The sequence below is a fragment of the Gallinula chloropus genome (genome assembly GCF_964237585.1).
Source record: "Gallinula chloropus genome assembly, chromosome: Z".
Lineage (NCBI taxonomy): Eukaryota > Metazoa > Chordata > Aves > Gruiformes > Rallidae > Gallinula > Gallinula chloropus.
This window is the reverse complement of record NC_140089.1, coordinates 70,140,072-70,428,429: the sequence shown is the minus strand read 5'-3', so window position 1 is coordinate 70,428,429 and position 288,358 is coordinate 70,140,072. Positions and strand designations below refer to the sequence as shown.

Genomic DNA, 288,358 nt, shown 5'->3' with positions numbered 1-288,358 from the left:
ACCAATCACAGGTGATGTTAGGGCTCATCTGCAATGCCTTTCAGTGCAAAAGCTCTATCAGGAACTCTGAGAGCCACTTTCTCCTTCCAGCTTTTATGGATCACCTCAGACCTGCATAGTGCTGCTGTTCTTCAGCTGATGCGGGGTTCTGTGGGGATGGGAATCACTTTTCAGCAGTTTAAGAATGACATCTTTCACCTGAGCAGGCTTGCCCTGTGCTTTCCCACTGTCCAGACCTGGCAGTAGCACACCCAACACTAGTAAAACCTATGTTTAAGACTGAGTCTCTAAACTTGTGGTGACACTTGGAGCACTAGGTATGGTCCAACCAGCCTGGGCAGTCTAGTGATAAAGCAAAAATGAGTTCCTTTGAAACAGAGGGAGCCTGGATGCCAATGGCCAGTTAGATTTCTGTTGGGAATCAAGAAGAGCTAGAAGGGATTGTGAGGGATGGATAAAGAACAGAAATAAAGGAGTGTTGACAGTCAAGGAAAAGCAACCCCAAAAAAATGTGTAGAGGAAATAAGAGCAGAAGGGAAAGAGAAGGGAAAGAGGCCTTGCCTTGCCTGTACCTGCCTTGTGCTCCGGCCTGCAGGCAGTAGGTAGCTGTCTGTATGTGCAGTTACCAGAAAGAAGAGTAAGTAACCTAATGAATTAGCAAAAAGGATCATTTATTTTTACGGTCTGTCAGCAATTTCCCTAAAACCAGGATCACCTGGAGAGTTTGTAATTATTGTGTGGGCAGATTCTTGAGCTTCGAGTCACAGGCCTGTACACCTTCAGAACCGGGGAGCTCCTCTCCTATCTTTGTTATGCTCACAGTGAAGTGTAATTTTCTGAGGCTCTAGATTTGTGTTCTTTGCACAGAACAATACTTTGTACTGTTGCATGGTCTGCCTATGCTTATGCAAACACGTTAGCTTTTAAGCACAGCATGACGGGTTTATTTTGGCTTCCTTACTCTTTTTACCCAGCATATGAGGAAAATAGACATGCATCTCCATTGCATTCACAGCACACCGATCTGGGCAATTTTCTGAAGACACTCTTGCTTCTTCTGGCAGGGTTGATCTTATACTGCCAATGAGAACTGTTTGAGGTAGACATTGACCAAAACACCCTAAAAGTAGAAAACGCTTTGCTTTTCCAGTATTGTCCCAATTTCATCATTAACAGTGTCAGAGGTCAGTCAAATCTAATACAATTCCTGTGATGAGATCTCAGGCAGAACTATTTGCGTGGGTGTTTCCTGAGGAACAGTGTGTGCACAGTCTCTGACTCCCTCCTCACTCCTACTGATGTGGCACCACCAAATCCTGTTGAACTTCAGTGTTTGAGAACTACTAGACAATGAGAGCCTGCTGGTCTGCATTTTATGGCTCTCCGTAGTTTCTTCCAGCCCACTCCTGACTCCAGGGCTGTAAAATTGATGATCATAAAATATAATGCTTGATAGATCAAGTGAGATGATTTATTTTTTTTTAATTCTCACAGAGTGTAGAGTTTTGAAAGAAAGCAATTGATTCCATTCCATTGTGTGAACGTTTTTCATATGGAAAAAAGAGAATTAGTCACTTGATAGCTGACATTTGAATAGTGGTATGTTGCAGATAGTCATTTTTCCCCTCGGTACGGTGTGGAGAGTTTTATTTTTTTTAAAGTAAGCCACAGCTTTCTGTCATGTTATCCAATGAAAATAATTAGAAGTAGGAAAGGGACTCCCTGTGGGTCTTAGTGATCCAAGTCTCTGACTACACAAGTACCTGCTGCTTTGACCATCAGAATCCCTCTATTGTAAAAATGTACTTAACGTTTGGGCTTGCTCACAGAGGTAGTTTTAATCCTCCACCTGACAGTCAAATGGGGATTTTGGCAGTATGGGCAGCCTCAGAGATGTATTTTGCAACCACTGAGAATTCTCTCTGAATGCAGTATGACTTCAGAAATAGACCCGTTGTGAGCATTACTTTCCCTGATATATAATCTTTTTTATAAGATATTCCCCCCATCTGTGCAGCTGTCCTCAAGAGGCAAGTAATAACAAAGGGAGAAATTTACTTGTTCTGCTAGTAATTATTATTATTCTCCTCTGATGCTATCGCAGTGCAGGGCATGGATGGCTGAGGTCTCCATCCTCCAGCAGAAAGGATTTCCTTTGTGCTTCCAGTCCTTTTCCCCAAAAGTGTTGATCATCCAGTATCTTCTCCCAGTTCAAAGACAAACTGCTGCGTGGCCAGTTGTTTTCAAAACCCAGGCAGCCTGTTCACCTGCTGAGAAAACAGAGCTCATAGTTGTACACATCTTAACCAATGGGCTTAACATCTTGCCTTAGTCTTGAAACGTAATACTCCCCAGTTGTTGGTTTGGAAGATCAGACTAAGCAATTATGTAATTTTGACTGCTTAGCACCGCCGTCATTATGTTAATTTGCAGTGGAAAGACTTGCAGTAAAAGGGCAGCTTTTGTCAAAGAAGCCACAAAGTTACAAGTTATTTCTATTTGTGAAATCAGAGGGTAACTGTGGAGTCTTGCATACCCTGCGCTAGTGAAGACAAACACGTCAGCACTGATGTCACAGAATTCAAGGCAAGGAAATCTTCTGAAGTGTGAAGGGAGGTGCTCTGGAGAACACTGAGACTTATGGATTGATTATTTAATTAATCACTGGAATAGGAACACTACAGTGATTTGCTTTTCCATGGAGCACTTTTGAAAACTTATATCAAACTAACAAGACCCCAAGTCCAGCTGAGATATAAATTGTCTCAGTTCTCCTTCAGTGAGCACAACCGTGCTGATTTACACCATCTGAGCATCTGAGTTGGTGTTGTTGCATGTAACCATGGTGAGAAAGGTATTCCGGTGAGCTGGCAGAGTAGGGTGCTGAAGGCTGGGGCTTGATTCATTTTTTTTGCTAGTAATGCTGTATTAGATCATATTATAGAGCCTTCCCACTGGAAAAAAAAAAAAAAAGAGCGCTTCTCACCTTTTTGTCTGATTCATGTTACAAGCAGCAGCAATACTAATATGAGAAAGAGGTATAGAATTATGAACACAATTTTCATGAGTTATTTACAAGGTTGTAGAGAAGTAGACATTAAAAAATTGGTACATTTGTTTGTCTGCAAATATTATGATACACTCCAGGAAATATTGCCTACTGTTCTTGTCAAAAGATAAAAACCTATTTACCATCCATTTTCCAGTGTGAGCATGACTCACTGCTAATTTTCCTGTTGCCTCATTCCCTTTTCTCATCTTGGCTTCTCCAGATGTAAATTGGAAAATATACGCAGTCCTTGTCTAATTCTCAGGGTTGCTTTGGTACCTAGTTGAAGTTCACTAGATGTTTTAAGTCATTCTTAGGAAGCATGGAAGGCAGTCACATTGTTCTTGCAACAATGCAGAATAATGCTTGGCTTAAAATTATCTGATATCTTTCTTTGTTATCATTTTTCTGAAGACACTGAGAACAATCAAAGAATCAGATCTAAATTATTTGTTTCTTAGTCATGTGCTTGTAGAATGGTGTGAATTATTTGATTTTTCGATAGGGGGCTAAATGAAAATAAATGGGGAGAGTGCAATATTTCAGGTCTAACTTGGAAAAAAAAATTGGTTAAAAATGTGATGAAATGAAATGTTTTGTTAGATCTAGAAACCAAACCTTTATTTCATTTTCAGCAGTGTTGGGAAGCAAGCGCAGTAAAACACAGTTTGGTTTCTTACAGGCACATGGATGTGGAAGCATTTCTGCTAAATGGCAACCAGATGATGTTGCCCACTTCATCTTGATTTATTCTTTCTTGGAGGCAGCAGGGAGAAGAGGCATCTTTAAAACTTCTTTGAACTTAATTTTAAGCATCTTTCAGCTTTGATTTTTAATCTAACAAATCACTTAAAAGAATACTTTGAAGAACTCATAAGTCAAAAATAACAAATCTGTTGCCGAAACCACTTCTCCTTTCCAACCAGCTCTGTCAAAGAATTCCATTCCTCTCTTTCTCCTCTTATCCAGCCATGTCCTCCAGCAGGTCCAGAGGCTGGGGTCTGAAAGCACACAGAGAGGAGATAAAAGCGTTTTGGGTATGGAGAGGACAGCAATGTTTTCTCCTGTTCCTTATGTGCTTTCTAAGCATCCTGCCTGCGTAAGAGGGGAAAGACACCTTATCAGCCATCCAGTTTTAATGTCTTTAAAACTGATATCCTTTTCCTAATCCGGTATTTGGAAAACTGGAATGCCAGTTGGCAGCCCTGCAGTGTCATTTCAAAAGAAATTTGGAAATAGCTTATTTAGCTTTTTTACATACACGCCTTGAATTTTCCAAAAATAAATAAATCCTCTCCCTTTTTGCACTCTGAAACTGTTTACAGAATCATCCTGAACTGTATAAATAACTCCATACAGCCCCAGCACTGTGGGTTTTTTAACAAACTGAATGTCTGCTGCCTGCTCCAATGCTTTGTCAGAACGTGAATGTCATCTGCAACCTGCCAGCCACTGACTTAAATCTTGATAAACGGTGTTTTTTGTTCCATGTGAACTGGGGTTTTGTTCTTGTTTATACCCAACGGTATAGAACAGCTCCTATTGTCCATTGTTCCCTTATGTACTTTCAGAAAACCTGTTTGTTTCTGGCAGCCTTGTCTTTGAGGAATGTGATGCAGTGCACAGATAAATGCACAAGCATCTGTTAAGATGATTGGCATTATCCTGACAACAGTGTGGAAACCACCCGTTTGGATGGCAGGCAGGCACAGCCAAACAAAATTAACAGTAGTGTCCATTTGCGACGGGTATGATAAAGCATATGCTTTAATTCCAGGAGACTCTGCAAAGCTTGATGCTTATTTCCTATGCTTCCTACTCTGCAGTTGTGCACACACTGATTCGTTCAGAAGGAGCTGACATAGGTGCTAAACTCCACAATAATTTTGAGATTAACTGTATGGATAAAGGGGGAGGGAAGGAAATAAAATAAAAGAGTTCTTCAAACATTAGTTTGTTTTTGAGAGCTTCAGGGAATGCTTGCAATCCTATAAGCTGGTGCTTGACAAACTTCACGGGCTGATGCTTTCAATCCTGAGTGATGGAGGAAAGTGTCCCGAGTCATTGGTGCTATTTCAGGCAACACTAAGAAAATTCTTGATGTTTTCTCACTCAAGCTTTGACCTGACCTGACCCTGCTTAGCTTTAAAATCGGATGAGACGGTCTGGAATTATTTTTCTGTAGCTAAGGACTGAATGCAAACTTAAATGCTTTAGGCCTCTATTATCAATGTTAGTTCTCTGCTCAAAGAAACATTGTTCTGTTTGGCTTTTACATAGCTGATTTTGCCTAGGCACCCCTAAAAATATTTTTTAGGGAAAAAATGCTGCATACTGACATCCTATGGGTTTTTTTTTAATTTCTCACTAAGAACTAAGGTGCTTCACCGGTGTCTGTTGAAATTCACCACTGTGTTTCTGCAATGATTTTTTTTAATCATTATTCCTGATTTGCTGGCTAAGTTCAACAATGTAACCTTCCTGCAAGAGACTGGCTGTTGTTATTCCCTCCATTCTCCCTTCTCCCTGTGTTTTGTTCTCAGTTTTGTAGTACAAAATGCGAGAAATCCTTGTAGATGCTTCCACCAAAGTGTCAAATTCGCTGAGCATCAGCAAGTGGAATACCTGTGGAGTCTTCTGCAAGACCCTGGTCCCCGGTGCTTTCATGAAATGATCGAAGAGAGATGATTGGCATGCAAACCATGGAAAGGCTCTCTCCCATCAGTGATGTTTCTCCATGGGCTGCACAGAGATATCAGGTTGATATTTTGATAGATTGCAATCTGTTTTCAGCAGCTGACCCAGACATAACATCATCATTTCCTGATTATATTGATATGTGTTTCTATTATTTGCTTATTTTGCGCCTTGAGAAACAATTCCTTTTTGTTGTTAAACTGTAAACAGCATTGCAAGGCCTCATATTAAATCATAATTATTTACCATGCTGTTCACGCACCTTTGTCCCTGGGGAATGTGGTGACGTGAATTTACAGGAAGATCGGGGTATTTCTCACCAACAGTTTCCTGTTATTGATATGCTTTTGTTTAGTTGTGATCTTTTTTTTACCCTTTCAGGTTCTCAGGGGAAAAATAAACAGGCACATGACATTAATCACAGTCCTCGGATATCGTATCGGGGACCTCACAAATACATTTAATGTGGAATTGTGAACTAGGCTTGGATCTTTCAAAAACACCAATGACAGGTTATTGTTTATTAGTACTTAATCTCCTATTCCGTTTCATGATTCCAATAATTCTTAAAATTTTTTTTGTCAATGTGTTCCTTTTTAGAAGCCAGAAGGGTTCAAAAGTTTATGAAGACAACCTTGAACAGTTTGCATCTGTGCATGTAGATTTGCATAATTGGGCTAAGTTTCCATTTGAGACAATACAGGGAACACAGAGGTAATTAAAAAATTCAGAGACCTTTCAGAAAATATTAGCAAACAAGGCCAAAATGTTTTCTTTGAGATGGTTTGCCAGCTTCTTTTCTTTACAGGCCAATGGAGCCCATATTCTTTCTACAAAAGATAATGTATGACAGGCTAGTTATCTAACATATCTAACACATAGATCTTAAATCTTTTCACTGGCTTTGGCTATCCCACTTTTATTTCTTTCTCTCTGGACATGCCATGCACTCCTAGCAAGTGACCTTTGCATGATATCTTGATTTTGCAATAGGAAACTAAAGCAAAGCAACCAAGAAAATTAATGTCAAACCAGATTCTGGGAGGCTTAGATTTTTTTCTTCCAAGTCATTGTAGAAATATTGTGGTAAAAGGCAAAACAGCAGCATATCCCAGAGAACCCACACCAGGAAGACCATTGGGGGATAGATTAAAGCAAACACTTAAAATAAGCTCACAAGTTAAGCATTAGCTATTCAGGTTCACAATGAAATTCCCAGGGTTTAATATTTTTGTTTCAGGTATTGCTAAGTAGCATCTGTCTGACAAACTGTGTTGTAAGATTTAGAGCAAACTCTGAGTCAGAACAAGACATCCACATCCTATTAGCGGCTGCAGATTTATTGTATTTGTATACTGTGTTCTGTTTTGAGTGTGAGACACAATTGTGTTCCTTCAAGGCTGCTGCTGGCATTAAGAACTACTAATAACCAGCAAACAAAATTGCAATTTTTCTGTGATATGCATGTGTGATGTCACATGAAGAAGAAACTATGCTATATGACATCATATGGAGGGGCTTATTTACCTTCCTTTCTCCTTTTGTCGTATTTAACTTCTGGATAACCTGTAGATTTTATTGGAATTCTTAAAATAGCCAGCTGTTCTCTTTCTAACAGGCTATGTAACCCAAAAGACACTGTAAAAATTTCACTATGTCCATGCACAGCCCTCCTCTCATTGGATTCCTGCGGATTTGTCTTCCTTGGTAAGCTCAGCCAAGTGAGATCTGGCTGCTTTTCAGATGAGGAAATTCTAAGAAATATCAGGTTATCAGGTTGTTCTCTATGTGACATTTCATCTTCTGGACCTCCAGGCCTTGAAAGCACATTTTTGGTTCTATTACTCATTCAGATCTGTTCCTCTCAGCAGCATGAGTTTAAGATTTCACAAACCTGAGCAAAATAGCTTTATCTTTCTGGAAGTCCCACTACAGGGAGGGGTGGGGTGGGGTGGAGAGGAGAGGTGGAGTGGGGAGGGGAAGTCAAAAAACCATAAATGTTTGATTTAGCAGAGCATAACAACACTTCCTATTTGATTGCGTTCCCTAAGCACATTCACCCCTCAAAACACAAAATATGCATTCTCCCAAATCAAGTTCTTTCCCTTCCAGGTGAAGCTCAAGACCAACAGAGCACACACACTCCCAGCACACTTGCCTCCCACTCTCTGATACCACCCTTGAAGACCGTGGGTGCTCTTCCCTCCCCCAACACATAGACCTCTAGATTAAGGTCTCCCACCAGTTTTTTTCCAACTCACTGCCTTTTTGCCAGTGCTTGTGGTCTCAGCTTTGAGTTCTTCACCCATGCCCTCTTGCCCTGGCTGTGCATGAGCAACTGTCTGGTCTAAACAAAACGGTGAGTTAATATTTTATTCATACAACTGATATATCCTTTCACCTACCACCAGACCCGACTGACCGGGTGAAGATGGACTCAGTTAACATGTTTTAGAAATTAATGAAATGTCTAATTCCCTGGTCATATCCGCAGATACTCACCCCCTGAAATGTGCAGTTTTAATACAGTTCTTCCTTCCTCAGCAAGGATTTAAGATAGGGATCTAGATCTTCTATTTAAATACTAGACAGGACGGAAGTCAGAATTATATTTCATCCAAGATGTTTCAGCCTCTTCATTCCTCCTGGTTTGGTATTTGGGATCAGTCCTTAGCAGAGAAGTAGAGAAAGGATCAGTTATTTGTCAGAATCCTTAAGCGTTTTGTTGTTGTTGTTCCTCTGTAGTACTTGCACTCTGCTGACCATCTCAGGAACCAAGATGGTGAGACCAGCTTGTGCCCTGTTATAGCCCTCTGAAACCCTGGTTAGTGATTTTTTGCATCTCTATGGAGAATTTTTATTATTATTCTTTTGTGCCACAGTATAAAGTTATTTCTACTGTTGTCAACTGCCTTTGGAATGCAGAAATGTCAGTTATGATCATTACAGAATTGTGGCACCAAATCAGGATGCCTTTTCCTCAGCATGGATGCTCATGGACAATTTTGTTGGTTTTATATTTCACTAACTGGTTGTTTTCATATTTATCACACTTAGGGAGGACAAAAGTTTAAGATAACAGACCAATGATAGGTGGTCAGAGGTCAGTGTTGGATAAAAATGGTTATTCACAAACCATGTCCCGTTTTCAGAAATACCCAGCTTCTGGAGAACGAAACTTTCTGAAAAGTTCACAAGTCTCTCCTGGTGCCACAGTTCAGTATCTTGTTGAAAAAGATTCATTCCTCCCAAGATGTGCTCTTGGGAGATATTTTACATATTCCTCTTCTGTAGTGACAACCCTAGAACGTTCTTATTACTTCCTTCCTACTGATCAAATAACACTAAAAAGGCTGTGATTTTCTTGCCACTGCATTTAAGCTTTACATGGTATTTAACTGGTCAGGCAGTTGGACTAGATGATTGATCTAATTCCCCTCCAAATTAAATAACCTCCTCTGCTCTGCACTATTCTACTTTAACTTCCGTTCACCAACTGGAGAGTAAAGTCCTCCCTTGATGACTTCAAGTTCTGTGTTATCTCCATGATATTTGTCCACTGTTTACAATCCCTATATAGCTATAAAGCTGTTTTAATACAGGGGCTAGAACACTGTGGTGTTTATCTCAGTTGAAAGCAAGTGTTCACCTGTCCTAACTCAGACAACTGCAAGAGGGACACCCATTGCCGATCCGTTCTTCTGAATTCCCCTCTGTAATCTATAGAGAAAAATAAGTTCTGTGGGTGAACTCTCTAAAGGACACCAAGAGCAAGTCAGATGAGCCTGTGGAGTTGTTGTGACTCACCTGGATTTGAGAGCATAGAGGTTTAGCAGGAAAGGAATTGTGGAAGTGGTCATTGGAGGGGACACAGAGAGGGCTTGCATCCAACCTGCCTCTCCAAGCAAGATGTACCACCACTGGTGGTCAGCCGTAGCTGTGTGTAGCCCCATGTAGCCCTGGCACTAACACAATAACTGGCCACATAGTTAGTCTCTCTTAGTCTAGCCTCTAGATCTCTGCAGTGTGTCCCTGTCCAGTGTTTAAGGCCCACTCAAAAACATAGAACTACACGTACATTCCCTTTCTTGCCTTGGCAGTTTTTTGTCCTTCCTGGGCTTTTCAGCACTGTTCACCACTCAAGCCCCATTTAGCGGTGAACTCAAGCACACAGAGGTACCCAAAATGCAGTAGGCAGTAGGAATGGAGCACTCTCCAAAGAGCTCTGGAATAGAGCTCTGGAATAGAGCTCTGGAATGGAGCACACTCCACAGATTTTCACTGGGTTGTGTCCTGAGGGCTGATCTGCAGTTACTGCAGGTGTATTCTGCCTTTGAGATGCAGAGTGCAAAGAGTAGGTCAGCCTTAGCTGGACCTTTGAATTGTCTGAGATTCATAGATAAGACCCCAGTTTTGCAATTAAAAAGTGTATTGTCTACCTGAGAGGGCAATTGCCCAGGCAGGATTTTAGCTATGCAAATGCCCATGGGTGAAATGGGCAACCCTGTTATCTGCTGTGTTGTTTGCAAACCAAGAGCTATACCTGAAAGCCAGGTGTAAATCCTAGGGTTACCATCTTGCTGGGCAAAGCTCTCAAAGCTATGGGCTCCAAAAGCCTGGTCTAATTGAGACACTGCTCAAACCCAACACAGAAAGAGAGAAAGTGAATATAAAATCATTTCGTGGTGTTTCAGAATTCCTGTGACTGAATCACAGGTCCCAGAAGACATCTCTGGGAAGTCCATCCATCCAGTTTGGATGTTCAAATGCAGCAGTTCCAAACAGCTTTTGGTTTAGCTGAGAAGGGGTAACAGAAATACAGTCCATTCCAGGTACTGAAGACATTTCAGCTGAGGTGATGTCCTCTGCTGACTTATTTAGCTGGCGGGAGCTGAGTCATGGTGATGAGGAGACTGACACAGAAATGGGAGTGTTCCTGCAGGCACCCTTTCCTTTTTTACTCCAGCAGTGTTTATGGTGTCACACACCTGTGAGATGCAGAGCACTCTCATCCCATGCAAGGAAATTTGAGTACTTTTACATTTGCACATTTGAGCTTGTAATATTAGTTATATGCTTAAATTTAATCACACCAGTCAGAAAGCTGATCCCACTGGAGAACTGAGCTCCCAGCCATTGAGGTCTACCACAGAGAGTACATTTTTAAAACATAAAACCCCACTATCTTTCTCTTGCAAAATATTTATTCTTGCTTTTCCTAAGCTTTGTTTTTCTCCAACATTTTTCAGATATTGGTGCCAATGTCATTTTACAATGATTTTGGCTCAGAGTACAATACATTAAACTCTTCCCTCCACACAAAACAAACAAATGAAAAGAGAAACAGAAAATCCTTTATCTCTTGTCTTCCTTTTATTATTTTTTCCCCCAAAAGTAAATAGTTACCCATTGTTATCCTAACCACAAATCACTCATGAATGTTACCAACCACATTCTGGGAAAAAATGAAGAAAAATACAGATGCTCCTAACTAGTTCTTAATTTAAAGAAATTTGTTATTGTAGCAATATGCACAGGTTTTATTTATAGAAATTCACTTTAAAGAACAAAATGCCTATTTGCACTTAAAGTGAATTTTGGTATGATGCGAAGATATGTGTTTTTCATTCTTTTTTCTCTGGATTTCACAAAGAATTCAGCAAGCTGCAATTTGAAAAAATGTTCAGTGGAATCCAAACCTGCAGTGTTCCCAGAGCACTTTGCTACTGCTTTTCAGAAAAAATAATCCAGTAATTCTTAAAAATGTCCAGGTTGCATCCTTTGTTGATTCTTTATTTGATCCCACCTGCTTTCTTTGATTGTACTTCCAACTCCCCAGTTTCCACCCAGTAAAATTCTAATTTAAATAAGATATTTAAATCAGCATGTGCTTAGCAACACATTTTTGGTCAAGGTGGGGGAACACAAGTACAATCCCAGGAAAGTTTACACAGGTAGAGAAATTACTTCAATCTTAGTGACAAGAACGGAGAAGACCCCTTGGCGCTTTCCTTTGGAAATGGGGTTCTTTGGCATTACAATTTGAACGAATTACCACCCCGCAGTGGGCTGGTGCATCAATGCTAACTCTTTAGCTGCAAGCCCAAAGAAAATTGCCAACAAAAGCCTTAAGGAGTATGCATTTATCCTGGAAAAAGAGTCTCCTGTCAGCGGAGCTTATCCCATCACACTCTGAACTAGTTTGAGCAATGCCAACAATGTGCTCTCTTGCCCGGGCGAAGAGATGTTGCCGGCGCTGCTAAAACGGAAAGCCTTTGACACGGAGACAGCACGTCAGCGCTGCTGGTGCTGCACCGCTGCAGTGATGGTGGGTGAGGCCAGGGGATGTTCATGGCCACCCAGTCTCACAGGGCCTGTTTTGCCTAGAAATGGTTTCAGAATGGCACCAAGAGGAACAGACTTCAGGAGAACCTACTCGTCAGCTCCATCCCAGGCTGTTTCTGTGGGTCCTCCACCCCTTAACCTCCCCCACAAGACTATTACAGATTACATCCATGTCACCCCACAGAGGTGGCATCTCCAGCCCAGGAGGGGTGACGATCACAGGTTCACACTGCCAGGTCTGGAGAGTAACCCCTGCACAGCCCTCATAGCTTTGCTCAGAGCATGATCAGGGGAACTGTGATTGGGATACAGAGGGGCACCTAGTCAGGGTTTGGGAAGCAGGTGGTACTCAGTGAGCTGCATGCCTGGGAGGAGGAGGGCGGAGCCATAGAGAGGACCAAAGCAGAGGCAGAGCAGGCATACCTTGGGGAATGGAAGGAAAAAGGGAAATCAAGTTGGAGGGAAGTAATGTAATAGGCAGAATCTGGCCAGGGCACAACCTGGTAGGCAAGGATGAGACACTTCTCCTCAGTGAGTATTGCTGGGTGTAGCTTTTTGGTTTTCTCCTTCCTTATGATTTATATGCTTGCTTGTTTTTATTTCTTCCCAGAAGTTTGAGTGTGGGTATGAAGTGAATGGTAAGGGCACTTCTCCCAAACACAGAAATACTCTACGGGACTCGGGATTTATACTTCCAACTTGCCAGACACAAAGATAGTTCTTTTCCCACAGTGATGCCTCACTTTAACAAATGAAGTATTAAAATAAAATCTCAAGCATAAGGAGATTTGTTTTTCAGTTGGTAATGACTGAGTTTAATTGAGGTTTCTGGCTTTTTTTTTTAAATGTACTTTATTAGTAATAGACTATTTCTCAAATAGAACTTTTCACTGAATCATTTATTTCAAACAAGAGGGCTGCATCCTGTGGCTGATGAAAACATTTGAAAGTGCTAAGTGTACAGATCAGAAAGAAAAATATTTACCTTTCATGAAGGCGTGATGGCAAGGGAAAGATTCTGGAGACATTTTCAGCTGCTGCTTGGAAACTTGGCGCCATGGCCAAGAGACTAATTTTCAGAGCCTTTATGCCGCCTTGTACAAATCCCACTTGCCCCTTTGTAAGCATTTATGGGGGAAGCACTGTAGAAACAGACCCATTCATCCTCAAGGATAAAAATCCTAAGGCACGGGCTTAGTTTTTAAATGATTTTCAACATCTCAAGGATTAATCTGAGTCTGTTTCCAGCTGTCCCCCACCTGGTGGGTAAACCCGGCTATGTTACATCAGTACTTCGGGTCCCACTCTCTTCCTCTTTAAACAGGAAAGGCAAATGTGCTTTAAAGATAAAGATGCGATCATCATAATGCAATCATAAGAGGTGTTATGGCTATTATTTTTGATTACAAGTGTAGGATACAGTCATTACACTCTAGTGTTAAAAGCTGCATGGCGTCAAATGCTGGCTCTATGTTTCTTCCCTTTTCTTCTGGGTTTTTTCTTTTGGGTTTTTTTTTCTATTGCATGTTCCAGATCATGGAAGGAAACTTAGCCTTACCAGGAAAAAATGGACAGAAATAGAAAGAAGTAAACATTTTAAATTTAATTGAAGAAAGTAATTTAAACTTGTGTTGTAGTAGAGGGGAATAGATAAGTTTTAGAACAAGATGTCATTCTGTCTTGCATAACTGAAGGAGAATCAGACATGGTTTGTCTGCCGAAATACCTTCACTGCACCCTGGAAAATATCTGTGATGACAAAATATATAAAAGAACTTTTTATAACAAAAATTAGAAAAAACGCAGACGGGAAGAAACAAATTAACATAGTAGAGAGGCTGAATTTACTTTAGCCCAGCAAGAGGCAAGAAAAGAACACTAAATAGGAGTTCAAAGAGCTGTTCAAACGCAGACTGCAGTGGTGCGTAACATGTTGTCCATATGCGAGGATGTATTGCTAGTCTGATTCTGCTCGCATGTTCCTCCCACTACAGAGACACACAGGGGCTACCAAGGATATCCAGCCACAGCTATGAGTTAGAGGTTGATACATCACTATGCATGTTTATTTTAGCCAGCATTTCGAGTATTCTTTTCTGCGCCTGTGGATGCTGCTGGGTCTATGGACATCTGCTTTTCTCGGAGTGGCCAGGGCTTGCACGGCCCCGCACGGGACTCAGACTTCTTTGTACTTCACCCCGTGTAGGCTCACAGGAAGACACTGTCTTTGTCCTAAAACATTTTAATGTCTACCTAGAAACAATGGCATGAAACAAAAGGAGGGAAGCAGAGAGGGAAAGGGACAATGAGCTCTCACAGTTACGTGAGTCAACTCCATGTACAATAGAATTGACCTGAATCATCTGAAGTCTCCTTGGGTAAATAGCTTTGGTGTCCTGGCATGTGTCCGGGCAGCTGGTGCTTTTACACAGCTTTGATGGTCTGTCTATTCAGTTTTTGTTCTGATGTGGAGGATGTTGTTTGCATTGTAGGAGAAGTGGGCCTGGTTTTGAGGAGGGAAACGGGACTTCCAGGTTTCCATGCTGCTGCAGTGAGTTTGGGAAATAAAATGAAAGCTAGGATATACGATGGTTTTTTACAGCATATCTGAGGAATACAACAGGAACTGATACTGATCTTATTATCTGTCCTTCTGGATTTTTCTGTTTCTAGTAGTCCCAGCAGGTTCAGAGATATATATCATCACAGTTTGTGGAGAGGATCCTCCCATGATTTGAAATCAATAAAATTTAATTGCAGATGACAATCAGTCAGCATAATTCATGGGCACCTTCCGTCTTACATACAGACATATTTGTATGAAAAAATATTGCTTACCAAAACACCTGTGCAAACAAAGATATTTCCACATGAGTCTTCCTGGAGAAATAGTTGTGAAGATGCACAAGCCTGCTAGAGGCAAACATCTGTCCAGAGCCGGAGGAAACTATTGTGCAAGCTTGCTGAGCTGTGATAAATCAAACTGCAGCAGTAGCCATCTCATGCTAAGAGCTTCTTCATTAAACTTAGAAGGCTTAGAAGGGAAAGTTCATACCCTGGGCTGTAATAAAGTTCCCTCCCCACTCCTATACCAAATCATAGCAACCAGACATCAAATTAATAGACATCCTTCTTATTAAGCCATTGGATGCCTCAAGGTTTGCCTTGCAAATGTTGTAAAAGCTTTTTGTGAAAGAAGATGATCCATTACATTGGTCATATCTGTCTACATATGATACATAGAGATTTATCCTTACACGTATCGTGCTTGTATATCTTTAACAGAAAGATAAGGCTGAAGGGAATGAAGGCCACTTGTGATGGAGATAGGATGTTTTATCTTATTTATCACATTTTGAGACCATATACTGGCCCTGTCCTGCAGCTCCCCATGGTTTTGCTCACCCCTCATCTGCCCACCGGGTACAGGTGGCTGGACCCATTGCTTCAGCCCATGGTACCAGCAGCATCCTGTCTGGGACACCTGGCCTTCTCTTTCCCCCATCTGCCCCCACAAGCTGTTGTGCTTTTCTGTCTGGGAGCGCAGCAGTGGGGGACACGCTAGCAGCTGCAAGACACTCCTGAAATGCTGGAAGAAGTGCCACAATGTGGGGAAAGTGTCTTGCAACGCACAGGGCTCCCTGTTGCTGCTTTCAGAAGAAAAACACTCCTACCTGCTCCGCGCACATTCAGCTGGGTTCCTGTAGGAACCACATCTGAGCTTTTTAGAGCACAAGAGCTACAGGTAGCTCATGTGCTGTTTCTCCACACACAAGCGCTGCCAGTTGAACTCTAAATGTTTCTGTCTCCTTCCTTATTAAGAGTGCTATTTATAGCCCCTCTGGCTGCATTCCACCTGTAGGTCAGATTGTTTACATGGAGTGAGGATATATTGTGTTTTTCTAAAGAGAGAGCACATTTTTTGATTCATAAAAAAAGGCTCCCTGCACAACATAACGGGCAGATCTCTCTTCTTGCTGACAACAGAGGCCTGGCTGCAAATCCAAGGAGTTCCAGAGAACGGAGGTGGTCGAAAATCTGGGAAAGTACAATAAGGGTATTCACACGCGTGCAGGAAAGTAAAGAACATCCAAGTAATAAACACAAATAAATAGAAATAAATTCAGGGGCATTTATCTCCATTCGATGTTTAACCCAGGCTTATGTTTGTGTTTCTTGCAGAAACAGTAAATGGCATATTAAGTCCTGTGCAGTTTCATACTCCTCAGGCAGTGCTACTGCTGCCATTATTTATTTTCCAGTCAGAGAAATTTTTCTGTTTCCTTTATTGGAAGCAGGATTGGGTGGGTCAAATGTTTTGGGTACCTACAAACCCAATTAGAAAAGGAGAACAGCAGATGCTGTACGAAGTAAACGTCGGTTTATGTGGATATATTATGTATTACATCTATTTTCCCTACCAAATTCTCTATGTAATATAAAGGTACTTTGTGTCCTGGTGGAACAAGAGGGACATTCAGTATGATGTGATGTGGTTCTCTCCTTTCTCTGTTGTTTTCTTCAGCATCTCCTCATCTTAATGTTACATGGGGGAAAAACGTCACAAAGAAAAGAACTACTCTCTCCATTCCAAGAACTACTCTCTCCACTTAAAGACACAAATAATCCAGTAGTTTGGAGGTTAGAAGCAGATAGAACAGGCAAAAATGCTTACATGTGGGACCAGGCAGTTGACATCGATCAGCCAAGAGAGCTATTTTTGGCACTTTTATTTTGATCCTAGGAAATTAAATATCTTGACAAAGAATTCTTATCCAGTGTGTGGTAAGAAAGGCCAGTGTGTGGCCAGCAAGCTGATTATAGGCTCAGTTAATTGGAGAATTACTGTATTTAGCCTCTCCTCTCAATTCCAGCCACTGCCACATCACTCAGCGGCAGTAGTACAGCCTGCCTCTGAAATGCAGCCTTTCAACAGCCTTTAAGCCTGTTTTTTTCTTTCCAATATTGAGACTACTGCAAAGTTAAAAGCCTAAGGAAAACAATTAAATTTATTTTAAAATGAAATAACTGGAAGGGGCTTTTAAGTACCCACCACCCTGCAAAGGCAACTAGAGAGCTGCATGGAGGTTATTGCATGGCTGAGTTCTGCAAGACATATGGCAAGGGCAAAAAGAGCAGATGCAAACCCCACAGTTGAATTTGCTGATGTGCTGTGGGCAGCTGGGAGACTCACATGACTCACATCAAAGAATCAACACCGTGAGATGACAGAAAATTAGTTTCAAGTAGGTTTCAATCCTATCTTGGACTAAAAGGTGTGACAAGCTGCAGGTGGGACACTAGTACTTGAAGTGTCTAGACTGGGGTCTGCCCAACCTTTTCATTCACAACTGAGTCTTTCAGGGCTATTCAGCAACACTGCACAAGCATCTCTGGTACCTGCACAGGTAGGTGGTTCCCAGGACAAACCTCTGACCTGATGGCTGTGATGGACCCGGTTACTGGAAAGAACAGACAGATCCTGGGGAGGTCCTGAAAAGCTCGGGTGGCTGTTGGAAGCTAAAGGTAATTATGAGGAGGATTTTCAGCCAGAAGAATCTTCAGTCTGACCCAATATGATCATTCATATTCCCTCCTTATGTTATGCTCTTCACTGAGGTGAGCAGCAGCACTGGAAGACGGCTTTACTTTATTATGTGTTAGAGTTGAGAATGGCTACCATGTATTTCCTATGTGAAATCATCCTTTTTTTCCGGGACACCAAAAATCACCAGGTTTCTGGTGTCCCAGCCTTTGCCCCTTTGAGTCGTCAGAGTCGATCAGAGACTGATCAGTCCTTCTACTTTTTGTCCATCTTGGCGATAGGCAGGAAACAGCCTCACACTAGGTCATCTACTTACCCGAGACAGAGCCGACCAAGCTACAGGATTATAAGCCGCAATGTCCCAGGAAGGAGCAGGACCCAGGTATAGCCTATACGGCCTTGGTAATTGCTTAATTTTGTGCCCAGGGCATTTGTGCATAGCTTTCACCCACAGTTGTTCCATCGATGGTGAGCCAGGTGTGGTGGTGGGAAGGTGGTGCTGTTGGCAGTGCTGGGTGCGCCTGTGCTCACACTGGCCAGAGGGAGCCAGGCGTTGTTGCTTGTCGTGGTAGCAGCCACACTTCAGCAACTCTAGGAGGCTTTTTGAAGTAGGGAGATGGCAGAATTGGGGGAGGGAAACAGATGCTTTCAGTGTTCACCCTCCTTTGCTGTGTGTTCTGGTTTTGTGCTTACTCTTTGGCAGTATCCAGATTCTGGCCCTGAGCTTTCAGCTTCAGTGCAGAACCAGCTCTCAAGAAATCAAAGCATCAGTTTCAAAATCTTAAAGGGTTTGGGTTGGGTTTTTAACAACACCTTTTGGGCTGGGCTTGTGGTTTCTGAGTCTCTCAGAGCATACTTGCAGTGAAGTATGTTCCCCTGCACTGAGCTTTACTGTGGGGGAAATACTAATTCTGTGCAGACAGGTCCTGCTAGCAAAGTGCTCTGTAATGAGAGGTTTGCCATATAGTTTTAGGGGGCGATAGCATTTCCTGCTCTGTACATCAGCTATATGGCTGTACAAGATTACAGGTACTTCAATACATAAACAAGGTGGGGGGAGAAAACTCCACTGCAATGCAGTGTTTCGCCAAAACTCATATTGTTCCTTGTGTTATTAATGTCAGCCTAGAACTTTAATGTGGGACTGGATACTGGCAGTTTCCCAGGTGCAAAGACCAGGACAGACTGAAGAGCAGACAAGGGCTCTCATGTGTGGCTCTTCTCCTATGTTTATAAAGCCTGAGCATGTTCAAAGCTGCAAACTAGCAATGTAAATTTCCTAAACGCCTTTAGAAAACCAAGAACTCAACTACTGCCAAGAGAAACATGAGTTCCTGAAACTGGAGAGCATTGCTTAGGTTTCCTTTGAAGAAAAAAAAAGAAAAAAAAAAAGAGCCAAATGCCTGAAATATGTAAGATGGAGCTATACAGGAGTTAAAGGGAAGCTGCATAGGAAGCAAAGCAAAGCCCAAAATAAAAAGCAGGAATGGAAAACTAAAAATAACAAACAGGAAAGTGTGACACAGCTGCGAGGGCTCTGGTGCATTCTCCCCCAGCATTGTACCTTTTTTTTTCAGGAACATACTAATATTGTGTTTGGATTTCAATGGCATTCCAATCCATTATTTGTTCTTCAAAAATAGATGTTTCTCTTGTGAGGAAGAAAGATATTTTCAAGTAATGTTCCTATGATTTCAGTTGCCTCAGTTTATCAGATAACACTTCTGTCGGCCCTGTGTTTGTGGCTCAGGAAAACTGCATCAATAATATAATTTCAAGAAAAATTTGTCTGTGCTTCATTAGAACAGTGAAGAGCAGCTCATGTATAATCAACTGTTTCCTTTAATTTCAGTTGAGTATTTATGTGATAGCTTTCACAAGCAGGAAGGGAGCTGTCACATGAACCTGAGTTGCATCTACTCTGGAAGCACAGTGGATGGGAGGAGATCAGGGATGATCAGGAGCATAGCGTCTAATAAAGTTAAGGAAATCTCTGTCTTCTTCTTCATCCAAACACAGGTTTGTTTGTTTACACAGAGCGTTTTGCCTGAGCTAAAAATCCTAAGGGAAGGCAGCAGAGGTTGGGGAATACAGGGCTGCCAGGTGTGCAGCCAGGGACCAGCCAGCGCCTCTGGGCGTGGGTGCAACCACCACAGCCATGACAGAGGCACCCAGCACTGTCAGGGGCTGCTGCGTAAGGAGATGGGAAGGAATGCTTCAGCATTCAGAGGCCTTGCTGAATTAACACCTATTTCATAGCTGTACTCGCCCATTCTGCAAAAATGAAGCCAGGCATCTGCGTTGTGCGTGGTCTGTGGCCACCCAGAAAGTAGATGGACAATTGGCTGCGCTTGAATGCTGCCAGTGCCTATTTTGGGAGAGCGAGAAGGCCAGAGCATGCCAGTTTGTCAGCCCAAGTTTCCTCAGACAGTCACAAACCCCGGTGGAAACCACATTAAGACCTGCCAAACTGGAGGTTGTGGTGCCTTGTCAAGTTATCAGACCAAGCTGTAAAATTGCTATTTTCAGCAGACACAACAAAAACAGGAAATATTTACCAACTTTGCAGGTGTCAGGAAATACTTTCAAAGCACTGTTGTGACCTGACAGTCCATTTAGATAGATAGCAAGCATGTACAGAGGTGATAATAAATATATTTTCATTTAAAATATACACTTTGGTGAGTTTGCTCTAATATGAATGTCCTGGTGGATCAGAGTGGCAAATTCATGTTGCTAATTGCACTGCAGAGATCAGGCAGTGATACACCTCACAATTCTGTGTGGATGTATTTACGCGATGAAATTGAATATTCAAGCACATTAAAGGAGTTTTGCACAGATAATGCTGCTTTTCATTAAATGCTGGTCTGTACTAGAAGCAGGTTTGTTACACAGCATTTGAATCATGGATGGAATACATCTGAATGTCTGTCAGGCTTTTCTATTCCATGTATTCCAGACATCACTGTAAAACATATGATGGTATATTGTTTGAACAGTGCAGTGGTGCTTGCAGCAGACTGTAATTGGAACTGTAATATTGCCTTGCAATATACTTCTTATCAGTGTTGTTGCACATCAAACATAAAACAAGAGGCAGTACATATAATGTAAAATACATATAAGAGGCAGTACTGTTTAGTAGTTGAGGAAATAAAGTCTACCTACTAGGAATTAGGTCTATTTGCCAAATAAATTCATACCAGAAAGAATGTATGACCCTGCTAAAAATAAATGTACAAACTGTGTGACAGGCACACATTGTAGGATGAACCATTTCATGGCTTTTGCCCCAGGAGAGAAGAGCATCTGTAGCTAACTGCAGGCTGGTGTGGGAAGGAAGGGTCGGGTGTAAAGAGGATGTCTAGAACACGTAGTTGGGAGAAGAAAGGAAAAAAGCCTAAAAGAAAATCCACCTTTGAAAATTTGGGGAAATGAGCTGGAGTGGGCAGTGGGGAGCCCAGAGAGCTGTGAAAAGAAAGGTAGAAAGATGAAAGGGTAGAAAATAAAGAAGAGGTTGGTGAAGAGTCCTTGGTCCCATGAACATCACTTCAAGTCCCTGGTGAGACAATTCTGGAGGGCAAAGGAGTCCAGAAAAGCTGGACACTCTTGAAGAAGGAAATCTTAAAGGCGTAGGAGCAGGGCATTCCCCTGTGCCTGACAAAAGATGGGCTGGCAGGAAAGTCCACTGACCAGCCGGGTTGAACAGAGAGCTTTGGCTGGAACTCCGGAAAAAAAGGAGAGTTTATGGTCTTTGGAAGAAGGGGCAGGCAACTCAGGAGATGTCATTAGGCTATGCAGGCAAAAAGTGAGAAGACCCAAAGCCCAGCTAGAAATTAATCTGGCTACAGCTGTAAAAGACAATAAACAAATGTTTCTACAACTGTATTAACAACAAAAGGTAGGCTAAAGGAGAATCTCCATCATCTATTGGATGCAGGGCAAAACACAGTGACAAAGGATGGGGAAAAGGCTGAGGTACTTAATGCCTTCCTTGCCACAGTCTTTAGCAGTTGCTCTCTGGGTATCCAGCCCACTGAGCTGGAAGATAGGGACAGGTAGCAGAATGAAGATCCAAGAGAAAACAGTGACCTGCTACACCACTTAGACTCACACATCTATGGGGTTGGATGGGATCCACCCAAGAGGACTGAGGGAGCTGGCAGAAGTGCTCACCAAACCACTTTCCAGCATTTATCAGCAGTCCAGATAACCAGGGAGGTTCCAGTCAAGTGGAGGTTACTAAATGTAATATCCTACAAGAAGGGCTGGAAGGGGAATCTGAGGAACTACAGGTCTGTCAGTCTGACCTCATGCTAGGGAACATTATGTATAAGAGCATCACGAGTGCCATTGCACAGCACCTACATGACAACCAGGAGATCAGGCCAAGGTTTATGAAAGGCAGGTCCTGCTTGACTAATCTGATATTATGACAGGGTGGTATGATATTATTCCCTCACTTGGTGGGTGAGGGAAAGGCTGTGGATGTTGTTTAGCTGGACTTTATTACAGACTTTCACATCATCTCCCATTCTGCTTGAGGAGATCTTCTTGAGGTCAGGAAGGCTCTACAGTGGTGTCTGGACAGGTTGGATTGATGGGCCAAGGCCAACTGAATGAGGTTCAACAAGGCTCAGTGCCAGGCCCTGTGCTTGGGTCACAACAACCCCAGGCAGCTCTACAGGCTTGGGGAGGAGTGGCTGGAAAGCTGCCTGGTGGAAAAGGACCTGGGGGTGTTGGCCAAGAGCCAGCTGAGTACAAACCAGCAGAGTGCTCAGGTGTCCAAGAAGGCCAACAGCATCCTGTCCTGTTTTGGGAACAGCATAACCAGCAGGACCAGGGAAGTGATCATATACCTGTACTCAGCCCTGGTGAGGCCTCATCTCAAATACTGTGTTCAGTTTTGGGGCCCTCACTGGAGTGCCCAGAGAAGGGCAACGAAGCTGGTGAAGGGTCTGGAGCACAAGTCTGATGAGGAGAGGCTGAGGGAACTGGGATTATTTAGCCTGGAGAAAAGGAGGCTGAGGGGAGAACTTACTGCTCTCTGCAGCTACCTGAAAGGAAGTTGTAGTGACGTGGGTATAAGTTTCTTTTCCCAAATAACAGTGATAGGCCAGTGGAAATGACCTCAAGTTGCACCAGGGGAGGATTAGATAGATATTAGGAAAAATTTCTTCATGCAAAGGGTTGTCAATCATTAGACCAGGCTGCCCAGGGAAGTGGTTGAGTCACCATCCCTGCAGGTATTTAAAAGATGTAGATGTGGTGCTGAGGGACACAGTTGAGGGGTGGAATTGGCAGTGTTAGATTAATGATTGGACTTAATGATCTTTAGAGTCTTTTCCAACCTAAATGATTCTGTGATTCTATGATAATCTGTGTTACTTCTACTAGTACACTCGTATTGCCACTAGCAGCAACAGGTAGACATTTCAATGGAAAATGGATAAAATTTACCTATACTATGCCTTCATCCTGGAACCTCTTCTGTGTGGAGCAATCTGTCACTGGAGCAGCTGAGGAAATGCAAAATCTCTTTACAGGTTTGATGGAAAACAGAAGAAAACATCCCCAGAAGCTTTGCAGGCATCCCTCTCTTCTGTTTTCCTGACTTGCCAGGTGCGGATCCACAGGTTACTCCTATATGGCAAATCAAACAGTGCCAAGGAGTTGCAGTTGCTGCCCCAGGACTAAATGGTCCCTGGCATAGTGGTGGCCAGGGCAGCAAGGGTCTCCCAAACCCTTCCTGCATGGTTGCTGGCCAGGGCGAGGCTGTCCCCATAGGCAACCTTGGTTTTGGAGGCAAAGATGATTGAATGGACATGATTCTGGACATGGGCCACCATGCAGCTTCAGCAATGGAGAACAGCCTCCAGCATATTCACTGAAATAGAAGCAGTCATTGTAAAGCCATTTCCATGGATTTGGGAGCAAAGCTGTGCCTAGTTTGCATGCAGCATGGCTATGCCATCAACTGTGTCTTACTCTATCATTAATAGATAAACACAGTAGACAGTAATGCTTTCACTTGTTTTTTTATTGAACAATAATAATCATATACTTTTTAAAACCAACCAGCTTATTAGATTTACATTCAAGAACTCTTAATGTCATTTACGACACTGTTGCAAAATAGTAATAGTGTATGCAAATATTTTCTACATTCTTTAAATAATTCTCTTCAGTCTGCTGAAGGACTGTGGGTTTGATCCTTCTCTCACTGAAATTAAGAAAAAAATTGCTTTTGATATCAGTAGATGATATGCTTGCTTCTAAATAACCCAAGATAATATTGCTGTCTGTCAGACCTAAAGACTCAATGCAGGTTAAATTGGGGTATATGCTAGTTTGAAATTACATTTATGTGTCTCTGATGATTGTGGGAAGAGAACATGCACTGCGGTACTGATGCATGGATGGCTACTGCCATCATCATCCTCTTCTTCTTCCAGAGCAGCACAATTCAGCACTGCTTCTCCAGGTGAAAGCAGCCTGCTTCCACCAATGTTGACTCTCTGGATCAGGATTTGGGATCTTCAAAGGCTTTGAAGTCTTTGCTCTTGATAGTTTTACACATACATTTTCAGACTCTGCACCAAACTATAGCTGCAGTACTGCATGCTCCTTCTTTCACCAAAGACACTGTCAAAGCTCATGTGTATTTCAAAGGAAATACTCGATTCAAACCACATTTCCAATGAGCATGCACTGCCTTAGGAGGCAGTTCCTAAACTCACGCAATCAGGGCTCCCTCTGACAACTACATTAGTTGCCACTGTCTCAGGATCTGGTTGTTTACAGACATATTAGCAAACGCATCTCAGTGTGGAGTGTCATGCTACAAATATATCATCCACTCTGGACTGAATGAGGGACTGGCAATTCCTGCAACACCCTAACATATATAAATTATTCTGACAGCTGAAATGGGACCGCTTGCTCATGCAAGCAAGAAACAAAGGACTGGCTACCAAAGTACTCTAGGCTGTGGCTGCGCTACCACTCCCTGAGGGTCCAAGTCTTCCCTAACCTGGATCAGATGAACTCCCTGGGAGTCGCAGCTGGGTCACATCCAGTGATGAAGATGCAAAGTATGAAGGTCTGTTTTCTGCCCTCTGGCACTGACCCACGTATCCCCAAGAAATGCAAACATCATCTTAATGGCACCAAAGTAGCTGCTTTGTAGAAACATATATATTCAAATAATGCCTAGCAGCTTCATTCATTTCAGGCCCCCCTCTACAAATCCGTACAATTTACCATGCTGCTGTTTCTATGTACAAAATTCATCTTTAGAAATCCACCTCGGTACAATCTGCAGTGTCTTGGCTAAGTTACTCCAAATAAACTGAAATTGTGGGTGTTTTCTCACTGAAGAAAGGTGTATTTAGCTCCAAGGATTTGTCACCAAACTTTCATACACCAGGTATTTACTAACTAATATTGGTTTATTTAATTCACACTGTGTGCTCCCGTGTTACTATTATTATTATTGTGATTCAGAGGTGCTGCTTTCTATCCTGGGATTGTTGATGTGTGTTTCTTTCACCTTGGCTCCACACCAATAGTTTTATCCACCCAAACTGTCTACTGAAATCAGTCAGAGCTTTCCAGGCCTCAGGCTGCAAGAGTTGGCCTCTGGCATTATTTAATTGAAGAGGGCTGTATCACATCGGGTTTTTAATATTACTATACATTCAGGTATCCACAACACATTTCTCTGTTCAAATACTTATCAAAACAAATATAAAAAAATCATATACACTGTACAGTCTAGTTTAAGTAAACATTTTTCTCATGAAAAACAGAATCACAATTGGTCTTCAGAGGTTACATTTTTATATGCTATAGATCTACTTTGTTCTTAAAGTGTGTTTGCTGCATATTCAGTAATCTGTGAGAAATGCATTCACTTGAAAGTCTTACGAGTGCAAGCAAATATCAGCGAGGATTCAGCCATTTCATTACCGGAGAGCGAATAGCTTTCTCCTTCACAAATTCCTCTTTCACAGAATTGCCATCCCCTGATGCCATGTCATTCTCTGAAAGCACACAAAAATAAAGGTGGATTTCATGAAAATGAGAGAATTAAAATATTGCCCCGCAGCAGTGTCCCTGGATTTGGGAATGCATCAGAAAATCCTAGCTGACAAACCTTGCAGGAATCTCCCCAAATGCCTCCAATTACCTACTTGCAACACTTCTCATGAATTATGGCATAAGCCAGATGTGTTTTCTAATAGTTCAAGCATCAAGCGTAAGAGGTGATTCGAGTTCAGTGTCCAGTTCTCCCTGTAACACTCCAGTGTCACATGGGACCAAGTAGCACATCCTCAATAGCTGCAGCACTAAATTAAACATGCCTGAAGCTATTATATGAGTGAGGCCAGCTGACGTGAAATAGCCTGGTGCATGCCATTAAACTCTCTTACTCCCCAAAAAAGGTAGAAGAGAACCAGTTTGTCTACAGGAATGTTCCCTCACTGATGCCCCAGCTGAGGCTGAGGTTGTTTGGCAAGATAGCCACTCTCCTGCTGTTTGACCATGGAGGTGATCAAATTGGAATAGACAGGAACACCCTGTGGCACCATTAAATTTGCTAGGGTATATGTAGCTGTGATGTCTTTATAAATTTTATGGGCCAGAAACTCACCTTTTAAAATTCACAGCTGTTTTAATTTGCTGAGGATCTGTCCTAGATGCTATAGCTATCTCCAAAGGCCACCATTAAATGCAACCCCATGTGACCATCCCATGGAGTACCACCCACCTACGTCCATTGATGGACCTCTGAGGACAGAGCTCAGTGTGAAGCCTTTGCGAGGGTAAAAAAACATCGTTTGTTTCCATGGGGTCAGGGTCTCATCCTGGCTGGGATCAGACAGGCTGTAAACATTGAGGCAGCAGAAGGTTTGGGGCCAAAGGCAAGAGAGGGAGAGGAAAGGGCGTGAGGAGGAACTGAAGAAAACGGGCTACCTGGAAAGATTTGGAATATAGGGTGGATTTAAAAAAAAACAAGACAGGAATATTTTTTTCATGCTCTTTCAGCAACTTTGGTAATAAAACTTGGAACGGCAAAAGAACAAAAGGATCATGGCTGACCCATCTTGCAAAGTTTTCTTCAAAATCATTTTAAATGTGCTGTGAACATAAGCTGAAGAAGTTTGCTTCTGTCTAACTTTCTCTAAATGGGGGCGGAGGGAAGATAAATCATGAATTAAGGCAGCAAAGTCTAGATAGCATAGTATAACTGGATAAGTCAAAGTAAGGCATACAAATTGCAGTTGGAAGAAACACAAAATTCAAAGGCTTTTGGGTGAAATCCTAGGAAAGCTCCCAGTAAGTCTAGGATTAAATCTCTGATATTTATTTAAAATCTTTACATTTGTATTGACTTAGATTGGTGTTTAAATTTAAAGTAAACATTATTCAGTTAAATATACCTCAGTATCATCAGAAGGAGAATAAAAGAGGATGAAACTTAAATCCCAGCTTTAAAACCTTCAATGATCTCTCCTTCCTGCCTCAAAACCTTTTTTTTTTTTTTTTTAAATTCTGTGACAGGCTTCAGACATAACGCTAAATGTAGGAATTTATTCCAGAGATACTGTGATAAATGTCTACAATAAAATACTCATAAAACAGTTCACTGAAAATGTATAAAGCTCTGTCTTTGTGGAAAAAAATGTTATTTTTATTATGTGTGAGCTAACAGCAGTAAATGCAATCTAGTGAAAACAGAAAGCAGCTACATGCACTGCACCTGAAGTAATGGAAACCCCAGCATAGCCTCCCTTTGCACAGGTGAGGTTTTACTGCTTGTGCACACAACAGCTGCAAAGTATTTTGCCCATGTACTTTCTGACAATGCTTTTACCATTTATCACAGCTTGCCTAATTCCTGGCTGTATGCTGAGGGAGCTGCCTGTACGAAAAATAAGCATACCTTGTGTTGTTAGCTATCTGCACATCTGCACTAAACTATACACTGCTCACACACAGGGTACACAGTGCGGTAGCAGGTCATGGACAATGTGATTTCTGCTAAAATCAGCTGCCCCCTGAAGTCTTACCTGCGTGTGAAACTGTTTTTCGTCGATTTGGAGGCTTTGAAGCTGACAGTTGGAAAAATGGGAACTTCAAACACTTCCCGGTTACTCTGTCACAGATGCCAGAGGGACAGCTGCAGGTTCTCCTGCACTCCATTCCATAGGTACCATAGGGACACTCTGAAAAAAAGCAATATAACAAAGCAGCCCTCAGTGATGCAAGTCAGCTTCCAACACTCTTACATCTGCTTATACCCCTGGAAGTAGAAAACCTTTGAGTGGAGGTCAGACAAAACCTCACTACAGGATTTCAGCGTGCCGGCTGCTTCTTACGTGTACTTTCCAGTTTTAACAAACCTTGACCCACGTTATATACATAATTTCTTTTCCTATAACTCATTACAATGTGCTACTGGTAACCCTTCTCTGAAACACTCATAGTATTAAAATAGAAATTAAAGGCAATGTGAGTACGTAAGTATCCAAATATGTCATAGAGGATATAGTTAAAGGATTAGCATTAGATTTAGAAAAGAAGATGACTTCAGAAAGTTCCTGAATTCACAACTTGGACATGATATTATCTGACTTACACATATGCCATGATTTGGAGCTGCAGTTCATTGCTGGCTCTGGACTGCTTGTGTGGCCACTGTGCGTAGGCTCGGTGGAGGCGGCCACCTCGACTCTGAGGAGCTATCCAGCAAATGAACCCTCTGCCTGGAGAAACTCCAGGCTCCTGGGAAAGACCCCATGGCAGACAGCAAAGAGCTCACCTACATCTCCAGCCTAAAGAGCGGGCATGCTCTAGGCACTAAGGTAGCTGCCTGGTTATCCTCCATCTGGTTCTATACTGCCCCAACTGAAATCTCCCATCCCTGAGCATGCTCACAGAGGAGCAGCAAAGGGCGGCTGTCAGGGTGGGACCAGACTTTTTTTTAAAAAAATGAGTCAATAGCAGAGGATTTGCCCCATCCTATAGCTGACATGTATCACATTCTGGATCACAAAATTTCCACATTTTAAACCTGGGGTCACACCCCTTGCCTTCCCCTGCCTTGCTGTTCAACAGGGTATGCTTCCAGGACCATAACTGAAAAGATGAAGGCAAGGAAAATCCAGCTCCAACAGCCCCTTTCCAAACCTCCAAACAAGAGATTATCCCAAGAGAAGTTTGGGATGTCCCAGGAGAAAGGTTTTTATACTCAGGCTGGCCTTGCCAACACAGGGTGTGCAAGCATCTTAAATACCAAGTCCTGGAGGGTTTCCAACTCAACTCCTAGGGGCAGATGAATAACCATTCAGGGCTGGACCAATGACCCATCCAGCCCTGGCTCCCACAAAACACTTAAGAATGAAGATGACCATGATAAGTACAAGTGATACCTCCCTGTCATCATACTCTCCCCCATTTTCAGCTCTGGGAGCTGCTGAGCCACAGATAGTTTCTCTGCATACAACACCTCACAACAGGGGTATCCTTCTAAGTTCATCCAGCCCCTCCTGAATCAGTGGAAATACTTATTTTCACCATACAGCCTAGGCTACCTGAAAATCAGGCTAATGCCCCAAATAAAACCAAAATTTTACAACAGTCTCCTTATCCAATGGCTATTCTTTCATACATGAAAAGCACTGGAAAATCAACAGTTCCCTGCTAGGGACAGCACTGTGAATCCCTCCAGCCTTAAGAACCTTAGTCAGCTCCACCATATGCCCCTTCCCAAGCTCCTTGATTTGCTGTTTGCCAACATAACAAAAAACTAAACCCTACCAAAGCAAAACAGTTTCTGAGTGTGCAGTCCTGCCTGAGGGAGAACCTGAGAGCAGACAGCACATGGAGCATCAATCTGCCTGCTGCAGGTGCTCAGCTGCCCAGCCCAGGGATGCACAGCTGTGCACAACAGCACAGAAACAAGTCTGAGCCCAAAGCACTTGGCTCCATGTGGAATAATGCTGGAATTTATGCTGCTCTTCTGATTTGATGAAACTGAGATCTGAATCTATTTTGCTGTCAGAAAGTTTTGTTCAGCACAAGTCTGCTCCTAAATAAATTACAAATAGCTCCTGGTGATTTAAGAGAAGTAAGAGCAGATTCTTTACTATGACAGTTATACCTCAGGTTAAAAGGCTATTTAGTAACAAAAGTGCACAGTATCTGTATTCCTTAGTCTGTTTTGGATAGTAATGACATTGCTATTAATAATAATATGATGCACTTTTATAAATCTAAAAATACTCAAAAAAACTTATCTGAAGCACATACTGTCTGTGTTTTACCCATTTTAGAAGTAAGAAATAAAAAAACAGAGTCATTTTTCCACAACTTCAAAATAAATCCATCTCAGGGAACCAAAGAGAATTTAGCCGTCCTGACTCTGTGAATTATTACAAACATCTAAGTTATTAAAATAAGTGAGTAGTCTGGTATGATAGCTATAAATGGATATATAAAATAACAATACTTGACCCCATACATTGCCTGATAAAATCCACGTTTGTACAGAGAGAGATTAACTATCTCAGAGCTGAGATAAAAAAAGAAAAAGGTTTCAAAATTATGCCTATAATATTTAGTTCAAATAAATATATAGGGAATATAAGGTTTAAATACCAATTTACAACTCTAAGTCAAGATATGGCTTTATTGAAATTAATGAGAGCTTTTCCCTTGGCTTACTGAAAAAAAAAAACATTTTACTTCACATTTTCTACAGAGCTTCCAAGATTCAGCTACATTCAGATCACATGTCCCTCAATGTTTCTTTTTTCCCATTTGAAGTGTGCTATTGAATAGAAATTCATATGAGGACAGTGAAAAGTATATAATCGTTCAAAAGAAACCTTAAAAGAACTACAGGTGGTATCTTTCACTGCAGTAATTTTAATAAACTGAAGATCAGTCAACTATCTCAGTAAAATACTTTTCTGATGGGTGGACAAAAGATACAATCTTCATGTGTAAATTCTAGTCTTTAGAAATAAAAAAGTAGTATTTTGGGTTTCACCCTCAAACATGCAGATGAATTTGCAGTTTTAACTGCCAAGACATCTCCACTTTTAAGGAAGTTATTCAAAGGCATATCTGTATCTGCTTACTGAAGGGATTTGCTAATACAGGAAAAGTCACTGCACTCATACTTTGCAAAAACCTTTATCCTACTTTTAGTAATTTAATACCTCATTTCCTTTTAAAGATTCTCCTTTTTGCATGGAGTGAGGATTTCTCTGAAATGAAAAATGTCATTATATTCTATGACTAAAGAAATCATCAGGCAGCATACCTGGAATAAGCTGAGCAGTGGCTGGCTGCTCATCTCACAGTCAGCTCCTGTTCTGTTATTCCCATCTTCCAGGCAGGAGGCTCTCTGCCTCCCCTGATCACATCCCTCCGGTAGCTAAGCACCTCGAAGGTGAAACTGAATTAAACACATCTCCAGGTGCTCGGGCATCTGTTACCTCCATCTCCCAGACCCCAGAGAGAGTGCATGGTCCCTGGACAGGCAGAAGGGCACCTCACCACAAGGAGAGCACAGCAAGGGCAGGGACCCCCTGGCAAAGTTGGACTTGCAGGATTAACGTCTTCGCAGTTTCTACAAAGCACCCACCAAATCAACAGAAGGATCAGGACTAGTGCCTGTGTCTCAAAAGCACCATTCAAAAATCTCATCTCCAAGCATGCCCCACCTGTATTTCCTCACACAAGTCCCCACACCTAAACAATATTCTCACATTTATAACCCTGTCCTGCCTACATGTAACACTTTTTAATACCAGCAGGTATTTTTCACCATCATCTCGACTACGGGCTAAGCTGGAAAAATCCCATTTTAGACCATTCAAGCAGGAGGCAAGCTCTAAATGTAGGTTGCTGTCAAATTGCCATAGTGGGTGCATGCACAGTGAATATTGTTACCTTTGCAGATACCAAATTCATCACCAAAGTCATCCTCCTCAGTGTAAAACTGGCACTTCAGCCCAGGACCACACTTGACACCATCCATACCCGAGACCGTACGATAGCAAGTCTCCCCCAGAGCAGCTGCACACACTCTGCAACAGCCACAGTCATCCAGCACCGTTCGCTTACAGCGCAAGGTACTTTTGCATGCGTTACTGTCACAGGGCTCGGGACAATCTACTGCGTATTTCGCACTCCAAGCAGTTCCAGCGTGCACGGGCATCAGGAGGAGTGTGAGGAACAGGAAGCCCTTCATGTCTTGCAGGGATAAATGCTCCGTCCCAGAGAGCAAGCTTTAATGCTCAGCCAGCTGGTGCCTTGTGCCGAGGGAAGCAGCGGTATAGAATCCAAAGTGGTAGCTGCACACATCAGCCTACAAGTTTATGAGCTTTATACAGTGTGTTGCCCACATGCTGCACCGTCGTCAGCTTCCTCAATCCGGCAGCGCTGCTCCTGCCAGCCTCCCTTGTTTCAGTTTATGAAATCCAGGATGAAGGTTGGATTAGCACTCTGCTGCCATCCAGGAATTGAAAAGCCTTAGCTGATGTAATCTGTTATGTTTAGTTGGTTGTTTTGCATGAGGACTAAAAACTCTCTCACATCCGTCTCAAATGCTCAAGGACGTCTGCCAGAAGGAAAAAAAAAAAAAAGGAAAAAGAAAAAAACACAAACCCCACACACAACCAAGAAAAACCCACAAAACCAACCAAAAATCCCTCAAGTAGGTTGCATACCTTTCTGCAGGACAGGGATCACTCTGACACAGGGCACGCTGCTGACAGGATAGCTCTGTCTCACTAACACAGCTCATGTGGCTAGAAGCAAATCACACTGAATCATCTCACTGCTGAAAGAATAATCTTTAAAAGAATAAATCTTCGCCTTCCCCTTCAAGGGGACGTGGACAGTTACTTTAAGGAACAAAGTGAGATCATGCCATTTAACAGCTGAGCTCAGACACTTCAGTAGTGTTTTTCCTGACAGCATTTAGGTGGAGATGAATTAAATATTTCACTCAAAGTTTATTGCTAGAACTAAACCAAGGTCAGACAGAAATGAGCATTTTGTGCTCCACAGGAAGTTCAGGAGAATGATCAATAAGCTGCCCCAACCTCACACCAAAGGGGGAAATCCCCATCCATCACCAGTACTATGTGCAAAGCCTTAACATGGCTCCAGGGGGGCTGATTCGCCTTCCCTTTACACCACTTCTGCCCTGATCCAACTCTATGGGATGCCTTGATGTTGCTCTTCAATTAAATCAGTGTAAATAAACAGCAAACAAGTCTCAGTTTCCCCAGTGCCCCTTTTTAGACTTTATTCATGCTGCCAGCGCCTTGACAAGAAACAGCAAACAACTGAAGAATTCAGTGAAACAGATGAGCCAACAGAGAGACGGGAATTTCTGAAGGAAGATCTACAAGAAGGAAAAAAGGAATCAGGCTCGTCATGAATAAATCTCTGAATACCAGAGTTCGCTGCCACTGAAGTTAGTGGGAACCAAATCGGTCTAAAATTCTATGTGACCAGCTTCGCATTTGGGAATCCTGTGTCCCAGGTGGGCTGAGGACACTGCCAGTAGGCTGCCAAATAAAATGAAGGGCTATGCTGGAAATACAGGAGAGCAGGTAAGTCTTTTCTTCCTGAATGCAAATGGGAATTGACCCAAAACAAAATGCTTAACTCTTCTCTCTTGTGAAGGATATAAAGACCCAACATACTCTATGTTGCTTTGGAGTAGGTGGTTCATATAGTTCCGGTATATGTGCGTATAAGATCCTGGATAGGATAGGATAGGATAGGATAGGATAGGATAGGATAGGATAGGATAGGATAGGATGGGATACGATATGATACAATATGATACAATATGATACGATACGATATGATACAATAGGAAGAGGAAGAGGAAGAAGAGGAAGAAAGAGAAAAAGAGGATAGAGACAGACACAGAAAAAGAGAAGCACGGAGGACGACATGAGATGAGATTAAATGAGATTAAATGAGAGGACTTAATATGATTAACACGTCAAAGAGAAACTACACTCAAGCAAGTATTTGCCAGCATCCGTCTTCTACAGAATATAATTACTTGTACTACAGTTCTTCTAATCACTGTTGCCAGCTGGCAGATATTTACATGCACTATATCATGCCTGTTTTCACATGTAATCTGGACCAATCAGTGAATCTGAAGTGTAAAAATGAAAGCATTATGTTGAAGTTGGAGGTGGACTCAATGACCCTTACGGGTTTCTTCCAGCTCATATATTCCATGATTCTATGAAGTCTCACATAAACCAACAAAGTGCTATTGGTAGTCTTGACATGACAGCAATTAGCAGTAGTAGACAACTTCATCTTCAAAACCCAATGTAGTTATCCTCTGGGAAGTGAAAGAAACACTTCAAACATGGAAGTGAAGATTGCAAGTAAAAGCCAAGAAGAACAAAAGTGTGAGGTTATAATAAGCAGATAGAGTAGAAATGGATGTGTTATCCCTGTCTCCCTCACAACTACAACATTGCAAAAGCCTGTTTAAAACAAATGAACAAAACCAACAACAACAATAAAACACAAAGAAAATAAATCTAACCAACCAAACATCTCCCCCATAGTTCACAGGTCAGCAGAGTAACGCATATCACTGCCTGTTTCTGCTGGCATTAGCATCAAACAAAACTGACATGGTTTTACACTAACTGGTAACCTGGGGGCTGAGGAACCTATGAAAATTCCACTGGGCAGTCCCTGAGTGGGAGAGAGAAGCTGAATTTGACCGGAGAACCAGAAGCACGGCTAAGGGCAGTAGCTGTTTCAGTCCCCCAGCCAAATCTGCTCACAGGGGTAGAACAGCCCAGAGAAGCAGGGTGCATACTTAGTGCACCAGACTTCACAGATCTGCAGCAGTGAAGAGCAGAAAGTCTCTCCCTTAAGTCCCTCCCTTAAGTCTCCCCTAAGTTAAGTCACATCTGCCCTTAAATTCATACCTGCTTGCTCACTCAGAGGAGGTAACAGAGGAGCGTGCAGACCCATCCACACATGCACTTAGGCATCTATGTCTGGCAGTAAACAGCTGCTGGTAAAATCCTGTTCTGTAAATACACTTAGAAAATGCTCCTTGTATAAAACACCAAACAAGATCTGAAAGGGCTGCATTTCACATTTGGGTTTCTCACAGGGAAAATGTCCTAGGGAGATGATAAATAAAAAAATTGCACACAGATGTGGTGAGGAAAAGAAATCGTAAAAGAAATCAGCACACTCCCCTAGCAACTAGCCAATATTATTTGGAATAAGATGGAAACTATATTCTGTGCTTGGAGATAGAAGCCAAAGTAAATTATTACAATGGATCAAAAAATACATGTAATGGAAGAAAACAAGATGAACAGATCGAGGTCTGGCATATACATGAGTATTGTGGAGGAAATAATGATACTATGACCTTCCACACTGTTCAATGATTAAGTAGTGAAATAAAACCAATGGTTTTAATGTTTCTTTGTTGTTTTTACCTGTTGAATCGATTAAGCTTTCCTTTCCAATGAACTAAGCTCTCCCTTGAAAACTAGTGCAATGGGAATTAATGAAGCTTCCCCAGCTATCAATAGCAGAAAATTCACCACTATTTAACTTATGGTATAAATATACTTTAAATATGGAAGATTTTCTGGATCAGATCAGATCAGTGCTAATTAGTTTTTTCCAAATTTACAGAATAAATTGTCTTGGTGCCAGTTTACATCATAGTTACATCACTATATATAATGTTTGGCATCCCTTCAGGAAGCAGAACAGGTTTCAACCCTTAGGTTCAACACTTTACAGGGAACTGAGCAATCACTGGTTTATAACCAGTGAGCTGTGAACTGTTTTTCCAGCTGAATACTTTAGAGCAAATTTTTTCTAGTTCTTTTGCCAATGATCCTTTTCTCAAGCAAAAGCAGCTTGTTTGAGGGTGTTGAGGTTGTATTTATGCCCTCTGAAAAGTGTGACCCCACCTGTTAAAGATCCCTATGAAATTAGATGCCTCATGATACATAATTAGTAAAGTGCTGATAAACAGGAGCAGTCCATTCATTAGGCCAGTATTTTGAGGCTTTGTTGCTGGTTTTACTCTTTAGATTACCATTCACTTCAATTGTTCTGAATTTAAGCATTCTGTCCACTTTTGTTATCCAGTCTTGAACATGTAAAGTCAGGATAAGGAGGAAGCATTAATATATCTTTAAACATAGGAAAGCATTTAATGCATGACCCTTGTTGCTCACTTCCAAAAGGCAGTCCCTAAACTAAAAATATGTTACCGTACATTCCTGAACGATCCGACCTTTTCCCAGGCTTCCTCTGCAAAAAGCTGTAAGCACAATGCTACACGAGAAGCAAAGATTCAAAGGGAAACACCGAAAGGAAGCTGAGCTGCAAAGTCCAAAATGAAAAGCCAGAAATAGGAAGTAAAAGATAAGAATCAGGAAAGTGAGATAGCGGCAAGGACTCCCCTTTGTATGATTTCTTTTCTTGTATCTTTTCAATGAATTGCTAATTGCTCTTTGTTTCAGCTGTAACATGGCAACTCAACTTCACTCTGGTAAAAATAGATGCTTTGGGACATTTCCTACTTGCTGAAGAGGTGTTTACATCCTTTCTCCAGGCAGACCAGGTGCTATGCAGAGAACAGGGTAGGCTGGCAACCTATGCACAGACTTTCGGACCCTACTACAGAAATCACTGGATACAGCAGGGCCATCTGCAGAGAGCCTCAGGAATCAGAGCCTTAGCATGTTTGGACCGTGTTAAGAATATACTTGTCCATAGCCCCACATACAAGTATGTGGCCTGGGAGCTGGAGGACAAACTTCTGCTCTGATTATCGTCCCTCAGACAAGTGGAGCTGAGCACCTTGGAGGTCTGTGCTGCCAAGTCCAGGTGGCATACAGTTTACACTCGTGCCCTGGCTCTGAAGGAAGCCCTATGTCAACCCTGCACAGCGTGGCTATTCCCAGTGATTTTACCACCATGATGACCTACATATCAGAAATCACTGGTTTTCCCTCAATTAATTCATTAATCTAGCCAAATAATTCTGCTGTGCTTGGAGAACATGTTTAAGAAACAAAAAAAGATCAATGTGGAAAAACTCTACAACATGACAACAGGGGTCAGTCATCTCCAAGGCAGGCAAGTTCAGGTCTGTCACATGCAATAAATTGGTAGCTGATACGAGGGAAAATTATGAAAAAATAAGTTGGGGTTCTGTTATGTTGTTTCATTTGTGAGACCTCTTGATTCTAGGAATCTAAATCACCCTCATAAAGCCGTGTGTCTGCCCAGGAAAAAAAAAAAAAGAAAAAAAGAAAAAGCCTTTCCTCATGGAAAAATGTGTCCACTGTTTTTCACAGTTACTGATTTTGTGTAATTTTTGAGGGAAAAAAAATCCCCAAACACCTCTTTCAGGAATGATCTTCAAATGCTCGATTTCTTTTATCAATAAAAGAAAACAAGGTGTGAAGGATGGTTCTGCACATGTTCTACTTAGGTGCCGGGAGTATATATCCTGCCCATACAGTACAGAGCCTTAGTGCTAAGATAATGTGAAAGATTCTTTGTCTCTTGCTATTAACTGATGCAGGAATACACACTCATTTCTGTATTGCCAGGAAGCCTATATGGTCTCAGTAGTTGTCTGCAGAACTAGAATAAACATATTAGACTAGAGCAAGAATTATCATTAGTTTTGTTGTGACATTAACAATAACAAAACAGTCAATAAAATCACAAATACTGTTAATTTTATCTTTTCTCTGCTTGATGCAAATGGTAACTGTACTCTGACTCTATCAGTCTGTGATAGTCTGTGATAACCAAATCAAACTCCAGTTTGAGAAATGTTTGTTCTTGGAACCTGTCCAGAACTTCAAAGTACACTCCTTGGTTTTCAAACCCTAGTATTGCTTTTAGAATCTAGTATTTTAGGATTGGTGGGGAGTACCCTTTAGTTGGAACTCAAGCTGATTTTGATCTCCGCTCTTTAAGGAAACATCTTATATTCCACTTACTGGGATGGAACCTTATCTTAAGTATTAATGTGATTTCTACTTTCCCATACTAAAACATTTTTTTTGCAAGTCTTGTTGTAATTGAGCAGTGCTATTGTCTTGCAACGCCTCTGCTAGAGCTTTAGCAATGCTTCATATATAGTTTGGACTTGACTAAGTAGCTATTTCCTGTGATGAATGAGAAAAACTATTCAAGGCTAGCTCGGTGGTTTGCTAACAAGAAAATCTGTGGTCATATGTGTGAAATGTTGTTTCGGTTCAGGTTAGGTATCCTCATGGCTAATGTTTCCATATATTCTTTGCAATATCACCAGGGTAATAATGTTTCCATTGGCAGAGAAAAAAACAATTTTAACTAATTCATTTAGAAAGGGAAAATTATCAAATTGGTATCAATCACTATTTTTCTTAAGAAGAGATCTCTCTTCCACTTCCTAAGTGCCCATCTTTGAAGCATAAACTCTTTCCAGCATAATTAGATGATCCCAGAAAGGTTGTAAGAGGACTCAGCATCTCTTAGGTAATAAAATTTCATGGAAGATCATGCCAAAGTCTGAAAGGAGTAAAGACACTGATGGGAACTATTAAAGAATTTTCCACAGTTCTGCACACAGTTTTGCTCCTGAGGATGAGGAATCCTGGATTCTCTCTGCCACACAATCTCTCCAGCCCACCCTTAGTCCTCATTATGCTGCTTTTCTTCACTGCAGCTTTTTCTTTGCAAGTCTATTTATGCCATGGGCAAAATACACCCTAAAAATAAGAGTGGAACAAGACTGTATCACTTCAGCCCTTTATTGCTTTCACTGTTCACTCTATCCATCTTGCTGATCCAGACTGAAGCCTTTTTTGAGAGTTCAGGCTAACTGGTGCATAGTCTTCTTCAAGGAGACTTTTGACAGTCTTCAGGCATTTCCATGCTATATGCAACCTACTTAGTGGCCAGGTTGGGACAAGGATTGAATTAATATCTCGGCTTCCAGAAAAGCAACACCAGTCAAAGTCTCCCAGAACAAGTCACTTGGAGGGATCAAGAACAGGTCCATTTGTTTCCCCAAGGCATCAACAAGATTTCATGCATGCAGATGCTTCCTACATCCTTTGTCCTTTGTCTTATCAATTATACAGCTGCATTGGAAGGAAAGGATGCCACCCAGAGGGACCTTGAGAGATGGACCCGTGCAAACTTCATGAAGTTCAATGTGGCCAAGTGCATGTTCCTGCACATGGGTTGGACAATCCAAAGCACAACTACAGACTGGATGGGGAATGAACTGAGAGCAGCCCTGAGGAGAAGGACTGGGGCTGGGGGATATTTGTTGGACAAGAAGCTGAATGTGAGCCAACAAGGTGTACCAGAAGCCCTGAAAGCCAACTGTACCCTGGGCTACATTGAAAGAAGCATGACCAGTAAACCCAGAGAGGTGATTCTGCCCCTCTATTCTGCTCTGGTGAGACATTACCTGGAGTACTGTGTCTGAGGTCCCCAGTACTAGAATGACATGGAGCTGTTGGTGCAACTCCAGAGGAGGGCCGTAAAGAAAGGTATGTAGTGCTAGGACAAGAGGTAATAGCCTTAAACTAAAAGGGGGTAGATTTACATTAGCTATTAGGAAGAAATTCTTCCCTGTGAGGGTGGTGAGGCCCTGGCACAGGCTGCCCAGAGAAGCTGCAGCTGCCCCCTCCCTGGCAGTGTTCAAGGCCAGATTGGATGGGGCTTTGGGCAACCTGGGCTAGTGGAGGGTGTCCCTACTTATAACAGGCAGGGTGGAGATAGATTGGCTTTGAAGTCCCTTCCAACCCAAACCAGTCTGTGATTCTATTTTTTTTTTTTTTTCTGGGGTAAAGATGTTGTGGGTGACCACTGACCCCAATGACATAAATACTTTGACACTCATTTGACTGAGGCCAAGATTTCACACAATACTTTCAATGTGTTATGGTCTTCCCTGTTCTAAAGAGACCAAAGCCAGTTCAAAGCTTTTTGTGTGTATTTTTTAATTCAAAGTAAGGAAATGAATGGTCACAAACAAGGTTTGCAAGCAAGTTCTAGTTAGGAATCAATGGGCGTAACTGACTGTCATGTTTGCGTCCGTTAAGCAACAGAACTGCCAGAAAGCTTAGAATTATAAACCATTGATTTAAAAAGTCTAATCTCTTACAAATCTATTTTAGCTTGTATCTCATTATTGTCAACTTTCTTAATTTGTTGCTAAAAGAGATCTTATAACTAAGCAGTGCTACAGGTGCCAAACACAATGTTTTGTTCTTACTCACAAATTCCATCATTTATATGCATGCATATCTGTTCAGCATACTTGAGAGAATGAAATAAAGTTAATTGTATTTCTTTTTTATTTTACTCATCGATCAACTTAATTATTTGATTAACTTGATGTTTTCAGTCATTTAATCAAATACCCAGAAGCTTAATGCTTTAAGAAAAATGTCTGAAAAAAAATGAGTAAATTATTCAAAGCTGCAGCTATTTTCCTAGATTATGAATCTGACAGACGTAACGTGATTTCTCTGTACTGGTATGTCCTTCTCTTTGGCTTTATTTTCTCAAGTGTCATAGACTTACCATGGGTTATTTTATGTTTCCTGTTCCTGATAGAATAAACGAGCAAATAGAATTTCTGTAAAAGTTCACAATCAGATGTACTTTCTTAGATTATTTAACTAAAATCAGGTAATTACTGCTCAGCCCCCACTCCTATGTTTTTTGGTGTTTTGTTTTTTTTTTTTTTTTTTTTTTTAATAAAGCATTGGTAGTAAACAGCTAAGTGTTTTTTCTATAGTCCACAGAGAGAAAAAGGATTTTTTGGGGGGGGGGGGGGGGGGCGTGGTGGGGGTGTGTCTGTCTATTACCTAAGGTAAGTGCCTGAAGCAGGGCTTATGAACCACTGCCTGTGCCCATTGAAACCCATCCGGAGTCACCAGCTGTATCTGGCTAGGCAGATGAATACTCCCTGGGATAGCTAAACTGAAAACCAAGCATCATGAGAAGGTAAGAACCCAACCCAACACAGATGGTAGAATAACAAACCCTTCTGGGATATGAATATTTAAATTGGTAACCATTACTGTGACACTGACTTCTGTAACTGGGTGCAGGACAAACAAGGGAAGGGAAAGAGGCCTGGAAGAGAAACTCTTCAAATATCCCATGAGAACTCAGTCTGTATTTTGCATTTTCTTATCACCACCTGTGCTCTTACCTCAGGCAGATAACCCCAATATTTCTGCATAATGAGGCCAAAACCAGCCAATAAATAACACTCTTGTTCATAAGTGCCACAGTTTTGTATGGCTGGGTTCTGGTGAAGGGACTCTGCAGGGGTGGCTTCTGCAAGAAGCAGCCAGAAGCTCTCTGCAGGCCCCAGAGAGTAAACACGAGCCAATTTAAGGATGGAGTCATTGCTGACCAAAGCCAGAGCCCATCAGTGATGGTCACAGCACCTCTGGGAATCACATTTAGGAGAAAGAAACATGCAAGCAGCTGCTTTTTGCCACCAGAGAAGGGAGTGAGAAGATGTAAGGAGCTGTGCAAACACCAAGGCCAAGAAAGAAGCTGGGGAAGGGGGGGCAGGGAGAGCAGGGGATGAGGTACTCCAAGTGCCAGAGATTCCCCTGCAGCTGATGGAGAAGACCATGGTGAAGCAGGCTGTCCCCCTGCAGCCCATGGAGGATGACAGCCTGTGGAGAGACAGAGCCACGCCAGAGCAGGTTTGCTGGGGAACATGTGACTCTGAGGGGCGCCAGACTGGAGGAGTCGGGGCCTGAAGGTCAGCACCCTATGGAAGGGAGCCACGCTGAGGCAATTGGTGAGGAGATGACACCCCAACATAAAGGACTTATGTTGGAGAAGTTTGTGGAGGACTGTCTCCTGTCAGTGGAAGCCCATGCTGTGACGAATGCCCCTCACCCCCCAGCTAAGGAGAACATCCCGTGAGGAACTGACTGAAACCCCCATTTCCCCAGTCCCTGCCCCTCCCTGTGCCAAAATGGGGGGTTAGAAGGAAGTGAAATCATGACTAAAGTAAAGCCTGCTAAGAAGGGAGGGGTGGGGAGAGGTGCTTTAAGATCTGGTCACACTTCTCATTACTCCACTCTGGTGTCACTGGGTGTGCAGTGCAGGGTAATGAATTAGAGAGTTTTCTTTCCTTTGTTCCCTGTTGAGTCTGTTCTGCCCATGACACGGATAGCAGAGTGATCTTTCCCTGTCCTTTTCTTGACTCCTAAGCCTCTCAGTATATCTTTTCTCCCATTTTCAGCTGAAAAGGGGAATTACAGAGAGGCTTTGGTGGGAATTTGGCCTCCAGTCAGGGCTGAACCACCACAGTAAGACAGAATACCCAATCTGACTTTGCTTGAATTATTATTCAGGGCTTTTATGTCTAGTCTCTTTCAAATCTCACTGTGATGCTGCCTGGCTGATTGCTGCTGCAGCAGAGTGTCATTTCACAGCTCCGCAAGCTTATTCAAAGGGCAGCAAATTAAAACACCCATTTCCTCTCTTGAAGGAGCTTAAACACCACTCCCCTCCAGCTACAGAGCTGATAACTTCTGAAGATGGTGTACCTTAAATCATGAGCACCACAAGCACCTGTATCACACTTTTCAGCACACTCATGTTCTCCTGTGCTCATGTTTTAGTGTAGCAGTATCCCGCTACACTAAACAAGTTCTCTACAATTACAAGAGAACTTGTCATTAGAACCTATCCCTCTGAAATCTTTCAGGATGAAAATTATCTACATGGCAATATGAACAAGTTGATCTTTAGTCTCCGTGTGTGCAAGATCTCTGTTGCTTCCACATTATTCTTTTCATTATGATGTGAATTGTACTTGGTAGGAATTTGTTGACAAGATCTGGCTGAACCACCTTGGAAGATGGGCCCTCTCACAATCTTCAGTGAAAGGAAGCAGTGCAAGTTTCTCTGCAGTGCTCCATCAGCACCTGAAGCCTCAGTTCAGAGATTTGTGTGTTCACTGTGAGCATTTGTTACTTGATCTCTGGTAAAAGCAGTGCTAGGACAGGACTGTAGCTTTTGGCACAGAATATGCATGCCCCAGAGCTTAGACAGTGAAAGCCACATCACTGTCAGTGCAGTCTGTTGCCATTTGAAAACATCAGGGGTTTTGCAAACACATTAGTCCAGAGCTCCCCCTTCTTTTTATGCAGCTGCTTTTATCTAGTACCAAGATATGTCATATGGCTTTGGCTATGACAGCTTGAGATAGGGATGTTCCAAGAAACCCAGATACTACATCCTGATAGGTAACATCCTCTACATGGTTTCAAGATAACCTAAACTAACAGCCATTCATGGAAATGGAAATGGTTAATTAACTACTCATGACTAGTACAGCAGTGATTAAGAGCAATTAAAGTTGCTTCTTGTCCCCCTTCCCCCACTCCCCATCTGCACCCCGCTTCCCCAACCCCCACACACACCTGTTTTAATAATTGCCTACGTGTCTGTAGACAGGTTTGATATTTTATCAAAGCAATGGTTTTATTAGAGTATATTAATGGGGAAAAGTCTCTTGCCTTTACAAACGTACACAAGAATGAACACCATAAATTCCACTGGGTTTCAATGTTACACATTGAATTTAATATCTCCTTTTGTAGGTAGCTATGATCTGTAAATTTCATATCTATTTTGTATTAAAATAAGGGCTTTTTTGCTTATCCTTCTGTGGCTTCCTCTTTGTCATGACAAGGATGTGGGTCTTGGTACAGCTTTTTGTGAAATTACTTTTTGTGAAATGATATTTTGTGAAATTAGTGGCTAAATTTCAATGCACATTTCACAGCTGACTTCAACAGATTTGAAGCAACCTGCAACACCTTGAATTGAACCGCAGTTAAATTTAACCTATTTGCAATCTGCTAGGTATTGGTTATTGAGTATTATTTGTCAGTCCAAAAAGAGCTTAATCAGATGACTGTGGAGTTATAAAAATATTAGAATGAAGGTGTCTAAAACATCTGCCAGATCATTAATGAGGTGAGAACAAATTTTGGAACCTAATAAATCATAATTGAAAGATGTTACAGACTTATTAAAATGACTTGCTGTAATTTGTCTGACTATACTGAACTGACTTACTCAGACTTCAAGAGTCTACTGAGTTTATCTTTATTTCTCTTTGGCAAGTATGCAAAAAGTTATCTTGAAAATCTGATAGCATAATTTGTTTTACTTATACCTTCTAAATGTTTCTTCCTGATGCCAGATTGAGTTGCCCAAAAGGAAGGTTACTTTTACAGCCTGCTAGATGGTGGGCAGTTCAGTAGTCAGAAGATAAAACAAAAGACTTTGACTAGGAGCTGTGGAAGCAATCCATGCTCCTAATCTATCATCGCACTTTCAGGAAACAACAGTTGTTGACAATAGATAATACCACTCTCTGTACTAAGAACTAGACATTAATTGAAAAAAGAAGATACCAGCATTGAACATACAATGCATTAGATGTACAGCCAAAACAAGTAGAAAGTATCACCCACTACTGCCCAGCACAAGGGAAGAGCTGTCACATTGCTGTTCCGTTCACTTCTGAGAACCAGCTCAGCTGTGGTTTCAGCAGTGATTGAATCTAGCGATCACCTTCTACAGCCAACACCCTTCCTTTCCTGGACTTTTGCCTACCCAGTTACCCTTCCACTGTGTGTTTTCACAGGTGCTGACAAAATGCAGATTTGTGGGGCATTTTGCAGCCCTGCTGCAACACTCTGACCATGCACACTGGCCCTGACTGCCCGTCACCCAGAGGGGCAGGTGATGAGGCAAGCATTCTCTCAAGACAGCTGGATTTCAATGCCAGGGAAGACTTCCTTCCTCTTGCATGTGGAGCCAATAAAGACTGCTTGCCTTCAGGTCAACAGGAAATGAGTCCAGGTTACTGCTCAGCTTACTGGTCCCTGCACCCCCCTGGGAACAGGCCAACGCAAGGCTGGGACCTATGAGTAGGCCCAGCTCAGAAGGGCCCATGGTGGGGCATTGCTGTGGCATTGCTGTGGCAGAGGCTGGTGGCCCCAGGGGTTGACATGAGCCCAGGGCCATGGGCAGCCATGGGGGAGTGCCTTGGGGAAAAGCAGGCGCTGTTGGCCCCAGTGGTGCACTGGGAGCCTGGCAATAATGCCCTTCCACCTACTACACTGCCTATAAAAGAAGAACAAAGATGCTGCAAATAGAGTACAGGTGTTATCACATACACACACACACACACACAAATAAATATCCAAACTGGAATTAACCTGATGGGTTATGGTTTCCAGACTCTAACCCTCACTATTTTCACATTAGTGACTGAGATACAAGCGCTGGTCACATGAACAAAGTGAAATCTTTGTCTTTGAGATGTTAAATACCAATTAGTTGTTGTTGGGCTGCAGGATGTGAAAAGTCTCCTGTGGGATGAGCAGAAGAATATCCGTGCTGTCATTTACCTTAAAAAGGTAAAAGGGTGTGATTCCAACAACCTCTGAAACTCCCAGCTGAAATGTGTTTCCACTTTTCTGTCAATTCTACTTTTCTTCCCCCTCAGTTTCCCCCCAGTTTCTGTTTGTGTTGCAGGCCTGAGCCATTTCTCACTGGCATTTCTTCAGGTCTTCCCATACCCTTCAGTGAGAACTGCATTGAGTCCCCATACACAACATCAGCAGGTTTTACGGCATTACAGCCAACTACCAACCCAGCTTTGTGGTGTCCATGTGCTCTATTATCTGCATGGTCTTCATGAGACAAGGCTTGCTCTGCTCCGCGCAGTGATGTGGCTGATGACCATCAAAGGCAGTACATTGATGTGCTGAAGTTATTTATTCATGCCTCTGCAATGTCCCAAATTTTACAGTATTGGTACATATTAATGCCATAAGCAAAGCAAGAAACCCTGCAGATCATCACTTCTAAACAGCTGGCAAAAAAACCCAAAACAAAACAACTTCAAGAATATTTGGAAGATAACAGAAATACATCAAGGTAACCACAGGCTTCTTGAGAAACACAGCAGGTCCTTCTCTTAGTAGAAGTTTGCTGAAATCCATAGCAAAATTCCTGTTTGTTTTGACAGATGTTAGATAGGCATTGTGTTTGGGAAATAGAATTACTCCCATTACAATCAGTATTTATACTTTTTTCAACAGACCATTCATCAAAAGGGTGACATCATGAACCAAGCTGTAAGAAGAGATGATTTTTTTTTATTTGATCACCACCACAAAAAAAAAGGAAGGCTAGGAATAATCTAGAGAAAAATATTTTTTTTTCTCTCTCTTACAATGAAAAATTAATTGGAAAAATATTTGTCTACTTAATAATTTAAGTCTTTGAAAACTTATTTAGTTAAATTATGTTTCTAATTAGTTATAAAATATTTAAAGAAATAATGGAAGATTGAAGTACTTCGTTTTGCATAACATCACAGGAAAATATTTGAACACTTAAACATTTGTTCTTTTTTTGTGTCATTCAGCAGACATCTCATTTGCTATCAGTCTGAAATTGAATTTTGCTGTCAGTACACACTCAACCTCCTTGCCTCATCCCAGCCACAATGAATAAGGTGAGCGGGACTTTCCCATTACACTCAGAAGTGGGTGAATTCCAATACGAAGTGTGATATCTAATAGGCAATTTCCTACTAAAGGTGAGTAAAAATATTATCTGTACAAAGGAGAATATTTTGAACTGTTCTCATGGAGTTGTGGTGGTGTTAGTAAAGCTGTAAAGCTGGGAGCTACTCTTTAAAGATGGCACACTAGAGCAGCAGCATCTAGCTCTAAGGTATAGCACAATATTTGTTAACACTGTCTTGCCTGTCCCGTGGATCTCTGTGAAGGGAAATTTTTTCTTTTATCCAGTCAATATATTCTTCAGTCAGTCGTGTATAAACTCCGGGTTTCATGTCTTCGCTTTCACATTCTTCTCCAAAAGAAACAATACCACTGTATCGTTTACCACAGATTAACGGCCCACCTGAATCTCCCTAGAAGACAAACCAGAAGAAATTATCAATGTGTGTTCATTGCTTTCCAGGGGAGCATGCAGTGCTACCTGCAGTGCACAAGCAAGTTTGGAAAAATTGCTTCTAATCTGCTCCAACTTATGAAATGGATCAGTTGGCTTGCATTGCTTCATGGGAGTTGGGTGCAGTATAAGGACCGGTTGCTTTTAAAGCCTGAGACACTGATGTAACTGTTGTAGACCAGCAAAGTAGTATCATAATTCTATTTCAAAAGGTATTTATTTATTTATTGTTGGTATAAACTGATTCTCACTTCTTTAGCAACTAGTTTTTCTGGCCTTGGCACAGAAGACATGAAAAGCAAGAATCAAACAGCATGTTTGAATGTACAGTTAATTCTGTACTGTTCAGATGTTAACATCTGGAAAGGATCAGATGATTCAGACCCTGAAAAGTTCTTTCTCTCTGATAACTACAGATGGTGCCTAAGGAGAGCATCTTAGCTAAAGAAATGCATCTGAAGTCAACTGAGACTATTTTAGACTTAAATTCCCATACTCTCCATCTTGGTGTGCACACTGACCTAAACTAGTCAAAGTTCTAACACTTCTTTTTCACAGCAATAAAGGCTCTTACAAATGTGGTTAAAATCACCATGAATCTGATCAGCCTCATTAATTCCCTAGTACTGCTTTGATCCCAATGAAAAGCAAACTATTGTTGAAAAAGCACATCCCCTCCTCTCTGCAACTTTGCATCTTACCTCGCAAGCATCACTCTTAGCAGATTTTTTTTCCCCTACAGCACATAACATGTTGTTGGTGATTTTTGTGTCGTTTTCATATTCAGTCTCACATTTTTTTCTATCAAAAATCTTAAGACTTGTTTCCCGAAGACACATAGATGGCCTTTCTGAAAGCGTGTCTCCCCAGCCAGCCACCTTACATGCAGTGTCAGGTCTGAGATCTTCACCAGAGTCAGGCAGTCGCAAACATTTCACATATTTATTCAGCTTTGCAATACCATTCAGCTGGGAAAGAAGAGAGAAAAAATAAGAAGAAAGGAAGGAAAGTACAATCTAGTTTCCAGTGACCAATTTTACCAAGACTTTCCTCATAAATCACTTTTCAATATTTAGAAACTGATCCTGAAGTTATTTGCCTCTTTGCAAATCCAAATTAATTTCCCTGATGTCTGTAAAACAATTCCCTATCTATGGCAGCAGTAGTCATTCAAGCCTATCTTCCCACTGATCACAGTAAGAAATGAGAAACCTGCACAGAAGTTAGGCTGATGGATCTATATTCTGCTTGAGAAACTAACTTGCTACTGAATTTCTGTGTTGAAATCAGACTCTGCTGCTTGACTGACAGACAGAAGGGTCTCAAAGCATTGTGCAATGTACCCAGTAACAAAGATGAAAACAAAAGCTATAACCAATTAGACATGACAGCAGCAACAAAATTGTGGGAAAATGAGGTCTTGAACTCTTCAGTCTGCCAAGGTTTTCCTTTGAGAGATTCAGAAGGACATAAATGATCCAAAGGGTCTGTGTTTTGTTTGCCTTTACCTGACAGATTCATCCTTCAGCAGCAGCCAATTTAAGGCTGAAAACATAGTCAAACATGAACATACACCCTCAGTGTGCTTGGTAAGGGCTCACAGCTACTGAGTAGCCATTTTCTGTTTTATACATGATCACCACAGGATTCACTTTGCACGTGGCTGTATGTGTTGCTGAATGGTTGTCAGTTAAACAATTCTGGCTTTATAGCTTTTAAAAAAGACACTCCAACAAATCACAAGTTTATCCCAAAAAATCCTTAGTTTACATTCACTACTGCTGGTGTGAATTTCCAAAGATGCGAAGCTTATCCCAAGTCACTTAGTACTGCATTACACCAGAACTGCAGAGACAGGAGATGAGCCCTGGTGTTAATACTATCCCTGCTCCTGTGTCAAATTCAGACAAATGATTTTGTGTTATGCATGTCATTCTGGACCAGAGTTGTAACTTCTAGCTCTAGAAATACAACTTCCTAGTAATCAGTTTTGGCATTGTGTTCACAAATAACCTGGTGCTCCAGATAAGTTGCTGGTGGCCACAGGAGAAGTCAGTGGAATTAACCTGTCTAACCCTGAGGTCAAACAAATGAAGAATGCTAACATGTGGGGGAGGGACCTTCACACATCTGGCCAGTGATAAGTTGATGGGGCACAGATGTTTATAAATGCTTCAGCTAGTTCTAGAAAGGGATGTTGTGTGTTTTCTTCCTATGTCTTTGTCATACCAAATTTATTATGCCATCTAAATATTAAAAATCAGGTTCAAGTCATCACTTCCTTTTCCATATAATTCAACTATTTCCTAAGGGCAGTAATATTCATAATATATTGTACCTAGCCAATTCTTTTAAATATACGTATTACCTGTCACATAAAACTATTTCTTCAATATCACAGGTGTAACATTAAAGCTGAATAAAGTGCTGCAGTGAGTGGGTTAAAGAGAGTTTTAGAGCACAGATTGGGCTTGGAATGTCATCCCTGCTCACAGTGCCAGTGATCCTGCAACCTTATCTATATTAGTACAACCAAAAGCAGACTGGTCTGTGATAGTCAAGCTAATAAAACAAGTACTCTTTGACAACAAAGAACAGCAAAAACAATCATCAGCAGAAATCCTTTTATAATATACAACAGCAATTAACACAATACCTTGACGAGCATTATATCATTTTCCTTGGAAGATTGGTCAAACTCAGGATGAGGAAAGAATTCCATAACCTTGAATATCTGCTGGCTTTTTTCAGCTATGGATGCTCGATGGGCTCCAAGAACAACTCTAAATTCAAAACTTTTTGCTCTGTAACCAAGAAAGAACATAGAGAGAAGGTCACTACTGGAACAAAGCAAAATCTCTTAAGATAATCAAAAGACAAGTAACATACTACTCACATTTCATTTTACATTATTATAACATAGATATTGCTCATTTCAATGTTTTGGCATGAGCTTGTATTTTCCTCTGAAGTAACATTTCTTTACTGTAAATCTAGTTTGGTGAAATAATGGTTTGATAGTTGACATTCAGGGATTTCCACAGTATGGAATTAATTTTATGAACTAACTTACTGGCTTTTTGAAGAGAGTCCTTGGCACAAGTACTGCTGGTACTGATGCCTTTCATTTATCTTTTAATGCTCTCCTTTCAATTTAGAACTTAGTCCTGCAAAGGAGTGAAACATGCCTGACAAATAAATAGCATGTAGGTTGTCTTGCTGACATCAGTGGGATATCAGTACACACACCAATACTCATTCTGAGCATTATGTATACAGGTAAGTACTCTGCTAAAGTGGATATCTTAATATTAATAATTTTAATCCTTATTTTCACTAAATACAATATTCACACCAAGGAAGAAGGGTGAGTGTTGCCTGACTCAAGACACCCTTATGGTGAATATTAAAAAGGGAGTCTGCCAAAACCCAGAGGGTTGTATGTCCAGTTCCTGCAAATAAACAGTAAGAATTAAGCAAATCATAAATCTCCCTCTCCACCAAGCTCTCTGTGCATCATCAGAAATTTATTTATTAGAGCTTGTCTTACTTCATTTTGCACTGTTAAATCAATGCAGATGAATAAGATTACATTGCCAGAACACATACTGCTGCTTTCCCATGCTTCATCTTCAGAACACAATTTTACTACATACATGACAACTTATTCAAGCCAGAACAAAGACTTTATCAATCAATTACAAAACAAACAAAAAAAAGTTTCTTTTCTTCATTGCAGCTACATGTGTCACTGAAAGATACAATTAATTTATTTGTATCTGAATGCTTCCTTTGAAAATAGCTGCAAAGGCAGTGCTGGATCCTAAAAAATTACCTTTTTATCTACAAAAATGCTTTTCCCCATAATTCAGCTCTCAGGGTGTTTTGAGGCTTAGTCCCAGACACACAGGTAAGATTTGTTCAAAGCACTTTGGAATTTTCCTGATCTTAGCTGAGAGTTAATTTTCTCTATAGTAGCTGATAAAATGCTGTGTTTGGGGTTTAATCTGAGAACTTGCTGGGGCTAAACCACAAGAAGAATATATCCCTTTCTGTAAGACATTGCTGTTTCAGATGCATAAATAACTAATTGGATCATTTATCAGCAGTCAGTATCCTGTAACATTGGCATGATCTGACTAATGAAGGTATCCGTACACAATGCAGATAAGCAGTTCATGAAACAACTTAAAACAGAATGACAAGTTCTTAGATCAGTTTAGTGAGAGAACTGAAGCTTTTAACAATTCTTTAAAAAATCAATATACACATTCCTTCACTTACAGGCTTTCACACCATGTCCCACCACCATGAAGATTTAAAATTGCCCCTGTATAAGATACTTACTCACAATGTGCTGCTGTCAAAACCCATTGCTTTTCCACAAGAGCTCCTCCACACACAGTAAAATTCTTTACCTGGATAGCAGCCATGTAAGGCCAAGAATGAGGACGCACAACACGTCCTCCGATGATGTCTGTGCAGCCATCTGAAATAAAAGAGAAGTGCAATTAGGGAACATGCTATCCAGAGGAAGTGGGGATCTGGATGTTTTTATCCCCACATGAGCACTTACACCTCAGGGGCAGGATAACAGCAATTAGAGAGGGCAGGAGAGCTAACAGGTGGCTTGTCATAGTTGCTGCTGCTTACCAACGAGAGGATTGTAAATTACAGTACTATCTTCTCTATTTAAATATCCCCTACCGGATATGGTGGTTGAAAGGTTTTATGACTGGCTTCCTCTCTTGAAGTTTCCCTTTTTAATATTGTATTACTTACCTGCAGCTTGGTTTCTTTCTTCAGGTTTCTTTAAAGCCTGCCTGTTTCTTGAATCCCAAACATGGGTCAATATTAATTGGTCCAAGTTTTACAGGAACTTCTGCAGCCCTTCACGACAGATACTACATTATAAAACAGGTGATTAAGAGAACTGCTGAGCCTTACATGGGAAGAGTGTATAATAAAACCTAAGTGTCTCAGTGAATTCAAAGCTCTTTTGATGTTAAAGAAAAGAAAAGTATGAGAGGAATGAAACTGGCCATCTTCAGGCTGATGAACAAATGAGAGAAAAGAAGGGCCACATGGAAAGGCTTTACAGAACACCAGTGAAATGTTAAACTCAGGGTACATAGTGTACAAAAGTCATTATGAAACTATGGACCAAGATAGATCAGCACCCAACAAACTCTCAGCCCAGGTAACATATTCAGTTGAAAAAATGAAAAAGATTCATACATGAATTTTATGAGAACCACTGAAAATTGGCAAGCACCTGTTGTCCAATAACCTTAGGAAAGCCTGACACAAACAGCATGCTACACACATGTAGAGCAGAGGAAGTTGTATTTTCTTAGCAATAATTTTTGAGGGTGCAGGATTCAGATGCGGAAAACCCTAAAGCAGTCAAGTGTCAGATGCAAACTAAATATCTGATCTGTGGTCATAAGAAAAAGCTAAAAAGACACACCAATAGGAGAGACATTTCTGTATTGCAAACCTTTGTGTCTGCACCCATGCTTTGCACACCTTGCTGGTAAACCACTGTAAAAATAGTGTGCCCTTTTGTGAAGAACTTAAAAAAACCCTGCTATCATCTTAAGTATGTTTAGAAAGAATTGGAAATATATCTTGCTCAATATAGCTATCTCTCATGTTTATTCAAGAATTAGAGAACAGCAGCTCTCCAGGTAATTTAATGACATTATAGCATTGATTTTATGGCACAGAATCTTAATAGTTATAACCGAGTTTGAAAACATGTAAATGATGCAACATAACATAACACATTTCATATTTAAGAAGACTTTCCAAAGTGTTTTAGAAGAAAATGTGTGACACTTAGAATTCATCAGCTTGTAAAACATCTAGTTCTAGTTATGCCAAAATCACTCCAGCTAATCCTGGGATTATTCACCCACTGGAGGTTATCCCAGCAAATAATGTTCTGAAGACATATTTATGGTCAAGTCCTTTATGTGTTTGCCTGCCTGCTAAGTGGCTAGCTTAGAAAGCAGCTTAAGAGACAAAATGAACAACAGACCCATGTTCTGACCAGACAGGAGAAGGCATAATATCTAATACTGGATTCCTTCTGATAAGTAAGCTCAACTTCACAGAAGTAATGCTGACTCGCTGCAAGGTTTAGAGGATTCTGAGTCAACTATATCAATCTCTATTTCCGTGCTGCCACATTTTACTGTGGTATCACAAAGTGGTTGAGCAAATAGCTGAGGCAGCGAAGGCAACAGTTGAATACCATGAGATTCTGGTATCAGACATGAAAGTAAAATAGGCAGGTATCCCCAGTGTATGTCCTGCCCCTTCCCCAGTGAGTCCCCCAACCAGAGGGATGTGTCCAGGCAAACACATTCGAGTGGGGTTGAGGATGGAGCAGCCCAGGGAGGAAATGGAGAAGCCACACCAGCTCTGCACTGCTACGGTCTCAGCAGCTGCCACTGTCCTCCCTTCCCCAGCCCCGGGCACCATCCCTACAGCTGAGACAAGACGCCACCAGAAATCTGGCACCCAGAAGCTCTGGAAGGTTTGGAGCTGCAGTTTACCCAGGTCTCCTGTATGGGTTTCCTAAAATCACACCTGATGTTTACCTTTAGCACTACAGAAAGCAGCATGCAGGATAAAGGAGCGTAGTCACTGAAGGAGAAATATAATAAAAACAATTCAATATCGACACAAGGGACAAAAGTGCTTGACAGAGTACAGACCTGAAGTGATATGCTGACCAATGGGCTTAATGCCCATGGGAAATTTCCTTAAAGGCTAGAAACAGAAGCTGGGTAGACTTGTAGTTCTCTATACAGTCAGTGTTTTCTGCTGTGACAGTGGCTATGCCTCATGGGCACTACAGGGGAAAGATGGAGCATTTTGCTTGCATACGACTCTCTTCTTGAAGATGAATTGCTTCTGAAGCAGAGGAGATAATAAAAGGATTTGGCAATGCAGGCAAATAAAGAAGTAAGTCTTGCTTTGATGTTTCCCTCTACATGCAAAAGACCAGTAATACCTAAACTTGACCATGAATTAACTTAATGCCATAAACAAATGAGAACAGCCAACTTATTGCACACCCTAAAATTTCATGCTAATTTTTCGGTGTTATCTACACAAGTCTGTCACAGATTTATGTGGCTGGGTAGTGGCAGAGAAGTGGGGCTGCAGAGATGGCGTCTGCAATAAGCAGCTATAAGCTCTCTGCAAGCCTCAGAGAGTAAACATCGGCCGATTCCAGGCCAGAATCATTGCTGACCAAGGCTGAGCCAGTCGGCGATGGCCACAGCACCTCTGGGGATCACATTTAGGAGAAAAAATACCCCATAAGCAGCTGCTTTTTGCCACCAGAGAAGGGAGTGAGATGATGTAAGGAGCTGTGCAGACACTAAGGTCAGGGAGATTCCCCTGCAGCCTGTGGAGAAACCTATGGTGGAGCAGGTGTCCCCCTGCAGCCCATGGAAAAGGCCAAGAACCCACCTGCAGCCCATGGAGACGCCCCACGCTGGATGGAGCAGGTGGAGACATACAGGAGATGCTGTGACCCACATTGGAGCAAGCCCCTGCCAGCACTTGCAGCCCATGGAGACAGAGACACAGAGATGAGCAAGGCAGAGATTTGCATTGGAACAGGTTTGCTGGATGGGGCTGGTGACCCTGGGAGGACTGGGACTGAGAGACGTGATTTATGACTGCCCACCACAGCAGTGACCCAGTTGGAAGGGACCCCAAGGATCTTAGAGTTCCAACCCTACTGCCACAGGCAGGGCCAACAACCTCCAGGCCTGAATCTACACAAGGTTGCCCAGGGCCCCATCCCACCTGGCCTTAAACACCTCCAGGGATGGGGCATCCACCACCTCTCTGGGCAGCCTGTTCCAGCACTTCACCACTCTCTGTAAAAACTTCCCCCTAATATCTAATCTAAACCTTCCTTCCTTTAGTTTTAATCCATTCCCCCTTGTCCTGCCATTGTCTATCATTTTAAAAAGTTGATTCCCCTCATGTTTGTATGTTCCCTTCAGGTACTGGAAGGCTGCAATGAGGTCCCCCCGCAGCCTTCACTTCTCCAGGCTGAACAAGCCCAGCTCCCCCAGCCTCTCTTCATATGGGAGGTGCCCCAGCCCTCTAATCATCTTCTTGGCCTATCTGAACCCGCTCCAACAGTTCCACATCTTTCTGGTACTGGGGGCCCCAGATCTGGACACAGTACTCCAGATGGGGCCTCATGAGGGCAGAGTAGAGAGGGACAATCACCTCCCTGTCCCTGCTGGCCACCCCTCTTCTGATGGAGCCCAGGATATCATTGGCCTTGCGAGCTGCAAGAGCACACTGCTGGCTCATGTTAAGTTTCTCATCCACCACAATCCCCAAGTCCTTCTCAGCAGGGCTACTCTCAAGGAGCTCTTCTCCCAGTCTGTATCTGTGTCTGGGATTCTTCTGTCCCAAGTGCAACACCTTACACTTGGCAGTGTTGAACCTCATTAGGTTCCCCCGGGCCCACCTTTCCAGCCTGTCAAGATCCCTCTAGATGGCTTCCTTGCCTTCTGGGGTGTCGACCACACCACTCAGCTTGGTGTCATCCACAGACTTGCTGGGGGTGCAATTCCACCATCAATGTCATTGATAAAGACGCTAAAGAGCACCGGTCCCAAGACAGACCCCTGGGGGACCCCACTTGTCACCGGCCTCCACCTGGACATAGACCCATTGACCACCACCCTTTGGCTATGGTCTGTTAACCAGTTTCTTATCCACTGGATGGTCCACCCATCAAATCCACATCTCTCCAATTCAGAGATAAGGATGTGGTGGGGGCCTGTGTCAAAGGCCTTGCACAAGTCCAGGTAGATGACATCAGTTGCCTTCCCTTTATCCACCAATGCTGTCACTCCATCATAGAAGGTCACCAGATTGGTAAGGCATGACCTTCCCTTGCTGAAGCCATGCTGGCTGTCCTGGATCACATGCTCTTCCCTTATGTGCTCCAACATGTCATCCAGGAGGATCTGTTCCATGATCTTCCCAGGCACAGAGGTGAGGCTCACTGGCCTGTAATTCCCTGGGTCTTCCTTGCTCCCTTTCTTATAAATGGGAGTTACGTGACCTTTTTTCCAGTCCCCAGGGACCTCTCCTGACAGCCACGACTTTTCAAATATGATGGAGAGCAGCTCGGGAGCCACATCAGCAGCTCCTTCAGGACACTGGGATGCAAGTCGTCCGGCCCCATAGACTTGTAGACATTCAGTCTCATGAGGCGGTCTTAGACTTGCTCTGCCCTTACGGGGTGGGGGTGGGGGGGTGGGTGGGATTTACTCCCCCAGTTCCCACCTAGAGATCCAGGGATGCAAGGTTCTGGGACTTGAGAATTATGAGAATCCTGGCTGCCAGAGAAGACCGAGGTAAAGAACTCATTCAGTACCTCAGCCTTCTCCATATCAGTTGCAGCCAATTCTCCATTCTCCTTTACCAAAGGGATTATGCTGTCTTTGGCCTGTCTCTTCTGGCCAATATACCTGTAAAATCCCTTGTTGTTGTTTTTAACATCCCTCGCCAAGTTCAGTTCCATCTGCTCCTTGGCTTTCCTGATCCTGTCTCTGCAAGTCCGAACAGCATCCCTGTATTCTTTCCAGGCGACACACCCTTGTTTCCAGATTTTGTATTTGCCCTTCTTTCCCTCAGTTTGGCCAGCAGGTCCTTGCCTAGCCATGCTGGTCTCTTGCCCTTCCTGCCCACTTTCTTATTCAGAGGGACAGAGAGCTCCTGAGCTCTCAGAAAGGCATCCTTAAAGAGGAGCCAACTTTCCTCAGCATTTCTGTCTCTAAGGACCACCTCCCAGGAGATCTTGGCCAACAAGTCCTTAAACAGCCTAAAGTTTGCTCCCCTAAAGTTCAGTGTCCTGATCCCACTCTTTGCCAGGCCCACATTCCTTGAAATCACAAACTCAACCAGGGTATGGTCGCTGCAGCCCAGGCTGTCTCCAATCTTAACACTTCCAGTGATCTCCCCCACGTTGGTGAACACCAGGTCCAGCAATGCATCACCTCTGGTCAGCCTGTCCAAAACCTGAACCAGAAAGTTGTCACCTATAGACTCCAGGAGTCTCCTGGACCTATCGCAGCTCGCCATGTGGTATTCCCAGCAGATATCCGGGTGGTTAAAGTCCCCCATCAGGATGAGTGCCTGTGACCGCAATGCCTCCTGCAGCTGAAGGAGGAAAGCCTCATCAGTAGTCTCTCTTTGATCAGGTGGGCTGTAATAGACCCCTATCACCAGCTGTCCTTTGTTAGTCCCATCCCTAATTCTGACCCACAGGCTCTCAACCTGCTCCTGACCACTTCTCAGAGAGAGCTCCTCACAGTCTATCAGGAAGCCTGCTAAGAAGGGGGGGGGGTGGGGGAGGTGCTTTAAGATCTGGTTGCACTTCTCATTACCCCACTCTGGTGTCACTGGGTGTGCAGTGCAGTGTAATGAATTAGAGAGTTTTCTTTCCTTTTCTCCCTGTCGAGTCTGTTCTGCCCGTGACGCTGATTGCAGAATGATCTCTCCCTGTCCTTATCTCGACTCCTGAGCTTCTCAAATATATATTTTCTCCCCTGTCCAGCTGAAAAGGGGAGTGACAGAGTGACTTTTGTGGATATGTGGCCACCAGTCAGGGCCAAACCACCACAAAGTCATAAGCTGAAATGAACACTGATAAAACCATTTGGGTACAAAACTGGACGCTGACTGTGTGCACATCTATCTGGTCTTTAATATCCATGCCATCAATCTTAGAACTAGGTGGCAGAGCTGTTGTGCAGAACGCAATCAGTTACCAAACAATATTTTAGACTGCATGTTGCTCAATCTAATTATCAATGATTTTTAAAAGGTGTGGCTATGCTAACACCCACAGAAAAATACCTTTAGAACTAAGTAATGTTTGGAAGTTACTAGAAGTGCATTTAGATATTGAAAAAAATTAAATAGGCTATGGATTTGTTTTTAGATTACAAGCATAGCTAAATCTCAGTTGCTTAGAAAACATTTAGGAACATTTTTTAATGTTTCATTCTTTTTCTTCCAAATGTTTTTTCTTGAAAATAGATCCAGTAGTTACAGGATGCTCCATATTCAAACCTCTTTTCACTAGACATCACACTTCATATAGGAACATCCAAGGATGAACCACTGTCATACTATGAGTTTAAGCACATCTTGGTGTACAGGATTTTTGCTCACAAGTGCTCACCCCAATCACATATATGCCCATAGTCTAGAGAGAAAACAGATTCAATGTGGTAAGATGAAAATTAAAATGTCATAAAACCAGCATTTGGTAACTATTTATAAGTGATAAACAAAAGAAACCGACCTATGATACCTGGAGAAAAAGAACACCAGTGCTACAAACTGTTGTTAGTTAGTGGGGGTGTGCAGATAGTGAGGAGAAAAATGAAAGAAAATTAAAGCTTGGGGTGGTTTTGCAGTGCTTAGAGCTGTCACCATGATAGTGTCTCTGACAAGTTACATCAGTGACAAAGAGTTCTGCGATCTCTGATAAACAGCTCCATGCCTGCCTTCATCAGAGAAATCACCAATAATTGCCCTGTGTCCCAGAAGAGAGGGCAATGGCAAAATTGAGCCAGGTGGCTGTCTTCTACAGGTAAAATTCACATCAGGCTGAGCTAACTGAGCTCAAAGATGGGACACAGTCAGAACACAGAAGCTTCCTGCAGGCTAACTGTGGTGGGGCTCAAGCCTTCATAGAACCTTCCAGGCTGTGTGGTGATGACACTTCACTGAACATACCTAGTTAATTTATGGAATATTTGACATTCCAAGCTGTTTAATATTGACAGAAGTTATTTCTATTGTTTGGTTATATATCTGGAAGGGGTGGGGATGGGGGTGGAATGTGCCTTTACAAAGCTCTAATATGATTTATTTTGTTTCCAGGACTCAATTCAGCTGCCTAATACTAAGCACTTAGTGAAATTCAAGACACCCTGTGTTTCCCAGACATGGACACAGGGCTGACAATTGTGCATTGCATCTACAGAAGACCTGTGGGCTTCTGTATCAGGTGGCAAACCTAATTCACCACCAGACATTTTAAATGGCATTATAACCTTAAGTCTAGGCCACTAAACCACACTCAGTGCTATAGGGATACTCATACAGTACACAGCTAATAATGTAGGATCAGCTGCTGAGAGCGTCAGACTCCCTGGTCCTGAGGAGCTCCTGAACAGCACAGATGGGGAATGGGGATGTGATTCATTTCTGACCTGGAGGCCACCTGGCAAGTCTAGAATGAAACTGTGCATCTTCATGAGGACAACTGAATCAAGCCTAAGTTAATGTGAGCCAAGTCCTACTGTGTAACTGGACACATAGTGGCTTGCAAGGTTTCACACTGCTACTCATATACTAGCCCTCTGCAAATGAGAAAGAGAACACAAAGAGGGGTGGATCCTGTTTTCATACCACAAAAGCCAATGCAACGTCACACTAACACCTCTGCTGTACAGTTCATGGTTGGGGAGATTGGTTTTTAGTTTGTTACAGTTATAAATGTCAACTATCCCGAAGAAGAAAACCAATACCCACATCCTTTTCATTTAGGTACATATATATACGCATATAAAACAGTGAAGAAGAGGGAACAGCAGACAAAAATCATGGGGGCTTTCCTCGCTTTGTCCACCTCTGCTGCTGTCATTTTCCTGGTAGCTCATGGAGGTAAGTGCCCAATTCAACTTTTCTGAAGGTAAATGCTGACATACAGAGGGAAGCCAATATGTATTATTGTAAAGGAAGTTGTCACAATTGCTATTTGAATTCTTATTATTAGCTCTTTTCCACTGTCTGTGTGTGTTTCATCTTTTGAACAAAATAGTTTCTGAAAGCTCTACAGTGGACAGGCTATTTGGAGGACTTCTGAGGACTAAACATATTAATTATCTGATCTTTCTCTCCAGAGGCATATGCATATATTAATATCTTGATTTCATGTTTTTCTGAAAAAGTTTCATGTAACATAACTTACATATATAGCCCAGTTTCCAAGTGTCTGCATAAGTCAGATATTGTAAAACATTTATCATGTGGCAGATCTGAGGTTGTTAGTCACAATGAAAGCATTATTACTCACAATTAAATTAACAACAGTGAACTTTAAGAAAAATCTGTGCAAAAGCGACAATACTTCCATGTTTTTCTTGTCAAAGTTCACCCTACTCATCCAGGTTTGGTCCCACTGAAACATACAGAAGTAGTACTGCTGAGCAATTTTAAGAGTCAACCCTGGAGACCAGCATGGTGACATACATACATACTTGTGTGTCTATACTTTGTAACTACATTAACTGTTTTTTCTAAGAGACATTGAGTGTCTTAAGGTATTTGTTAGCCCAGCTCAGTGTAATTGTGGCTTATTTTTATTTTTAGGTTTGTGTGTGGATATTATTGGAGGGAAAGAAGTAAAACCACACTCAAAGCCATTTATGGCCCTACTCCAAGAAACAAACAGACCTCATTGTGGTGGAGCTTTGATCAAGGACAACTGGGTGTTAACAGCTGCCCACTGTGAAATGTAAGTTCTTACTCTGATTCAGAAATTGTCCTTAGTGAGTATCTGGTCTCTGTTCAAGAAGGAAAGTTAATGAGCTATGTCTCACATGGACCCAAGAAAATGGTCCTGAAATGGCGTTAGAGCAAGACAACAGTACAATTCAGTCCAGTCATCATGTTCTCTGAACCAACAGTGCCATGAGCTATTCTCATAGAGAAGATATTCTCCTTTTCAGCACAAACTGCAGAGTGCACAGCTTGGTAAGAGTACTACCAAATGCAAAACTGATGCATTCGCTCCTTGTTCAGTTCCCAAAGGCAAACAGGGATAGGTTCAGAGCCAAGTACCTGGGAAACTGAAAATAGGATAGCAGGAACTTTGATTCATCAAGTTGTTTGGGGTTTTTTTTAGCTACTTGTAAACAGGGTAATCTTTTGTATTTTTCTAAATTAATGTTACTTTTCAGGCATGAAGACAGAGACTCTACAGCACCACATTTAACAGCAAAAAACTATGGAGTTAACAGCAAGCAAATACCACTAAACACTTTGTCTCTCTTCTCAGGAAAAGAGGCAAAGTTATTCTTGGAGCTCATTCACTGAAAGCAAAAGAAAAAGAAAAACAGGTTTTTCGGATTAAAAGACAAATTCCCTACCCATGTTACTCTCAGAGTACTAAGGAAAATGACATTATGCTGGTGCAGGTACAGACTTATACATCACTTATCAAATACATATCTCCTGTGATCTACCAGTTTCTTCCTTCTTGTGAGGGAGATGAGCCAAGGGAGTTTCTGATTCCTTTTTTTTCTGGGATGATATGCACTGGTCTGCAGGCTGGGAAATTGGGGACACACTGGAAAATAAGGCAATCAAATATTCCTGTAATTCATGCCACTGCCAGAAGTAGAAAAATTCTGTAGCTTGACCGAGATATTTCAGTTTCTGCCTTTTCAGTGAAATAATAAAGATTTTTCACAGAAAGATGTGAATTTCACACATAGAAATAACTTGATTAAACCTCATAATGTTCTGTCTGAAATAAAAAGCCAGTTCTAACTGAAAATGTCTGACTTCTCTGATTCTCAATTTTAACAGCTTCAGTCATTACTGTTATTTTGTCCTCTCAATAGTCTAAGAGCCAGAGAAGTAAAATAGAGTATTTTTAGAGGTAGAATTTCAGCAGAGGCTAAACGGGTTTTCATGACACAAATCATTTTCCTCATTCTTACACAGATTACATAACTACTGACACAAATAGCTGATGAATCTCAAAAAGGGGTTGCATTAATCCCTCAGCACAGTAATGCAAAAGATCCAATGGTTACCATGCAGGAGCCTTTGCTACACCCTGTCCTATAGTAACTATTCTCCATATCTTCCACAGCTTCGGAAAAGAGCAAAACTCACCAAGGCTGTGAAACCCATTGACCTGCCTAACTCAGGTGATGATCCCAAACCAGGAACAATTTGCACAGTAGCAGGATGGGGAAAAACTCAAAGCCGTCTGAAAAAGACTTCTGATACCCTGAGGGAGGTTAATATCACTGTCATCAGAAGGCAAATCTGCAATGACGATGAACATTACAGAGGTAAACCTGTTATAACAAACAGCATGATATGCGCAGGGGATGAGAACGGCGGAAAGGACTCATGCTTTGTAAGTATACTGACTGTCTATATCCACCAAGATTATACTAAAAATAAAATACAAAGAACTAGCTTTTTACACATTTATAATTTGTTTCTCTTCATTCAAATGAAGAATTTTATCAAAATGAGCGACCTCACCAAGGCTTGTTCTTCTAGCTCTTAAAATCAAAACTACTAATGGATAAATTCACCTTCACGGACTTTGTGGTTTTATCCAGGCATGGCAGATAGCGATTCTATTCTTCAATTATTTTAATAGAAACATCTCCACAAAATAGTTTATAAGCCCACTCTCAGGCAGCCGATCTTACAGATCTCTGATGTCAGACAGCTTTGAAACAGGTTTTGCTGACAAAAATAATTTTGACTGCGCCCCAAGTCAAATGCACAACTCTGTAAGAACTGCCATGTTTTAAAAGATCTAAATATTGAATTAACAAAATTTAAAAAAAGGTGCCAATGTTGAGAGACTTTCTGCGTCCCAAGATGAAAGTGTCCAGCTTTTTCTTCCCATATTCAAAATGACTAACTATTCCTTAGCACTGAGCAAGGGCCATTCCCCATTCCTCACACTTGAAAGATATGGTTGAAGTCATTTTTTACTTTATTGCTAATGAAAATCTTAAATTCTAATAAGGAAGAAAAATAAATCCACAATAGCATTGCCTACTTTTTTATTTCCTCCATTTTACTGGTGCAGACTTTATTTACAAGAATTTTTTTTAGCTTTTGTAAATTAGAATAACAGGATTTTTCCCCTTTTTTCCAGGGGGATTCTGGTGGACCTTTAATATGCAACAATGTGATGAGAGGCATCACTTCTTTTGGGAAGACCAATAAGTGTGGTACTGTTGATGGGCCTGGCATCTATACTCTACTCACAAACGAATACCTTCAGTGGATAAGGAAAACCACAGGGGGAGCTGAATAGATTTGGGTTTGGACCAAGTGATTCCCTGCTTTGTGCTTGTGTAACAATACCTCGTTTTGAAATATGCTTTTAAAATAGTGCTATTGTACTGGTAAAGCAGGCATTCCCATACTGAGTTTTAGCAGCTTGATCTCGATCTCCTTATAGGTGAAAATACTTCTTTCCAGGGCAGATGTGATCTTAACAGGGACAGAACACAGCACTCCCCTACAACAGCATTTGTAGTTTGTCACTGTGCAACAACAGCATTTGTAGCTTATATGTCAGTGATGGAGTCACTCAAGTCTTTGAGACTCAGGCTTCCAACGTTCCTGTGTTGCACATTCAGACCAAGTATTTCTGATCACACATTGAATCCAGCTGTTTGCGTCCTCACTGCATGCTGAACTATGAACTGCACTCTTCTGCATCTGAACTTCTGCAAGTAAAACTGAAACTTAGTGAGATGCTAGGTACAACACCAGACACCTGAAAAACTTTGTAGTTTCTCTGCAGCAGAGCTAGATTTCACAGGTAAACTTCAGAAAATTAAATTTCAGCCACTGCGTTTGATTGTGGGACATAATAAGCATGCATTTCCTAGCTGTCTTGCATTTGACACCTCTAGATTTCACCCCTTTATGTACTTTGCATTTAATAAAAAATGGCAATAAAAATCTTCTGTTTGCAGCTGTCAGTTTATGTGGAAAGCTCCATCTGTTGCAGTACAGATAGTATCTGTACATAATGTTTTGGATGTGCAGTATGGTCGCAGAATGCACCAAGACCAGCAGCAGTACATTAAAAAAATCAGTTGAAAACCCATCCTCCAGAGAAACCACATACTGTGTCTCAGCTGGAGTATCAGTATGATAAAGCACTGTTTGTAACATAAAATAGTCTTAATTTGATGATGCCACTACTGCTGTTTCAGATACACAGTGAAATTTTTATGTGCTTCAACAACTACTTGTCAACAGCAAACAGACCTATTGTGAAAAATGTTTACACCCTTCCCTGTATTAACAGCCTTTGGCACTTTAAAAGGCATGAACCCCTCAAAAAGGGCTTTAGCTTTAATTTTGTCTTGCTTTGGGGGTGTTGTACTTGGAAGTAGGCATTAGCTAAGAGAAAGCAGAAGAAATCCCAAGGACAGAGAAATCTTGTATTGATTTTAATGAAAAATTATTGCTTGGTTCATCACCAGCAATTAAATGGCACTTATAAACACAGCATGGGAAAACACAAAAACTTTTAACGCAAATACCTTCACCTGCTCTTGTGGAGAAGAAACAATAGTTTTGTCATAAAAGAATAATGAAGGGAGAAGAAGGCAGGAGGAGGACTAAACTACAGGGATCTGTACTGAAAGATGCTGACCACGTTCTTTCAGTTTCTGTCCATTACAGATGTTACACAGTCAGAACCTTTCACGTTCCTCCTTATATTCCTAAGTGTTTGTCCTGACTCCTGGGCTGAATGCACAAACAAGCACGCTAACACAGAGGCACACACAAACACATAAGCAAAGCATGAGCAGAGAGAATTTCCAGCCAGGCAAGAGTGTATCAGTGAAACTGAAAGGAAAATTTGCCCCACTGGTTGGTACTGACACCTGAAGTGCTGACTCATTCTGTCCTTCAAACATGCAGGAAATAAGTATGACTAATCCTGACTTTCCTATTTGTGCCAACTACCAAACCCTTGCTTAGGAAAGAACTCATTCAAAAAACCATCAGAAAACAAAAATATCTTTATCAATGTAGTGAAAAATCTGTAGTTGATCTTCAAGACAACTGATCCCCCAGGGCCTTTTCACTTCTCCTGTCTTCCTTTTTTCCTCTTCACTGATTTTTTAGAATCACAGAACCGTAGAATGTGTAAGGTTGGAAGGGACCTTTCAAGGTCATCTAGTCCAACACCCCTGCAGTAAGCAGGGACATCCATCCTCACTGGATCAAGTCCCTCAGAGCCCCATCAAGCCTGACCTTGAATGTTTCCAGGGATGGGGTCTCCACCACTTCTCTGGGCAACCTGTTCCAGTGTCTCACCAGTCTCAAATCAAAGAATTTTTTCCTGATACCCAACCTAAATCTCCCCTTTTCTAGTTTAAAACCATTACCCTTCATCCTACTGCTACATGCCCTCGTGGACAGTTCTTCCCCAGCTTTCTTACAGGCTTTCTTACTGGCAGGCGGCTATAAGGTTCCCACAGAGCCTTCTCTTCTCCAGGCTGAACAAGCCCGACTCTCTCAGCCTGGCTTCACAGGAGAGGTGTTCCAACCCTTTGGTAATTTTTGTGGCCTCCTCTGGACATGCTCGAACAGGTCCACGTCCTTCTTGTGTTGAGGTCCCCAGAGCTGGACACAGTACTCCAGGTGAGGTCTCACCAGAGCAGAGCAGAGCAGAGCAGAGCAGAGCAGAGCAGAGGGACAGAATCACCTCTCTCCATCTGCTGGCCACACTGATTTTGATGCAGCCCAGGATGTGGTTGGCCATCTGGGCTGCAGATGCACGTTGGTGGCTCATGTCCAGCTTCTCATCCATGAGTACTCCCCAGCCCCTTTCCTCAGGGCTGCTTTCCAGCACACCAGCTCCTAACTTGTATGGGGTTGCCCTGACACACATGCCGGACCCTGCACCGGGCTTTGTTGAGCCTCATTTGGTTCACCTGGGCCCATTTCTCCAGCCTGTCCAGGTCCCTCTGGGTGGCATCCCATCCCTCTGGCACATTAACTTCACCACTCAGCTTGGTGTCATCAGCAAACTTGCTGAGGGTGCACTCAATCCCACTGTCAATATCATAAATAAAGATATTAAACAGCACCAGTCCCAGCACAGACCCCTGAGAAACACCATTTGTCACTGTCTTCCATCTGGACTTGGAGTCATTGACCACCACCCTCTGGATGCAAACATCCAGCCAATTCCTTATCCACTGAACAGTGCACCCATCAAACCCATATCTCTCCAACTTAGAGAGAAGGATGTTGTGGGGGACCGTGTCAAAGGCCTTGCAGTAATCCAGAGAGATGACACTAATAGCTCTTCCCTTGTCCACTGATGCAGCCACTCCATTGCAGAAAGCCACTAGATTGGCCAGGCAGGACTTGTCCCTACTAAAGCCATGCTGCCTTTTTCACTGTCCCTCATCCTGCTACAGTATTTTTTTCATGTTACTGCTTCCCCTTTGGTGTGCTTCTTCCTCTTCTTGGAAGTCACAGGCAGCATCCTTGTCAGTGGAAAACCACACTAAAAGACTATAACTCAGAGTTTCTCCATTTTTCAGACAGTGGTTCTGACCCAAGTGGGGTCAGAAGGAAGGAGAGTTTCTCACCAAGGAGAAGTTCACACTGCATGAAGAAATGTGCAAGAAAAAAACTGCAGCCTTCCTCCTCCAGCTTGAAATTTAGGATCTACCCAGAAATACATTACAAACTCACTTCTTTAACGTGTTATTCAGTGAATTGTGCAAAATGAGTCAGTGAAACTGGAGTTACAAAGTAAATAAACATTCAAGCCTCTGTTACTACTGCCAGTAGTGGAAATGTGCAGAAAAATAAAATAGAAAAAAGGAGGTGAAACTGAATTTTCATCTAGGCTAGGACTTTCTCTGATCAAGAGGCATGCACCCATTCCTAATACAGCTCCACCACTATGGGATGGAGCCCATTCCAGTCTGTGTATAAGCCAGGAAAAACAATACTCAATGTCATTCTGACATCTAGAATGTAACAATTTCTTACTGCAGGTAAATAAGACAACTGGTGGAAATAAACAGGTATAAACTGCATTACACAAACCAATGCAACATTTATGCAGGTAGCATGAAGTGAAACCATACAGTGGGTGAAGACCAGGGGACTGTTTGCCAGGGACTATTTAGTGCATTTATGGGTGGAAACAGATACCACAGCTGATTTTCTTTAATCTGTTTCACTGCATTACAGACAGACAATCACTTTGTCACAGAATCATAGAATCACAGAATATCTTGACTTGGAAGGGACCCATCATTGAGTCCAACTCCTGGCTCCACACAGGGCCAGACAAGTCAGAGTGTGGGACTGAGTGCATCGTCCAGATGCTTCTTGAGCTCAGTCAAGCTGAGTGCTGTGACCCCTTCCCTGGGGATCCTGTGTCAGTGCCCAACCACCCTCTCAGTAAAGAACCTCTTCCTAATATCCAACCTAAACTTCCCCTGTCTCAGCTTCATGCCATTCCCTCAGGTTCTATCTTTGGTCACCAAAGAGAGGAGATCGGCGCCTGCCCCTGTGCTCTCCCTTGTCGGGGAGCCATAGACTGGGATGAGGTCTCCCCTCAGCCTCCTCTTCTCCAGCCTGCACAAACCAGGGGACTTCAGCCTCTCCTTGTAAGACTTCCCCTGCAGACCCTTCCCCATCCTCGTTGCACCCCTCTGGACACTCTCCAATAGCTTTGTGCCCCTCTTGTATGGCGGCGCCCGAAACTGCACACCAGTATACCTGGGAAGAAAAAAGCCCTATATGGACAATGAAGTTTTTCTCTTGTAAAAACTACTTTTGCCCTGGAGTTTTGGCTTCCCTATGTTAAACAGTGCTCAACCTTGTACAGGACTGAGGGGATGACCGCTTGAGTTTAGACATTACTAAATTTTCTGTGCTGCCTTTGGAGTCAGCCTTTTGTGCACACAGACCTGAGGTGGAGAACAAGGTGACCTCTTAGAAACATGTTCTGATTTCTGTCTGTCTGGACCTGAACAAGACACCAGGCAATGAGCTAAAAATATGGCATATTCTACAGGGAAGAAACTGGGATTTCACTTTTTTCCCAAGACTTCTTATGCTAAGCCTCTGCACTGGCAGAATGAGGCAACTATGCAGGAACAGTGATCTAATTTCAGCAACCACACGGCCTGTAGCCACAAGTATTCAGCAACATGGCCTGCAGAAGAGTTGTGAAGCAGAATCAAGCTGCCTACTCAAGTCCTCAAATTCCTGCCGTGGAAACATAGTTTTTGTCATTGACAGTAAAGGAGCTTATGTAGAAAAGAAGCACATCCACAAGAGGCACTCCAGTATATATTTAATTTCACTCTGGATCAGTCACAGTATAGAATTTAAACACACACTTAAATGCTGTCTCAGACAGGAGCACAGAACAGAGCTATAGGTCACACATACAAGACTCAGAGTTATGGGCTGTTCATTAGTTCTACTGCAATCAGTGACTTCTCCCACTTTTAAATACTAAGTTAAAATACTTCTGAGCAATACAACTTGACTACTTGATAGCAAACAAGCATAATTAACTAAGAAATGACCACTTCTCAGTGTGAAATAAATATATTTTCCAGCTTTGATAACTGAGCATCCAACAAAATATGCTTAGGTTCAATATTGACCAGCTCCTTCCCCACCACAGCCACCCAACCTGCGCTGCACCTCTCTTCCTGTACTTGGCAAACAAACAGCATTTATGTACCATCAGAGGAAAGAGGGAATTTCTGGAAGAATGCAAAACATGCATGAGTAAAGGGACTAATTTCACTGCTTTTTTTCCTATTCAAAAGACAAAAGATGTTTTTAACATTAAAAAAAAAACCACCTCTAAATGATTTCAAATACTATTTTGAATCAGATGTAAATAAGATTTAAATCAGCTTTTAAATGTTTGATAAAATCTGCTGTAACAGTCATGTACATATGAGAAGACAGGCACAATATAAGTTATTTTCCATTCTTAGACATAAGCTTCTTGATAGTCATTTCTCAATTGGTAATCAATAGTCCCACTTTCTAACCCACTTTGAAGACCACACGGGTTGACGTCAGAAATGAGCAGTTCAGTGGCAGATTTATTGTAAGTTAACATCTTACTGGGTAAAAAGACAAGTGGTCTCAACCTTTCAGACCTAAAGTTAGCAACCATGTGATGTAATAACAGCAGATGAGGTTTTTAAAATTATGAGAACTAAAGACACAACAGTTTCACATCCATTTCCCAGGACACCTGTGCCCCTGCTACCTTTGCCTATCTCTTTTCATGCATTTGATCACCAATTCATTTTCCATCAGCTGACACTGCTCTACTCCCCTAAACTCCCATTCTTCAGCAGCTACAGAAAATATTCCAAATAAATTTCTGGCAAGAAAAAGAAAAATCCAAATAACTTGAGTTTCTGAGCTCACAGGCAAGAGTGAATCCATATCCCCTGATTCTTTTCATTCCTAACAATCAAAGGAAAGCCCCAAAGGCATCTGTGGATGGAATGTTTTGAATAGCCCTACTGAGCTGCATCTGAATAGCATCCTGACATCCCTTCTTAGCCACAGGCAGTGTACAAATCTTACACAGGTAAACTTATGTGAAACTCGCAAGCTGGTCCTTCTGAGCACTAAATACAATTAGTAAGAGGGCAGCAGCTACCAGGTGTGCTGCCACCCAGAATTAAACTGGTACCCTTAAGGAATGAATAAACCAACTGTTGTGTATGATCTAAACAGCATGCTGCTTTGACTATGTCACTCATATTAAGCTGTTGATTATGCTTAATAATAGAATCATTATGCAATTATTTGTATTTTCAATTATTGTCAAACATAGTAGGTAAAGTTTAAGGAAAGGAAACAATTCAAAATCCAACAGGCAGCTTTCTAAGTAAGCTAGTCGTCATTAACACTACAAAAACAATACAGAATTCCTAAGAAAATCAATGATATTAAAGTTATATATTTAACCTAGATCTCTAAAAATATTTAGACAGATTCTGTACTGTGATCTATGTGATATATAAAGCAATACAGTCCTCTGGACTGGTCTTTGCTGATCCTAGCCTTTGAATGATTCAAGGCAGTTTACAGAAATTGGCATGTGGCTCCCAATGGGGACACTGAGATGATGTAAAATTACTTACAAGACTCATAGCTAAAAGCAGGACTTATGACTATGCTGACACTTGACACAAGGTGGATTCCATCCATGCTTGCTAGTTTAATGAAAACAAATATAGTGTTACTCTTCAGAGTTAGAATTTTTTTCCTCTAGGGTAAGTAAGAAGCAACTAATATTTCATATGATAGACTGACAGGGAAAATTGCTGTCTCTTTTTTTTTCTCTTTTTTTTTTTTCAAAATTGTACTGGTATTTGCATGTTTCCATTGGAAGGAGCACAAATATTTTGAATTACTGAATGGGCTAAGTACATTTAATCACTTGCTTTCAAGGAAAAGAAGTCATGAGTTCAGATAGCCATCAGTAAAAGCGTTGATGCTGTGCTTGCTCTCCCCAGACTCATGGCATTTCCACAGACAAGCTATCCCATCAGCTGCAACAGAGAAGAGCCTGTTCTGATCTGGGCTCAGGGCTATATGCAGGACTCTGCCTTTGTGACCTGTAAAATAAAATATGTACAAAAAATGCAAAGATACATCACATTTCTACACTGATTATGGCAATCACTTTCACCACTATCACCCACATCAAGTACTGTTCCACTTTTACTATAGCAGCTCAAAATGCTGCATACAGTGTGGGGAGTTAGCATTACCTATCAAATATTTTCACATTTACAAAGAGCTGAAGGTGATGTTTTCTTATTAGGGAGCGGGTTTTAACTCACATGACTGCACCACACTGAGAAGACATTTCTCTGAAAGAAGAACATTGAACCTGAAGTCTTGATTCTCCACTGTATTTACAGCATCGATCCCATCTGTGTTTGGTAATGTGTTTCTCTGCTGAAGTTTTCCCATCTGGCTGCACATGCCTTGCAGGCAGTTTGCAGCTTATCCAACCATCATGAGACAGTGTCTCCAGCTGCTCAGTTATTAATGTTAAGATCTTTTTAACAGTCATCCCACTGAATAATTTATTGGAATTGTATTGCCTGTAGTTGTAGTAAATTTTGTGAGCCAGATATTGAAAGCCAGGACCTACCCCAGTCTAGCAGCACAAAGAAAGTACAGAACTCATTAATCTGGTTATACAAATATCTCCCTCAGTAGAAGCAACAGGATTTGAATTGAAGGCAGGAAAGAGTCTGGCATTAACCTGAGATTGTTGAGACCTGTATTTACTTCTGTTCTTCTGTATCATCTAGCACAATGTCATTGTGAAGCAAACCCATGAATGTTTTAGGCACACAGGGCCATGAGAAATTAGAAGCCTTTTTTTTGCTCTAAGTTACTGGGCATTAGGTTCTCTGATTGGACGAGTTACTGACAGTAGCTGAGCTAGTTACCCAAGGGGAAAAAATAAACTTTGAGACAGTCTATCTCATCTACAACAGACCAGATGAACCACATCCTAAAAGGAAGTGTGAATATATACCTGAAGTCTTGGGTGACCAATTTCAGTGAATGCAGGTGACATATGTCCTCCCATCATCTTCACCTGAGTTTTCTATAAACACAATGGGGTAACAATTCTCTAGTTCAAAGTAATATTGTGAGGATAAACACGTGAGGAACTGTGAAGTCCTGTGAAACCGTGGTACTTCTCACAACGGTACCTGATGAAGATCAATAGGTTTGTTGCAGATGGACAGTCTGGCCAAACTTTGTGAAGCTACGACAGTGTTTCTCTGGTGCCACTGTGTCAAAAAGCAAGTATCTGCTGTCCTGGCAACAAGTAATGTGTCCCCCACCTAAACCTGGTGACTAGAATTTTGACAACACTGATAAATTATTTCTAGCAGAGATTTAATTTTCAGGTTTTGCTCCTGAAGTATACATGATCTTTGAAGTATACATGAAGTATACATGATCTTTGTCAATCCTTAAAACCATGAGTTTACAACTCAGCAAATTCTCCACACTGGCTCTATTCAGTGTTTGTAAAAACTCCGAATAGCTGGAGATGTAGTCTTTGTAGGCATCCAAAACTACCCACATCACTGACTGAAACCTGTTCAAAACTGGAGGCATCCAAAACTTCACATAATTCTGACTGAAACCTGTTCAATAGGTTCAGTCAAGAAGACATGAGGGTGTATAGGGAGAAATCAGAAAAGTTTAAATTACCCATTTCCATGTTTTCTGAATGGAGAGGACTGGGGGTTATTTCACTGTTTCAAGATCATATTCAGACACTTTTCAAATCAATTACATTTTGTTTGCTTGTGTTTTCTTTGATCTACAACAACTTCCATAAGGGGAGGGCATTTATATCCAAAATTAACCTTTCTTCCTAGTATATTACTTTAATAGTTATATCAGAAGTATCTCAAAAATGGACTCAGTACTATAAAAAGGTTACCATCTTCCAGTTGTTAATCTGTTCTGCATATGCCCAGTAATAGGCAAATTGAACTCCTAAAATATACCACAGTAGCTGACATTGGTAGCTGAGGTCTTCAGCATTTTGCAGGAGGATTAAGCAATGAGATTTAGTTACAATTTATCTGTTAATTCCTTTGGTTGTAACACTTACATGGCTACGGCTGCCTGAGGCTGATTTAGCACCATCTCACAGTCATCCATCAGGTTTTTTTCTGACCAAATTTTGACAAACTGACAATTACTTCCAACTTCAACTGCTTAGAGGAAGGTAGTAACTCTCAATAAACAGAAATATATATGTGAATTATCAGGTCTTTGTGGCCAAGAAAATCAGTTTCTCTTGCAGACAAGTAAACTGAATATGAAACAGACTCACAAGTAACCCCTCAGCTTCACCAAATTACCAATGCATTTTCTTGACGGTAAGTGTTTTTGACCATACACTATCCTCAAAGGTTAAGAGTAAATCTAGATTTCATTTCAAATAGTATACTCAAGACTTACAAAGATTTGAGAAACCTCAAGCTACAGTAGTTAAGGCTAATGATCATGCCACTTTCCAGGTAATTTCTCAGAACAACACAGGACATGATCTGAAGAGCTATACATGAATAGGGGTAAGGAAGGAAAAGCAGCACAGACAAGCAGAATTACGAAAGGATAATGGGTAATCACTCTGCTGTCTCTGCTGCCCTCTCTCTTTGCTTCAGTTCTCCTGTGCTTTTCTCTTACAGGCTAGTGTTGGATCCAAGCCCCTGGTTCCAACCAAGTCACTAGTTCCAAGGACAGCATCCCAGTATAGCTGGGATTTAATAGATCAGAATTTAATAAATGCCTTCAATAGGGTACAAAGTGGTACCAATAGCACCTGTAAATACCAGCTGTTTGGGTAAAAAATCCAAAGCTTCTTTGGCCATGTGAGTGTGGAAGAACAACCATACTTGTGAAAACACAGCCAGTGTGCAAATAATTTTTCTTTTAACTTCAGGTGCTTCTATTGCACCACTTCAGATAACACTAAAACAAGTAAAACTTAACAGACAGGAATGACAGCAAGCACCAGGAACAAGAAGGCTTAATAGCAAGGAAGAAATTTTATGTGAGATTTTTTTTATGTAGAGCCCTACAGCTCCATGGACCAAAACAGAGCTGCAAGGGAACTCCACTTCCTCTAGCTGTCAGCACAGTACAAAGGAAACACACTGCACCAGATTGCTTCACAGCCAGAATAATTCATTAAAACCCAGACAGCTCTAAATAACATATGGAAATGTATTTCAGATGTCATTAGGAAGCTGGTTCAGTATCCTTCCACAATGAGCTGCAAAATTGAAAAGGCACATCTAGTTTACATTATCTAGAAAGCCATCAGGCTATTGGAAGTAACCTGACATTAGCACATTAGTAAGTCTTAGGGAGAAGTGGAAATCCACATCCTGCACCTGGGATGACCTTAGAAATTGTAGAAGAGAATCCCGTCATTAAAACCAAGGAATTTTACAGAAGCAATCTGTACTATTATCTTAACGTCAGTCTTTACAATCCCATGTATCAGGCTTATGTGCACGAATGCATGTGTGTAAGCCAAGGGAGGATGTATAACTTTTAACTGTTCTTTTAACTCTATTTTATGTAAATGCATAAGGTATGCACTTGTAAAACCACACTGATTAGACAGACAATTGAAACAGTTTAAACTATTAACTGAAATACTTGCCATAGAGTTCTGATGAATTGATGAGCATGGGATACTTCCATATTTTCATCTGATTTCCAGGAAGGCCTTGTCCAGTTATCAGTTCACTGGTTTTGGGCAACCAGAGCAAGGAACAAATCTACTGCAATTTAAAACTGCTTTAGTTTTCAGAAAGGGTCAACATGCACCATTTGGTAGATTTGAAGTGTTATCTACAATGTTTAAACAAGCTACTGAGTAAAGGTCCCAGCAGAACATTCACTTATTTAGAAGGATCATTCCACTCCTCACAATCACAGAATCATAGAATGGTTAGGGCTGGAAGGGACCTCAAAGATCACCAAATTCCAACCCCGCTGCCATCGGCAGGGACACCTCTCACAAGACCAGGCTGCTCGAGGCCTTGCAGTACAGTTGCCTTATTGTCCTAACTAGATGTGGCAATAGCATATCAGTGTAAAACCAAAGCCCTTCACACACATCCTCAGCTAAGCTGTAATAGCTCCAGGAAAGTCAACAGCTGTGCTGATTTATTCCAACTGAGAATCTGTTCCTCTGTCTCCTAATTCAAACTCCACAGATGGATGTTTGCCCTCTGACTCTTACACCTCACCCAGCACATTGGGAATTTTCCATCTCCCTCAACATTCTCTCCACATCAAGAGTTTTGGCCAAAACTATTATTGACAATACAGAAAAGATGAGAAGCGTCTGGCTGCGAGACCACCTCCTCTTCAATCACTTCTGTGTGGAAACAGAAGTGGTGAATGAGGAACAACAAACTGCTTCTGAGTCCAATCACACACTGCAGCGCCGAATGTAGCACAACTGCACATCCAGAGCAAATCCTGCTGTTCCTCTGACCGCAGAACCACCCTCCAAGTCCGTGTGAGTTTGCCAAATGAGCACAGCTACCCAAGAAGAGCATAGCCTAAGTATGCAGACATTCCATCATTTCACCTGAGAATCTGTAGCTGCACTTTGGATTATTTTCTCACGCTTTATGTCCCAGACACGCAAAATCCCATCTTTCATTCCACCCCCTGTAGCAAGGATGTTGGACTGCCAAGGACACCAGTTCACAGCCTGAAAAAAAAAAAAAAGCAAACAGATGCCAGAACAGACTAGGAGGTTAGCTGAAAAAAAGCCAGACTAGATTTTGCTTAAAAACTTAGTTGGAAAAATGAACTGCAACAAGCACCCAGAGCGTATCCGTGGCTTTTTTCACCCTACACAATGCGCTTCCTCCATAGACACACAGCAGTATAGAATCCCAAAACTCCAAAGGCTGCTTCCTTTGCCACTGCTTCGCTGTAGCCTACACTGTCCCACACCTCAGATTCACACCTCAGTACCAGAAGAACCCAGCAGGACACAGCCTTACTGGCTAAGCCAGAACACCACAGGAGCCTAAGAAACAAGACTTACAGGGCTCACAAGAGGCATGGTTTCTTCTGAGATATTTCCAGGACATGCCTAAGGCCTAGACCCTACCCAAAAACAACCTGTTAAAAACCGAATTCCGCCTATTTCAATAACCTCCTCTGAGCCTGTAAAACCAGCACTTCAGGCCAGCCTCACATTTTTCTGGGAGGATAAACAGCTGCAGTCCCCTGACTCTGACATCCTCTCTCCCACACAGAGTGGGACTTCATCATAAAGATGAATAATCTAAGTTGTCTCATTTCCACTTTCCTACTTTGAATTCTTAGTTACCAGCAATGACATGAAAATATAGGCAGGAAGGCAAAAGAAACCTGGTATTTAAAATAACTTCCAGAGAGAATTTTCCAAAATTAAAAAAATTTAAAGGTCTTGTTTGTTAACTTGTAGGTATTGCACCACCAGCACATTACATGCAAAACAGAGCAGAATCTGAAGATCTTACTTCTATGTGACATATTTAAAAAGGCCTACAAATCCAGCAAAATTTACAGATCAAAGCACTGGCAAACTTGTCTGTGATATATAAGGAGAACTGGTCTTAAAATTAATTCCATCACAGTAAGGGGAAAAGAAACTAACAGAAATCAGTGAGATAAGTTGAAAAATTCCCTAACTGTCCACATCAACCATAATTTCATGAGATCAAAAATAGAAAAGCAGATATTCTTTCTCCATATACCTTAACTGCTGAGGAATGAGGTAGGGTTTTCAGTGGCTGTGACTGCAAATTGACACCAGGATCAGTAGGCCAGATATTCAATATACCATCACTAGACCCACTTGCCAGCAACTGGTTGGTTAATGACCATTTCAGGCTGCAAATGCTCTTTTTGTTTTGGCAAAGAGTTCCAACATGGTGCTGAGCAACCCGAACATCATGGTGATGAATAAATCCTAGTCGTGATCCACTGGAGATGAAAAAACACAGCACAGGTTTTATGTTAAAGTCATCACACTGATGTTTCTTCAGTGGTTTCAGAAGCAAACCACATAAGAGTCAAATGAGTCTGCAGAACGAGTATATCGGCAGAAGGAAATACCAACCAACTATCAAAAGCACACCCTGACTGTAGGTGTCTGACAACACAACGAAGCCAAGCAGCTCATCAGTCCAAACCAGACCTGTTCTCTCTCACGGTTTTCATTTCCCTGAAAATGCACTGCATTGTATGCCACTGATCTGCACCCTGTTCAACTGTCAAGCCATGTCACGTTAACTCTTCCTGTTCTTCATGAAAACGGTTTTGCAAGATGATTTTGGGCATCGCCAGCTATGACTCCATGCCCAAAAAAGAGCCAGTGTAAAACTGCATTCCCCTGGAAAACAGCTTTCTAGTTATTAACAGTGTGTTCTTTGGTTCTGTCCCTTCTCATGTCCCCTTTATTCCTCCCACTTCAAGGCTTGAAGAAAAACTGCACAGCTTTACACTGTTGCAGTAATTAGCTGCTAAGAGATGATGTCTGGTTCTATAGGGAGTATCATCAGCCTACCAAAGGAAGGAAGACATACCCTGCCTGGATATGGGGTTTACACATCAATAGTATAGCTGAACTGAAAATACTGAAAAAGCCTTGCAGCACATTTTCTCTTCCTGTCTTTCTAAGGATTATGACACATGTTAAAGCATGACAAAACAGAAGAGCTTTCTGATGGAAATTCACACTTCCAACAATTCTGATGACACTAACAAATCTGCAAGTTCAATACCACCTTTCTAGGCATCTGAGAAAAAGATACCCAACATTACAGGAATAGATAAATTACAGCAATAATTGACTGGACACTTTCCTATACTGGCTCTTTAAGACTTTCAGATGCAAGTTGAGTGATTTGGAAGCTCTAAAAACGCACACACAGAACTGAGTGATTGCAAAAAAACCCATTTGGTTGTGCTTGTATTATGGACTTGCCAATCTTTTGAAGATCACAAAAGAACTAAATATTCCAACCGAGCAGTGATCCGGTGAACATTAAGCACACCTTTACAGAAAATACCTGTGAAGATACCTGACAATATGTGATTATATGCAGACATTATTTGCATCCTGAAGACTTATATAGATTTTTCCCACTAAATAATAAGCAGAAAATCTAAAAAAGAGAAACAGAACTGTATTGCCAGTGTTGGCCATATTAAGTTTTTCAGTAATTCTAATGGTATGAGTGGGAAGGAACTGGGCTCCTGAGAATCCTGGCTGAAAGGACATTTTTCCACTTGATATAAAAAAAACCCAAACGAAACCAGAATTGCTTAATTTTTACACAAAATATAGCATCTACTTTGCTAAAAGCAAACAGAAGAACAAATTATGATGGGTTAATCCACGGTACTGAAATTTACTTAGAGGTTCATGACAGTGTGGTGTTGGACTATTTTTAACTACATAAATTAACATGTAATCCCGAAGTATCAATTGTCCACAGTGAATTCTACTGTAAGAATGCTGCTCTTGTCTTAGTAACAATGAATATTAACTCCATGTGTTTTTTTTTTCTACTTATACAGACATTTTAAATGTTAAAATGGTTAGTTGCAAACCTAGCAAGAGAAATAAATAGCTCAACCTAATCTGTCAAGCATAACTATGGGTCATATGTTCATGCTGAGTTTTGTCATCAATTTCTACTCATAGATATCCATACTTGAAGCTTCTGTTGTTTCCAGTCCTCTGGTCAAGGTGAAATGCAAACTGAAACTAATGCTTACTATAGTAAGGTTATGCCACTTGGCATTGGCAGGATGCATCCTTTTAACTTAACCAACCCAGCCTACCTACTCCAGCAACAGCATTTCATCAACTGGTTGTTCAGGTGGTATCCTCGTACACTCCACCAGCAGACCTAAAACAATCATAAGCCAGAGCATCCTGTGGAATCAAAATAGAACTAGCTACTAGTTTCATTTTTAATTTAACAACAAAGTCAGGCCACCCTTGCTATTTTTTCTGCATTTAAGTAAAACAGACTATCAAGCTATTTTAAAACCATGAAAGTTTCTATCATGAGAAGACTTCCCTCAGCCCCTTCAAGTCTGAGTACAAGATGTGAAACAGAAAGTGGGAGGAAAAGACACAAAAGAGTATACTTGATCTTTGTCATCCAAATCCCCATAATGAAATGATTCCTAAACATAAAATATTAATCAGTTAGTGTAAAATTCATTCCTGGCAAAGCAAACTTCAACCACTTCAATCCACTGAGCTGTGGATAACATTGAAACACACAACTAGAGAGATGTGCAACTTTTAACAGCTGTGTTTCACGTGCATCTGAAAAAACAGGTCTTGGTATCACTGGAAGGGCAGTGTAAAATACATGCCCTCTCCCTGCCTCCAAGCAAGCTGATTTTTTGTATTCTAGACCCACTAGAGACACCATCATTTAAAACTCAGCCTTCGCACAAAGCCAGAGCCACAGCCTTCACAACCTAGTGAAACTTTAAGTGGTGAAAGCTTTCTGGGAGGAGAGTAAGAGACACTGAAGTGGCAAGCTAAATACCCTTTAGATGCTTTCCTGCCATAAAGTAAATCTACATGCAATTTCTGAGATGGCCAGTAAGTAGAGAGACAGGACAAATCACCTTTCAGCAAAGCCAATGAAAAAAGGCTAAAACAAATGAGACATTTGCTGAAATAAAAGCAGCAGTATATTCTGGGGATACAATGTACAACTCACCTGCTAAGAATATAATGGTTCCAGCTCAGAGCTCCAACTACAGATAGGTGACTGGACATATTTCTCAACCTCTTTTTGGCTTCAATGTCCCATAGCTGACAATCCAAAACAAACAAGAAATACCAATTCAATAACAACAAAAAAAAGTGGCCTTTGGTAGATTCAGACTGCTGACTCGGGACTGCAGCAAGTAGGTCCCCATATTATCTAGCATCACAAACAAGGTCCCATAAAAATGTCAGCAGCCTGAGAGGGATGTGTGTCTTCAGACTGAAGTCAAGTTCTCATGTATGAATCGATAAGGAGAGTTTTGGATTGAGTTCTCAAGGCATCTATCACTGGAGTGATCTTAGCAAGGAAGATACAAGAAGAAAACCAGTCTATGCTTAGTAAAGTAAGTTAATAAAAGACTTCCTCATTCTGGTGAAAACACAAAGCTGATTTTCTCTGGACAACTGAATCAGTAATTCAGTCATCAATTTTTTAGTGGTTTCAGAGGTTCCATTACATATAGATATCACTGGATGTCACTAAGCTGGTCAGTAAGGTTCAGCATGATACAAGGAAGTGCTAAATATATTGTCTCCAGCAGAGTTCTTCTGTAGTTTAGCCAATCTTTTTGTTTCCTTAAAAAAAAAAAAATCGGTATCAAATTGTCTTGTGGCAACTTTAACTAGAAATGAATAAAGACTGAACAAGTAAATAATCTAGTACTTGCACTTCTCCATCACTGGTGCCAATTGCAAGGCAAGTTCCTTCTTTTATCCAAGCCAGAGATGAAATGTATTTGGAACTGGAATTCAAATCAATGCTTTCAATGGCTTGAAGAGTTCCTCCATTCCAGATGTGTGCAACACGCCCCACAGCAATAGCAATGAGATCTTCAAGGCTCCAGTCCAGGATGTTTAGATCTAGAGGATTAAAAATTACTGCAAAAACAGGTGCAGGTCATAGGATGGGGTGAAATGAAGTATGGTTTGGGGGAGAGAGGGTTGGGTTTTTTTCAGTAACTATGAAAATCTTCAAGAGAATGCTTCTATGAAACCAGTACTAGCAAGTATTACTCCTAATGAAGGAAAGTATCTCTAACAACCAAAGGTCTTCATAAGGCTAATCTCCACAAACTGGCATGATTACACAGCAGGAACTGATGTACAAATCTGTATCACCCTGCATTTTGGATCACTACAAAACTCACTTCGTAATTTCTGCCACCAGAAATCATGTTTCTCCACCAACAGCTACAGTTCCCAAAACACCCTTGTTCCAAGGTGATTTTTGTTACTGAGAAAAACATAGGAGAGCCTATGTGCTACACTCTGTCCAATATCCTCAAGATAATAACATTTATGCTACAAATGATAGGAAAAAAAGGTGCAGAAAGTAATTAGGGAAGTTCTGCTCCAGAGCTTGCTCAGCAAGCGTATGATGGAAATATTGTTTCTGCTGCCCCTGATGCTAGGAGCACTGCACGTGCAGATCTTACCAAAGCAAGTCAATACAGTGATTAGATTTATATTCCCTGCTAAGTGAGGGAGGCCAGAGTAAGTTGGTACACAACATTTAATACTAAGCCAGCACATTCTCCTCTGTCAAGGGAAAACCTCAATTGTCCATTTGGGGCAGGTTAAAAGTCACCTTGTGTGACCCCAGAAGCACGGAAGATTGTTAGTATAGGTGTCGTGGTTTTACCCCAGCTGAGAGCTGAGATCCATGCAGCTGCCTGCTCTTTAAAGGAAAAGAGGAGGGGAGAAGAGGGGGTGGGGGGGAGGGGTGATATACTAGATCTATAGCTGAAGGAAACCTCACAAGAGTTAAGTAGCATTGACTCTAGTGTTTGGTCAGTCATGACTCCATGCTGGAACAGGCAGTTTTCAAAGATGCATCCTCATAAGGAAAATTACACCATGTATGTGTCCTGCAGAGCTTCCATTTTATGTGAAGGAGACATTCTTTCACCATCTTTACTGAATCACACATAAGAATTACCAATCTCTGCAAAAACCACCACAATGAAGAAACTGACTTACAGTAATCGTTGCGCAAGCCAGTCACATGGAGCCTCGCTGCTGGCTCCAATGGTAGGGAAGGCTTCACGGTGGTAACAGCTCTAAACTCATTCTGGGTCCCCTCTTGGCATCCTGTATTTGAAAATTCATCACAAACAATCATACATTATCACTATAATTGTCTCTCCATGGTCCAGAGGAGACCAGAAGGGTATCATTTTTCCTGGGTAGGCTCAAATGACTAGACATGCTGAATTGGGTAAAAGCCACGTTTTACCACCTCTTTCAAACCTCCATCAATTTAGCCAGACAGAACGGAAAGTATGGGCCACTGCATTTTGTTTAAATTGTACCACAGCCCAATAGAATGTCATTTTTGCCCTGGTTTTCTGTCAAAAGTTGTTAGTAGCAGAATGTTTCATACGTGCTCTCCCACCCCAAAACCCCCTCATACAGCAACTACCTGTTTTGCTTTCTGGTGTTTGTTTCCCACCAAAAGGTCCCCCCCATTAACACCTAACCACAGGAAAAGGTTTTTAAACCATATGCACTTTGATCACAGCACAGTAAGCTTGTGACAACACCTAAGCAAGAAACAAAAGCAAATACACATATGAGCAAGCACAAGAGTCATCCTTTGTGGTCATTGTCTACATCATGTTGCAAAGACTCGTAAATATCACAGAGAAGAAGCCAAATCATTAGCACTATGAATCACTAAATGCTAGATGTGTAAGAAATTATCCTTCTGCAGAGCAGAAAGCGAGGTATTCATATTTCTGTGCTTTTCTCTGTGATTTGACTTGCTTTATGAATTATTCTTTAGTGTGGAGTATTTAGGATGAATATTGAAAGTTTCAGGGGCAGAAGACATTACTTATCTCTGCAACTAACCTCTGTTTAAAAAAAAAAAATCAACCCTCATGAAGTTTTTGTACTCTGTAAATTAAATAAAATCCTGTGACAAATTATGGAGAACTCATTTCACTTAGTTTTTCTGTATTTTGTTCTCAATTTCTTCCCTAATGCAAAACTCATTCTGCAAGACAACAAACATTTCCTCTCTCAGCTGTGGTACTCCCTCTCTCTCCCAATAAAAACTGAAGATGAGCAAGTAGGCCACAGTGATTTTCTTCAGTATATAACATTTTGTGGAGTTAACAATCTATCAGGCTTGCAGGAAGGACATTCTCAGACCTGCCCAGTGGGATATGCAACATTGCATCTTAATCCTAAAAAAGTCTAGTATCATGGAAATGAGATTTCTCTGTACAGAAAAATCTGTATTTCTAATATCTAGATTTTTGGGGGTTTTTTGCATACTTTGGCAAACCTTTCTGAATCCAGCCAAGTTAACAAAATTCAGGAAATATAAGGCACTTAATTGTAACAATTTGACAAATGGTAACACTTCTGAAACACTCTGAAAATGTATAGTCATTAACATTGGTGGCTGGTATTAAGCAGAGAGATACAAAGGATGAAATCATCTCTGTAACTCCTTTCAGATTTCTCTTCTCTCATGAGTAGTTCATCTATCTCAGCTCCATACTGATCATGCTTTCAGCTCTATTCACGTGTTTCTTAGACACAGGAATGTGCATAACAGGCTTTTTAGTTAGTGGAAACTGAGCTTCATTTACACCCTTTTGTCTTATTTTGGCGGGGTACTAGCAGATGCCACTGACTTTTTATAGGATTTCAGCTCTCAGATGCTGGTATCACTTCTCTAAGTAAGACTTGGGAAGTGGTAAGTAGTCAGTACTGTCTTATCAGACCACTTGATCAACAAGGAGGGTGGGTGGCATAAACCTGTTATTCCTGATACCTGTACTCATGTTAAGAGAAAAACCACTGTGACTAATCCTTATACCATGTCTCTTGACTGCTCTGAAATGAGTCTTATTTGCATGGAGAAGGGCAACAAAGATGTGTGTAGATACATAAAATATATACGTATATATTTATCACATAGCTCCCAACTACTTCTACAGGAGCTGAACTCCAGATTCATAAAGAAGCTGTTCTTCACTGTTTTCACATGAGCATGAATCAGGCCATGATTGACAAAAAGCTGTCATACACAGAAATAGCCACATCACTAAACCAAATCATCTGTCCAAGACAGAACACAAGAAAATACTGGCCTGAAATTTGAATGAACTGACACATACTCGAATAACTCTGGGAATATCTGTATTATTTCACAGGTTAGCTACTCACATCCCACCTGTTTTCCAATCCCCTGATCCATTCACAATCCATTATGCTCATTCATTCCTAGGATATCTTTTGGAGCAAACTAACCAACTCCCCCATATATGAAAGCAGAGACAGTGCCAGAGATAATGTGCTCCAGCTACCTTTCCTTCCCTACAGGTAGGAGCAGTAAGACCCCACCATCCCTGCATGTCTTGCGTGCTTGCTGCAGTTTTACATGCCCAGGTTCTGGTAGAGAAGAGGGACTGCAGAGATGGCTGCTGCAAGAAGCAGCTAGAAGCTCTCTGCAGGCCACAGAGAGTAAACATCGGCCAATTCAAGCCCAGAATTGCTGCTGACCAAGCCTGAGCCAGTCGGTGATGGTCACAGCACCTCTGGGAATTGCACTTAGGAGAAAAAAAAATGCAAGCAGCTGCTTTTTGCCACCAGAGAAGGGAGTGAGATGTAAGGAGCTGTGCAGACACTAAGGGCAGGGAAGAAAAGGAGGAGGTGCCCCAGGTGCTGGAAAGAAAGATGCCCCAGCAGCTCGTGGTGAAACCCATGGTGGAGCGGGTGTCCCCCCGCACCCCATGGAAAAGGCCGAGACCCCACCTGCAGCCCATGGAGACGCCCCACGTTGGATGGAGCAGGTGGAGACATACAGGAGATGCTGTGACCCACATTGGAGCAAGCCCCTGCCAGCACTTGCAGCCCATGGAGAGAGACAGAGACACAGAGACAAGCAAAGGAGAGATTTGCATTGGAACAGGTTTGCGGGGGTGAGGCTGGTGACCCCAGGAGGACTGGGACTGAGAGACACTGTGATTTATGACTGCCCACCAGAGCAGTGACCCACACCGGGGCAGCTGGTGAAGAGCTGAAGCCCCGTGAGAAAGGAGTCACGCTGGAGAAGATCGTGAAGGGCTGTCTCCCCTGGGTGGGACCCCACGGTGCAGCAGGGGAAGGTTGTGAGGAATGAATGCCCCACCCCGGCCAAGAAGGAAACCAACTTGTGAGGAACTGACCGAAGCCCCCCTTTGCCCAGTCCCTGCCCCTCTTTGTGCCACATTGGAGGGGGAGGAAGGGAGTGAAATCATGACTAAAATGAAGCCTGCTAAGAAGAGAGGGGTGGGGAAAGCTGCCTTAAGATTTGGTCGCACTTCTCATTACCCCACTCTGGTGTCACTGGGTGTGCAGCGCAGTGTAATGAATTAGTTTTCTTTCTTTATTTCACGTTGAGTCTGTCCTGCCCGTGATGCTGATTGTGGAATGATCTCTCCCTGTCTTTATCTCAACTCCTAAGCCTCTCAATATATATTTTCTCCCCAGTCCAGCTGAAAAGGGGAGTGATGGAGTGGCTTTGGTAGGTGTGTGGCCTCCAGCCAGGCCTAATCCACCACAGTGCTACAGTCCACATGATACAGATTCTGATATCCTATGCCCATTCAGCAGCACAACCCCACACTATATCTGTAGGATTCTGAAACATAAAAGCTGAAAGGAAACAATTTTTCAGGGCCATCAATCCATCAGATGTGGCCCAAAAGGGACCCAGGTAAATAGTAGAGATTAACCACACAGAAGTGGAATGCTATCTCTTCACAAGCAGAGGGAACCCTACAAGTAGCCCCAAGCAGCGCAGATGTCAGCCGCTTTGTATGAATCTGAAAGACTTGCTGGAACAGGTAGACGTACTTGCTCTACCTTACTGTGGAGCATACATGAGAATATCTGCTGTAATGGAACATACCTTTCCAGATGCAACTGGTATTTTCACAGACCTTCATGTCACCACTTTCTGAAATGCTGTATCCAACCTCCCAGGCCATTGGAAGCTGAGAAGAACATTTCTGCCAATACATTGAAGTGAAAGCATGATTGAATGAAGATCTGTTGGTAAACATGTTTAAGCATCATGGGTAACACAACTCCCATTAAAGGGCTTGATACTTATTACATAAAAGCTTCAAAACAGCTTGTCTTTCAGTTGGGAGATCAGTTACAAATACAGTATACCAGTGTCCAAATCACATTCTTCAATTTAAGCCACCATGTTGCCTTCTATAAAACACCAATTCACTACCAATGATCACACAGACTTCAGTAGGCAGTTTGAACAAGGCCATCTTACCAGCAGAAGAGGTCCCAGGTTCTGTACTACCACAGGTCACCTGCCAAACCTTAGTGCCCTCTTGTCCTCTTCTGAACTGGTATTTGGGCTAATTTTACCAGCACACAGTGACACGTTTTCTGTGTGCAGACAGTAAGTGTGATGCCTCAAGCTTGCTCTATGAGGGAAGATCAGTTTTGTAGTGCAGAGCCACTGATTCCAGCATGAGACCTACTAGATGTCAGAGATCCTCTCTCAGACCAGAGTTCCAGAGCCTGGACTGCGTAATTCCATTACTTACAGTATTACAATATAAAACTGAGAACATCTACAAGATGTCTCAGAGGAGTAAGATTTTTTTAATCACATTACCATTTCACTAGGTGTCAAACCCAATGATACAGCAAAGATTAGAAAAGGGAAATCTGATTTTTTATTGGAACCTTTTTCTTTAAAAATTGCCTAGGCCTTTAACCAAGATTCAGGCAAAGGCTCAGGTCAGCTTACACAGGATATGAATCTCTTCATCAATCCCTAGTAATACGTATTTCATCACAATGTTCTCTGACATGGATGCTCTAATGCCAGTTGTCTGCTTGGTCTGTAATTCTTTGTTTACACTCAGGTAGAAAGGCAGCTGATGTTTTTAGCACCCACTCAAGCTTAGTATGTTCTTCATCCAATGCCGGTTCCAGTCACATTTAGTGTTACTCTTCTCCAAAACTCTGTTGCAATCAAGATAGGATACAAAAATGTAGCTGGGAAAAAAGTATTCCTCATTGTTATATCCCAAATATTCTATAGCAGACTTTCAGCTGTGAGAGGCATTTTCTGTGCAATTTACATAGACAACTTGGCAGAGAGCTAATCAGATTGCTGGGATCTGTGTCCCTCTAAAGTAAGTGCTGACATTTCTGTGGAAAACTGACTGTGTGTACAAGGAAGTAATCTTTTGGCTCACAAACAGACCACACACATTCAATGGAATGTGAGAAAATTTTATTTTCAATGCATCCCATCCCTTTGTGCTACCAGGCAGCACAAATTAAACAATCATTAATTACTATAGATAGACAAGATTAATAGATGTTTCCACATGGTTTTAGGAAGAACTTGGATTTTGGTCATCCCACAATGTTATCTCAAAGAACCCCACATCACACTTTCAGGAAATGGTTATGGTCCTTTGATGTAAAACTCTGAGTATCTGAGTTCTAACTCAACTCCTGCTTATAAATTACAGTGTGATTTTACACATAATTCATATTGGGACCAGTACTGTTTAGTATCTTCATCAACCACAGACAGTGGGATCAAGACCCCTCTTAGCAAGTTTGCAGATGACACCAAGCTGAGTAGTGCAGCTGACACACCTGAGGGATGGGATGCCATCCAGAGGGTCCTGGACAAGCTGGAGAAGTGGGCTCATGTGAACCTCAGGAGGTTCAACAAGGCCAAGTGCAGTGTCCTGCACCTGGATTGAGGCAATCCCAAACACAACTACAGACTGGGTAGAGAACAGATTTAGCACAGCCATGAGGAGAAGGACTTGGGGGTGCTGGTTGATGAAAAGTTCAGCATGAGCCAGCAATATGCACTTGCAGCACATAAAGCCAACCATGACATGGGCTGCACTGAAAAAAGCATGACCAGCAGATTAAAGGAGCCCCTCTTCTGTACCCAAATGAGACCCATCTGAAGTACTGTGTCCAGCTCTGGGGTCCTCAGTACAGCAAAGACACAGACCTCTTAGAGTGGCTCCAGAGGAGGGCCACAAGGAGCACCTCTCCTGTGATAACAGGCTGAGATCGTTGGGCTTGTTCAGCCTGGAAAAAAGGCGGCTCCAGGGCGACCTTATTGATGCCTTTCAGTACTTAAAGGAGCATATAAGAAAGACAGGGACAGAGTTTTTAGTAGGGACCATAGCAACAGGGCGTGGGGTAGCAGTTTTAAACTTTTTAGAAGAGTGTAGATTCAAGCTAGATATAAGTAAGAAATTTTTCATTATGATGATGGGGAAAGACTAGAACAGGTTTGCCTGAAGAGGTAGTAGATGGGACTCTGATCAAAGTGATCTAGTTAAAGACGTCTCTGGTCATTGGGGAGGGGTTGGACAAGATGGCCTTTAAAGGTCCCTTCCAACCCAAACCATTCTGTGACTCTATGACTAAGAGTGAAGACAATGACATGTACTCATCTTTCAAAAGACATTACATTTTGAGGACAGAAGAATGTTTTACACACATTACTTCATGTCAAGTCCTTATATCACAAAAATGTTTTATTAAATTTCTCTGTGGGGTAGATCCAACTAAGATTACCAAAGCCACTGATTTTAACAATTCTAAAATTCACAGACTCTTCCACCAGACCATGGAGGGGGGGCCTGGAGGAAGAAAGCACTGTTGAAAGGAGGATTTTCCAGACTACTTTACTTATTTAGAAAGGAAAGTGCCTGAAGACCAGGTTTCCCAGAACAATGTAAAAGCATGGTCTTTTTTCAACATCAAATGACCTTCAAGAGTACAATTGCTACAAGATATCAATCAACAAGCCTGTTAGCCAACTTTCCTAACACTACCTCCTTTTCTTAGAAGTTGAGCTTGATACCCTCACCCTTAAAACTAATTAAGGATTATAAGCCACAATAAGCAAGGGCGTTGGAACTGGAGCAATCAAGGAAATAAAAGTACAAGACAAAGCATGGTCACTGACTAAAAGTTTACAACTTAAGATATGAACAGTCACAAATAGATAACTCTAAAATAGAGAGGTGGTTTTGAGTGTAAGGTTATGGTAGTAACTTTTACTAATATAGACAAGTTTCACCATACTTTAAATGAGAAGTTAATTTTCAAGAAGTTAGTGAACTGAAACAGGTGGGTGTCTAGAGCATAGGTTTATTTAAGATGACCAAAAAGCAATGGATAATGCCCAAAAAGAAAAATACACTGTGTCACTGTCCACTAAGAAAAACAAAGGGAAAAAGTGTTCAGCAATAGAAAATAACATCTAAATGGGAAGTGACTGAAGTCTTGTTTCACATGATAGACCAATTCCATGTGTTCTTTCATACTTGGCCAAGAATCTGACCTTCTACTGTCACGACAAAAAAAGTTTCTTCTCAGCTACCTTTTGGTTAATGTTTCACAGCATCTCCTTCTGTCTACGTGACAAAATGAACAGCTACACCCTGCATAACAGAAGAAATTATATTCTTCACACATAATGGTTATTAAAGCAAGTGGAAAACTGAGTCATTCATATTCTTCGTGTGTATTTTTTACAATGTATGTTTTCCCTGAGAGGTAACAAACATGTCTTGAGGGCTTCATTAGCTTGTTTTCGATTTTAGTTTGCAGGACAATAATTTGGAAGAAGGGGAGAGAAGCTGAAACAACTATATGATGAAGCAATTGCTTCTGACATGTCTCTAGCAGATGTTCCCTAAATGGACCTCCTCTCATTACTGTTCTCCATGCCAGTAAGGTAGTACGCATATAACAGATTCCAGACCAAAGATAAGGTAAAAAAAGGGAAGTAAATACCTCTCCTGTGCATGTGAATGAATATTGCATTACTCACCTGTTTCTTTTCCACTTTAGCTATCCTGTTATTCCACCCTCCCAAGCCTTCTACCGCATGACTGTTAGGTAGAGTCACGACAGCTTTCATGATTGAGAGCTTCTTAGGCACCTGATGTGTCACTGGAAAAACAATTTTACAGGAAACAATGTCTTTAAAAATATATACATGCTGATATTTTTCAAGTCCTTTTCAGAATAGCACTGATTTCACAGTAGCAGAACTCTGGAAGCATGTCTGACATATTAAGTGGGATGATGGAAATACCAAAATTTGAATCAGACACCCTGCTTTCCTTTTGTCAGTGAAGACAAGACATTTCTAGAGCACTATTCATCTTACCCTAAAATTGATGTCTATAAAAGGTCAGGTTGATCATTCTCTTTATGAAGAATGCCTGTTTACTACTGCAGCTTATATCCTGTCTTAGATTGACTGGTTACACAGGATCCTACCTCATACTAAATCAATATCCAATTTCCCAGAACCAGACAGGCTTTCACTACTGCTAGCAGAGACAGCATGCAGGAATTTCTGTTGTAGAAACTGAAATAGGGAAGACTTTGCCTTTGTTTAGAACCTGCATTTCCTGTGGAGCTAGGCATGTCTTATTTATCAGCTCTGGTATTCTGCTTAGCAGAAGACAGAACTACACTTTCTAACCAACACCCATGGCATCATAGAAAGACTAAACAGCATCTTTTATTTGCTAAGGATTTCAATCAAGAAATAAACCTTGTTTAGTTCCCTAGATCTTCCAGGAAGCTCCTCTTGTACATGAAACCCTTCCCCACTTCATCCTGGCACTGGTGGAAATAGGAATCAGTTCAAAAGCTCATTTAACCTCTGCTCTTCCTCTGCAGAGAAACAGCCTCCCCTAGAGCCAGTTCCTCTCCAGAACAAGTAGAGAGAGTAGTGAAGGTTTGATCTGTGCAGTGAATGGCCCTCAGGTGAGTTGAGTGTCACAGCCCCTTGGCTGCTTTCCCGTGTAAACACCTGAAGTGTGGAGGAGAGACAGTGACATAGGGCAAGCTTCTCATTCAGTGAGCGTACATCATACCACATCCAGGTATGCAGACTGGTTCAAGTTCTGCAGTTAAAGCTAAATCTGCTGTGGCTGTGTGGAAAGGTAAAGGAGAAGCAGAAGGAGGGGGACACAGACCTATGTGAATTCTCCTGCACTCCTGTCAGTTATTGTTAACTATTCTGGACACAAAGGTGCAGAAATAAACCCCATGCATTGCTGCGGCGCAGTGCAACAGGCATTGCTTGGCTGAGAATGACTCTGTTTTCCCTCTTTCCTTTCATGCCCCTTGATGTCAGCTGTCTTGTATGACTGCTGTCCTAGGTGGTCTGTGTACTGGTAACAGGCACCCTGGGCCCAGCCTTCCTCTCACAACAGCAGTGCACTCCTGCTGTGAGGACGCTGGCTCTGAGCTTGCTCAGCATGAGAAGGCCTGCACAGGCTGCAGCTGCTGCTGCACACTGCCACGCCCAGAGCCCCTGACAACTGGAACACGGGGGAACACCAACCCACACCTTACACTAATTTCCGGCTCCAGGTTATTTCAGAAGCCCCTGCATGAGGCCACACTCTACAGGGAACTGGTCCCTTGCATCCAGTCTGACCTGGAATTTTCCCGGGTGTACTGATGAGCCGGGCCGTCCCGGAGGCACAAGGATCGCTTAGGCAGTGGGCCCTGTGCCGACCTTCCGCACCGCCTCTGGCGTGCAGCTGCTGCCATCTTGTGACAACAGGACTGCTCGCAACCGGAGCCCTGGCCGCCAGCTTCTTCTTAATGGAGCTCTTAAAACTGGAGTACGTGGTCCTTTCGGAGTCTAGAGCCTGCACAAATCGAGACAGAACGATATAAAAGTGACTCTGTCCCTTCTCACCATTTCAAGTTTTCTGCAACGCTGAGGTGGGCAGAGTGTGGAAAAGGAAAAAGGATGGTGGGCTCAGGATGGCTCCCACATAGAAACAAACAAATGTATCTGTACGCTCACAGACAAAAACCGAATTTATGCCATTCAGGCACTGGCCTTTGAAAGACCCAATGTGCCTTCAAGGTGTTTAGCATAGGGTCTTTCGTCTGTTATTTCCTGAGACATAGGCTGGCTGGAATCAGTCTGGTTTTCTGAACCTCACGCAAGGAAGAACTTTACTCCCTTCCGATTTCTGAATCCTCTCACCGCTGCTGTGGCTTGCTCATGTTGTTATTTTGATGTTATTTTACACTTCCTAATACATTACAGTATAGTAAATAAAGATTAAATGACAGATTTTTATTTCTTACTTTCAAATTCACTCTCATAGCAGTTTGTACCAAAAAAAATCAAACATAATAATGTATCAAAATTTGAAATATAAGAGCCCTGCAATACTGAACACAAGATTGTGGTTTTCAGACAGTTTGAAAGCAATGTTTCAGGGAAAAAAGTGAAAGTAACAATAGTAAGGAAGCACAGCAAGTATAACCAGCTTCTGGATCATTATTATGTACTCCTGTAAGTATTTACAATATACCAAATCTTGTAATTTTTTTTTTAATTTCTGAAAGATGTATTACAAGCATTTGAGACATTAATTTAGACATCAGGTTCTTCCATGATTTTATGAAACCTGATCATTTCAGCACAGAAGTCAGCTCCTTTTCTGTCCCCACTACTAAAATGCCATGCTCACAGGCCTCACTGCCAAGCAGAGACCAAGCCTCTGATCACAGCAAACACCCGTACAAACAGTAGTATTTCACAGCATTTCCCAAGCATTTCTCAGTTAGAACTGTGTGAAACACTCTCTCTACATAGGCTTGTTGAACAAAATTAACATGGACTTCAGCTGTTTGGAGAACTTTATACAAATGATTGAACATAGCACTGTGTCATCATACAAATCAAGGATAGTTGATAGTTCAATCATGATGTCAAAGTCACTGAAAAGCAACAGACCCCAGATTCCAACTTCAGAAAGTCCCATTCTAAATTCATCCTTCAAAGTGTAGCCTCTAAGAGCCACAAAAAAACCAAAAGTGATAAGAAAAATGAGCAAGACAGAAATCAGTGGTTGTTATGACTGGGAGAAGGTCAGCAGAGACTGACAAGAAACACAGGCTGAAAGAGAAGTAATAGCTTAGAAAAGCCCTAGAACAGAAATGTAAGGAGGACAAAATAAAATCTTAAAGCTGAGAGGAGAGGGAATAGCAAATATACTGAAAGAGGGAAGAACTGAGCGATGGAAGACATGAAAAAAGACAAGAGAAAATTTGGGGATTTCTGTAACTGAGTTGTAACCACTATGTTCATGCACCTTTATAAACCAAGAGCAACAAATATTTTTAAAATACAAAGTGATAAAGGCAGATAAGACTACAGACTCGTGTGGGTCTGAAGGTCAAAGTGTCTTTCACAATTTCCTCAGCAAAACACCACTGGAGCTGCCTACTTTAGACAGGCCTGAAGCTGTAAACAGGGTGATTTCAGCCATACTCCTGGCCTTCTACCTGAACAGTTGGACCCCAAACCGGTTCTCCAAGTCTGTCTGGTAGCACAGATGCCTGCTGCTGATCATGTCTGTTCAGGAACACCCAAGTGGTCCAGAGGATGTGCTAGAATAGCAGCACAGACTCACAAGGGTCCCCAGCAGCTCTCAAGACAGCGTGCAAACACTAGAGTATCACACACAGGTGAGTGAAGCAGTAATCAGCATCTCTAGGTGATAGGCGCAAACTTTTCATTCCCCTGCACCCCAAGAGATTTCTGTACTTTAGTAAGAGCTCTGAAGCCCAGCAGACACAGTGCAAAATTAATTGGCCGCTTCTGCACAGGGACAAACTGAGCAGCTTGTTTTTTTCCAGTCCAAGCTGTGAGTTTCATATTTCAGCTCCTCCTTCACATTCCAGGCCTGCCCAGGCTCTTCTCCAAAGGCTTCAAAAATGGAGCCTCTCGCAACTACTTTTCCTTTGAAATACTCAGTGCCCAGAGCCCGGGTCTTTTTTGTCTTTCTGTCGATGGTTTTGTGTACTGCCATTCTGTGCCTGCTGCAACTCAGATTTTTCAAGCCTAAAATCAAAGATTTTTATTCTTTCGAAGTGAAGGATTCACGAGGAAGGATCGTTTCCCTGGAGAAGTACAGAGGGAAAGTAAGTTATAACTTCATGGTATCTTTGTCTTGAATCTACTGAAAAATAGGTGTCTGTTTGCAGATAAACAAAAAGTTTGGTTATGGGAATTTTTGGCAAAGATTTGTGCTAACTTCCTGTTCTTCAAACAGTAAACAGAAATTTGTTTTATCTAGGCCTACCTTGAGAATTGTATCAATTTCTACTAAATAAGGCAAACTGTGTTTTCATTTTCTTTACTGTAACTCAGCATAGCCTAACAATACAAGTTGTGCATTTTAATCTTAGTTAAGAATGGTAGTATGTTGTGTTGAATTGTGGTAGATGATCCAGTAAATAGGATTTTGGTGCCTGTCCTAAATAAGTGATTTTTTACATGCTTATATTTAAACAAAGCTGTAGGTTTGTGTTTATCCATTTATTGAGTTTTTAAAACAGGTTGTCTGAAAGTAAATATCTGAGCTGCTATCATCCTTATCTGTTTAATGAAATGATGATCAGATTAAATTTGGCCTTCAGGCAGGAAATGCTTGAGGTAGCAGGATGTGCCATTTTAAGACTTCACTGTAATCTCTACACCATTTCAAGTTTGGGTTTTTTTGTCTTTCTTACTATTACAACTTTATTTCTCTGAAGGCAACTTTGGTTGTAAACGTGGCCAGTTACTGCCAACACACAGACAAAAATTACATCGCTCTGCAGGAACTACAGAGAGAGTATGGTCCCTCCCACTTCACTGTGCTGGCTTTTCCCTGCAACCAGTTTGGAGAATCAGAGCCTAGTTCAAGCCAGGAAATAGAATCTTTTGCCAGAGGAAACTATGGAGTAACCTTCCCTGTTTTCCACAAAATCAAGATCCTAGGATCAGAAGCAGAACCCGCCTTTAAATTTGTAATAGGTAACTCTTTCATTTTATATATCAAGCTGCCTGTAACCATGGTTTTCTCCCTAAATTGCAGTCCAAGTTTGTCAGGAAACACCAGTGTCTCCATAGCCAGTGGAGAGAAACAGGCACTCGGCATACAATTCATACTGTTTCAATGTGGCTATCAAAAATATGATCAGGAAAGTTGTCCCCTGAAAGCATCCATTCCTCCCACTGATTACAGAGTATTGTGACCAGCCCAGCTAGAAACATCAATTTTGTGGATGTATAAGTTTGAATGCAAGGACCCCAACCTACAAAAATTATGTGGCTTTTGTTGAACAACTTTACTTATGGAAAAAAAATGTCACTGGGGGGGGGAGGGAGGGGGAGGATAGGGGAAGGGTTGTCTTAAAGTTCCTGGAAGATTTTCTGGAAACACATGCAGACAAGAAAATTCCTGCTAAAGCAAAGCCATATGCCCACCTTTATGTAAACTGTATTCTAAAGCAGGATTATATATACTGTTGCTATATATAATCACTGATTTGCATTAATTTGTGTTGTGAACTTTGGGGCCCAGCCTGCAAAACCCACTTGCACAAATGCCCTTGTTACAGTAAGCATTTACTGACTTAAAGCATCATGCTCTCACAAGCAAAATGAAACTCTCTTCAGTTGACCAAAAAACCCACAGTCCTAAAGCCAGAACATAAAAAACCTCTCTGAATTTTCTTGAGCTTTGGCCCATACTAAACACTCCTATATGAAAGATAATTAGAATATAACCCTTCTCTATCACATAATTTTAACTAGAAAATAAAGCAGGAGAAGCCCAAACCTGCATTCTGTCTCCCTGCCCTAAGACATGTTCACATTTACCCAAACCAGTACTCCATGTGCTTCTCCAGACTGTTACACAATAGTGCAGATTCCAAAACTTCTATTCCATTTCTCAAGCTCCTGTCAGAAACCTATTTCCACATCTGAATGAAATCTTCCTTACAGCACTTAAGCCTTGCCATATCCTCTGTGGTACCTTTTGCGTACTTCAAAAAAGTTATTATCATGTAGGTGTCATTTAAGTGGAGGTCACTGTCACTGTAACTGTATTTCTTCCTACCTCCACTTAGGCATGTCACCAAATACCTCAGGTAAAGCCTCCTTGCTCTGAGTTGTCTGATGTCCTGCGGAATTACTGAATGCACTCTGGAGGTGCCTCTGAGTTCATTACAGAGGAGACTAGAGCATGTAGGTACCAGCTGGGTGGGATGAACCCAGACTCAACTTCCAGTGCAATCAGTGTCAGACATTAATACTGATAGAACAGCCATATACACTCAGTCAGATCTCATCTGACATGCTGTTCACCCACAAGATGGAGAAAGCTCTTCTGATACTTAAATATTTTGACGTAATGTTTCTTTTCCCGTATTCCTCCAATTCATATGAAATTACCATGCATCTGCAATCAAAAGAAGCTCCTGTTTTCATCATGTAGCTGTCTTCACAATAATAAGGTTGAACATCATGCTACACGCCCTTGTGACTGTGACTGCTAGCTACAATTTGTCCAGCAGTGTCACATAGTGCAGTGCAAAAAGAATCCACTGGCAGCATAAATGCCCTGCCAGTGCCTTCACACAGGTGATTCTTACTGCTTTCATAGCAGTAAGGGATTTTATTGGACCAGCGCAAGGTTTCTGGCACCACCTTTCCTCAAATAATGTCCAGCTTCCCATGTATGTTTGTATGAGCTATTCATAAGCATTAAAACACTGATAGATTATTCAGTTATGTTACTTCAAGACTGATCCTAGATGCAAAACCTCATCAAAGACAGATTAGCTGGGCCAGGGCCTCCATGACTTAACATACCCATTTGCTTGCCCTCACAGTCATGACATTATAAATTTAGTCCAATGGCAAAATTAACCCTATAAATGGGATCATCATAGGGTTCAGGACTGCTTCCCATGTCAAAATCTCCTGCAGTTTTCTTCTAGGTGTTCTCTCAAAGTATTTCCCTCTAAACAAGTAAGACTCTGCAAGTTTACTGACCAGAGTCAATAAATTCTTTCTGCCTGTAGGAGCCATACAGTTTCCTGGCAGCCCCTTAATTTCAGAAATTATCTCGTCGGGTATTCAGGATACTGGCATGGTTTTGCCTCATAGGATGAGAGGAGCTGAATGAAGGAGTCATCAGCATGACTTCCTGCTCCCATTTCATCTCCCCTAAGTGTATAGAAAACTGGCAGTTCCCCAAAGTAGAATGCAGCCCTCATATCCTCCTCCTTAGGAAGCAGAGCACAGCAAAAGTAAGACCTCTTTAAGAGCTTCACAGGAAGCATCAGTCACTTCCCACTTTTCAGATCATTAACACCAACCAGCAAATCTGTGCCCCAACTACTAGCAAAGAACAAAGTGGGATTACTTCCACATAAATATTTGAAGAATCACTGCAGGTAATGAAACAATGACAAGCATAACTCACTAAAATGATCTGATGCCATTCTTACAGATTCTTCAAAGAAGGAACCTCGATGGAATTTTTGGAAATACCTCATCAGCCCTGAGGGTAAAGTTGTGAAATTCTGGAGGCCTGAAGAGCCCATAGAAACTATCAAGCCAGAAGTAGCATCATTGATCAGGCAGATTATCATGAAAAAAAGGGAAGACCTCTGAAAAAGCCACTGGCACCATGAATCCATTCAAACAGCATGGGTACACAGCCTTGTCACATTCCTGGGAAATGCTGCTAGAAGCTAAACCATCAGGTGATTTTACTTCTCTTTGCTACAGTATGTCTGTTAATGTTGGACTGGTTCTTGCAACAGCCTTGACAACCACTGAGGTTGCTGAGAATGGCAAAGTACTCAGTACCTTGCAAGGATGCACCTTCAATTTGCATTAAGTTTGTGAATGTTTCTTTAAATTATTGACAATAGCTAATTGTCACCAGCAGGGGGATAGCCAAAAAGGGGATTTGTTGGTAAATTACTCAGTATCTGCAAAAGTTCTGTTTCCCATCTACCAGCAAGAAACAGACTTCTATATTCCATTAATACATAACTGCCTTGACTGAAAGACAGAGGGTCTTTAGAGACAAATGCAACTGAAGATAGCAGCTTTGCAATATCTTCTCAAGGAAGATTACTGAATTGTGAAGCTGTCAACTTAGTTGTAAAAGAACTGTACATACAAAATAAAATTCTGAAAAGAAAAAATGGCAAAGATGTTTCATTGCCAGCTTTGTATTTTGATTAATTTTACATTTCACCTTTACAGCAACACATTTAACCGGTTTAGCCTTCTCCATACATTTGCATTGCAGTACAGTGCCTCCTCAGCTGTGAGCTCACCTCCTGCCCCATTCCCAGTCTTCTGACCTGGATGAAGGCAGGACCTGGGTGAATACATATAGTTGCTTACAGCAGGATTCAAGGGGCAACAAAATTTAACGGACTGATGCAGTGATAGACATCTTTCTGAGACAACCCAAGATAATGCTCCCCAGACATCTACCTCACATTTCTGGAATAAAACAATAGTCTTCAAGTAGATGTAGAAGAAGCCCTACTCTTCTCACCTTGCAGTCTCCCCAGTCCTGCATGTAAACCATTTCCAGTTCTGTTACGTTGTTCAATTTCTTGATATCAAACTGCATCATGTTTTGATTTATCTGTCTGATGGAGACAGCAAATTGTAATTAGCAAAAGAGTGGACAGAATTATTTATCTCCCTGCTTTCTGGTATAGTTTTACTTCAAAATTCCTAGACAAAGAAGGTTTGGCCTGAGAAAACAGATCACTGAATTTCTTATTTCACCACTTGGTCACATCTTCTGTAGAAATTTGAGTATAGGTACCCATGCAGTCCTGAATCCTCACAGAGTTTATCAGTGTTTACTGTTAATTAACATTTCTCCAAAAACTCAGCATGTTTATATTATTTACTGTCCATGAGACATACCATCACTTCCAATGCAATATTTAGGGCAGATCACTGATAAACTTACCACTTCTACCTTAAAACCAAGTTACCGGTTAGCTGTCAAGGGTAAAAATAAAGGATCTTTAACTGCCAAATCTGCACAGATTTGGAAGGGCAAATAAATAAAGTTATACATAGTTATATAAACACACATCTGTCTATAGTCGAAAGCCAACAAAGTATTACGAATACATGTTTGTATAACTATCAACATACAGTTTACATAAGATACAGCATATAGAAAACTAAACTACAAATGCTATAAACAGATTAAAAGTTATTGGATAATTTAATAATCCCACCAATTTAAGATAAAACTGGCCTCTTAAGAGGGTTAACAGAGTTGACTCCATGAGTTAAAAGTTTCTTCAACTCCATTTACGCACAACTTGTTGCATCCTTCATCCTAACATTTCCCTTATTCCTATCTCATGATTCCCTTGCTCCTTAGGTCTGACATAACCTCATTATACCCAACAGATACCATTTAACAGTCAGGTCCTCTTTCCAAGGAATTGCCTGGCTGTGCAAATCCTCTACATCCATTTCAGTCACGGATTGGACATGTCCCTGTTAATTCAGGTATCACCAGAACATACGTCTTTGCTAAGCCCACACATCAATGCTCCACTAAACAGTTAGTGGCATAACAGAAGCATTCACATAAGGTCCAAACCTGAAACTCTTAATATTTCATAATTTAATCAATTCTTTAGAAGCCAGATGAATTAGCCATCTAAGTGTGTGACACTTATTTTTATACCCTACCTTTGCTCACCTTGCATAACCTAGCATAGCTCTTTCGGTCAGGGGAACTAGGCAGGCACTGGGCACCACACCAGCTAAGGACCAATGAAGCATTTCTAACAGCATTCATATTCTTGTCTCAAGAGTGATGTGCTGATATGGCAGTGTAGCCAGTTGCTGGTGTATGAAGAACAGCTAACTAACAATACACTGCCTAATCACCACACACAACACCACTAGGATCACCCTAATCCTGCAGACCTTCACAAACATTGATGCTATTTCTCTTCCTTGTAGACCTTGGCAGAGCACACAGAGTAGAACCCAGATAAAGTCAGTAACAACAAAAGTTTCTTCTGCATTCTGTAAGTGCATGATGTGCAGGATTGGATAGAGGTACTCTGCAGCCAGGGCAGTGTGTTGGATAGGAGCTTCCAAGTATAACATGAATTAAAATGATCAATGTGTTTCCCAGCCTTTATTTGTCCAAAGTATAATAGTATGTCTTATTAAAATTGTGTCTCCTGGTTGGTGAGACTACGTGCTGTTGTTTTAGTATACTGCTGTTCACAAATTAAATTATTCTGAAAAGGGAAGAAGAAAAACTCTGAAGGTGACTTTTTTAATAGAATGGAAAGGTAATTGTTTTTTCAGTTACAGCAGTCAAGCAAGTACTGAAAGTGATTTTAAACTTCCCAGTATCTAATTAATCAATTAAAAAAAACAACTTTTCCCCCTCAAAAAAAAGACCACAACTTGCATTTGCTAGATATTTTTAAAACTCAAGAGATGTTTTAAACTGTGCTTCTTTTGCTGCAGGAAAATTTCTAGAGCTTAAAATTTTTAGAAATGTTTTAATTATTTGCCTGTTTCAAGTATTTATAATATTCCTGATACCTTGGTAACTAAAATCAGATGAAAACCAGAGTCTACATCAAATACTGCTATAATAACAGTCAAAAAAGCAATTAATTGTGTGGATCCAAAAGATTCCTTATACAAAACTATTAGCTCTCCACTTCGATGACCAAGGTATGTGGAAAAGGATAGCAGCTGCATGTTAGCTGATGTCAGAATTTCAACCAGCTAACATACACTGCCATCCCATCAACATAGATGCTCCACCTGCGTTCCTGGAAATGAGAACCTGAGTGCTTTCTGGAGGAACCACCTGGACACAGAGATGAGATGGCCCTGCAGCAGGTGACAGTGCAGTAGTGACTGCTACGTTCAGATACAGCAGCCAGCTAGCAGTACACTGCCTACCAGACACAGGGTCCATGCAGAGCGAGATGTCTCATGAAATACCATGCCTAGAAACATCTGCTATTTTCTACCTAAATTCAGCATTGCTCACCTGTTTTGTGGTTCATGTTTCTTTTATGTATATATAGAAGTTCAAGCAGAAATAAATGGCATAGGTAAGTTTCTGATTCAGCAAGACCTGAATAAAAGTGACAGTATGAAACACATGTGGAGTATGACTACAATCAGATCCCAGACCATCCAAAATGAACCACATAGTGCTGCAAAATGTTTCTTGCCATGGTTGCATTACACCAGTATAGCATGTTATCTCCACAGGTTAATTAGTATCATACATATTTAACTTCAGTCCTTTTCTCTGTCATTTGTTTATGGATGCTGCTGGAACCCATCCTTTAGTCTAGATGAGCCCTGAGTCTTACACAGTATGGTCAAATATAGGTTACCTTGAAATTTGAATTATCATTGCTTACTCTGCAATGCAACTTAACTTTGCCACACTGTATGTTCATCTACAGCCATGTAATAGAGGATGCATAAATATCCCAAAATTAAAGCTTACAGATTTTGACTGAATGGAGCTAAAATTTTACCTAACATCCATTTTGACAGAATGCCCTTTGAAGTCATCCTAGAAAGCAATCAAGAATTAGACCTAGTGAATGTCGGTGAATACCAAATTTTAAGCCTTCCTTTTGCTTCTTAAAAACTGGTCTTAAATCACTCAAAATAAGCATCAATACAAAACAAAACACTAAAACATTTACTTGCCCAAGTGCTGCTGTTAGCAGCCACGCAAAAACATTGACTGATTGACTGCTGCTTATTTCATTAACTGCTGTTTATTCCATAGCAAGAGGAAGCCACCTCTGAGTTTTCCACGATGCTTTTGAATGAAACAATATGGAGTGAAGCTAGCAGCTGTTGACACATCATACAACAGCCAGCTAACACACACTGCCAGACTGTTAACATTCTCTTGAGTTTTGGCCAGTAGCTCCCCTTCACCCCCAACCAAATTTTCTTCCCCTTGAGCCCACCACCACTCATTTTAATAACACGGCTTTTCCCACAGGGTCACTTGCATAAAATATTCATGTTAGAGGGAGATTCTCACATGCTGATAGCTACATTTCTGTACTGTTGTCGTATGTAAGAGCACACTGTTCATCTCCTGCTTCAGTACTGTCAGTGTGGTCAATTCCTTTTATGCCTTTGCCTCCTACTCCACCAGTTTGTGTATGTCAGTTTCACAAGGTTGTGTGATCTATTTAAACTCCTTAAGGCATAAGATGCCTGTATTTTTCCTGTTGCTTACTGTCAAGCATACTGTTGGTGATTAATAGGTTACCCAGTTTTTTTCCTATTGTATGAGCAAGTTCTTCAATGTCCCTTTTATCTTCACCACCCTCTAAATGCAGACAAGTCAGCTTGCAGTGCCAACTGCAATGCAAACATACAACCTGTTCAATCTGGTCAAATCACTTTTGCTTTTAAACAGCAAGCAGTCCCTCTAGCACCAAAGGAAAGAGGCCAGTGAGTGTTTATGATTCCTCCCCAGAACAGATAACACTTTACCATAACTTGCACTTTTCTGACACTTCAGATACTACACTTAAGAAAGTGAATCAACAGGAAAGGAAAAAAAATAATGCAACTTGTTCTTTCAAAATACCTTCTTTTTAACAGTTTCTGCCTCTCACTCACGAGATGTAGAAAGGGAAACTCCTTAGTGCAGTGCATACAGAGTGTATGTCTGTGCCTGGCTTACCTCAGCCGCCTTCTGTAGACTTTGCTCTTGGCCTTTCCTCACGTCATTTCCAAGTGTTCTCATCACCTTCTCCTTGAAACAAACACAGAGACACAAGATTTAACAAATGTGTGGCTCACTGTTTCTTCACCCTACATCACCCTCTGCCCAGCCTTGCTGCTTGCAAAGCTTCGTAGGGAGCCACTGCCGTCAGGACAAGTCAGAGCCACCGGACCGATGGGACAGGTTGCGACCCTCCCCAAAGCAGCGACAGCCCCCATTCTCCCCAAAGCAGCGACAGCCCCCATCCCCTTAGGGCACCGTTACCCATAGCAAATCCTCATCTCTCCTGCTTATCCTCCGGGCGTGTTTTTCTGATTTCCACTCCATGTCCGCCGGGGCTGACCAAACGTGCCACCGCCTCAGGTGGGATGGCCTGACCTCCAGGTGAGTCCCTGCGGGCGAGGAGGCCCACAGGGCCGAAACGGATGGGCCGGCCGGGTGTGCGGACGGCAGCCTGCACGGACAGTAACCTACGGGGACAGCAACTTATAATAGCCCAGCCAGCCCTTGGGCCGCCGGTTCCTCCTGCGGAGGATGCGGTGCAGGCGCCTCCACCGCGCATCCCGCACCGCTGCCCGGCGGCCGCTGGCTCCCTTTAAGCAGCCTGCAGGCGCGGCCGGCGAGGCGGGAACCTGCGGGCGGCGACGCGGCCCGGCCCGGCCCGGCCCGCCGGCGGGACGCAGCGCGCCCGGGTTGCGCGGCGGCGCCAAGGAGTGGCGGCGGGCGGCGGCTGGCGGCAAAGGACCGAGACGCGGCGGGCCCCGCAGCGGCCGCGGGGAGGGGGGAATGGGAAGGGCAGTCCAGGACTGCGGCGGACGGTGCCAAGCTGCCCTGGCTGGTCGCCGGGAACGGGCAGTCCAGGAGGCACTCGCCCCTGGCCGTAGCTGTCCCACTCCGGCGGGTCACCTCCACCGGGCCACGTCCTCTAAGGCTGCCACCGCCTCCAGCCCTGCCAGGGAAATGGAGCAAAGGCAGCTTCAGCACGCTCCACACAGGAAAACCCTCAGATCGGTTTGTTTCTCGCTGCAGGTTTTGCCTACTGTGGGAAGTCGGGCACAAGCACGCAGCAGCAGCCTCGGAGCAAGGCCCAGGGAACAAGGTCTTGCCGAGGCACTCGGGCTTGTGCAAAGCTGAGAGCTGTAGCAGAGCCCTAATGTGTGACACCACATCTCTGCAGTGGCCCGTCCCCAGCTAACTTCCCCATGTAAAATATGTCCATCTGATTCGTGCTAATATGGAATAATGCTAGCTTCACCGGGTGGTGAAGCTAGCCAAAACATTCACCCCATGGGGGAAGAGGGCATGCGTAGAAAGAAGATATGCCTATCCCTGGAAGACATCTAAGCCAGGGACTGGAACTGTACAGTGTTCGTCTTGGTGGACCGGAGACTGCGGGCTGTGCACCCCAGCGCTGTTTGCTTGCCTTTATTCATTTAATAAATTGTAAATTTTTATTCTAATCCTGTTTGGGACCGAGTCATTTATCACACCCACAAAAAAAAAAAAAAAAGTGAGCAAAACCTAACACCATTGTGGGCAACCAGATTCACACAAATAACCTGCAACTGGTTGCTTTAATGCAACAGGCAAAGGGAGTAGTTGGAAAAGTACTATTTGAACATAAAACAATTCTGCAAAATCTTCCACACAAAGTCCCATTTCATGCTCAGTTCTATTTCTGTAGCTGCACACATCACATCTGGAAAAGGACATCATGTAAGCAAGGTGATGGATAATATTTTTATTAATGCCTGTTAATATGTGAAGTATCAGGTGATAGAGCTGTTTTGCCAAATCAAAGGAAAGCCATTTCAGAAGTGCCATTTTATCATCTTGCCTTTGTACTCGTAAGGACACAGCTAAGCAAACCAAGGATACCAAGTGGCCGAGTCACTCGATACCATTTTAATGCATTCTGTAAAACAAACAACATGCAAGACACTGCCAGAGTAGCATCACAAAGGACTGTTTGCAACACTTCAGTTGTTCGTTTAACTGAATGTGAGCTCTTCCTACAAGACTAACATTCAGCAAGCACGGCCACTAGCCTTACCCCACCCAGCAGCAGCTGCTGGTATACAGTGCAAAGCCAGCTCTCTAATAATGAATCAGCAGCACTGAAATGTATTGAATGGTTACCTATTGAACAAGTATTTTGGCCTCTAAGGAAGCTTTTGCTCACACTGAAAAGTTGAGCAAACCTGCAACCATGCACTTTGACAGTGGGAGAGGAAAGAGATCACAGTCTCAGAGCTGTATGGTTGTAAACTGGAATAAAAGTCTTTCGAAGTCAACACAGTGGTGGTTGAGTAAATAAGAATTAATTAATGCAGAGCAAGGCATTGAAGAATAAATGTGTCCCACTGCAGTTGGTGTTAGACACTGATTCCTGCTCATAAACCTTCAATTCTTGCATGCACCACAAACTAGGAAAAAAGTTTTGGAGTTTTGTAAAAGTTCCTTCCAGACACTGATTAACAAGTAGATCCTGAAATTAAGCCAGTAGTAAACAAAATCCAGAAATAAGCAGAAGTGCCATGGGGAAGTCTGAGTTCCTTTGTGTTTGTAAAGAAGGACGAACAGGAACAGGAGTGTTTGGCAGGTATAACGTCAAGGGTATCCTTAAAATTCACTTTTTCACTTGAAGCACCTGGCATTTTGAAAATTATGTGGTAGGTAAAAGCTCTGTTGTCCCTTAGAAACTGTTACTGAATTTTAAGCAAATGTTTTGGTTTGGAAAAGCTGTCCTCAGCTAAGCATATATCACTTCTGAAATGCTTCCAAGCATCTCACTAAAACGTCTTCAAAGTGAAATTAAAAGGTCATCTTAGTTGTCTTCATTTCCTTCTCACTGTGGGCTTATTTTAGACTCCTCATTATGGAATCTACGCAGCCAATTGTTCAATCATTTCACTTCCGTACTGGAAACGTGGGTTGGTTTTTTGTAGTGCACTAAAAACATTCCCAAACCGGACTGTAGAAACCATGTAGTTTGTCCCTGCTGGCAATAGATGGTGCTGATATGTTGTTGCTTGCTACATTCTTGAAAGCTGCTATTCTGGTACTCCATCCCTATGTAACTTACTTTTTCCGATCCACTATCCTTAAGGTCTTCTCATGCTTATTTGTCGCAAACATCAGAGTTTGGAATTTATCAAGATAAAATATGAGTTCATAGTTTGAAGGTGAGACTTGGACATCAACAGCAAGCCTCACAAGATCAGAATATTTAGCACTGACTGAAATAACAATTTTCAGGAAAAATTGGATTCATAGAATCATTAAGGTTGGATAAGATGTCCAAGATCATCTAGTAACCATTTCCTTATCACCTATATTACTAAACCATGTCCTTAGTGGACCTAGGGAAGAGACTGCTAGAGGCAGCTCACAAGGGTGAAGATGATGAAGTGCAAAAGCTGATGGCAAGGGGAGCTCCCTTCACCACTGACTGGTTCGGGACATCACCACTCCACCTGACTGCCCAGTACGGCCACTATTCCACAGCAGAAGTGCTGCTTTGGGCCGGCGTCAGCAGAGATGCCTGGACAAAAGTGGACCAGATGCCACTGCACAGGGCTGCAGCTGATGGACACACTCATATCGTGGAACTGCTAATTAGGAATGGGGCTGATGCGAAAATGACAGCTCTGCACTGGGCAACGGAGCACAACCACCGAGACATCATGGAGCTGCTCATCAGATACGGAGCTGATGTCCACGCCTTCAGCAAGTTCGTTAAGTCGCCTTTCAATATTGCTTTGGACAAGAACAATCTAGACACTCTGGTAATGCTGCAGGAAGAGATGCAGAACCAGGCTCACCCAGAAGGAATGGACCCCATCACCAGCACTATGACTCTCACCTCACCCTTCATCCTTACGCCAGGGGAAATTCTCACTATCACTAATCTCATCTCGTCAGCAAACACCAAAGCAACCTCAGGTAACATGGAGGATATACAGGAAGCCAACTCTGTCGATTCTGCCCTACAAGAGGTGGTCAGCAGCGGAGGGCAGCACGTCATCACCATTGTAACGGACAGCAGTGCCCTGGGCAGCCTGCACACCAACATCCCCATGGGCGGCCTCAGCCAGCCCTAAATCCTGACCATGCAGGACGGGCAGCAAGTTTTGACTGTACCTGCTGGTCAGGTGGAAGAAATGATGATGATGATGATAAGGAGAAGCCACTGGCTAAGAAGCCAAAACTAGAACAAGATGCAGATGACTTGAAGGACAACAAGGACAGCGTTGCAAGGGAAGTGCTACAGCAGCAGCTGCAGGAGGTGAACAGGAAAGCTCGGAAGTATCGCAGCAAGTTCATGAAGAAGGAGCAGGAGGCAGAGAAGTACTGCCTGAAGCTGGCGGCCATGGCCAGCCAGCCGCCCTACGGCCAGGAGATCACCAGGGCAGACCCACTCCTGGTCACCTCAGAAGACATGAAGGAATGCATGCTGGCCGTGCTGGAGATGGATCTGCCCGCAGATATCGCTGTGGAGACTGTCATCTCCTAGTCCTTAGCCACTGCTGAAGGAAAATAACTTGCTTTTAATTGTTTCGTTGTTGTTGTTAAATAAGGTGCTGCTGCCAAGTGGTATAGGGTGAGCAGAGGGCTGTTGTTAGAGCTGCTCTGTCACCAGGGGCAGAAGCCTCTCCAGCTGCTCACACCCTAGCTCTGCTTCCAGCACAGTGATGGACGGTGCTTTTAGAGCTCAGCCTTGGGACTGGAAGCTTTTTTATACAACTCTGTAGCCAGTGAGTGACCTGCCGGCTTACGTGGTGACATCAACACTGGCATTGCTGGAGTGGAACACAAATACCTCACTGCCAAAGCAGATGGTATGAGCGCTGAGCTGCCTGGAACCACAGCACTGAGAACAGACTGTCCTCAGTAACCGGATGCATTCACTCCTTCCTGCGAAGTTGAGGGACTGGATCTGCACTTTCAGGACAAGGAGACTCTTGGGGTGTTGCCTTAAAAGTCTTCTAAAGGGTAGAGGGGATTTCTCCTTTCAGTCAGAAAGGAAATTGTGTTTGTTACTTCAAAATCCAACGAATCTTTTCTGGTGGAGGCAACTTCAACACAGGGGCAAAGCCACGACTGGACGCCTGCCAGCCGGAGCATTGCAGGACATCAGGGAATACCAGGCTTGGCCCTCTCTATATCAGGAACAGCTTTGGGGAGCTCTCCTCAGGCACCAGAAGTCCCCAAAGGGAGCCGTGTCAGCTCCTTACAGAACTCCACACGCGGCGGCTGCAAGACAGCCTGGGAGTTGAGCTGTCCTTGGAGATACACGTGTCACTCTTTTTTTACTGAACAGTTTTTATTTTTAAAGGTGCTCAAACATTTTCTTTGGAACAGCTTGCTCTGGATACCATCTTGAAGCAATCAGAAGAGAAGAAGGTCATGAGGAGTAGTCAGCATGGATTCACCAAGGGAAGATCGTGCTTGACCAGTGTCATAGCCTTCTGTGATCTCATCACTGGCTGGGTGGATGGAGGGAGAGCAGTGGATGTCATCTACCTTGACTTCAGCAAGGCTTTCAATACTGTCTCCCATAACATCCTGATAGCAAAGCTGAGAGAGCATGGGATAGATGAGTGGACAGTGAGGTGGGCTGAGAATTAGCTGTCGGACCGGGCCCAGAGGGTGGTGATCAGTGGAGCAGAATCTGAATGGAGGCCTGTGACTAGCGGTGTATTGCTGACAATAGATGACACTAGCTTGCACCAAATTCTAACAAGTAGAAAATCACAAGAACTGGTCATAGAAAATTGTTTAAAAAGCAGTAGATCATAGGTTTTCTCCATTTTGGTGAAAGGGAGAGGCAAGAATAACTGCTCAATATATAAAGTTTCTAGGAAACTCTTGCTTAAACGTATTTAGAGAAACTTTCCCAAGTAAGGGGCACAGGACCTTAACATCAAGGGCATGCTGGACTGACTAGTTTTCCAGAAGGGATGTAATTGCTGTATCACAGTAGCCAGTTGGATAAACTAAGAAAGATGTAACAAATGATGTGAATAAAAATATGACCCTTTTGGAAGTGTGAGGGAACTGAATAAAATTTACCACTTTTCAGTTGATGTTTAAAATAGGTCAGAAAAAAATGCTGAACAAATGTCCATGACATTTTGTTTTCTTCTTGCTGTTCCAAAGTGATGAGAAAGTTTCTGACAACTGGGGCCTCTAACTTCTGGCCAGAGAGAAAATTATGTCCCAGCTTTAAGTGACATCTTGAGGTATGGAAACATCTACATTTCTTCACTGTTTCCTCTAGTTTTTCAGGCAGTATCTCAGAAGGATACCAAACTTCTTTCCTGCTCAGTTGTGTCAGTACTTCAATCCTCCTGAATGGGTTAGAGGAACAGTTCTCACAGTAGTAGAGGGCAAACCATGGGGCCACTCTAAGTGGTCAACAACAGTAGCACATAGTAGTTCTCATTTATAAAAGGGTCCTTTGACCCTTAAGTGATTCTAACTGCAATGGAAAGCAGATAAAGGATGGAGAAGGAAGGAATCAGGAAACTGAAGAGACTCAGTTTACATGGCTGTTCTCAGCTCCCTAGCTCATATTGCACAGATAGGCATCCAGATGGGTCTTGAATATCTCTAGAGATGGAGACTCCACCACCTCCCTGGGCAGCCTGTCCCAGGGCTCTGTCACCCTCACTGTGAAAAAGTTCTTCTGCATGTTGGTGCAGAACTTCCTGTGCTCCAACTTGCAGCCATTGCCCCTTGTCCTGTCTCCACAGACCACTGAAAAGGGGCTGGCCATTTCCCCCTGCATCCCATACTTAAGATATTTATAAACATTCATAAGGTCCCCCCTAAGTCTTCTTTTCTCTAGGCTGAACAGTCCCAGCTCACTCAGACTTTCCTCATAGGGGAGATGCTCCAGGCCCTTAGTCATCTTTGTAGCCCTTCTCTGGACTCTCTCCAGATCCCTGTCTTTTTTATACCAGGGAGCCCAGAACTGGACACAATACTCCAGGTGGGGCCTGACCAGGGCAGAGTAGAGCGGGAGGATCACCTCCTTCGACCTGCTGGCCACACCTCAGGATCCCATTGGCTCTCTTAGCCACCAGGGCACACTGCTGGCTCACGGCCAACCCGTCATCTATCAGGATCCCCAGGTCCTTCTCCACAGAGCTCTTCTCCGGCAGGTCACCCCCCAGCCTGTACCGATAACAGACGGTTATTCCTCCTCAGGTGCAAGACTCTACACTTGCTTTTGTTGAATCTCATCTGGTTTCTCCCTGCCCAGCTCTGCAGCCTGTCCAGGTCTCTCTGGATGCAGCGCAGTGTTCCTGCGTGTCAGCCACTCCTCCCAGCTTTGTATCATTGGTGTACTTGCTGAGGGTGGATGCTATTCCCTCATCGAGGTCGTCAATGAAGATATTAAACAGGACTGGACCCAACACCGAGCCCTGGGAACACCACTAGTCACAGGTCTCTAGTCAGACTCAGCTCCACTGATCACAACCCTCTGAGCCCGGTCCGACAGCCAGTTCTCAACCCACCTCACTGTCCACTCATCTATCCCATGCTCTCTCAGCTTTGCTATCAGGATGTCATGGGAGACAGTATCGAAAGCCTTGCTGAAGTCAAGGTAGATGACATCCACTGCTCTCCCTCCATCCATCCAGCCTGTCATGAGATCATAGAAGGCTATGACATTGGTCGAGCATGATCTTCCCCTTGGTGAATCCATGCTGACTACTCCTCATGACCTTCTTCTCTTCCGATTGCTTCAAGATCACCTTTCCAGGGACAGACGTGAAGCTGACTGGCCTATAGTTGCTGGGATCCTCCTTCTTGCCCTTTTTAAAGCCTGGAGTGACATTGGCTATCCTCCAGTCCTCAGGCACTTCTCCTGTTCTCCAAGACCTGTCGAAGATGATAGAGAGCAGCTCCACAATCACTTCCGCCAGCTCCCTCAGCACACATGGATGCATTCCATCCAGGCCCATGGATTTATGTGTGTTAATCCCTTTGAGACATTCCTGGACCACCCCCACCTCAACCAGAGGGAAGCTCTTCATTTCCCAAACTCTCTTACTTTCTTCCAGTGTCTGTGGGTCCTGAGGGGCTTTTGAAGTGAAGACCAAGGCAAAGAAGGCATTCAGTATCTCCACCTTCTCAACATCCCCTGTTACCAAGACACCCGCCTCGTTCAGCAAGGGACCCACATTATCCCCGGTCATCCTCTTAATATTCACATATCTAAAAAACCCCTTTTTATTATCCTTTATGTCCCTTGCCAGTTTCAATTCCAAGCGGTCTTTAGCCTTCCTAGTCGCATCCCTACAGGCCCTGACAACATCCCTATATTCTTCCCAGGTGCTCAGACCCTTTTTCTACAATTCATAGACCTTCTGCTTCCCTTTGAGTTTATTCATTAGCTCCCTGCTCATCCACACAGGTCTTCTGCCTCTCTTTCCTGATTTCTTGCTCAAAGGGATGCACTGGTCCTGGGCTTGGAAGAAGTGCTGTTTAAATGCTAGCCAGCTCTCACAGGCTCCCTTTCCTTCCAACAGCGTAGCCCATGGGATAGCTCCTATTAGGTTGCAGAGGAGATCAAAGTTTGCTCTTCTAAAATTCAGAGTAACTATCCTACTTTTTCTTGCTTTTTCCACTCAGGATCTTGAACTCTGCCATTTCATGGTCACTTTGTCCCAAGCTGCCCCCGACCTTTACTTCTCCAATGAGTCCCTCCTTGTTGATAAAAACAAGGTCCAGCACCTGCCCTCCCCTTGTAGGTTCCTGCACCATCTGTAGCAGGAAATGCTCTTCTACACACTGCAGAAATTGTCTAGACTGCATTTTGCTTGCCCAGAAAATATCTGGGTAATTGAAGCCCCCCATAAGGACCAGCGCCTGGGATCTCGAGGCTACTTCTAGCTGCTCGTAAAATGCACTATCAACTCGCTCCTCCTGATCAGGGGACCTGTAGTACACACCCACAACAGTGTCACTCACATTTGCCTGCCCCTTGATTCTTACCCACAAGCAGTCAACTGATGGATCATCCTTCCCCAGATGGAGTTTAATACATTCTAGCTGCTCTCTCACATAAAGAGAAACTCCTCCACCCAGCCACCCTAGCCTCTCTTTCCTAAAAAGCACATAGCCACCCATGACAGCATGCCAGTCATCTAGGCTGTCCCACCATGTCTCTGTGATTGCAATGAGATCATGGCCCTGCGACTGCACAAAGATTTCTCACTCTTCCTGTTTATTACCCATGCTACACGCATTCGTATATAGGCACTTTAGGGGGGCATCAATGCAGCAAGCAACTGTCATTTAGACTTCAGTATGAAATACTGTTGATAAGGCAACTGGAATATTCTGGAAGTGAACCCACAGCTTCATTTTAACTGTACAAAGCACAGGTTATTAAGATGACAAGGAAGGAAAAGATTTCCTCCTTCTTTGCTGGTCTTTACCTTAAGCCAGGCACTTAACATCTCAGTCTAGTTATCTGCTCATCAGACATCTCCCATTTCATCTGTCTTTGCCAGTACAGTAATAATGGTTGTGAACATCTGGGGAGTGAGCTCTGGAAATGACTGTCCACCATGCCTCCTTAGATGAACCTCAACACCTCAGATGTTAGGGAAAATTGCATCTCATACACAAATGAGCAAGAGAAAAAAAAAATGGTGAACCTGTTCCTTATGTTGCTGCATTCTGTTGCTGCAAGTATGCTGCGTTATCAGGGTAGACTGACACTTGAAAGATGAAGTACCATCTTTATATTTTTTCTGGGTTTTTTTCCATTTGTACCACACCTTTCCCAGTACTTACTTTTATTTCCAATGTTAAAATTAGCAATAACGACAAGCCCAGTTGGCAAGTGTGTGTAAGTAGACTAAGGATCTGTAGTTCAAGGAGGAAACAGCGGTCAGTTTCTGGCATGTAAAAGATTTTTATTGGTTTAAAAACATGAGACAAGAACCAAGAATACACAAAGGGGTAAATGCATTTTAATAAATTATATGACTTTTCATGTAGCATACTGTTGACTCCCAGGATCGTTAGTTTTAATATGACCTCTAGCTTTGATAAAACAATACAATTCACCATCAATTTCTTCAGCAGCACACTACAGCAACTGCCTGTTTTTGCTGTTCAGCAGGTAGATCAAGAACTGTTCAGTGGGTAGATCAAGAGCTGTACTAATGTGTCACGATCCCGGCCTTTTCTGCTGTTTCTGCCTTCACTCTGTGCTCCCTTTTTCTCTGCATGTTAAGAATCTGTTTTGGCACATCACTGCTACATAGACTACCTCAGTTAAGGCAGAAGATTTGGGGGCTGCACACAAGGTACAACTACATTTTGTTTACCTTGGCTAAACTCCAACCCAACTACAGAACCTCTGGGTACATTGCCAGCTGCCAACTGTGTGCCCCAATAATAATTCATCCTGGAATCTCGAGAGTCTGGATTAACAAACTGCCAAAATGCCACTCAGATACAGTTCTTTCCAAAGCCTCTCTATGAACTTCTATTGTTAGCACAGTACCTATTACTACATTATCAGTACCAAGCTGCTGCAATTTACTGTAAAATTCAGTTATACAAAAAGTAATTATGGCTTCAAATAACTATAAATTGTAACGATATCCATGGCTTTGTGCACCTGTCTTACGTGATTCCTCTCAGGTGGTCTCAGAGACAGGGCAAGGTTTCTAACATGAATTTCTGGATAAGGGCAATTAAATATACACCTTAAAAAGCAACTGCTGTCTCTTTTTGCAAACAAGTTTCAATCAAGTAATTGCTGCCAGGTTCAGGTCCATCAGCTGTGAGTTCCTGAAATTCCGTTGCATCTCTATCCCATGGAAACAAGTCTCTGGGTTTACTTCAGAAAGCTAGTGCTCAGGGAACCGGGCTGCACCTATGAGCTAAGCTTTCAGTTAAAGCGTAGTTTTGGTTTGCTCATTTTTTTTTCGGTTGGGCAGTACTCTCTTTGAAAACGGGTTGGTAGTTCCAATCTGATAGTATCACTCACTATTGAGATACAGACTTCAGCAAGTCAGTAGTTTAGTTATGCAGTTTATGGATTACAGGTTAATTCATATCCTAAGGCTGTGTTCGTACAGCTAAGCACTTAAAGATATGCAGTTTGTATCTAACTCCATTGTGGATGTTCAACTCCTAACCATTTTTAAGCTTCTAAACCATTTTCTTGATACTCAGGGTGTGGGCACAGATAGTGGTCAAATTATCTGTCTGTCTTGGGACCGGTGCTCTTTAACATCTTTATCAATGGCATCAATGGTGGAATTCAGTGCACCCTCAGCAAGTCTGCAGATGGCACCAAGCTGAGTGTTGTGGTCGACACCCCAGAAGGAAAGGAAGCCATCCAGAGGGATCTGGACAGGCTGGAAAGGTGGGCCCAGGTGAACCTAATGAGGTTCAACACTGCCAAGTGTAAGGTGTTGCACTTGGGACAGAAGAATCCCAGACACAGATACAGACTGGGAGAAGAGCTCCTTGAGAGTTGCCCTGCTGAGAAAGACCTTGGGGTTCTGGTGAATGAGAAACTTAACATGAGCCAGCAGTGTGCTCTTGCAGCTTTGTGAATTCAGGTTATGTCTGGTGCCAGAATTGCAGAAAACCAAGCATCTGCAAAGGAGGAGACATTGGCAAAGGAGCTATGATTCAAAGTAGAATTGTTTGGGTAATCTTCAGGGGAAAGGAATCAGATGTACAGAGGCTAGGATATGTCAGAGCACCTGTGAAACAAATAAATATAAATTATGACAATCCTCCTAATTCTGGACATTTACAAAAATAAACAAATGTTTTCAATCAGCTTTTTTTCTGGTTACGTATTCAGATGCTGAACCTTTTTCTTCCTAAATCAAGGCTGTGTAAGAGTTCACACAAAAGTAACAGCCTAGTATTTATAAGTTTTTCTATGGGTTGATAGTTCTTCTTGTAGGTATTGATTTTGGGCTTAACCCAAAATGCCAAAATAAGAAGTTAAAAGCTTTAAATCTGAGGATGGTTAATCCATTGCTGACAGGTAATTCTACTTAGGGCAAATAATCAGTGTAAAACAAATAGCAGATACGGGTCTTGATTCCACCTGCTCCGAGTTCTATTCCAACTTAAAAAGGCTTTTTCTGTGTTATGTGAAGAATCGGATATTTTGTTCCATTTAATAATGTCAGAAGGCAGCACTGAACTTCAGGGACTGAAACCAACACCAAATTGTACATTGCTTATCAGTTTAGCACAATACAATCCATATGGGAAACACTAGAAAGCTTTACAGTTCACAGCTGTTTCACCAAACTCCTCTGTTGGGTTGGGATTTTTGGTATTTTGTTGTTGGTCGGTTTGGGTTTTTGTGTCACAGCAGTTGACCTTACCATCATGCCAAATCATGTTGCACCTCTGTCGCTCAGCTTCCTGACTGTAAGCAGGGTATAAGGTCCTCCCTTTGGTATCACACCTAACTTTCTGGAATCGAGTCTCCAGCCTGTCTTTTTTCTATGTCCTCATCAGGGTAAAATGGCCTCTGAGTGCTGTTGCAGCACAGCTTAAAAAGAACAGCAATCCCATGAAGTTAGGAGACAAAACTATCTCCAGCAGGTCTCCATCAGTAGTCCCTCAGCACCATCATAAGTGGGAGCTCACCTAATTTCTGGGACAACTCATCTGTCACCACAAATCCCCAAGCAGTAATTATTAATCATGCACATAGCAAACTGCTGAAGAAAGGGCTGCGTTTTAAGGTACCGAGCCAGCTGCACACATCACTACAGAAAGGCTTAAAGGAGAGGTCATTTCTACTGTTCAAGGATCTAGAAGATGGACTATGGTATTTTGGCCCTGACTGGAGGCCCTTTTCAGCTGGATAGGGAAGAAACTATATATTGAGAAGCTTAGGAATTGAGATAAGGATCATTCCGCAATCAGTGTCACAGGCAGAACAGACTCAACAGGGAACAAAGGAAAGAAAACTCTCTAATTCATTACACAGCACTGCACACCCAGTGACACCAGAGTTGGGTAATGAGAAGTGTGACCAGATCTTAAAGCACCTCCCCCCACTCCTCCCTTCTTAGCAGGCTTCACTTGAGTGATCATTTCGGTCCCTCCTTCCCCCCTATTCTGGCATGAGGAGGGGCAGGGACTGGGGGAATGGGGGTTTCACAGAGTCACAGAATCACAGGATTGTAGAGGTTGGAAGGGACCCTGAGAGATCATTGAGTCCAACCCCCCTGCCAAAGCAGGTTCCCTAGGACAGGTCTCATAGGTAGGCGTCCAGACAGGTCTTGAATATCTCCAAAGGAGGAGACTCCACTACCCCCCTGGGCAGCCTGTCCCAGGGCTCGCTCTGTCATCCTCACTGTGAAAAAGTTCTTCTGCATGTTGGTGCAGAACTTCCTGTGCTCCAACTTGAAAGCCATTGCCCCTTGTCCTGTCTCCACAGACGACTGAAAAGAGGCTGGCTCTTCCCTCCCTGTGTCCCACACTCGAGGTATTTATAAACATTAATAAGATCTCCTTTTAGCCTTCTTTTCTCAAGGCTGAACAGATCACCTGTTTCATAGCTGTTACCCATTCTTTGGGTTTGTTTGTTTGTTGGCTCAAAGGACCCATGTCCTAAAATTAAATTTAGCGAAACTGCACCTGCTTTTCCTCACTGCCTTTTCCTCACCACATTACAACACTCACGCGCAGGACCTACAGACTGGCAGGTGACATTACTTTTCACCTGACTAAAGTCATTCCCAAAGGACGAACCATCGCTCATTTCTCTTCCCACTTATATTTCCACAGTATTCTGTTTTATTCTGATGCCTTGGATGCCAAGTGTGTGCTGAAACCCTGAGTGACCAATGTTTTTCCTCTTTTAGGAGTTTGTTTTCCTCAAGGATTGAAATATTTTAGCTGAACTCACTTCATGACTTCACGGTTTAGGCCAGCCCAATAAAAATCAGATGACACAGGAATTCCTTATGACACAGGAATTTTAAAGTTTAAAATCCATTTAAAACAAGTTTCACAGCAGTTAAAGATGAAGACTTGAAAATTAAGCATCAGAGATCAAACACTGTTATACACACAAATCAAAGTCCTGAAAATTAAACTTCAGCTACACTCACTGTATTTGTTCCATTTAGGCTCAAACATATATAAAATAACTTCATAACTTTACTTGCAAACTGCTTCTGTATTTGAGGAAAAAAAGCTGTTTGTTGAACATATTTTAAAACAAGGGCCACCTTCTAACAAAACACTTTGTAAACTGTATTTCCCTAGTAAACTGGAACTGTAAGAAGGTATTTATTTTATGAAGCAATAAGTCATTAGCACATTACAGAAGAAATCTTTAACAAATGGAAATAAAAAGGACAAAAAAAAACCTTAGGCCTTGTATTACAAATAACTGTGAGCTGAAGTATGCAATTGCATCTTTCAAATACATTAAAATTTACCTGCTACACCATTCAATTCGGCCTTCCCCTTCACAAGTCTTTGCCCAGTGATTATCTGCAAGGGTTTTCATTGCCACAGCATATTCACAGAGAGTTTCCTCATCCTCGCAGTGCTCATGCCAGATCTTATAAAAGTCTCCCACTTTCCGGTACTTCTTTCGGTCAATTCCTCACCAGATCTTCTCCTTCTTAGCTGTGGAGTGGATGGCATTCCTCACACCCTTCCCCTGCTGCAGTGTGGGTCCCACCCACGGGAGACAGTCCTCCATGAACTTCTTCAACATGAATCCTTTCCCACAGGCCTTCAGCTCTTCACCAGCTGCCCCGGTGTGGGTCACTGCTATGGGGTGCAGTCATAGACTCATAGAATGTCTCTCAGGCCCTCAGGCCCAGACTGCTCCAGCCAGGCCACCCATGGAGTTATAAGTTCCCTGCCTCAGCAAACCTGCTCTGGTGTGGGGCCTCTCCACAGGCTTCTCCACAGGCTGCAGATGGGGTTTCTGCTTCCCATCATCTTCCATGGGCTGTGGGGTTCACCTGCTCCACCATGGTCTTCCCCATGGGCTGTTGCAGAATCTTTCTCTCTAATGCCTGCAGCGCCTCCGCCTCCCCCACCTTCTTCACCGACCTTGGTGTCTGCAAAGTTTATCTTCTCACTCCCTTCCCTGGTGGCAAAATGTGGCTGCTTGCACTTGGGGTTTCTTTTCTTCTTAAATATGTGATTCCCAGAGGCACTGTGACCGTTGCTGATGGGTTAGGCCTTGGTCAACAACAAGTCCAGGCTGGTGTTTCCTCTCTCAGGCCTGCAGAGATCTTCTGCCTGCTGCCTGCAGAAGCCACCCCTGCAGTCCTTCCTTCTCCACCAGAACCCAGACATGCAAAACCACCACACAGACTTAAAATTGTTAATATAATATAGTTACATTAAACACCTGGAAATGTGGTCAGCCAGAGTTGAGATTTCCCTGCAGTTCCCCTGACACGAGGAGGCTCTCTGCTGGGTCCCCAGAAGTCACACCAGAAGGCTGTGCTTCCATTCAGGGCGATCTGGACGGCCTGGTGAGTGGAGCCAAACATGTTCAACAAGGGCAAGTGCAGGGTCCTGCGCCTAGGGAGAAATAACCCTAGGCACCAGAACAGGTAAGGGGTTGTCCTGCTGGAAAGCAGCTCTGCAGAGCAGGACCTGGGAATGCTGGCAGACAACAAGCTCTCCATGAGCCAGCAATGTGACCCTGAGGCCAAGGAGGCCCACTGGGATCCGTTAAGAAGAGTGAGGCGAGCAGGTTGAAGGAGGTTGTCCTGCCCTTCTACTCTGCCCTAGTGAGGCCACATCTGAGTGCTGTGTCCAGTTCTGGGCTCCCCAGTTCAAGTAGCTCCAGGGAGCTATGGCATAGAGTCCAGAGGAGGGCTACAAAGATGATGAAGGGACTGGAACATATCTTGTATGAGGAGAAGCTGAAACAGCTGGGTTTGTTTGGTCTGGAAAAGAGTGAAAGGGGATCTTATCAACACTTCAGAGCATCTAAAGGCCAGACTCTTCTCAGTGGTGGCAAATGACAGGACAGTGGGCAATACGCACAAACTGGAACACAGTTCCATCTGAACACAAGGAAAAACTTCCTTCCACTGAGGGTGACAGAGCACTGGGAGAGGCTGAGCAGACATGTTGTGGAGCCTCCTTCGCTGGAGGCATTCGAGAGCTGCCTGGACACAGTCCTGTGCAACCTGCTGTAGGTGATCCTGCTCTGGCTGTGGGTTGGACTAGATGTTCTCCAGTGGTCCCTTTGCAACCCCCACCCCTCTGTGATTCTGTGATTGTGTGACTCAGTGTGCTGTCAGTGCCCACCACACTGAAAGAATGAGCAGTCCACCCAGAGGGATTCAGGAAGAATCTTGGTACACAGACTAAAGCTCTTTGAAACTGCGTTTAAAACTCTGGATATCTATACACACTTCCTTATGCTGTAAATTTATTCCCTGCTGACTTCAGTGCAGCCAGGCAGATTTTGTCTGTCCTGGCCACTGCAGAACCAGAGCTTTCACACAGCATTTTGGCCAAGGTTGCGATGGTCTTCTGAAATATGAAATGCTCTGGAGCTGTCCCAAGGCTGAGCTCTCAACACCTCAGACAGGGCTTCAGCACTTCCCTTGCTAGGAAGTGTCAGTTCTGCAGACACCAAGGACCACAGATATGCAGGATCAGAGATACTGAAGGACCACCTTTTGCAGGCTCATGACCCATGTTGGTCTGGCAACAGGAACCTTCTCCTTCCCAGTACCGATGCTGTTTGCCAAAAGGCAGAGTTGTGGCTCCTCTAAGGAACCTGACTTTGAGATGATGATGGTGTGATGTCACCTCAACCATCACACAAGCCTGTTACAGTTGGATTGCTGTTAATGTGCATGGACCTACACAGGAACCCCACAAAAATCTGAGTATTGAAAAAACAGAAAAACTGCTGAATTCACAGAAAATTTCTGTCCTGGGTGGCGCATAGTGCTTTCATTCACTTATATGCCACAGAAGAAGAAACTTCAGGTACCATTTCAAATGTGAAGTGGTTCAGCATTCAAACTGGTGGGTGTGAGCGAAACATGGACATTCAGAACAACTCACTATTTTTCACGTTTCTGTTTATTTGAGGTAACACCACTGAATGTTAACATCAGCATGTTTCATTCTGAAATTTTCTGCTTGAGCACATCAAGCAAAGTAAGCGTTATGTGGATGCTCAGCTCCCTTGTCATCTTTGCTCTAAGGAAAGCAAATACACGCACCGTGTTTACATATAGTTGGCTAATCGTCACACCGAGTACCAATGCATGCCTGCACCCGCACACGTGAACGACACAAGGGCAGTTCGTAAACATCATGGATGTGAAGTTCCGTGACGGCCAAGGTGTGTACGGCTTGGGTTTGACCGCTCCCTCACAGCCCGGCGGCAGTCGCCATCCTCTAAGCTGCGTTCTTCCGCTCAGCCGCGCAAGAACACCAGATAAAACCGGGCGTGTCTTCACGTCGTCTCTACATGCATTACAGTCGTTAGCCAACTACTGAGGCACCAAGTACTGAGGTACCAAGCCTGGCGCCCGCCGCCGAGCTAGTGCCTGAGACTTGGCTGCCCTCACGGCGGTGCCGTCGCCTCGGCCGCGCTCGCCCCTTCTCATCTCCAGCCTCCAGCAGCCGGGAAAAAGCGCAAACAGCCGTTTTCCGAAGAGAAGAAGGGGAGCGTGCCATCGGACAGGGGTGCCCTGAAAGCCTCACGCTGCGGCAGGCCCCGCTCCGCTGTGCCCGGGGTCGCGGGGATCCGTGGGGTCTCAGCGGGGCACCCAGCGGAAGCGGTACCCGCCGGCAGCCGTGCGGAGGGTGAAGGCGTTGCCCTGCGGGAAGGCCAGGGTCCGGATGCCGCCCTCCTCCCCTAGGGCCGCCCGCAAACTGCCACCCCCCTCCAACTCCCCGTCGCCCGGCCGCGGCGCGGCGGGGTCGGTGCGCAGGCCGTGGAAGGTGCCGTGCAGGCGCGGTGCCGGCCGCGGGCGTTTGGCCGTGGGGCTCCCCCCCGGGCTGTCCTCCCGGCTGCCCCCCAGGCTCCGCAGGGCAGCGCGGCACTTCTCCGACACCTCCCGCAGCATGGTGTCCACGCCCGCCGCCTCCTCCCACGGCTCCGACCGCCCGTGCCCACCCCAGATCCCGGACGGGGCGGCGGCGGCGGGAGGAGGTGGAAGGTGAAGAGGAGGAACGGCCGCCGCGTCGGCGCACTGCGGGAGCATCAGGGTCTGCTGAGGAAAAGAAAGGGGGCTTCCGCGTGCTGCGCCACACATCGCATCCCCGCACCTCCCTGCTCCGCATAGTCCGCACTCCCTGCCCCGAACTGCCCCATCCTGCACCACCCTACCCTGAACTGCACCGCGCTGTCCCTCACTGCCGTACTCTGTCCCGCACTGCTTTACCCTGCATCCTACCAACCCATCCCGCCCTGCCCCTCGCCGCACCCCCCACCACACCGTCCCCCTGGGATCAGCTGAGCTGTGGGGCAGCTGGGCCTGGTGGGGTGGCAGCACTCACGTCGAGGACGGCGGCTAGCTGTCTGGCCTGGCTTGCCAGCTCCTTCAGCTGCACGTTGCTGTCCTGCAGCATTGCCAGCTCTTCCTGTTTCTGCGTGAGGTTCTCCTGCAGCTGCAAAGGACAAGCAGGGACAGTCCCACAACCTGCACACCAGGATGCTGTAGACCAAGGCCACACAGCTGCCTCAGCAGGATGAGAGGGAGAGAAACTCAGCACAGGTTGCTGGGGAGGCCTTGGGTGTCCCTACCTGGCTGTTCGCCTCCAGAACATCTCCCAGAGCTTTCTGCTGCTGGTCTAAGTCCCTCCAGCACGGCTCAGGGGACAGCAGGGGCTGCGAGGGCACCTGTGCCAGCACGCTGCTCTCCAGCTGCAGGGTGCAGGGGCCAAAGGCCACCTCCTCGCCAAGTGACAAATCAAAGTCAGTGCAGTCCAGTGGTGGTGACATTGAAGTGGGTGCATCTGGAGGGAATAGCCATGGGCATTAAGACAGAGGAGGTGTTCACATCTCCTCTTGTCCCTGACCCCAGCACACCCGTCTGGTTCTGAGCATCCCTCTGGTATTTCCTGACATGCTTGTACTCTACTGCAGCAGTTCTGCACTCTAAACCTGTTTGGATTCAATTCCTGTTTCCCATGTGGGAAAGCTCAGTGCCAGCACAGGTCCCTCTAAGGGGTGTGCAGGGATGTGCTGCTTTACAGACTGTTCCAGGGTGGGACGAGCTTGCAGTGCAGGCATCCAAAAACCCCAACAGAAAGCCAAAATAAAGGAGACCAAGCACAGCATGACTTGTGATGTGCACACACAGGCATGTTTGCCTCAGGTAAGGCAAAATATCTACTTGCCAGATATAAAATCATCGACGGCATCCCTGAATTCCTGGAAATCAAACTCCGGTCCATCCTGGAAGCAGGGACCCTGGGAGGGGAGAAGGAAAGGTGCTGGTAAGCAAGATCCAAGGCTCAGACCTGCCCATGCTGCTCTGGCACTGGGTGCTGCCTGCTCTCAGCACCTTCCCACAGCTCCAGCACCCCTGGACACCTCACTAGTAGCCTGCTTAACACGTGGGACAAGATGATGTCCTTCATTTTGCCCATTTTACAGGTGGGAAGCTCGAGGCTGGGGCGACTGCCAGCACCCACAGGCTTGAGGGGGCCACCCCCGTGGGTGCCCTCTGCTGAGGATATCTGAGCTGCTCCATACAGGGGGTTACCTGCTGCAGGGTCACAGGGCTGGCTGGGATGGTGGGAAGGATGGGGGCACAGGCTGCCAAGTCCTGCCAGTCGATGGTGGTGTGTGCTGGGGACAGCAAGATACAGTGGTGAGAAGCCTGAGCAGTGATGGGTATAGCCGGGGCAGGGGAGAGTGGCGAGGGGTGCAGCATGGCTAAAAAAGCATCCTGGAGAGGTATGGCCAGCGGATATAAGGCTGGGGAGCATGGCGAGAGGCACAGGTGCAGGAGCGGGGTGGGGAGCGGAGGGGGGCGCGGGGGGGAGGGGGGCGGAACACACAGTGGGGAACATGGGGAGGGGAACGCGCCTAGGGGGGATGTCACGGCCGGAGGAAGAAGGGCTGGGGAGCACGGTGGGGAACACCAGGAGGGTGCAGTGGGAGGCACGAGGAGGGGGACACGGCGGAGGGGTCGGGACTTTCCGCCGCGGACACACTTACCGAGGGCGGGTGCGGCGGGGGCCGGCGGGGCGACGCTGCGACGCGGGCGAGGCGGGGGCGCTCGGGGGCTCAGTGCGGCCGGTGGGGTCCCTGCCGCTGCCCCGCTGGGACGAGCCTGCTTCTTGGCGAGGCGGGCGGGCGGAACAAGGACCCTGTTGGGGCAGATACTGCCGAAGGCCCGGCGGCGGCCGCCCTGCTCCATGCTGCCGCCGCGGCACCGGCCCCTGCTCCGGCCGGCGCCCTCACCCTCACGCCTCTCGGCGCCGCCCCGCGGGCAGGGGCGCGGGGGGCCGGGGCCATGCCGGGCACTGCCCCCCCGCCTTCTCTCCGCCGGGGCGCGGAGAACTGCCGCCGCCTTCCCGGGCCGCGCCAGCAGCTCCCGCGCCCGCGGAGCCCTTCCCCGCGCCCGCGGAGCCGGGGCGGGCCGAGTAGGCTGTGTCGGAAAGCATCCCAAGCGCAGGTCCCTCCGCCCCAGCCGCCGCCCCTCGACAGCACCCCAGTCTCCTGGCCGCGTCCGTCCCCCGCCTCCTTCTTTCCCCGCTGCTCCCCTCCCCACCCACCCCCCCACTCTCCCCAACCCCCCTTCCTCCCTCCTTTTCTCCCACTCTTTCCTCCCCCAGCTCCCCCTCCGCTCCCCCTTCTCCTTTCCCAGTTGTTTGCCGGAGAGCCAGCTTGCTCCCCGGGGTGGTTTTCTATACGGGCCGTCAGTATTGAAAGCGTAAGGGGAGGGCAGCCAAAAAGATACCAGCCGTCAGCATCTGGGCTTCTGTATGCTCCGCAGCGGGAGAGGGGCCCCCACCGCTGCTGCGCCGAGCGCCTCTGGAATCTCCGGTGGGGCTTGGCGGAGGATAAACCGGCCTCTGGTGACGGGTCCGTAAGAGTCCTGTGCCATAGCAGTTTGGACAAGTTTTGCTCGTTCTGCCTCAACACCCGAGGCCAGGCAGCTCTCGCAGCGCAACCCAGCCTGGTTCACCCCTTCCCCGCTGCCCCGAAAGGCGAGCATCCTCGAGAGCAACTTCAGATGTACTCTTTTAACGTCACATCTGGGCATAGATACAACGGTAGTAAAATGAAGAAAATAAGGCATTTTACTACTTAACGACCGTTTTCTTCCCTTGCGTGTTTCCCATGCTACAGTGCCAACCTGGTTAGGAGTGTGCTCCTGGGTTACAGACCTGCTGGAAAAGGAGTAACCAGCTGGTTTATTGCGGGACGTTTTGTTTTGTTACACTTCGTTCAGTGCATCAGTTTGTTTCTCCCCTTCTCCCGCCCCCCAGCTCCCCCCCCCCCCCAGCCACAACCAAAACAAGGGTATATCTGTTTGAAATGTGGAATAACGCCATCGTACTGGGGGTGAGGGGGTTAGGGGGTGTCCTAGAGCTTTGGGGTGAGCTCGCTCAGTGCCAACGCATTTTCTCTCCCAGCTTTGTACACACACCACCAGCAAATAAACGAGTGCAGGTGACAAACAGAGTTTATTAAATGTACAATTGCCCTTTCCACCATCATCTTTATTTCTTTGTCATTCCAAATAAATAATACGGTACTTGAAATTGTGGCTGTTATTTAAAAGGAGAACACCAACAGTGAAGAGACACCGCAGCTGAGAAAGTAACCACCTATGTGAAACGGGATCTAACATTTCAAATCGCAGTGACGCTCCTACTCGGCTGACAGGCCCTGCCCAGCACAAGCGAAGAGCAGCCCGGCCGGCAGCTCAGCTACGGCAGGGTGACGGCGTTGTCGGAGGTGCGCCGCGGCTGCCAGAGGACCTGAAGGCAGGGGCACTTCTGGGCCACCTCCAGGGGCAGGAGGACCTGCAGGGTCTCCCTCTGGACAGACGCCAGGAGCTGCAGCTTGCCTATGCATTCCTGCAGGTCCTCCTCCGGGTAGCCGTGGACCTGCAGGCTCAGGCGGTCGGGGTGCCGCAGCAGCCGTTTCGCCAGCGCCAGGCTGCTGGCTGCCAGCAGGGACGGGGTGTACTTGATGAAGGAGTGGTCGGTCAGGCTGAGCGCCCCGAAACATTCTGCCAGGACCCTGGTGACCGAAACCTCCGCCTTGCTGTCACTCCACGCCTCCAGCTGCACCTGGATGAAGTGCTCCAGGAAGAAGCTCATGGTGGGCGCTCCCACGTCGAAGTTCAGGCTCTTCAGGACAACGCACTCCAGCCTGCGCATCTGATCGCGGCTGAAGGCGTTGCAGCAGAGGGCCAGGAGCTCGTTTATCGTGGGTAATTCCACCTCCACCTGCCAGGGGAAACGGGATGGAGATGCTGCGGCCGGTTTGAGCTGCGCGGCGAGGAAGCGGTGCGGGACTTGGCTGGCGCCGGGCCGGCGCCGATGCCGCTCGGGGTGGCCGCGGCGGCGGAGACCTCGCCGGGGTGGGGGGGGCGCGGCGGGGCAGCGGGGCTCTGGGGCCGCCTTACCTGCTTGCAAGCAATGAACAGCGCCGTCACCCCCAGGAGCTGGAAGCAGTCGTGGGACACAGGGGTGGTGTCGAGGAAGCGGTCGAGGATGTTGACTGTCAGGCAGATTGACTCAAAGGACAGGTCTAAGTGACGGTGTACGTGGATGAGCCAGGTGACCAGTTTGCAGCGCGACTCCGCTGTCACCTGTCCCAGCGGGAGAGGGGATCAGACGGGGCTGGTCAACGGGCTTCCACCTCCCCCCCTCCCCCCGGCTCCGTCCCCTCATCCCCGCTGTCCCCACCTCCGGCTGCTCAGAGAGTGGCTTCTGCGGCTGGAAGCGGCTCTCGAGCTCCTTGCGGGTGTGGTACCAGCTCTCCCCATAGTCGTGGAAAGCCTGAAGCTCCTGCGCGCTCGACGATACCGCGCTCAGCTCCGTGGTCAACAGCAGGCCCGGATCCGTGGTTCCTTCGGCAGCGGCCGAGTGAGCCGCCCAGGTCCCAGCGCCGCTGGACGTCACCGCGAGGCCCGTCCACACCGTTACCGTGAAACGAGGGCTGCTGGGTCGCCTCCCTCGCCAGAAACCGCGACGGCGAGTGCTGTTTGAGCTGCCGGCCGCTCGTGGGAAATACATGTCCCGCCTCCCGGGAGGGACCCCGGAACACCACCCCCCAGGCTGCCGCGGAGCTGCCGGGAGCGCGGTAACCACAACAATCTCGACGGCAAGGTCACAGTGATACCCAAGTCACAACATCTGGTTCTAACGCGTTTACCCTGTCTGAAGAGGCACAGAGAGCACAGTAGGCAGAAGCCGGTTAAAACCACGGCAGAGCCTGACCCGAGCCAGATGAAGATGCCGTGCGTTTTGTTGTGCCACCACTAGAGAAGTGCCTCCTCAGCTACTGGCATTTGAAGTTGGCACCCAGTGAGCTTTAACAGCTACAGCCTGACTGGCTGGAGCAAGAAATGCTCTCCAAGGCAAGAACAGAGAGAACAGGAGTGGGAGACCCTGCCTTTAAAAAGTACATCCTGAGGAGTCCCGTGGTGATTACAGTGAGAAGGATCCGTTGATACAGTCTTGTGTCTGGCAGGTTCTTTGAGAAAGGTGACACAAAGGTGTTAACAGAATCATTTATTAGGTAAAAGGAACAGAAGATCAAGTTCATCCACCCAAAAGAGCACAGGCACAAAAGTTTCTCAGTACACTGCAGAAGCAGAAAGCCACTGTGTATTTGTTTTTGGATTGTTTTTAATTTTAACTGTGCTTATTTGTACGCCATACTGTGAGCTGTTTAATGTTTTGCAGAAAACTCTCCTGAGCGAGCGATTTCCCATATCCCCTTAATAACAACTCACAGAAACTATTTCTGCAAAAGATGACAAAGCACCACAGGCTAAAGGGAAACAACGAATGCCTCTTTGAACATCACCAGACATGAATGGAACAAAACCTCCCTCTGCATCACAGTTAAGTAAGGGAGAAAAACTCAAGGACAATTAACACTCTCACTAGGATTCAGCAATTTAATATGCAAAATTTCAATTCAAAAGAAAGAGGAGCTTATTAGGTATACATTTCAGTAATTCAACACAATTCCTTTTTTTTTTCCCCCAAAGGTTTCCAAAGTAAGACACCTCAACTGGAACAAAATCTAGCTTTTTCAGTGTGCAGATTTCATTTCTACCCTCAAGGAAAGTAGCTGCCATGTTTTTCTCTCTCTGCCTCTGACATGAAAAGAGTAATGCATCTTGGAACACAGTGCAAAATTGAGGCAGTAAAATAAAAGTGTAACTGTTTACACGTTGCCTCATGTAACCATTGTATACTTAGGGACTGGTAAAGCACTCTGGCTTTTGTAGGAAAGCAGGACTACCCCTGCTGTATCAGAATTCATAGATCTGATCACTTTTCCCAGTGGATCTGATCCACTTTTCCCACACCAGGAAACTGGTGTGGTCACAGGGTGATGATCTCAGTGCAATTACTGAGACATAGGGGGGATAGCTCACAGCTGGAACACTGTCATGGACGGCTATGTGCTTTTCAGGAAAGCTAGGTCAGCACGGGGAGGTAGTGCAGTTCTCTTTATTCGAGAGAGAGAGAGAAGCTGGAAGGTACCGAGCTGTCCCTGGGGGCACATGGGGAGCAGGTGGAGAGTGTGTGGGTAAAGACTAAGGGGCAGGCAAATCATAGAATCATAGAATTGTAGGGGTTGGAAGGGACCTAAAGAGATCATTGGGTCCAACCCCCCTGCCAAACCAGCTCCCTAGGACATATCACTCAGATGGGCGTCCAGATGGATCTTGAATATCTCCAGAGAAGGAGACTCCACCACCTCCCTGGGCAGCCTGTCCCAGGGCTCTGTCACCCTCACTGTGAAAAAGTTCTCCCGCATGTTGGTGCGGAACTTCCTATGTTCCAAATACGGGAGACAGTGCTGTTGGGGTCTAGTACAGGCCACCTGATCAGGATGGGGAAGCTGAGAATCCTTCTGCAAGCAGCTGAAAAGTAACTTGATAGTCACAGGCCCTTGTTCATCTGGGAGACTTCAACCCTGATAGTTGCTGGGAAAACCACACAGCCAAGCACATCCAGTCCAGGAGGTAGATTCAGTGTATTGATGGAAATGTTCTGTCTCAGGTGGTAGAGGAGACAAGTAGGAGAGGTGTACTACTGGACCTAGAGCTGTCAAAGAGGGACCGGTGGACTGACAGCTGTGCTGCCATGCAGTGAGATCTGGACAGGCTGGAGCGTTGAGCAGAGAGTCATCTGACAAAACTCAGCAAGGGCAAGCGTAGGGTACTGCACCTAGGGAGGAATAAGCCCAGGCACCAGGACAGGTTAGGGAAGGAGCTCTGGAAAAAGGCCTGGTAGTCCTGGTGCACAACAGGTTCATCACTGAGACAACAACACGCCCTCATGGCCAAGAAAACCAGTGGCATCCTGGGGTATATCAAGAAAACCGTGACCAGCAAGTTGAGGGAGATTCTCCTCGCCCTCTGCCCTGGTGAGATCTCATCTGGAATACTGTCGGCAGTGCTGGGCTCCCCAGTTTAAGGACAGGACACAAAAAACAAAAAGCTCCGGAGATAACTAGGCGACTAGAACATCTCTCTTACCAAGAGAGGCTGAGGGACTTGGGACTCTAGCCTAAAGAAGACTGAGGTGGGATATTAGCAATGCTTATAAATACTTGAGGGGTAGGTGTCAGGAGGATGGGGACAAAATGCAACATATTTTGCTCAGCATCTTAACAGTAAAACAGCAATTCTGAAACACACTACAAGATGGAGTAGGAGGTCTTGTCCTAGGGAATACTACCTCAGGAACAGTTATCCTGTCAGCTATCCTATCTCTGCCTGCATTCTCCAGAGACTTTTAAGGTCAGTAGGAGAATGCCTTCCATGCCTGTCCTTCCTCCCCAACCAAGTCCCCCCAGTACTAGATGTGAGGGCCTACTAGAAGTGAAGCAGCCAGATAATGAGATGGCTGATAGGATAACAGTTCCTGAGCTGGTGTTCCCTAGGACAAGACCCCTTAAGCAGACCATCAAAACAGCCTCTGTTAAGAAGATGGGTCATCAACACACTTTTTAGCCTAGAGAAGACTGAGGTGGGATCTGAGCAATGCAGCAAAAACCATACAACAAAATAAGATGCATCTATAAGATGCACTGCTTTAGAACTGTAAACTTATTGATTAAAAATAGGAATTACCAGATGAAACCCAGTTGTCTTCTCCTTGCACGTGTTTAATGGAATTCTACTCCAATGATACTCAGGACCCAACCCAATCACTACCACAATCTGCATCACCAGTGAAAAACAATTGCCACAGCCATTTTGATATTAGAAAGAAGCTGCTTCCATACATCGTTCGTAGAGTCATACAAATGGCACCAAATTTAAAAGCTAAACATATTAAATGGTCATCTTTGAAAATGATAAACAGAAAGGTAAATTCTAGGCAAAATCATGCAGTCTTTCCACATTGTGGATGGTATCAGCCACATGAGCATTTCAATACTTTCAGTTAATGCTGGAGTGCCTCTTTCCCCTGCCATTACTGAAGCTGTTTTGCTACTGATGTCTGTTTTCAGTTACCATTCTCTGTTTTTATCAGTTCTTTGATGATATGCAGGACCTTGTCATCTAGGAGAGAGAACAAACACAGTAAATGGAAGAGAGCCAGCTGAAAAATTGATTTCCAAACCCAAATAAAAATCAGAAGCCAAGCCTGGTTCTCAGCAGCTTAAAGTCTTCATGGTTTATGCTATGCCAGGCTCTAAAGAAAGACAAGCAATTCTCATTTGTGGAGCAAAACTGCCAACACTGTCCATCCTACATCATTAGAAAGTTTATGAAATTACTCAGTGAGCTGTCTGTGGCCATTTCAGTATATCACAAGAGAGACTGACAAAGTTATGTACAGATACATCAGCATACAGGAACTCCCTTTCTTCCTCCCCACCCCCAATATTCTTCTGAACATCCAGTGTTCAAAGTTTATATTGTGGTCCTCTACCCCTACTCTGGAGGCTAAAATGCACTCTTAGCGTTAACTTACATTGCAAGACATCTTGAGTAACACTTAAAATTCATCCATGCCAGAGGTTTATCACACAATCTTACTTCTGTTTTGAGATTCACATCTCACCATTACCTACCACTACACTTTGAATGTTACCAGGGCTCTTTCAAAACAGAAGTTGTGCAGATCTTTGTCCATTTGAGGTGAACCACATAATATATGTAGGATTAGTAATGTCTCTCTAGGGAACAGAGAGATATTCAAGGCACCCTACCCCTACTGGGTGAGGATACACAAGGTCTATTTAATAAGAGAGTTAACATCAGCAATACAGTTACCTTCAAGGGACATTTTAGGGTTTTCAAGCTTCTTCTTTAAAACAGACTCAATGAGAACTCTTAGCTGTTTGAAAATTACCGCTATCTTTACAGGAGCCTATAAACAATAGAGAAGAAAATGTTTGCATTACTCAGACATTTTTATATCAAAACATAGACTCACCGAACCATAGAATGTGTAAGGTTGGAAGGGACCTTTCAAGGTCATCTAGCCCAACTCCCTTGCAGTAAGCAGGGACATCTTCACTGGACCAGATCGCTCAGAGCCTGACTAAGCCTGACCTTGAATATATCTCCAGGGATGAGGGCCCCACTATGTCCCTGGTCAACGTGTTCCAGTGATCCACCACCCCCATACTGAGAAATTTTGTCCTAATATCCAACCTAAATCTCCTCTTTTCAAGTTTAAAACTGTTGCCCCTCATTCTACTGCTACATGCCCTCATGTAGAGTTCTTCTGCAGCTAAACAGATTAAAAGATTACCTTACACATAGACAGTTATAGCAAGATGCAAACATGATGCATATACATAATTTTAAGCATATGGATAGTGTACTCATGAGTGGCCTTATGTTATTCCCTCTTACGTTTCAGCACCTGCTGCACATAGCATTGCAGCCTAAAGAGCAGCAGCTCAGAAGGAAACTCAGCACGTTCCCCACACATCACAAGAAACCATTATATGGGGAAATCATTAATTTACTATTTGCTACTCCTTCTCCCCCTGCCCCCCAACTATAGAAGTACAAATTAATTTATACCCAAAATAAATTATTTATATGTTTCCCTCTCAGAAGGTCTGCCTGGCCCCCTAAAAAAGTAATTACAATCTTCTAAATCTCATGAAGAATTTGGATATCTAGAGCCAAAGCTTTTTCCAGCAATCTTTCATTTTATCCTCACCCTATTCCAGTCTTTATGACTTTCGTATAGCACCTGTGGTACAAAAAGTAGTGAAAAAAAGGACAAAATGCAAAGTATTTTGCTCAGAATCTTAGCAGAAAAATAGCAATTCTGAAACACACTACAACATGTAACTGGTACAGCAACCACACCACCTGTAGCCACCCATGGATCATAAAAAAATAAACCCACAAATGAGTTGCTTTTTAAAATTCCCTATTCACGACAAATGGTGAACTTATTCAGAGAGTTGCTTGCACAAGGAGAGTGCAAAAATACTAAAATGTTTTGTAGCTTCTAGTCTTCCTTTAGTGCAACACAGGGCCCAAAGGAGCACAGAAAATTGCAGCCAAATGGTTGGCAGTCTAGCGAAAGCCATTACTTGCCATTTAAGAGAATTTACAGATGATTTTGGTATTTCACACTCAGTTTTTTCATTCCCAAATGCAGCTTTCCATGTGGAAAGAAAAAACCCTAAACACTCCAGGCAATGGGTATTTTTGCCTTTTTTTTTCTTTTCCAAAATAACTCCTTGGGCTATAAAGCAAGATAAAAAGTATTTTAAAGATACATATGTACTTTGATGCTTGTAAGTTTGTAAAAGAAGGTAATACAAAACAGCAAACTCATCTGCCTTCGGTACCAGCTCTATAAAACAATGTTTAGTCTATATCCACTTCCAATACATTTTCTGAAAGAACACCAGCCTTCTTCATGGAGAAAGAGAGAACTGCTTTGTTAGAAGCTCCCTATTACAAGCGTGTTCTTTCAAGTTCTATTTACTAAGATTTTACTACATTTATATAAAATTCAATTCCCTTTATTTCTCCTTCCTTCCTTCCCTTTGCCTTCATCCCATGTATACAGTTTTCTGAATTAAGCTTTTCCATCAATTGTGTAACAGGAAAGACAAGAAGTAGTTATCGCTCCAACGCACCTGAAAATGGATCCAGCCATCAACTGAGAGGAGACGCTCCCGATGCTGTACTTCTATATCCCCACCAAAAAGCAAAATGGGGAAGGGGGATATTAAAGTAGTCTCTCTCAAATAAACTTTAGTGTACCTCACCTGCATATAAACAAACAAACACAATCACTTAAAACAGCAACAACCCTGAAAGAAGCCACAAAAAATTGTAACATCAAGTTCAACTGCTACTTTTAAAAGAAAAAAAAAATGCACTTTATTCCTTTCAAGACCAAACCAACACACATCATTGTACACAGAAAAACCAATGGCAATTTGTCTGCCCTAGGCCACATAAAATAAATCATCTCTAAATGACAGGCTTGTATGCTAACAGGAAATTAGTTAAAGCCACAATTTTCTTGTTGAGATTCAAAGAGAAAGATGTTAGCCTGGCGCTGTTCAGAGAAGAGACATTAAAATGAACAAGCCAACTGAAGGAGAAGGCAATTAAAACTTGTTACACATCCTACTTAGAAGCAGCTGGTTTGTCAATCCATCTATATCCACACATGCACATAGAGATACATGGGCCCATGTGTAGTCACATCCACAGAGTAAATGATGGTGTTCAGCAAATGCTGCTTCTGCTGTTGGAGCTTCTCAGAGATGGAATGGGACAGGAAGGTGGTGTAGTGGGAAGAAAGGAAACAAGTGCCTCCTCACACAGAAGCCCAGGCTTTCTTTGTTCCACTGTTCCTAGCTATCTTGTCTTTGTTCCTTGCTGTCTTGTCCTTACAGTACAAGATTCTTGGGGGAAGGAAATATTTTCAACTCTTCAAAAAAATACTATCACTTCAAACGCATAAGGAAGTCTCATGTAATCTGCTGTCAAGGATCTGGTGTACCAGAAGCATACCAAAATATAACCACCTGAATTTGGCAATGAGAAAATTTTCAGTTGTAAGGGGGAGACTTCACTTAGGCAGGTCAGTTACAGCTGGCTACTTCACTTGAAGCTGTTACTGGAGATGTGGCCTGTACCATGTTTGAAAACCTCAGAGTCTGCTTAGAACAGCCAAAAAGAAAAGCACCCTTTGAAGCAGTACTACTACATAATACTGCTTCAAGTCATCATCTTATAATCAACAGCACTGTACAAAAGCCTCAGTGATAACACACAGAAAGTTCCTTCCATTTATAGCTATTAGTTTCACCATGTACATGATATTCAGCCTTAACTTGCCTTCAGCATTCAATCTGCTGAAGGGTTAACTTAGAAATCAAGAGTGTCTGATTATTTTGTGCAAGATATACTTTGGATATACATTTCAAGTTGAAAAGTTAAGGCTGTTATCAGGAAGGCACATGCTGGAGTAGGTCAGGCCTTGAAGAGGCAGCATTGTCAACTTGACAAGAATACTGAAGGCTGGTCAGACAGATAGCTGGACCCAAGGAAAAAGTCAGCAAAGTCTTCTAGTTGGTGTCCTTGGAGGGAACTGTCTCATTGTAACATGAAAGGCATGCCTTCAGGGCTGAATAAAGACCCCGGATAAAGACCCACTAATCACTGAACAGGCATACTGAATTTAAAAGGTACTGGATCTTTAAGATGAAGGGAGATAAACTGTTAGTACAGAAGGTGTGACTAATAGGCCGAACTAACACCCTGAACTGTATGAAGTGTACCAGTACCAACGTGCTTGATTTGTGGGAAAACACCATGCACCCAGGCCTGTATTAATATGCAATGTCTCCCTGAGTGTGTGAAAACTGACTTATGGTACACTGGGCCACAAATCCACTTCTCGGACAATAAACGGACTCACTTTCACAGACTTCAGGATCACTAGATACTGACGACTGAGGATGAACAAGACATTCAGACACTGATATGCATTCATTAGTATTAGAGGCATAACTCCACCTTTACATAAAGTATCTCCACTTACCTTCTCCTGGTAAAGCAGCCATCCATATGTCTGTAAGTCTCTATTTACAGAAGAGGGATGCACTTGAGCTTTACCCTGAGCAGTTTCTACCATGCAAGCCAATTTCTCTGTAATATCCACAGACTTTGCATATAGTATTTTTCCTATGTTGTCATACAGCCCTGCAGTCAACACGGCTTTAAGAAGAGCTATTTCATGGAGAGAAGGGGATTGTATGGTTCCATTTCCATTCCATCCACATTGCACTGCAGATGCTGTGAACCCTGCTGCTCTGACCACCCTTATGAGTTCCTGCTTCACATCCTGAAATTAGGAAGATAACAGTAAAACTCTGAATTTAGAAAGGCAGATACTCCATTCCATCAGCAAGCAATGACACTCCCTTCCAAATATTCGTATTTTCCAGAGGAAAACCTTTTACTAGAAAAACTATTTGCATTTTCTGCAGCCACATTTGAATGCTGTCTGTTTCTATGACAAAAAAACATTCTGGAATACAAGATTAAGTATATGGTACTATATACAGTGCAAATATTAAGTCTCTCACCTATAATTCAAATACCCCCCCCAACATTTGTATCAAAGATCCACTTCTTAAAAATCACTCACCCAAAATTAAACAGGTGTCCCAGTTTTGCATAGGTGGGTGCTGGGAGAGAATGGGGGGCTGCAGAAAATGGCTGCTGTGAGGAGCAGCCAGAAGGCCCCAAAGATTAAACATTGGCCAATTCAAGGCCAGAGTTGCTGCTGACCAAGGCTGAGCCAATCTGCAATGGTCACAGTGCTTCTGGGAACTGCATTTAGGAGAAAAAAAAAACCCTGCAAGCAGCTGCATTTTGCCACCAGAGAAGGGAGTGAGATGATGTAAGGAGCTGTGCAGACACCAAGGCCAGTGAGGGTTGGGGAGAGAAAGATGCCCCAGGTGCTCGCGGTGAAACCCATGGTGGTGCAGGTGTCCCCCCACAGCCCATGGAAAAGGCCGAGACCCAACCTGCAGCAGGTGGAGACATACAGGAGATGCTGTGACCCACGTTGGAGCAAGCCCCTGCCAGCACTTGCAGCCCATGGAGACAGAGACACAGACGAGCAAAGGAGAGATTTGCATTGGAACAGGTTTGCTGGGGGGAGGCTGGTGACCCCGGGAGGACTGGGACTGAGAGACACTGTGATTTATGACTGCCCACCAGAGCAGTGACCCACACCGGGGCAGCTGGTGAAGAGCTGAAGCCCCGTGAGAAAGGAGTCACGCTGGAGAAGATCGTGAAGGGCTGTCTCCCCTGGGTGGGACCCCACGGTGCAGCAGGGGAAGGGTGTGAGGAATGAATGCCCCACCCCAGCCAAGAAGTCCCTGCCCCTCCCTGTACCACAATGGAAGAGGAAGAAGGGAGTGAAATCATGAGTAAAGGGAAGTCTGCTAAGGAGGGAGCTGTGGGGGAGAGGTAGAGGTGTCTTAAGATCTGGAAAACAGCTCATGAAGAAAAATGACCAAGAACCCCATTCCCCCAGTCCCTGCCCCCTCGCCCCATGTCACAACAGGGAGGGAAATGATCACTCAAGTGAAGCCTTCTGAGAATGGAGGGGTGGGGAGAGGTGCTTTAAGATCTGGTCACACTTCTCATTACCCCACTCTGGTGTCACTGGGTGTGCAGTGCAATGAATTAGAGAGTTTTCTTTCCTTTACTCTGCATTGAGTCTGTTTTGCCCATGATGCTGATTGTGGAATGGTCTCTCCCTGTCCTTATCATCACTCCTAAGCCTCTCAACATGTATTTTCTACCCTGTCCAACTAAAAAGGGGAGTGATAGACTGACTTTGGAGGGCGCCTGGTCTCCAGTGAGGCCTAAACCACCACAATAGGGAAGACCAATTAAAGCATTTTCTCACAGAAAATAAAAGGCTATTTGCATAAGTTTATGGCTCATCATTCAAACTAACCGTAAACATACCTGTTCTTTGATATTGAGACTAACACAACCCAAGTATTTTAATTCATATGTTTTGGTTCTGTGAAGTAAGGATTAGCTCCTCCAATGACATCGACTGGAAAGATTTACAGCAATGAAGTGTGCATATCAAAGCTCAAATGCAAACACTGTTACCTTGGTCAAGTAAGGTGACTTCATCAGTCCCTAGCGTTTCACTTGTTTTGTCTAAAATAGTAACTCATCACCTCTTTCAAAGTACATAACGTTTTCAGAGGGAAATTGTAACAAATCACTTTTGAGTACAGAACAGAATTATATGGTTTACCTCTAGAGTTAATAGTGAAGTCCTATTAAGGAAATACCTTCTGCAGTAAGTCATTTCAGCACGATACCCCCCTTCTTGGCGAGCTCTTTTCCACCTAAGGAAAAAAATCCTGGTTTACAACAGTAAAGAAGGAACCACATCACAGTTATCATAATGTAAAAGTGGTATTAAGTTAAAAGGCAAGACTGTGTTTTGGTCAGTATTCTCCACTCAAAACTAGAAATAAGTGGCCTTAATGAATGAATGAATGCTGCTGGTCTAAAAGCACTGCAGGGAACATGCATGTAACAAATTTAACAGATGCTAACAAAAATATGAGGTAATATTCTCTCTAAAATTACTCACTGTGTCTTGACAGTTGAATCAAAGTCTAGGTGTGTTTTTTGAGACTTAGTGATAATATCCTAAAAAGAAAACTATTACGGGTGGACTTTTTTATAGTATGTATTTGTACTTTTTAAAATACATGATATTCAGGTCAGCATACCACAAACAGTAAATAAAATATCTAAAACGCTAAGATAAACAGACACAGTATATCTCTCTCTGTGCAAGCACAGGAATAAAAAGATAAAGTATTACGCAACTATCCTTTTGTATATTTAGTATTCTATTATTATTCTGGGAAGAAAAACTTGATGTGCAAGCAAATCAAGAGAAGATACTTATTAAGGATTCTTTACAGAACTGTTACTTAAGTGTTATCTGCATCTAGCCATAAGCACAGAATTATCTTTTACCCCAGGTAGGCATTGTAGATTGTTATATGGTCTGAAACTGCCATTTCTAGTGATGATTTTGCAAGATCTGCTTCATCTTTTCGACCAATTGGTGTGGTAAATGGAGATTTTTCTGTCATAACAGCAGCCAGAGTTGCCTGCAATTAGTGAACACCACATCATTTACACTTGTAAGTTTACGAATATTTTATCATACAAATAGTTTTAAATTTTCTTTTACAGTAATATTCAATAATACTTTATCTGCTACTAAGTCTCAAGGAAAACTCATCACCATAAGAATTTTTTTACATAAAATTCAGAATTAGCTTATATTGAAGACGTCACTTACATAGTGCCTTATATACACTGATAAAGAATATCAACCTCACATGAAATGGTTTGTCAAGTGACAGCCTAATACCTGATATAATGCAGTGAAGGTCAGATTGAAGGACTGCTTTTGATTATACCACATTAGCAGAAGATAATGAGAGAACAGAGCATTTAAAACTTTCAGTTTTCCGTAACTAAGATACCCATGCTTCATCGTAATCTGCTGTAAATTAAATTGATTATGTGAAAGTATAAACCATGCTGTAGTCTTCATACAGTAAGTTACCACATCAGTTAGTTTGCATCAGCATGTTCTCAGTCCACAGACTGTGGGGTACTCCAAATTCATCTAACCCACATAATAAGAGGAGTTTTTCTGTAAGTGTCATACTCCCTGGGATCACAACAGATAGAACTGGGGACCAAGAATGATTATCCTCTTGTGAACAATACTTAAGAGTTTAGAATCTTACAATCACTTTGCTTGGAAAACACCTTTACAACCAAAGAGTCCAACCATAAAGAACACTTAGATTACTCCCTTCCAGATGCCCTCACCTTAAAATGTTGTAATTTCTTGCACTGTCCTTTCAAAATACCATGTTTCAAATAAATCATATAGGTGTGGTTCCATTTGACATGGGGAGAATTCTAGCGACTTCTCACAGAAACAACCCCTGTGGCCCCCTCCCCCCCAAAAACCTTGCCATGCAAACCCAATACAATTGTAAATAGATCACTATTTCTATAGTTTGGGGTTTTTTTAATGTACGGTGTTTTTTTAAACTTACCACAGAATCCAAGCAGCCAAATATAGCACCAAATATAAGCATTTTGCCAATCTTTACATTGACAGGGAGGGCTGCAAGGTGCTGGCCCAATGGAGTCAGCTTGGGCTCATTTACCAGACAAGCCCCAATCTTCCTCAACAGGTTCATTGCATTACCAATTACTTGCTGCTGTGGTGGGTCTAATGCTCTGGAAAGGAAATCTTCAGGCGAGCCTAGATTGCATTTCTGTGGAGTAAATGGGCACATATTTCAATATAAAAAATTACTGTAACAAGCTTTCATAGTAGTCACAAAGGACACTGGGAAGCTGCTCTCGCAATCAAAAGCCCACATTTCCTCCACTCTAAGCCAGCCTCTTGGTTCCCAAAGTGCAGATGGCACCCCACATTAGGTTAACAAAACTTCATCGTTCAGGAGGACTTCATGCAGCACCAACACTGATCAGAGAAGCTTGTTAACAATAGTCAGAGATAAGTGGGAGACTCTCAAACGTGATGAGATACAGTTCAAACTGGCACTAGTTTGCCAGGTTGATAGTTTTCCCCTTGCATATCCTACAGTAAGTATGGGGAGAGGGAGAATAAAACTGCTTCCTTAAGCAGAAATTAACTAAGCCTGAATTGTCACTCTGAAGTAAACTGCAATAGTATAGTATGCTATTCTCACTCAGCAGCATGTTCTACATTTTCCAAAACAGTTGCTAGGTTCCTCCCTGCCCTGGTGGGAGAAGGTCCAGTAACTACACTGGATTAGGGCTATCCTAGCAAACCTTTTTAGCTAAGGTCAGTAATCCCCAAACCAAAACCACATGATAGATAGTATGAGGGCATAATTCCTCCAAAGGCATATGTAGTATTTTTAGCTAACAAGGTCAGTAATTCTAAAACCAAAACTGTACCATAATATGAAGGCATAACTCCTCCAAAGGCACACGCAGTATTTCTGGAACAGAATATTCCATGAAACTTTCAAACCTGCAATACCATAAAAACATACAATCAGATTCATTCAATTTAATCTTTTAATTCAATTTACAAACTCAGGTTTTACATGCTCATTCTTTGCAGATATTCTTTAGAGGGACAAGGCACAGGGGCAACGGCATGTATTTTTTAATGCATGAGTAAACTGTTCATCCTTTGAATTAAGGCCTGTGTGGTAGTTTGGAAAGCAAGAATTTTAGTGAAACAGAGGGAAAGGCAGTAAGACCTCAATTTTCAAAACAAATTCTTAAAATGCATAGCTCAAACTGAAAGTTTTGCATGTGGCTACAATGCATGCTTCTTTGGTTATTTCAAAATACTCAGCCTTCAGACAAGCAAGAAGAAAAGTTATGTTACAGCAATGGAATAAAGTAATTCTGCACTGTTATATAAATTGCATTTTCTCCATCTCTTGTCCATAGACACACCACTGCAGAAGCTTACAGGTTTGTCTGATAAAAAATGCAAAGTTCAGGAGGGAAGGCTTCTGTGTACTTGATGCACAGCAGGAGATGTTAAAAACTCATCTTCTACAATTCCTGGGTGCTGTACTTTCCCTTTAATTACTAATTCTTTCTTCCAAAACTTACTTATTTCAGATACATTTATGTGACTTACAAAATCTTGTTCACTATGTTTACAGTACCTGTCTCTTGTGTACATTCGGAAGCAGAATCCATCCCTAACACGCCCAGCTCTTCCTTGTCGCTGCAGAGCACTAGCTTTACTAACAAAGGTCTCCTCAAGGGAGCTCATCTGACTGCTTTCATGGTACCTTAAAAATTGGAAAGCAAGCACCCATTCAGATTTCAGGATTAAAATTTCTGTACACACTTAAATACCAGCATATTGGTAACATCTCATTAGCATTTATTTTGAAAATACTACATTCTGTTTTTAAAACTAAGCATATCTGGGGGAAACTGCACATTGTAGACCCTTGGATACAACTCTGTTGTAACACTAATGAAAAGTGTAAACACGGGAAAATAAAGGATCTGTTTTATTTATTTTATCTCCCTAGCAATTCAGAATTACTCTTTCCAACACATTCTGTAGCACTCTTCACATTTAAAATGGTCCAAAAAAACCCCACCCCTTCTAAAAGCTGAGATAATATAAAAAGGATTTACTTTTTTTTAAACCAGTACGTAACCATGATTCTCCAGTTCTATGAACAACTTCCCTTGTTTGCATTACACCATTTGAAAAGCTGAAGAAACGTCCCAAACTTGTACCTGAACTGCTACCTGTTCAATAAGCTCAGCACATTTGAACTAGAACTGCTAGTTTAATAAGGACACTACCAAATCCTTGCAGTAAATACTTCCAAATATTTACAGTAATCACTGTATGACTGATGAAAATCAAACTCTCACCTATTTTCTTTCGTTCTCCCAGTATCAATTACAAAGACAACATCTGGTATCGTAATACCTGTCTCAGCTATATTGGTCGCCAGAACAATCTGAAAAGAAGGAAGGTAACAAAAGAGAATTGTGGAATGTCTGACTAACATTCTAATCCATATTCTAGAGTAAGTTTGGTTATAGTTTTTTTTTTATCCAGAAATGTTTCTTCAGATAATCTGACATAGGATTAAAATATACATGACTGGAAAATAGTTTAATCTTCCCTAATTACTAGGGAATCAAAAGTTAAGTTAGAATTTTGCATTCTTTGTTCTATAATCCATCGAAATTACTAGCTAGTACCTGCCAAAATTCGTGAACTTTTAATTACTGCTGTACTATTAAAATACTATTTTCCTAGATAACAGCTGTAGGTAATGGTTAACAATAGTTAAAATACAGGAAAGCAACAATTGAAGAAGATCTTAGAAAAATACTAGGTTTATAAATCTGATTACTTCAGGTATTCACAGCATGCTTGCTTATATTTGCTAGAGACCACCAAATTTGAAACATTGTTTCTTCGCATTGTGAAAATTACAGGAACAATTGTGTTTTTTGTGTAATTCTATAAAATCAGTTTTTAAACAATTTGGAGTTGTACCCACAGAAAAGTTCCTCCTTTCAATGGTGAACTTTGCCTTTCTAAATATATCATACCTTTCTAATACCAGGAGGAGGTACTGTAAATGCAGCTGCTTGATCTTGAGTTGAAAGAACAGAATGCAAAGCTATCAACTTGTGCCTAGAACAAGAAATTGCACTGATCAGTGTAAGCTTATTAAATTAAGATACAGTAAAAAAAAGAAACCCAAAAAATAGACTAGAACAATGACTACAGTTTGGAGAAAGCAATGATGTAAACCTGAAAGAGTAAAACTTCGTATGATTAGGTATGAAAGTCTGCTTAAATGTTTTACAATAACATCAAGAAAGAATAGCACCATTAGTTCACAGGGCTGTTCTCTTATATGACAATGCAGGAAAAACACTACTACTGCACAACTTAAGGTTAACTTACATTAATAGGCTAGCAAAATGGGCAACTATGTGTCTGTGAACCACAGTTCTATACGTTGTGCTTTCCAGACAAGAGCCATTATCAAAAAATCAGACACAGCTTCCAGCCTCAGTAATAAAGGCCTTTAGAGGTGAAACAGCCACAGAGCTTTGTACTTCTCTTCTAGACCTCGACATCAGACCACCTATGAATCTCTACAACTTTACCATGAATATTGTTTTTATGTCATCCTGTTGCTAACTTGTAGTCATCCAACAAAATAAATTTCAAAACTCTGTCACTACACCACTCTGCCATTCCTCTTGGTAGGTTACTGCCTCTAGCTATCTTCTCAGGAAGCAGTCACAGAAAGCTATACCCACGTACAGCAGCTTCCATACCCCAAGAAGCGGAAAAAGTAGTGAAGTCCTTTCTAACCTTGCTGAATAATAAAAGGTAAAAATGTTATTACTATAATATTCCTAAACACCTGACACTTTGGCTTGTCTAATTTTTAGATAAAGAGTACGTTGTACCACAAATAGCTCAAAGGTGTAACTGTTGTCTTCCCTTTCCAAGAGAGGCTGACGGCAAAACCCAGCAAACACTCACTAACTTAGTAGTTTAACTTCACAGAAAACACCTGCATTACCTGTCACGCAAGTTAAATCTTCTGTCAGTTGAAATGAAATCATACAGCTGTTGAATATGGGCAAGGCCTGGTAGAAAGATCAGCACAGCACCCTCAATATTCTTGAACTGGGGACTTCTATCTGGAAAGTTACAGTACAGGTACATAGTTACAACAAACAGACATTTGTAAACAGCTTCACTTGAGAACAGGAACTAATTTTTGGCCCTGCAGTAAAGGCTTTTTAGGATGTATCAGTCAGAATGAAGTCAAGTACCTAATTATCAGTAGAAAGCACTGGAAAATAAGTCCAAATGAGAGGCACAAGTATATAAACTGAAGTAGACTGTACCTAAGTATACAAGCAACTCCAAAATAAGTTCAAGGTTGATCTTGTAAGGGTTCATGTAGAAGACAGCCTGCTGCGTACGACTGCTATACTTTGCATAGTAGGGTCCCAAATCAATACCAGATCCAGACTGGACTGGGACATGTTCCTAAAAAAAAAGGACAAAGAAAATTGTATTCTCAGTGTTTTAGAGGAAGGTAAGAGAACTTGTCATTCACTTAATTTAGGTTTAACAGCCTTGGTGTCAGCTGGGATGGAGTTAAATCTCTTCACAATACTAGTATGCGGCTGTGTTTTGGATCTGTGCTGAAAACAGCATAATACAGAGATCTTCTCATTACTACTCACACAGAGCCAAGGCCTTTTCTACCTGCAGGCAGGCTGGGTCGGGGGCACGAGTTGGGAGGGGACACAGCTGGAACAGCTGACCTCAACTAGCCAAAAGGATATTCCATATCATATGATATCATGCTCACTATAAGGTGCTGGGGGAAGAGGAAGGCAATGGGCAGCAGCATATGGAGTGATGGCATTTATCTTCCCAAGTCACCATTACATGTGATGGAGCGCTACTTTCCTGGAGAGGGCCGAACACCTGCCTGCCTGTGGAAAGTGGGAAATGATTCCTTGTCTTGCTTTGGCTGTGTGTGTGGCTTTTGCTTTATCTATTCAACTGTCTTTATCTCAACCCAGGAGTCTTTTCTCTCTTCCAACTCTCTACCCCATTCTGCTGGTGGGGAGAGTGAGCAAGCGGCTGTGTGGGGCTGAGCTGCTGGCTGGGGTTAAACCACAAGTTTGAGACAGAGATTGAGATAAGAGACATTTACTAGACTAACTTCCCACCAAAATCAACGTAAGATTAAATCACAGCCACCTAAATAACCCAGGTATATGTATCTACTACTACTACTACTAAACAGCATCCCAAATTAAGAGGAAAGGAGAAAGTAGAACTTAGTCTCCCACTTCTCTTCTCCCTGACTTCACTCTTCTCAACTAATGGCTAGAATGAAAATTAAGAGCAAATTAGGTGGCAGCTCCTGCAGTGTTTTAGAGCACAGAAGAACAGGGGAGGGAAAATTAGCAGAAGAAAGATATCCAAGTTGTTTATAAGCATCTTAAAGTTACATACTTGGCATAAGGGCACATGTTGAAAGGCACTATTGTAAATTATTTCATTGTTAATCAATGCACTTAAGTTTGCCACCACAAAGCCTTCTGCACTGAAAGCTCAACAGGAATAAACCACAGAGATAGAGAGTGGTTGTGTTTCAAGCAAAGGAGGCTGTTGTGATGTATGGTGTAACTATCACTATGAAAACCACATGAGAGCAGTGCACATTAAAGCATAGTTTTCAACATAGGTACGTGTTTTATCACATCAAGCTAAATGGTCCCACACACGTTTTGAGACAGCAAGTCAGAGTGGACCACTATCTACCCAAAACATATACAGCCTAGTTGAAGAACCTAAGGTGCCTAAATTTAGATAGCATTCATATACTCTCACCTTTAAGAATTTTTATCCTAATGCAGATATAGCTGTTACTGCAGAGTACCGCCAGGATTAACCGCAGCCTCTTAAACCTGAAAGTTCTATACAATGATCTTGCATAAATCACCTCATGTAACATGCCAAGTTGGAGGATTCCAGGAGTTTTTCAGCTAAGGAGGATAAGGCCTTGCCTCCTCTGCTCTTAGGTTCACTACTTAGAATTCTTTGTGAGTAAAAACCTAAAATGCTTTGCCCTGCTGCTGCTTATAGATCTAGAGCTGGCATTCTGTGCAAGAGAACTCAACATCAAATACAGCAAAACCAAAGCAGCTGTAAAGGAGTGACAGACAAACGTAAGAGTGCAGCATTACTAAATGTTTGGTTCACACTGCAAGAGTGCCATTGTGTCTGCCTTTTATCAACTGAAAGAGTATTTGAAATCATCCAATCCAATCCTATTTAATAAGAGCTAAAATGATAAAACAGTAAGGGAAAAAAATAAAACTCAACACTTCAAAGCCAAAACTAGAAATGCTTATTTTACCTGATACTTTGTAGTGCTTCCTCCTTTGCCAGTAACATTTATTGTCACTTCCTCCTCCTCCTCCAAGAACTTCTGACAATATTCTGAGTCTTTCTCCAGAACATAGCCAGTTGCTTCAATTACATCTTCAACATGGAAAATCTTTAGTAAAAAAATCACAGAAGAAATACAAGGCATGTTAAAAATCTAACCAGCACCTTTTGGGGTTTTTAAAGCTTAAATACAAAGCTGAACAGGGCATGGAATTCTTTTAATGCTGTGGTAGACCTTGCAAATTTCAACTTCATCTTTCTTACAATTTTTTAAAGTCTGAACTTAGAGCTGCTATGAGATTGTTAATGAGCCCCTCCACATGACCACTAATACTACCTTTACCACAGCCCATGAGACACGCATGAAAAATGTACGTAAGAGTTAAATGGCACAGTTGCATGGGATGGGGGGAGTTCTTTAATGCTTTCTTTTTTACTTAGCTTCATCAGACCACCCCCCAACAAAAAAACCCAAAAAACACCCAAAAAACCCACCAAAATGTCACTGATGGACTAATTTTAATCAATTAAAAAACTATTAGAAAAAAAATAGTACACACCTGTACTTGAAAGCACTAAAGCTGTATTTTTAAAAGGAAAAGGGTTACAAGCCCTTGAAACACATTTACAGATTCACAGAACAGTAGGGGCTGGAAAGAACCTCTGGAGATCTAGTTGTGCTAAAGCAGGATCACCTAGAGCAGGCTGCACAGGATTGCATCCAGGCAGGTCTTTAATCTTGCCACAGGAGACTCCACAACCTCCCTGCACAGCCGCTCCCAATGCTCTCTTTAGATGTTGAAACGTGGATGAGTTTCCCTCAGCACCTTCCCTTCTCCAGACTGAAGGGACCCATCTCTCTAAGTCTTTCTTCACACAAGAGATGCCCCAGTCCCCTCATCATTTTGGTAGCCCTCTGCTGAACAATCTTCAGCAGTTCCCAGTCTTCAGGTGAGCCCAGAACTGGACACATTATTCCAGATGTGGCCTCATCAGGGTAGAGCAGAGAGGCAGGACAACCTCCCTCAACCTGCTGGCCACCCTCTGCCTATACTGGTGCCTGGGGTTATTACTCCCAAGGTGGAGGACCCCACACTTGCCCTTGCTGAATTTTCTAAGATTACTCTCTGCCCAACGCTCCAGCCTGTCCAGATCCCACTGGTGGCAGCGCAGCCTTCTGGTGTGTCAGCCGCTCCTCCCAGTTTTGTATCATCAGCCAAACTGCTGAGGGTACACTTTGTTGCCTCCTTCAGGCCATTGATGAGTATGTTGAATAAGACTGGACCAAGCACTGACCCTTGGGGCACACCACTGGCCACAGGCCTCCAACCAGATCTTGCACTGCTTACCACTACCCCCTGGGCTCTGCTGTTCTGCCAGTTCTCAACCCACCTCACTGTCCATTGATCCCACCTGTGCTTCCTAAGCTTGGTTACAGGGATGTGAAGAAAAACAGTCTTTCTGAAAATCTTGCTGAAGTCAAGGTAGACAACACCCACTGCTCTTCCCTCATCCCCTCAAATACATATCATGATTAGTATTTTTAGAAACAAAGTGATACAGGTTTATTTTCTCACTAAACAGGCAAACACTGTTATGGGCATACAAAGTGTCTTGCATAATTAAAGAAACATTTACCTACCTCAACAGGGTAACTCCTCCCTGAGATCCTTAAAATGGGACAGTGTGAAAAATAGCTAGAAAATTTCTCACTGTCAACAGTGGCACTCATTAAGATGAGATGCAGGTCTGAACGCTTATGCAAGATCTCCTTCAGAATAACTAGCAGGAAATCAGACTGGACACTTCTTTCATGTACCTAGGATTAGAAAAACGTTAGCTATAGCAAGGTTTCAGTATAAGCCAACATCTAGAATAACTACAGCTTCTGCAGAATAGTAAGAGCTAATAACCTCATCTACAATAACATGAGATACAGTAGAAAGAAGACCATCTTCTTGAAGTTTACGAAGCAGGACACCCGTTGTACAGTACAGTAGCCTGGTGGCTTCTCCTGTTCTTGATTCCATACGAATTTGATATCCACACAGAGAATTCTTAAAAAAAGAGAGACATATTAAAACTGTAAAAGTAACTTAAAATACTGTATGAGCTAGAGATATTAAAAATGAAGTGAAATTTAAATACTGTTAGATTCAGACACTGCATATGTTGCTGATTAAATACTATGGTGAATGACTACCACGCTGTTTTTTCACACACACACTTACTTTTGCTAACAAAGGGGAAAAAATCTGAACTCTACAACTAAGTTTCTCTAGAGGAGAGAAGAGATGGTAAACTTGGTGCTCTTTTCAGGGTTCTTCAACAGTCCTCAAACAAAAATATTTTTGCACAAATAAATGACCATAAAACATTCAGGATTTTGGTTTTCTTCAAATAACAAAATAACTTATGTTGGAAGAAGCCCCTCTCAAAGAAGGGTCTCAATCAAGGGCAGAATGGATTCTTTAGAGCCTTATTGAGTAGAGTTTCTGCATTTGTAATCATAGAAATGCCACAGTCTCCAGGCAATCTGTTCCAGTGTTTGGACACCCTCATCATGAAATACTCTTGCTCTTAATCACCCAGTTCAGTTTTTTTTAGGACATATAGATGGATACCCAGAGGTTCACAGGTGACAATTTGGAAAAACAACTGACACAGCAAGAAGCCCTTTTTAAGTGAAAATTACATCAAATTATGTGTTGAAGAAATAACGTTTTCACTTTGCGCCAACAATCCAGACCCCTTCCCACAGCTCAGTGTCTACAATTCTATGATCCTCTTGCATTTGATCAAGACTAGTGAAGTGAATTTAGCCACATCTTACTTTTCCTCCTGGTCCTGATTCGCAGCCTAGCTCTTCACAAACCCTGGTCGCTAGACTTACTGCTGAGATTCTTCGGGGTTGTGTGCAAACAATATTACACTTGTTTGATCCTTCATCTAGCAACAAGTCTTCTAACAAAAAATGGGGCACCTGGGTACTCTTCCCACTGCCTGTTTCACCAGCCACAACAACTACTCGATGTTTTTTAAGAGTTTCTACAATTGAGTATCTGTGCTTAAACACTGGTAACTCCTGTCTCTCTTTCAGAAGCCTCTGGTATTTGGAGGAACTCTGCAGCTTTTTGAACAGAATCCTTGAGGGTTCCAAGTTATCTGTATCTGAGGTCTCAAGGGAGAGACTGCTGAAGTCCTCATCAGAAACTAAATTTTCCCAGGAATCTTCAGGACCCTCAGATGCTTTTGGTTGGTTTTCAGATTGTAGCTGTTGTTGCTGTTTGAGTTTGTTTAATAATTTAGCAATAAAGTTATCACGAGGTTTGTTGGTTTCTATCTTGTTTTCTTCTTCCTTTTTCTTTTCAATATCCCTCCATTCTAGCCACACATCTCGGTAGGTAGGAGGCAGTAACTGATGAACTGACTGCAGGTGGAAAAAGCAGAAAAAAAAATTTAAAGTAACTTTATGTACTACTTACACATAAAGTGTTATGGATGCTAGCAAGTGAACTTGAGTGACAAAACAGAAGCAGGGAACTATTTTTAAGTGCAGATGCTGTGATAACAGTAAAATAAACATCAACAATACACTTATTTTCAGCTGCCTCACATCCTTTACAACATAAAAAGAACAGTATTACTTCCAAAATGTATTCCTCTCTGTATGCTGCAACACATACGCATGACTACAGATAAAAGCAAATAAACATATTATACAAAGAAAGAATTTAATTGGAAACACTTCAATAAACTGGGTTTTTTTTAGAATTTAACTTCAGGTATTAGAACAAACAAGTGCAGAGGCAGATTCCAGGCTAAGAACAGTAATAATGATGAAAATCTTACTTGTCCTTTGGTTAAATGATAGAGGGCCAAAGTAGCAGCCAGATGTTGTGCTTGCATACTATCTTCAGTTACAATTGTAGGACACATTGCCATTATATCACCTGATGATTTGGTAATCCTGACCCTTAAAGAAAAATTCATACAAGTATTTACCTTAATTTTTGTTACCTATATAAACAGCGTACCTGTTGATGTTTTTGTTTAAAATAGAAGAGTGAAGTAGTTCAAATAGCAAAACTAAACTAAGTAAACTTAAATGTTACTCAAAACTAACTTGTAAACAGAAACAGCCAACAACCTCTTTTGCTATTCAAACTCTTCAGCAGCAGGTCAATGAATTTGTGATACTTTTTCCTCTTAATAAGAGTCTTCATTTTCTTCAAAGGAGAAATAGTTGCATACATACAGATCACCATTAAGACTAGCTGCTTTGAAGATGGACTAAATATTTGTTTGTGTGCTTGTGAGTATTTAGCATAGATTGAGATGACAGTTAATGATCTACTGAAATGCAAGCATCTCTAACAGATATACCACTGAGACCAACAGCCACATTTCTGATATTCTTAGGGGGACAGTTAAAAGCTACTGATTTACTTGAGCAAGAAGATAGGGTCTTTTACTTGGTTCCTTCAAGAAACATTAGTCATTTGTAATGCCATGTCTACTTTACTTGTACACAGTGATATTCTACTTTATAACCCTGTATTATAGGCTCATTTTCTGAAAATAATTTAAAAATCACTGTTTTGTTAAACTCTAGCTTTCATACAAATCTTTAACTTTCACTTTAAATAACCTCCAAAGGGGTTTTGGTATTGATATGCTTAAAATCTATGATTTAATATATTACTTTGAATAAGAATACAAGAAATTAACTGGACTAAATTTCTCTCACAGGTTTGCTTCAGAACCTTTCATTCAGCAGTACATAATTAAAAATTAATCCTTTCTTTATGGGATCATTCACTAGAACCTCATTTTTTGCATAGTGTTCAGGTAAGTATTACTTTTGCAGAGCTATTCAGAGTTAAATACCTCCCTGGTGGAATAAAAAAAAAAAACAACAAAAGATTCTGGGTAAAAAGCACTAAATACATTTTTAAAATGAAACAAAAGGAAAATGTAAGGTTTACAGCAAATACATACCTACATTTCCAATATTTTCCGACTGCAACTTTTTCAAAAGCAGGATTTGGGCTCTTGGGAAAATTTTTCCTGCACCAATCAATCAAAAATTGTTTTGGAGATTTACCAGTCCAGCTTCGAGAACTATAATCAAAGTTCCTTATATCTAGCGGTTCTTTCTTCTTCCCTGCAAGAGCAGAAAGACACATTTTAAATCACCTAAAATTTATTTTACATTTTTTTGCTAGCAGAATGTTTTCTACAAATTCATTTTTACTAGATTACTAGAGAGCAGTATTTTCTGAAATCTTTTTCAGGAGTACCAATACTACTACACAACAAATTCGTGCTTTTCCCAAAGGAGTATCTAGCAGGAAAATAATTACAGTATTTTATTACTCATCTTTAATCTCCAAATAATTTAAGAACATTCACTAGATTTTTAGAAAATTATGTAACCATTCAGAGGCTTACAATGAAAATAGTTTAAACAGATGAGAGGGTGACAATGGAAATCATAACTAACCCGCCAAAAAAAAAAATTCAGACATGACAGTATGTTGAAGGCTGTTTTTGCCATAATCTGTTAAAACAAATATAGATTTCTTTAAAGTCAGCTTGATTTATGAGGTAGTCCACCTGCCTCTTCCACAATCTGAGCTTGATGACTCAGAACAGCTATGCAATACAACCTAGACAAAGAAGAACTGGTAACAAAAATTTACAGTAAGCTTTAAGCTTTTACTCAAACCATTTTCAACTCACCTTTGTCTTCCTTTGCAGCACCATCAGGTTTTTCAAGCAAGCTCAAATTAAGGGTGGATTCTTGAGGCTGAGGTGAAGGAGTTTTCTTCTTTTCATTTTGTTGTTGGATTGAAATCTTTACAGATGGATTAAATACTGGATGTTCTTCAAGTACTGACATTTCTGTCACAGAGAGAATAAAACTTAGACCACCAATTGCTGCACATTTATTTTTCAGAAAAAAAAAAATCAATTACATTAATTCATAATGAGCACCCAGAAAACACAGGTAGTGAAATGTTACTGATTTACTAGAAGTTGACCCACATGGTAAGGCTAGACTCAGGAAAGCCTGTAATTCACACAGGGGCAAAGAAGATAATGAAATCAATTAAATCTGACTCAGACCCACCTGCGCAAAAAAACCACTCAAGCCACAAAATAATAGGTAATTTGCAAGGCTTTACCTTGCTGAAGCCTTCTTATTTTCTCCTGTGCTACTTTCTGGCCTTGCTTGTCTTTGTCTTGCTTGGAGATGCTTGCTTGTTCTTTTGCTTCTGAAAGCTTGGCAGCCAGGTGTACATACCTCTCATTCTATTTCAAATAGAATTATTAAACACAAATTGAATACTGTAAGCTTATCACTTTTAATGAACTTCACAATAACAGTGGGTTTTTCGTCCTTTATACCAAAGCTTACACAAAGGGTGAACAATTAGTTTTTACGTAGCTAACAGTCAAATCCTCTCTTTCCTAATCTCATTAAGCCATACTTCAACACTTTCTTTCCAGCACTACACATTCAGCATTTTGAGCACAGTGCAAAAAAAATAAGGAAGGAAAAACAACTTAGGAAAAGAGAAGTGTCAATGCATTTGCTCTTCAGTAGACTGCAAATGTAAAAAACTATTAAATCCACAATTTTTAACAAATACATCCACCATTTGCAGATGGATTAATCAGTCTTTCCAAAGACCTCCATTAAGTGTTACTTTATCTTACTGGGTCAAACTTTTCTTCATCTGACTCTTTCGCAGACTCATTCTTCTCTTCATCACTCTGTTGCTCAGCATATCGTAAAATCCATTCTTTCATATTTACTTCTTTCTCTTTCCCCACATTTGTCTCCTAGGAAGAGCAATGAAAGTTAGAGGGAATGATAACAGTGAGTAAAAATACCAATGTTTTCTCTATCAGTATTTAGGAACTACTGATTAAAATATTATATACAAGTAAGTTACATAATGTATATAAGAAAAACCATGGGGTCAACTTCTCCAACCAGGGTAAATGTCAGGACAGGCAACAGGCCTGCCAGAAGCCTGACTCTCCTCACAAAAGACATAGGCCCTGACAATAGCCACGAGTTCCTGTGAAACAGGAAAGTTACTCATGCTGAGAGGATTTGGGTAATCACATTCTCAAAACACAGCAGCCTTGAAGACCAGGGTACAAAGGGCCCTAAACCAAGAAGGAGTTATGGCAAGGTATTTGGGAGTAAGTCAACATGTCAAGAACCAGCCATAACAGACAGTCAAAACAGCGGGTGTGCAGATGTTTTTTAGACATCAAAGGTAAACTTATGATGTTTAGCTACAAGATATGCTTATCAGAGCTCGTTATAATTAATAGCCAATCAGATTGTTGTGAACAGTGTGTGTAAGCAATTCGCAGTTTTTTAGCTTGCCATGTCTGCATTAACAAATGCATATAATCTGTGTGATTTCACCCAATAAAGGGCTTCACCTAAAACTCACACCGAATTGCATGTTGCCCATGGCCAATTGCTGCAGGTAAACACCTCACAATATGCTTAGAGCAGCTGGACTCATTCTAGTGTTAAAATTTGTGTCACTTTCACAGGATATCTTTTAAATGACTATGTCTGAGACTCAATAACCACACAAACCAAAACACTATAAATACACAGGGAAACCTAATCCCATACAGGGACAACATAAAGAATGACATCCATAAATAATCCGAACTAATTTCTCCATTCCAGCAAAAAAATAAGCTACACTTTACCACGAAAGTGAATTATGAAGAACCTTTTAGACTTGATGTGGAAAAGTTATCTTCTACTGACCATTCCATTGAACTTTAAATTACGTGGGTGTCAATTATTAAGCATATCTATTTTCAGAGGTTTTTCACATCATTATTAGAGGCCAGTGTAAATTCTGTACTTCAGGAAATGTGCTTTTTTTTTTTTTCTCCAGCAAATACAAATTAAGTTTCCCTGATTACCTTAGTTTCAGGAACATTTTCTTTCTTTTTGTTATCTACTAAGTGAGGTGGAGGGTCTCGTCGTGACACAGGAGAACAAAATTTTGCTCTAGGTTTCTGTTGCTCTTCTTCAAACTGCTGGCTAAAACCTTCAGGCAAGGCATCTTCAAAATAAAAAACACGTCACAGAACATGTCAAATAATTATTACAAAAAATCTTTAGAAGCGTGTTGAAGAACATAAAACCAGCATGCCTGAAATAAAATTAGACTTCAACATTTTGATAAGCCAGCATTCTGATTGTTGGACTTCCATAAAATCCTAGGAGTAGGAACAAGAGGTCTGCAAGACCTTATATGCTAAAACATTGTACAGAACCAGTTATCTAGGAAAGGAACACTGGGATGACTGAAGGTCTTAATAATAAGGTATATTTAACTATTACTGTGAAGCATTTCCATGCCAGACCTGATTCTATTACTCTTGTGTCAAAACCTGTAGTCAATTCTCTGTCACCATACTCACCATCAGGAAGGTTTAAACAAAGCCAATCAAGTGCAGAGTGAAGATCACCACCATATAAAAGTGTATTTTTCATTGCTTCTTCAATGTGCTCAGTCTTAAAAGAGAATCTTTGTAAAGCCATGTATACATCCTGTAAAGAATCAGAAAATACCAGGATTTGATCTAGCAATCTAATATAGGCTTGTAAACTCTTATTTCCCACCTATCAGATAACAGGCATTAAATGGAAGTAAGCAGTATAAATTAATATATCAAAAGGCTGATTAGAAAATCCTGGTTTGCATACAAAGCTTACAGTATTGTTATTGTAACTATGTATGCATACATACAAATAGTTTTACATTCCAGCTTCTATATAGAATTTATTTCTTAGAAAAACAAACCTACAATTTTCTATCTCTATAAAACACACACAAAAAATGTACAAAACATTAAGACATTCATATTAAGCTTTATTCATCTGTCTGAAGACTCCTATTTTAGAAAGAATAAAGAAGCATCATTCTTACTAAGCATGCTTGTTTATTCCACTGACTAATCGTTAGCCTAAGTACTAGAAAGCATGCTACACTAGCTTGTACCACATACAGAAGCATAAGTATAGTATGGCATGATACAAATGACAAAAAAGAAACTGTTTATTCTAAAACAATCAATGGCTGGAGAATAACAACTTAAACTCTACCTGTAGTTTCTTTGCAGTAAGTCTTTTGGAAATCATTCCTTTGTCATCGTTTTGCTTTTTATGGTCATTGATTATATCAATAATTCTTTTCTCCAAATTACCATTTATCATTACCTGCACAGAGGAAAATAAGTTGATACAAAGCAAAACATTACTAATTTTTATGACATGTAAGTACTTTTCATGGCTAAGGAAATAAGAAATCTGTCTGCCATTCAAATCAAGTTTTCCAGCTTTCTGAAGCACAGTAAACATTTAATATAGGGATACTTCTTTTCTTTTTATGTCTACAAGCTGTACACTTTTACTGGAAATCGTAAAGTTCATTCCTTATTATGGATAAGGCCCATTTACATATTCAAAGAAATTTGGTATGTCTGGGGAAATACTGTAAGGAAATTAAAATAAATTCTTTCTGAACGAATTATCCTCCTCTTATAACTGGTATAAAATAAGAATCTGTGACCCTCTCCTTCCTCTCTATCTTCAAAAAATAATCTATTTTTAGCAAAATAATGTTAGCATTTTTAACATTTTAAAGACATGAACAAAGCTTCGGTTACTACTGAGGTTGTTATACTAGAATCTATGTTCTTCCTCTGACAGGAAGAAGAATTCTCCATACAGCAGAAGCCCCAACAACAGATCTGCATGCAAAGTATCTGACCCTGTCAGTTTATCCCTATATCTTAAAGCACACCCAACATATGAAACTCAAGACTGTCAACATCCAATACATCAATGTAGTTTACCTGCATAAAGTAATACTGAAGAGCCAAGAAAGTATTTACTCAGCAGAAAAAAAAAAAAAAAAAAAAAAAAAAGAGTACTATGAAAAACAAAGTTGTTTTACCTAAGAGGATACTTGCCTTAAGGATAGATTTATTTAGATTTGCAGCAGCACTGGAATCTGTTGTTGAACTAAAACTGTAAGTTTTTGGACCTGCAAATCGCAAATAAGCACCAAGTACACAAGTCAAATAAAGAAAACATTGTTTTCAGTACCTAAAGCAAACCGAACACACACAGGATAGTGCAAGCAAACACATACTAATTTGACAGAATCATGCAGGTACGTAACAGTAAGAGCTACAATCAATAGTTCAGGAAGACCCTTGAGTGAAGAAAGGTATGATTCTCAGTAGGCAAAATACAAAATCCCAAATGGCACAGTGAAATGACATGTAATTGTCAGCTCTCTACGCTGGAAAAAAGAGTGCCAAATAGGAATCCACCATTAGCTTCCCTATCAAGCAAAACTAATGAGCTTTTATTACAAAGTGCATAGCTATGCAACAGAGCTCCTTGCCACTAAAGCTGGGGATACTGGACATTTGCTTCATAGCAAAGAAATCCACCAGTCTGCCAGAGGACTGAATAAACATTCCACTCCAAGCCTTAAGTCACAACTGGTGTAGGATGTTAAGAATACCCTACCACAGTACCACTGCATCTCCCACCTATTCTTACCTAGGTACCTGCCATTGGCCCCTATTTAGGAGAGGGTACTGGGTTACAAAGGCCTTTATTCCTACATACTTTTAATTCACACAGTTAGAAAAATACTAATTCACAAAGCTATTCATTGTCACTAGAATGACAACTCGAAGCTTGCTGTTGTATTCCATTGTTTTCAGAGGACTCATCCTGTTTGTGGCACTGCACAGGAATAAAGCAATTGAGCAGCCTCACATCTCTCCTCACCCATGAGGCTGCAGAAGGACACAGCTACCTCCCACCAAGCAGGTTGGGCAGCTCATCTGTGCTGGGCTCCCTGCAGAGCAGTTCCAGGAGAGCCCATTTTTCAATCAGTACTGGGTGTAGGTAACAGCATTAAAAAAAAAGTCACCTCTGTTGAGGAACTACAAAGAGTAGTTCGCATTTGGGAGATAAATCACTGGCACTTGCCAGCAGGCTGTTCAACTACACAGTATTTAGACTACACTAACTTACTTTTCACTGACATTAACTTATTTTTCACATCAGTGGACAACCAGGGGGAGAAGCAGGACAGTTCCTGAAGTGAACTGAGCACCATGGTGTTGAAGGACTGGGAGACACAAGAAATATATGTAACAGAGCCCAAATCTGGAAAAACGCTGAATGTGTGTGAAAAGGTTCAGGAAGCTTAAGTTAGTGAATGAGAAGCCTTTGGATTAACAGGTTGGAATCTCAAAGGGCCTGGCTTTTGCAGGATGGCAGCCTGCAACGCAAGCTGTCACTGATGCAATAACTTATCTAACAAGCTCTAGCAAAAGAGATCTACTGCAAAGGCATCTCACAGTGCTGCAGCATAGTAGTGCTTTATTCCAAATCATGATTACTGTGGTCTTAAGCACATACAGAAAACAGACCTAGAGAAGCAGCTCCCCATAGGGAAGGCACCCCACCAACCCTTGGACAGCCCTTGCTCTGCAACTGCCCATTCTCTAACACAGGCTTTCTGTAACTAACCGAACATGCCAGTGCCGACACGGCTGGCGCGTCCCCACAAGGAGTAAAGCCAGACCCACAACGCCTGCGCCGGAGGGACCTGAGGCGCCTCGTCTGACGCTCGATCGGCAGGCCTTTCCCCGCAGCGCCGCGGCCCCCGGGCAAAGGCAGGCCGCGCCCGCGGGAGCTCCCGGGCGAAACCACCCCTCCGCGCACTCCCGGCCGGCTGCGACACCCCTCGCCCTCCCCGCGACACAGGCGCCCTCGGCGCTCCCAGGCCTCACGCCGCGGGGCCCGGTACCTTGCTTGACACGCGGCTCCTTGGACGCGGGAGGCGGCCGCGGTGCCGCCCGGCTGCCCGCTTCCGCAGCGGCGGCGGCGCCAGCCTCAGCAGCGGCCCGAGCCCGAGCAGCGGCGGTGGCGACGGAGGCGGTATGGGCCGCGCTGCCAGCCCTCTGCTTTTTATTCCGGCCACCCATCGCAGCGCCGGCCCAGGCGGCAACCGGTCCGCTCCCTCAACCTAGGCGTAGCTCCCAGCGCGGCCCGCCGCTCCCTGCTGGCGCCGCCCCCTATTTGTAGGAGTCCGGAGGAACTCCTCGCGGTCGCCCGGCGAAAATCAGGTTCCGGGTCAAAGGTTGCTGTCGGCCGCGGGGGGTTGTGGGCAGGGCCTGCGGGAAGGGCTGGTGCGGCTCTGTGCTGAAGGGAGGCCTACGGTGCCCCGGTGCTGGTGGGGTGGGATCGGATCGGCTCGGGTCGTGAGGGCTGTGGGGGTTGTGGGGGGCTGCGTGTCTCCTGGGGCGGTTAGGGCCTGGGCCGAGGCGAGAAGGCTCCGGAGGAAGGCAGTCCCACGCGGGGCGCTGCGGCACCGGCCGGGAAGATGGCGGACGCCTTCGGGGACGAGCTCTTCACCGTGTTTGAGGAGAACTCCTCTGCCGCCGCCTCCGGCGCCAAGAAGAACAAAGCGGGTGCCACCGAGGGCGCCGGGAGACCGGGGTGAGGACGCGGTGGGGTCCGGGGGAGAAGGGCCGGCGCTGCAGTGGCGGCGGGGGCTCGGGCCGCACTGGTGGGCCCGGTTTCTGTGAGCTTGCTGGAGCTGCTGAAGTCGCTCGGGAGCGGCTGAGTCTAAAGGGACGCGCGTGTCGGCGGTGCCTGACCCCGAAGCTGTAGGCAGCCCGGGCACAGTGGGCGATGGGAGCCGGGGGGACTTGGGGGGCAGGCTCTTCCGGGAAGTTGTTTGAAAAGCCACTGTGGCTCTCGTGCGTGGAGTTCCCCCGGGTAGTGCCGTGAGTGCGGTGTGGTTAGTGATACCCGTGGGAAACCTGGTTGCTGAAAATAGGTAAGAGGGGCGAACTTTAAGCTTGTCATCTTTCTCTGTTGCAGAAAACGGTTGGAGGAAAAACCTTCAGGACCTGCCACAGCGAAGCCTAAAAGGGAAGCTGAGACCGATCGTACTGAGAGTGCAGTTTTGGGAAAGAAGCCAAAATTGGAAGATCTTCTATCAGAAGATGCTAAGTAAGTGTCCAGCTTAGTGAGTAAGGAAATCATAGAAAGAGGTAGCTATGTGTTAGTTGTGTATAGTTGATGTAGATAGTTTTGCAGTCATTTCATATGATTAATTTGCATATAAAATGGATTTTCCTTCATGATGTGAGTGAGGATGTGCTGATAGTACAGCTTCAGCAGTGACAAGCACTGGTTATGTTTAAAATAATACTGTGAACAGCTAGGCAACAGAAGTATGAAATGTTCACGTGTTTGTGGTTACCGCATATGGATTAGTGGTTCTTGGTCAAAGCCATCATATTGATTTCAGGCTTAAGGTATGTAGAGACAAGCAGTGAGGCACATGGGAGGACGCAGATTTGCCAGTAAATCTTAAATGCAGGCATGCTTTTAAAGTTGAGCACGAATGGCATGTATTTGACATGGAGAGGGGGGTATGCTTGGATGTTTTGGCAGCTGGGGGGGAGGTAAGGCACTTAGGGAAGACTAAGTGGTGTTGCTGTGCTTTAGGATCTGCATGTCTCTTTCTTCAACCTTGTGATAGGTATTCTAAGGGGGTTTGAAAAGGTTCAGTGTGGACCCTGTTTCAACTTGGTATATCTTAAGTGACTTGAGAATTCAGAGGTTTATGTTGTTTCAGAAAATGTTTAGGAGTGTTAATGGAATAAAAAAATTTCCAGAGCTGCCAAATACAAGTGTGTACCTGCCATCTCAAGATGTGGGAAAGTCTGCTGTGGAAATAAAAACCACATGCTTGCTGTATTGTTTAACTTTTCTCTGGTGATGTGTTACTGATTTCTGTCAGACAGAATTCTGTTCTGGATTGTCATTTATTCTTACATGGTAATTTTTCTTAAGTGTAAGGTAAGATTTTCTGTGAAAAGTGAGAAGACTTATCAGAATACTGTAGAGAAGCAAAATGAAACCAGAGTCAATATCTTAAGTCAGTGTCTCTGTTAGTGGTCTCTGTAGAACATACTCTTGCCCACAATAACTTCCAAAGTATGTTAAAACTGTTGGAAAAAAACATTGGTTTATGTAGGGACACACTAGCCCCTGCTTGTGGCCAGGAGAGAAGGGAATGGTAAAGAAAAGAGGAGTCCCCTTCCTCCTTAGGCAGTTGCTTGGGATGCTTCAGGCTGCAGGTACTTGGTGACATGACTAGTAGCAGGACTACAGGTCTCAGGTTTTGCTTTGTTGTATATTAGAAAAAAGTCTCCACTTAATCAGAAACCTTGATGTGGACAAGCATGAGCCAAGTGCTGTTTTGTGGTGCAAGTTTTTAAGGTGTTAAAAATCCCAAAGCAGTAGCTAAAACATTTATATTGCAGCAAAATTTGAACACTTGAACAAACTCTCAGTTCTGGTATCAGTGTCTGCCAAGCGACCACTTCACATCCATGCATCCTTTTTTTGATGTGGCAGTGAAAGTGAGGTGAAGATCAAGATTCTTGCATTTAAAGAAAACACTTTTTTTTAAATACTTTTTTTGGCAATCCTAATTCATGTGTTTTTTAGTCTGGCAGACCTGATGCCTCAAGTAAAAGTACAAGCTGTGGAAACTGCTGAAGGTTGTACACATGAGGTGAGTGCCATGAAAATGCATGTGTAAAGCATGGGCTTGTTTTATCAAATTGTATGTTACTGCTAGTATAACAATATTGTTTTATTGTGCTTATACCTAGTCATACAATCACAGAATGATTTAGATTGGTGTTCTGGCTCAAGAATGAGAGGTTTTTTTATAAGGCTGACTACTGTTGAAAACTACATTTTGGGAAAAAGGGCTTTTTTATGGAAAAGCAAATAATGAAAAATGTTCATATTTTATCATTCTTCATCCAAAGGTGATTGTCAGAAACAGTTTCTATGAAAAGTTTAACTTCCTTGTCACTTCAATGCTTATATTTTCTGTGCTGTCCTGCAGAGCTAGCTTGAATCAGTTAGGGTCACGTTCAAGGACTGTGTATGCTTAGACCTTTGTAATGAAGGAACTGTATATGGAATTAATGATAAATGTTTTAAAGCCTGTGCATCTCTACTACCTTTGTTATCTTGAGATGTCTGGTAGAGCTTTGCCATCACTAACTGAGGAGCTTAAGTATTTAGTATGAATGAATGTAAGATACTGACCAGAATCAGGAACTTGATGTGTACAAATGCACTGTCTTTGTAAGGGAGTGTTAACCATATGAGTGGAGTAATTGCTTTGTCTGTTAGTAAGAAGCCATGACCATGTCTTGGCCTGAAGGAGTGAGTATTCCAGGGTAGGTGGGGCAGAACTGTTTCACACAAGACAGTAGGGATTATCAGAGAAATGAGAGAATGAGAGGTGGAGCATTGTTGGGGCAGGAAGATAGATATACTGGTTCAAAAACTGAGACTAAGGAAGCAAGCCTTGACACATGAGCTCATAAACACAGGAAAATAGAAATCTGAAATAGTTCTAATGCAGTTTATGTCATCTGTCCTAGCTCTTTTTATCTTGCCATGTTGCTGGAGCAGACACTGAGAATCCTACAACTGATTTTATTTACAATGTATTTTATAGGTTGCACTTCCAGCAAATGAAGACTTCTCAGGTCTGAAGCCAAGAACTGGAAAAGCTGCAAAAGTATGTTGTAGACTGCATTTATTTTCCTTTCTGTGTATATTTCAGGCAGTAGGTGAGGTTAGAAGGGAAAAATGATTGACTTTGTCAGTAAGGATTGTGAGAGAGTATCTTGAAAATGTGGGCTGTCATCAGTGTTTCTATATTTTTAAACTTGGTTGGTAGCCTGTTGTGATTTCAGTTCTGTTTTTCAACATCAAGCAGTGGCTTCAGTTGTACACCATTGTTTCTCTCCCCACTTTAATAGTAAATTAGAGAAAATTCAGTCATCAGGCAAGACTTTGATAAACTGAGAAATTAGCAGAGATCTTAGGCGTGCTATTAGATTAAATTATTTAAATATAAAGCAATTGCAAGGTTTGCATTAAGATTAGCTAAAATGATAAATATCTATAGGATTTCATTTCTGCCTGTAGGTTGCACAATAGATCAGCCACAGAATTAATTAGGTGTAACAATCTGTGTTAAAAATATGTAATTTTTGCTTTCTTTCTTTTCAGGAATATCCATTTATTCTTGATGCCTTTCAGAAAGAAGCTATTCTTTGTGTAGATAATAACCAGTCTGTGTTAGTGTCAGCTCATACATCAGCTGGTAAAACTGTTTGTGCGGAGTAAGTAATTTTCTGACAGACGAGAAGGAGAACTGTCTGGTGTTTGCTGTGTCGTTCTGTTGAATTATCAGTAGCTGGTGTGTCTCTGTTTTTTTAGCTTGAAAGTAAAGTTTCTGCAGTAGGGATTGGCATGAATTTAGGAGAAATACCTTTGTTTTCTAGCCCCAGGCTATTACTATGGAGCATTGTCTTGCATGTTTTCTTTGCATTGTCAGAGGTGCTGGTTTGATTTAATTTGCAGCTTGGTGTTTATCAGGCAAGAAATATTAAAAACATACCCTACCTTTTAGTCAGGACTTTGGTCTGACACTGGAGTGGCTTTACTGACCTGAGGTGAGAATATGTACATAGGAGCATAGGTTCAAATAATAATAGCTTGACATGAGACAGTGACAGTTGATTTTTAGATTGAACTAGATGGTAGAATCATAGAACCACAGACTATCCTGAGTTGGAAGGGACCCGTAAGGATCATCAAGTCCAACTCCTGACTCCACACAGGGCCAGACAAGTCAGAGTGTGGGACTGAGCACATCATTCAGACATTTGTTGAGCTCAGCTGAGCTGGGTGCTGTGGCCACTTCCCTGGGGAGCCTGTGCCATTGCCCAACCACCCTCTCAGTAAAGAAACTCTTCCTAATATCCAACCTACACCTCCCCTGTCTCAGCTTCATGCCATTCCCTTAGGTTCTATCCCTGGTCACCAAAGTGAGGAGATTGGCACCTGCCCCTTCACTCCCCCTCATCAGGAAGCCATAGACTGGGATGAGGTCTCCCCTCAGCCTCCTCTTCTCCAGCCTGCACAAACCAGGGGACTTCAGCCTCTCCTCTTTAGACTTCCCCTACAGACCCTTCACCATCCTTGTGCCTTAGATGCACTCTGATGTCCATAAAAATCAGTTCACTTGTGGTCAGTGACTTGTTGGTCTCCAAAGAGGCATATGTAGTTAAGATTGCAGTGAACTCAATCTATATGTGAAATGTTTCATATCGTTCTACTGGTGTTCTGAATTACATGTTTTATTTTTTTAAAAAGAATGTTGGAGGAAAGTTATATATTCTGGATGTCTTCCTGACAGCTTTGATTTGTTGATGATTGAATACAGGTATGCAATTGCCCTGGCTTTGAGAGAGAAACAGCGTGTGATATTTACAAGCCCAATTAAAGCTTTGAGTAATCAGAAATACCGTGAGATGTATGAAGAATTTCAGGATGTTGGTTTGATGACTGGGGATGTCACCATTAATCCTACAGCTTCTTGTCTGGTAATGACAACTGAGGTAAGATCAGACATTAATTCCTGTCTGTGTTTTCTTCTAACTTTTTTTGACTCAGAAATTCTGATATTAATAGATTAGAGCTATTACAATAAGCCAAATTAGAGCATTAGAAATTGGTCATTATAATAGTTAATTTCCTGGAGAAGCTGTGGCTGCCCCCTCCCTGGCAGTGTTCAAGGCCAGGCTGGATGGGGATTTGGGCAGCCTGGGCTAGTGGAGGGTGTCCCTGCCCATGGCAGGGGGTTGGAAGTAGATGGACTTTGAGGACCCTCTAACCCAAACCATTCTCTGATTTTAAGATTATACCTCCCTTTAATGTTTTAACTTTTGGTTTTTGAAAAAGTTAGGCAAATGTCTATAAATTCATGCTTTTGGACAGTCAATCAGGAACTTTCACTCTCATGTGGAAAAAGGTGTAATTTCCTGAATGCTCAAGACACTTAAGTTTTTTGTGGACAGATGTGAAGTACTTAAAGTCAGTCAGACTTACTGAATCCTGTAGGATCAGTATTTTGTTCCAGGGAAAACAAATGGGAGAGGAAGATGATTGAGTGATAGTTGAGTAGTTCATGCTGGATGCTAGTTCTCTAGGAATATACAGTTTTTCACCTTTGGGAACAAAGTAGCGTTGGCACACTGTTGTCATATTCCTGTCATACAAACTGTCCAGCCATGGGTTGGAATTTTCCTCTTTTTGCCTTCACCTCAAAGGAGTAAAGATTCTTAGAGAGAAAACTCTGGTAGGGAGAGATTGGGGTGGGGAGACAGGATTACATGATTTCTGACAGAAGATTTCATCTTAATCATAAGGTAGTTATTTCTTAGGATGAGGGAAGAAGGCTTGGCAGAAATAGATCATCATAACTGTAGCATATGATGCTGCATAGTCTGGAAGAAAAATAATGGGTTTTTTCTTTCATATTCCTTCACTGTTCTTTCAAGGAAACCAGTTTTCTCGTATTATGAGACTTGTTAGATTGGAATCAACTTGGGAAGTATCTCACAAGCCAAATGCTCTTTAAGTTTTGTGCTCTTTAGTTAAATGATCTTATGTTTTGTGCAAAATAAAATTTCATATTGCCATGTAAATGTGAACCAAAAATTCTGTTAGTTTGTTACTGACATCTTTGTAACATATGACTCCTCTTGTTTCATGTGATGGATCTAATTTTCTTTTTTCTAGATTTTGAGAAGCATGCTCTACAGAGGTTCTGAGGTTATGCGAGAAGTTGGATGGGTTATTTTTGATGAAATCCACTATATGAGAGATTCAGGTAACCTATATGTTCAATTTTCCCCTTAATTTCTTTTGAAGAATTAATTCTCTCTTAAAATCAGTCATTTTTCTGCATAAATCATTCACAATTTGTTTTCTACTGAATGCATGTGAGGTAGTTGTTGCATGTCGCAGTCTGCATTTTCTTTGCCAAGGCAAAAGCCAGTTTGGGGGCATTTGGTATACCCCATTTGTGTACATACGGCTCTTTTTACTTTTTATCTTACTTTGTCTTTAAGCATGCTCCTCCTTGGCTTTAGAGCTGAAAAATCAGCTTTAATCTCATAAATTGCCCATGTGACTTTTTTTCATTTTCAGAACGCGGTGTGGTTTGGGAAGAGACAATTATTTTGCTTCCTGACAATGTTCACTATGTGTTCCTTTCTGCAACTATTCCAAATGCCCGTCAGTTTGCTGAGTGGATCTGCCACCTTCACAAACAGGTAATCTGCTACACTTCTGTCCTTATTGTCTTGTGGCATAATACTGTCTCTTTGGTTGATGATAACTGAGCCTTTGAGTATCTTTGCATGTACATGATGGTGTGGATCACTCCTGGCTTCTCTGTACTCCTGGCTTTCTAGCTATAGGGGGTGTTGGTCCTACAAAGTAACACTAAGGCTGTTTCTTTAAAGTTTATTTTCTGCGTTTACTTAGATACCAGCTTGATTTCAAAAAACATTGTGCATTATGAAACACAGTGAAGATTTTCAGAGGGCTGACAGACAAGAGGTTATTTGGAAAGTTTGTTTGAAGAGCTCTATAAAAATGCCATATACAAGTTAAAAGTAAATCATAAATCCATAGGAAATACTATATATGCATGTAAAGAAAGAAAGGAATATAAGAGATCAGTTCTGTAATGTAACCATTAGGCTTAATTTATTATTTTTTGTAAGAGATGCTTTTGCAGCAAAAAATACAGAAATGAGATAAGGGAAGTTAATATCCTAAGAGGTTGGTCCGATGTCTTTAAAATATCCCAAAGACTGATTCATATATTGTTTCTGATGAAAGGCATATATGAGATGTCTATTTAAGTTTGGCACAAAGTCATGACTTTGTTTTGAAAAACTGTGGTGTGGTTATTTTAAAGCAGATTTGTTTTGTTGATTTTTTTCTGAATGTGCTTTCTCCATGCATTAAAACCCTAAATGCTTTTAAAAGTCTAGTGTGTCCTTTTTTTAGGTAGTGTAAAAAATAAGGCTTTTTTACAAAATAGAAATCAGCAGTTTTTCCTTTGGTAGCCTGTCTAATAACACAGAAGGACATGTTACCTGTCCTTAATTTTTATGTTCACGAGAGAATTTTTGTAGCCAACTTGTGTTCATCTAAAGGATTTGCAAACATTGATTTTCTTAAGCAATGTCATTAATTCAAAATCCATATTCAGGAAAGACAATATGTTATCTTAGTTTCTGTGGGTGTTGCTTTCTGGCTCAGAGATAATTATTTTAATAGTAATTGGATTTTCCATCAAGCAAGTATTTTATAATGCAATTAGAAACATTAAATATTCATGTGTATGTTGTTTTTTCTTCACAGCCCTGCCATGTGATTTACACAGACTATCGCCCCACTCCACTGCAGCATTATATATTCCCAGCAGGAGGAGATGGGCTCCATCTGGTGGTTGATGAAAATGTAAGGAATATTCAGTTTGAAGTATCTTTCTTCCTCCCTCATCAGTCGCAAGCTTCATCTTTTGCAAACTTTGGATTGGCTGTAGAAAGGATATTCATGTTAAGATGACATACAGAAGGATAACAGTGATCTCTGAATTGCTGTTAGATTTTTGGAGTCTTATGGAAGAGCTTTGTTCTGTTACCTCCTGTCATGTAGTCTGCTGGCCAATACTTTGCTAGGATGTGTTAAGTGCCCTCATCCTTGCTTTGTTTTCTAAGGTGCATGCTGTTTTCTGTAAATCAGCAGAGTAGCTGATATTACCTGTATTGTTTTGCACTTGAAACCTAGTAGCATTTAAATTTTACCCTTTTTTGGAGGGGGAGTGAGAGAGGGGGGCGCAGAATATTTTTGTGTCTTCAGGTGAGTTTTAAGTAAAAGCTTGTTTAAAATTAATCGCTGACTTTCACAGCAGTAGCTAATTCCACAGACAATAGTATTGCACTTGAAGTTAGGTCTTCATTGGGCAGTGTAGTTACATGTAGGCAAGAGCAGCAGATAGAACAATGAGCAGTAACTTCAGAGACACCAGTGTAATCCTGAGCTGTGCCACTGACTCAGTAAAGTCACTTGGTACCTTATGCATTGTTTCTGTCCTGCCTGTAAATATGGGGTCATTGTACTGACTGTGCAACGCACTGAGTATTTTTAAGTGAGCTGTGTAAAAAGTATTTGCTTACAAGGGTTGTATTTTATATCTAGGGAGATTTCAGAGAAGATAATTTTAATACAGCAATGCAAGTGCTTAGAGATGCAGGAGACTTGGCAAAAGGGGACCAGAAAGGCAGGAAAGGAGGAACAAAAGGTGAGTTTGAATCCCATCCTAGAGTAACTTTTCTATAAAACAAAGCTGCCTGCAGATTGTGCTTTTGTCTCAATTATTCCATGATAACTTCTTTGCTGAAATTACATTTAAATTAATGTTATATCTCTATAGGTCCTTCAAATGTTTTTAAGATTGTGAAGATGATCATGGAAAGAAATTTCCAACCTGTGATTATTTTCAGCTTCAGTAAGAAAGACTGTGAAGCCTATGCACTTCAGATGACAAAGTTAGATTTCAACACAGGTACAGATAAATAAAACATGGTTTTAATCACAGTTGTAGTTTGATATAAAATGTTAGCCTGGTTAGATATTTCTGTTTTCTTTGGGACTTACTTTTTTCTCTCTTTTTTTTTTAAGTAAAAAAAAGTATTGCTTTTTTTCATTTACTGTTACTACATCAGGCTGTTTTCAGTAGGAAAATGTTGGTGCATAAAGAGTACTTATTCATCACAGTGTTGAATTGTTCCTCTCTTCTAAGCTTTATTTCTTTCTCCAAAGTCCTACTCACTGTAGTAGTAAAGCAAGAGTTCTTAGAAAATTCTTTCTGTAATGGGAGAAGACTTATTGTAAACAAATGTATCTCCCAAAAATTTCATATTAAGTCTGTTAGAAAAATGAGTACTGTCTCAAAGTCAAAACAACTCTTACAAACAACCAGTGTTCTTACTCAATCTGTTCAATCTAGTTTTCTTTCCTTCCTCCTCCTTCTCAAAGAAAAACCCAAAGGTAAACAAATACGATTTCCCCCCCCCATTTTGGATTAAGAACAAGTTTGGAAAATAAGTTCATCACTTCTTGGAAATGTTGAGTTGCAACAAAAATAAGGAATTTTGTAAATCAATGCATCATTTCATGTTTATGAACGGTTCAGGGTTCTTACTTGTATACTTGCTCCAATCTTTGGACATTCCACTTCAACATGACAAAATAATGCAGCTGTATTTGTCAAAAAGTGTAAAGCTATGTACAAGTACAAAGTGCATTTTTTTATATATTTTCTTCATTCATACCTTTTACTACTTGCTGATGCTTGTACTACTTCAGTAAAAAGAGAATTAACAGGGAAGACATAGAGCCTCTGTGTCTACACAGGCAGGGACTAGTAGGGGAGTCTTATGAAATAAGACAGAAAGTACATTAAACTGGGAAGTCCCAAGCTTGGAAGCAGCTGAAATTTGTATTATTTTTACAGGTTGGTTCTGTTTTGCTTTTCCTTGGGCCATGTACCTCTGGTTACTGCTCTGTTCCTTCAGGCGCACACTCGAGTGTTGATTGCCTGACCCAACGTGATCAGTTTTGTTTTTCACAGTCATGTTATTTTTACTGTAAACTTCTGTACATATTAGAATCTGGTAATGACTTATTTACAAATGGAATTAACCTTCTAGATTTTGTAATAACTTAAATATTGCCTTTGTAGATGAAGAAAAAAAGATGGTTGAAGAAGTGTTCAATAATGCAATTGACTGTCTGTCAGATGAAGACAAAAAGCTTCCTCAGGTGAGTGGAGATTGAGTAGGGATAGCTGTGGCTCTCCTGTTTTGTGCAACTATTGAGGATGCCGGTCTTCATACTGAGTACAGAAATCATACACTGGATATTCTCATTCATCTCCCGAGGTTTTAATATCTCTTGCTTTCTTCCTTAGCATTGTGAAATAGGACTCTGATTAAGGTTCTTTCCAGTTGAGATTCCAGCAAATGTGTGGGGTGTTCTTGTTTTTTCTTAACCCCATATATTTTCTTAGAAACATAATTATAAAAATACATATCTGTGTTGTGGTTTTGCCTCAGTCAACGGTTGAGCACCATGCAGCTGCTCCTAGGGAGGGTGGGGAGAGGAAGCACAGTATGCATGTTGTCAGATGTTTACTGCTGGGCCTTTCAAAAAGTTGAATTGGTGCATCTGTATTCTCATATAATGACTAAGCATAGTAAACTACCTTTACAGTGGCAAAATACAAGTTTCTAAATTCATAGAATACTCCAGGATTGAGTACTTTTGTAACAAATACTAAAACTAAAATTTCTTTCTACCCTCTCTTTCTTTGTATGTGTCCATAATTTCTCAACGTAGGGATCTTTATTGCAAGCATGGCCATTGTGTCTTGGAAAAAAACAACCATTTAATTTTGGGTAATGCCTGCTTGCTTCAGATTCAGCATGCCTCAGAGCCCATCCAGTCCCACTCCCTGTCATGGGCAGGGACACCCTCCACTAGCCCAGACTGCCCAAAACCCCATCCTACCTGGCCTTGAACACTGCCAGCTAGGGGGCAGCCACAGCTTCTCTGGGCAGCCTGTGCCAGGGCCTCCTCCGCCTTCACAGGGAAGAATTTCATCTTTGTATCTTGTCTGAATCTCCCCTCTTACAGTATAAAACCCATTACCGCTTGCTGTATCTCTGCACTCTCTGATCTCTGCACTCTCTGATAATAGAACCTCTTCAACTTTTCTTTAGGCTCCCTTAGGTACTGGCAGGCTGCTCTGAGGTCTCCCTGGAGCATTCTCTTCTCTAGGCTGAACAAGCCCAAATCTCTCAGCCTGTTATCACAGGAGAGCTGCTCCAGCCCTTTCATCATCTTAGTGGCCCTCCTTTGGACTCGCTCCAACAGCTCCATGTCTTTCTTGTACTGGGAACCCCAGAGCAGAATGCAGTACTCCAGCTGGGGCCTCGCAGAAGTGGAGTAGAGGGGCATAATCACCTCCCTCAACAAGCTGATCATGATGGTTTTGATGCAGCCCAGGATACACTTGGCTTTCTGGGTTGCAAGCACATGTTGCCAGCTCATGTTCGGTGTTTCATCAATCAACACTCCCAAGTGTTTCTCCTCAGGACTGCTCTCAATTCATTATTTTGTTTGTGAACTTGAGAAAAATAGATATCCAGGATATGAGGATATATACTGTGTTGGGAGTTTTTGTAAGCTTCAAGCAGTGGCATTGTATCCCAGTAATCTCTTGATTTCTGTGGACGGTGATACCTCAAACGTATATTCTCAGGTTCAGGTTTGGGGTGGTAACTAAATATTAACAGATTCTTGATGAGAATCTTTGTTTTTGAAGGAAAAAACTGGGATAAAGCTACATTTGCGTAATTATTTGAAGTGTAAGGTTTTGGGAATTAAAGAGATAAATTCAGTCATTTACAGCCTGATTTTCCTTGTATGTCTCTCATAGATGCTGACTTCACTGTTTTACACCACATATCAGTGAGCAGAATCACAGCAACTAAAATTGAAATGAAATATCTCATGCATACCAGGATTACTGTTTCTAAAAGTGATTTTAAATGAGGATTTGTTTTTTAATACTGTCAAATTTAAATACTAACTACATGTATAAATTAGGGCATAACTTGACTATTAGCCTAATCCAATGTAAGACTAGCCCGCTGCTGAAAAGATTCGCCTCTGGCTTTACACTTAGAATCATAGGGGTTGGAAGGGACCTCGATAGATCATCGGGTCCAACCCCCCTGCCAAAGCAGCTCCCTAGCACATATCACTCAGATAGGCGTCCAGACGGGTCTTGAATTTCATCTCCAGAGATGGAGACTCCACCACCTCCCTGGGCAGCCTGTCCCAGGGCTCTGTCACCCTCACTGTGTAAAAGTTCTTCCGCATGTTGGTGCAGAACTTCCTGTGCTCCAACTTGCAGCCATTGCCCCTTGTCTTGTCTCCACAGACCACTGAAAAGGGGCTGGCCATTTCCCCCTGCATCCCATACTTAAGATATTTATAAACATTAATAAGGTCCCCTCTTAGTCTTCTTTTCTCTAGGCTGAACAGTCCCAGCTCACTCAGACTTTCCTCATAGGGGAGATGCTCCAGGCCCTTAATCATCTTTGTAGCCCTTCTCTGGACTCTCTCCAGGAGATCCCTGTCTTTTTTATACCAGGGAGCCCAGAACTGGACACAGTACTCCAGGTGGGGCCTGACCAGGGCAGAGTAGAGGGGGAGGATCACCTCCTTCGACCTGCTGGCCACACTCCTTCTGATGCACCCCAGGATCCCATTGGCTCTCTTAGCCACCAGGGCACACTGCTGGCTCATGGCCAACCTGTCATCTACCAGGATCCCCAGGTCCTTCTCCACAGAGCTCTTCTCCAGCAGGTCATCCCCCAGCCTGTACTGATAACAGACAATTGGTTATTCCTCCTCAGGTGCAAGACTCTACACTTGCTTTTGTTGAATCTCATCTTGTTTCTCCCTGCCCAGCTCTGCAGCCTGTCCAGGTCTCTCTGGATGCAGTGCAGTGTTCCTGCGTGTCAGCCACTCCTCCCAGCTTTGTATCATCAGTGTACTTGCTGAGGGTGGATGCTATTCCCTCATCAAGATCATCAATGAAGATATTAAACAGGACTACTGACCCAACACTGAGATCATTCCTAGCATTAAATGGGAAATAATATTGAAAGGGTATTTGGTGCATTTAGAATTAGAAAATAGTGAATTACATGAACATTAAGGGCAGTGTTGAGGTTTTCAGTAAGGTTTTATTTTTTATTAATGAATACTAAAATTTGTTTACTGGTCTTTGCATGTTTCTTCCCAGGTTGAGCATGTACTTCCCCTTCTGAAGCGAGGAATTGGTATCCATCATGGTGGTCTGCTTCCTATCTTAAAAGAAACCATAGAAATTCTTTTCTCTGAGGGCCTAATAAAGGTATATATTTCATGTACATTTTTAAGCTTTTCTTTGTTGTCAATCCACAATTGGTAATCCTGAAAAAATGGGAAGTATGTGTTAGCTCAGAATGCACTCTGGCATTAGAATGGAGATTGTCCACTGACTGAAAAAATGGAAAAACTTATTGCACATGCCAAACTGGAAAATGCCTTGTGTTTTGAATATACTTTTCTGCAGAAAGTATAGGGCTTAGTCCTTACCAAGCCTGTTATTTAACGTCCTGTGGAACAATGAGTAAATTGGTTTAAAAGGAGCTACATGCACATGAAAGGAAAGCCTCTGTTCTGTGAATCTACTTACTGGGTTTTAGAAGTGCACACAGCACCTCTGAAATGCTGTAGCTGTTCCGGTGGCACAGGTTAATTTGTGCAGGTGGGTGCAGCTCCCTTCCCTTGAGAAATGAAAATATTTGCATAAATGCCTCCATGTTTGTCTGAAAAAAACAATTATTGAAGCTGATTTTCTTCCTCTATCTGGAAGGAAAAGTTTGTAGTCTTTTTGCCTTAGGTGGCCCATGCTCATGGACAATTAAAGTTCTAGTTTTAAGTGTTCCAGATTTTATTCTAAAGTATTTAAAGTTATTGTCTAACTTACATTGCGAGACAGTTGCAGAAAATTATAATTTTATTCCTATAAAAGACTGGACACATTTACCTGTTGGCCAACTGTTAGCTGCCCTAAGAGATGTACGCCTTGAAAAATTTAAGCTTCATTGAAGGTTGTGGGTTTCTTTGGGCAGCTAACTGCTATTTCTGTCCTGTAAACTTCTGAATGTGGAAATTAACTATTTTTCATTAATACAAGTTGCACCCTGTTGTGTTTTCTTTTGCAGCCTTTCATATGATCCCCTCTACTAGTTTTCATGTTTTCCCAGAGGGAATAAGGCAAAAGGGAAAGAATGTTTTTGGTCCAGTTTTTAACTGTTTTTAACTGTTGTTAAAACTGTGTCCCTGCGTTGACTGTACTTAAGTAGTAAAATCCAGAGAGGGTTTGTGTAGCAATCTCTTGACTGTTTGCACATTTGCTTAAGAGCCTTCCTTTTCACTTGCTTAACTTCAGTCTGTTTGTTTAGGCTTTATTTGCAACAGAGACTTTTGCAATGGGAATTAATATGCCAGCCAGGACTGTGCTATTTACGAATGCAAGCAAATTTGATGGAAAAGATTTCCGATGGGTAAGTGAAAAACAAGTTCTGTAGAATGACTGAGTTGCATTATTTAAACCTTACTGGGATTACACTTACTTTTGCTACCCTTCAATGTAGTAGAAAATATATTTTTATTTCCAAAATCTTTCTTTATTCACTAACCCATTTATAATTAGCGTATGAATTCTTGAAGACAGAATTCCTTAGATTTTGCCTGAGGTTACATGTTGCAATAGGTAAAGGGCATGAAACACAGATTAGTGGTGAACATTGGATTTGATTAAAACTTCTGCTCAACTTGTCCAAAACCGTGAGACCCAAGTATTTTCTTCTGTGTTAGATGAACATGGAAAATAAGCCTGCTGAGTTTCATATAATAATGATCACTAAATTCAAGGTTTCACATATTCTAGAAAAGAGATATTTACCTCAGAAGAGGGTTGATCTGGTACAGTGGAGTATTTTGTGCAGCCCATAGAAAGACAGAAATGTACAAAGGGATAGTTCTTACAGCTGGAAAACAAATATTTTCAAAGTTGTAAACATTAAAACCAAGTATGTGCTTCACATGTAAGTAATAAGGGTGTGTAGGTCATCACAGCAAAGCTTTATAAATGTCATCTTTCAGAGATGGGAAAATGGCAGTAAACAGGACCTGTCACTTGGTACGTGCATTACAAAGTAAGCATCTCTTCAGTCCTGGTTTGGAGTGGGTTGGGTTTCACAATTCATGATGTCTGATTGCACATCCTTAAGATGCATACGAGAAATAGCTAACTTAGAGTTACCAGAACTTGTGGAATATGTGGAACTCTGGCTTTGTAAATTATTTGGCACAGTTCCTTAAGTAGTTTTTGAGATCTGACTTAAAATGAAGCTCAGGAAGTTGTTGGGAGTGCAGGTTCGACAGATGACAGAAAAGAACGATGCATAATGTAGAGACATATAGCCAGTTAGAGCTGGTTCTTGTCTGTGTCCCGTTTTTTTTCTTCAGTTTCAGGTAATAGGCAAAGAAATACTGCTTTTCCTAGGTATCAGTATTTTAGTGTTAAGTTTCAGTGAAATTATACTTTGTTTGAAGATAGTGAAGCTACATTATCAGTATGTTGAAGATGTTTTAGTAACTTCCTCTATGCCCAGCAACCTCCCATCACAGAAGATGTTAGTAAAATGGTTTTTATGCTTATAAAAATTACGCACTGTGTGGAAATTACTGTAGCTATGAGAGCATTAGTTAACTCATGCTGCTGACAGACATTATTCATAGTCATGGATTTATATCTTAGTAGTTTAGCGATCAATTATGCATAATGCAGCCTGTGAAAAATTGATGTCTTAGATAATCATCTTGGGAGCTGTCATGCAGCACATGCATGATGGCCAGGGGATCAGGCCTAGTCAACATGGGTTTACAAAGGTAGATCCTGCCAAACTAACTTGATCACCTTCTATGACAAGGTGACCCAATTAATAGATGAGGGGAAGGCTGTGGATGTGGTCTACTTGGACTTCAGTAAAGCCTTTGACACAGTTTCTCACAGCATTCTGACTGAGGAACTGGCTGCCACTGGCCTTGACAGGTGGACCCTCAGCTGGGTTAGAAACTGGCTGGATGGCTGGGCCCAAAGGGTGGTGGTGAATGGAACAAAACCCAGCTGGAGGCCGGTCACGAGTGGCGTCCCCTAGGGCTCAGTCCTGGGTCCAGTCTTGTTCAACATCTTTATCAGTGACCTTGATGAAGGGATTGAATGCTCCCTCAGTAAGTTTGCAGGTGACACTAAGCTGGGAGGAAGTGTTGATCTGTCTGAGGGTAGGGAGGCTCTTCAGAGGGATCTGAACAGACTGGAACAATGGGCTGAGACCAAGGGGATGAAGTTTAACATGGCCAAGTGTAGAGTGCTGCACATGGGACATAACAACCCCATGCAGCACTACAGACTTAGGGGAGACTGGCTGGAGAGCTGTCAGGAAGAGAAGGACCTGGGGCTGTTGGTTGACTGCAGGATGAATATGAGCCAGCAGTGTGCCCTGGCAGCCAAGAAGGCCAATGGCATCTTGGCCTGTGTCAAAAACAGTGTGGCCAGTAGGTCTAGGGAGGTGATTGTGCTTCTGTACTCAGCATTGGTGATGCCAAACCTCGAGTGCTGTGTGCAGTTCTGGCTCCTCACCATAAGAAGGACATTGAGGTCCTTGAGCAAGTGCAGAGAAGGGCAACGAGGCTGGTGAAGGGGCTGGAGGGCAAATCCTATGAGGAACGGTTGGGAGAGCTGGGGATGTTTCGCCTGGAGAAGATGAGGCTGAGGGGAGACCTTATTGCCACCTACAACTACCTGAAGGGAGGTTGTAGAGAGGTGAGCGATGGTCTCTTCAGCCAGGTGACAGGAGATAGGACAAGGGGAAATGGCATGAAGCTGTGCCAGGGCAGGTTTAGATTAGATATTAGAAAAAAAGATTTTTACTGAAAGAGTTGTCAGGGCCTGGAACAGGCTGCCCAGGGAGGGGGTTGAATCACCATCCCTGGATGTGTTCAAAAAAAGGGTAGATGGGGTACTTAGGGATGTGGTTTGCACAGCATGGGAATGGTTGGACTTGATGATCTTCAAAGGTCTCTTCCAACCTTGTGATTCTGTGATAACTCTCCTTTGCTAATTTTTATATATCATGGTCATTTACTGTATAATAGTAAGCAGCATGTTATATGTTCTTGATGTTTTTCTAGTGTTCATTAATTCTTTTTCTCATTTTATCCTAGATCTCCTCAGGTGAATACATTCAAATGTCAGGTCGTGCAGGACGCCGAGGTATGGATGACAGAGGAATAGTAATTCTTATGGTGGATGAAAAAATGAGTCCAACAATTGGCAAACAGCTTTTGAAGGTAAAAGTTAACTTTCCCCCAATCTTCCCCACTAAGATATTGTCATTTGAATAATGTAATGTCAAAATTTTACACAGAACAAAAAGTATGCAGATCACGACAAGTCTTAGGCATGGACTTCCACTGAATTCTCTGTAAAGCGTGAGCTTCTGATATGAAACAAAATTAGAACAGTAGTATCATCCTTCTCTGTATGAAAGGGATTTCGGCAAGAGAGGTAGATTAATACCCTGGTTTGTAGTGATACTACTACTACTTCTACTGCAGTATTCTGTTTCTTGCTTTCAATAGTCAGTTTAAGAATATTGCTGAACTGGCAAAGGTTTGCTGAGCTTTCACAAGAATCATTAAAGGCCTGGTTCTGTAGTGAAATAAAACTTTGTTAATGGGCTTTTCATAGGCAAACTGGACAAAATCATGCATAGGTACATCTTTGAGAAGTAAGAAGATTATTTTTAACTGTTTTTAATGAGCTTTTTAAACTAATTTTAAAACCAACCAACCAAAAAAAAACCCAGTTGTAATTTTCTGGCATACCTATTTAAGCAAAGGCTTTATACTTCCACAGCTGAAAATTGGAGTGGCAGGATATGCAAAATGAGAAAAGAAAAAAGAAAAGCTCCTTATAAATAGCATTAATTTTGTGTAGGTGTAATCTGCAGTTTATAAAGAATACCCCCCAAAAGTTAGTTTGTCTGGGATGATTGTAAATAGCTTAAGAAAAATCAGTACTGCAATTATTTATATTCAGACTTTATGAAGTCACTCTATAAACTTAACGATTAAGAAGTTTTTTAAAGTTTATTAGCTCAGTAGTTTGAGAACAGTAGAACTCAAATCTGCATGAATTAAGATGAAAGAAGGAAGTAGTAGATCATTTTGGGTTTTGTTGATACTAGCTCTGCTCTTTGTCTAGATTATAAGGAAATAGTAACGACTATTTCCTTTCTTTCATTGAAACTGTGCTTTGATTATTTCATTTTATTTCCTTTTGAATTATCAGGAAAATAATGGCAATTTTTTTGCTTCCTGTTTTATCCCTTGATTCTTCTCAATAGATCTTAATGAACTAATGTACTTAATTTTTCACACTACACTCATGAGAAAGATCTGAAGGGGCTAGAATGAAGGTGTTGATGCTTCTGTAACTATGCAACTAATTGCTGAGTATGAAACACTTTGGGAAAATTTCATGTGGAAACATGACAGGAAAGTAAACAGACTGACATTTCTCCAATACTATATTTAGTATGCATACTTAGGTGTCTTTGAATTAGGTTTTATTTACTGACTATCTGTAGTAAGATCATGATCATGTTGTGCGGTAGTAGTTTGCTGCCACATCAAGTATAGCAGCTTTGCTCCAGGATAAGGTCAAGATTTATTGGGCAAACTTCAGCAAGATCCTGAGAATGACAGGACATTTACATAGGACATTTTAATCATAGCTCTTCAACTCTAAGGTGTATCTGATGCAAACAGTTTCCTTAATACTGGAGCAAAATGTCCAGGAATAATGTTACCACAGAATGGTGGGGGTTGGAAGGGACTTCTGGAGATCATCTGGTCCAAACCCCCTGATAAAGCAGGATCACCTAGAGCAGGTTGCACAGGGCAGTGTTCAGATGGGTTTTGAGTATCTCCCAAGAAGGAGACTCCACAACTTCTCTAGGCAGCCTGCCCCAGTGCTCTGTCACCCTCAGAGGAAAGAAGTTTTTCCTCATGTTCAGATGGAACTTCCTGTGTTCCAGTTTGTGCCCATTGCCCCTTGTCCTGTCACTGGGCACCACTGAGAAGAGCCTGGCCCCATCCTTTTGGCACCTGACATTTAGATATTTAAAACATTGATAAGAGTACCTCTCAGTCTTCTCTTCTCCATACTACACAGCTCTCTCAACCTTTCCTCATAAGAGAGATGTTCCAGTCCTCTCATCATCTTAGTAAATAGTTACCAGCTGCCTAACACTGGGGTCAGTGAAGTGGGACCTTTGTGTGTACTGTAGTACCAGCAATATTGCTCCAGCTGTGCTGTTTGGCTGGGGCCATTTTCATTGCAGTGTTGTGTACGACACTTCAAACTTAAATTCAAAGTTAAATCCTAAATGGAGTTCTTAGGAGGGATGTTTGTAAATATTTCTTAAACTCAATAATGTACATTTGTCTTCTGCAGTGTAAGTAGGGTTTTTTGTTTATCCTTACCATTTGAGCACTGAATATTTAGTAAACTGTTGACTTGCACAAATCTGTAAAAGTAAATACTTAAAACACTGTTGGATCACTTTCTGAACACAGTAAATTATAGTTTTATATTTGTGTAATACCAAGAAATAGTTATGGGATTTTTTTTCTGTTTCCTTAATTAAAATCTTTAGCTATGTTGTGCTAGTTTAGGTATGGAGTGGAAAGATTCTCCTTGACGCTAGGTGGCCTTTGAAACCAGAAAGAATCTCTTCAAGTTGGCATTAGGCCACATTACAAGCATGTATTCCTTTAGAAACAATCGAGTTACTGAACAGTGGTAATCTGTTAGTCTCTAAAATACAAAAATCTTAAGCTAATGACGTTACGCAAAGGATTGTATAATGAAAGAAAATATGCTAATGTAAGTAGGGTTTTGAGCCTTGAGTTTGAGTGTCTCAGTTCCTTGAATCTACTTACTCCTTCACAGGAGAAGTTAGATGGACTTAAAAATTGAAAGAAAACATTCATCTGGCCAGATAAAACATACAGTATTACACTTTACTTGTCATTGCATATGGAACATGAAGTGCCCTGATGCCAAGCTGTAGGAGATATTCCACTAGGTACATCTGGCTCCTTGGCAGGTCCTGCATTTATAGATCTGGCATTGCTTTGCTTATTTGGCCTGTACGCTGCTATTAGGAATCTGTCTGGTCTTTTTGTATTTTATTTCAACTCTTAGATTGCTTTATTGTATTAGACAAGTGAACAGGATGGAAATTGAATTGCATCAAGCTTCTCTGGCAAGATTCCTCTGTACAGTGTCTATGAATATTGTGCTCTTGTGCAAAATGTGGTGGCCTCTGTTGGAATTGATATGGAATGATACACGTTTCGGCTTTGCTTTTGTGATACACTCTACAGAATCTTTTGTACTGCTGGTTGTCAATGCCTTTTAAAACCTTGTTGTGTGCAGATTATTCCATTTCCCCAAATGCTTTAGAGATGTTTCTAGAGAAGCAAACAGGTATTTCAGTTCATTTCCTGTAACTTGTGAGTGAGTAGTAATAGCTTTCCATTTAATCTTGTTTGGAACTATGCACGAGATAACAGGTAAATCCTACTAGTGAGACTTTCATCAGCATACTGTTCCTCTGCACCTTAAGCTTAACAAGCTAACTTAATTATACTATTGTACTTGGTTTGACTTCTAGCTTATTCATATATAAAAAATAATAAATAAAAAAGAACTCCCCAGGATTTGAGAAAGTTATGAAAAACCTAGTTTGGGAGAGAAATAGAATTCTGCTGGAGGTTATCACTAATACTTCTTGGAAAAACTTGCAAAATCCAAATAAATACATGGTCACTAGAGGTTTAAGGACAGTTCTTTGTATTCTGAAGTTGTGGCCCCTTCACCGTACTCCTCTCCTACACTCTGGTGAGACCCCACCTGGAGTACTGCATCCAGCTCTGGGATCCCCAGGACAAGAAAGACATGGAGCGGTTGGGAGTGACTCTGGAGAAGGGCCATGAAGATGATGATGAGGCTGGAGAACCTCTCCTGTGACAACAGGCTGAGAGGGTTGGGCTTGTTCAGTCTGGAGAAGACAAGTTTCCAGGGAGACCCTATTGCAGCCTTCTAATATGTGAAGGGTCCTACAGGAAAGATGAGGAAGGACTGTTTACAACAGCATGGAGAGATAGAACAAGTAGTAATGGCTTTAAACTACAAGAGAGTAGGTTCAAACTGGATACAAGAAAGAAATCCTTCCCTGTGAGGGTGGTGAGGCCCTGGCACAGGCTGCCCAGAGAAGCTGTGGCTGCCCCCTCCCTGTCAGTGTTCAAGGCCAGGCTGGATGGGGCTTTGGGCAACCTGGGCTAGTGGAGGGTGCCCCTGCCCATGGCAGGGGATGGGATTAGATGGGCTTTGAGGTCCTTTCTAACCCAAACCAGTCTGTGATTGTATGAGGATCTCAATGAAACAAATATTTTTGGATATTCTATCAAAATTTAGATAAGAATAGTGTTAATGTGGAGTTTTCATTTTTATTGTAAACTGCCAATTTCTTGTTCTTAAGAAACGTGCACTGCAGAAATTTTCCAGGCTTCAATTTGGGAAGGTACTTCACTTTTCATCTTAGTTTATAATTTGCTTTAAGTAAACACGCTTTTAGCGTGAAATCATGGAGAAAATTCAGCTGTTTAAGGGAAACAGATATTTAAATGCCATCATGAATGGGGTCACAGTTCTGTATATAATTATGCAAGCCAGCAGATAGAAAAGAACAGAAAATACTACGTTGTGATGTTTCCAACCAAAATGCGGGAAGGTGAGGTGCATCATTAGTCACTCCTGTACTTCACTTGATGGTTTTCCAGAGTGTGGTGGTTTAGCCCTGGTTGGAGGCCATACAACCCATCAAAGTCAGTCTATTAGTCCCCTTCTTAGTTGGACAGGGGAGAAAATATATATTAAGAGGCTCAGGAGACAGAATAAGGACAGGGAGAGAGAATTCTGTCAGCAATGACATGGGCAAAACAGACTCAACACAAAGTGAAGAAGAGAGAAACTACCTAATGTATTACACTACACTACAAAGAACAGTGAAAACTGGAGTCAGGAGCGTGACCAGATCTTAAAACAAACACAACCAGATCTTAAAACACTTTGGTCAGAATTTTGCTCCCTTCTTCCCCCTCCTCACAGCACAGGGTGGCTGGGACTGGGAAACAATGGGGTTCTTGGTTACTTCTTCATGAGCTGTTTTCCTTTTCCAGATCTTAAAACACCCCTAACCTCCCCCCCTCCCTTCTTAGCAGACTTCACTCTAGCCATGATTTCACTCCCTTCTTGCCCTGCCCCCCCCCCTCCCCCCCCGCCCCCAGGGTGGGGGACTGGGAGATGGGGGCTTCGGTCAGTCTCTGCTGGGGGAGGGGGTGGGGCATTCATTCCGCACCCTCCCCCTGCTGCACCGTGGGGTCTCACCCCCAGGAGACAGTCCTCCACGAACTTCTCCAACGTGGCTCCTTTCCCACAGGGCATTATCTCTGTATCACAGTATCTCTCAGTCCCAATCCTCCATGGGATTCCAAGCCTCCCCCAGCAAACCTGTTCCGATGCAAATATTTCTCTCTCATCTCTGTGTCTCTGATTCTCCTCGTGGCTGCAAGTGCTGACAGGGGCTTGTTCCAATGTAGGGTCACTGCATCTTTTCTGTGTCTCCACCTGCTCCATCCAGCGTGGAGCCCCTCCACGGGCTGCAGGTGGGGTCTCGGCCTTTTCCATGGGTTTCTCCACGGGCTGCAGGGGCATCTTTCTCTCTGGCACCTGGGGCGCCTCCTCCCCCACCAGAGCCAGTAGGACTAAGGTAATTGGTATTATTTAATAATTGTGGTTGCTGCTTGTTAATACCACAAGTTACCTGAAGTTTTATTAGGTCAGTCTGGAAAGCAGTTCCCCTCACCTGACATACCTTTTAGGAAGTTTTGTTGTATTTTGGTAAACTAAACTTATCAACGCAAATGTAAATTTGCATAATTTTTTTTTCTTTGCCTTCTTATTCTTAAAATAAGAAAGATAACTGTGAGATGAAGAAAAGGCAAAGTTCCTTTTGAGAACTTGTTTTTATGTTCACTTTTTTTTAGAAGAATATAGTCTTTGCTAGGGTACACATTTTATTTTACTTTAAAAATATTGCATATTTACTGTAATTGTAAAGATTCACATCACAGGCCTGATACCTGTAGTAGTAAATCTGGAACCAATGAATATTGAGGATCTTGGCTAGCTTTTGAGTCTAGATTCAGATACTATTTGGGGTATTTTTTTTCCATTTCAGCTTTCTTTGAGTTCACCTGACATAGAAAAAGAAAAATTACTCTTTCAAATGTATTGTACAGATGCAGCTATAATGTTACGAGACCAACTCAGATCCAAGAGTCACTGCACAGTATGGTGCTATGATTCTGGTTTGGGGAGGACTGATTTTTAATTTTTTTAATGTGATACTTATATATAGAATATTTGTAGTTTTAAATATTTTCTGGAGAGTGTGAATGTTGCTCTGTTTAAATTTGTGTGCCATGCTACAACTGTGTAGGGTTTTCTGTGGGGTTTTTTGTGTTCAGACAAAAGGTTTGGGGGAAGTACAGAAATTGGAATTTCCAGCCTGAAGTAAAATTCAGGATAGTTATGATGGACAGAGCTACTGTACTAGAGATTGTAAATGACTTAAAACTTCGGCCATTCAGGACTAACTTCAGATGATGGTAGTTGCATGTGAGAGAACTCAAGATAATTTTTTTTCCCCTTTAAACCTTTTACTACAGCTGGAGCCTTTGTTGAACTTAAGCATGAAATATTTACATCGGCAAAGCCTGCTAAAGCAGCCTTTTGCCACCCACAGTAGCTTTTTTTTGCGTTGGTGCAACTGTTTCCAGGGCAAAGCAGTGAGACAGATTGATAATAAATTTGTGCTTAAAATAGCTGCTTACTATTGTCTGTTAAAAATAACTCTGCAGAAGTTTTTTTTATTGGTTTGCAGTGATGCTCAAGCAGCTCAGGATAGTCCTGTTACCAGCGTAACTACACAGGATTTTTTTATTTCTGAAAGAGGTCTAATTATTTATGTGGTAGCTATGTCATTGATATGTAGAGAAAACGTATGCTGCTAATTAATGTTTCACTAAAGGCACTTCTGTGTCTTACAGATATATCAAACACTCACTTGGCATTTTTATTTAGTGAGATTTTTCATAGAAATTTGTAATGGTGATTGTCACAGGCAGCTAAACGTACTCATTTCCCCCTTAAGGGGAAAAAGTGGGAGACCTTTTAAGTATCATCAGTGTGTTCTTTTCTCTCCTCTTTTTGTAACACAGTTCTCTCTTTTCTTTTTTGGAAACTGATTGATTCAGCTTATTTCTGGAAACACTGATAAGTAAATGAAACCGTCAGTGGACCAGATGGTGTAAAATATGTCCTGTAGTATATCCGATTTGTGTCATTATGAAGGATACTTTATTGTTGCTTTGCAAGTTGCCTCTTTCATGTTTGTCAGTGCGTAATGTCCCTGTGAGTGAGTTTCAGTCATTATTGGCCATTTTATGTTCCCCATGAAAGTTTTGTATGCTTTTGCTGTGGCAGGCTGGAGATCAAGATACTGTGCAAAATGTGTTCCTCTCTCTGCCTGGGAACAGTTTTGAAAATGTAAATATTTTTCTACCACTGTAAGAGAAAACAGAGTAACCCGAACCAAATGTACATCTTGCTCAACACTACGTGCCGTAACACGGCAATGACAGCACTTAGATCTCTGGTTAGACAAGGTTTCCAACCCTTAGCAGTAATAAAAATGTGAAAAAAACCTGTGAATATCAATTCCAGACCCTAATCTTCCTCCTCCCCAGTCTTTATGTCTTTATAGTTTTTTCTGGGCATGAAGCAGTAGGAATAGTAAATGCTGAATACCCTGTTGGATGATTTGATTATGTTAAGAAGCTGTTCTGAAGCTGTTGGCAGTTACACAGGGCACAGTGTATAGCAGCTATAATTTTTAGATCTTGACTATATTATTTCTGCAGTGAATTGTTTGTGGTTGTATTCTTGATTTTTAACATTATCAGCTTTTAAGCAGACATTCTTTTGCAACCCCAGTCTTGGAAAACTTGAGAAGGTGCTACTGGTAAGTTGGCTTAAAATTTAGAAAAATAAGTCACTGCAAACACACAAAGTAGGCCATTAATTTCTGAGAACTGTAGTTGACATATCCAGGCTGTTCTCATGTATCCAGACAGCTCTCATCCAGAGGGATGAGAAAGCTTGCAAAATCAGTCTTGCCATTTTTTGTTCGGTTTTTTGTTTTATGGTTTTGGATTATTTTTTTTTTTTTTAATTCTTTAAATATTCAGAAATAAATAGGTCTGTGAAGATTTAGAGGTGGGATGGGGACTGTCCTCTTTGAAGAAGTAAGGGTTACTTGCAGAAAGGAGATTGGAGAACTGCGATGGTCGTTCTCTGTTAGCAATGAAGTCATGAGCACAGTGTGTGTTTGAAAGTGCTTTCTTAGACTGCCTTCAGCAGGCACCTTCTCATCAGCTTCAGTTGCATCTCTGATCAGTTAGGATTTTGCCCAGCTTTCTGCATGACTGATTGGTGGTTCTTCCTTTCTCCGATATGGAACTTTTTCACTGAAGGCAAGGGAGAGACTGAGAGAGTTTGAGGGAAATTACTTCTGTACCCTAGCTTGTTGGAGAGGCTGATTAATTGTGACAGGAGGATCTGTAGTAGAGGGTGAGCTAAATGTCATGCGATTCTTCGCAATGTTTTTTGAGAAAGAGAAGTAATTGATATGGGAGCTGGGGATAGAGCTTGAGCAGAGAAAAGGATTACATGGAAAGGCAAACCATCATGTAGAAAATGTAAGTTAAACTTTTTTGTCTCTTACTGTATCTTAACAGCTAGCAAAATCCAGGATACTTGAACCCTCTATACTATGTAGGTTCTTTGAGAGCATGTGAGGAAAGGAAAGCCCACCTTTTCCATTTTCCCATCAGCAATACATCCCATCTTTCCTCCTGTACTGTCCCTTCCTTTCAGCAAATGTGTCTGATGTTATGTCTTTTGGTAACCACTAATGGCCTTTGCAGTAATCCTACTAATCTTCACAGTTAAAAAAAGGCTGATGGTCTACTCGTTTTGTTTGTACTTATCATAGAATAACAACTGTATTTTGCTATAAGCTTCCTCGTGAAGCTGCATAATCCATATGTTGCTAGTAATGAAGCAAAGGCACCCAGGTGATTGCTGTCTGTTAGAACCAGGTTTTTTGGTAGCCTGAGGTAGTCAGTGGAGACTCAAGCACACTGCAGAATTCACTGGCTGTGCTGAAGGTGTAATACAGTAAAGGTACTATGTTTATATTTAATTTGGAGAAGTAACAGTTCCAGTTTTCAGAACAAGTAAGCTGCTCAGGAATTTTGATTGCCAATGTAGTACTGCCTAGAAAACTACCCTGAGAAAGCAGGAATTTCTGAAACTTGGAGAAAGATGTGTTTATGAGATGAAGGAACAGGAACAATTCAAAATTTTTGCCAAAACAGGATTTGTATTTTAACTGCCTTCTCTTAATAGAATGACCTTATTTTCAAATTGCAAAATGCTGCTCATGTGTTTAAAAAAATAAAAATAAATTGCCACATCAACATTTGGCTCAAATAAGTCTGCTTTATATAATCTTTGAAATAGCTGGGGTTTTTAGCTTGTTTTAAAGCCACTCTTTAGCACCTGAATTGTGCTGATTTTAAAAAGCCTTTAAAATGAATCTGCAGGAATTGTTTGGTCATTCTTAGCATGTTCTGTCCATATGTTATAGCTCTATAAACTTCACTGTTTTCTGACGTTATGATAGAATTTAAGTGAGAGTGTGACATGTAGGATTTTATTCTTTCAAATAGTTGATAATAATGCAAGCCCACAGCTAAATTATGCCTTAAAGCTATATAATGTCAGGAATGGAAAGAGGGGTTCAGAGCATGGTTGAAGCAGTAACAGCAGCATTTTTCCAGATCTGGGGTGCTCTATAGATACAGGCGTGGCCGTAGCCTGCTTGTCGGTGTGTTCTGCTGCTTTAGTTGCTTTAGCTACAGCAGGGAATGATGCTGTGAGAAATAACCTGACCCATCGTTAGCAGACACTGGCCTACTTGCTGTGCTGTTCTGTAGTAAATGCCATTCTTTAAATACTAGTCTGTTTTAAAAGCATAATTTTAGGGGGTGGTAATTTCTTTTTCCTAGAAAACCTGGGTATGTAATCTTATTATTGAGTCTAAGGAAAAAGCTGTGTTACATGTTGGTTACTATCAGCAGTAGTTTACTACCAGTGAGTTCTCTCACTTCTGTTGTACCCCAAACCAGAGACTTCTGCAGAAGCTCGAGCTTTCCTCCACACACTGCACTTTGGCTGTTGATGTACATATTGACATATTTCTGTTAGTAGAAACCCATTTTTGGGTTATTTTAATGTGATTTTAAATACATATTTTGTGATCTAATTTAAGAGGTATTTCTATTCTATGGTGCATCAATTAAGGTGAAAGTGTATTTATTATTACTCACAGACATAAACCTGAATGACTGAATGAGTCACCAGCCATGGAAAGCAAAACATCAGGCTGTATGGTTTATCTTAAACTTGTTTTATATGTGTTCATGTTGACACATTCTCAGTGTAAACATATATGGAAGGCCTCTCTGGCTACTGAGGTTTTTTTCTGATGTGAAATAGTAATGCAGATAGTAGGATCCTGGCATTTGGAAGGTAATCTTATATGGCTTTCTGTCACATAAAGCAAATTAAAGTACAGTATGCTTAAATTTCCTACATGTGAATGAGTCTTAGTTTCAAACTGTGTCTTATAAATCTGACATCAGTACCTCAATGGATGTAGTAATAGAATTCCCAAATGCACATTCAAAATTGAAAAAAAAATGTATTAAGGTAATGTCACTTTAAATCTATTAGCTTGATCTAAGAGAGCACTTGATCTGAATTTCAGTATTTGCATATGTAAACTGATCATAAGTTGGGGGGTTTTTTTAGTAGCCTGTGCTTTTTTACTATGCATAGTGGGGGAATATCTGCTGGAGACCTGGCTGTGTACTAAAAGGCAAAGAAATGAGTTGCACGAGATTCAATGTAACTGGGTTTGGGTTTAGGTAAAGCAAATACTGAGCTTAGAAGAAGTTGTACAGTAAAGTGTTTTCCAGTGTCGGCCCTCTCTGAGGTTCTAATGTGGCTGGTAGATTTTGAACAGCATGAAAAACGTATCTTGAAACAACTTCATTTTCTTGTTACGTATTTGCTTCTCCTTTTAAAAGTTTTTTCATAACTGAGTTCACCTATGGGCTAAAGTCTCTTTTACTTTGTGTATAGGCCACTCTATAATGAGCAGTAAATACTAAACTTTCAAACTGTTGCACTTCATCTTCTTACAATATACTTTCATATTGTATACCTTTTTTTAAACAGATTTCCCAATACATCAAAGTGATTAGTAAGTCTTAAGAGAAAAAACTCTAAATAAGTTTTCCAGGGTGTTAAAATAATGGATGTTTTAAATGGTTAAGTATTATTTAAAAGTTAAAATAATGTAATCCAAATTATAAACTATAAAAAACACCTTAGTTTTTCATCTGAACTTTTAATTCTGATATAATTTATGATCTCGTACTATAACTGTAGATGTGATGAGACATACAGATAGTGTTACATGTTCAGCATAATAACATCGCCTGAGATTTGATGAGAGCCATAATCTAAATTAAAGACAAGTTGTACTACCCAGAAAAGCAGCTCCTCATATAAAACACTGCATTGTGATTTAGTTGATATGCTCTTATATGCTGCAAATAATACTTTAACTGGACAGTGCTCTTGGATCTCTTTCAGGGTTCAGCTGATCCTTTAAACAGCGCATTCCACCTGACCTACAATATGGTATTGAACTTGCTTCGTGTAGAGGAAATTAACCCTGAATACATGTTAGAAAAATCCTTCTACCAGTTCCAACATTACAGAACTATTCCAGGAATAGTAGAAAGTAAGTATTACTCTGTCCTGTTCAGGTTGATCTCAAGTGTAAAAGATGCTGCTCTGTGAGATTGGGTAGTTTATAATTGTTGCTGTCTTAACTGCCAACAGTTGCCACTGTACCATGTGCTGCTATTACAGTTTCAGAGTTATTTCCTCTTGTTTTAGGAGCTGTATTGATATACAATGTCAATCTATGAAGAGAGGTTTCCTCTCTGTGTCAGATGACAATGGTTGTCACATTGCTAAACTGTAGGACAAGAACAGTTTAAAAATTCTTGCAGCTTGTTAGAGGTTCAGAGAAGTCTTGCTCCTCTTTTCATATAAAAAACTTAGCTAGAAGAAATACAATTTTAATATTTCATTACACTCTCTAAAAATAATTCAGGTACAATGCATTGTGTAATATGGGAAAAAATATTTCACTAAAATATGAAGCAAAATTCAGAGAGCATTGAGACATTTGCACTCCACTGAGTAACTGAATTTTGAACCATGATCTTTAAATAGTGTGTTTTCATGAGCCAAAGTCAGTTTCCAAAGATCACAGTCAGTGTTTGAGAGTGAGGCCTCTTGCAAAACTTAACCCAGAAGAATCTTAAGAACACTGCTACTGATGAAAGAGCAGTTCATCTGTTTGTTCCTTAACTGAATATTAAAAGAGACTGTATGTGTGTGTGCATGTAGCTTTGATAGGCACTGGGGGGTGGGGGTTTGATTCTTCTTGCAGAGTTTCTGTTAGTTTACAGGTACATCATTTAAGATAGTAGTATCTAAATACATATATTTCCTGATAATCTTGTTCCAGTTGGCATGCCTAGATCTTCATTCTGGCATTCCAGCATTTCTATTTAAATGGAAAAATGGAGCTTGAGAACACTTTACACATTTCTTGAATATTTTTTGTTTACATGCCATACTGGACTTTAGAATTTTGTAAATCACTTTGGCTGCAATTAAAAACAGAAATGAGAGAAGCGGTTGTTTTGATCAAGGAAGAAATTATGCCATGAATATGGCTTGCTGTCTTTTTTCTTTAAGAAGTTGGCAGCTAAAAATAGGGAGCACTTCCCTGAGCTGTGCCTTAAGTCCCAGGGAAGTGGGATTTCTGAGTCACCCGCGTGCATTCAAATAGCAGGCAAGAGAGTGAGTTGGTAGAGAGGAAAATGAGATCTTTATAATGTGTCCTTTCATCATGTTTGCTAGTGGTATTACCAGTGTAAGCACCTTGCTTACAAGAGAAACTGATCTTTTTTCCAACTGATTAAATCAGAGCCTAAAACAGGTTGGGAAGAATATCTTCTAACAAATTCCCTCTTGTTGGAAGACATGTTCTTAGAGGATGTCTTTGAGCAATCTTCTTTTCATAAGAGGAGGTAGAAGAGCACTGGTAGGCAGTGTATACCCTCCTACAAATCACTATGTTTTTGTGGGACTTGTAAATCAGTGATTCCTGTACAACAGGAGTTTAGCATTCTAACGGTTTTCTCAAGCTGGTTTATTCAGTATTAATATTTATTTTACTGGACACATTTATGGATTTCTAGCTTTCCAGAAAATGGATTACTCTAAGTAGAAAATTAATGAAAAATGGTGACAAAATAGTAGTTATGTAGATCTGAAAGTGAAATACTGATTTCTAAATCTGTAAAGTTACTAATTTCCATGAGACTTTTACTTTTTATTATAGGAGTGAGTAATTTGGAAGGACAGTACAACAAAATAACAATTCCCAATGAAGAAAATGTGGTCATATACTATAAAATCCGACAGCAGCTTGCAAAACTGGCGAAAGACATTGAAGAATACATTCACAAACCAAAGTATTGCTTGCCCTTTCTACAGCCAGGAAGACTGGTAAAGGTAATGTGGTTTTTTTTTTAATTTTGTTACGTTTTTATTTTAAATCTCTCCCTATCCATGAAACTTGCAGGGCTTGTTTGTATCTGCCAGTTTACTGTCTTGAAAAACTACATGCATTGAACTCAGTAACAATTGTGACTTTTGTTGCATTTCTTTGTTAAACATTCAACAAGTAATTGAAAGCAATACTGTTTTCATGATGATTAATGATTAATAGTCCTTGTCTGCTGTTGTAAATATCAGAAATGCAAGAAGATATGATTTCTAGGGTGGGATTGTACATGGGTTATGTTTTAATATCTTGTACTATTTTCAGGTGAAGAATGAAGGTGATGACTTTGGATGGGGAGTGGTTGTTAATTTCTGTAAGAAGTCGAATGTTAAGGTAAAAATACGCATTCTTTCCATTTGGAAAATACATACTTCATTGGTTTTATTTTCTGAAAATGAGATAAAACTATATCCTTTGTACTTTCTAAAGGCAAATACAGTTCCCTTTCACCCCAAATTTACAAAAAGCTCAGGCTTTCCTGATAGGCTAATGTAAAGAAAAAAATTAAGGAAGGTGGGACAAACCCCAAGCCTTGTGTTCATTCTTTACCTTCTGGCATATTTGTGTCGCTTGTGTCTCGGATAAGTAGATAAAAAGCTTGCTTGACACTACTAACGTTTCAAACTCTTTAGTTTGTTTCTGAGACATCTCCAACAGGGTATGTTATGCATATGTTACATATGTTATCTAGTGTCAGAAAATCTGTGGAAGCTGTGAAGACCATAAGGAGACAGACATTTGCTTCTACACAGTGCATGAGTCTTGGGATTACATGTCCTCTGAGATGTGGCTGTAGAGTCAGGAGTTGGGAAGTTAAAATACAAAGAGAGCAAAACAATAGGAATGGATTTGGGGAAATGTGCAGGAAAATACAGAGGGCAGTGGTGCAATAGAAGCCAGATCTGGTTTTCCTTCCAGAAATCTGTTTTTATGGTTGATCTCCATGTAACCCCAGAGGTGATATTTTGGTCTCCCTTTCAGAAATGTTTTGACAGGTTACTCTTCTGGCCAAATCAAAGCCTAAGTTTAAAGTATATCTTTCTGTGGTAGCCTTTTTTTCCTGTTATTTTGGTGGGAGAATATTCACATTAATTACTAATTCCAGTGTCAAGTTCTGGTGGCACCTGTGCATTTTGGCACCTTTTGGTGCTTCTCTAATACATAACCATTAAAGAGGAAATAAAAAAAAAAAACCACATGTGTGCATACAAAACTTACTAAAAGATAATTTGTTTTGGATTTTCATCTTGCTTTTGAGAGTCATATTTCTTTTTCAAGTCAGCAAACTGGACCATTAACTGCTGTTGCTTCTAGACTGCTTATTTAATGGAGCCACATGAGCAGTGAAACAGACTCCCTGTCACCCCAGCCTTCTGTGTAACATTGCCAGCTTCTGTCGCTGGAGGCATTTGTTCTATCTATGTCACATTTTACTGACACATAAATTTCCCTTCTCTATCTGACCTGTCCCACTGCTGTGTAAAACCCTTAGATTTGAACATTAGCTTTGAAATTACAGCCTGTTCTGCAGGAGATGAGAGTAGCTCCAGCAGTATTTTTTTCATTAAGTCATTCTAGCAGCTGGGTTGAATTTTTCCTTCTGAGCTCTATGGAAAGAATGACAATAGGTGCTGAAAATTATGGAACAGACTTAAAGCTATGTAACTTTTAAAATCAGTATGGGAAGACTAGTTTCAATGAGCAGAAGAAAACCAAATGTCTTAAAGGAGCTGTTATTCACCCATTTTAACAGGTCCTGTGGTGTGGGTGCATTTCCCCATTACGGTTGGATGTAGCAGGATACTAAGTGTGGAATTATGTCACTGTTATGTCATCATGTCTTTAAACCTTAATATGCTTCTAAGCTGTGACAGTCCTTTGGATTTGCTTTTAGAAATTATGTTGAATTCAGTCTATATTACTTTTTTTTTACTACACTGTATCATATTTAATAAAGTCCTTTTTTTAAAGAATGTTAAGAATAACATACAGTGTACGTTACATCTGTGTTTCACTGAGTGATTATCTTTGTTGCAATGTGAAAGCAAAAGCATGTGTTATTGTCAGTTATGTTCATCCTTAATTGCAGTTACATATTTTCCCAGCATAATTTCACGATGTCTTGTTCCACAAAACTGTGGATGCAAATAGCACTTTGTCCTGAGTTACAGTAGACAGAATAATTTTATATCAAGCAGTGGTGCTTGCTAGATACTGTACAGTATGGTGAGCAGCAAAGTAATTACTTGCTTTGCAATTCATAAAAAAAATCCAACTCAAATATTATTTGGTTAAGAAATTTTGTTTCTACTGGATTATGCCAGCAGTATGCTGGTTTTATTATTGTGCTTGTTATAGTAATGCTTTTATCTGATCCCTGATTCTAGATATGAAATCTCTGCCTGATAATGGTTAATGATATGAACATTTGGGACGCTTCAATTTGATTTCCTTATTTAGATTATTATAGTCCTTGTATATTAAATTTACCTACTTACCTGTTCATGTTTGTTTATAATGTTCATTATATGAACATCATTTTAGTGCTGCATCATGGTCATTGAATTTTCAGTGAGTTTGATGCTACTAATCTAGGAATCTGAATTTGTTATCTGTGCCTTACTTCTTGATTTGCAGTTACAGTCAGTTGTCTGACATTGTTTTGTTTCCAGGCACATGAAGTAATAGATGTTACAGTGCAAATCTAAAATCCTGGAATACACCTAGTCATGCAGTATTTTGCCAAAGAGGGAAAAATTTAATCCTCTAAATATATGAATTGACGCATCATGAATCAAAGGATCATTCAAGCTTGATAGGACAGAGATGGCTGTGACTTTAAAATTTTCACAAGGAATTTCAGACTCTTTTTACTCTTGCATATGAAAACATGTCTGTTCCTGTTCAGGGGTTTAGTACCTAAATAGAAACCCATTGAAGGAAACAGTACACATTAAAAAAAGCAGTTCTGCATTAAGGCAAGTCTGGTCAGCATTGTCTGAAAGTCATTGGTTTATGTAAACTTACATAGAGTAATGTTAACAGCAAATGTTAATGACATTTATAACCTTCCTGTACTGTTAATTCTTTGTTCACATCATTATGCTTTCCGTGACTGTGGCTGGATACTGGTTTGGGATATGTGGGTATTATTTAAAAATGCTAATTCAGAGAAAGCAGTGGCATGGGTCTTGTACATTGCTGTGAGTGCTCTCTGCAAATGTAGGACAGAATTCAGAGGAACAGGTTCTTCCCAGCAAGTTATTCCATTTCTTGACGAAATTATGTACCATGTAGGACAGGATAACCCTGTTTTGCTGTTTAGCTCCTCGTAGTACTTCTGAGAATCTCTTAGAAATGCTAGCTTGCTCCACCCTGCTTTGCAAGCAGTGAAAAAACCAGCATGTTGTAGTTGTGAAGAGTATTGCCCAGTAAAACTGAACTGAGTTAGCACCCAGATTTTGAAAAGACTGTTCTCTTTTTCTCTTCTATGTGAAAACAGAGAATTTTCCACGTAGTGTTTTGGGGTCTGCCTTCAGCATTGAATAGAACTAAGTCACAGACCTAACGTTATAAAAATACTTGCTTATAGGAGCGTGTTTGAACAACATCAGTGCATATTGATCCAGTCAAATAACTGTGCTGCTTCTTTTTTTTAAAGCAGTCTATAGCAAAGTTATGGATTTGTGAATAATGGCATTAATATATCTGTGTGTTTGAGTTCTTTAAATGAATATCAGATGTTGTGTGTACAGTTCTGGGTGTGTAAAGATGTGGCCCACAAGATAGTTTCCTGTTTGCTGCAGATACAAGCTGTTACGCCTGAGAGACTTTTTGGTGGCCTTTATTGTGGGGGAAAAACTTGAACTTGCAGACCTGCAAATGAAAGAGATCCCCCCAAGTTTTGTTCTCTTTGCTTTAAAAAAAAAAAAACTAAAAAAAGAAAGTTCAGCACTGCTAGCATTAAACAGGTATTTTGCATCAGTTACTAAACTCGTTGGCTTGCTTTGAAAGAGCTATATCTGGAAGAAAAGGCAGAAGCACCTAAAGGTGCAAGTAGACTTTGGGCTACACTGGTGAGGAAGGATGGGGAAGTGGTAATCTTCTCAAGTGTGATTTTCTGTGTGAGAGATCTTTCAGTCAATGCTGATTCAGTAGATTTTACCGTGTACTGCATCACTGAGCTGATACTCTGTGAAGAGCAGGAGGTCATTTCTTGCCTTTAATATTGAATAAAATTGTGCCTTTTCTTTCTGTTCTTGCTGATGTTTTACAATAACTGTTATGGGGTTGGTTTTTCTGTGTCCTCAACAGCCAAACTCTGGTGAATTGGACCCATTATATGTAGTGGAAGTGCTACTGCACTGCAGCAAAGAGAGCTTGAAAAATTCTGCTACGGAGGCTGCAAAGCCAGCCAGACCTGATGAGAAAGGGGAGATGCAGGTTTGTTGCACGTTATTATTCTCAGTAGTTTCTTACAAATATTATCAAAGATTCTGTTTACAAAGCATTTGCAAACACTGGTAAAAGAGGGGTTGAGGCATTGCAGGGAAAGGAGCTGTAGACCTAACTCTGCTTTCTTCAACAGTTCCCAGTTTCACCAAAGAGGAAACTCTCAGGTGTGAACAGAAAACCGTGTGAATTTGTTACCAGATAGGAACTGATTGAAATGTAGTTACTGTTGTGTTACAGATTTCAAATCAGTTGGTGAAAGGCAATAGCAGTGTTATAAACAATGTTAGGAAAATTACTGCCTCACTGAGGAAATCTGCGGATAAGTGTCTACAGGCTGGGTTTTTTTCTTGAATGCTCGTGTGGGATTTTGTGGCTAGTATGCATGTGTTCTAATAGATTTGAGAATTTAGTTAGAATTTTTATTATAAGAGTAAAAGATTTCAGCAATACTGTTCAGTGCTGTCTCTGAGAACAGTTTTTAAATTTCTGTTTCAGACCCCTTTCAGCTTTGCAAGGTTGTCTCATTCTAAAATTAAACTGAAATTTTTACTGAAAGCATTTGCATGTAAAATTTTCAATTTGAAACTATATCAAGACTAACAATTAAAATTTTCAATTTGGAGATAGTTGTTTATTTTGCTTTTTTGGGGGATTGTTTTTTACCCCCAAAACCAAACTTTTTACTGTAAAATTAATTTAAGGTTTGAAGTATGGTATTGATTCTTAATAGTGCCTTCATGGTTTTGATTCTTACAAATATGTATTTACTGTTCTAGTGTTCTTTATTGTTAGCATTCTTAGTTAAGTATATGACAATAACTTACTTGGTTTGTATCATAGGAGGTTTTCTAGTAGTTAAGAGGCAAATTAATAGAAGAACTGAGTTGTGGGGTTTTTTTCCACTTGTAGTCTCTCTCCAGATTTAACTGAATGCAGAATTTCCTTCCCATTTGGAGAAACCTGTTTTCTGCTGTATTAATACTTCGTGTCAATACCCACTTTATCCCCCTTCCTGATCCTCCTTTACCTCTATTGTAGTGTCCCTTTGTACTCAGTTTTCCTTTTCCTTTGTAAAGTTTTGCTATGGAACAGTTAATAATAAATAGGTTTTGGGGGGTTGTTTTTTCTTTCTTACCAATTTATCATTTATTGAACTCTCTTCAATAGGTTGTTCCTGTTTTGGTACATCTTCTCTCAGCTATCAGCAGTGTCCGACTTTACATACCAAAAGACCTGAGACCCATTGACAACAGGCAAAGTGTGTTAAAATCTATACAGGTAAGTCCCACTAGGCTGTGCAGGCTCTCCACTCTGAGTAGTGAGGTACTCTTGAACCCAAGACAACTTGTTCTAAAGAAAGTAATCTAGAGCTTGTGTCACAGCTTCAGCCTTACCCTTAAAAGGGCTTGGAAGCCACGATGTATATCAGTTGTTTCTCCTTTAAAGTGATTCTGAAAACTGCTGAAACTTTGCATAACTAACTCACAGTACTACTGCCTTCTGTGTCCATATAGCTGGGACAGCTGATTTGCACAAGCATAGTTTATTTTTACTGCTACTGATCTTAAAATGTGACTTTTTTTGTTGTAGGAAGTACAAAAGCGATTTCCTGATGGAGTACCATTACTAGATCCTATTGATGACATGGGCATCAAAGATCAAGGACTCAAAAAAGTAATCCAAAAAGTGGAGGCATTTGAGCATAGGATGTATTCACATCCTCTTCACAATGATCCCAACCTGGAAACCGTATACAAACTTTGTGAAAAAAAAGCACAGGTAAAAAAAGAGAGACAGTAAAAGTTCTTTCCTTAGTTGCTTTGCTTTTTGTTTGCAAAACCCAAATAATACTTTTAAAATCCATAAGCCCAAATAATACTTTTCAAATACAGTAAAACTACTGATGCACAAACTGTGGCTGAGTCAGTGGTATGCCCTTGATTGATACAGATGGGAAATACATCTGAAAAGTCTTCAGAAAAAGTCATCAGGGATTGAAAAGTTACAGAAGTGTCACTGCAGTGTTTTTCATGAACAGGCACAGCACAGTGTAGTGTAGGTACAGTCTTCACAGATAATTGAAACTGGTAAGTTTTAATATGCTTGTGCAGAGCTCAGTTGAATTGATGTCGCTTGTAGTTTGGGGAGTGTACCATAGAAGTCATTGTGCAGCTGGTTCCTGAGTGGACTCCCAGCCTGGAAGCTGTACACGTGTTTTGTGCGGAGTCGTACCCTGCTGGGCTGAAACTGTCTGTGCACAAAACCAGCTGTCCTGTTCCTGTTCCTGTTCCTGTGCTGCTCTGGAAAACAGGTTCTCCAGGAGTCGCTTCACAGAAGTGAGGTAGCCCTGGTAGGGGCAGCACGAAATTGCATGTGGCAAGAGCTGATACTGCAGACAGGCTTCTGTGAGGGTGTCTGCACTGTGCTCCCGCGGTCGGGATGTTAACAGTGACTGTGATAAACTAATCCAGAAGCTCTAGGAAATAGCAGGAAATAATGCTTCTGTGTTGCATATGATTTGAGTAGTTGGTTAGTTGAGTCTTAGGGCAGGTCACAGGTGATGAATGCTCATTTCTCAACCAAAGTTTTCTTTTGCATTTTTTGCTGTGGGCTGGTTGGTTTTTTTCTCCCTGCTCTGGGTAAAAAGCTTAATTTTCCCAACTTGCCAGCTTCTTACAGGTAAATGGAGCTGGGTTTTGTTTGGGTGGGTTTGGTTTTTTTGTTTGGTTTTTTTTTTCTTCTTGAATTTATTACAGACCTTCCTCTTCAGTAGAGTTAGATGAGTCATTGTCAACTAGTATGTCTGTATATCATCTTTCTGAGGCCTTTATGTAAATTAAACATTGTCTGTAAAGCAGTTGCACCTATTAAACCAGCAACATGTAATTTCTCCTCTCCTGACGCCCCAGATTGCTGTGGATATTAAAGCAGCCAAGCGAGAGCTGAAGAAAGCCAGAACTGTCCTACAGATGGATGAACTCAAGTGCCGCAAGCGTGTCCTGAGAAGGCTGGGGTTTGCCACATCTTCAGATGTCATTGAGATGAAGGGACGGGTTGCTTGTGAAATCAGCAGGTACTTGGTTTCTGTGCATAGTCATTATTCTCATGAAGGCACGCTTTACTGTCCTCACTGACCTTGGTGTGTCAAGTTTGTGTTTTAAAGATCTGAGACCATTGGAATAAAGATTCCTCAGAGATTGTGATCTGTGTCATGAAGGGAATATCCCAACTGAAGCAGTAAAGATGGCAACTCAAGGACAAAATACATCAGACTTTAAAGCTAAAATGTGGACTTGAAAACACCAAAGCAGTCGCTATTTTCTTATACAGCGTAGGCAGTCGTGTGTGTTTGCATTTAATACTGCACTTTGCATTGTGTGAGAGGATGGTCTCACTTCCCAGGACTCTTCGTAGAGAGCCGCTCGCAAACGAGGGTGTAACGGTGACTGTCAGCAACTGAATCGCTTCCATAGGGCTGTAGGAACAAACCCATGGGAGCCATAGTGTTTTGCTGTGATGCATTTCAATATGCATGCACCTGCTAAAACTATTGTAAAAATTCCACTGAAAGTCATAAAGCAGACTTTAATACTTAAGAGTACAACTCAGGTTTTGGTAGAAATGTGTATTTTTAAAAGTTACAGTAACCACTGTACTCCTTGCTTTATAGGTAGTTTGAAAGATGTTGCCTGTGTTTTGATATCTAATACCTTTTTTTCCCTGCAAAATTCGTTAGCAAATGAGGAAGCAGAATCAGCATTTTATCAACTTCCTGACTTTCAGGAATTCTTTGCTGATGAGTTATACTTCATTAAAAAAATCTACCTTTTTTCCTCCCATCTTATGCATTTGTCTGAAACTCCAGAATTAAAGGTGTAATTTTGTAAGAAATGTGGTGGTTTATCCAAATAGTATGGTTGGATTTTGTATGTACATCATGCACTTCCTTCTATAGTTCATGATTAAGTCTTTATTTTACAAGTAAATCGAAGCAAGATTGTTCTTTTTTTCAGTATATAGGAAATACCCAGTTAAGTCTTTTCTGAGCAATAGCAATACTACGTTTAGTCCTTTTCATAAGTTCCCTAACTCAATGGTTCTTTTCAATCTCTTGATGTCCTGTTTGATAAACACTGGCTAAACCAACTATTAATGTTAACTTTTATGAACAATCAGGAGAAATTCTTTGTGGTTCAGTACGAGCTTTTGGTTTCTTTAAAATACTTATTAATGAGCATCCCCCTTAGACAGCATGTATTTTAGTATTTGCTGTTCCTGTAAAAAAACGTGAATAACTCTTGTTTCTTACCTGTATCTACTTGCTTTGCCAAACTGATTAGTAGTAATTAATTTTAAAATTACATTTCAACAACACTTTTCCCTGAGCTTCCTTCTCTTTATTTTAGTGCCGATGAACTGCTTCTGACAGAAATGATGTTCAATGGTATCTTCAATGACCTATCTGCAGAACAGGCAGCTGCACTACTAAGCTGTTTTGTGTTTCAAGAGAATGTGAGTTACTTCTTCAGTTCATGAACTGCAGACCTACCAACAGTACTGTTTATAATTCAGTTCCAGAAACTGGTCATAACAGCACGACCCATTGCACAGTTTTACCTTTTCCTAAGGTGTTTGACTTAACTCCCAGTGAACTGACCAAAAGTATTTGCAGCTTCAGTGCTAAAGCATCTTTCCTCATGAGTGACATGCTGGAGGCTGTGTAAAATCCAGTCTTTGTAACGGATCAACAGCTGCTTCCTCCTCATGCAGTGAAGCATCAGTAATAGATTCTTAGCACTTGTGTTTGTGCATGTGTGCACACACACACATCATGTAAAGTGTGGAGTGGTGCCCACGTTGCGTTACTTGAACAGCACTCTTGACCTTGTTAATGGAAATGGCAGTACCCCGTGAGCCCGACACCAGAAGAACTGCTAAAGCAGACTGTATGCTATTAAAAGCAAAACCATGGTCATTTAATACCAAATGCCATTTTTTCCCACCTACAAGCAGTATAGAAGTTTAGCATCATCAGGAAAATACAATAAAAATGAACTTTGATGTGAAATATTACTGCAGATAGCTAGCAAGATGTATCTCTTGGTCTGATTCTAAATGTTGAAAAGCACATTAGCAGCAGATGTTGATTAATTATGTTTGTTAGTAGAAGGGATGCTAGGGTAGCCCATTGTTAGTTAGAATACTGTGGTTCACTCAGCAACAGTATGTGGATCTAAACAAGTAGGACGTAAAAATGTTGCTGTATTTGAATAGACATATTTTTATATGTAATCAATGATATTGAAGTTATTCAAAGCATTTGCTTTTTATAATCTTAAATAAATGCTTCTAATAGTTAAAGTAATAAATGATCAGCATTTTGGCAGTTAAATCTGTGCAACAGCTAAATAGAGTTTTGGAAGTTACTCAGAAAGTAGGCAGTTTTCTCATGCTGTGGGCATACTGTAGAGAAAGATTTCATTTGAGGAGCAGATACTTGAGGAATTCACTATATTTTCATGTTTGATAACAGGCTCAAGAAGTCATGGGAATACTTCAGGATTGATAATTTTGGAACACAGGAAGTTCCATCTGAATGTGAGGAAAAGCTTTGCTTTGAGGAGGCAGAGTGCTGGCACAGGCTGCCCAGAGAGGCTGTGGAGTCTCCTCCTCTGGGGAGGTTCAAAACCTGCCTGTGCAACTTGCCTTAGGTGATTCGGTTTTAGTAATGGGTTGGACTGGGCGATCTCCTGAGGTCCCTTCCAGTCCCCACTGTTCTGTGATGGCACTGACACACTGACTGAACTTCTGTTCTCACATTTAATTTGGTGTAGAGCAGATGTCTGGAATGCATGAGCTTTTGTCCCCTCACCGGCAGTGTTCAAGGCCAGGCTGGATGGGGCTTTGGGCACCCTGAGCTGGTGGAGAGTGTCCCTGCCCATGGCAGGGGATGGGAGTGGACGGGCTTTGAGGTCCCTTCTAACCCAAAGTGTTCTCTGTCTTTTCCAGTCCAGTGAAATGCCAAAATTGACAGAGGAGCTGGCAGGACCACTCCGGCAAATGCAGGTATGTGCCCGTCAGGAACCGCAGCTCAGGCAGGGGTAATGTTAAGGTGGGAACAGTGTCATCAGCCCGAGGGGAAGACTTGATTTTAGATCCTTAGTGAATTTCTGTGGCACTGTGTGTGGTTTTGCAATGTGTGATAACAGGTTATCTCGTTTGCAAGAAACCTTCATGCTAATTTAGAACATGTCATTAAAAACTGTGCTGTGGTTTTATGCTTATTGTAAGTTTTTCATCCAGGCAGCCTTTATGTAAACATGGTTTACTTTCTGTTTCAGAATAATTTCACAGTATAAAGGAAACCTCATCCTGGGTGCAGTACCTAATAATATGCAAGCCTTTCTATTGGTTAATCACTTAATCTGTTTGAACATATTAAAAATTTAAAATACTTTATTTTAAAGGAGTGTGCAAAAAGAATTGCGAAGGTGTCAGCAGAAGGAAAACTGGAAATTGATGAAGAAAACTACTTAAATTCTTTCAAACCCAACCTAATGGATGTTGTGTACACGTGGGCAAATGGAGCTAACTTTGCTCACATCTGCAAGATGACCGATGTCTTTGAGGGTACGTTAATCAGCTCTTCCTGAGGAGGTGTGAGCTGGTGATTCATTACATGGAATGATGTTAGATAACAAAAGGTATTAACTCAGATGTATACAAGTATCTGCACAGCTGAAACTGTGTGGGGGAAAAAGTGTTTACTATGTATGTTGAATTACAGATAGACTGAATTTAGAGTCTGTAGAAAGGCTTTTAAAAGGGCTATCCCTAGATTTTAAAGATGTTCTGTAAAGCTCAGAAATCAGAATTGCACAGTAGACAACACTTACACCAATGCTAGTTAAAGAGAAAAATACCATGTTCCAGAGGCTTGCCATGAAGAAGTATAGCTCTTGCACTTGTCCTCTTCACAAGTAAGTGTTTTGTTTACTTGGTAAGCTAAAGGTTGCTTTTGATGTTTTTAACCACGTTGGAACTGAGAGGTGGTAATTAAGTCTCTGTTTGGGTTGATTTCATCACAGCAGTGCAGATACTTGGAAAGCCTGGATGTAGTGTGTCACCTGGATTGATTTGACTCCTAAAATGTGGATACTAGAAACTCCTGTTTGAGGAAGTATACTGTGTTTTCATTATCTTAGTAGTAGGAGGACTAAAGCCCAGGTACATCGTAAAAAGACAAACCATCCACCTGAAGGTCAAATCAGAATGAAAAGCCTAAATTCATCTTTTACCAGCTGTGTTGGATGTCGTGAAGAACAGTAGGATGGGTGCACCAGTCTTAGAAGTGTGTGTGTTATGACTGATACTTGAAAATCCTTTTTGAAGTTGTTGCTGTCACTGTGCTTTTGCCTCTCTCAAATGCTGCTTGCTTGTTTGTACATACAGAGTTACACACTGGGGTCCTTCAAACAAAGGAATTCATGCACTTGTGTAACCCAGCGCAGAACTTTTTAAGGCAGGTTGCCTGCGAGCAGCAGGAGTCCTGGCAGTCTCTGTACTGCATTCAGCAGATTCCCTCTGTTGCAGTGAGTGTCTGAGCCTTGTACCTGCCTCAGAGATGCTCCGAGCACACAGGAGGAGAAGCAGTGGCAGGTTTATGTTCTTAGGTTGCTACTTTGCTGGGAGTACACAGGGCAGTGATGTTTTTCATTTACTGTGTTGGGGATCAGGCTAGGTGGTCAGCTTTGTCCCAGGCCACAGTGCTAGCTCCCTCAAAGTCAGATCTTAAGGGTCTGTTAAGTCAGACTTTTTTGGCAGGGGGTGATGCACGAGTCTTCCCTTAACTTTTCATAGTTAGGTTTTCGGTGCGTTGTCCCAGAGGAGGGAAAGCACTTTGGATGTCTGTCTGCTGTGGGTTACGCTTACCTTACCCACAGCGTGGTGCTGCTCCACCCCAGGGGCGTTTGCCCTGGCTGGCCAAGTCACTGCAGAGAAATTATAAACTAAAATTCAGGAAAAACAAGCCAAAACAAAACTGCACCTCCAAAAAAACCCAAACCAAGCAACAACACACAAACTGAACCCCACAGGGTCCAATTTTTGATCGAAAGTACAACTTTCAATTCTGAGTATTATTGCTTCCTGTCTTAATTTCAGAGTTGGTTACCATGGGGTACAGCATGATGACATACGGAAACACAAACAGGAGGGGTGTTTTCCTGGTTGCCTTTTGAGCAATGTGGAATTAGCAATGATGAGTTGCTGCTAATAAAGGGAGTCCCAATGTCGCTTGTGCACCAGTTTTAGGAAGGAGGCAGACAACTGTCCCGCCATTGGACACCACCACTTCTTTTAAACTGGTTTTTCATCACACACTCCCCAACCCCCCAGCTTATTACAAGTGCTTTCTGAAAGATTGTGCTGCTCTTGAGGAGAGGCCAGTGCTCAGCTCTGTGCAGCCATCCGGACTAGCAGGCACTAGCAGCACTGTTGTAGACAGAAAACTAGTCGAGGGCATGCATACGCTCTCAGGAGCCTGAGACAGATGGTGTTTGCTGGTGTGTTGGTATTGATGGTCATGATCTGAAACCCTTTTTAGGTGTGGTTATGAGTAATGTGAGAGTTTGTAGCTGTGGTAAGTAAACGTGGGCCTTTTCAAGTTGCAGCCTAAGCCTGACTGCTCCAAGAGCAGGCATGGTTGCAACAGACAGAAGCACTGTTCATTGGCTAATGACAGTGAGTGGTCAGTAAGCTGAATGTCTGTGGTGGGAAGAAACAGAAATTAAGAGAAGCTTTTTAAGGCTGTAGGTAAAAGAATGGTAAACTGAGCAAAGTATCCTATGTTACTCAATTGTGGATTGACTAGTTTATGGAAGCATATACAACAGCAATGAATTCCAAACAGTAAAAATAATAAATGGAACAAATAAATTTAATAAATAGTATTTTATTCCAAAAAAATCGCAAAAATGCTGTGTCATGCACAAAGCAGTACGTGCCCCAGGTATGCTGCTGTAAGTGTGCACCTTGGGACAGGCGTCAGGACTGGTCTGGTCAGTCTTGTTGTGAGCAGGACTGTGTGAGTGCTGCTGGGGGGGCTGCCTGCCCTTCCCTTGGCTTGTTTTGGCATCTCCAGCCTCTCTGGGCAACCCATGCCAGTGCTTCACCACCCTAATTGTAAAAAAGTTTCCCTGATAATCTAGTCCAAATGTACCCTTTTCTAGTTTAAAAACATTACACCTTGTCTGGTAGCTACAAGGCCTACTAAAACTGTTCCCCCAGCTTTCCTATATAGGCCCCTTCAGGGACTGGAAGGCAGCTATAAGGTGTCCTTGTAGCTTTCTCTTCTTGCTTCAGCCCTTTCAATGTCTTCATGTTACATAAGAGGAGGAGATGAATGTGTAACAGGCTACAGTGGGCACTGAGTTGCAGTGTAGGAGCTTGTATGAGTAAACACGTAGGTGAGAGACAGTGTGGTCCACAGGCTCTTGAGTGGCATAGGAGTAATAAAGTTGGCTTTGCCAACTGAAGAACTAAGGGCTGTCAAAAACTAAAAATATGTGGGTGGTGGTTCTTGGAGCAGCAAACTTGTGAATCCCCAAGCCTGTTTGTTTTTTGAAAGAAGTCTTGACAAGTACTTTGAAGAAAACTCTACTAGGATTTACTGAAATTCCATGAAATACTAGATACTTGTAAAGTGTGCAAAAGAAAACAAGAACAGGACATGCATTTGGAGATAGCTTCAAGGAAATGCCTGATGGACACAGTTACTGTTGGGCTTGGGTTCTGTTTAGAACATGTATGCCTGTTCTTATCCTCAGCTTCTAGATAAATGAAATGGGTGAAGAAGGAACTACTGCTTTGGCCCACAGCGGGCCCAAGCTCCGTGTCATAACATGGGAGGGGATACACGATTTTCCCTTACTGTCTGTACACAGGTAGCATAATCCGCTGCATGAGGCGGCTGGAGGAGCTGCTGCGGCAGATGTGCCAGGCTGCAAAAGCCATTGGAAACACAGAGCTGGAAAATAAGTTCGCAGAGGGTATGTATTTCACTTCCAGCTTGGAAGTAATTCCAGAAGGAAAGGGGAGAGGGAGGCGTGCATGCGAACAGAGGCAGGGTCTGGTTGAGTAATTTGGTGATGCAGGTGTCACCAGTGATGGTAAACCACATCATTGCTCTCTTACCACCTAACATCTGTGTTACAAAGCCTGACTGTAGCAGTATTGTGTTGATACACATGGACAGTTTAACCAGGTTTGTGACTGAAGGTGGCTGTAGAGTGACTTCTGTTTAATACCCATAGCACTTCCTGCAAAGCATTACATGCCTGAAATTGCACTTTACCTGACTGTGTGAGTTATGACTGAGGGATACTGATAAAGTTTTCCTTTTTACCAGGGATTACAAAAATCAAGAGAGATATTGTGTTTGCTGCAAGCCTTTACCTGTAACAGAAGATTTCTTCAAAACAGCACCAGAGACACAGTATGGAACAAGTGCATCAGCTCAAGTTGTTATTTCCTTTAATGGTGTGTATTTAAACCACAGTTTTTCAACAAGGCATGTACAAACAGCAGTGTATGTAATATAACTGTTACATTGTTTTCAATAAAAATTTACAATTTGAATAGCTGCTTTTTTTCTTGTAAGCAAAAGCCTGAACCAACAGAAGTTTGAAGTTTAGGTATACAATAACTGTGACAGGTGTTACTATATACAGGTAAGGTGAGCATCCAAGAGCAGCAGCAGTCCCTTAAAGGCATTTACTTATATTACATAGTTATACTTGGGAAACTGTTTTCCTTTCAGCAAGCAAGACAGGTGAGGTGGGTCAGCCTTCAGGGTTGATGATTGCTGCCAAAGTGATTTCCATTTGTTGGAGTCTCATGTAGGGTTGTGTGAGAATCTTCCTTCGGCTGAAATGTACATCCCCGGGCTTTGAAGAAGTCAGACACATACACAACCTAAGGGAAGACATTAGCGTTAAGCTCCTGTGCTTGTACGTCTTTGAAACAATGGATACATGCTTTTGCAGCAGGTAAACTCTATGTCAGGATTAATAACAAGTTTTAACAGATTGAAACATTTCCAGAAAGTCTCATGTAAAATTATTTCAGTAGCTGCTTCTCCAGCTGTGTCCCCCCTTCCAATTGACCACTGAGCCAGTGATGGTTCAAGGCTGATACCCCAACTGCTGTACCAGGCCCTGCTTCGTTACAACAGCCACAGTCTGGACAACTCTAAATGAAGGAACAAGAGAGGCAGGCTGAGGGCCCACACCATGTGCACAGTTAAGAGAGCCTGCACGTAGCTGAGGAAGAGGTTTCAGTAATGAGCTGTTATTCTCTGGAGCCGCAAGTCCCTGTCACAAGCTGGGTTAACCAAGCTTGGTTTCCTCTCCTTGACAAGACCCATGGCAGCACCGTCCCAAATACATGTGTTTGGCCCCCAGCAGCTGTGACACCAACTTTACCTACATTCTCCTTTCCCACATTCCTTCTAAGGTATCACCTCACTTCTCAGCAAGACAGGTGCCCCCAGCGAGCTGCAGATCTCTTCCTGCTGCCCACTTCACCAGCTCTCAGCAGCCGACATGCCGAGTACAGCGCTGCACAGTGCACTGAGCGACGGGCCATCTCATGCTCCCTCCCCACACCACCTCTTGCCCCCTACTGCAAACCCTGCAGGGCACCATTTCGGGCAGCAGAAGAGGAGGGCTGGCTGATGACGCCCCAGGGTGCTGCCTTCTCTGCATTTCAGCTTCCACTTAATGCTGAATACACCCAGCTCAATTTGGTGCTGTCGCTGCCTCGTGCTCTCACCTCAGCTTTCTGTTTCTGGAGATGAATTCTTTGGCTCATTCAAAGAAGGGTTTGGGGGTGGGGGGGATATTTTAAAAAGTAATATCCTCACTGTCAGCACTGGTCACTTACTGCCACCTTCTACTCATTCTTGGATATCTCTAAGAGTGCCTCTCAATCATCCAAGACCCTTCACTAACTTTGTTTTCCTACGCCCTCCGCTCTTCAATCCCTGGTTCAATTCCCTGCATTCCTTTCCTGAGAAACAGGCTGCACAAAAATGAGGGGTAGGGTTATGTCACACAGCTCTTCAATACCAGCTCATGCAGCATGCAGGGTTTCCCAGATTTATTCTGATTTGTTTACATGATTGGTTACAAGTAAACAAAGTTTTGTCTTGAAACCAACCAACCCTTCTGATTTCCAGCTGAGAAACTGTTTGTCTTGGAGGTGGTTCTTGAGATGAGACAGTCCTTGGTGACCAAGTTCTTCAGTATGACCTCAGTTACCTCTCACCACAAGTCACCACTCCGTCCTTTCCCACAGATGGGTCAACCATGGTGCTGCTCTGTGACAGATAGCACAACTGCTGCCACCAAGTCAGCCAGACCTGCAGATCCAAGTGTGGCTGATGCTCTAATTCCTCAGGACGGCTTTTCACTCATCAGCACAGCTAAACCACACAGGCTGGCTGTTGCAAACACCCTTTGAGCACTCCAAACACCCATGAGAAATGGTGAGTTTAATCTCCCAAACTGATGGGAAGATAAGCTGGCAGACACAGACACTTCCATGCTGTCCTTAAGGGCTATAGACAGCTCCCTGCTATTGTACTTGAGATTCAGAATTTGGCTGGAAGCAGAAGACATGGTTACATAGGGGCCCGTGTTGTGTAGTTGACAGTTTCCATCTTGGCTGTTTGAAAAGCTCTTGGGCAGGGACAATTTCATGTTGTCTCACAGCTAAAACAGCCACTTATGTCATCACTGGCCCAGAGTCTGCCTCGCTCTCCCAAGTACTGGTGCTACACCCAGTTCAAGGAGCTGTTTCCCTGCTCCAGCAATTTTCACTAGGAAGACCGTTCTCCATTCCTCTGAACACAGCCTGCAAGTCTAAGGTGCCCATTGTAACGGCAGCGCTTACACACACCCCACAACACCCACCCAGAGTTACTTACAATGAGCACAGCTACCACTGCTCCCTGAATGAGTCCTGTTAAAACATCGCTCCAGTGGTGCTTGTAATCAGAAACACGTGAGAGACCCACATAGATCGACGTAGCGATGAGACCAAACTGTAGAGTGGGACGTACGAGTCTGGCCCAGTCCCCTTTCATCCTGGCCTGAAGGTAAAGCTGAAAGGAAGAGAAAAGTCATTTCAAAGTGCTGCAAACACAGAAGCTGTGACCACACAGAGTTGTGTGGGGCTGTTCAGAAGCATGGTGATGTCCACAAACATTCCAAGTGCTACACCCTCAGGACGTGCCGAGGCAGACGTTGACAGTCAGTGTTGGCCTTTGTGTTTCACACAGCACTACATAGCACTACAGACACTTGATGTATTTCCCATTCGCTGTTCTGGTAGTACCAGGGCCACTTAAGGCTTAGAAAGAACAGTGGAAGTCAAACTGGTATTTTTACCAGTTTAACTTTACCATCTAAGGCCCTGCTTTTGTCTCCTCTGGTCCATCCTGGACAGAGACCTCTTATTTTAGCTGTAAGAGAATCTTCTCCAAGTCCACCCTGTAAATGTCTCTGAATTTATTCTGGATCTTGATGCCATCACCAAAAAAAGGCACCACAGTTACTGTATTTATGGAGAACAATACCTTTGGAAGTTATATTTAATATTTCAAATGTACTTTTTTTAGTAACATTTAGGTACTTCAGGTCAAGCACAAAGCCTTAACTGACAGCCTTGTGAAACTGCAGAAGCTGGCTGAAGCACAGGCTTCAGCACCAGGACAGAAGACAAAGCTCCTGGTAAATCCCTCCACTGCCACCTCCAAAAGCTATGGATGCCTTGTAGGAGCATCACACTGTCAATGTAAATACAGGCATAGAGAATGCACTGTAGATGCAAAGGTGCTACTTTCTCAAGTCAAACATTTGGGGAATGTTTGATTGGTTTCTCTGGGTAACTTACACTGCAGTTTTGGCATTTTCAGCTATAAATGGAGCATCAGACAGATTGCCCCTATCCACAGCCCTCTTTCTGTAATAGCTGGGTCAGGGTGAAAGTGGACTCTGAAGAAGCTGTGGCAAAGTCTGAACTGGAAAATAACTTGGTGGGGGCATGGCATGTTTCTGGGCACCTTAATTCCACCACTACAGAAAATACTGCTTAGCCACCTCAAAAGTGAGCTGCCATCCAGTGAGGTGTTTTGACCATCTCACAGCAATACTACTTTGGGATTTACCAACAGTGGGCCAGAACTCTACCCCAGCACCAAATGGAGCGGAGCTGGGTGCAGGCAGCAGACGCTGGTAGCCCAGAGAGCTGGCTGGTGATTTGATACTGGCTGTTCTTTCCTCTTTCCCTGTTCCCACCAAATTCTGCTTAAGACAGCTAAAAATACCTTGCTGTAATAAAAGTTTTTTCCATGTAAGCATTTCTGGTAGTTGGCAAAGATGTAGTCACACTAGAAAGAAAAAGGGTTATGCAACTGCAGATAGGTGGGAAACCAGGTTTTCTTCTGAACAGAGGAAACACATGAGGTAAGCTTCACAGCAAGCAAACCTGGAAAGATGCCCACAACACCAAACGACCAATGAAATTGTCTGAACCTCCCTTATGCATCATGTATTCAGATTTTCCTTCTGGCCAAAGCAGCATCAAACAAGAAACTTCGATTTCACATCCGTGTGAAGACTTCACTTCCGCAATAGCAGAGTAGTCTCTAGTCACAGACACCTGGAGCTAGTTTTTCACCTGCAGCAGGCATGCAGGTGCCTACAAGCTTGCTCCATCAGTCCTAGCTGCTTCTTCACCCAGCCTCCAGCAGCTGTACAGGAAATGTTCACAGCCCTCCCACACCTCTGGACTTCTAAAACCAACCGTGAGAAGGGGGAGACACCACACTACCACAGAGAAGCGTCACTGGCTGATGACCACTGTGGCTTCTTCCAGAAGCAGCAGCTGTTCTGGTGTCAATTGCTATTTTCTGCTGGGGCTTCGTTCAGTTGAGAGCAGCTGTTTATTAGCTGTGGCAATGGCAAGGTCTCTGTTATTTTTAAGTAGGTACCTTCAAACTGATGCTGCTTTTAATAGGCTGGGGGGTTCACGCTCCCCCTGCAAAGATTCTTCCTACCACCGTGCCCTCACTCCTAAAAAGACAACAAGCAGCAGACCTGGGCTGCAGTGGGCCCACACAGGAAAACAAAGTGGCCAAAGAGAGGAAAGGAGCTTTTGCCTTAGAATTCCATTATTACAAACCAAGGATGACAGCAGAAGCACGCCCAAGAGTAATTTATAAGGTGTTTGTCCTTACAGAGCATTATACACACAGTATAGAGATGTCCTGATGTTAATGCTGCATGAACATGTGCTACTATTTTGACCCTGTTGACTAACAGACCCCTGACTTTGGAGCGCCCACAGAAACCCACCCCTGATCTGCACAGCACAACTCAAGTTCTTTTGCTCCTCTGAAGTTATTTGTGGCACAGGCTTCAAGAAGGGAAACAGAAGAAAAATGCTGGTGTCATGTGTTGTGTGTGTGTCCCAGTCTCTGCTGGAGAGAGGAGCAAGAATCACAGGTAACACTTGTCATCTAGGGAAGCAGAAAGAACTTCAGGACTGTACTGCCCCTTCCCAGCACCCCCTTGTTACTGAGAACTGACCTTGTGAGCCTATGAACACGCAGGAGCACCTAGCCCTGCTCCTGTCAGTGACAGCCACTGGACTGCTTCAGTCTGCCCTGAGCACCTGGCAATGGTTCAGTGGTGTCACTCAGTTACCATCTCTTCACAACCCCATCCTCACATTTGTTTTGTTTGTTCTCTTCAAAGCCCACAAATAGATTTTACCTACACTTTCTTGTCATGAGGATTAAGTAGGTTTCCAACCTTTCTCCCCACCACCACCAGCTAAGCTTGCTCTACAATACAAGTATGCTCCCTACACCACACATATCCTGAACACGTTTCTTCTTAATCTATGGTCTAGTACTTTATTTCTAAAAATACACACAGGAATGAAGAGAAACTCACAGCCACTTTGTGGCTTCTCCAAGCAGCCACAGAAATGAATGGAAGGGTCTCTGCAACTGCAGAATTATTTTCTACTTGATGTTTGTAGCATAGCTTTCAAGTATTTGCTCTTCCACCAAAGCAGTATTAATACACATACACACATGGCTGTCTACCTAATTTTAAAGTACACTGACTTTTATTCCCTAGATGGGAATTCTGGAGGTGTAACCCTGCGGCTTCACAAGAAAGTTTCCTAACAGCTAGTGTCTATGATTCTGTGACCTCACATCCCCACCCTAAGGGCACAAAATTCTTTTAAACCGACCAAAAACCACTCACTCCACTAATCAAGGTCATAGCTCAGATATTTAGTTTCTATACCTGAAACTCCTCCATCATTTCTCCTTTAATACCTTCTCAGCTTTTTCCCAAAAAGCCCATTACACAAGTTCTGTACTGTGAAATCCCTAAGAAGGCAGGGGAAATCATCCTGCACTTTCAGTCCTCTTTCAAGAGCAGAAGTCAAAAGGAAGAAGGTTTTGGGCTTTTCCTCACCCACTCTGTACCAATCACAGAATCACAAGGTTGGAAGAGACCTCTGAAGATCGAGTCCAACCATTCCCATCCTGTGCTAAACCATATCCCTAAAGTACCTCATCAACCCTTTTTTCAACACATCCAGGCAAGGTGACTCAACCCCCTCCCTGGGCAGCCTGTTCCAGGCCCTGGCAACTCTTTCAGTAAAAAAGTTTTTTCTAATATCCAATCTAAACCTGCCCTGGCACAGCTTCATGCCATTTCCCCTTGTCCTATCTCCTGTCACCTGGCTGAAGAGACCATTGCCCACCCCTCTACAACCTCCCTTCAGGTAGTTGTAGGTGGTGATAAGGTCTCCCCTCAGCCTCCTCTTCTCCAAGCTAAACAACACCAGCTCTCCCAACCGTTCCTCATAAGATTTCCCTCCAGCCCCTTCCCCAGCCTGGTTGCCCTTCTCTGCACTTGCTCAAGGACCTCAATGTCCTTTTTATGGTGAGAAGCCCAGAACTGGACACAGTACTTGAGGTGTGGCCTCACCAATGCCCAGTACAGGGGCACAATCACCTCCCTAGACCTACTGGCCACGCTGTTTTTGATACAAGCCAAGATGCCATTGGCCTTCTTGGCTGCCTGGGCACACTGCTGGCTCATGTGCATCCTGCAGTCAACCAACACCCCCAGGTCCTTCTCTTCCTGACAGCTCTCCAGCCAGTCTCCCCTGAGCCTGTAGCGCTGCATGGGGTTGTTATGTCCCATGTGCAGCACTCTACACTTGGCCATGTTAAACTTCATCCCCTTGGTCTCAGCCCATCGGTCCAGTCTGTTCAGATCCCTCTGAAGAGCCTCCCTACCCTCAGGCAGATCAACACTTCCTCCCAGCTTAGTGTCATCTGCAAACTTACTGAGGGACCATTCAATCCCTTCCTCGAGGTCACTGATAAAGATGTTGAATAAGACTGGACCCAGGACTGATCCCTGGGGGACGCCACTCGTGACCGGCCTCCAGCTGGATTTGGTTCCATTCACCACCACCCTTTGGGCCCATCCAGCCAGCCAGTTTTTACCCAGCTGAGGATCCACCTGTCCAGGCCAGTGGCAGCCAGTTTCTCAGTCAGAATGCTGTGAGAAACCGTGTCAAAGGCTTTACTGAAGTCCAGGCAGACCACACCCACAGCCTTCCCCTCATCCATTAATTGGGTCACCTTGTCATAGAAGGTGATCAGGTTAGTTTGGCAGGATCTACCTTTTGTAAACCCATGTTGACTGGGCCTGATCCCCTGGCCATCATGCATGTGCTGCATGACAGCTCCCAAGATGACCCTCTCCATGATCTTCCCTGGAACTAAGGTCAGACTGACAGGCCTGTAGTTCCCTGGATCCACTTTATGGCCATTCTTATATATGGGTGTCACATCTTCCAGCCTCCAGTCGAGTGGAACTTCCCCAGTCTGACAGGATTTCTGGTAGATGATGGAAAGGGGTCTGGCAAGCACATCTGCCAGCTCTCTCAGCACCCTCGGGTGAATCCCATCTGGCCCCACTGACTTGTGGGTATCTAACTGGCCAAGTAGGTCACTAATCATTTCCTCCTGAACCATGGGAGCTTTGCTATTCTTCCCCTCCCTGTCAGCCAGATCCTGAGGATGAGTACTCAGGGAATATCCATCTTTACTATTATAGACTAAGGTAAAGAGGAATTAAGGACCTCAGCCTTGTCCTCATCCCTTGTCACTAATGTTCTCTCAGCATCCAGCAAGGGCTGGAGATTCTCCTTGACCCTCCTCTTACTGTTAATGTACCTATAGAAGGACTTTTTATTATCTTGTACAGAACTGGCCATTCTGAGTTCCAGTTCAGCTTTAGTCCTTCTGACTTTCTCCCTACATGATCTCACTAAATTCCTATAGTCAGCCCAAGACACCTGCCCCTTCTTCCAAGGTTGTATTTTTCCCTCTTTTCCTGAAGATCTTCCTGGATCTCCCTACTCAGCCAAGCTGGCTTCCTTCCTCACCGACTCCTCTTCTGACAGACTGGGACAGCCTGTTCTTGTGCTGCCAAGATTTCCTTCTTGAGGAGCAACCAACCCTCTTGGGCTCCTCTGCCCTCAAGGGCTGCCTCCCATGGAATCTTACTGAGCAGCTTTCTGAGCAGACCAAAGTCAGCCCTACGGAAGTCTAAGGTGCTTGTTCTGGTGTCTCCCTTTCTTACTTCTCCCAGCACTAAGAATTCTATCAACTCATGATCACTATGCCCCAGGTGTCCTCCCACCTTCACATCCCTCACTAGGCCTTCGCTGTTTACAAACAACAAGTCCAGCAGGGCACCTTCCCTGGTGGGTTCATTCACCAGCTGGGTCAGGCAGTTGTCTTCCAAACACTCAGGAACCTGCTAGACTGCTTCCTCCCTGCTGTATTGTACCTCCAGGAGACATCTGGTAAGTTGAATTCCCCAATAAGGACTCCTGATCAGGTGGTCTATAGTAGACTCCCATCACTATATCTCCCTGATTTTGTTTTCCTCTGATCTTTACCCAGAGGCACTCAACCCTTTCGTCACCATACTCCAGCTCCAGGCAGTCAAAACATTCTGACATACCGGGCTACCCCACCTCCTCCCCTACCCAGCCTGTCACGCCTGTATCGTTTGTAACCAGCAATCGGTTTGTTCTGTCATTTTTCAAAAATGGGTTTTCTTCAATAGGCTTTTTTGTTTCCCAAAACAAAAAGGGACACCAAGAGGCCCTAATAGTCAGTTTAGTACAGGTGTCTTATTCTGTCCTAAGGAACAAAAGCACATTTCCTGTGTGGAAGTGTACCCCTCCCTCTTATTTTTGTCTCCTCAATCCAAATATACTCACAGCATCATGAGCTTAACAGCAAACCAGAGAGAGAATATGGTTTTCCTAGAAAGGAAACTCCCCCGTGACACCGGGAAATGAGAACACTTCTCAGTTTGTCCAACTGGGTAGTGAGATGCTGGAGGAGAAACAAAGGCACTGAAGGCTGGTTGGTTCCTTTGCAACATAAGCCCTACTGTGAGAGCCCACAGTAGTCAAAGTAAGTTTTTAGGAAAGAGCAAGTAAGTGGCGTTTACTCAGCTTGGCATCCATCTGCTGTGAGTGGTGTCTGACTGGGGTTCCACAGTACCTGCCTGAGCATTAAGATGACGCCCCATGTCAGCTGTTTTGCTCCTAACAGGCAGGGGATCCCACTGCAGCTGTAATGAGCACTACAGCCTGTAACTACTACTACAGCCAGGCAAGGCCGTCCTTCCACACAAGCCTGCCGGCCTCAACAGCCCCAAGCGCCGCAAACCGAAACCGGCGCTGAGGAGATCCACTGCCAGGGCCCTTCCCCAGCCACGCAGCTCTGAAGCAGTAACCTGTGAGCCCCCCTAAGCACGCCCCCTCATGCACAGAGGCAGAGGGAGTGACATGGAGGTACTGTGTTGTGGGGGTTTTAGTGACGCAGGCACGGAAGGAGGGAGGGCACCACTGTCTGCAAGTCTTCAGAACAATAAAAGCAGCCTCAGAGTAGCTAACCTGACAAAAGATGGGGCAAAAAAGTCTCCAAGACACCCAAGGTTAGGAACAGAATCCAGACACATACATAGGATAGGAGAATTCCCTATCTATGGATAATCCAAGGACATCCTGACAGGACACAATTTTCACCCCACTCCTGTGACTAAAGATTTCCATTGTGAAGCTCAGTAGATGCACAGAATGCCAAATGCCACCCACCAGCTCCATCAGTAAACAAACAGCACTGCCTCCTGAGGGGAGAGGGCACTCTGTAACCACAGCACCACACACTTCTACAAGACACATTTTGCACCTGAGTGTCTTTGATAGAAGCAATTTATTCAAACAAGGTCCTCCAAGACAAGAGTGGAGACATTCACCCTGGAATCTTATATCATGCTATAAAGCAACAGAAAACACTCAGAGACAGAAGAACTCCTGCCTCCCTGTTCCAGTCCTGCTCCAGTGTCAAGCAGTCCAGAACAAGACACATCTGCTCTGCTCAGACAAGGCAACAGGGGAGAAAAAAAAAAATTCCTGTTCAGAGATGTTCCAAGCTTTCTACTACTTCTGTGAAAGTTTGCAAAGTAGCTCTTCCCTTTCTGCAAATTACTGGAAGCTCTAGAGATTCCTTTGTGTAGAAGCTATTTTGCAAAGAAGCTATTATTCAAACAGCTTTATACAAAGCTATTTATCATAATTGAGCGAGCACAAACTCTGGAATTTGCCAAGTGTAAGAAATCCAGCAGTTTAAAAAGTGCAGTTTTGAGCACAAAACAAAGGCCAAGAGCAACAAGATGTGCTGGGAAATAACGGTCATACACAATCTTGTGTTTATGCAAATAATTACATACAAGTGCAACAGCTTGTTTTAGACCTGTAAGCACTGTACCTAGGAACAAACAGAGCTCTAGGCAGCAACCAACAAAACACTGCCTGCAACCCAGAGATCAAGGTGGCTTGTCTCACTCTAAGCCTGATGTTAGTACACATAATGCTTCCATGTAATTGTTAAACACCACAGGCTCACATACAAATAGAAAAGTGCATTGTAAGAGTACTACAGCTCATGAGTGACTCATGAATTCTGCTACATCTCTGGGGTTCATAAACAATTAAAAAACCCTGATGCTTTGAAGATTGTTTTGCCTTTTCAGTGAGATCACCGCCTTTTCCTAATGCAGATGTATTTATGGTCCCTGCTATATCTGCTTTATTATCTGTGCTTAAGTTTTATTTTGATTCAGCAGAAAAAGGAAAGAGAAGCAACATTTAGGAATTAATTTTTCCCCTTCCAGAGAAGGAAGAGGATACAGATTTGGGCTTGCTTCAAGGCAGAGGGGTATCTGGGCTGCTGCTCAAACAGACAGTCTATCCCTCTAACCGCGTATTCCTCTGTGCCAGCTCTGATGTTTGCATAGCCCTACAGTGAAGTGGTGCACAGAAACGATCCACTGGACAGCTGAGTTAACAGGAAAAATGACCATAATAGGTTCAAAAGGCAGAATATGTACTAGTCTGGCCTCTAAGATAGTCATGTGCTGCTGTCAAAGGCAGATGACAGGCAAGAGCTGTCTCCTATGCTATGTTTTCCCACTGTTGCAGCTGACAGTTTCCATCTTGGTTTGAAAAGCTCTTGGGCAGGGACAATTTCATGTTGCCTAACAGCTAAATCCTGTCTGCCAGTAGCAATATCCCAACTCTTACTATCAAAAGTACAATCATTCTGTCCTATACAGACATTTCCCACTGGACCAGTAATAGCTCTTTTGGTTTTAAATCCTACGGCTTCAACTTCATTGTAGAAATAACTGCAGAGATAATTGTTCATTGACATCATTTTACCATAAAGCAGGATAAACAGTAACATTTTATTCCATTATAAGTGCTAACACTTGGCATTTTTCTGATGAGAAAACCACCCGAATGTGTTCCTTCTGCTTAGGCTAAGCAAGCATTTTTCTGTTGTGCAGTGTCTATCAGGTCACAGAAGCCTTCACTGAAGAACATAAGCACTGTTAAGGATTGCTTTCAGCTCAGACCTTATCACTACTGACAGCACCAACTCCCAAACTAAGAAGTTGTTTTGCTTGTTCGCTTAGTATTAAATAAAATCTAAATACCAATATTAAGAGAATACTAGGATCACATACAAGTAGAACTGTCTCCATGCTTAAGCCTCACAGCATGAGCAGCTACCATTTTTTCACCTCTGCTGCAAGTAAGGTGCACCCACATCGACAGCCAAACAAAACATTTTCAGTCACAAACGCCTTTTCATTAGGTTTTGAAGAGTAGGTAGTCCTCAACTTTCATGTAGGCAGGAACACATTAAGGACCATTCTGTGGCTCTAGTCAGTAGCATTTGTGAAGGTAAAGAAATCCTGCCATGCTAACAGCCGTACCTAAAATACTGCATTAAATGCTCCCAGGTTCTTTTCACACAGCCTTCAGTCCCAACATAAATAATTAAAGATATTTCAAGACCAAAGCCAAACTGGCACATTTAGAAGCATGGGTACAAAAAGCAGCCTAAACCCTGCTTTCACTTGTGTTTAAGCCTATGATCTCTCTGCAAAAGGTGACTGTATACCCAGGTCACAAGCACCAGTTGCCCTCCTGTTCTGGTCTGTAATTCCCTGTGTCCTTGGACACACAAAATGTTCTTTGCTGATGAGCTGTCAGAGAGCTTGAGAGCCACTCAAGTTACACGGTACAGAGATTCATCACCCCCTTTCCTTGCCAGTTTAAGCAGTGTGAGCATGTTGCCATCCCCAGAATAGCAGGGCAGCCTGGCTGAGTTTCTGCAGCCCTGTGCTTCATCCCACGTTAGGTGCCGGCAAGGAAGCGCCCAGGCCAGCTACAGCCAACACCCACTCCATTACAGCAACCCGATCCTTAGGGCCCCACTCCTGTTTGCCAACGGCAACAGTTGCAGTGGGATCACTCTCACTCCTGCAGACAGCATGCAGTTAGTATTTTAGTTTTCAATAGCTTTCAGATACAACTTTTAAAAGAAAAAAAAAAAAAAGAGTTGAAGCAAAACCTGCTTCTCCTGCTCTAGGGGAGAGCTGCTGTTTGGTCAAGCTGACACTGCTAGAAGAGGTGTTGAACTACACTGTCCCTCCCATTATCCAATCCAAGATAAAATAGTTTGGTTAATAGAAGAGAGATCGAGCCAGCTCTTTTAATTATGAAAGGAAAGGAACAGTGGGGAAGTGGCTGATGAGACAATTTGCAATCCAACATCTTTTACAAGGTCACTGGGTTCTCACATATTGTTGCAGGTCAAACCCTCCCTCCTCTAGTTTCCCCATGACACTGCTGCTGGCAACCTCATCTCAGAGGTAATGGCCCTGCCTAGACCCAAACTGACCCCCCTAGCTCTGCCAAAGGAATTGCAAGCACGTTCCCCACCACAACTTCCTGGCCTGACAGTCTGCGAACAGATTTTTCCTCTGGTTTCACTCATTACTTATACCATTGAGTGAGAAACTGGAAGAAACCAGTTTCCAGTTTAACCTTGCAACAGGCTGAAAACTCAGGCCTTACAAGAGGTCCAGCTACACAACAGCTTTTTGCAGGTACGTGGCAACATCACACCCAGTTAAAAACACAGCCTCTTATGCTGCAAGAGCAGTAAGTGATATGCACTGCTGCTTATTTAAATCAGCAGGTGACATGAGCTATGTCAGGTTCCCTAAGGTCTTGAACACTTCTACTTTACCTGACAAGTTCTAGGAGAATGGTGTTTCATGACACTGAATTGCTGCATTTTCCTCCTTACGCTGCAGATGAGCAAGCCTCCCTCCAAAGGCAGGTGCCACAAGGATCCGCGGCAGGCAGTGCCCTTGCTTCTGATCCGATGCCCAACAGTCACATGCAGCAGCCTATCTGAGACCAGTTCAGGCTGGGATTTTACACATGAGCAACACTGGTGATTCAAACATGTTTTTTTTAAAAAAAAAGTAGCTTTATTCTAGTTTGCCATAAAAAGCTTTAAGCAAGGACTACCTTAATGAAGCTGCCACCGGTTATGGAAATATATTAGTTGATATGGTATTGTAAACTCCTTGTATTTAGATAACCTTCAAAAGCTTGACTTCCATGGGCACGTAACGCTGCTGCTGCAATGAGCTTAAGACAATATTAAGTAACTGTAAGTGCTGGGCAACAAATGTGATTTGCACCCTCTCAGAACAACGTGAGCCCCAGTTACATACCAAGTAAGTATTTCCATTCCTGCAGTTAAAACTCCAACACTGTCCCACAAACCAAAAGACAAACTAAGGAGAAATACTTCAAATTCCCAGATACGTGCCTGCTTAGACTTTTTAAGTTCAAGTAGTATGATATTCTTACATGACTTCAAGAAGTGTTAAAGTAGTGAGATACAAGCTTTCAGTTTGGAATTTTCAGCTTCTCAGGTTGTATGCTTCCTTCTGAACTAATTTTCTTCGTAGGTTCCTGAAGGTAATGAGACCATCTAGATAAAACCCTTGCTTTCAGGGTAACGAGGCCCTGGAACATGAAGACAATAAAGTCACAACATCTCTTTGAGATGAACTTTAAACTACCAGCTACTTCCCCCCCCCTTGCAAAAAACCAACCACAACTAAAACAAAATCAAACCAAAAAACCCAACCAAACAAAAAAACTCACCCTCCCAGCAGCACCTATAGCTTTTTTTTTGGCCAACAACATCCTTCACATTAAATACAGAGCCTGAGCTGTCAGGTGTTTCCATGTACCCTCATATAAGGTGTTCGAAATCACAGGTTTTTCTCTCCCAATACCAGCAGCAGAGCCATGCAGCCATGAGTCAGATACTGAACCTGTAAAATTTTTTATGTCATAAAAGGTTTAAAGCATCTAAAAAAAGTTCAAAACTTGCTTATGAACCATTTCAAATTTGTTTTTATTACATCATGTGCAATAAAAGAATTGTTACATCATTTGTAATAAAAGAATCAATGAGTGTTTATCAATGTGGTGATAGGTGCTTTATATATATATAAATTTAACTTGCTTGTGTTCAGCAATTCTGCTCTAAGTAACTGAAGCTACAGACATTTTTTACTAGTAATTTTTTTTCCCAGTATTTTGCAGGGTGGCTTAAGCGAGGCCGCATACTTCAAGCATCTCTCATTTCACAGTTGCAGTGCTGGTGCTGTCTGTGGCAGAGATAATTTACCCCCAGATTCTCCTAAAACGTTCCCTCGTTTTCTGCAAGGCACAGGTGTTCAGCCAGTAACATTTCAGAGCACGCTTGCTGCGGCAGGCACACATGGCAGAGTCCCCCAGTCCCTCCAGAAACCAGCATGCTAGAGTCTGGTTATGCTTAATACCACCTATCAGTAACGCCACATGTTAACAACTCTGTCCTCAGCCTGCAGCTAGAGTGTGTGAAGAGCAGATGGAGCCAGCATCAGAGGTCAGTTAGCAAACAGGTTATCGAGTGCCTCAGGCTTGGTTTGGAGCCCCTGGCAGCACTCTGCCCTGCCCCGTGGTCAAGGGGGAGGATTAGGAAGGTGTTTTCCTTGTCTTCCTGCAGTGGCTGTCTGCTTGAAGACATCTGTACTACTGCTTTAGCTTTTTTAAATAGAAACACAGCACTCAATGCAAAGGTTGGCATAATGCTCTGTTAATAAGCAAGGTAAGAGCATCCTGCACAGGCATCATTAACCTTCTTCAGATGTCCCTATGAAGGGCTCACAACAGTCTCTGGATGAATAATCTTATTATGGGACAGAAGAAAGTAGAAGTCTAATCTCCACAAAGCTTCTTATTTGTACTGGGCAACAGTAGCTCAGCTAGAGACAAGACAAGAAACTGGGGTGCAGGAATGGATGAAGGCTGCCTTCCCCTCCAGGCAGGGATCTGGCTACTCCTTGAGGAGTTTACTGAAAAACAGACTGCTCTCCAATAACACACTGTTTAACTCTTAACATGACATTTGCAAAATGTCATTCATGACAAAGCACATTCCTATGCTTCTAGTTTCAGGGAGTTATGTAAAGCCATGTTGTCTTGCAGAACCAAATGAGCACAAGTCAGTTTCTGCAACAGCATGCTGAGCCATGGCGAGTTTTATTTCACTGCTGAACCAGGATCAACACAAGCTCTGTATTTACAGCATTTCAAAGTGGCATACAGAGGATGGATTTGACTTCCACCTCTCCCACACACAGACAGTTGCTAAGAGCAAAGTTCACACACACAAAGCCCCAAGACAGGTGTGGGTCACAGTCGCCTGTTCAGGAACTGCACACAAGCTCCTCTGCATGGATTAAAAAAACAAATTAAAAACACCCATGCCAAAGACAGCTACAAAAAGCATTATGCAACCCACATGAAGTTAGTATCTTCAAAATAAAGAATTCTTGACTTTCTTGCCAAAGGCTGCATTATTTCAAATCCTAGTAGGTTAAACAAACAAGGTCTGCGTTCCAAGATGTTCAGCACATCTTCTATCTTACTGTACTCAACTACAGATGGCCTCAGTATTACAGCAAATGGGGGTGGGGAGGGGTGTTCAGGGGGCAGGCAGCCAGGGCACACATGGGTTTTAGTTAACAGAAGCCAGGTTTTAAACTAGCAACTCCTTTCTCGCAGTCCGTACCAGCTAAGAAGTCTTCCTGCTCACCACCAACTCCCCGGGCTGCAGCAAGCAGGGCTAACACATATATGTGACAGAGGTAAAAGTCCAGACAGATTCAGATCCCTGCCAAATCACTGCAATCCAGTCAGGATAAATTATAAGCCATACACATTGCCACACACCTAGCAAGTTTTTTCTTGTCTCTAAGTTTGTGCTTCTGAGAGGCTGCAGTATCACATTGCTCAACAAAACCACGCATGGAGAAGTCGGATCCGAAGGGTACAGCTGAACCCAACAGAGCAAATCACTATTAGGTTGCTATATAGCAGTAACTGCTCCACTGTGCTGTGGAAATAGTGGATTCATATCACAGGGGAACGTAAATAGTTTAAGGTTTTTTTCCCTAATTTAAAAAAAAAAAAGTCCTCAAAACTATTTACATTCCCTTGTGATATATGTATTTGGTTAAAAAAAGTCTCCAAACCCAGCTGACAGATAGGAAGTTTCACTATATTCTAAGTCAGCCTGGGACATAATGCTCTCACAAACTTTGTACTTACATTAATGCAGGTAAGAGGGGAGAGCAGCTGATCAGGTTTAGCCATAAACAAACTGTAGTGATAGTTGCAACTGAACATCGGGCTTCCAAAAAAGCTTAATTTGAAAATTAAACTTAAGAAATACTTGTCAAACTGAAGGTTGCAGGGTTTTTTTGATTGAATAACCTGTCCACTCACTGTGGATGTTACACTATTGCCAAGAGACAGTGAAAAAATTAAAATGCAATCTAGATGAGAAGGCAAGTAGAATCTGAGCTCTGAAAATCCTGCTATATACATGTTGTGTTAGCAGTGTTATATCTGGGACTAGATCTTAATTTTACAACTACATGAACAACAAAAGCATATAAAGTTGTTTAATACCTTCTGTGTTATAAATTAGCTGAGGAAGAAAAACCAGATCAGTCCTTCAGTGTTACAAAGCTTATCCTAGGAGTGAAGATAATTTGCCCTAGCTGACTTGGAACAGTTTGAACTGAAACATATTAGGCTCCAATTGAAGTTTTAATTAATTGATCTTATCACTGGTATTTACTTCCACAGATAGGTCTGTCCCCTTACTTCCCTCATTCTCCCTCTCCACCCCTAAAAGAGGAGAAAATTAAAAGTAATATAAAAATTCAAGCTTATCTGCTGTTTTGTGCTTGTTGGCCCAGCTATTTGATCAGGGTTTAAGTTTAGGCTTTCTGGTTTTCAAAAAGGCTTTGCATATTTCAGTAATATATGACTGACTTAATAGGTGGCTTGCAATACTTTCAATATAATTGAATTTAAGTAGAGGCATATTTTCCAAACCCACTTGTCACCAGGTTCATTTCAGACAACACACACAAGCCAACTACCATATTAAGTATTTTTAGGCATAATAAACATCATTCCATTTCTTGCCTCAGTATCAGTGGCATTCCCTTATAACTCTGAGGAATCTTTTGTCTCAGACAAGCATCCTGCAAAAGCAACGCTTCTTGTGCAGAGCAGACAAAAATTCTTCAGTTTTTGAAGCAGGTAACTACCAGAGTTTTTGTTGCTATTTAGATGGAAACAGCATACTTACTGCTAGGAAGAGCATGCAGTACATCGAGAACGAAGAATGGCCAGAGTAAAATGATAGTCTGGAAGAGAAGAGAGCAGACATCTCATTATTTTTCTTTTGCAACACTCAGTCTACAGTGATACTGATTCATCTTACACAAGCAAACTGGCAAAATGCAAACATCTCCATGCCTTTGACAAATAGCAGACTTCACTACTCATAAGCTATTCTATTTCAGCATTGAGTTGATCTCCCCATCAGGTTGGAACTACGAGCCCTTTGAAGTCTCAAGAGCAAGTAACCACATGCTCAAAACTAGAAATCAGGTGTCCCTTAAAGCAGTATTAGTTTCATCTTCCTGACAGATGCCAAAATCTTGCAGATATTACCAGATAAACAACCCAGAACTGATTAGTTCATCTTGGTCACCATGAAGAGGCAGTAGGTAACAACTCACATCTAGTTGTTTATGTTACATTTGCATATATATACACATTTGTCAAATGTCCTGATTCATAGAGACCATGACCATTTATCATTGCAGGTTGGGGAGGGGAAAGGCAGGAAGGCAGTTCATTAGGCAGCCAACTGAAGATGATGACACCTCATTTAGTACTTGTAGAAACAGCTTTGTTCTTTGGCTATCTCATCTCAAGATTGACAACACTGCCTTCAACTCAAAGGCCTGCAGCTGGCACATAGCTGAAGGGACTTGACAGTTGATGCCAACTGTCCTCCCCTGAACAGGTGTTTTCTGCCAGAGGCAGCGTATCACAGCTTCAGAAAAAATGCCTCCCACCTCCTCATCCAGAGGAGAGGCAAAATAGAAAGACATTTCTAACTTAGCCTGTGAAGCAGCATCATTACAGAACTCTGTGTGTAAAGTAGAAAAAATAGTTTTAAGTACAATTTCTTTCATCTTTCTGCTTAAGACTATGAGCCAAGCTTCTGTGCAATTCAGCCATGAAACTGCTCCTCAGGTAAGAGTCTGGCATACACAAAGGTGGCCAACAAGTTTCACAGCTCTCCAGACCACCCTCGACCATATCCAGCAGGTCCCTTTCAGTGCCTCAGCCAGGCAGACAGCCTGAGGCCAAGGAAATTCCTGGTCAAGGTAAACTTCTCTATTCTTCAGACCCAGAGCAAGGAAGGTGATTCTGGTGTCCAGCAAGACACCTGGGTTAAACATTCATTGGTGAAATACCACAAAGTCAATAAACCAATCTTGTGCATAGGTGAAGCTGCAAAACTTCCTGCGTTAATTTGCACATATCACACTGTAAAACCACATCAGGTACCAGAAAAAAGCCTCTCTGCAGGTTTTACAGTTCTTACAGTTGATCCAAAGCGCTGCCCATGGCTTTGTTTCAGAGGTACTAAATTAAAATGTATTGGCTCTGTGTTATCTTCAGATGTTTAAAATTCAAAACCATGAAGATTATACCTTAGCTAGACACCCCTTAGCTACTTCAGTACTCAACTTTTCACCGGTTAAAATCTCTAGGCAAGAGTCCACTAGGAAAGCCAATACAATAAGCAATTTGAGGAGCTTAGTCTTTCAGACAAACGTGTCATCTGACCCACGAAAACAAAGCACACTGTTCTACCCAACAGAAATGCAGAACAAGGAATTCCTGGCTGCAATATTTTATCCACTGACTTTGGTGCTATTCCTGTTGTCCAAAAGACGATATTTCCTACAATTCCTGAAGGCAATCTGTTGCCAACTAATGGAATTCAGAAGGCTAGTAAGTGAGAGAAAGGGTGAATACAGTTCTTTATTTTTTTTTATTCCTATACGGTTTCCAAGGTGGCTGACTACTGACATTCTTGATTTTGGGGATGTGTTAGCCCAATGTAACAAAGAATATTTTGTTCCAAGTTGAAGATTACAAAATCTGAGTGCATTCTCATCAGGCATAGATAAGTATGTCGTACATGATTGAAAATGTTTAGTTTAGCACATGAAGTATTGCCAGAAATACAACTGGGACAATGTATTGATCCAACTTGCACATAGTGCAATCCCAGTCAAATTTCTTTGGCAATACTGCAGCGTCTAGATATCTTTAGAGAGACAGACACCAAAAAAAATAATCTTAAAATCCTTTCTAACACTAGGTTTGACAGTGGAAAAGTTTCCCAACAATTCTTTAGCACGGAGATAATGTCTTCCCAACGCCAGGAGAACATCCTTTCTATCACACCAGCCAAGCGGCTGCACGTCCCTGGCTTCACTGTGATCATACTGCAACTGATGGCCTGCCATGAGCCAGCATTTTAAAGATACATACATTTTTAATTTAAAAACCCAACCAGTATTTATTTACCAGTCCCAAGAATAAAAAGGTATTAGAAAATACACTTATAAATAAAATGGTAGAGACAACTTTCCAAACCCTACCATTTGCTGATGAAGGAAAGGTTAAGTTACACACATAGGATTTCAGGACATCCTTTTCAAGCAGCTATTCAAACAGAATCCAGTGAAACTGTTAGTACCATGAAATAGAGTTGGTAGTACAAAGTGTTGTTCTGATATTTTTTTCAAAAAATGGCAGAGTCTGACATCAGAACAGGAGCTTTGCAGAGATCCATGCCTTTTCCTCCATCCTCACAGATCGGTTCTGATACAAGGAACAAGGCTTCGTTGTAACCGGAGAACGTGTAAGCTTTAATTATTTCCATTTGAGCAATATATTACTACCAAGTCAGAAGAATCCCTTAAGTAGTAATAGGAAACTTGTTTCAGGTCTCAGTTGAGGTCTAAAGTCTACTCTCAGAGAGTTTCCAGTTTACACAGTAAAGCTCAAAAAGGTCCTAAAACAAGGCAATTTGAGAGCTATTCAGTGCTCTCAAAACTCAAATTTGCAACAAGTTTCACATGGTTTGTGGTAAAGACAGAAGATGTTATACGTTCTTAAAAAGGTTGCCATAAGACTGATCACAATTAATCACCGTAGCTTGTTATTGTAAGCCTGTATTTTTAAAGATTACCTGGAAAAATAGTCACAGTACAAACCCTTCCTACAAGAAATAATTGAACCAAAGCGCTCAGTACTTTGAGTCAGAATTTCTAATCCCAGATAAGCAAGTCTAAGAGAGATTACCTTGCAGAACTTGACAAGGACAACCACTTCACTCTGTTCTATTCCTTTCCATGCCCCAGGGCAACTGAGCCTTGGGACCAGAGCCTGCCTAACAGAAAGTAGTGTTTCTGCTAACTGAAGAAAAATGGAACAGAAGAATCATTTGTCTTGCACTGTCAATTACAAAAAAAGAGCACGTTTTAAGGAGTAAAATCTGCTCGGCAGTAATTGGTAAAGTGCATTATTTTACAAGTGAATTACTGAACACTGGAACTCAGTAAACAAGCTGGATCCTTTGTCTCTATATAATGTCTTCTTAAGGACACCTGAATGTACAGAAACATTTAAGCCAAGTGCAGGAAGTGACAGGGAAGTCAATAGCCTTAGTGAAACACAAGGCTAGGATATAGCTAAATGCATACAACACAGTGGAGCATTAAAAGCTGAGAAATTAGGTGTTAGAAGTAACCATAGAAAGAGATATACCAGAAGAAAGCACATCCTGTTGCCACAATAAACCCGGCAGGGGCTAAATGATAAGGGAAGTCTGCCCCATAGAAGTACTGAATTACAGAACAATCCCTTAGAGGAAAAACAGGAGGCCCAGCAAAACATTATGCACGCTGCCACATCAAATAAAACCACCCACTGGATTAGCCAGCAAGTTCTTTCTATCCTCAGTTCTTTGGATTCTCAAAGTCTGACTCAAAGCTTCCACTGACATTTGTGTTACCCGTGCTGTTGATTTGGAGGGGAGTAAGTGCCAGACAGAGCTGCAGCTCAGCACGTCTGTGCCGAGTAAGCCAGAGCGCTCCACATGCTTGCGGGGGAAACGTTTTTGGAATCTCAGTGCCATGAGGACGTGGTTTAATAAAGCACTAGTCCTGTGCTTAAACTGAAGCACCATATTCTTTAACAGGAGTTTTCTCTGCATTCAGCTATCTACCTGTTTTCACAGGACCCACTCTTTTCTCTAGTGCAAGACTTGCACGAGTACAACTCTGAAGATCAGTGGGAGTTGAAAGGTTTGAAGTGTTTCTGTGATTATCATAAAGAAACATCTACATAAATGCACAAGCAATTCATCTGGAAAACCATTTTCAAAAGATAGTATTACCAATTTCTCCACTTCCTTCTCCTCCAGTAGTTAAACCCACACCAGTACAAAGTCCTACACTTCGAGAACGGATAAAGCTCTCAGTCTGTTCAGTTCACTAACCCTCGTTGGACAATTCTGCTGACAGAGGTGTTCTGACATGAGCTATTAGTCATAAGCATCTTGCACAATTCCCTAATCATACTTGGGGTGAGAGGTAGATCCACTCAGCTCTACTTTAAGTAATGGTAGATAGGTAAGAAATCTTTGCCAGTGACAACACTTCATACAGACCAGACTTGCCCGTTTCTTTTTGCAGTTACTTGTTTTGCCTTTTACAGGCTACTGTACGTTACTCTTACCTTTACACAAGTGAAAGCTCCCTGCTTATTCTACTGACATAAAACATATCTAGCAGGTTTTAGGAAGGAACTTGACTAGGTTGACCAGATTTTGAAGTTCCTTAAAAACTTTCTGCTGATGTTTTTTGTTTGGGGTTTTTTTTTCCTTTCTCTCTTGGAATTTATAAAATATCTCACAATGCATCCAAGTATGCAGACATCATGTAAATTTTCTCACTTCATACAGAAGTATTACACACTAATTAAAAATATCTGATTGGGCAATGACTAGTTAGCTTAGCTATTCTGCTTCTGTCAGCAGCAGTTTATACCAGCAGCTAATAGAGGAATAAATTTCACTGTAAAATGGACAGTGTGGAAAGTCTCATCCCCCCACTATTTTTCCATTTCCCAAGGAGCAGTGAGTGGTATTATGCATTCTGAATTTCCAAATTTTCTAAAGTTTAATCAAGGGAGCAAAAATTTCCAAATCCTGGCATTTACACTGTGCACAAACACCTATATTCAGAGCTCTCAATATTAAAGTTCAACCAGCTGGCAAGCTGCAATGTCATTCCATACGTATACTGCAAAACTACTACTAAGTAAATTGTCTTTTGTCAGTTTTGACTTTGTCACTCAATTTAACTCAGCTCAGAAATGTAAGTTTAACTTTCCACTACATTTCTAGTTAGCCTCCTCCAATGGAAAAAAAAGAAAAATCAGGACTTTGTTTTACTTCCCTGTCCTTGTAATCCCCTCTCAGGAAAGGGTAAAAGTGAAACTGGCAGCAAGAGGGATTCAAACCAGCATTTCTAAAGACTAATAGATTGCTGCCACATGCATCATATTACAGGCTTCTGTTCCATTAGCCATGTCTGCAGAAGTTATCCACATAATACTATTCAGACTCACAGGACTGTTATTATCATTTTACATAAATTGAATGAAAACAAAAAAGATAAACCCTGTTAAAGAGGGAGCAGCAATCAAATCCCTGATTTAAGAAACCACTTTGGGCATGAAGCACTTGGAAAGTGTGCAGCACTCGCCCCCCAACAGATTTCTGTAATCTTCAAAGGGGGAAAAAGGGAAAGGAGGCAGCAGGAAAACAGTCAGCAGTAAGGGGATTTCAATTCCTACAGTACTGTTTGAGCAGCACAGTGTTATACCCATGTCTAAAGTTTTATCTTAAGTGCTTTTTTCCTTCTGTTAACTTGGACAGGTTTCACACATCAGTGAAATTCTGCAAGGAATGAGAAGATGCACCTACCTACTTGATCACCCACAGCTAGTTTCCAAATGTGTTTCAGGGTGTTTAAGCTACTGAATACAAGAAACACTGCAAGCACAGCTTTTCCTGAAAACCATTAAAGAGTGAAGGTTTTATTTTCAGTTATGAAAGTAAATGCTATCCCTCACCCACTGAGAAGGGCAAACTGACATCATGGCAAAGGAGATGCAAGATTAGAAACACAATCCAGATTGCAGAACTGCATCTCAATCTTGGTTACAGCATGTTCATCTTTCAGATTTGATTATTCCTCCTGCCAATTAATTTCTATTGCAAATATAACTTTAGAGAAGTGTAGCCCATTTCACCATTTACTGTAGCACATAGCCCAGAAGCTTCTAAACTTTAAATATTTTTAAAGACCTTCTATTTACTACCCTGTTTTAGCTTTTTCCTTCCATGTAAAAATAAGTGTAGGTGCCTTGACTATGCCTCAGTTCTCAGAGGTGGTGAATAGTTTCGTTAGGACTGGAAGCATTCCCAAATCAGCCATGTTACATCTTGAATAACAGTAATGACATAAGGGTGAGAAGCAATGTTTAAGGAAAAAGCTGCACCATCTGAATAGTGGGACACATGTGACCTTCCATTCATCCTTTTCAACTGCTTTGGTATCCAAGCTCCTGGAGATTTTTTTACATGTGTCTTCAGAAGTGAAAAATACTATAATTAGCCTCTGATGAAAACTCCTCAACATATAAACTGTAGTACTTCATAACACTTCACAGGTTAAAAGCTCCATAATAGAAATACAAAGGCTATACACAACATAGTAGTATGTCCCTAGCAAGCACTTAAGTCTTCACCCATTTTAGAGATATTTCTGATAGGAACTGCCAGATTTTGTTATGCTTGGATAAATGCAGTTTGATTTTTGAAAAAGCTTTAAGAAGTTTCAAAACAAAAAATACCAGAACATTTCCAAAAAGCTAAGTTACTTTAATGTAAAATACTACTTCATCATAGAAGTAATCCCAGTACTGAGAAACAGGCAGAGGGGGGAGGAGAGAGAGACAGGAAGGATTCTTTAATGGACATGTTTTAACTTGAAGCAAATTTGTCTCCTATGTTAGGATTAAAATTTCCAAAGCAAACCAAAAGCAAAGGCTATCTGATTAAATAGAGGAAGACAAGTATTCATTAAAATGGAAGTAACATATTAAGTTCTGTGGGTTGTGTTTGTTTACTGAACACAAGGACTGTTTTGAAATTATACAGAGAACAGACAACAGAGGTTTCAAAAGTCTGGTTGAACTTCAAACCTAAGTTTTGCAGGTTAGCCCCATACCAGCCATCTGGCACAGGTGCCTAGCTACTGGGAACCCATCCCAGTGATTTAAGTGTGCTCACCAGCATGCACAAGTACAACCTGAGAAAGAGCTCTAAAAGCTGAAAGAACATCGTGGCAAAGGAAGGACTGGAAAAGGGCACCACTTTGGCACTGGTGTTGAAATACATTATCAAGTTCCAAACAGTCAGCTCTCATTTCCTAAAGACTTCTTTGGAGATTACGTTTTGAGTTTGCAGTGGCACCTGTACCTTAGTAATACCTTATTGTTATGAACCTCACACCTGTTAAGGTTATCTGTTACCACAAACAGAACAAAGTGACAGACACAAATTAGAGAACTTCAGCTATCCAAAGTTAACTCCACTTCAGAGAAGTGTTTCACACATCCCCGGCTTTGGAGCCCAACCACGTACAGGCTGCACAGAGTGCCTCTGAGGTAGCTAGACCTGGCTTCAGCATTCACCACTTCAGGCTCTTGGATCTCCCTGGTCACCAGACCCAGAACTCTGAATGTTTTTTCTTAGATACCACCTTTTTGTTTTTTACCCTAGTATGGGTGTCAGGGTGGGACCTGGAAGTTCAAAGTCAGCAATTGCAATACTGTGACAAACCTGCATCACTCAGCTTAAAGCACAGTAAATACTGCCAGAAAAAGCTGCAGTAAACTCAGGAAGCCCGGGCAGGTAGATTAAGAGCCCTTTAGCACACATCCAGGACAGACATAGAAAAAACTGTACAAGAATGCATGCTGATGGGAATCAGTTTAATTAGTGTTAAAGCAACAGGATAAATCAGCAAGCTGTACTGCACATTGCAACCAAATTTAGCATGACTACAAGAGGACATTAGCAGCCTAAATGAACAAGCTAGTATCTAGTTCATCCTCTGAATACCCATACCACTGTTCTCATCTTCCTCTTTATAGTCAACTGTCCTGTTAAAGGAGAACATGGATTTTGGGAAAAATTACTAAAACGCAGTTTTGTTCTAATTTGATTCTAGAGCTCAAAAATTCAAGCATGTCGTCTGACCTGATTTACAACATGACTCAACCTTCAATAAAAAAGCTTTAAGAGCAAAGTTTTAATTAATACTATAGAAGAAAACTTTGAAAACCACTTCAAGTACATCCATGGTCAGTACTCATTTGCAGATCACCTGCTCCACCTTCTTGCTCAGAAGCAGGCACATCTTGCATGACACAGTATGCACGCACATGTGTATCACACACTCTTCATTGGTTAGATAAGTAACTAAAATTGTTTGCTCAAAGGGCTAGTCTGTCAAAAGACTGTTCAGACTCGCATCCTTATACTCTTCTCTGGAAGAGATCTGAACACCTAACTTCCCATTCCCAACCTTGCAGTGTGTTAATCAAGGAAGTACATGTTATGCTTACACTTTCCCATATGCAACTGTTCTGTGTCTCAACAGCATAAAATTAAATACTGGAATAAAAAAAGCTCCTTGGTTCATCTTAAAATCATAGAATGTTGCTACATGTGTGTAATACCTCTGCATTCTTGATTTTAAAGAATGTGAAGAAGTGGGGGGGTGGAGATGTTTGCTATATATGTTATTTTTCCTCTAATGAACATTGTCCTCTTCACTTTCAGGAGTAGGAACCCAAACTGTCCCCAATACCAAAACTCCTTTGTTATGGAATTACTGACATTATTTCAGTTTCAAAAATGTGAAAAAGTTTAAACTACATTCAGGAAGCTTGTGAATATTTTTGGGGGAGAAAAGAAAAGCTGGAACCAGCAATTACCCAGGTTTAAAATTGAATCCAGGATTTTTCAGCTGCAGTCCAAAAGGACAATAAAATTCCATCATAAAGGGACACATTTGGCATTTATGAAATCCAATTTGGAGCAGACAGTATATATCAACAAGACAAAGGCCCTCTGGAGATATTCAAGACCTGTCTGGATGCCTATCAGTACAATATGAGCTAGGGAGCTGCTTTGGCAGGGGGGTTGGACCCGATGATCCCTCAAGGTCCCTTCTAACCCCTATGATTCTATGATTCTATGTCTATGTCTCTATAGAGTAACAGAATGAAGCCAACAATATGTGGTTTACGAGAGAGGAAGACTGGAACACTTTCAGGTCTGCACCTTAAATGAGAGCTCAATAAACAAGCTTGAGAGCAAAAGTTAACGAATTGAAGGGTTTGAGAAATTAAAGCATCTTGATCCTCCTCCTTTTAACTCACTATAAGATACAGCTGAGATATGTAAGGAGGAAATGAAAAATCACTCAAGAAGCTCAGCAGGGAAGAAGCTTGTTTAGATGTCTGGAAGCTAGGCTTCAAGTCTTACCCAAGACTGGAGAAAAAGAATTGCTGTGTCTTCCTTTCAGGCTCTTACAAAAAAGATAAACAAGATGTGGTAGGGGACAGGACGAGAGGACGACATCCCCAAATATGATAGAATCCACTGGGCAACTCTACCACTGGAGTACAGATGAAAGTTTCTATAGACTGGAAGCATAGGAACTTCAAGTATCTTCTATCCAGAAAATCTCCTAGCGGAATTCAGCTGCCTCGAAATCTGCTGGACAGACAACAGGGCAGGGTGCAAACAATTCAAGAGCTTTGACACTGCTGTTGGACAGGCCTAACAGGAAGAGTGCTCTCTCCTAATCACCTTTACTCAGGAATAAAGGTGAACTAGTTGGACATGCCAGCGATAGCCTTGGTTCTCAGCACAAAGGCACTCCATCCCCTTGTGAAAGCAAACAACCAGGTATAACCAGAGGCCATCTGGATTCAGCAAGAAACATCTGACTAAATTTAACTACAGAAAAATGATGAGGTAGAAACAGACAGCCTACCAACAACAAGTAATGAAGCACCACCCAAGGATGCACATAAAGAATAAGGAAGGCCAAGGCCAGAGCTAGTGAGGTATACAAAAGTCAATGTGAAGGTGTTGAACTGGTACATCAGCAGCAAAACAAAGGACACACATGCCCACTACTGCACAGGTTGAGCCATGCTGTGACAAAGGGAATAGAAAACAAAGGTGCTCAATACTTAGCCTCAGTTTTTTTAAGTCTTTCCCAACAAAATCTTTTCAGCCTCCCAGGTCTTCACGCCCAGTAACAAAGTTTAGAGGACCACCTAGTCAAGGAAGATCTCACTGTGATTACTTAAAGCTGGACTTGCAAGTCCATAAGACTAGGTGGCTTCCATCCAGTGGTGCTGAGGAAGGTAGATAATGCTATGAGGGGGCTGCTTAGGTATCTTCAAGAAGCCACGTGAAGGAAGCAGCAGAGTCCCCCAGTGGTTAGAAAAAGGGCAGGGAGTGAAGGAATAGACTTTCCCACCAGGCTGTGGAATCTCCATCTCCAGAGTGAATGAATCAGGATGCACAGGGATCTTGTCAAAATTCTACAGCTACTCCTGCTTGAAACCGTCGGTCTGACCAGATGATCTCCTGTATAAACACTAAGACTTCTTAAGCATCCAGCCATGTAAGCCATTCTTCCCAGACATTATACGGCCTCCACAGTCTTCAAGTTTACATGGATATTAATAATACTGTGTGGGAAGCACAAAAAGGCTGAGCTAAAATTTGAGAAGATAGTTTCAGAATTTCACAAGATACCTAAGGTATACTCAGAAGGGTAGAAAACATAAGCATGCTAGCTTCTCTAAAAAGCTGAATTTTTGAAAGGTTCTAATACTTCCTGAAAAAGTTCTAAAATGTCACCAGAAAAGTAACACTCATCCTGAAATACAGTATTAAAAATACAAATTTATGTTAATCCAAAAGTATAAAGAGTAACTTCATAACCCAACTGACAGCTATATGAACCAATTCTTTTGTGCACTAAATTTATTGGTCCCAATTAGTTTCCATTTCAGACACTTTTGTGACCACTATGGAACCAGCAGCAAATCAAGTACACTGAACATGTGAGAAGCTGCCCACTAAATTAAAAACCTTTTGCTTTCTAAGATTTCAAGCTCAGAACAGCGTTAGCAAAAGATATGTTTCAGATTCCTTACTGAGTACTGATGCTACAAACCTTACTTTTTTCCCTTATTACTGCAGTGATTCTAAAATAAAAAAAATTTAAGGAACTATGCTTTGAAGATTTTAAGTTCTAGGGAGGTATTATTTGCACCAGCAGCAACTAGAACTTATTTATTTCCACCCTAGCATATTGTTGTCCCTGTGAAATTACTCACCAGACCCCCCATGATAGTACTTCAGCTTTAACATTTATTCTTAACTTGTGGATAAAAACCCAAGTTTAAATAGTGTCAGAGTCAATACACCTGACCTTTACACAAGGCTTTAATGTGCTGTTTGTGTTGCTAAGTTTACAACACGATATATATGAAAGTGACAACACAATCCTAAATTAAGTTCTAAAAATACTAGTAAGCTGTATATAGCACCTGCTACATTGTTTAAGAATTAAAAAAAGCCTTCATTCAAATGTTCTTTCAATTACACACAACTCTTCCAACGCCAGAGGCTTGGTTTGTGGGGGCTCTTCACTGCTGTTTGGGGTGTCAGAGCTTGTGATTGGTGGGCTGGGGTTTTTCTTTGTTTTCAGTTTTTACCTGCTTGTAGAAAGAATTTTATAAAACTGCAGAGAAAAGCCTATCACCATTACTATGTTACCATCCTTCTCAAAAATACATTGACAGAACCTTTAATTAAAGACACATGGTTCTTGAGCTTGGGTTTTACACACACTAGGAAATACCTGTTCTTTCCCTAAGATAACACTCCCAAGTTAACAGACACAGTTAAGACTGACCTTTTCCAAGCTCCAGCTGGCCTGGTTAAGTGACTCCTGGTTTCCAGATCCTGCTTCCTAGAGATTACCTATGCTTGTCTGCACTAAGGCAATCAAGGTAGAGTTAGTAACTCCTGACTGCTAAAATAAGTTGGGAGCAACCAGTTAACACTGTCACACAATGTATTAGTACAGTCTAAAAATACAGTTAACAGTCACCCCATCATCGTCTTGAAGTCTGACATACATTCACTGGTAACTAAACAAACAGCTACAATTTGCCTTTTTATCCCCTCTACCAGACACTTAAATTTTTTCCAGACCAATCAAGTGTTAATATATGCAACCAAAGGCCTTTTTTTAGAGTGCCCACAATTCATAGAGGAAAACAGAAGCTCTCATGTTCTACTGTGTTACTCTAGGGGACATTGAAGCTTCACTGTTTATAAACTCATTTCAGACAGTCAATCAGCAACTACAGCAGAGTACACTCACCAGAGGAACAGTAAAATATTAATTCACAGCTCCTGCTGCTGAATATCTGTGGTTTCTACTGACTTTTTTGGATGTATGAAAGCTAACAAACAGGATGCATGAGCAATCTGCCATGGACTGGCCAGAGCAGACAGGTTTTGGAAGTATGCCTTAGCTACCAATAAGGAATTGAGAAGTCATGATTGGTCCTTTTGCTGTGCTCTCTGCCTAGTCTTCTTTGAGAAATGTGGGTATCTTGCCAACCACCTCAAAGCCAGACAAAGGTAAACAGCAGCAAGCCAAACGAGAAGGAAAAATTGAACAGAATGTGAGCTGCAGAAGCTGAAGAGATCAGAGATTAGTAGTGGCTGCTCACTCCCATCCCCACCTGACCCAGGTTATAGCCAAACACACCTACCTATTTCATTGAGCCCTGCTTTGCTCATTTGAGAAAATCACTTGCCAAATGGCTGTATCCTATCTTCATAGGTGCTACAGTATGCTAAAGGCAATCTGATAGCATTAAAGTATACGCTGCTGTACCAAAAGTGACATGCTAATTGCTAGCACCAATGACAGGAGGACCCCTTGGATTTGTCTCTCTACATTCATAGACACTGAAACTTTTCCTGTATATCAAACTTTTCTAAAACACTGGAACAAGCTACATCTCCCTGTAAAGAAATGACATGATATGAAGTTCTGCACCTTTCTGCCCAGAGCAGTGGCACTTTAAAAGTGTATACATCTTACTCAGCTGTGTTATGTGCTTTAAGGAAAAATTTGCTATTTTGATACTCAGCAGAAAAGTCACCTTCACAGGTCAGGCATCTGTGGAGACTTTCTACACTTAATATTTACTTTAATGGAATTTTACAAACTTCTACACACAACTAGTTGGCATCAAGTCTAGCAACACTGTCCTGAAACACAGAACTGCATTTTCAAGCTAAGTCATTCATCCTCAGAAGACTGCCATGCAGTAGCACATAATGCAAGCTAGACACAGCAACTTGGTAAGTGACAGACTGCCTGAAGAGCTCTTACAAAGACGCAGAAGACGAGTACAGGTTTTCTAATGCTAATACTTAACTAGTAATTTTTAATGTGAAGTTATTTCCATGCATATTTTAGAGATCTGCAAGTGCTACATACTTTCCAGTTACATATGCCAACTCCTACATCCTTCAACAAATATGAAAGAGGTTTACTAAGCACACAACTGTGATTGTGATCCTTGGCTTAGTTTAACCACCAGTAGTACCAAAAGTGTAAACACACTATAAAAGTTGTCAAGGAGAACCTAAGCTATTTAAAATTCAAGAGGACTCTTTTCAACATGGTACAGAGCAAACAACATACTTCAAGAGAGCAAGAATGAGCTTATCAAGCTCAGGATAGAAAGCAAAACCTCACTGAAACTACCAAAACCACTGACAATTAATTTCGACAACCAAGCATAAATTTGTTGGCTTATATTCCAGATAAAGCACATATGTATTTTTAAACTACTGTTACTAATGAACAGTAAAGACTATTGATTTGTTTGAAACTGTATGCAAACAGTTTCAAACATCAGATCTCCATAAAACAATACTGAAATAAAATATGCAATGATGCCTGACCAAAACACTCTCAGCCTCCAACTAACATACACAGGTTTTCTTGGTTTTATTTTTCTGGAAGTTTGTTCAAATGGTTTTTGAGCCCACCAGAAACTTGCACATCCCACCACTGCAAAGAGTTCCACAGCATACTCTATGGGTTGGGGGTGGGGGGCAGGGGCGTGGTGGTGCAGGGAGGGGGAGAAAGAAGAAACTACTTCGAATGCTTCGCTTTCTAGTTTTACCTTTTGAAGGAAACAGGGACAGGTGCTCATTACACTAATTTTATACCACTTCTAAAGTATCCTTTAGGGATTTCCACCTCACACCCATCTCCATTACACACCCACTTACTCTATTTCAGACCAAGATCTACTCAGGGATGCTGCATACCAGAACTATTTATACTTGGGAAGTATGAAATGAGAAGGGAGGAGAGAGCAAGACAGGAGAGTACAATATGCATAGTGGAAGCACACAATGGATTTTTACACTGGAAGCATTGGTTTATACAAAATAGCACACAGAGATTATATTTGTCATTTTGACTCTATAACTGAGCACAAAGCTCTAAAAATACTCAAAACCAACCTCAAGTCCTACTAGTACACTGAAATAACAGGTTCTGTATAGAACATGATTTTATATGCAATGCTATGATTGTCCTGCCTTTATTCTTTTTGTATTTCTACCTGCATATTTATTTTATGGAAGTGAGGACAGATGGTAATAAATTGGCTGCTAATAATTTAATCTAACTGATACCAAAATTCACCTCCTGATTACAGTCTGAGAGCCTACTGACACCCTCCAACTTGCTGCAAAACTCACTGCACTCCACTTCCTCCTCTATTAAACTGAAGGTATGTAGGCACATGACCTAAGATCACTGAAACCACCATGTCAGGTGCAAGGCCCCATTTCCATAAGAAACTCAGAATGGTTAACTGGGTCACTGCATCCATGGTGTCCACCTGTACAGGGCACCGTCCCATTTTAATCTGCCCTCCTCTGCCACTCATTAACCTGGTTTACAGATTTCTGTGCATGAAAGAGCCTCAGCTGAGCGCCAACGCGACACAGGTGAGCTCACACTTACACATCATCAGTTCAACCTTTGACCAAAAAGGAGAACACTCTTACATCATTTTATAGGGAGCAACAGGGACAGGAAAGAAAAAGGGGAAAAAACAGGAGCTGGGAATGCATCCTAACAGCTTGCCATTTAATATGACTGACAAATCTTGCTTCCAGTAAGAAAGTCTGACATGCCAAAGCACTAGCTGCACAGGGAAGAATGAAATTTATTTCCTATTTGAGGATAAAGCTAACTCTGTTTTTATAAGTATGCCCCAAACCCAGAAAATTTTATTCCAGGACCACTTTAGGCATGACAGGCAAGTCAAATTTTCTAATTTTCCCTTTTTACATTTGAGAACCGGTTTCAGACTCATGCAGAAAGTTTGACTGAAGACTCAAAGCTATGCCTAAGCTAATTTTCACCCCACAGTTTCATGCTGAACGCTACACAATTCTGTTTCACACAGCATGTGAGCATGGGCAGTTTTATTTAATGACTCATCCCATTTGAAACTTTGACAAGTATCTTTTCACTTAGTAGTGAAATAATAAAAACCCCTCTTTGAGTATGCAGCAGCAAGAAAACCCCAAAACATTTCACCCAACAAAATATCCATTCACCCCCATCTTGTGTCATAAATTACCATTTAATGTTCTTTTAAACTCCAAGGAGTTAGTTTCTATGAATTACTTATAACTCACTACACAAATTTGCAAAACTGACGAGGTAACAAGACAATCTTGTCTTAGGGGAGGCAGCATCTCCTTTATTTCAATTATTGCTCTACTAGAAATAGACTTTGACAAGTCAGAAATATTTAAAAGTCTGACAGACATGCTGTTTAGAAATGTCTGTTGTCTACATTTCATGAAAATCCTCCTTTATTTGCCTTTTTCCAAACTGAAGTTGACAGTCATACAGAAAATGGCTATTACAAGCATTCATAAGTACATCGTATTTCCTGGAATAGATAAAAGTTATACCTTACTAGTGGATATTCTGACTCTATACAGGCAAGGAAAGTCTATCCAATAATCACTGTCTAGAATACCTTAAGTAAAAGCAGACTTGGCACAATTATGAGTGTTAATAACACAAAAAAAGCTGCACATGAAGCACACTACTTAAATAATCTTCCAGAGAACAAGTATTTTTGTTTCCCTGTTATCTCCCTACAGTTAAACTGACAGGTAAGTATGTCTAGACAGTTTTCTCATTATTAGAGTGATTTTCTTCACTGTCCTCTGTAATTTTTATATGGATGCATACAGGTTTTATTTGCTTTCATTCTGAATCTGAACCGTTCTCCTTCCTATTCCACATCCAATTCTGAAGTCAGATTTCAAATTCTTTTCTTTACTGGGATGTGCAGACATTTTGGAAATGTAAATAGAAGTGAACCGAAACTGACTATTACCCACACTTTGTCAAAAAGCAGAGATGAATACACAGTTTATACATTCTTCTGTAGATGAATAAAACATGCTTCCACAAATTATTTTTTAAAAATATCAGTGTCCAGTCAGGGCTCAATTTTAAAATTCATTACAAGCAATTCATTCTAGGAGAAGCACAAAATAAATGCAGTAGCAACACCAAACTCATCATCCCAAGGTAAGAGACAGGTATTTACAGACAAGTATGCAAGATTAGCCACTCACCTCCCCTCATTGATTTTCGCTTTGTCTCCTTGACAAGAGAAGTTCTCAATGTAACCCAGGCTGCAGTTGATTCGTGCCCAGTCAGGCTGGCACACAGCGAGGAAGTGAGGACGCAGTCTACCTATGGAGTATTTGGCAATGTCTGTCAACGACTGGCTAGCAGCTGCTCCAAAAATGAAGGTCCCAATGGCTTTGTAGATAGTGGCTATGTAGTTATTTCTGACAAATGAATTTGAGTGCAAATGATTATAAAAAACAGAAAGGGTCTCTCCTAGGATTATCTGAAAGAGAAATAAGGACAACAGTTAATGACAGATTACCACTTTAAAAAGAAAGATGTTACTCTATTGTCAATGCTCAGACATGCAGTTGCAGAAACTATCTTTAATATTAAACATTAAGCTACAAATTTAAATTTTCCAAGAGTCAGCACTAACCATGCCCAAACTTTAAACACTTACATAGAAGAAAAAAAAAACACTTTCACCTTACCCTGTTTCATGTTGAACTTATTGATTTTCAGAAGAGTTATTTTTTTAAAAAAAAGCCTTCTCAGAGTAACACTCATCTATATTAGTGGTCCTGATCCTTTTTGTGAAGCCAGAACCATTTCTGAACAGTTTAGGCCTCACTTCCGGATGTGAAAGGCCATTTCTTCAAACCAGGCAATTTCCTATTCCTCAGGAAAATGAAGTCTTATGGGGAGAGAAGAAAGCTAACGACTAGGGAAAGACCAGGCATTACACAGATCTTTCCACAGATTTTATTTTATTTTTTACCCTGCATGTCCCAGTTATATCCATCAAGTGTTGACAGGAAAGCAGGTTTAATTTTCTTCTCCTGCAACCTCATCTTTTGCAGAAAGTAAGCTTTTCCTTAAACCAAGTACAACACTTCACCCCAGACAAGTTGGATATCGCACCAGATGGTTCCACTTTACAGAGGAAGGCTCATCTGATACAAATGAGGAGATGGGTGGGTGCTGTATGCATATATGCAGAGTGATCTCTAATAATCCTGTAAAGATTAAGTGATTGCTCTGTCTGCCACTTGAGAGTGACAAGTCCAGGATCACAGTGAAGCAGAGCTTTGGTCAGTGAAGCTGTTATTAGACACTCTGACACCTGGGCAGACAAAGTAGCTGTCAGTGGCTTTGCACATTAAGGCAAACAGACAAAATCCACTGAAGTTTTCCACCATAGCAAAACATGGACTGAAGCAGAGAAACACCAGAACATGGACTAAAGCTGAGGAAGTTCTCAGTGAAGTACATGCTGGTAATCTCTTACCCAGAATCTACCTATCCCAGAGAGAAAACTCTTAATCATTATAGTTGAGCATAACTCACAGCTGGTAGAAACTAAATCCCTTTTAAAGAACACTGCTGCAAAGCCTGCAAGAAGGTCACTCATCTCAGTTAAAGTGACAAAAAATTAGGTGATGTCAATGCAGCTACTTCACTGGATGCAGACATCAGAGTATTCACCATCAGCAATCTGACTGAACACTGAATAAATAACACCAGCATTTGCTTTTACCATCTGACTTTGAAGCAATTTTGACAGTAAAGCCTGATTGCACAACTAAAAGATGGTCCCTGCAGTTACAAAGGTAACTTTCTCAGCTAGATGTTCATACAGACTCATATGGAGATTGACTAAATTCATGGGAAATACATCCCTTAAAACTTAGCATATTCACTGAAGCCTTTTTTTACTTGGGAGGTCCCTGAGCTACAAATGGGTGGTAGCAAATTACTGAGAGCCAAACATCAATCTTGGCTGACTGTTTTTTCTGTTCTGGCAGTGGTTAAAACAGATGAATGAGGAAGAAGTGAGATAAGCAGCTAGGCAGACTTCAGTTGTGACCAAGTACTGCTGCTCTTAGCTAATATTGTCTACCAATGGTAGTAGCTGGGTGAAAAATGTAGTCCCATCTAAAGAAGCACAATCTTTTAGCATAAACCACTTGCCAATTCACAGAACAGACAAAAAGCAAGTAAGAGTTTTATCTGCCTCAGAAGAACTTGCTTAAGTTTTTGAAGCAGTTTTCCAAGGAAAAGAAAGCTAGGCAGGTCACACTTGATTCCCAGCCCCCCATTTCTACAGTTCTTTCTAAAAAATTCATCCAAGAGCAAGCAAAAGCTACATGTTGCTCTCTACATTGGAATCTACATAAAAATCCACGCAGTCCTCAGGCAACAAGGAGTTAAGACTGCCATAGTATCCCTCATGATATTAACCCATCAGCCCAGAGAGCTAGCTGGCCAATACTGAGGTTTACATTTAGCTACTCCTTTCCAGCTTTGATTCCTAAAATATGCTTGGATAAATATTTATACACCTAAAAATCTTATTTGGCATGAAAGAGTTTTAACTCTGCTCAAAGTGTAGCTCTGATGAGCTTGGATGTCACCCAACACAGAGCCATGAGTGGGATCTGGAGCTTTTTAGCACATCTGGAGAGGGATCTTGAAGCTCCAATGAAGAGCCATTGTTAGAACTAGAGTGGTGTCCTGAAAGACTCAGAACACAAAAATGGTCAACTGATGAAGTCCAGCTCTCCCCTCTGCCCATGCCCAGGAAAAACACCACCATTTTTCGCCCCATCACTGACACTGTAGCCATTTCACTCAACCTAGCTGCTGTTTTCTGCCAAGAAAGGAATTTCACTAGCTTATCCTGGTCCAGACAAGCCACCAGAGATGGCAAAGGACAGGATAACCGTGGGACCTCTGTTTTTGTCCATAGGCTGGCTCATCTGATAGCACATAATTAAACCTTAACCATACAGAGTCACAATATGCTTGAGCCAGTTCAACCAATCTAGGAGCTGAGGTCAAAGGGAGATCCCAACCTGCCAGTTGCAGAGGGACAATTTCTGCTGCTCCCTGATGGGTGTGAAGAGACAGAAGGACAACAGTAACCCTGTTTTCAGGTTAGGTGCAGCATAAAAGTGAATCCTAAAACTCAAAGACAAATGGGCCATATTTTATCCTGACCCTCAGGGAAATAGCCAGGAAAAACTCCTTGGCTACTTATTCTAGTTTTGCTTTTGGTAAGCAGTATAATAGAAAATATTATGGCTTCCAATCAAAGAACTTAGTATCTGTTATTACACTTCCACACAGGTAACTATTTCCAATCACTCTGTGGCAGATAAAACCACTGACTTAATAGATCATGCAACTTCATATTCTGAAAGTAGTAGCTCCCAATATAGAAAAGCTAGAGACAATCATTTAAAATACATTAGTGTTACTCTTAAATGATATGGCAAGGGAGGAAGTTTTTATTTTATCTGTCAACCTGTAGGAATTATGCCACCGTAGTAATAAGGTATGGGTTTTCTCATCTATAGTTCTAGCTGTTGAACCTCAATTAAAGAAAACCTTTTACTACTTCTTGCCAGAACACTATTTCTGGTGCTTTAGGCACCTGGTCTATGGACATTATTTGAAGTTGAGAAATCTATAGTTTTAGAAGTGTGTATTAACAGACTGCCCCTCCTCCCTCATCCCCATCCCCATTTAAATCAAATGCAATTAAGAAAAGTTTTAACTTACAACAATTATACTGAAAGGAATAATTATTCCTGCTAACAACTTATAAGAAATGGTGTCCTCTTTGTATGGATACCGGATGGATTCATCACTACAGAAAACTCCTCTCTGGAAGGGGATACGTCTTGAATTGAGAATTGCAAAAGGCAAGCCAGCTAGCAAAAAGGAATAAAAAATACATTACAAAAGCAACACAAACTCTGGCGATGATTATACCCCCACATTTCCAAGGAGAAGTGCATAAAGAGGAGCAGGCATGCAGCAAGTTAGAAGGATATGCACTTCTGGCCAGCGCTACTGCCTTGTCTTTGCAGCTCCCTGGAAGGACAGCTGAATGCAGGAGAGCAGGACAAGATTCCTCACACCTTTGCATTTGTGGCACATCAAGTACGGAAGCATGCCTAAACCATGATTGAGGAAACACTTCAGTGACAACCACTGAGTTGCTCAATTTGCTGCTGCTGCCACAATTATCAACTATTCCTTTATATTCCAGTGAGGAATGGTTGCCCCTTTATACCTTCTCTGGACAGCTTAACAAGTCAGAAGAACACCAACTGCATTTAATGAAAGCAGAAAAGGGGTGCTTCAAGGGGCGCAGAGGGAGTTTTCAGGAAGAGAGATGAAAAACAGGGAAAGTTACACATGCATGCAATCCCCTCGCTTCCACACACAGCGGACAGTTCCCTGGAACAATGTGGTCACTGCACAAGCCCTACAACCTTAGGGCATCAAGATTTTATTTCCCCCTTCTCTACAAAAGAGGTGAAGATGCTCATCCCAAACTCCACAGAACACAAGGTACACTTCACTGTGCTACTGCACCTCAAGAGACCTGCAACACTAGCCAGAACTATTCGAACAGCAAAAGAAAAAACTGTTTAGAAAAAGATAAAAAATAGGATACAAGTCACTACAAACCAATGGAATCACATTGTTAAGCCCTGATCCTCCATCCTTGAGACACATACAGTGTCACGCAATCTGCACAGGGATGACTGCCCTCACGAAGAAATACCCGCATGGAAAAAGAGTAGTGCAGGGCTACCAAAAGTATTCAACAAAACAATAAATTCTTTAATTTAGGAATGCACAATCCAGTGGTATTAAAAGCCCTTAATTTTTTGCTCAAAATTCAGCAGTATTGCACATACAACAAAATGCACACCAATTCAGAGTCAGACAATACAAGTAACCTGGGGGGAGACACTCTTGATCAGGCAGTAAAGGATGAGAAAGATGGAAAATAGCCTCTATCATTCCTGACAGAAAAGGATGTTGCTGTAGTTTCAACTCTCTCCCTAGGACCTCTGTGTGAAGTCATAGCCCACCTCTTTCTTTCCATATATGCCGCTATGCCCAAGTGAACGTGTACAGATAAAAGTCAACATGGAAAGCACAGTAGGAAGAGAAAGGATATAAAAGATACCAGACACGTACTAAGAACTGTTAGGGAAGAGAAACGCTAGGTTACATATTTAGGATGTACAAGAAATGAAAGAGAGCTAGTGTCCTTTCCAATCCTCTTCCTCCTTTTAATTTCCACCCGTGAAATCCTCCACACTAAGCCCGAGTCCTGAGCTCGTCACGAATGAGACAAACTGTGGTTTCACCAATGATTTGCTAAGGAGTTTTTGTTCCTTACACTGTAAAGTGACTGCTTAAAAGAATGCTTCAGTTTGAAAGCCGATAGAGAGGGCAAGTAAACTTAGGGATCATGTAAGGTGAAGACTTCCTTGAAGTGAACTCTGAGTGACACAGATTTGTCCTATGACGAAGCAGTTACGGGTTTATCATAGTGCCCATGTATTCCAGCTGAGCTCATCGCAAAGAATCAACTATCCTCTGTACTGTTACAATCATAACATCAATAGCATGCAAAACCCTCTCCTCAGTGTCAGAAAACCCCCAGACATTGTGAAGAGGGATTGTTTCCAATACCATGTCAGCAAGACTACAACTGACCTAGCTCTGGAAGCTGTCCAAACACACCAGCAAAGCAGAGGAGGACAGCAGGATGGGCAAAGAGCCAAGCCAGAGCCTCACCAAAACACTGAGCCATTCAGACACCAGCCAGCACAGCAGAGCCCTGGAGCTAGGCAGTGCAAAACATAGCCTTTCCTACCAAGAGAAAGGAAAACCCCTCTCCCTTTCTCCTCATAGTAGAGATAGCAGTATTTTGAAAAAAACTCCAGCCAAGGCTACATCTCTGCCATGCCACCCCCACTTTGTGTTGGTATTGTGACAGGGTGTCACAGTATCATCAGTTGTTTAGTACTCAGCCACCTTGTGCAGAAGCAGTGTGCAGTCACGGTGAGAGGAGGAAAGCTGCCAACATTGATGCCATGGTGTTTCCAGCACCATTTATTCTATAAAACACATATGGAATGAAGACTTCATCTTGACTCAATGCTAACACCAAGACAAAAGACTATTTGCAAAGTGTACTTTTTAGATCTTCAGAACTGGAGAATGACAAGCACAAATAAGAGTCTCTTGATTGTTTACAGGTAATAAACTACCTAAGCAGTAATTGCAGAAAAGCAGTTGCTCACAAGATGAAGTTATCAGCTTAACAAGCATTATCACAGCTTCAGCACTCTGCCACAAATACTTGTGATCACAGCTAGGTGATGTTACTGGCATCACACTACCAGCTCTGCATCACCCTTTAAAGACCTGCTCTATGAATAATGGCATCATGGTGGCTTACTCCTCATTTCCTTCTACCCACACGTGAAGGCTTCAGCTTCTCAAGGTGGGAGACAAAGTTCTCAGACTGCTGGGGTTATTCAGGTGCTTTGGGGAGCTTTTTGGTATGTAATTACCAGCTGATAGATGTGATATGGAAAACAAAGGTATGTGTGGATCATGGGAATGACATCCCTCAGACAGTCATATGTGCTTTTCCATGTAAGGAGGAGCTGTTTGAAATGTCTGCTCCCTCTTCAGTAATATTGGTATTATTATGTATTTAGTCTAATTGTTTGCAGCATGTTCCTACATCAAATCATGCAAAGAAAAAGCCAAAGAATTTTAAGTTAAGTTTTGTTTTGCTTTTCAAGCAAGTAACAAACAGCTAAAAAAAAAGCTATTAAAGTGTCTTTTCTTTCCTAGTTTTTCACCTATATCTGAAACCAACCCCACTTTCAAAATTTAAGAACAAAAATTTAAAACAGTTTCCTGGAGTCATAACCAGGAAAATCTGGGTAAGATACAAGTCTTTCTACCTGATGTGAAGTAACAATCAATGTTACATGCCATGCACTAAAATACCACATGGCTAAAAAAGCTTACATAGTAAAACTTCATGACACATTTCTGTAGCTGCCCCCAACTATATAACAGGTTTAAAAAGCAATTCCAACATTTGTCTTATTGCTGTTCTCAGCACATTTCAGTCAACATTTGTTATTTACCTTCTGCTCAATCCAAGACAATCATTAGCCAAAAAACCCAATGCAGTACTGGCTTGTGATGTGTTCAGGATGGATTTTTTAATTAAAGGTACTCTACGATGTCAATATCTACTCCCTTAGAACACAGTCCATACAGCGGGTTTAATTTACTTCTTTTAAACACACATAGATTGATTTGCTTAGTGGGTAGGAAGGGGTAGAAAAGTCAAACCAGAGGGGTAAGTGAAGCCATTAAGAAAAACCTTTCACTATACTTAGGTGGTTTGGTCTGGTTCAAATGAATTAGCAAGGCCTGGTGTGATTTTAAGGTGTTTTTTAAAAACACAAAACCAAACCTAATTTCTAAAAGCAAGTATACAGCTTAAGTAGTACTTTGTGCAGTGCAAGACTCTCTCCCCTTAAAGACAATGCAGAGACAGGAAAAAATAGTTTGGCTTTTCCATTAGTGCAAGTAGGACAAATGAGCAGCACTGGCAGAAGCAATGAAAGACACAAAGCTTCTTACTATAGCAATTACAACAGCAGGGTTTCCTCGTAGTTGTGATACACTTGTTACTTTTTCACCCTGAGATATATAAATTTTGGAAGACAGGAGTAAATTCTTGCATCACAGCAACAATTTCCTGAGTATGGAACCTCCTGGCACAGGAGGGAGGACTGGATAGATAATAAGACTGAAGATAAGTTATATTTGGCTTCATGATTCTACCATTAGTGTCAAAGTCTCTTCCCAGATACAAACAGAAAACAAATTTGAATAGTAGCATAGGAGACAGTGTACTTCCTTGCCGGATCTGTCCACATGAGTCTATAGTTTCTCACGAAGTAGCAAAGATGCAACAGCAGATCACTGGGAAAAGAAATCCTGCTCATCTCCCACTGTCACGTGTTGCTGTAGTAGGTTAAAAGAAAGGCCGTGCTTTTTTACAAAAGTCTATTTTTCCCCTAAACAAGTTACAATTTCTCACATTAAAAAATAATTAGGAAAAGTCACTCAGGCTCAGTTTTAAATGAAAGTAGAGGAAATTGGGGAGTTTAAGTACTCCTTTTAAGTAAGGAGTAGGGATATGGCGGGGGTCATTAAAGGCTCTCTAAACACTTCCCATATGACAATTCCTGCATCCCTGATGCATAATTCATTTTCTAAGTTAATTGTAACACAGTGAAGAAATTGCCTACAGGGAAGATGACAACAGATACGTTATGAGGCATTATAAGGTTGGGCAGGGGTTACCAGTAGGGTAATCTCAAGGATAAAGACAACAAGCTAGTGTTATGCAGTGCATATACCAGCATCATTAATGAATAACTAGTAGATGTACTGCTGACAAAGCTGGCAATTCTTTTGATATAGTGGAAGATCAAGGTCAGCCAGTTCTCCCTGCAAAACAACTTTTGAAGACTGAAGCAAGAGAACAGATGGAAATTTGTGCGATAATGAGTTCAGAGTCATGCACTTGGAGGTTAATCAACTCAGACCAGTTCAAAATACGAGGGGTGAAACAGTGCCCGTTTCCTGCGGTTGTTACACATCAATATAACAGTGTGACCGTTAAACCAGTCTTTCCAAAGGCATTAGCACTTCCAGCCACTCAAAAATTTCTTCTGAAACAGTATTTCATCGGAATTTGCAAACAAGTTTGGTTTTATTTAATTTGTCTTAAATGCAGACATAGAAGGACTGCTAAAGTACATTCCTCATTAGCTCAAAACCTAGTAAAGTTGGTTTTGCTCAGTTCAGTAGAATGCAAATCAATTAGTTGTATAGGCAGTACCTATCAGAAAAGACAGCAATATTGATCTAGCAATAACCAAGAATTAGAGAGCTACAAATACAGTTGGCATTAGAGATCTACATAGTGAGGGAGCTATATAGGCCTCTGAAAAATACCCTTCTGTCAGAATACAAGAGGTAGAAATACAAGTAGCTTAACTGATAAGACTAAATATTTTAAACAATAGCACACTTGTCCAAAAGTCTGACTCATACAGTACAATGGATTAGATTTCCCCACAACCTGAAGTGGTTTCACACTGATTACATTGATTTTTTTTTCCATAAATATCCAGTGTAACACAGGTCTATTTCAAAGTTTCTAATCTTAATTAGGTTTCTTCACTGTTACTGGGCATGCAGTTGATCTCTCCACAGAGCTAAAAGCTGATCCATACCATTCTGGTAGAGAGAGAACACTGCCCTCAACTTACCCTTTCTACTCTCACCAGGAAAGACACCACTTGACATTTATCCATGCTGTATTTCCCCAGCCATGTTACTGTCACCTCACATTCTATGAGGTTGGTTACGGTATCTTACAGCTCTTTATATAATAAATTAGGACTTTGGCTTGTCCTCAGCACCAGAACAATACTACTTCCCATTTCTTAAAAGGAGCTTTAGTGTTCAGGAGGGCATGTAGCAGGAAATATACTATCACCACTGCTGCATTTTGTCATGCAGCTTTCTCCAGAAAATATGGGTAGAAACACCTCTCTACATGAGTATTTTAATACTGAAGGCAGAACAGAAACATACGATAGGATGAGCCAGAGGAAGGGAAACGGCAGAAGAGGCAGCACAAAAAAGGAACTTTCCCTTTTTTCACTTACTTTCCCTGTTGCCCATCTCTGGTTTCTGTTTCCTTTTATCACCACCCCACTGAGTTTCAGGTTTATGCTCTGGCTGTCAACAGCAAGTTACCACCAACTATGTATGAGACTTGAGACAAGAAAAAAAAACACCTCTGCCACAGATGATGTTTTTTTGGCTTAAATGTCAAGACTTTAAAATATTTAAATTGCAACTCCCTCTCCTTATAGTTCTCTCTATTCCATTGCCTATACTCTATTAAATAATACCTTCAAAACCAATTCCAAACTACTGTGGCCACTTGACTTTCTCATAGTTATGACCAAGCTTCAGCTTTAAGAGCCCTTGTCTAGAGCTTCTTTCACTGTCACACTGCCAACTATTTCACTCAAGTTTCACACACAGCATATGTTTTTCATCACTGTATTAGAAATGTGCCTGAAGGCCTGAGAAGAGTACAATATCAAATCCAAAGCCTTAATAAGAATATCACTGTAATTTATTTTAAATTAACTGCATTTGTTAAAAATGATTTGTACAAGTATCAAACTGGAAGTGTGCTCCTCAAGTCTTCCCTCATCCGATTTTAAACTGAGCCCACCAGAACAACCTCACCATGGACAAGGCAGAAGCAGGGCCAAAGCTGGGTGCAGCACACACCATTTCCCAGACTTGTCTCCCACAATACTGATCTCACCCAGGGATTATTCATCAATTCAACCTAAGTGCATTACCCCACACATTAACCCTTCACATAATAGAAATATAGGTTGTTACAATGATGGCTTTAAAGAGAGTTTGAACAAATACCAATTAGCAGTTTATCCCTCAGAATAAACTTGTGTTCAGAGATGGTATTCATCTGTAGTAGTACAGATGAACAATTAGCATCAAGAAGAACTCATGACTGACGTTTCAACAGCACTGCTCAAAAGGTTTCTGGTACCACAAAACAAAACCCCCAAAAAACATGAAGAAAACACATTACTCTCCTTTTCAAAGTGTCTACCAGAGAAGGGGCAACGTCTTGTTTGAAGTGTAACTTCAAAGTTAATTTCAGGGACACAAATGTCTACTTTAGTCTCAAACAGCAAGTTCAATATCAATTAGTGGGGCATAAAGCTTTGGCAGAGCTGCAAAAAATGAAGTAAACATCCACCAATCTAAGTGTGTTCAATGTTTCATTACAGTCCCCTGCTTTATCAGTCTCTACAGTACCACAGCAGTAGCTATTTTTGTCCCTCAAAATATATACAAGTTAGCCCACTAAGTGCTTCTGTTGTTAGTCAGATAGGTGCTGTCAATACAAGTTCCCTGAAAATTGTATCCATTTCACAGAGCATAAGAGAAACTTGTTTCTTTTGCCAGAAAAGAAATCAGTAGATTGCCTCCAAAGTATGATTGTGCTAATCTGCAGGAAAGAACTGTTGCAGTCAGAACTAAGATACAAAAGGTAGGAGACATTTCTGGAAACATTAAGCCTAATGGATTAAAGCTGGCACAGAAGCAAATCTACACAGGTCCCTTTCAGGAAGGCATCATGATATTTAAGACAATAGCCTTTGCAAAACAAATTAAGAATGTCTTGGGTTTTGTTGTTGGGTTTTGTTTGTGTTTGTGGTTTTTTTTGGGTTTGGGGTTGTTTTTTTTTTGAAGACAAGGTGACCTGACCACCTAAATTTCTTTTGGATCTGTTCAGGGCAGAGAGACTAAGTCCTACCGCCCCTTAACATTCCTTTCTCACAAATAAGTCCCAAAGAACAGGGCTCATCTTAGAGGAGCCATTTATGTAAAACTCTGTTTATTACTTAATACTTCACCTGTCAGGAACACCAGCATTTGCACTACCTGGTTTAGAAGTCGGAGTTGTGGCAACCTGTTTCCCAGAAACCCAGTGTGGTGCTTTGGCCGAGTTAGAAGAACTGAACTCTGAACAGAGTTCAGGAGAACTGTCCTCTCACAAATCAGCCCATTATACAGAAACATACCAGTGGGCTGTCTCCCTTCTGCTCTTAACAAAGCAGCCAGGAAAAGCTTTGGCAGGGGGAACTACAGAAACCCTGCTCAGAACCTAGCATGAGAAGCAGATGAAATTGAGCTACTCTCAAGTTGCTCTGTTCTTCTGCTCCTTTGGCAAGGATGATCCAGAGAACCTTCCTTTGCGCTCCTTCCTCCAGTCCCACCTACCGTCAGATCTAAGAGAAGCTGTATGAGCCCCACTGAAGGCTGGGGTTGTAAGAAGCAAGATAGCTGGAAGACGACAAAATTGATTTGGAGGCAAAGTCACCACAAAAGACCAAGTGAATAGGATGTGTGTAAATAGGCATGATTAGACCTTGCTGGAAATGAAAGACACTGAAATTAATTTGTGAATTATACTTGGGAAGAGCTCATGTAGACAGCTGAAGACCAAACACACCAGGACAGGTACATTTCCTTAGAGATTTCATTTCAAAATATTCCTGGAGTTACAGTCTATAGACACTACCAATAGTCATTGTTTTTAGACTATCCAGAATTACTTTCTAAACATTTCTAAAAACACTTTATAAAGGTAGAAGTATCATATATTTTATTCCTTGATAAAGAGTGGCGATGGGAACAGCAAGAGTTGGTATGGAACTGAGATTCTAAGAGCATTCTTTCAATTACTATTTTAAAGGTGATCTCCCAGGAGTTTCTAAAATGTCTTTTAAGTCTCAATGTTCTGAAGACAAATCAGTGTTCAGGCAGCCAAGCTGCTTTTATGCCAAGAGTAACTTCTTCACAAGGAAATATCTATGCTTTACTCATTACTACAATTTTAGGGGTTTTTTCCTTTGAAATTGTGTTAGTAATCCTCTATGGGCCTACACCAACAACTGAACCAGACAAGACTTTTATTGCTATACAGCAAGATGTTCAGGACATTTCTTACTACCCTTGGAACACAAGCAGCTGTTAGTGTGACGAGGGGCATATGCGTAACAGTATTTTGATTAGTTCTGCTTAGATTTCATGAGGCTTTAGGGACTATGGGCTATATAATCCCATGTTGCAAAAATAATTTTTTGTTTCCCTTAGTTTCCTACCACAAGTTCTTTTTTTCCATTTTGTGTATGACAAAGCCGAGGTCTACATCCTACTTAGGAACAAGTACCTTGTTGTTAAAGGTAGTCTTTGATTAGGCAATAAAACTGACACAAAAGTGCAATTTTTCAACTCTTATTTGCATATTTACATACCTTTTTTACTATCAGTTCCTTCACTGAGAAGCTTTGTTCTTTTCAGGGAAGTCTCACTCCAGCATAACATTTTTGATTACATCTAAGATAATCACATTACCTCCCAATAAGCTTTCATCAGTCAGTTGCATCCCTTCTGAGGGTACTGACTCCAGAACATACCACTCCCAAAAAATTCATCCTGTCCTGGAAAAAGTCTCAAGCCTCCACTGACAGTCCAAAACAAAAGCCAGTCTGAATGTCCAGTCCTCCTACTCCCAGATTGATCAGGTTTTCACATTCCTTTTGGCTAAAGGAAAGCTTGAAGTAGAAAACGGACCTGGCAAATGCTTTCAGTAAATTCTAATAACCCAGATCTCATACTCCCTACCTCTCTACAGCTTACTCTTAAGTTTTCAATATCCATAAACGACTTTTCACCTCTTATGTGATACTAAAGAGCTCCCTAAATATAGTACTGAGATTAAGAAAGTTAATTAGTTTACCATGTTAGCTACCCAGAGCAGCAATACACATGCTGCAGTGATTACTTTCTCCCTAGATTCCAGATAATACATGTTGCTGTAAGCTTTGTAAAACAGCAGACTGAAGAGAACTGATCTGGATAGCCTGTGGGATCTGGATAGCCTGTGGGATCTGGATAGCCTGTGGGATCTGGATAGCCTGTGTGGTTGATACAGAACTACAAATGCTTTAGAAATTTTTTTTTTTTTAAATGTCTCTCAGGATGGAGGCCAGATGTGATTGATCCTATTATATACTCCAATCCCCTGCACAAAGGCAATAAATAACTATGCGAATCCTATACAAGTAGGACAGAAGAATATAAAAATAAACTGAAATTACTACTGACAAATCTAATTCTAAGATACCTTGGCAGTTGAAGTTATAGTAGCTGTCCACACCACTCCTTAGTAAAGGACTAATTTTAAGTAAATTAGTTTTAAGACAGACATTTCTCCACTGCTTTAGAGACAGAAAAAAATAACTCAATTAACTTTCTACTAAAGGAACAACTACTTCAAATCTAAAAATAGAAGATAAAAAAATCAAGCAATTCCACAGACTAAGTGCAACCAAAATGCCACTTTAGAAGCCCAAATCTACACAAGAGCTGCAACTGCTAGTTCATGTGCCCACATATTAAGGTGCACATGAGCCCTACTGGAAAAATAAATTTTCCTGAAGATTTGCTGAAGATATACATCAGTACCTGTCAAAGTCACAAACTTGAGACTACCTTCCTTAAAAGTCAAACTATACTAATGATAACAAGTGTGTCTGTCTACCTTCTATTTACTGCATAGGACTAATGCAAGCTTAAATAAATAAGCACTTAAGGGAAAACTAGAGCAACGCATGTCGAGATTATGCATATTTCTGTGTAACTGCTTTAAACCACCACTTTTGTTCTTAAACCAGTTCTTACTAGTTAATAAAAGCCCAAAGATTACAACCATGTCTAATATGGTTTGTTCAACCACCACAAACAGAAATTGTTTAGGTGTTAATTTCACGTTAAACTTTGGGTCTCTGCTAGATGAAGCCTTACTAAAAACTTGGAATACAATCAGGCTTAAAATACTGTTAGAAAAACCTATTGAAGAGTTAAATTGTTCTTTGTAAAAAAAAAAAAGTCATGTGGTCATGAAAACACTGAGCCTCTTTTCTACAAGCAACCAGATTTTTCAGCCTCTGTATCCCATTTTGAGGGGTTTAAAGAAACAACCTAAAATGCAGAGTCCAAGTAAGACTTGCTCCTGTAGAATGTAACTGGAAGCAACAATCACTGGTTACAGGTTTGTGCACTCCACTACAGCACACATTTTAACACAAGTGTTTTGAGTTAGACTAACCCATTCTGAACAAGACAAGCGTTTATTCCATAGCATTTTAGAAGCCTGTAGTATTTTTCTCCCCTATTATAAACACCTAGACTAACTAATACAGTTTAAATAAATACTCATCTCCATGTTCTTCTGTTCCTAAAACAAATGAGATTAGTGATACTAGCAGTTAAGAGATTAGTTCCAGATTTTCTGTGCAAATGATGTAGCAATGGCATCTTTCACATGCAAATGACTAAGTATATGGGATTTTGCCTATATAGACTGTGTTTGACTCACAGTCACAGTGCTGAACTCTTGGAAGGCATACATTTTACTCCCATCACCAAAGCTCCCTATATATTAGCTACTTACAGAGAAAATGGGCAGGGTGAACCCCACTGTGTAGAGGACAGTGGATGTGATGGTACTGTCATGGAACGGATACTTGATGCTGTCATCATTACAGAAAAAGCCTCTCTGATACGGTTTTATTTTGGCCAAGTTTAGAACACCAAGGGGTAAGCCAGCTGTTGGGGGAAGGAAAACAAAAAACAAAAACAAGAAATACATGTGGTTAAATCAAAAAAAAAAATTCATTTTTTAACATGCATGGAGGAAGCTACCAAACATGCAAACCTCAGATTTCTTATGCACCATGCAACACACACTTAAATTCTGCTTATACAAATATATCTCTTCTAGAAGTCTACTCTACTTCAGAAGGACTCTGAGGCTTCCCACCACATAGAGAGGTTAAGGAGGTGTAAGAGTTCAAAGTCCCTTCATCAGTAAAGTGGGCTGCCACACACTGAACCACAATCATGCTTAAGAAAAACATTTGCCACTCACATGATTGAGTACTTATTGAGGGCAGGCTGCCTTTTGTGCCCCCTCCTTTGCCACCACCCCATGACATTGGCTTGTATCTGAACTACGAGCCTTGCTCTATGCAGTATAATTTGGTCAGTGTTTACAGAGAACAAGTCAAAAACACATAGAGATTTTGTCATAGAGATTGCATGCAAGTAGTTTTCATGCAGGTAAGGGGAACAGGAGAACTGCAGAGACACCAGTGGGATGGAAGGACACTCCGAATGGATGGCACCTCAGAGTAAATGGGATTTATACTTTAAGAGTTGCACTGACACAGCTTTTGCATGGTGGAAGTTTTCTGCATGAAAATAAGTTGTTATTACCATGAAAACTGAGACCTGGGTACAAATGGTAACTCTCTGAACTGATACTGACATATTATTCCCTCAAGTTCACTGTACTAGCAGTCATGCCAAAGAAGCCATCAAGACCTCTGGCAGTTACTCAGGCCTAACTTATTTCTGGTAAGAATAAGCTAGAGAATAGATACTTGCAACAGCAATAGCCCAAAGAAACCCAAGTTTTTATTTTTCCTCTACTTCCAAAGGTCTCTCTTCCTCCGCTGCTTCAATGATTGAGCAGAGCTAGAGCTTGACAGAATGCAGATGGCATAAGCAGCTGAAACAGAACTGCAGCCCTTCAAACACAAAGGGAGCCACCCTGAAAAACTCAGAAAGTTCACTCAGATCAAAGGACATGGCTGCATGTTCACATGTCTGGAGCCAATTTTCAGCTCCACTCAAGGCCATGGCAAGATTCCACTAACAGAAGTAAGAGCCCATGTTTCCTGTCTTTATCTTGGCTATTTCATACCCAGCATCAGGATGGAGTGGAAGAGCCATTACCTATCTGACACAATCCTATCTTCTTAAACCAGTCACCAGACATTCACATACAGAATCATTACATCCTCATGGATAATTGAAGCAGCAGCTTGTGCTTTGCAGAAGTTGACTAGGTAACAGACAAATGCATTTGTTTACAAAAAAAAAGCTGCTACAACTCAACACCAAGAATTTTTCTGTTTCTTTCAGCCTTCCAGATGAACATTTTAAGTCAATACTGCATAGTTCTTGCACTAAGATTGAGGTATTTTGCTTTGTTTTTGTTTCTGGGTTTAACTTCATTAGAATGGGTTACTTTGCTTTACCAGAGGCTAGCTGACATACTTTTCTCAATGGCTTTGGTTCTGAAACTAGAAGACTCTCCAGCAATTCACTTGCAAGCATGGCAGGGTTCTTAGCTCAAAATTTCCAAACTTCTTGCTACCAGAACACACAGGTTTATAGTATTTTTTCCTCCAAGGAAGGTTTCTTTAGGAAATAGAAAACAGCTATTACATGACTGTACATAAGAAAGCGTTTGCCAAGTTTGACTAGCAGTTTTAAGCCTACCAGCAAAATAAACAATCAGTTTGAATATGAAGGAGGTTTTTTTGTTGTATAACTGCAGCAGGAGAGAATTACTCAGCCTGTAACCTAGTTAAGACAGAAGCTTGAGGGCTTTATTTAATTAGGCAGAACTCTTCACAGTTAAGTGTTATGCACTCAGTTTTCATTAACCAAGGAGGAAAGGTTTTAATTTAAGCTGTCTTTCTTCACATTAGGAGTCTTTAGGTGAAATGTTTATAAAAACTAGTTTGTGACAACTTTTACATGACAAGAAGTTATCCAAGTTTTTCTGGAATGTATACATTTAAATGTATTTCTTTGTACATTTTTGTCCCTTTCTACATCTGTCTCATTGAAAGAAAAGGGTCCACCTTTTTCTTAAGTCAGATCAATTGGACTACGTTCTGTAGGACTTAGTAAAAAGTGTGTAATGCAGAGTTGCAATTAAGAAACATGTTTTTTACTTTTAGCCATGAGACTCTGGGAAGGGGAAAAGAGGAAAAGCAGCAAAGTAAAGTGTACTAACTGCCCATTTCCATTTTTTGCACTACTGTTAGTAACTCCTACTGCAATCTAGGTGATGCACTGCTTTCCAGCAGTGGAAGTATGAGACTTTGTAAAATGGTGTTTAGTTGTACATTAACATGGCCCAAACAAGTAGTAGCATTTTTACAGTTGCTTATTTTACAGGGAGAGAAGACAACACTTAGTACATGTAAGCAAGTGGTCCTGAAGTTTTCAGTGCAAGGGAAAAACAAGCCAGCAGCGTACAGAACAAGCCAGTACTGCCAGAGATGCCAAGCATCACTATGACATTGAACTTCTGAGGAACACATGCATGTTCAGATTCATTAGCTTCTACAAACCAGGAGAGGGTAACCAAGCTCTAGTGAAATATTACAAGGCTAAAAGGCAATCTTGAGAAGAGGACAGGGAGCAAGAAATGATCTACAAAGAACCTCCTCTCCCTTTTTACCTAGCCAGTAGGAGCAGTAACCTCTGAGGGTGTGCTCTTCTGACCTAGGTAACTTTATACTGTAAGGGATCCTAATGGCTCAGTTAATTTATGTCCTCTGAAGCATGAGCTTTGGCTGTTAAGGAAAAAGAGATCCATATACTTCAAACTCAGAATTGGAGTTTCTCATTTTCTCTTAAAATTGGTTGATCTTGTCAAGGGCTACTGATCAAAAGATTCTGGGCTGCTTTGCTAAGGAGTAGCAAGAAACAGCAGTCCTGTGATCTGGTTTCTCCCCCCTTTAACTACACACAGAAAAAACAATCACCCAAGTGCTCTAGAACTTGCCCATACAAGACTGAACACTGGGAGGCATTTCTGTAATGCTCACACAAACAAACTGGCTAATTGTGCTGTTTCAGCTGAGATACAGTCAAATTTTCTTCACAGTAGCTAGTACAGGGCTGTGTAGTGGGTTTGCACTGACTAGAGTATGGGTAGGAGAGAGGCGTTCTCACTAGTGTCAAGCACTCGCACGGAGCCAAGGCCTTCCCTGCTTCTCACCGCCAACCACAGGCAAGGAGGCTGGGTTGGGGGCACAAGGAGCTGGAAGGGGACACAGCCAGGACAGCTGACCCCAACTGACCAAAGGGATATTCCGTACCATGTCATCATGCTCAGCACAGTAAGGTGGGGAATGAAGGAAGGGGGGACACTGTCTTCCCAAGTCACCATTACGCAGCACGATGAAGGAAAGGTGAAAGCTTCACACACACAGGCAAGAGTAAAAGCACACATGATAGAGGGAGAGGGGAGACATAAAGACTCCTGTCTTAATTACTTAGCAAGGGATGCAGGGAAGAAACAGCATTAAGTTCTTGGCTAGATTTGTAAGAACGGGGCATTTCCCAGATATGGATAATTCTCAGTAATACCAGTAGCCTTCGGGGAAGTGGCATTCAATCATATCTGGCTGTACAACACAGCACAACACAAAGCCTCTAAGGAAGGAAGGGAAGTCCAGGCTGGGAGACCAAGGAGGAAGTCACTGAGAATGGTTCTCCACCCACAGAAAGGGAATGTCAAGAGAAAACAATACCTAAGGGAAGAGGAAGGCCAAGTCTCCATTTGGAAGAAAAAAAACCCAAACAACCACACAAAAAAACCTGAACAACTGTTTAATTAAAAAGTGCTGATTTGTTATATTTTAAATATTTTAGGATGAAAACAAAAGAGCCATTCAAGTTCCACAATTTATCCCATAAATGGAACTGACAGGTACCCAACTGTGATCTTTTTACAATATATGTAGCACTACACTTTTTTCTGATTTGTGGTATTTATCATACCTGTAACTTTAGAGTTAGGTGCTTAAAATTCGAGCCATGGGAGTTGGGATTCTGATACTCAGATGTCCATTTGGCTTTGCCAGGAAGCCACATGGAGTATTTTTCCCAAAACAGGAGAAAGATGGCATTTATAGGTCAATTAGCTTCTTTTGCAGACAGCTGTTGCCACAAAATATTTAAGACCAGCAGAGAGAACATTCTTAAAGGGGAGGTAGCTTCAGCCTCTGAAGAAACTGCCCATGCTCAAAACTTAGAAACATTTTCCTGATGAAGTCTACGGACAGTTTTGTATCTGAGAGAGACTCAAAGTTTCTAACCATCTCAGTTATAATGTACTACCTAATTCAGAACCAAATGGGGTGCTTACAAAAATCTGGCTATGCTTTCAAGAGTGCCTCAAGACTGGACTGTCCTGCCCTTCTCCCACCTCTGGCCATCCACTGCCATCCCACCCCTTACCATGGTACTAGCTTTAGACAGCAACCCACCCAGAAAAGAGAAAGCCTAAGCCCACACAACACAGTCTTCTCAGGAGCACTTGCTTATTTGGCCAAGTGCATGACTGTCATAACAGGAACATGCAGCCAAGGGTGTGGAAGAAGAGAGAGTAAGGATGGACTGGCCATAGTCTCAGATCAGCTTAAACATCTTGTGAAGTTGTTTCCTGGTCAGTGGCATGTCCTCCCTAGTTCAAAGGAATGCACTGTATTTCTTGTAAACATCCTTTAATTGACCCAGCTGGCCCCCTTATCTGTGAAAGGAACCAAATCTTCACCTAAGGCTCTGAGCCATCTCAAAAACTTGTGCTTAACAAGCAGTTACAAGTCCTCCAAGACACACAAGACTCCTTCCCGGTCCTCAATCAGGAAGTTCTCATTTAAACAAATTAACATCTAGAAACTAGGAGAAAACCAGTTACCCCTAAGGGAGATTGTGGCAAACGAAAACATTCTTGCCTGACTATTAACCAGTTTTCCTCATGCTGTACTGAACTCGCAAGTAACTGTGATTTAAGGGGAACTCTACTAGATTAACATGAGAATTAGAAGAATTTTTCTGTTTCTCTACACCTGTCCTGAAAGATAGAATCAATACATTCTGCACTTGATGTGCAGACAGGAAGTCAGCTTTGTCTTTCGTAAAGAAATCCACAATTTAAAGTTAATTTGGGGGTTGTCAAACAGGAACTTTGGCTGTACTCGATAAATAATCTCCATGAAACAACAATTCCAGCATCAAAACCCATCAGTTATCAGGTACAGGCTGATTATTTAAGGGAAAAAGGTACTTTTCATAGCGTATGGTCTTTATTAGAGGTGATGCTCTTAAATAACCTCACAGAGAGATCAACACCATCATTGAGCTGAACCTATACAGCTGGTAATTACTGCTGAGGGCAAGGAAGAATTTAAGTTCTCCCACTCTTAAACATTTATTTTTGCTTTTTATTTTTGGCCAGAACAACTGTGTTTGCTTTGCTGCTCATTTTGCAATGTAAGTTTGGGGTTAGGAAGTATGCAAGAGATTTAAAGAAACTGAGACAGGTCAACCTCATGCTGCTGCAGAGTCTGGAAGCATCTGTAAGAGAGACTGTTCTCCGCAGAAAAACAGATGCGTTGAAAATTCTTTTCCACCCAGTCAAGAGAAATTAACACCTTTTACACAGGAAGTTCTGGAAATACAGAAAAGTATGAATAAACAGAGATTTAAAAAAATAAGAAAACATTTAAACTTTTGACACTAGGGATGAGGCAGGTAAAAGAGGAAAATCAATACACTACCTATTTTCAGTAGCCAGGATGAGTGGGTAGACCACAACTCACTTCAAGGACTTTATCTTACTTTTCTGCCCCAAAGAATGCAAAGTATTTCTAATATGAGCACACTGATTGTTCTGATAATGCCAGAAGCCCTGCTAGGCTTCAGCGAACAGGATATGTGTATTTACAAGCATGAATTACATTCTGCTACTATTCTACTTGCAACTATACACTACTTACACTTTTATTTGCTTTCTGATCTATGATTTGGCTAGCAGAGAAGCCAGATCAGCAGCCTGGGCCAGCTGACAAGAGTTTCACTGAACAACTCTTTTGGCCGAGCCAAGGCAAGGAAGCAAAGGAAACCTCCCTCTGCACTGGACCAGCCTTCCTAGTCCAGTCATTTCCTAACAGAGATCTACATCATATTCTAGTTTTCTCTGCATTCAACAGTTCACCACTACACAGGATCACTGGTTCAGGTACCTACGTGACCAATCCAGTAGAACAAGTCACAACACTTGCTTAAAAGTACTCACACAGAAACGTCTGTTCTCCCTTATACCTACACTTAAAAAAAGGACTTTTGGAAGCATTAAGCACCTATCAGTGTAAAACCCATGCAGTTCCCTCCTGTGAGCATTCACAGGAGGACAAATATGAAGTTTAAGAAATGCAGAGAGAAGACAGTAATATATCCTAGCCTGCTCTGTCACTTCCACAGAGAAAAGTATACAGCCCAAGCAAAGGCTCTGCCCTAGGCTTAGCTCTGCTGGGGGGCAGAGACAGTCTCACTTAGACCAGGCAACCCACAACCATCTGGAAGTCATCAGCAGCGGGGCAAAGGCCAATCGCCCTGATTACCAACAGAAAGATTTAAGACCCTCAGACTTAATAGCTAAAAGTGAAAGACACTAGACGTTGGGGGAGGACGGGAAAGGGAGAGGTCAGCAGCTCCTTGTGTTGCAATGATGCTCATGGAGCAGGGAAGAACCCAACTGGCTGCAGCTGGAGCACACAAGAGTGACTTCTCCCACCACAACCCTTCCTGTTTAGTGGAAATTAAATATTTAATCACTGCTTGCATTGTGTGCTCAGTATTACATTCTCTGTTAAGAGCTTTGGCTGTATTGTCAAGGGAATTAAAAAGCTCACAGATACAAAACCACGTATACAACCCCAAAGATCAAGATCTTCTACAAACAATCTACATAAAGCCCTAGGCTTACAGAGAGGGACAACAATACAACAGAATAAACTGAATTATCTGGCTCAGCTGTTGGCAAGGCAGGGAGGGATTAGGGGTTTTTTTTTACTGCAGGTGACATCAACTCTGAATGTCATTTAAGACCCATGCTCTTTTAAACTCCAGAAGTTGTAACTATTATTTTCATTTACATCTTCATGCTGTGGGAGTGCACAGCAACAGGCTTTCAGAGCATTTCACGTATAGCTAGACACCCTAACCTGAACTACCATTCAGTCTATAGAAATCTAACAGGCAATTAGTTGTCAGGAGTATAAATGCTTTTTCCAATGAGTCTTATGGGCATAACAATATTTAAATAGTCCTTATTAAAAGGCAGATCTTACAATGGCAGTGCTACAGAGGGACTCACAATTTCCATAAGACTCTCTACCTTGTCATCCACTAGAATGTCATTTTATCCTTGTATACAATGCCCTAAAACACCATGTTTAACAGGAGCATTTTTAGTCATCAGAGACATTTTTTCCATGGTATACTGAAGTTCTGTCATGTCTAACAGCACATTTTGCAAACCTAAGCTCTGTATTAAACTAGATCTTAATAGAATTTTAAAAAGAAAAATTAGAATACCCTATATATTTTAGGCCTATTAGTGTACTTGCTTTGTACCAATTCAGAAGACTTCCTGAGAAGTTTGTTTAGCTAGAGTGTAACAAATATCCATACAGCATTGATCCAGATACTGTAGCATAATAAATAATGCCACAGCATTCCAATACTTGTACAAAAGAGCAGAAGCTGCTTCCCAGATTCAGTAGAAGTTGCCAGCATTTAATTTGTGATCTTAGTTTCTATATATTAATTAGAGATTTAATTTTCTGGCATTGATGATGGGGAGTCTTGAAATTCAAAAGAAGGGAAGAACGACAAGACACTGAGTCTGCAAGCAGGAACGGTGACTTTACTTCCATTCCCAGGATGTCTACTAACATTAGACCAAACCAACATACAATTTTACCTGAATACTAGGACTGTGGTACACAAGCTCACCTAAGGAAACAAATCTGAAGCCTTTCTTACCCTGAGTCAGCAAAAAGCTACAGAACTCACTCAAGAAACAAAGACACAAAGTTTTTTTATTTTTTCTTTTAAGTTTAAAGGGTAGCAGTTTCTGACTGGAGCTGTTTGCAGGGCTTGACTGGAGCTGCCTCCCTTCTGTATTTCAGCATTAAATGCCCTCTTGACCCCTTTAAAGGTCGGCCATATATGCTCTCCATTAGTTTGCTGCACATCAAAAGGTTCCCTGGTTATAATTAGATTTGTCTAAGGTCTCTTCACCACTAGCTTCCAAATCAGCCCCTTCAATTTTGAGGTAGGCTTAGCTCACTGCCCCTCAGATACCTTAAAGCAAGGTAGGTAAGCTTAGATACATGCGTTTCTTACCATCCCAGTTTCAGAAAACATCCTGCCTACTGTTAAGTTTTGGTGCCTCAATCACCTAAGATGCAGTCAGAACAGGCTTGCAGTAATCTGCAGGAGTGTTCAAGGCACAAAAATACCCCAAGACTGAGGGAAAAGTTTCACAATATTTTAAGGGAGGCAGAAACTACCCAAGATGCTGACACTTGATACATAATCCCTTCTACACTTAGGGCAAAAATTGAGCAACACTCCTGTTTGGTACCATTTCCTAGGGAAACCCTAGGAAAGGGATTATGTAACAAAAACTTATGACCCCTCTTCTATACCAGGGATGGCTAGCTAACATCTTGACGCTACCTTATGAAATCAATCAACTCCCATGTGGTCCCTCTGAAGGCAACAGCAGCCAAAGGCAGGGAAGCACTATAATCCAAGCTAAGTCTAGCAAGATCCATTGTTTCAGCAGCAGCATCACAGAAATAAGACTATCGATACGGTTCCTGCATACCTTTGGTTCCATTCAGTAGAACCAGAGCTTACAGCCATTGCAAGACAGGCACCCTTGACCTGGCATAGTTGCTTTGTAAAAAAAAAATAATTTATAAGAGCTTTCTTGTCCTGTTGCCAGATACCAAGATGCCACACGAACAGGAGATGCCAAAATTGCATTGAAGTACAATTCTGTTCCAACTCAGTCTGCTTCTTGGTTACAGGTTATTGAACATGAATCAGCAGAGTTGATAACAAAGCAAGACCAGACTATTAACGCTTCTTGTTCTGGCAGTTTCAAATCCTGTAATTGATAAGTGCACCAGGCAGTTTCAACATTGTTTTTCGGTATCCTGTTCTGCTAAGAAAGCTTAAATGGATCTATTCTTGGCTTCAATATGAGTAAGCACTGTCGTAATTTCAAAAGCTAGACCTGACTGTGGTATAAGGATTTGTGTACCAGAGAATCTGGCTACAGTAGTTTGAAGGACACAAGGCAAGCTCATCAACAGGTTTTAATGTTGTGCCTCTGAGATCAGTCTCATAGCCTGGAAAGGCAAATTCCTCCCAGAAAGCAGGTCAGCTCATTAGCAACTGATTATTAAGTAAGAGAGGAACAAAAGATCCTTAACACAAGCTGCAGCATTTTCTTTGTTTTTAAACTGCAGGACTACACCACTGGCTGGAAAATTTCTTGTGGTTCTACTCAAAGATGAGACAGAGGTCTATTGCTGTAGCTCAACTGCCTAGTATTTCCTGATACAGCATTAACTACATTGTTCCAACAAAACAAAATGTTTAAGAAGGCATCTTAAGAAAAACTTGCTTCTTCAGGATAGCTTTAAATGGTTTTAACTTCTGTCATAAAACTAGGCTGAAACTAGTCTGCGTATCTCCAGTGTTTGGGGATTTTTCAATTGTCTTCAGTCAACTATTTTACCCAATTAAACCCCAAGCAGGAAAAGCTTCCTTTGCAGGATAGGGAAAACAACCAATCCCTGGCACCACCCCCCAAACAGATACAGCAGTATCAAGCCCATACCAATGATTTTTTTTTTTATAAAGTCATCCTTCTGCATGGAATATCTTCCCAATAAGGCTCTATGCAATTCTGTTCAGTACTTTCTTTTTTTCTCCCTCATAATCCAATGTGAGTCTATTTTAATTCTCCTGGACTAATTCTGGAAAAAGCATTGAGTTGTTGGGGATAAACCCAACACACTTGGAAGGTTACAAAGATAGAGTTCTCTCATCATCAGGTACCTTCCAGAGCTAGGTCACCTCTTTGTGCTACCTGATTCCACAGCTCCAATAGAGTCACAGATAAGACTACTACGGCAGCTTTATCCTGTCATCAGGATCTGGTCAGTGCAACAGTGCCCCTACCTACATAAGGCTATGCAGAAGCAGGCAACCAGTAGTCAGCTCTTTACTTCCACTCCCACCAGGGCCGTGACAGAGGGGGTCGCAAGTCAAACTGACTTTAGTTAGTATGAGTTCATACTATCCAACTCTCTAAAACCAGGTCAGTGTATTGAATCAGGTTAGCACAGGGTCATCAGGCATCCAAGCAGCTATAAAGGTGAGGTAGGACCTCTTCAGCCATAAGAGATGAGCTATTTTCATTTCACTGTTGTGTGGTACCTCATTTCTACAAAAAGTATAACAGAAGTCCCCCTCCATTCCATTAAGCAAAGGTCACCACTCTCACATTAGCATGCTGGAAGAGCCCTTCTGTTTAAGATTAAAAACTTATTAGGACTACAGAAAGGAACCTCACTGCTGACAAATATGTTCCTCTATTATATGCCCCGTGGAAAGCATGTAGTGCCGAGTTCAAGTTTTGGCTCTTGGGAAGGCACCGGAATGTGAATTAGGATTCACCCATTGCTGAAAAAAAAAAAAGAAGGATAAAAAAAACCCAGAAAACTGTTGAGGCAGGGGTTAGCCAGAGTGTAAGATATACTTTAACAGCAATACCTGTAAAGAACCCAATTGCTGACTTTGAATAGCGTTCAGTCAACTGAGTTGTAACATGAAGCTTCTTCTGTAGGCTTCCTAGCAAGATGGAGAGTGTCTCTGGGTACAGCATCTTTTGTGGGGGAAGATAAAACACGGCTGTTGCCAGAAGCAGTAAGTAACAAGGTACAGTGGCACAGCCTGGGTATTCAGCCTCATCTATCTGAGAAAGCACAGCAGGAGCAGGAAGATTTTTCCCTGTTTTAGGCAACAACCATGTTTCCAATGAACCAAGAGTCAACTTAGTAAGCAGACTAAAGCATGTCATTGGAAGAAAAGCTGCTCTTTCACATGGATCTGTTACAACTTAACAATACACTAATGTGCTAGAAAAAAATACTTAGCATCCACATGACATGGAAAATAAGGATGGTGACACATTTGTCAGTGAGTCATAAATAATAGGTTTTATTTGAACTAGGGCAATCAGGAAGTGCTAGCCCAGATGGAAGGAGGCCTTTCTTGACTGAACAGCAATACCTAAATCATCATGGGGACGGCTGCCTTCATCGATGGCAAGAGTAAACACTCCCTAAAGGGAAGAACGGCACCTGAAGCAAGAACACTGCACAGAGTGTGCAGAGTGGTCCAGCCAGAGTGCTCACCCATCCTACACACATACAACTGCTGTTTAGCATATTGCCCTGTATCACACAACATTCCACTGGTCTCTAAATAGTAAGCTTAAAGCAATCTATGCATTTAATATTTCTGGGTTTAGTTCACATGTTGTTTGGAAATCTAGAATTTCTCCTTCCCTTACTCTTAAGGGGGGGGGGGGGGGGGGCAAGGATATATACATACACATATAAATAAAAAGACTGCTACAGTCTTCCCCCCCACCAGCCAACTACCCATCCCCTTCTTTATTGCACAGGTACTGCTCACAGCTCAAGGTGTTCCACTACGAGAAAATGGCTCAGGAATGAGAAAGTTTCCAGCTGACTTCTTGTACCAGTACGAGGCAGGACATAGAGAGGAAAAAAAAAAAAAAAGAAATCCCTACTTATACACCAAACACAACTAGATTCCACAGTAGTTTAAAATTTAACTAAAGAATCCCTTACTATTTTCAACATACTGCAGAAAATCAGAGCAATGAAGTGCCAAAATCTTTAGAAGACTTTATTTGAACTGTAGCATTACATCAGCAATCACATAATTGATAAATACACTCCCTAATTAGTTACAATAGCTTACCAATGATTTTACAGCCAGGCAAAGGACTAAAAACACCCAGTTTTGTTGTACTGCATCCCTGCACTGAAGGTGCACAAGTACAGACCAGGCACTTCTCTAGCACAGACTAGAGCTAGTTGCTGTCCTACAGTCCAGCTCAGAGAGAATGCTTTCCTAACCACTCCAGTCACATCTGCACAATGGACATTTACCTCTAGACCCAGCTGTCACTAAAACCAAGTCAGATTAAAGTATTCAGTAGTTCTTCAGCTCTTTACAGGATATTTTACCCTGGAATTCCCAAATTAGCTCTTTAAGTGCTATTCACATGCCTTAACAAAGAAGCCCAATCTGCAGTTGAACAGAACCCCCAAGAGTGGCAGAATATGTACAGTGGCTAAGGAAGACATCAGTCACTAGGTAACTAAGTTATTCTAACAAGCTGCTTTTTTTTTTTTTTTTTGCATGAGGAATTGAAAGTGTAATGAACAAGAACCAAGTCTCTGTACCTGCAACAAACCACTTTGCTATTGTCTAGTACTGTTATTGTACTTGCACATCTGTGCCACGCTATATAAAAAAGCCTCTCCTATCAGAAAAATGAGACAGGTTACGAAAGCATGCAGGAGAAAGAAGAAAACCCTACAGCCCCAGCCACTCATGCTTTCCAGAGGAAGAGAGGAGTTGACCACTGCCCACCAGACTGCACAACGTCAGGGAGCTGTTGCCTGCAGCACTGCAGAGCTGCATAGGCGTGCAGCATGCACACACCCAGCACTGCAGATCGGCACACACTCAGGATGCAGATACAGCCATGTCATACTATTCAAGCACAGGTACTGCAGAAATCTGCAGCTTGTGCTTCAGTAAGGTTTTTTTGTTTGCTTGCTTTTTTGTGCATTTAAGTCTGAAGCATTTGTGTCAGTTCAGAGGGAAAGTGCTATCCTGATAAGAAAGAGCTTTTATTTGTTTTTCTCATGGTACTGAAGATTTCCCTCCCTGAATTACCTCTCCGTTACTGGGTAAAAAGGTGGATGGGGAAGGAATTTCCTCAAAGGTCAATCTAAAGCAACCTTAGACTTCAGTTTCAGGCAACCAGACTGATTTAATAGCTTAACGCCACATAAAGGGGGAGATGTTGCTCCTTCCTCTGCTGCCTGTTTTTTCTCCATCTCTTCGTTGTCTCTTACCTCTTCTCCATCTTGGGTACCTATCAGACCTTTCAATAAACCTATTTAAATCACCAAATTCATATAATTGTTTTAGCTGGAAAAGACCTTTAAGATCATCAAAAGTCCAGCTGTTCACAGCAAAACTCTTTTCCCCTTCCTTCTCTTTTGGAAAACTTGTGTTGGGAGAGTCGGACCTGCACAAAGAATGTTTTGACTAAACTAGGAGGCAGTAAGTCAGACATACAGAGTCAGAGTCATCCACTTCCATAGCTGGGACTTTATGCGTAAGTTAGCTTGCTGTAACTTCAAGTTCTGTCCTTAGGTGTTGTTTTTGGGTTTTTTTTCTATCCTGTGCATTTACTACGTGGCAGGTGGGGGCAGGAGCCTTGCAGGGGATACAGCAAGCTCCAAGCTCGGTATCAAGTGACACTAAGATTTACCTTGGGGGATGGATGCTACTGGTAGCCCTTTGTGTTGTAGAATGGGCTACCACACCAAAAATTAAAAGTTTAGTTCTCATCTGAAACTGGTCCACATAGTTTTAAACTTTCAGTATGGCACAGTAAAGTAACTTTAAAGTAAGGCTTCACTGTCTCTTTAATGGCGATTCCAGGTATTAGGTTATCAAGATGTACCTCCATATCAGGTCATCAATACCTCCAAGTCACTTTATCTGGGCAGTTACCTCAGTCACTTGAGTAGATATCAAAGTGCACAAGGGCAGGGAAAAACTAAGAGTTAGAAGAAAAGTCCACTATCAAGAGGAACTATTCTTCTTACAGTAAAGAAAGCATAAACCAGATTCCTCCTTTAGACATACAAGCTTAAGATCAATGTTCTTCTCAGGGCCTGTCTCAATCTCATGGGAGCCAGGGAGAAGAGAATTTGATCATATAACTCAATCTTTGCTGTTCCTACACATAGATATTTTGGTCTCAGCTGGAGTTTCACTGAAACCTGTCACTGGACGTGTTAAAAGGTGCAGGTGCCACAAGGCTTCATGTTAGGCACTGCCTGCATTTTCCTCCCTACTAGTAGGAAGTAAAAAAGCCCAAGGGAAAACAAAAAGCCTGTCAACCCTCCAGCACACTGAGGCATCAGATTATGGCATCTGCAATCCCAATGCTATACGGGGGCAGGAGAAGGTGTGTATGATATTACACTGCAGGGCAAGGTTGAGAATCCACCCCCCCAAGCTGTAATTTAGGGCAGGGAGCATTCTTTTAGCTGGATAACCCTCAAGTCATATGCCTCCTGTAGTCTTAATCTATTCCGTTCAACTTGATTACTCCGGATATGGACGTACACTTCCAACAGAACAAAGCAGATGCACAGTGCAAACTTTTGCCTTCCTATGAGCATTTTGTAATGACAACTTTCAGGACAGACCAAACTGCTTTACAGGCCATGAAGACACCATGGTAGTTTAAGCTTTGCTAAACCTCCAACCTGAACAGTTCCTACTGAAGTACACGGATGAGCCATCATTCTCCAAAAGCTCTCCCCTACAAGATTCACTCACAGCAATGCATAGTTTACTTCTTTTTTTCTCCTTTAACGCCACTTAGCTACAGGTATCATCACCATCTGAAGCATCTAGCCAGAAAAAAAGAGAGTTGCTCATTGTGCTCACGCGATGGTTCCTGGAGACATCTCCAGCCAAGAGACCCTTCATAGGCCAGACCCCACGGAACTGAACAGGTCAAGAAAGTGCTGAAGACTGATTACTGAAACACTACTCTCGTCTGGTTAAGAAGCAAACACCCAAATCTAATGCTTCCTAAGACCACAGACCAAGGGGTACATCTTCAGACACTGAAGACGTCTCCCCGGAGGGGCCGAAACGTCCCCTTCGCTGCCCGGCAGCTGACAGAGTCGTTCCCCACGCCACGGCAACACAGAAAAGGAGACAGGTGATGCCGACTGACAGGTCGCGAGGTAGTTCCAACAGGAGCAGGGGCCGAGAGAGAAGGCGGCAACCCCAGGGAGGTGCTGTGGGCTGGCTGGGACCAGCACCTGCGGAGCCGCGGCAACGGCTGCCACGGGCCAGCTCAGGGCGAGGCGGCACTCGGGCCCCGGCCCGCGCCCCTCCCTGCCCCAGGCAGGGGGTCACCAGGGTCGCGCTCTAGTAAGCAGCCCCGTCCGCTCCCAGCCTCGCCCTGCAGCCCCCGCTTCCCGCCAGGGAGGCCGCGCACACCGCAAGCCCCGGAGCGCGTCTCCCGGCCACTGCACCCCGCCTGCCGTGCCACCTGCGCGGGACACGGGGATGGAACCGCTTCCCGGGGTGCCGGCCCCCTCCCGGGCAGCCTTCCGACCCACCGCGGGTAAGGGACACGGCCCAGCACGGCCTTTTGACACAAACGGCTCGCAGCTGACAGAAGAAGTCACAGGGGAAAGTGAGGACACCAGAGAGAAGAGGTAGTTCCAGATGTCAGGGGATAAGCGGCAGCAGCTCCCTCCCACCCGGGCTCTCCCCTTCCCAGCCCGCGGCCCCGGCGGGCGGGGGCAAGCGGCGGCAGTGACCAGATTCCTCCGGGTGAGGGGAGGGGGAGCGCGGCGCCGCCGTCTGCCGGGGGCGGCCGCGAGAGGAAGGCAGGCGGGAGGGAGGGAGCGGAGGGGCAGCAGGCAGCGGTGGAAGCGGCAGACAGGCACAGCGAAGGCGCAGGTTGAAAGAAGACCCGCTCCGGGGCGGTGCCTGGCGCCGGGGAGGAGGGGGGGGGGGGGGGGGCGAGCATGCGATTAGCCCGGTGCCGCACGGAGGGGAAGCGCAGCGGAGCGCAGCGCCGCTGGGACGGGCTTCCCTCGCCCCCTCCGCGGCCCGCCGACCTACCCAGCACCACGCAGACCACATCCAGCGCCACGAAGGGCAGCCGCGTCCTGTCAAACATCCTGGCGGCGCCGGGCGCCCGGCGTCAGGCGCGGCGGCGGCGCCTCTTCGCGCGGCGCGGTGACAGCCTCGGCCCGGGGGCGGGAGCGAGGCGGGGGCGGTAGGGAGGGGCTCAGCCGCCGCGAGGCGCTGCTCTCTGAGCCAATGGCGTGCGCCCGCCCCCTCCCCGCAACCCAGGACCCGCGGCCACCGCCCGCACTGCGCTACTGCCACCACTGCGGCGCCCACCGGGGCTTTAAGGCTGGCGGGCGGGGAGGGGAGGGAAGGGGAGGGAGGGCCAGGGAAATATTGGCGGGCTCCGCCCGCCCCTCCCCGCCCCGCCCCACACAGCCGCCGCCATTCAGCGGCAAGCAGGGGCCGACCAATAGCGTCGCGGCCCGCCCCGGGCCAGCCTGCCTCCCGCCCCGCCCCGCCCCGCCGCGCGAGCGACGCCGCGTCAGGCTCCCCCCCGGGCTCAGGGGGTGACGTGCCCCGCCCCGCACCCCACCGCCCCCCATGCCCGCCCGCCTGAGGCGGTGGCGGCTCCCCATCCCCGGGTCTACCCCCGCCCCGTTCTCCGCCGCGGGCCCGGAGCCGCCCGAGGGAGCGCATCGGTGGCCGCCCGCTCGCTGCCGTCACCTGCCTGCCCGGCCCTGTCCCGAGGCGTTGCGGGCCGTGGCAGCGGAGCGTGGCCTGCCCGCCCCCCGGCGGGCTGCCGGCGCGACGGGCACCCGAGCAGGGGAGTCGATGCCGCCCGACCCCGGCCGGCCGCGGGGCCTCCAGCCTGCCTGCGGCAGAGCTGGGGTGCCGTCCTCTGCGGCAAGCACGGGGCTCGCCTGCTTTTTACTGCAGCTTTCTGTGTTAACCGGGGGAAAGCTGCTGGAAGACTGACTGCAGGGGAGCCGAGATGCTGAGTTTCTGCGCAGGAGTTTCCTTCTCACAAGCTTTTACTTGGAAATAAGATAGAGACCAGCACGGAGAAAATGTTTTCTGTGCAGCCCCGGGTTTATTCTAACAGCATTTCCCACAAAAGAGCTTTATTCCCCGGCGTTGTCAGTGCTCCTGGTCACAAAGTTACGCTTCCCACACTCAGCAGCACCAGGCGTCAAGTTTTCTGCCACTTCTCATGGATCCCACCCTCTTAACTCTGTGAAGAGCTTCACGCTGTATTATATCCTAAAGGCTGAGTAACAGGTTTGGCAAATCAACAAGGAAAACAAGTTACTGAGGGGCAAATGCCTTGATAAATAATGCTGCATCATCAGTTCAACCATGCTGCCCAAGAAGGTACGGAAAGGTGTTCCATATACAATGTATAAAGGAGCTCTACATCACAGCCTGCTCCTGATTGCACCTTGATACGTGAGAAGCATCCCAGCTACAAATCAAAATGGGCAGCCCTAGAGATTAAAACTGCCCTAGATTTCTGTAAGTGTGCTGTAATTTATGGAGCACGTTTATTTTCATGTGCAGATATTCTGGGATGGTCCTGTGGAAGTAGAAACTCCATCACTGCCTTAACATGCAGAACGTAATGGAACAAATTGGAGCTCAACCTGGCAAGGAGGAAAACGGCTTATCTTCGTGAGATCTGCTGCTGAAAGAAGAGTGTGCAATCTGCCCTGCTCCTCACAAAGCGGGGGATTGTTCACAAGGTCTTAAATCAGGAGTAGATAACATCCCCAAAATTGCAAGATGGTTAGAAAAACCAGGAGACAAGCAGTGCAAACATTCCACGAGCAATTGCTGTAATTGCTTTCTTCAACCCAAAAGCATCAGTTAATCTTGCTCTGGCTAAGCAGCAAACAGCTCTCTTGATCCACAGCCCTGTGCAGTAAATTAGAGACCAAAGAGATTGCAGTAATTTAAATGGATCTCTTCCCAGAAGAATGTAAGCAAGATAGCGATTACACTTAAAAACACCTGGAAATTGGGCTGCAGCAGCACCAACCAAGAGAAATTAATCATGCTTTATTGTCTTGCAGTTTCTACATCTCTGTCTCACCCTTGAGATGCAGCTTGCCCGAGGGAAGAGGCATCTCTGCAATCTTCTGCCAGAATTCAGGAAAGAAAGCAGTCACCCGGTTCCTCTCCAAACTTTCCATTGCACAAGGGATAGGAGCCTCGCTGTCGCAACCCTATTCCCACCACTACTGGGCTTGCTATGTCTTGGAAACCCCCAGCTAAGCACAGCACAGCACAGTTTGGCACTGCACTGTTCTGGGCTCTCAGGCAGCTTTTGTAGGCCTTCGTACACAGGCAAGTATTAACCATGGAAGCACGCCAACCCAAGCACTTTCAGCTTAATTGCTACTCAGATTAGCAAAGCCCTGCATTACTCCCGGGCTGTATTAGCACAAGTATGGCATCTCCAGATAGGTCGTTATTTCACACAAAAAGGATGTTTTGGTGTAAAAGTGGAGAGTGAAACAAACTCTGGGTGCTCAAGCAGCTTTAACCAATACTGCGGCAGCTGCGATGACCAGGGTAGCAGAAATGGCAACCTGGTGGTGCCTGACCAGAGACATCTGGAACAGTACCTTCCTGAGGGGATGGAGGAGGTTTGATTATAAGCACAATTAGAAACCATATTCAGCATCAGTTTGAGTTAGCGGGCGTGGAGAGCTTTTTTAAGACTACAACAGAAATGTCAGAGCACCTAAATTGCATTTTCCTATGATACTGTGAGAGTTTTTTAGTATCTTCTGACTTTGCAGCATTTTTCCTATCTAGGCTTTGCTTGGTATCAGTCCCTTGCTGCAAAGCACTTTGGATGTCCACCGTTCTTCACCACCACAGTGACCCGGTAAGGTCAAAGCAGACCTACTCATATGTTTTGCAGGGTCTGTGATAAAGAACACTTTTGAACTGGGATCCAAGCCAATGAAGGCAGCATAAGCTCAAAAGTGGTATTCTATCCCTTCATTAAATTGACATTTAAAAATAGTCTAATGGTCTGGAACATAGACTCTCCTAAGTGTCTTCCCTTTTAATGGTTCTTTTGCTTGGTATAGTTGTAGGGCACAAAATTACAAAGAAGCCAAAAGGCACTAGGTAAATTCATACAGGATGGGTAGGTTCACTGTTAAACACTCTACACTGGTCACTCAAGAAACATCAGACCTGTGGATTTCCCACATCTACAAAGGTCTGATGGGGATGAGTCATTCCAAACGGGCTGGAGCCTCACTGGCTCCCCTCCTGCTGGTCACTGTTGCATGGTACTGGGCTGGATGGACTGGATCTGAATCAGGTCTTTGCATGCTCAAAGCTGGTCAATGGCCATAGTGTACCACAGCAAACTGCATTCGTAATAGCAGTGATGAAACATGTCGGGTTTGTTTGCAATGTTCTGTCACATTCAGACTCTGCAATACTCCTGTGTGGCTACTTAGCATTTAACTGCCAAACCCCCACTCATGCGGCAAGACCTACAGAAGAAAGTCTGCCAGGATGGCCCTCCTGAATCTCTCTTACATCATCTGCCCTGGATTTGCTCCTGACACATCCTCCTATACCGCTAGTGTCGAGACCTGGATGTCTGAAGTCCGTTGACACCCTTTGCACAGAGTGTTTCAGGAAACAAAGTCCAGATTCCATCAAAATCCCATATCCTCACATCTCCTCTTTTGTTTGGTCTGGCCATTTGGTTGTTTTCTTTATTTTTCTCCCATGTCTCATGTTTGTTTGGCTTTTAATACGAGCAATAAAAAACATTTCTAATAAACAAAGCATGAAGAGTTTTCCTGTCTTCTCTCCTTTAATTCTTTTCCTTTTAAATACAGTTGATACTTGTTTGGGTACTTCACCCCCACATCTGTATTGAACTGTGTCGTCCATTCACCAGAATGCTCCTGCTGTCAGGCTCACCTGACATTGTCATCTGTGGCGCTCTACTCCTTCACTCCTGGGCAAGTTGTGTCCATGAAGGGTTCTGCTCCCCCTGTTTAAAGTCAAGAGCATTTTGGCAAGAGTGATGAGCCCTGTTCTAGTAGAAAGAGTGGGCTATTGCCAAAGGTAAGTCACAAAAACAAAGAATCAAGCAGACACCCACAGACAGCACACTAACATAAATCTAATGTTCCTGTCCATGTCATGAAAGAAAACGCATGAAGCCCCAAGTATATAGCTTTGCTTATGTATATCTAACAGCGTGTATCATACAGCCTCAAAAGATCATATAGTACATTCTAGAACAAACACTTCAGGCTTTGTCTGGAGAAGTGGGGGCAGCACACACAGAACAGGTACTGGCTCATGACTCCATGCTGCCGGTCAGCTCACAAGTGGCGGTGTCCAGCACTGACTGGCTCAGGCCAGGAAGCATTTCCCAGGGCACTTTTGCAGGCAGCCACGCTATTTTTCACGGGAAGAAAACACAGCTGTGTGGGCATCAGCTATCCTTCACCAGTTGGCCTTCAGGCCAGAAACTGTCCCTGTTTGCTCTTTATTGGTCTCAATTACAGATACTGCTCTGAAGCAATAGTAGATTCCGAAAGAAAGAATGTCTCAAGGGCACTCACAAAATACCCATGGCTGAGTGAACTTTTATTAAAAAAGCCTTATGATTATTGCAAGTTGGAGCGATTTAGAGGCTGCAGGATTTGTGTCCTCTGGCTTCCTAGTTCATCTCTCTTTCCTTCTTGGTCATGCTTTCCAGTCAATCCAGCTAGCAAAACAGAGGTAACTCAGACAGCCAGAGGAGTCTCAAGAGATGAATTTCAACAGGGTAAATCAGTAGCACGGTGAAGAATTTGCCAGTTATGCACCCAAAGCAGGCAGTTTTGACCCATCACATGCCTGAAGCACACCTGGTTCTGTACGTACTTGGATATCCATGGATCTGCTGGGATATAGCAGAAGATAAACTTGAAGGAAAATGTGTATCACTGGACGTCTTCTAGGTACACCTCCACGTGCCTCCCTGGCTGATCAAAGCTGTGCATTGGAGTGCAGCAAAGGTGTCTCCCTCGCCGCTTGTCCCAACTTGGCAGCAAGTCCCACACCTGAGGTGCTGTGCTTTAAATCAGGCAGCCACCTACGCCACCTACGCCAAAACCATGAATCAGGCAGCCACTCACGCCAAAACCATAGTGAGGCAGCAGCTCCCAGTCCTCCCAGTCAAGATGGATTGGATACCAGTAGAAGTACCGCTAGAAGTTCAGCATGGGGGCAGACAGAAGCAGAGAGACCCAGCCAGAAGTAGACGTGAGGAATTTTCCTGGCCCAGCTGTCAGGCCTCTGCCAGGTGTGTGTGCTCGTTTATGTCGAAGTCTTCAGAAGATGCCAGGGTCCCTTACCACACACATTTCCTAACACGGTGAGCTGAGCCTCCAAACATTGTTGTAATACTCCTAAATCATATTCATCCAAAGCTGCCCTGCAAAGCTAGTGCAAAGCTAATGTAACCAGAATGGCTATGGGAATGTGTCTGTAGGGGGCCTTTTGCAGCATTTTTGGGAAAGGCATTATGCTGTTACCGTTGTTAATGTTGCTTTTGTTTGAGCTGGACAAATCTGTGATTTTCTTCCCCCCCCCCCCCCAGTGCCACAGATCCAAAGGAATGCATTCACAAGTTCATAGCATTTTGTTGTTTTCTTAAGGCATTATAAATATATTGGATAAAATTCAACCTTGGAAACATCTCCCTGTACCGATACAATGCAGTTACAATAGCCTAGCACATAAATAATTGCAACGACAAAAATAAATTATGAGGGAGCTCTGAAAGTGAAGTAACAATAGACAAAATGTCACCAAACCCCTCAAGCTGGTGGAATCAAGTAAGGCAAAAAGAAACCCGCTTCTGTATTGATTGTGGAGCGCGTTTATTTCTTGCACCTCTGGATTATTTTTTGCAGAGCATGATCAGGGTCAGTTCCTGCTCCAAAGAAAATTAAGGGTGGAGGAGAATAAATCAACATGTAATTGCAATATAAATTATCTAGAAATCCTCTTCAAAGAGTTATGTGAGGATTTGTGCCTTAATGCAATCATTATCTAATGAAAGCTTTTGCCTCTCCATCTTCTATACAGTAATACTTGACTCCTTGGATTCAGAGCTGAACACAGAAAGCCACAGTTGGAGCTGCTCCAACACACAGAGCGTCCAGTTGCTGAAATCACTTCCCCTTAGTATGAGTCCTGCACGCTGAGCAGGAAACGTGGGATATCACTTTGCTGTCTTGTCCCTTTACATGGATTCACCCTCAATCCAACAGCAGATTCAGTGCCCTAAAGTGCAAGTCAATCACTCCTGTAATCTGTTGCCAGGGCACAGAATGTCCAGATTATAATTAAGCCCCGACCACTTGGTATTTACTTTTACTACAGTAATACCAAGAGGCCCCGGTAAGATTTGAAGCAGTTGCGCTATGTGCTGTACACACTCACAGCCACTGCCTCAAAGACCTCACAGAGCAGGGTGAAAGAAAGAATTATTTTCCACAGCAGCAAAATTAAGGCTCTCTTTGCTGCTGTTCTCCCTGAGGCATTAATCCTGAGAGAGACAAAGAATAAACCTGTCCCATATGAGTCATCTGTGCAGATGAAAGCGTAAAAATATCCTCTTATCTCCTGTTTTATCTTTCCTTTCCACATTGCTGCTTCTTTCCCAACTAGAATAATAACAACAGTAAGAATGAAGTCAGCACTGGGCAGAAATACGGTAGTGTCTGGAGCACCAGAAGCAGTGGAAGGAGGCAGAAGTCCTCCCTTGATATGCTCTGGCTCCTACAGTCAGAGCAAGAGCTTGGCAAATGAGAGGAGAAGGATTATATCTGTCAGAATAATTTTTATGGAACCCAACTCTTCCAGGGATTGTTTCAGATCCACATAATGCTCTTGAGTGTTAATGCTTGCATTGGGACGTTTACATTAGCGGATAAATGTGCAGGAACACGTTTCCAGACATCTGCCTAGTGACTGCACATCGGAGCAGTTTGCTGAAACTTAGTCCAAGGTCCATGAGGTCCTTGAGCTCCTGAAATGACTTCCAAGGTTTGTAATAAATTGTGCTGCTGAAGTGTACCACAGTTAAGCAATTCGCACATGATAGAAACAATGTGTGGTGCACTGCACTAAAACCACTCTGTTATTTTAACTTTTCAGCCTTTGAAAGCGTTCAGAAGAGAACACAAACATACTGAAATAATATCTACAGATGTTGTGAAAAAAAGAAGAAAATTTGGGATTATGCCTCCAAATTATCACCCTCTGAGTACACGACTTGCTGAAGTATAAGCACTCCCTGCGATTTCCAGGGAGCCCTGTTTGAATTGCTTAGATCCCTCCAGCTGGGTCTGTATTTTTTAAGCCATGTTGGAGGAGTGAGAATTTGAGTGTGCAATGCCATAGGGTTAAGTGGTGATGTCTGGGAGGGAGGGGTTCGCTTTCAGGCACAAAAGGCCTGACAACAGTGCTGCTGAGTTTCCCTTCCTGGTGCGCAGGCTGGGCTTGCGTCAGTGTGAGTCAACAAACAGGTGGTGTGGGCTTTAGAGGAGCTGGGGCTTGAATGGTAATGCAAGCCCTGGGCTAAGGAACACATGCCATGTGCCCTGTTTGTTCCCTTCAAAGACAGCACAGCTGTACTGCAGGTAGCTACTGTGAAGATAAACGCCGCAGAATTGACAAGGGACCTAGATATTACCCTCATGGGTACAGATTCAGGGCACAGCTTTACCTTGTTCCTTTCTTTAATGCTGCTATTGCTGTTGTTATTAAAATAACAGATAATAATGCATTACCAGCCTTAGAGCTGCAATTTTGTTTGGCCATGTAACTTAGGAAGAACACAGCTGATAGCTTCCAGAGGCAAAGCCAAATGATTTCAGACATGATCCGCTAAGATACCGGTGCCCCCACACCAGCAGTAAGCAGCTGGGAACCATACTATGGTCCTATGGACAGAATCTTACAGAGCATGCACAAATGACACAGGCCCGTGCGAGTATAACAAGCTGGTGTGACAGTATTTTGCGCAGTAGTTCTGGTTTTCTGGAAACAAGAGATAAGAGCAGCCTCATCACAGAATCCCTGCACAAATCAATACAGCAAAAATCTCCTCACCACATACGTACTTGGTATGACTAAAGCAATTAAGAGGCATAAAAAGGCCATGCAGTTGCTAAAAATAGGTGAACAGGGAGTATCCCATCCCAGACTCAGCAGTTGGCAAAGGGTATGTGCTGCAGTCATTTATCATGAACCTGATCTTTGTTTTGCTTAAGAGCCCTTGAAGCATGTGATAAATGAACTTATATTGGAGCAGCCATGGCAGGTTGGCAGAGGAACTGCACATGCTTTTTATTGCCCAGTTACCTGCAGTCTTAAAAAACCCCCGTAATGGTCAATCAATATAGGTGACACGTAAAATCTGAGTGGTGTTTCACCTCTACTTTTTTCTCTGCTTCTAGCATAAGAACTGAGAGGAAAACGCTAAGCAGCAGTGGGAGGGGACATGGTACAGGTAGGTAAACACAGGTCTATAAAACATATTAGACTCTATTAACAAGTGACGTGTGTGTGATGCAATGCAATTTTAATGCTACGTGTGCTAAGCATGTACATGTTTCTTTCTGTGAAGTTGTTTGTACTATCCTTGTTTTTAAAAAGCCCTACAAACAAAACCAAACAAAAACCCAACTAGTTTTATAGAATGAAGATAACCCCAGACCTGTTTAAAAATCAGACATCAGCTCTGTATGGTAAAGAATCTGTTTGGCTTTATCACATTTACAGGCACCTGAGAGAAACGTTTCTGTAAGGCTGGTGATGAGGAGGATCACTGACAGGCTGTAGCCTTTGCTCTGAGTCTGCACCATGTGTTATGGAAAAGAAGGGGGAACCGGGCTTTCCAAATCTCCCATCTCCCAGCTGAGTGAGCGCTTTTCTCTGCGGGCATGGGCAGGACATGACCTGTCCGCTTCCTGGCTGTGCTTCAGGGACAGTTAGATGTGCTCTGTCAGGCAGGAGTAGCCTGCCTGACCAGAATCAGCAGGTGACCAAGACTGGAGAACCCCAGATTTCTGCACTTCCCTGGCTCCCATCTGTGAGGTAGGCTCTCCGTACTCTCATGACTCCAGGGATGACTGGAGATGCCTGCAGGGCTGGGTCACAGGCATTGCGAATATGCTGATGATACCTAAAGGGCCTGTTAGGCTTTGTGAATCACAGTCAGCACGGACACCGGGTATCTGTCAGTCTTCAGCCCTGACCCTTTCTACGTGCATATTTTAAATCTTACTCATCTTCGCTGAGAGTTGTTTGCTCAGTGCTCAATCAACACGTGTAATTGTTTGCAAGATAGGAAGCTTCCCTTTCCTCTGCAGCCTACTTCAAGCACAACCCTGTGTTGATTTTTCTTGCAGTTTGGTGTTGCCTAGGCCTGTATTTAAATGTCTCGTGAAGAAGCATATGCCTGTGTGTGCACACATACCTATTTGTATCAGATTAAATAAAACTACTGTAATTCAGGTCAGTGCTAGACTTTAGTGTAAGTAGGAAAAAAGCCTAGGTGCTGTAGACAAATTAAGACATCTGTGAGAAGGAGTGACCTTCTGCTGTCAGTGCAGTTCAGAGTGTACCTGGATCCTAAGCCTGCGGAAACAGGGGTGCAGCTCTGGCGAAAGAGACAGCTCTCAGCAGGAGGAGGGGAGAAACCAAGCAAAGGAAATGCGGAATCATCCCCTGGCATGTTTAGTTAATGCTGAGTGTGTATGTGATTTTATGTGTGTGTGAGTGTATGTGTTGTTATCCTTTAGTCTTGTAAGAGACATTCTGTCATTCCACGGCAAAGCAGTGTGGTGTGGATGGTGGTGTGAAAGGCCTAAGAAGTGGGGGAGCCTCACCTGAAAGCAGCAGAGAAGAGTGAAGAACTATGCAATGTAGAAGTATGCAATAGCTGAGGCGAGAGGCTGGGTGGGCTGCTTTAGTAAAGGAGGGGGAGATCTGGTTTGTTTTTAAACAGGGAGAAAGATGGCGGAGATGGATTAGTGTACGCCAGGATCCTGGATAAACTAGCTCAGCATAGGTCCTGCAGGCCTTCTCAGATGACATGACAGGGCATCCAGCACAAAAACATGCGGAGAAAGGCCGATTCCAGAAACACGGTGACTCAAGCATTTCCAAAACAGCGCTGTAACAACTTGCTGTCCAAACCTCCTGCTCTATTACATGTAATGCGCGTTCAGTGGTGCTGCTGGCACACTTCCCTCTTAGTCAGTATTGAACCTTTGCCCCAATTCAGAGTTGGGCGACCACTGTGCTGCTGGAGCTTCTGTCGTTACAAACAGATGTAAACCAAATGTCCCGATTCCTTGTAGTCATCAGTATCCTCTTACAGATGGTACAGTCGAATTCATCTTGGATCTAATGAGCTCGTGGGCACTTACCTCCTACTTTTCTCTGCCCTGAAAGTTGGTTACCAGAGTTTTTGGCTGGATTAACATTTACCTCGGGGAGCAGGAAACCATGGGGAGAGGTGAGGACAAACATAAACTGGAGAGTTGATGTCACCCATGTCACCCACAGACATGAAGAGATTCACTGATGCAGGGATCAAGGCAGCTTCCTTACTCCACAAGCCCTGGTGTAACCCTCCATGGGAATTTCTCTCAGGCCTTCTCTCTTTTTCTATCCTGGGACTTACTGCTGCAAAGAGGCATTTTTGCCTTTGGGAGATCTTGACCTGTCTATGAGACCTTCACTGCAGCTTGTAAATGAACTAGGGGAAAGTGCAATAATAAAGTTAGCAGCATTGAGCTTGGACCGAAATTATGATATCCAAATCTGTTGAAACTTCAAAAAGTAAGAAACCACACTGGAATCAAAAATTCAGGGACATCTCTAATCACTGGGTGCCATCACAAATATAAAGAAAGAAGAGGAAAGGCCTCTCTGTTGTTTTTTTCTTGGGTTTTTACATTTTTCCCTCTTTTTTAAAATACTGTTTTTTTCCCTGAACAAAAGACATCACAAGGCTCTATGTCACTTCCTAGTAAAACTTTTGCACTCTGTAAATGTGCCTGTTTCATACCACGTGGAAATCTGGAAATAAGAAATTGTATCCTAAGGGCAATTTAACTGAATTGATAGTCTGGCTTGGAGGAATCAAGTCTGAGTTTCTCCCAGAGCCCATTATTTGTCTGCTGAAATACAGTGAATTTTTCAAAGGTCAGGTGTTGCTTAATGTCTGCTGGAAAACCACCTTTGTAGATTTGCACTGAGGCAAGATGGTATTTGAATCTGCTGGAATGCTTTACATATTCATATTGCCTGAAGGCTGGAAACTTTTTATCACCAGCAGAGTAGCACAGATGACAGTAAAGATACAGTTCAGGCAATGGAAAATGAGATTAAAACAGTTGTTTTAAACAGTTTTTTTTAAAACAGTTGACTCAAATTTTCTTCAAAACAGTCTTTTTTTTTTTTTTAAATGCAGAAGGCCAGATGTCTTTTGTGGAGATCTACTGATTTGCAGGGTATGTTGTGCTGGATCCCAGAGATGGCTCAGATAAGAACAGCTTGGTCCCTGAATGGCCTTTAGATGTAAATATGGAAATCCCAACAGCTTTTCTTGGCTGCAGCCAGAAGAGTGACATGCCATGTCCCTGCAGCTCAGACTGAGGTGAATAACGCCCTACAGCATTTCCCTCTCTGCAGCATTGTTGCTGGCCAGATCACAATTCATTCTTTTAGCAGTGATAGTTTCCACAAATCCTACTCTTCAGTATATAACTCTTCCTCCAAGAACTACTACTTCCTTTCTACAACTCTTCAACCACTCTTAAAAATTTAGTTGCAAAAAATACAAAGTTGGAGCAGAGCTACTGAAAGATGAGGGAAGGACATGGGTGGCTTTTGTACTAACATCTAGTTTCTGGTTCTGCAGCTGACAGGATCCATAGCTCTACTGATGCCTGGAGATCTCTGGGTGTGTGCAGCCACATTCCCGTCCACACAATAGCTGGAAAAATTGCCACTGCAGCCTTGGAGAACATGCCTTTTCTTCACAGTTGCAGCCCATTTACATTACTGCAAGATGCAGACCTAAGACCACAGTCGGCAACACTGCAAATGATTAGGGATGGTCTACCTTGTGGGATGTATTTGTGAGTTGATTTAAGTAGTTAGGCACTCACACTAAATAAGAATATTCATGTACTCCATTACATAACACGTTTTAAAAAAACCCCAGCAAATAACAAAACAGGGAACAATGCAACATGCACACACCCAGGAAAGGAAAAGAAAGAAAACCTGTTGAATAAGTAGTGCTATAAAAAGCAGTAAAACTTTTGCCAGGGATCTTGTAGTCTCTTGCAGAGATTTACAATTGTGTTTGATCCTCCTTCAGTTTCTCATGGGACCTTTGTCATTCTTTATTATGAGACTGACATCAGTCAGCTGGTGTGTAGCCAGTTGCACTAATAATAAACTGGCAGGGAGATCAGAAATTACTGGAACTACTTGGTCATCTTGAAGCTGAAAAAGGAAGACTACTCCAAACTCCTGAAGGCAAAAAGACCCACACTTAAATGCCATTTCTATAACAGTTGGTTCACAGCAGAAGCAGTCTACAAAATTGAAACTGCTTCAGTTTGTTGAATGCTGTGTTGGCCTTAAGAGTTGAGATGAGGGCCAGGCAACAGAATCTTCTCATCCAAGAGGGACTCATTTGATATTAGCAAACAAAAATATACATTGTCTGTGACCAAACCTGTAAAAGCATAGAAATACAGAAATAATTTATTAAGAAGAATGACTTTTCATACCATACTGCCTACAGCTCAATAAGTAATTGTCTCATATGGTTTATAGTCTAATATGGAGCATTCAGAAACTGCACAAGCTTTTGCATCAGCTACTCAAGCACAGCGTGTGATGGATTTGCATGTTTGACTGCTCCAACTGCACAGTTATTTTGAAGAAATTCAGCTCTCCTGTGCTGAGGTCATTCACTTACAGCTTTATAGTTCCACTCTGGCTCCACAGGAGTATGTAGCGCTTTAGGATATCTGGCTGACTGCTTTGGAGTATCTGGCTGAAGTGAAAGCTCGATGAAGTTTGGGAGTATTTTACTAATACTGGTATGAGTGGTAAGAAGATGGAAACAATGACACAATGCTTTCCTCCATCTCTGCACCTCTAGGCTTCTGGGTGGAACCGCACATGTCCTGAGGTAGCTTTTGCCATTTTTCTAATAATTTCAGATTATTTCTTCCACAGCTTTGGTGTGCTCACTAAGGCATGGTTTCATCCCCTCTGGAAGTTCCTTAAGGAAGAACAGCAAAGCAGATTGCAGTCATACCAAGTTTAGCAGCACCAACTTATCTGCCAGCTGGGGTGCACCCTCCAGATGTGAACAACTGGAAACTGGAGCTAGCCAGGAGCAGCTGCTGCCCTGTACTGCATCTGTGTATGTCCACCCATGATTGCCTCCCCTCACTGCCAGTGGGAAACAAACCTATTGAATTCACTCACTCCATCACGGCTAACATATAACGTGAGATCAACATCCTTAGAAGTAGAACCATGATGTTTTATTGTTCCTGAGAGCCAGGCTGTCAAACTGACTCTGGGTGGACTGGGTATCAAGGATCACAGCCCAGCATGGGCAAACTTTGTGGCAGAAGGTTGCAGTATGGACTTCTGGGGTTCCAGCAACAGCAGATTGAAACACACTATTTGTGTGCCAGGCATACCCCACGGTGCCCTCTCTAAACAGGTCAGCACCAAAATGTGAGTGCTTAGGCTTCTAGATTCCTAAATGAGATTCTTCCCAGTTGAGTTGCACAGGTCACCAGAGGACAACTTGACTCTGACACTCAGAGGGCTAAGCGGCTCTATTCATCTGCTGAAGAACTGTTATCAGGAGTGCCAGAACAGGGATGGTTGGTTGTTAGGTTAAGCAAAACTGCGCTAGTTGGCCTAAAAAAGTGTGATACAAGGGACAAGTGGTGGGACTGATGGGGAAGAATGTGCCAGAAAACTGAGTTTTGAGTCTTCTGTGACTTTATATATCGTTTGGCTTAACATTTTAAAATAAACGTGGTCAAAAAAGTTCACAGCTCCTCTCCAGCTGTCTGCTGGCTTGAGGTTTGTGGCTCTCGTCAGTAATGAAGGTAATGAACTGCATGGAAATTCACACAGCACTTAGAGAAGGGAGGATCTTTTAAAGCCCTGGGACCATTCCTTACAAGTGTTTTTGAAGAGGGAAGAGTGCCCTTAGTGTTTTCTTCTTCCCCAGAAATACATGACAGCATCTACACACAACGGATTATTCACCAAATTTAGTGAGTTCAGCTTGGTGCATACTTTCCGTATGGTTCAAGTGCTATAAAACACTCCACAGAGAAACGCTGTTGACAAATATCTAACAGGCAAAGAAAAAGTACATAGGGGAGCAACAATGCAGCTACACACAAATTCCAGAATGCTTGTAAATTTTTTGCCCGAGGAGTCAAAGAAAAGCAAGATCCACCCTGGGATTAAATAGCCAGCTGAGAGTACTTCAAAGGTATCATGTTTTTTTCCTGCATGAGTGATCATTGCACACACCCCCTCCTCCCAAACTATTAAAAAAATCGGACTGTGTTTCACATTTATATTTTGTGGCAGAGGTTTTTTTGGGGAGGTGTGGAGGGGGTTGGTACTCACCTTTTCAGTGACCTTTTTTTGAAGGTAAATGTCTTATACCACACTAAACAATATTGCATGTAAACTGTGATGCAGGTCTGACTGCACCTGAATAACAGCTGCTGAAGTGCACCCAGCTTTGTGTGTGGAAAGCTAAGTCCTGCTGCTTCTGATGGAATCTTCCCCTAACTGCCAGAATCTTTTCAAGAGCAGTTTCTCCAAGGTCTGAATCAGTGCCCATTCAAAGCAAAGGGAAAGATTCCTATTGATGGCAGCTGGCCCAAGTAAGCCAGAGGTCTAGGCTGCCCTTGCCAGAAAATTTTGTTTATGTGCTTTCTGATGACTTTTAAAGCTTCTCTTTTTGTAGTTGTCTTTCTTATGGATCTTACTTTTCAGTGAATTTTTTCCAGACACTTCACATACTGGATAAAGCGAGGTTGATTTGTTTCTGCCCCTGACTCAACACAGATGATCATTTTATCAGATTAACTTTTAGGAGACCTGCTTTAGTCGGGGTGAACTGGGAAGCATATGCAATGTTGAAACATTCTGCCATCCCATGGCCCAATTTTCCCGCTGTAAACACATGGGATGAAGGTAAAAGACTCAGTCATTTGCTAAGGAAAACAGTGCAGTGCCCTCACAATAAAACCATAGAAGCCAGGTTTTTAACAAGTTTACCCAATGGCTGAAGTTTACTTGCGTTTGGCCTGGGAGGTAAGTATAGACATTCCAGTGTGGATGGGGACTGGGGGCAGACTTCACTGTGGAAAGAACTGGGACAGTCTCGTAAGCTCCCAGGAAAGGCGTGGGAGCCTGTGGTCACCTACATACTCCTTCGATGCCACTAAATGACAATTTATTACCAAGGTGCAAACCAGGTGAACAAACCTGTTTGAAAGGGGATCACTAGGGCATCTGTGTTATCTGAAAAAGGGACAGGAAAGGAATGAAAAACTGTGCACCTTTAGGTAAGAGTTTATTTCTGGAGGAGCTGTAGCCCATCATTTATTGCAATTGCTATGATGGGGTGGCTGGCTGCCTGCAGAAAATAAATTATGTCTGTGGTATAAACAAGTGCACTCAGAGTGCAAAGACTGTCATCTTCTGGTTTTAACCAAACCTGTTTTCTTCTGGAGTAAGAGTAGGAACAATATATGCAGTCACAACTCAAGTTTTCATAGACTAATACTGTTTTAGGCCAGATTTCTTATCGTTTAAAAAAATCCACACACAGCCCCCATGGATTAAGTCTTTGTTACCCCTTCAATATCCCAATTAATTATTCAGAGAAGAAATCACAACTAGCTGGAATTTGGCTATCAGAGGTTACCTCTAACTTCTCACTCCTTTGGTGTACAACATATCAAGAGGAGAGACAAGATAGCACTTCAACCTGAACCACCACCAAACTAAATTTAGGGAATTGTTGGCACCATAAAGAAACGTGAAATGTTCTCAAGAGCAGTGTAATTCTAGTCGCAGGAAGAAGACAGCAGCTTCCCGGACGACAGCGATCTGCTGGGGGGGTGGTGACAGAGCGGCAGGATGTGATCTTTTCCCTGTTGTTGTCAATCTGGTTGCACCCTCAATAGCAGTTCTATTTCCATAACAGAGGGCTCTACTTATGCAAATCCTCTCTCCCGGGCCAAAAGGCTGCGGACAGGATAGGTGAGGTTCAGCCTTTCACAACAGAGAGTTGTGCTTTTGAAGGGGCACAAGGAGAAAAGAAGGTAAACTACTACCGAGCTCTGCCAAATCCCAAACCCACAAAGCCAGCGCAAAACATCGGTGGGAATCATCTCCACTGCCGCGTCACCCTGCACCAGCCCAGCCCCCCTCAACTCTTACGCTGGAAGGTGAAGGGATGCGCCTGAGTTTGCTTACGCTAACTTGGTGTCCTGGCCGGGGCTCTTGTTACCCATCTGTCTGCAGAAACTTTGCATATTCACTGCGGAGATTTGAAAAAAAAAAAAAAGCTTCGATACAAACCAGCCTCTCCTCTCCTCCCATAACCGGCCTCTAAGTTCAACGCCCTGTGGTAATTTCATAACATAATCTCCTTTTGCTCCAAGAGATGAAGCCAGCTGGGCAGTGGGGACAATGTCTCTGTTTGGTGTGGCATTTATCTAGCCTGGAACTCAATGTGTAGGCATTTCTCCTGCCCTCAAACTGCAGCTGAATGACTTTGCTGTGTTGATTTGAAATGACCTGACTAATCTCAACTTCCTCTAACAGTTTAATGAAATGTCAGAAGTGAACAAGGTCCAGAGAATTGAAAGAAGACCATTCAAACAACGATGAAAAGAAACACATGGACAGCAGTTTTTAAACAGTCTTTGGGCTATTGGAAGTAATTCAGTGAGCTTCAGCTAAGCTGTAATATAAACATACTAAGAAGGGACCAAAAATGTTTTATATAAAGCCGTATTTTTCATCTGGACTGCTTAATCTACTTCAGGATTACAAAAAAGGAGTTATATGGGAAAAGCAACAAGTAGGTAAACCTGAAAAAAAGAATGAGACCCTTCCTGCACCTCTCAGAGCAGTTGCTGTTTGGAAACACAAACTTCAGAGCAACAGTTACGTAGCACTGGTTCCACCATCTTAAATTAAAGGAGCGAGAAGTAGTGAGGATCTGGCAAGCTGAGTCCTGTTCCTTTCCAAGAAATGTTTAATGGTGTTCCCAACTGCAGAAGAAATTACACACACTGATCATGACTCCAGGCTGGCAGAGTACCCACTCAGAGGGGAAGGCTTGCTTACACTGCACTCCCCCACCAAGCATGGCACAATGAGCTAAACCGAACATATCACAGCCTTGCCTATCGTTAATATTTCAGGTCCTACTGGTAAGTGAGAGAATGAAGCTGAAATAATGTTTTCATTACTGAAGAGACTCCCCCCAGTTTTCATGAACTGCACATGAAAGGAATTTCTGCTTCCACCCTAAGGTGAGAGAGACACTGTTTTGCTGGTACCAGCTATTACCAAGCCCTCATTCTTTTCCCATTACTGTTTTTCCTCAGGTGCTTTCACGTCCATTATAATCATGACAGACGTTTAGCGTGGCTGTCCTCTGGAGCAAAACATCCTGAAAGGCAAAAAGCCCCATGATTTCCACAGGCTACCACCTCTCACCTTCCTCACTCCCATCCCACTGCAGAAAACAGCCCCTGTGGCACGCACCAGCTGTACACATGTATGTGCACAGGAGTCTCTGGGACTTCCCAGGACGCACACCCTGTGTCGCAGGCTCCACTGTTCGACCCCTGGGAAGTGTCTCCTCCTTCCCCTGGCAGCATCGGCACTGCTGCCCCTCTGCTTTCCGCTACTGGCCGTGCGGAGGGACACGGGCCCGTGGCGGAGTTTGAAGTGACCCTGGGGCTGAGCCCACAGTCCTGCCTGTTAATGAACGTTTGCCCCAAGTCCAGCACTCAGGTTAGGAGCTGCCAGGCCTGCGCAAGGATAGGGAACCAATTACTCTTGCAACCTTTGCACCTGCAAGCTGACGCCCTGTGGAAAACAGGTTAGATGATCACGTAAGGTAAAGCCTGGTGGAGGAGGGAGCAGTCTGGAGGCTGGGTGGACGACCTGTCCCTCCCACACAGAGCCAGTTCAGCACTGCCACACATGCCGTTACCTTCACTGGCTCTTGTATGTGGCACTTGACAGGCTGAGCTTTTAAGAAAGAAGGAAATGGTGCATAAAATGTTCTCTCCAAGCCCCTCCATTTAAGCGATGCAAGGTTTGAATCCTGAAAGCTCACCTGTGCTGTCAAGTTCATCCGAGATACAGGATTTAAGACAGTAACGTTGTATTGTTAAATCAGACTGAACAGGAAAAATTTATTTCTGGGAACAGCTGGAGTTGTGAGTGACTGGAATAGAAGGGGAACCTGGAAGCTAGTAAGCAGAGTGATCCTGAAGACTGCTAGAAGCTGAAAGGAAGAATCTAGGCCATGATAACATTAAGAAACCAGAACAGACGATGCTAGGCAATCAGAGAGAAGGCAATGAGGTTAGTACAAGTGTGGCTACAGAGAAGGTAATTCCTTCTCTCACACGAGGCAGATACAAAATCCCCATCACCTGTCCTTGTCCTTAGAAGGGACTTTGGTTCATCACAAACCTCCCGCTGAAAAATTAATCCCTTGGTTTTGGTGCTCAGACTGTGTGTAATCACCCACAGACATGTCCACAACTTCACCACTCAAGCATGTCCACAACTGCTCTTGGAGCTTCCTGGGAATTTCCCTGGCTACTGATGCTTTGGCAATGTCTGCAGGTCATGCTGGGTTAATGTGTTATGTATCTCGAGAGCTGGATTTTAGCTTGATGGTATCAGCACAGATGATTACAGCTGCTTGAGCCCCATACAAGGAAAACTTCAGTTTGCATCACATAATACGGAGGGCTGAATTCTGAGAGCGCAGTGGGGCAGTGATGGTGCCAACAAGAGCCTAATAATGTTACAAAGAAAACCTTTGACTCCCACTCAGTGCCCAGAGCTGACAGTATGTTACCTCACCGCTTAGTCCAGCAAAGCTCAGATGTGAAAAAAGAATTCAGTACTTAAAGCAGAAATTATTTTTCTTCTATGGAAAGGTAATAATTGGCATTTCACAATACACTACTGGATCCATGTATTACTCTTCCTGCTCCACTAAAACACATGATTTGCTGGAGCAGAGAACACAAGGAATTAGAATTAGCTGGCCATCACTGCAGGCCACATGGGCAAGCAAGATGAAGTGTACATTTGTGGAGAACGACATTTTGTGCTTGCATGAAAAGAGACAATACAATCTACTAGACCATTTAGGTTAACCATTAAATTTTAGAATATTACTTAGGATGTTGACTCTTGTGAAGGGAAAAAACCCCTCAACTGAAAATACCACTCTACTTATACGGTCCTAACTTACTTCTGACACTCGTGAATATCTCAACTGCATGTAGTAAAATTAAAGAATAAAATAAAAATTCTTACAATTTATTTCCCTATCAGAAAATGTCCTTCAGCTGGTGACAGTTTAATGAAATATTTGTTATCACTTTAATACTTACCAAGGCATTATTCAAATCAAAGCTGTTGAAGACCTGTATAAACAAAGAGTGTGGCAAGAACCCATCTCTGTCACGCCGAGCCAAAAACGGCTTTCAGAAAGCTACAGCAGAATTTCCTTATAAACACTAGGTCACTGTGCATTGCACAACTGGAAAAGTGACAGATATAAGATGCAGTTAAAGACACTTCACTGTGAACTCTGTCTTACTTTTGAACTTTTGTAGAACCTCTAGATCCTAACAGAACTTAATTCTGCTAAACCCACTGAGCTTTCCCCTATCTGGTTCAGTGGGAGGATTTAATTTATGGAATCATATCCCGACTGAACATGGAAGGACGTTATCAAATTGCAGTACCTTCACTCATCACAGTTTGTACTGAATTAAGCACTGATAAACAGGCTCAAGAGCTTAATGTGAATGAGCCCTCTCCTGCATCTTTCGTCCTCTCCTTTTGGCATTCACTTTTCTGTATCAAATAACCATGGAGCTGTAAACTTGTAAAAATTGTTGGAAGGAAGAGGAAGTTTGCTGGAAAGTTAAAAAACCTAAAACCCAGATCTAACTGGTGCAATAACACCGCTGAGAACATTGAGGGGATGCAGCCATCAAATTACATACAGTGATGAGTACCTAGACATTCAGGGAAGTATTTTATGGGAGAGGTCAGACTCAATCCCTAAAAAGCAGATGT

General features: G+C 42.3%; 10 protein-coding genes and 1 pseudogene across 13 annotated transcripts; 4 read left to right on the top strand and 7 right to left on the bottom strand.

The window, feature by feature from the left end:
- Window positions 1–25,583: 25,583 nt before the first annotated feature.
- Window positions 25,584–31,923, bottom strand: ESM1 (endothelial cell specific molecule 1; the record flags this gene model as incomplete). Of its 2 annotated transcripts, XM_084278333.1 has the most annotated exons (3): window positions 25,584–25,684; window positions 27,716–27,871; window positions 31,608–31,923. In XM_084278333.1, the coding sequence occupies 3 exons, from the start codon at window positions 31,906–31,908 to the stop codon at window positions 25,584–25,586; spliced, it is 558 nt and encodes a 185-aa protein (XP_084134459.1). The 2 variants fall into 2 exon arrangements, with proteins under 2 accessions (XP_084134459.1, XP_084134458.1); XM_084278332.1 differs by lacking the exon at window positions 27,716–27,871 and having other exon boundaries at window positions 31,608–31,908.
- A 14,586-nt stretch (window positions 31,924–46,509) lies between these two features.
- Window positions 46,510–51,394, bottom strand: LOC311203753 (granzyme K-like; the record flags this gene model as incomplete). Its single annotated transcript, XM_084278511.1, has 5 exons — window positions 46,510–46,716; window positions 47,459–47,725; window positions 49,414–49,561; window positions 51,105–51,246; window positions 51,334–51,394. The coding sequence occupies 5 exons, from the start codon at window positions 51,392–51,394 to the stop codon at window positions 46,510–46,512; spliced, it is 825 nt and encodes a 274-aa protein (XP_084134637.1).
- An 8,037-nt stretch (window positions 51,395–59,431) lies between these two features.
- On the top strand, window positions 59,432–62,907 carry GZMA (granzyme A; the record flags this gene model as incomplete). The annotated part of the gene is made up of 5 exons (XM_084278510.1): window positions 59,432–59,492; window positions 60,201–60,345; window positions 60,889–61,027; window positions 61,711–61,983; window positions 62,746–62,907. 5 exons carry the CDS (start codon window positions 59,432–59,434, stop codon window positions 62,905–62,907), a joined length of 780 nt encoding a protein of 259 aa, XP_084134636.1.
- Window positions 62,908–70,100: 7,193 nt separating this feature from the next.
- Window positions 70,101–92,438, bottom strand: CDC20B (cell division cycle 20B; the record flags this gene model as incomplete). The annotated part of the gene is made up of 12 exons (XM_084278509.1): window positions 70,101–70,258; window positions 73,864–73,981; window positions 74,803–74,928; window positions 75,968–76,196; window positions 78,965–79,059; window positions 79,679–79,875; window positions 80,995–81,105; window positions 84,923–85,022; window positions 88,868–88,989; window positions 90,497–90,713; window positions 91,749–91,875; window positions 92,371–92,438. 12 exons carry the CDS (start codon window positions 92,436–92,438, stop codon window positions 70,101–70,103), a joined length of 1,668 nt encoding a protein of 555 aa, XP_084134635.1.
- A 364-nt stretch (window positions 92,439–92,802) lies between these two features.
- GPX8 (glutathione peroxidase 8 (putative)) lies at window positions 92,803–96,946 on the top strand (the record flags this gene model as incomplete). Its single annotated transcript, XM_084278694.1, has 3 exons — window positions 92,803–93,009; window positions 93,625–93,886; window positions 96,375–96,946. 3 exons carry the CDS (start codon window positions 92,803–92,805, stop codon window positions 96,536–96,538), a joined length of 633 nt encoding a protein of 210 aa, XP_084134820.1. The 3' UTR covers window positions 96,539–96,946.
- Window positions 96,947–105,019: 8,073 nt separating this feature from the next.
- On the top strand, window positions 105,020–106,188 carry LOC311203542 (GA-binding protein subunit beta-2-like; annotated as a pseudogene). The gene has a single exon. The product of its transcript is annotated as a GA-binding protein subunit beta-2-like (transcript).
- A 13,270-nt stretch (window positions 106,189–119,458) lies between these two features.
- On the bottom strand, window positions 119,459–120,648 carry MCIDAS (multiciliate differentiation and DNA synthesis associated cell cycle protein; the record flags this gene model as incomplete). The annotated part of the gene is made up of 3 exons (XM_084278507.1): window positions 119,459–119,917; window positions 120,204–120,314; window positions 120,451–120,648. The coding sequence occupies 3 exons, from the start codon at window positions 120,646–120,648 to the stop codon at window positions 119,459–119,461; spliced, it is 768 nt and encodes a 255-aa protein (XP_084134633.1).
- A 2,945-nt stretch (window positions 120,649–123,593) lies between these two features.
- On the bottom strand, window positions 123,594–124,910 carry CCNO (cyclin O; the record flags this gene model as incomplete). The annotated part of the gene is made up of 3 exons (XM_084278506.1): window positions 123,594–124,118; window positions 124,298–124,483; window positions 124,581–124,910. The coding sequence occupies 3 exons, from the start codon at window positions 124,908–124,910 to the stop codon at window positions 123,594–123,596; spliced, it is 1,041 nt and encodes a 346-aa protein (XP_084134632.1).
- A 2,933-nt stretch (window positions 124,911–127,843) lies between these two features.
- DHX29 (DExH-box helicase 29) lies at window positions 127,844–155,525 on the bottom strand (the record flags this gene model as incomplete). The annotated part of the gene is made up of 27 exons (XM_084278729.1): window positions 127,844–128,428; window positions 129,146–129,242; window positions 130,987–131,118; window positions 132,909–133,211; window positions 135,159–135,252; window positions 135,899–136,035; window positions 137,005–137,229; window positions 137,903–137,978; window positions 138,634–138,762; window positions 139,367–139,455; window positions 140,060–140,144; window positions 141,052–141,172; window positions 141,383–141,527; window positions 143,419–143,559; window positions 145,093–145,269; window positions 145,364–145,507; window positions 146,284–146,880; window positions 147,303–147,426; window positions 148,452–148,617; window positions 149,196–149,357; window positions 149,642–149,768; window positions 150,177–150,302; window positions 151,425–151,567; window positions 151,929–152,058; window positions 152,614–152,727; window positions 153,483–153,556; window positions 155,348–155,525. 27 exons carry the CDS (start codon window positions 155,523–155,525, stop codon window positions 128,373–128,375), a joined length of 4,092 nt encoding a protein of 1,363 aa, XP_084134855.1. The 3' UTR covers window positions 127,844–128,372.
- Window positions 155,526–155,885: 360 nt separating this feature from the next.
- On the top strand, window positions 155,886–202,245 carry MTREX (Mtr4 exosome RNA helicase). Its single transcript, XM_084278165.1, has 27 exons — window positions 155,886–156,039; window positions 156,427–156,558; window positions 158,068–158,134; window positions 159,101–159,163; window positions 159,661–159,773; window positions 160,880–161,054; window positions 162,238–162,328; window positions 162,649–162,773; window positions 163,876–163,974; window positions 164,716–164,818; window positions 164,951–165,082; window positions 166,262–166,341; window positions 169,397–169,507; window positions 170,604–170,705; window positions 173,431–173,556; window positions 185,189–185,339; window positions 187,020–187,192; window positions 187,509–187,577; window positions 191,559–191,687; window positions 192,867–192,977; window positions 193,290–193,478; window positions 194,609–194,772; window positions 196,106–196,211; window positions 197,709–197,765; window positions 198,167–198,329; window positions 201,644–201,748; window positions 202,108–202,245. Exons 1-27 carry the CDS (start codon window positions 155,924–155,926, stop codon window positions 202,158–202,160), a joined length of 3,105 nt encoding a protein of 1,034 aa, XP_084134291.1. The 5' UTR covers window positions 155,886–155,923; the 3' UTR covers window positions 202,161–202,245.
- On the bottom strand, window positions 202,209–268,218 carry PLPP1 (phospholipid phosphatase 1). Of its 2 annotated transcripts, none has more exons than XM_084278163.1 (6): window positions 267,923–268,218; window positions 251,646–251,800; window positions 236,650–236,930; window positions 219,979–220,036; window positions 204,688–204,864; window positions 202,209–202,673 (listed from the first exon to the last, which is right to left on the bottom strand). In XM_084278163.1, the coding sequence occupies exons 1-6, from the start codon at window positions 267,978–267,980 to the stop codon at window positions 202,548–202,550; spliced, it is 855 nt and encodes a 284-aa protein (XP_084134289.1). In that variant the 5' UTR covers window positions 267,981–268,218; the 3' UTR covers window positions 202,209–202,547. The 2 variants fall into 2 exon arrangements, with proteins under 2 accessions (XP_084134289.1, XP_084134290.1); XM_084278164.1 differs by lacking the exon at window positions 251,646–251,800 and adding an exon at window positions 240,215–240,366.
- Between the last annotated feature and the right edge of the window lie 20,140 nt (window positions 268,219–288,358).

What these genes read in the sequence shown, in the direction of transcription:
- PLPP1 (XM_084278163.1), bottom strand. Translation starts at nt 267,980, where the DNA reads ATGTTTGACAGGACGCGGCTGCCCTTCGTGGCGCTGGATGTGGTCTGC. An exon ending in TGTGGTCTGCGTGGTGCTGG is followed by an intron (nt 251,801 to 267,922) that starts GTAGGTCGGCGG and finishes TTCCCCCAACAG; the next exon opens with CTGGCTTACCCCTTGGTGTT. An exon ending in ACTGCATGCTCTTCCTAGCA is followed by an intron (nt 204,865 to 219,978) that starts GTAAGTATGCTG and finishes TCTTCCTTTCAG; the next exon opens with CTTTACCTTCAGGCCAGGAT.
- MTREX (XM_084278165.1), top strand. Translation starts at nt 155,924, where the DNA reads ATGGCGGACGCCTTCGGGGACGAGCTCTTCACCGTGTTTGAGGAGAAC. An exon ending in ATCTGGTGGTTGATGAAAAT is followed by an intron (nt 163,975 to 164,715) that starts GTAAGGAATATT and finishes TTTTATATCTAG; the next exon opens with GGAGATTTCAGAGAAGATAA. An exon ending in ATGGAAAAGATTTCCGATGG is followed by an intron (nt 170,706 to 173,430) that starts GTAAGTGAAAAA and finishes ATTTTATCCTAG; the next exon opens with ATCTCCTCAGGTGAATACAT.